Here is a 256,470-nt window from a genome sequence, read left to right as displayed (position 1 = left end):
GTTTAAAAATCAGACGCACCCAGCTATGGTTTACTGCTGGCTTCGCCATTTGCTTTCCTTAATTGGGAAAAAAATACCTGCTCTGCCAGAGTTAATAACTCTGCTACCCTCAAGTTCTGTGCCACATTAGCAGGGCCACAGCACAGTTATTAAACTTCTCATGTTAATTGAATATACGCAGTGCTGCCTTTTGGTGGAAAAAAACTGAAAATAATTCTATTTGTCCTGCCTCTGTCCGTCCTAAGGGCGGTGGACACGTGTCGGCTGCGTGTGCAACGTTTAAAAACCAGACGCACCCAGCTATGGTTTACTGCTGGCTTCGCCATTTGCTTTCCTTAATTGGGAAAAAAAATACCTGCTCTGCCAGAGTTAATAACTCTGCTACCCTCAAGTTCTGTGCCACATTAGCAGGGCCACAGCACAGTTATTAAACTTCTCATGTTCATTGAATAGACGCAGTGCTGCCTTTTGGTGGAAAAAAACTGAAAATAATTCTATTTGTCCTGCCTCTGTCCGTCCTAAGGGCGGTGGACACGTGTCGGCTGCGTGTGCAACGTTTAAAAATCAGACGCACCCAGCTACGGTTTACTGCTGGCTTCGCCATTTGCTTTCCTTAATTGGGAAAAAAAATACCTGCTCTGCCAGAGTTAATAACTCTGCTACTCTCAAGTTCTGTGCCACATTAGCAGGGCCACAGCACAGTTATTAAACTTCTCATGTTCATTGAATATACGCAGTGCTGCCTTTTGGTGGAAAAAAACTGAAAATAATTCTATTTGTCCTGCCTCTGTCCGTCCTAAGGGCGGTGGACACGTGTCGGCTGCGTGTGCAACGTTTAAAAATCAGACGCACCCAGCTACGGTTTACTGCTGGCTTCGCCATTTGCTTTCCTTAATTGGGAAAAAAAATACCTGCTCTGCCAGAGTTAATAACTCTGCTACTCTCAAGTTCTGTGCCACATTAGCAGGGCCACAGCACAGTTATTAAACTTCTCATGTTCATTGAATATACGCAGTGCTGCCTTTTGGTGGAAAAAAACTGAAAATAATTCTATTTGTCCTGCCTCTGTCCGTCCTAAGGGCGGTGGACACGTGTCGGCTGCGTGTGCAACGTTTAAAAATCAGACGCACCCAGCTACGGTTTACTACTGGCTTCGCCATTTGCTTTCCTTAATTGGGAAAAAAAATACCTGCTCTGCCAGAGTTAATAACTCTGCTACCCTCAAGTTCTGTGCCACATTAGCAGGGCCACAGCACAGTTATTAAACTTAGATTATTCATTCACTAGAGGCAGTGGGGCCTTTCGTTTTCAAAAAAGGGAAAAAATTATATTTGGCCTGCAGGCTTGCGCCAATTTATTTCCTGCCTGTGAAATCAAATCACTGGTAATACAGCATGCTGAGGGGTAGGGGTAGGCCTAGAGAACGTGGACGCGGCCGAGAACGCGGAGGGCCAAGTCAGGGTGTGGGCGCAGGCCGAGCTCCTGATCCAGGTGTGTCGCAGCCGACTGCTGCGCGATTAGGAGAGAGGCACGTTTCTGGCATCCCCACATTCATCGCCCAATTAATGGGTCCACGCGGGAGACGGTTATTAGAAAATGAGCAGTGTGAGCAGGTCCTGTCCTGGATGGCAGAAAGTGCTTCGAGCAACCTATCGTCAACACGCAGTTCTGCGCCGTCCACTGCTGCAAATCTGAATCCTCTGTCTGCTGCTCCTCCTTCCTCCCAGCCTCCTCACTCCACTACAATGACACCTGCTCAGGAGCGGGAACACTCCCAGGAACTGTTCTCGGGCCCCTGCTTAGATTGGGCAGCAGCGGTTCCTCTCCCACCAGCGGAGTTTATCGTCACTTATGCCCAACCATTCGAAAGTTCCCGGGGTCCGGGGGAAGAGGCTGGGGACTTCAGCCAACTGTCTCAACAACTTTCTGTGGGTGAGGAGGACGATGACGATCAGACACAGTTGTCTTGCAGTGAGGTAGTAGTAAGGGCAGTAAGTCCGAGGGAGCAGCGCACAGAGGATTCGGAGGAAGAGCAGCAGGACGATGAGGTGACTGACCCCACCTGGTGTGCAACGCTTACTCAGGAGGACAGGTCTTCAGAGGGGGAGTCAAGGGCATCAGCAGGGCAGGTTGCAAGAGGCAGTGCGGTGGCCAGGGGTAGAGGCAGGGCCAGACCGAATAATCCACCAACTGTTTCCCAAAGCGCCCCCTCGCGCCATGCCACCCTGCAGAGGCCGAGGTGCTCTAAGGTCTGGCAGTTTTTCACAGAGACGCCTGACGACCGACGAACAGTGGTGTGCAACCTTTGTCGCGCAAAGCTCAGCCGGGGAGCCAACACCAACAGCCTCACCACCACCACCATGCGCAGACATATGATGGCCAAGCACCCCACAAGGTGGGACGAAGGCCGTTCAGCGCCTCCGGTTTGCACCCCTGCTTCTCCCCCTGTGCCCCAACCTGCCACTGAGATCCAACCCCCCTCTCGGGACACGGGCACTACCGCCTCATGGCCTGCACCCACACCCTCATCTCCGCTGTCCTCGGCCCCATCCAGCAGTGTAGTTCAGCGCACCGTCCAGCCGTCGCTTGCGCAACTGTTGGAGCGCAAGCGCAAGTACGCCGCCACGCACCCGCACGCTCAAACGTTAACCGTCCGCATAGCAAAATTCATCAGCCTTGAGATGCTGCCGTATAGGGTTGTGGAAACTGAGTCCTTCAAAAGTATCATGGAGGCGGCGGCCCCGCGCTACTCAGTTCCCAGTCGCCACTACTTTTCCCGATGTGCCGTCCCAGCCCTGCACGACCACGTCTCCCGCAACATTGTACGCGCCCTCACCAACGCGGTTACTGCCACGGTCCACTTAACAACGGACACGTGGACAAGCAGGCAGGGCCACTACATCTCCCTGACGGCACATTGGGTGAATTTAGTGGAGGCTGGGACAGAGTCAGAGCCTGGGACCGCTCACGTCCTACCCACCCCCAGAATTGCGGGCCCCAGCTCGGTGGTGGTATCTGCGGAGGTGTATGCTTCCTCCACTAAAGCACCCTCCTCCTCCTCCTCCTCCTCTGTCTCGCAATCAAGATGTGTTAGCAGCAGCATGTCGCCAGCAGTCGGTGTCGCGCGGTGTGGCAGCACAGCGGTGGGCAAGCGTCAGCAGGCCGTGCTGAAACTACTCAGCTTAGGCGATAAGAGGCACACGGCCCACGAACTGCTGCAGGGTCTGACACAGCAGACCGACCGCTGGCTTGCGCCGCTGAGCCTCCAACCGGGCATGGTCGTGTGTGACAACGGCCGTAACCTGGTGGCGGCTCTGCAGCTCGGCAGCCTCACGCACGTGCCATGCCTGGCCCATGTCTTTAATTTGGTGGTTCAGCGCTTTCTGAAAAGCTACCCACGCTTGTCAGACCTGCTCGTAAAGGCGCGCCGGCTCTGCGCACATTTCCGCAAGTCCCACACGGACGCTGCCACCCTGCGCACCCTGCAACATCACTTTAAGCTGCCAGTGCACCGACTGCTGTGCGACGTGCCCACACGGTGGAACTCTACGCTCCACATGTTGGCCAGGCTCTATGAACAGCATAGAGCTATAGTCGAATACCAACTCCAACATGGGCGGCGCAGTGTGAGTCAGCCTCCTCAATTCCTTTCAGAAGAGTGGGCCTGGTTGGCAGACATCTGCCATGTCCTTGGTAATTTTGAGGAGTCTACCCAGGTGGTGAGCGGCGATGCTACAATCATTAGCGTCACCATTCCTCTGCTATGCATCTTGAGAAATTCCCTGCAAACCATAAAGGCAGCTGCTTTGCGCTCGGAAACGGGGGCGGGGGAAGACAGTATGCCGCTGGATAGTCAGGGCACCCTCCTGTCTATTTCTCAACGCGTACAGGAGGAGGAGGAGGAGCATGAGGAGGATGAGGAGGAGGGGGAAGAGACAGCTTGGCCCGCTGCTGACGGTACACCGGCTGATTGCCTGTCATCCTTTCAGCGTGTATGGCCTGAGGAGGAGGAGGAGGAGGAGGATCCTGGCAGTGATCTTCGTAGTGAAGACAGCCATGTGTTGCGTACAGGTACCCTGGCACACATGGCTGACTTCATGTTAGGATGCCTTTCTCGTGACCCTCGCGTTGCACGCATTCTGGCCACGACGGATTACTGAGTGTACACACTGCTCGACCCACGCTATAAGGAGAACCTGCCCACTCTCATTCCCGAAGAGGAAAGGGGTTCGAGAGTGTTGCTATACCACAGGACCCTTGCGGACAAGCTGATGGTAAAATTCCCAGCCGACAGCGCTAGTGGCAGAAGGCGCAGTACCGAGGGCAAGGTAGCAGGGGAGGTGCGGAGATCGAGCAGCATGTACATCCCAGGCAGTGCAACAGTCTTTAAGGGCCTGGCCAGCTTTATGGCTCCCCACCAAGACTGTGTCACCGCTCCCCAGTCAAGGCTGAGTCGGCGGGAGCACTGTAAAAGGATGGTGAGGGAGTACGTAGCCGATCGCACGACCATCCTCGGTGACGCCTCTGCCCCCTACAACTACTGGGTGTCGAAGCTGGACACGTGGCCTGAACTAGCGCTGTATGCCCTGGAGGTGCTTGCTTGTCCTGCGGCTAGCGTCTTGTCGGAGAGGGTGTTTAGTGCGGCTGGGGGAATCATCACAGATAAGCGTAGCCGCTTGTCAACCGACAGTGCCGACAGGCTAACACTCATCAAGATGAACAAAGGCTGGATTTCCCCAGACTTCTGTTCTCCACCAGCGGACAGCAGCGATACGTAAGCAATACGTAGGCTGCACCCGCGGATGGAAGCTACGTTCTCTCTCACCATCCAAAACGGGGACATTTCTGCTTCATCAATCCATGTCTAATATTCCTCCTCCTCCTCCTCCTGCTCCTCCTCCTGAAACCTCACGTAATCACGCTGAACGGGCAATTTTTCTTAGGGCCACAAGGCTCACTCAAATAATTTTTCTGAACAATTTTTATAAGTTTCAATGCGCTTAAAAGCATTGGAACTTTAACTTGAACCAATTTTTCGTTACACTGGGCTGCCTCCAGGCCTAGTTACCACTTAAGCCACATTAACCAAAGCGATTCACCTGCCATCTTGGTTGGGCATGGCCAATTTTTACTGAGGTACATTAGTACTGTTGGTACACCAATTTTTTGGGGCCCTCACCTACAGTGTAATCATAGCAATTTGTATGTTCTTCGCCTGCACTCATGGTACAGAAAGGTGTGTGGGGTTGGCCTACACTTTAGCTACATAAATGTAACTTGGGCCTTGGCTATACTAAGGCTACTGAAATGGAACTAAGACTGCGCTCCCACTATACTGCTGCTTCAGAATTGTTACTGGGGCCTGTCTTGAGTGCTACTATTGCTGACATGGAACGAAGACTGCGCTCCCGCTATACTGCTGCTTCGGAATTGGTACTGGGGCCTGTCTTGAGTGCTACTATTGCTGACATGGAACGAAGACTGCGCTCCCGCTATACTGCTGCTTCGGAATTGTTACTGGGGCCTGTCTTGAGTGCTACTATTGCTGACATGGAACGAAGACTGCGCTCCCGCTATACTGCTGCTTCGGAATTGTTACTGGGGCCTGTCTTGAGTGCTACTATTGCTGACATGGAACGAAGACTGCGCTCCTCCTATAATGCTGCTAGTGATATGTTAGTGGGGCCTGTCCTAATGCTACGGCTGAAATGTTACGAATTCTGGGCTCTGCCTATACCGCTGCTAATGGTATGTCTCTGGGGTGTGGAAACAGAGGCTTCCCAAAGACATGATGGCGGCGAGGCCATTTCCCACCAACGCGGTTACTGTTAAGGTGCATATAACCACGGACACGTGGAGAGGACACGTAGTGCCTCAAAAACATCCCCCTCCTCCTCCAACAGGGAAAACATTCTTGGCAAATGCCTTTGCATTGGTTCGTCTGGTGGCAGTCCAAGAATTTCACCTTTACCGACACAACAAGAGAGCCCCCACACCATCCCCCCGCCACGGCCCACTTAATCCTGGCCGCATTCCGAAAACCAACAAAATACAACCGTGCTACTCGGTCCGCAGTCACCACCACATTACCACCAACGCGGTTACTGTTAAGGTGCATATAACCACGGACACGTGGAGAGGACACGTAGTGCCTCAAAAACATCCCCCTCCTCCTCCAACAGGGAAAACATTCTTGGCAAATGCCTTTGCATTGGTTCGTCTGGTGGCAGTCCAAGAATTTCACCTTTACCGACACAACAAGAGAGCCCCCACACCATCCCCCCGCCACGGCCCACTTAATCCTGGCCGCATTCCGAAAACCAACAAAATACAACCGTGCTACTAGGTCCGCAGTCACCACCACATTACCACCAACGCGGTTACTGTTAAGGTACATATTACCAGTCTGACTGGGGCATGCAGACACCTTGACAGAATGAATAGTGTGTGGCACATAGGTTCCCCATTGCTATGCCCACGTGTGCAGCTCCTGATGGCGGTGGCACAGGATTATATTTCTCATTGCTTCTGTACAGCATTGTGGGCTATCGCCCCGCCCCTTTTAAAGAGGGTCGCTGCCTAGCCGTGCCAACCCTCTGCAGTGTGTGCCTGCGGTTCCTCCTCATGGCAGACGCACTTCTAAATAGACATGAGGGTGGTGTGGCATGAGGGCAGCTGAAGGCTGCGCAGGGACACTTTGGTGTGCGCTGTAGGGGGGAGGGGGGGCGGTTGGTCAGCATGTAACCCAGGAGAAGTGGCAGCGGAGTGTCATCCAGGCAGTGATTGTGCTTTGTTGTAGCTAGTGTGGTGCTTAGCAAAGGTATGCCATGCTAATGAGGGCTTTTCAGAAGTAAAAGTTCTTGGGGGGGGGGAGGGCCCACTCTTGCAGGTATTGTGGCTTAATAGTGGGACCTGTGAACTTGAGATGCAGCCCAACATGTAGCCCCTCGCCTGCCCTATCCGTTTCTGTGTCATTCCCATCACTTTCTTGAATTGCCCAGATTTTCACACATGAAAACCTTAGCGAGCATCGGCGAAATACAAAAATGCTCTGGTCGCCCATTGACTTCAATGGGGTTCGTTATTCGAAACGAACCCTCGAACATCGCGGGAAGTTCGTTTCGAATAACGAACACCCTTCTCCTGGGGTACATGCTGACCAACCCCCCCCCCCATGACCCAGTGTCCACAGCGCACACCAAACTGGCCCTGCCCAGCCTTCAGCTGCCCTCATGCCATGCCACACTCATGTCTATTTATAAGTGCGTCTGCCACAGGAAAAGCAGGCACACACTGCAGAGGGTTGGCACGGCTAGGCAGCGACCCTCTTTAAAAGGGGCGGGACGATAGCCCACAATGCTGTACAGAAGCAATGAGAAATATAATCCTGTGCCACCGCCATCAGGAGCTGCACACGTGGGCATAGCAATGGGGAACCTATGTGCCACACACTATTCATTCTGTCAAGGTGTCTGCATGCCCCAGTCAGACCGCGCTTTTTAATTCATAGACACAGGCAGGTACAACTCCCTATTGTGAAGTCCCTGTGGACCGACAGCATGGGTGGCTCCCTGGAACCCACCGGCGGTACATAAAAATATCCCATTGCATTGCCCAACACAGTTGAGGTAGTAATGTTGTGCTTAATGCAGGTGGGTTTCGGCCCACACTGCATGCCCAAGTATGACTGGGGTTCTTTAGAAGTGGAAACAGATGCATTTATAATTCCCTGTGGACCCACAGCATGGGTGGGTGCCAGGAAGCCACCGGCGGTACATAAAAATATCCCATTGCATTGCCCAACACAGCTGAGGTAGTAATGTTGTGCTTAATGCAGGTGGGTTTCGGCCCACACTGCATGCCCCAGTCTGACTGGTAATATATACCTTAACAGTAACCTCGTTGGTGGTAATGTGGTGGTGACTGCGGACCTGGTAGCGCGGTTTTTGTAGTTGGTTTTCAGAATGTGGCCAGGATTAAGTGGGCCGTGGCGGGGGGATGGTGGTGGTGCTCTCTTGTTGTGTCGTTAAAGGTGAAATTCTTGGACTGCCACCAGACGGACCAATGCAAAGGTATTTGCCAAGAATGTTTTTATTGTTGGAGGAGGAGGGGGATGCTTTGGAGGCACTATGTGTCCTCTACACGTGTCCGTGGTTATATGCACCTTAACAGTAACAGCGTTGGTGGGAAATGGCCTCGCCGCCATCATGTCTTTGTGAAGCCTCTGTGTCCACACCCCAGTGACATACCATTAGCAGCGGTATAGGCAGAGCCCAGAATTATTAACATTTCAGCGGTAGCATTAGGGACAGGCCCCACTAACATATCACTAGCAGCAGTATAGGGGGAGCGCAGTCAAAGTTCCATTTCAGTAATAGTAGCACTCAAGACAGGCCCCAGTAACATTCCCATTGCAGCAGTTTAGGGAGATAACAGTCTCTTTCACATTTCAGTAGCTGCAGTATGGACAAGGCCACAGTTACATTTATGTAGCTAAAGTGTAGGCCAACCCCACACACCTTTCTGTACCATGAGTGCAGGCAAAGAACATAGAAATTACTATGATTACACTGTAGGTGAGGGCCCCAAAAAATTGGTGTACCAACAGTACTAATGTACCTCAGAAAAAATTGGCCATGCCCAACCAAGATGGCAGGTGAAACCCATTAATCGCTTTGGTTAATGTGGCTTAAGTGGTAACTAGGCCTGGAGGCAGACCAGTTGAACGAAAAATTGGTTCAAGTTAAAGTTTCAACGCTTTTAAGAGCATTGAAACGTATAAAAATTGTTTAGAAAAATTATATGAGTAAGCCTTGTGGCCCTAAGAAAAATTGCCCGTTCGGCGTGATTACGTGAGGTTTCAGGAGGAGGAGGAGGAATATTATACACAGATTGATGAAGCAGAAATGTCCCCGTTTTGGATGGTGAGAGAGAGCGATGCTTCCATCCGCGGGTGCAGCCTACGTATTGCTTAGGTATCGCTGCTGTCCGCTGGTGGAGAAGAGAAGTCTGGGGAAATCCAGGCTTTGTTCATCTTGATGAGTGTAAGCCTGTCGGCACTGTCGGTTGACAGGTGGGTACGCTTATCCGTGATGATTCCCCCAGCCACACTAAACACACTCTCTGACATGACGCTAGCCGCAGGACAAGCAAGCACCTCCAGGGCATACAGTGCGAGTTCAGGCCACGTGTCCAGCTTCAACACCCAGTAGTTGTAGGGGGCAGAGGCGTCACCGAGGACGGTGCTGCAATCGGCTACGTACTCCCTCACCATCCTTTTACAGTGCTCCCGTCAACTCAGCCTTGACTGGGCACCGGTGACACAGTCTTGCTGGGGAGCCATAAAGCTGGCAAAGGCCTTGGAGAATGTTCCCCTGCCTGCGCTGTACATGCTGCCTGATCTCTGCGCCTCCCCTGCTACCTGGCCCTCGGAACTGCGCCTTCTGCCACTAGCGCTGTCGGATGGGAAGTTTACCATCAGTTTGTCCTCAAGCCCTGTGGTATAGCATCATTCTCGAACCCCTTTCCTCTTCGGGAATGAGAGTGCAAAGGCTCTCCTTATACCGTGGTTCGAGCAGTGTGTACACCCAGTAATCCGTAGTGGCCAGAATGCGTGTAACGCGAGGGTCACGAGAAAGGCATCCTAACATGAAGTCAGCCATGTGTGCCAGGGTACCTGTACGCAACACATGGCTGTCCTCACTCGGAAGATCACTTTCAGGATCCTTCTCCTCCTCCTCCTCCTCCTCTGGCCATACACGCTGAAAGGATGACAGGCAAGCAGCATCTGTCCCCTCAGCAGTGGGCCAAGCTGTCTCTTCCCCCTCCTCCTCATGCTCCTCTCCCTCCTCCTCAACGCGCTGAGATACAGACATGAGGTTGCTCTGACTATCCAGCGACATACTGTCTTCCCCCGCCTCCGTTTCTGATTCCAAAGCGTCTGCCTTTATGCTTCGCAGGGAACTTCTCAAGAGGCATAGCAGAGGAATGGTGACGCTAATGATTGCAGCATCCCCGCTCACCATCTGGGTAGACTCCTCAAATTTTCCAAGGACCTGGCAGATGGCTGCCAACCAGGCCCACTCTTCTGTAAATAATTGAGGAGGCTGACTCCCACTGTGCCGCGCAAGTTGGAGTTGGTATTCCACTATAGCTCTACGCTGCTCATAGAGTCTGGCCAACATGTGGAGCGTAGAGTTCCACTGTGTGGGCACGTCGCACAGCAGTCGGTGCACTGGCAGATTAAACCGATGTTGCAGGGTCCGCAGGGTGGCAGCGTGCGTGTGGGATTTGCGGAAATGTGCGCAGAGCTGGCGCACCTTTCCGAGCAGGTATGAAAAGTGGGGGTAGCTTTTCAGAAAGCGCTGAACCACCAAATTAAACACATGGGCCAGGCATGGCACGTGCATGAGGCTGCCGAGCTGCAGAGCCGCCACCAGGTTACGGCCGTTGTCACACATGACCATGCCCGGTTGGAGGCTCAGCGGCGCAAGCCAGCGGTCGGTCTGCTCTGTCAGACCCTGCAGCAGTTCGTGGGCCGTGTGCCTCTTATCTCCTAAGCTGAGTAGTTTCAGCACGGCCTGCTGACGCTTGCCCACCGCTGTGCTGCCACGCCGCGTGACACCAACTGCTGGCGACGTGCTGCTGCTGCTGACACATCTTGATTGCGAGACAGAGGTTGCGTAGGAGGAGGAGGAGGGTGGTTTAGTGGAGGAAGCATACACCCCCGCAGATACCACCACTGAGCTGGGGCACGCAATTCTGGGGGTGGGTAGGACGTGAGCGGTCCCAGGCTCTGACTCTGTCCCAGCCTCCACTAAATTCACCCAATGTGCCGTTAGGGAGATATAGTGACCCTGCCCACCTGTGCTTGTCCACGTGTCTGTTGTTAAGTGGACCGCGTTGGTGAGGGCGTTGGTGAGGGCGCGTACAATGTTGCGGGAGACGTGGTCGTGCAGGCCTGGGACGGCACATCGGGAAAAGTAGTGGCGACTGGGAACCGAGTAGCGCGGGGCCGCCGCCGCCATCATGCTTTTGAAAGCCTCCGTTTCCACAAGCCTATACGGCAGCATCTCTAGGCTGATCAATTTTGCAATGTGCACGTTTAACGCTTGAGCGTGCGGGTGCGTGGCGTCGTACTTGCGCTTGCGCTCAAACTGTGGCGCTAGCGACGTCTGTACGCTACGCTGAGAGACATTGCTGGATGGGGCCGAGGACAGCGGAGGTGAGGGTGTGGGTGCAGGCCGGGAGACGGTAATGCCTGTGTCCTCAGAGGGGGGTTGGATCTCAGTGGCAGGTTGGGGCACAGGGGGAGAGGCAGTGGTGCAAACCGGAGGCGGTGAACGGGCATCGTCCCACCTTGTGGGGTGCTTGGCCATCATATGCCTGCGCATGCTGTTGGTGGTGCCTCCCCAGCTGATCTTGGCGCGACAAAGGTTGCACACCACTGTTCGTCGGTCGTCAGGCGTCTCTGTGAAAAACTGCCACACCGTAGAGCACCTTGACCTCTGCAGGGTGGCATGGCGCGAGGGGGCGCTTTGGGAACCAGTTGGTGGATTATTCGGTCTGGCCCTGCCTCTACCCCTGGCCACCACACTGGCTCAGCCTGTGCCCACACCCTGACTTGGGCCTCCGCGTCCTCGCCCGCGTCCACGTCCTATAGGCCTACCCCTACCCCTCAGCATGCTGTATTACCAGTGATTTGATTTCCCAGGCAGGAAATAAATTAGCGCAAGCCTGCTGTTAAACGTAGCTGGCTGCGTATGAGTTTTGTTTACGTTCTCCACCCCCCACACACGTACCCAGAACGCTGAGGACTGTCAGAGGCAGGCCAAATAGAATGTTTTCCCTTTTTTTTCAAGGAAAGGCCCACTGCGTATATTCAATCAATAATAAATGTGTTGTGGCCCTGCAAATGTGTCACAGAACTGAAGGGTTGCAGAGTTATTAACTACAGCAGAGCGGTGATTTCCCCGGCAGGAAATAAATTGGCGCAAGCCTGCAGGCCAAATAGAATGTTTTCCCTTTTTTTTCAAGGAAAGGCCCACTGCGTATATTCAATCAATAATAAATATGTCTTCTGGCCCTGCAAATGTGTCACAGAACTGCAGGGTTGCAGAGTTATTAACTACAGCAGAGCGGTGATTTTTCCCAGGCAGGAAATAAATTGGCGCAAGCCTGCTGTTAAACGTAGCTAGCTGCGTATGATTTCTTTACGTTCTCCACCCACCACACACGTACCCAGAACGCTGAGGACTGTCAGAGGCAGGCCAAATAGAATGTTTTCCCTTTTTTTTCAAGGAAAGGCCCACTGCGTATATTCAATCAATAATAAATGTGTTGTGGCCCTGCAAATGTGTCACAGAACTGCAGGGTTGCAGAGTTATTAACTACAGCAGAGCAGTGATTTCCCAGGCAGGAAATAAATTGGCGCAAGCCTGCTGTTAAACGTAGCTGGCTGCGTATGATTTCTTTACGTTCTCCACCCACCGCACACGTACCCAGAACGCTGAGGACTGTCAGAGGCAGGCCAAATAGAATTTTTTCCCTTTTTTTTCAAGGAAAGGCCCACTGTGTATATTCAATCAATAATAAATGTGTTGTGGCCCTGCAAATGTGTCACAGAACTGCAGGGTTGCAGAGTTATTAACTACAGCAGAGCGGTGATTTCCCAGGCAGGAAATAAATTGGCGCAAGCCTGCAGTAAAACGTAGCTGGCTGCGTATGATTTCTTTACGTTCTCCACCCACCACACACGTACCCAGAATGCTGAGGACTGTCAGAAGCAGGCCAAATAGAATGTTTCCCTTTTTTTTTAAAAGAAAAGGCCCACTGACTATATTCAATCAATAATATATGTCTTCTGGCCCTGCCTACACAATTATGTCCCTGTAGTATTACTGCAGGGCGCAATGCTCCGCACAGCCGATTTAAAAAAAAAAAAAATATGCAACACTGCTAACAGCAGCTTGCACAGTACTGCACACGGTTAAATGTGGCCCTAAGAAGGACCGTTGGGGTTCTTGAAGCCTACACTCACTCCTAACACTCTCCCTGCCTAACCACCACTTCTGTCCCTGTAGTATTACTGCAGGGCGCAATGCTCTGCACAGCCGATTTTGAAAAAAAAAAAAAAAAGGGCAACACTGCTAACAGCAGCCTCCACACTACTGCACACGGATAGATGTGGCCCTAAGAAGGACCGTTGGGGTTCTTGAAGCCTACACTCACTCCTAACACTCTCCCTGCCTAACCACCACTTCTGTTCCTGTAGTATTACTGCAGGGCGCAATGCTCTGCACAGCCGATTTTGAAAAAAAAAAAAATGTGCAACACTGCTAACAGCAGCCTCCACACTACTGCACACGGATAGATGTGGCCCTAGAAAGGACCGTTGGGGTTCTTGAAGCCTACACTCACTCCTAACACTCTCCCTACAGCAGCTCCGGCACCAGCAGCACTTTCCCTCAGCTAACTCACAAGGCATCTGAGGCGAGCCGCGGGAGGGACCGACTTTTATACTCGGGTGACATCTGATCTCCCCAGCCACTCACAGCAGGGGGGTGGTATAGGGCTTGAACGTCACAGGGGGAAGTTGTAATGCCTTCCCTGTCTTTCAATTGGCCAGAAAAGCGCGCTAACGTCTCAGAGATGAAAGTGAAAGTAACCCGAACACCGCGTGGTGCTCGTTAAGAGTAACGAGCATCCCGAACACCCTAATATTCGCCCGAGCATCAAGCTCGGACGAGTACGTTCGCTCATCTCTACTTGTGACCAATCCATGGATGTACAAGCTTGTTGAGCAAAAGTGTGCTCTGATGCTTTACCTGTGTGTCTGCAACAAATATAATCTGGGGAGAACCTGGCAGAAAGTGTACAATTACCCTGCAGCACCTCCACAGGGAAATGAAGCAATATACTGTGTCTGCGGGAAAAAAATACCCCCCCCCCCCCCTGCCCCCGTACACTACTGGCCAAATTAATAACAAGAGTGCACTTTCACAACAATTTTCTTAAAATTGAGTCAGAAGTGAATTTAAAAAAAATAATTTAATTAGCAAAATCCTGTATACCTGCAACATTAAACAGCATATTTAATACTTTGTGCACCCCCTATGGTTTTTAATAGCACCCTGTCCAGCATTCCAGGAATGGATTTTATGATCATGTCCTTTATATCAGGATTGTGGGAGCAGACTTTGCATAGTCTCTTAAATAGTTTAACTTTGCTGCTTACAGGTCCTTCTGCATTCATTTTGTTTTTGAGGTTTTGTTTTTGAAACCCCCTATTGATCGGATTACACAGGCTATTCTCAATCACATTCCGATAGTGGAGCTGATCCATCAGTCCTTTTACTGCATGCAGACGACCTGGACCCTTTACAGAGATGACACAGCAGATTAACTTTTTCGACACCACGGTCCTTTAGGAATTCTTCTCCTTATTTCCTCCTTACATACAAGCATTGTTTCAATCGTTGGCTACATCAGAGAAGCTCTCTATATCCCAAACTTTGGAAATCCAATTGTTAAACTGCTTGGCCCAAGTAAGGGGTTTAGTTTTCATTTGTGGAGTCAAAAGCTGCTTCTTCCAGGATCGATAAGTTGGGTAACCTGCATAACCTGCACCGCAGCCTCCAACTCACAGTCCTACAACATAACTTGACACCACTTTGTTCCTTTTGCAGCTTCAAAGATTTGGAGCCTTCCAATTCTACTGCACAGTTATAAACATAATCGGTCATTAAACCCCCTACTGGACTCTTTCTCGGGGAAGTCCCAGATCTCGTAGAATGCACTTAAAAAATTGCCCAGCCTCTTCTAAGAGCTGCATATCGTAGATACATGGAGTCGAGCAGAGATTACTCCTTCTACTCTCCAGTATACAGATCCCACTAGAGACTAGATTACATTCTCCTCTTGTCAAATTTAATCCCACATGTCAAACAGGGAACATAACTGTATCAGACCACGCTCCGGTGACAACCACCCTAGCTCTACCTTCTTCTCTACATAAAAGTTGGTGTTGGAGGCTAAACAAATCACTTTTGGATAATCAGGAGATCTACGATAGCATTTGCACACACTTGGAGCATTTCTTTAAAGATAATTCGCACTCTACCGTCAGTCAACCGGTCTTATGGGAAACAAACAAAGGCTTCAAAGGCATTTTAATAGCACTAGGTTCCAAATTGAAAAGGCAAAAACACAAAGAGGTAGATGATATTTTAACCCAAATCTCTAGTTTTGGTCTCTGCAAGGATGAAGGAAACTCCTGCCACAGTTGTAACAGCTGTGGCAGAAGTCCGCGATATTCTCCCTATGTTTTCCATGGGGCTAGCGCTACTGCTGCCGCTGGCCCCATTGAAAGCACTGGCAATATCACAGCGTTTTTCTTGCGCTGTCAGGCAAGTGTTTTCACTCACGCTCGCAGCGCAAGAGAAAAAAAAACGCCAGTGGGTGTGAGCCCTAAAGAGAAGAAAGATCGTTAACTATGCGGTAGCTATAGGCCCATATCTTTATTAAACCAAGATATTAGGGCTAAGCTCCTCTTTAGAAGAATCTGTAGAGTCATCTCGCAGTTAATTAACCCCTTCCCGCTCCAGGACGTACATTTACGTCCTGGAGCATCGGAGTATGTATGAAGAGAGGTCGCGGGGCGACCTCTCTTCATACAGCGTGGGTGTCAGCTGTTTATTACAGCTGACAACCGCAGGCAATAGCCGCGATCAGCCATTTATCTGATCGCGGCTATTAACCATTTAAATGCCACGGTGAGATTGCGGAGCCATGCAGGTGTCATGGCAGCTGGGGGCCTTCTGAAAGACCCCAGTGTTGCCTTGAGAGACTGCCTTTCAAGCCATCCTCGTGGGGTGGCTTGAAAGGCTGCCTGTCAAATTGGCATTACGTCATACGGCAGGAGCAATCAAAGCATCGCATGTTGAAGTCCCCCGGGGAAACTTGAATGTAAAGTAAAAAAAAAAGATCAATACATTTTTTTTAGTTATGAAAGAAAAAAAGTAATAAAAGTTTAAATCACCCCCCTTTTGCCATATCTATAATTAAAAAATCTAAATAATAAAATAAAAATACATATCTGGTATCGCCGCGTCCGTAAAAGTCCGTTCTATCAAAGTCGCACATTATTGACCCCGCACTGTGAATATCGTCCGAAAAAAAAATAAAGAACGCCAGAAATGCACTTTTTCAGTCACCCTGTCTCCCAGAAAAAACACAATAAAAAGCAATAAAAAAGTTGTATGTATTCTGAATTTGTACTATCGAAAACTACGGGACATCTCACAAAAAATGAGCCCTCGCTCAACTACGTCGACTGGAAAATAAAAAAGTTATTGCGCGCACAAGATGACCGCAAAAAATAATTGAAAAAAGTTGAATGTCTTTGAAAATAAAAAGAGTAGTATTAAAAAAAAACCTATACAAGTTTGCTATCGTAGCAATCACACTGATCCGTAAAATAAAGTTATCATGTCGTTTGTGTTGCAGTTTGTGCGCCTTAGTAACAAGAGGCACTGAAAGATGGTGGAATGTCGGGCTTTTTTAATTTTACTCGACTTAGAATTTTTAAAAAGATTTTCAGTACATTATATGGTACTTTAAATAGCAACATTGAAAACTACAACTCGTCCCGCAAAAAACAAGCCCTCATACAGCGACGTCGATGGATAAATAAAGGAGTTATGATTTTTTTAAAGGGGGGAGGAAAAAACGAAAATGGGAAAAAAAAGGGGCCATGTCATGAAGGGGTTAATGAGGAAAAAGCTGTTTTTGTAGCAGGCAGAGAGGGGAGGGATAATTCTACACACCTTCACTATCCACTATGCTCAGAATAAAAAAATCCCCCCGATTCTTCTGGGAATTGATGCAGAGAAAGCCTTAGATAGGGTAGCCTGGTCCTTTATGTGAGTTCCTCCAAAGCTGATACAGGCAATCTTTTTGTTATACTCTCGCCCCCTATGCCAAAATCAAAATAAATGACACTTTCTCCTTTCCCTTTACTATACCTAGTGGCACACAGGAAGGTTACCCACTCCTCATAACGCTCTTCATTTTTAACCTGGAAATGTTTCTATTCAGATAGTCCACCAAGACAAAGATATACATGGCCTAAAGGTGGGGCATTACACCATACAATCAACTGCATTTTCATTATCACAAATCCAGAGCACAGGCTTCCGAAGTTAAACAATATTCTACAGCAATATGGCACCCTCTCAAACTTTAAAGTGAGTATTACCAAATGCACAATTTTAAGCATAGCATTGCCATGTGCAAGAGCGCATGCTATAAAGGCATCCTCACAATATCAGTGGACTAACTCCCACATTGAATATTTAGGGGCCTTCATTACAAGAAAGCTTCAATAATCTATACAACAAAGGTTTTACCCCCTTGCTTACTGAGGTAGATTCCCTACTTCGTTCCTATGACCTTCCGATCCTCTCTTGGTTCAGACGTAAAAACCTGCTACAAACGTATACAGTTCCAAAAATCCTACGCAAACTACAAATGTTCCCTATTTATCTTCCAATGTCTTTCTTTAAATCCAATGATTAGAATTTCTCCTTTCTGGATTTGTATGGAAATCCAAAAGGCAGCGTATAGTACATCGCTTATTGATACAGATGAAGAAGAATGGAAGAATTGATCTATCTCATATGTATTGCTATTATAAAACAATACAATTTAATAGGTGGCTTGGGCTAGAGAAGCCCTCCAAAAACCATAGCACTAGTGCAGGTCTAATATTGGTCAGTATTACATTTGTGTGGGCAAACAAGCACCGAATGGGGACCAGCAGAAAACTGACCCTATGCTAAAGGGAAGATGGCGAGGCCCTACCTAACAGCGGAGCGATCGCCTCGATAAAGGTGGTCCCACGCTGGAACCTTGGCCCTCGCTCTCCCAGAATAGGTGGTACACGGAACCATGACAAGTATGGACAATCCAAATGCACAAACAGGAAACTGACAGATGACAAACACACTTACCACACAACCTCGCACTTTAAAGCAGATGATAAAGCTGAATATGAAAATGAGGGATTAGTTTGTGCATTGACCAATGAACTTAAGCCGCAAGCCCAACAAACAAGGGTCCTCGTGTCTTGCCTTCAAGACACATAATCAGGCAGCACAGGACACAAAACACACAGCAAGCTGCAAAGCAAGATGTCGAGACGCTATGCAGACAGCAAGCTGCAGGGAGACATGACACATACACAGGCTGACAAGACTGAGGAGATACAGCTTCTTCTTGCAGAGGGGCTGGAGTATATATCTACTCCCAGACTCAGGGGATTAGCTGACCTGAGCAACCACATCCGGCCAGCTCATTTAACCCCTCACCTGTGAATGTGTCAGGACTGACGGCTCGTGGGCTCTCCATGCCCACACCGCCGGTCCTGTCACTCAGGCTGCGGGGGTGAGGCGCAGGGGAGCCCCGGTCCTGGTGATCCCTCCTGGCTTCCATTACCCTTGTTGCCGGCTCCAGGCACATGCTTCCTTGCCCAGGGGACGGTCACCAAGGCAGCCAGGTTGTTGGGGACGCAGCTGGTGCCGTTCCACAGCATGTCACCGTTGCTATGACACCCGGCAACACTCTCCATCCTTACCTGTCTGTAGTAGCACCGGGGGGCTGGTTCTCCAGGTGTCCTCTGATTAGCTCCTGCCGCTGTCAGACTCTCTGCCCCAATAAGCTGCTGGGGCGAGAGTTCTGACAGCATTTAAAGCTGCTCAATTCCTGGGAAGATTGCCAGTGTTTGCCTTGTCCCCAGCTGCACCCGCATACTTCCTTATTGATTACCTACTTTGACCCGCTGCTTGGACTTGACTACAATTTGCCTGGCCCTTCTGTACCGCGTTCCTTCTCTTTGTGGACCCGGATAGCCGGACCTGCCTTTGTGTCAATTGTTTCTGTGTTTGTCTGTAAGTCTGACTCCATCCCCGTGTCCCTAGTCAGGCTAAGGACTGTCGCCCAATTGTCGCCCTAGGGCTTAGCCTGGGGGGGGGGGGGCAATAGGTAGGGACAGTAGTTGCGGGTGGATTTCAGGGACCACATGCCTCACCATTTGGCAAGACTTGAACCGGGAGCTTCTGTTCTCCAGACGACAGCTCTACCTACTGAGCCATCAGCCCTTTAGACAGCTCCACTGCATGACCTTAGCCTTGTTCCCAGCTCCTGTAATCTAGTCTCTGTCTTAGCTCGGCCCTGTTCCTGATTGGACATATTATAAAGGCCTGGCCCTTCCACTTCCTCTTTACGTGATTATTGTGCTTGCTGCCTAGTTTAGTAACAGCTAATTGCTGTTACCTGTTACTGACTGACCCCTGGCTACATCCTGACTACACATCCTGCCTGCTCCCTGGTACTGCAACAGATACTTACCTGTTACCGACCATTGGTTACATCCTGACTATGCTTCCTGTCTACTCCCTGGTACTTCAACAGATACTTCCTGTTACCGACCCTTGGCTACATCCTGACTATGCTTCCTGCCTGCTCCCTAGTACTGCAACAGATACTTACTAGAGATGAGCGAACGTGTTCTTCCGAGCTTGATATTCGTGCGAATATTAGGGTGTTCGGGATGTTCGTTATTCGTAACGAACACCATGCGGTGTTCTGGTTATTTTCACTTCCTTCCCTGAGACGTTAGCGCGCTTTTCTGGCCAATTGAAAGACAGGGAAGGCATTACAACTTCCACCTGTGACGTTCAAGCCCTATACCACCCCCCTGCTGTGAGTGGCTGGGAAGATCAGGTGTCACCCGAACATAAAAGTCGTCCCCTCCGCGGTTCGCCTCAGATGCGGTGTGAGTTAGATGAGGGACAGTGCTGTTTGTACCGGAGCTGCTGTAGGGAAAGAATTGGTAGTTAGTGTAGGCTTCAAGACCCCCCAAAGGTCCTTATTAGGGCCACTGATAGCTGTGTGTTGGCTGCTGTTAGCAGTGGCAAATTTTTTTTTCTCAAAATCGCCTCTGCAGACCGTTGCACCTGGCATTAGGGACAGAAGTGCTGCATAGGCAGGGAGAGTGTTAGGAGTGAGTGTAGCCTTCAAGAACCTCAACGGTCCTTTCTAGGGCCATATTTATCCGTGTGCAGTACTGTCCAGGCTGCTGTTAGCTGTGCTGCATTTTTTTTTGCTTCTCAAAATCGCCTCTGCAGACCATTGCACCCTCCATTGATACTGCAGGGAAAGAATTGTATAGGCAGGGCGACAACACAGTTGGTATTCATTGAATATACGCAGTGCTGCCTTTTGGTGCCAAAAAACTGAAAACAAATCTATTTGTCCAGCCTCTGTCCGTCCTAAGGGCTGTGGACACGTGTGAGCTGCGTGAACAACATTGCTAAATCAGACGCAACCAGCTACGCTTTACTGCTGGCTTCGCCATTTGCTTTCCTTAATTGGGAAAAAAATACCTGCTCTCCAAGAGTTATAATAACTCTGCTACCCTCACGTTCTGTGACACATAAGCAGGGACACAGCACAGTTATTAAACTTCTCATGTTCATTGAATATACGCAGTGCTGCCTTTTGGTGGAAAAAAACTGAAAACAAATCTATTTGTCCAGCCTCTGTCCGTCCTAAGGGCGGTGGACACGTGTGAGCTGCGTGAACAACATTGCTAAATCAGACGCACCCAGCTACGCTTTACTGCTGGCTTCGCCATTTGCTTTCCTTAATTGGGAAAAAAATACCTGCTCTGCCAGAGTTAATAACTCTGCTACCCTCACGTTCTGTGACACATTAGCAGGGACACAGCACAGTTATTAAACTTAGATAATTCATTCACTAGAGGCAGTGGGGCCTTTCGTTTTCCAAAAAGGGCAAAAATTATATTTGGCCTGCAGTCTTGCGCCAATTTATTTCCTGCCTGTGAAATCAAATCACTGGTAATACAGCATGCTGAGGGGTAGGGGTAGGCCTAGAGGACGTGGACGCGGCCGAGGACGCGGAGGGCCAAGTCAGGGTGTGGGCACAGCCCGAGCTCCTGATCCTGGTGTGTCGCAGCCGACTGCTGCGCGATTAGGAGAGAGGCACGTTTCTGGCGTCCCCACATTCATCGCCCAATTAATGGGTCCACGCGGGAGACGGTTATTAGAAAATGAGCAGTGTGAGCAGGTCCTGTCCTGGATGGCAGAAAGTGCTTCGAGCAACCTATCGTCTACCCGCAGTTCTGCGCCGTCCACTGCTGCCAATCCGAATCCTCTGTCTGCTGCTCCTCCTTCCTCCCAGCCTCCTCACTCCACTACAATAACACCTGCTCAGGAGCGGGAACACTCCCAGGAACTGTTCTCGGGCCCCTGCTTAGATTGGGCAGCAGCGGTTCCTCTCCCACCAGAGGAGTTTATCGTCACTGATGCCCAACCATTCGAAAGTTCCCGGGGTCCGGGGGAAGAGGCTGGGGACTTCCGCCAACTGTCTCAACAACTTTCTGTGGGTGAGGAGGACGATGACGATCAGACACAGTTGTCTTGCAGTGAGGTAGTAGTAAGGGCAGTAAGTCCGAGGGAGCAGCGCACAGAGGATTCGGAGGAAGAGCAGCAGGACGATGAGGTGACTGACCCCACCTGGTGTGCAACGCTTACTCAGGAGGACAGGTCTTCAGAGGGGGAGTCAAGGGCATCAGCAGGGCAGGTTGCAAGAGGCAGTGCGGTGGCCAGGGGTAGAGGCAGGGCCAGACCGAATAATCCACCAAGTGTTTCCCAAAGCGCCCCCTCGCGCCATGCCACCCTGCAGAGGCCGAGGTGCTCTAAGGTCTGGCAGTTTTTCACAGAGACGCCTGACGACCGACGAACAGTGGTGTGCAACCTTTGTTGCGCAAAGCTCAGCCGGGGAGCCAACACCAACAGCCTCACCACCACCACCATGCGCAGACATATGATGGCCAAGCACCCCACAAGGTGGGACGAAGGCCGTTCACCGCCTCCGGTTTGCACCCCTGCCTCTCCCCCTGTGCCCCAACCTGCCACTGAGATGCAACCCCCCTCTCAGGACACAGGCACTACCGCCTCATGGCCTGCACCCACACCCTCATCTCCGCTGTCCTCGGCCCCATCCAGCAGTGTAGTTCAGCGCACCGTTCAGCCGTCGCTTGCGCAAGTGTTCGAGCGCAAGCGCAAGTACGCCGCCACGCACCCGCACGCTCAAACGTTAACCGTCCGCATAGCAAAATTCATCAGCCTTGAGATGCTGCCGTATAGGGTTGTGGAAACTGAGTCCTTCAAAAGTATCATGGAGGTGGCGGCCCCGTGCTACTCAGTTCCCAGTCGCCACTACTTTTCCCGATGTGCCGTCCCAGCCCTGCACGACCACATCTCCCGCAACATTGTGCGCGCCCTCACCAACGCGGTTACTGCCACGGTCCACTTAACTACGGACACGTGGACAAGCACAGGCGGGCAGGGCCACTACATCTCCCTGACGGCACATTGGGTGAATTTAGTGGAGGCTGGGACAGAGTGAGAGCCTGGGACCGCTCACGTCCTACCCACCCCCAGAATTGCGGGCCCCAGCTCGGTGCTGGTATCTGCGGAGGTGTATGCTTCCTCCACTAAAGCACCCTCCTCCTCCTCCTCCTCCTCTGTCTCGCAATCAAGATGTGTTAGCAGCAGCATGTCGCCAGCAGTTGGTGTCGCGCGGTGTGGCAGCACAGCGGTGGGCAAGCGTCAGCAGGCCGTGCTGAAACTACTCAGCTTAGGCGATAAGAGGCACACGGCCCACGAACTGCTGCAGGGTCTGACACAGCAGACCGACCGCTGGCTTGCGCCGCTGAGCCTCCAACCGGGCATGGTCGTGTGTGACAACGGCCGTAACCTGGTGGCGGCTCTGCAGCTCGGCAGCCTCACGCACGTGCCATGCCTGGCTCACGTCTTTAATTTGGTGGTTCAGCGGTTTCTGAAAAGCTACCCACGCTTGTCAGACCTGCTCGTAAAGGCGCGCCGGCTCTGCGCACATTTCCGCAAGTCCCACACGGACGCTGCCACCCTGCGCACCCTGCAACATCACTTTAAGCTGCCAGTGCACCGACTGCTGTGCGACGTGCCCACACGGTGGAACTCTACGCTCCACATGTTGGCCAGGCTCTATGAACAACGTAGAGCTATAGTCGAATACCAACTCCAACATGGGCGGCGCAGTGGGAGTCAGCCTCCTCAATTCCTTTCAGAAGAGTGGGCCTGGTTGGCAGACATCTGCCATGTCCTTGGTAATTTTGAGGAGTCTACCCAGGTGGTGAGCGGCGATGCTACAATCATTAGCGTCACCATTCCTCTGCTATGCATCTTGAGAAATTCCCTGCAAACCATAAAGGCAGCTGCTTTGCGCTCGGAAAGGGGGGCGGGGGAAGACAGTATGCCGCTGGATAGTCAGGGCACCCTCCTGTCTATTTCTCAGCGCGTACAGGAGGAGGAGGAGGAGCATGAGGAGGATGAGGAGGAGGGGGAAGAGACAGCTTGGGCCGCTGCTGACGGTACACCGGCTGATTGCCTGTCATCCTTTCAGCGTGTATGGCCTGAGGAGGAGGAGGAGGAGGAGGATCCTGAAAGTGATCTTCCTAGTGAAGACAGCCATGTGTTGCGTACAGGTACCCTGGCACACATGGCTGACTTCATGTTAGGATGCCTTTCTCGTGACCCTCGCGTTGCACGCATTCTGGCCACGACGGATTACTGGGTGTACACACTGCTCGATCCACGGTATAAGGAGAACCTGCCCACTCTGATTCCCGAAGAGGAAAGGGGTTCGAGAGTGTTGCTATACCACAGGACCCTTGCGGACAAGCTGATGGTAAAATTCCCAGCCGACAGCGCTAGTGGCAGAAGGCGCAGTACCGAGGGCAAGGTAGCAGGGGATGTGCGTAGATCGAGCAGCATGTACATCCCAGGCAGTGCAACAGTCTTTAAGGGCCTGGCCAGCTTTATGGCTCCCCACCAAGACTGTGTCACCGCTCCCCAGTCACGGCTGAGTCGGCGGGAGCACTGTAAAAGGATGGTGAGGGAGTACGTAGCGGATCGCACGACCATCCTCGGTGACGCCTCTGCCCCCTACAACTACTGGGTGTCGAAGCTGGACACGTGGCCTGAACTAGCGCTGTATGCCCTGGAGGTGCTTGCTTGTCCTGCGGCTAGCGTCTTGTCGGAGAGGGTGTTTAGTGCGGCTGGGGGAATCATCACAGATAAGCGTAGCCGCTTGTCAACCGACAGTGCCGACAGGCTAACACTCATCAAGATGAACAAAGGCTGGATTTCCCCAGACTTCTGTTCTCCACCAGCGGACAGCAGCGATACGTAAGCAATACGTAGGCTGCACCCGCGGATGGAAGCTACGTTCTCTCTCACCATCCAAAACGGGGACATTTCTGCTTCATCAATCTGTGTCTAATATTCCTCCTCCTCCTCCTCCTGCTCCTCCTCCTGAAACCTCACGTAATCACGCTGAACGGGCAATTTTTCTTAGGGCCACAAGGCTCACTCAAATAATTTTTCAGAACAATTTTTATGTTTCAATGCGCTTAAAAGCGTTGGAACTTTAACTTGAACCAATTTTTCGTTACACTGGGCTGCCTCCAGGCCTAGTTACCACTTAAGCCACATTAACCAAAGCGATTCACCTGCCATCTTGGTTGGGCATGGCCAATTTTTACTGAGGTACATTAGTACTGTTGGTACACCAATTTTTTGGGGCCCTCACCTACAGTGTAATCATAGCAATTTGTATGTTCTTCGCCTGCACTCATGGTACAGAAAGGTGTGTGGGGTTGGCCTACAGTTTAGCTACATAAATGTAACTTGTGCCTTGGCTATACTAAGGCTACTGAAATGGAACGAAGACTGCGCTCCCGCTATACTGCTGCTTCAGAATTGTTAATGGGGCCTGTCCTGAGTGCTACTATTGCTTACATGGAACGAAGACTGCGCTCCCGCTATACTGCTGCTTCAGAATTGTTAATGGGGCCTGTCCTGAGTGCTACTATTGCTTACATGGAACGAAGACTGCGCTCCCGCTATACTGCTGCTTCAGAATTGTTAATGGGGCCTGTCCTGAGTGCTACTATTGCTTACATGGAACGAAGACTGCGCTCCCGCTATACTGCTGCTTCAGAATTGTTAATGGGGCCTGTCCTGAGTGCTACTATTGCTGACATGGAACGGACACGTGGAGAGGACACGTAGTGCCTCAGAAACATCCCCCTCCTCCTCCAACAGGGAAAACATTCTTGGCAAATGCCTTTGCATTGGTTCGTCTGGTGGCAGTCCAAGAATTTCACCTTTACCGACACAACAAGAGAGCCCCCACACCACCCCCCCGCCACGGCCCACTTAATCCTGGCCACATTCCGAAAACCAACAAAATACAACCGTGCTACTAGGTCCGCAGTCACCACCACATTACCACCAACGCGGTTACTGTTAAGGTGCATATAACCACGGACACGTGGAGAGGACACGTAGTGCCTCAAAAACATCCCCCTCCTCCTCCAACAGGGAAAACATTCTTGGCAAATGCCTTTGCATTGGTTCGTCTGGTGGCAGTCCAAGAATTTCACCTTTACCGACACAACAAGAGAGCCCCCACACCATCCCCCCGCCACGGCCCACTTAATCCTGGCCACATTCCGAAAACCAACAAAATACAACCATGCTACTAGGTCCGCAGTCACCACCACATTACCACCAACGCGGTTACTGTTAAGGTGCATATAACCACGGACACGTGGAGAGGACACGTAGTGCCTCAAAAACATCCCCCTCCTCCTCCAACAGGGAAAACATTCTTGGCAAATGCCTTTGCATTGGTTCGTCTGGTGGCAGTCCAAGAATTTCACCTTTACCGACACAACAAGAGAGCCCCCACACCATCCCCCCGCCACGGCCCACTTAATCCTGGCCACATTCCGAAAACCAACAAAATACAACCGTGCTACTAGGTCCGCAGTCACCACCACATTACCGCCAACGCGGTTACTGTTAAGGTGCATATTACCAGTCTGACTGGGGCATGCAGACACCTTGACAGAATGAATAGTGTGTGGCACATAGCTTCCCCATTGCTATGCCCACGTGTGCAGCTCCTGATGGCGGTGGCACAGGATTCTATTTCTCATTGCTTCTGTACAGCATTGTGGGCTATCGCCCCGCCCCTATTAAAGAGGGTCGCTGCCTAGCCGTGCCAACCCTCTGCAGTGTGTGCCTGCGGTTCCTCCTCATGGCAGACGCACTTCTAAATAGACATGAGTGTGGCGTGGCATGAGGGCAGCTGAAGGCTGCGCAGGGACACTTTGGTGTGCGCTGTGGGGGGGAGGGGGGGCGGTTGGGCAGCATGTAACCCAGGAGAAGTGGCAGTGGAGTGTCATGCAGGCAGTGATTGTGCTTTGTTGGAGGTAGTGTGGTGCTTAGCAAAGGTATGCCATGCTAATGAGGGCTTTTCAGAAGTAAAAGTTGTTGGGAGGGGGGGGGGGGCCCACTCTTGCCGGTATTGTGGCTTAATAGTGGGACCTGTGAACTTGAGATGCAGCCCAACATGTAGCCCCTCGCCTGCCCTATCCGTTGCTGTGTCGTTCCCATCACTTTGTTGAATTGCCCAGATTTTCACACATGAAAACCTTAGCGAGCATCGGCGAAATACAAAAATGCTCTGGTCGCCCATTGACTTCAATGGGGTTCGTTGTTCGAAACGAACCCTCGAGCATCGCGGGAAGTTCGTTCCGAATAACGAACACCCGAACATTTTGGTGTTCGCTCATCTCTAATACTTACCCATTGCCAACCCCTGGCCTTTCTTGACCACGCTAACTGTCCACTCAGGTACTAATATGAGGTTCCAAACCTGCTCCAGGTCCTTACACCATTAGTATCAATAAATTTAATCCCTTATATTCTGGCTGTGCCACTCGACACTCATACAAAGCAGCTTTTGGCACCGCTTCAACAAGATAAAAATGTCAGACATTTAGATATACCACTCTTTGCAGGACTCACAATTAGTCTAAATTTTCACCTCTCAGCTATCGCTCCTGCCTCTTCATCCTCTTCAACTCATATATCAGTCCAAAGTATTTGGTATTTTTGTAGATGCATTTCCTTCAACGCACCCTCTGTCTAAATGGAGCTTTAGCAGGAACATTGCACAATGCAAAAGTAAATTTATCAGGCCAGATGATTGCACACACCTGCTTCCATCCAGTCATGGGAGAGGGAACTGAATATCAAACTATCAGCTATTCATAAGAAAATCAAACTATGTAGCTCACGTGGTTTTTCCAGCTGTGTTAGATTACAGGAATATCATTACCAACTACTGACCAGGTGGTTCAAGTCATAGTTATGTGCATACCAGATTTCTGACTCAAACCTGTGTTGGCGTTGTGGGATCCATGGTTCTCTATCTGGTTTTAACTAATACAAAAAAAATGGTGATATATCCCTTTAAGGAAAGAGTAAAAAATAGTTTCTTTTCAACAATCTGCCATGATTTTGCCTTTTTTGAGCACGACAGATGCTGGATCGGGTCTGGATGTTTCCTCTTGGAAATGAACATTCACTGAACATGGAAATAAATGGATCCAAGAGGATTTAAATAACAAACAACTATTTCTCGTCCCTCAGAGAAACGTCACGGATTCCTTTCTGGGGGAAGAGTCACATGACCACAAGTCAGACAGGAATTATCACAGTGAGGTCTGGGCTTCAGAACTCTGGAGGAACTACAAGATCAGGTACCGTGTACAGTGGGCAGACCTACATGTCAGGGAGGTTATGGTAGAGGGGGGAAATGTTAGCACTTTATAGGATGTTTTAACCCTTGGAGTCCTGGGAGGAGAGTTGACTGATTTATGTTATGGAAGTGTAAAAAATTCATCTAAAAGTACAGAGCTGCGTTTATCGGATGCACCAGAATGCAGTCCGTGTTTTGGCAAAGCTGATCATGATGTTATGTGTTGTTACGTATTACACAGGACCGCAAGTAAACCTGCATTCTATAATCTCTTCAAGGGCTACTGCAGATAAACGTAGGCATAGATACGCTCGCAATCGCGTGATGTAATTGCGCAGTAAAGGGAGTGCTGTCACGCAAGTACTAGCGCAATTTACTGTATTTTTTTTGTGCTGCTAGGACCGCTCACATTGGCGCGGGACATACCCGCAACATGATTTATCATTAATTAGTACCTAGTGTTATTGATTTCCCAGTGAAATTGCCCAATTCAGTGCGTGATTTCATGAGGATTGGGGGGTGGACAAAAATAGAGCATGTTGCGCACATTTTCACACATGCAGAATCCGTGTGCAAAAATGCACGGATAGGGAACCCATTGAAATCAGTGGGTTCTCTTCTCTGCATTTTGTGCAAATACGCCTGTCTGCAGAAGCCCTAAGGGCTCATTCCCACGAATGTATTTTCAAGGTTTTTTTAAGGCTAAGGGTGGTCTCATATGGGCGTAAGTGCAAAAATGCTCGCTATCGCGAGGCGTATATGTGCTATGCAGGGTGCACGATCACGGGCTATAGCGCTCGGATTGGCACTTTTTACTGTACTGTATTGTGCTCCCCTCACATCGGCGTGGTCCCAGCAGCACCATTGTTTAGTTTGCAGGTCAGCTGACTCGGTAGGCGAGCTAACTGACCTAGTATGCCCAGGTGGTATTGTTTAGCCCCGCGAAATTATGCAGTTTTGTGCACACGGAGGCCTTTGGTGCACTACTTCACCCGCAAATATGCTCAAAATGCTCAAAATGTACAGGAAAAATGACATGTGAAGAAACTAGAGATGAGCGAGCACCCAAATGCTCGGGCCCGCGTTATTCGAGTCGAGCTTTTCGTAAAATTCGAGAGCTCTACTCGAGTAACAAACCCCAATGACTACAATGGGAGACTCGAGCATTTTTGTATGTGGAACGCAGGGTTCCGAGCTTTTTTTTCTTCTTGGTCTCTCTCTCTTTCTCTTTTGATGAGCATTGCAGGCGCAAATTTTGCGGCTGCAACTGCGCTCGTGTGATGTCGCCCTACAATAGACAAACGTGATTTTGTCATGTCTTGCAGCCATGAAAATCACATCCACAAAACATGATGAAACAAAAACATTGATTTCAATAGTTTCATTTTGACTAGCGGGATTCTCGTGTTAGTTTCTCGTGTTAATACTACGTAGGTGAATGGAGTCAATGAATGTACAATGATTTTGTATGTATGTAAATACGTATTCAACGCTGCTATGAGACAGAGCGGGAAATAAAAAAAAAAAAGAAACTAGTCACACCGCGCATGACAGCGTGCGTGAGATACGTTGTCACACGCAGTGTACAATTACTGCCCTACGCAGTGATAGCTGGCTCACCACCCACTCACACGGCAATACAACGCTGCGTATTACGCTCACAATGTTTGCACAGGGTGAATTAAGTCAATGAAAGTACATTGATTTTCATTGACACCCGTTCGTAGATATGTGCACCCCCCTAGAATCCTAGGCACAAAAATAGAGCATGTCCCATATTTTTCGCGCGATCAAAATGCGCGCGGAAAAAAGAGCTGTGAGAATGAAACCATTCAGATCAATTGGTTCTCTGTACTTGGGTATTGCACATGCAAATACACCCATGTGTGGGAGCCCTAAGAGTGCATATGAAAACACTGTATGTACGCAATTACATTTATTACATTGCGTATGTGTGGGCTTTTAGGGCTTAAACAAATGGGCGCATTTAAGTGATTATCGCAGATGCATAGGGGACAAAACGAAACCATTGATTTCAATTGTTTTGTTTTCACTAGCGGGATTCTCAGGCGTCAGTTGCACAGGCGAGAAAAGATAGGACTTGACCTATCTTCCTACTTTTTTTTTTCAAACTCCTGCGCTGTGACGCGGAGTTTGAAAAGCCCAAGTTGGAAGAAAGAAAAGCCATTCCTCTGGATCCGCCCTTATACGCAGGTTTCTAGGAAGTAAAACAAAAAAGATGTTAGATATGCGTATCTTGCTGCGCATTTTTCTGCATGGCGGAATATTCCGCAGCATCCTTTGAAATATTCCATCCTGTATGAAAGCACCCTTAAGGACCCTTTAACACGGGCTGATATCAGTGTTAAACACATGCCGCTCAACGAGATAGGTGCTTATATAACTGGCCCTTTACTCAGGTCGATATGGGGGATAAACAATTGTGCTTCCCCCATTCCCTGCATTCTGAATTTTTTTTCGGGGGAAGCTTGTATCCACCATTAAGCTATGAGTAGCACTGGGCAGTCACTTTAAAACACAACCCCTTCAATCCCAGCAACCAAACTCTAATTTCACAGCGTCCCCTACTCTGCTCTACTGCCCACCAGATGTCTGCAAAATTGGAGTTCCACAGGTAGGTTCAGAGCAGTTTCGTTAAAGTGAGTGTCCCTCACTATTAATAGTGTAATAGGAGATACAAGCCATCTATTCTAGGGTATCAGTTGTAAGACTGTTTTTTTACATAAAGCAGGTGGACTTTTTGGGCCCCAGGCTCGAAAGTCTTGGTGTGTCTGAAAACGTCTGCACCCTCTATAGATACAGTCATGACTAAAACTAAGAATTCTATGGTTTTACGCATCAGAACATAATAAAAAAAATCACCTGGTCTTTAGAAGGTCTTAAAAATTAGGTAAATACAACCTCAGATGAACAACAGCACATGACAAATTAAACTAGGCCAAAATGCAGAACAGTGTGTGAAAATGAAATATACCCTTACTGCTTACCCTCTTAATAGAAATTAAGAGCGTAAGCAGCAGCCAGGTTCTGTTAATCAATAGACCTTGATTAATTGATCAGCAACTCTGAATACCTCTATAAAAGCAGAAATGTTGGCAGTTTGCTGGTCTGGAGTATTCAGGTGCATATTAACACAATGCCAAGGAGAAAAGACATTAATTTTAGAGAAGCTATTGTTGCCCATCAGTCTGGGGAAGTTATAAGTCCATTTCCATACAATTTGGAGTTGATCAATCTACAGTTAGAAAGATTTTTCACAAGTGGAAAACATTGAGGACAGTTCACAATATTCCCAGGAGTGAACACCCCAGCAAATTCATCCTAAGGTTAGTCCCTGCAATGCTCAGAGAAATTGCAAAAAACTCCAGAATCACAGACTCTAAGGACCTCAGTTAGCATGTTAAAGGTTCAAGTTCAATCAGTATAATCTTGCTGAAACCTCTGCACGAATGTGCATGTATTAGGTGTGCTGCGGGACTACTCTACAATTTCTAGTACAATCAGAAGAAGACTAAACAAGTATGGCTTGTTTGGATGAGTTGCCAGAAGCAAGGCTCTTACTGAAAAAAATATGGGCAGACGAGACCAAACTGGAGATTTTTGGACCACCACCACCACAAATGGTGAAAACAAAACACAATATATCACAATCACGCCATACCTACTTCAAACACAGTGGTGGAAGGGTGATGATTTGGGCCTGATTTGCAGCCATAGGACCAGGGCACCTTGCAGTCATTGAGTCAACTTTGATCTTCTCAGTATCCCAAAGTATACTAACGTCAAATGTGAGACCACCTCTCCAAAATCAAAGGCTTGACTGTAACTGGGTCATGCAATAAGGCAATGAGCCCAAGCGCACCAGCAAATCTACATCATAATGTTTGAACAAGAAAAAAATCAAGGTGTTATAATGGCCCTGTCAAGGTCCAGACCTCAACCCAATTGAAATGATGTGATAGGATGTTACTAGAGCTGTGCAGAAATGAATCCCAACAAATCTCAATGAACTGAAACGAAGTTGTAAAGAAGAGTGGACCAAAATTCCTCCAGAACAATGTGAGAGACTGATAAAACCATACAGAAAATGATTACTTCAAATTATTGCAGCTAAAACCGGTTCTGCAAGCTGTTGATTCACGAATATAGTTAATTTTTCACACACTGCTTCTGCATGTTGGCCTAATTTTGTCAAATATATAATTACATCGTGTAACTCGTCATGTGTTGTTTTTAATCAAAGGTTGTATTTACCTAATTTTAAGACTTTGCAAGGACAAGATGTTTTCTTTATTATGTCCTGATACATAAAACCATAGAACTCAAAGATGCTGTACTTATCTTTTCTCTTAATTGTATGCCAAATATTTAGAAAAGATAGAGATGTATAATAAAGAGATATATTCATACCTGACGCAGATTCCACTGTTAAATATACAGCGCTTGGTCCTAGGCCTTAATTCCCGCTGATAGCAGATGTACGGCTCCGGATTAAAACTTCTGCTCCTGCAATCAAGCAGGAGTAGGTTGGGTCCTCAGCTTTCAGTCACAGCAGAGGACCCAGAAGAGAAGGGAAAAGCGGTTTTTAACAGAAAAACAGGAAAAAATGTCAGTGAAAAAAAGATATAAAAAATAGCTCTGTAGGTCACGGGGGAAAAAACGCAACAAAAATAATTTTGGTAGCTGAAGGAAAAAAATAGGGCAGTGAAACCACCATATGGGTAAAATTCTTAAAAAGTGTTTGGTCCTTCAGGACCAGAACAGCCTGATCTTTAAGGAGTTAAGTATAAAAAAGTTGTAAAAATCTACATGAGACACCCTGAATGAGTTGCTGCATCTGTTGTATTCGCTGAGCATCTAAAGGGGTTGTCCCCTTTGCTTAATCTCTTTTTGTTAGAAGGCCCAATAAACCTTTCATAAGGAGTCCAACTACCAGGACCACCAGCAATCAGATGAAGAACCTGGCAGAAAGTACTTAATCCCCTGCAGTATCACCACAGGAGAAATTATGCATTACATAGTTCCCATTGAAATCAATGGGATGTACATGTAATGTATAGATATGTACGGTATGCTGGGTTCTCTAAAGTGAGAGGTGTTCTTTGTAGCTGCTCACTACTCTAACTAAAGGCCTATTTACACACAAAGACAATCTTTCAAAGGATTGAAAGATTGACAGTTTTAGCGATAGTTTTGCATAAAGTGTTAATGGACACTAATGTCCATTAACACTTTATCAGCTTAATTTGCATGTAAAAGGGCCTCCAGGAGCTGTGTGCAGAGCAAAGCATGTGGTCTGATCTCTGCACACAGCTCCTTTGTTCTCACATGGGCTGTCGGCAGAATACATTGTAATCTCTGACTCCCATGCAGAACACAGCGTGGGGTCTTTGTTATCTCTTTCCGGCTGAACAATGGAGTTTAAGCTTACCTTAAAATCATCCTTCAGCTAGAGAGTGAACAATGGCAGCGTTTACACGCAACTTTATCACTCATATGCCATTGTTTGAACAAATTTTTAGTGAATTGTTGCGTGTAAATGGGCCTTCATAGATAAGGGTCCGGAACTAAAGACCACTCCCAAAATGTATGCATTATATGTTCTGGTGGTTGTTTCCTAATCTGAGACTGACATTGAAATAAAAAGGAGAAGTTTGCCTTCTTAGCTCTACTGAGGAATCTGGATATGGTTACCACTTCCTGTTCCAAATAGTATGCAGAGCAGCACCGCAGAACAAAGTGAACAGGAAAATTTGTGAATACCGGTCAATTTAACACTTAGGTAAATAGAAACTTTCCTGTTTCTGACATTTGTTTACTTTTTGCTGGCAGAATCATGTCCACCAATGCAAGTATACCAAGTGTAGTTATTCTGCAGCATGGCAATCCACAAAATAACCAGCCTATGGAAAATCATGAAGAACAAAAGATAGCTGAATTGCCCAAGCCCCTTGTGAAATTTTTTCAAGGAGAACCTGAAGTCCTTGGGGTAAGTGCTTTTATTTATTACTTGCTGCTCACTTACATTGACTGCTGTACTAGTGGGAGTCTCAACCTAATGCCAAAATTTGAACCTGTGTTTAACAGAACATATAGGAGGTAGATCACACTTGACTAAGCTCCATTGAGAAACACTGGTCTAGAGGAGGGGGTTGTTGGCTTTTCGCACTCCCTTTACAAGACGTCCATAGCAAAAAAAAAAAAACAGACTTAAAAAAGCACCTGCACTACTATGTATTTGATTTGAACATAACATTTTCACTTGTACTTAGCAAGCAATGAAAAGCTATGATTTAAAGTGACCCTCCAGTCTAGGGTTGCCACTTTTGTGACTGGCCGTGATTTGAGCTTTCATTCTGCATGCGTGCAGAAGCCTGTGAAAGCTGGGTACAAATCCACCTGTATTCTAACAGCTCTGCGCTGGCAACCCCGCTAGAGTGATCGATCAAGTTTCTGCCGGGACAATTAGTAGCGGCCAGAACACTCAACTGGTGTATAATGCTGTGTAAGAGTCATAAAAGCTCTATATAACATTTTGAGATCACCTACGAGTGTATCTATGTAGTTTTGAGCTGTTTTTAAGGCAAAGTTAATGTCAAACTTACAGCAACATATATGACTGTGGGTAAACGATGGTACCTGGTGGTAACTAACAGCTTGTTTAAAACACACTGCACTAGTGGATTTTTTAAAATGTTTTTTAAAAATAAAAAACGTCCAAAAAGTAGGCATTTTTGGTGACAGATGCTTGCCGCTGCTCATACATACACTGTGCCAACAGAAAAAGTTACTGATTTTTCCAAGTGGTCAAAACATGTGCCGTTTTTGGAAGTAGCAATAGTTTTGCACTGGAAAAGTGAAGATGGAATGGCTTTTTTACAAATATGAAAAGTTGAAAAAATTATCCCTTTCTTAGGGTCATCTGGTTGATCCGCGCTTGTGTAGGCCTGGAAGTAGCAGCACCAGGGGTGGCGGAGGGTAGAAGTAGCTGCATCAGGAGCAGCACAATATTCAACAATGGACAGGACAGGTGATCGGTGGTTCTGTACGCCTGGTGGTGGTGGACGGCTGGTGGGATGGTGGTAGTAGCGAGTCGACAGCAAGGGTGGTGGTAGTAGCAAGTCCACTACAGCAATGGCAGATCTAATCAATGACATCAGACACATAGGTTTTAAAATCCTCACCAATCCATGCTTGATTCATTTTCACTTTTCCAAGCTTTTGGCAAACAATTTTGCTCGCTTAGGGATGATGATGCCACTTGCCACGATGAATAACTTCTCTGATGCAACACTGGATGGTGGACAAGAAAGTAAATGCATGAAAAACTCGGCCAGTTCTTGTCAATGTTCCAATCTTCTGAACCAGAAGTCCATGGGGTCTGGGCTCAGGGTATCTGCCAGAGAAAGGGCACAGCCCAGGTACAACTGAACCTAGTTGTTCAGGTGGTGGCAGTGAACATCCCCTTGGTGATGATGATGTTTGTCAGGTCAGCATATTGAATTTAAAAACTTTGCCATCATGTTCTGCAAGCTGAATTGGCTGCTGCTACATGCTGGAGCAATAGTTTTCGTAGAGGCACTCGAGTCATGTTTTCAACGTGACTGCATAGATTATCTTATTAATAAGATAATTTTGCCTCTCTCTAGGAAGGCAGAACTAATTCCCCCAGTTTGGTTTTATACTGAGAGTCCTAAAGTTTGGCTATCTAGTAGTCATCTCGTTGCTTCATGCTAATAATATGGCTGTCAGCAATGAAGCATACAGCTTACTATCCTCTGCAGCGTTTCCCGGGGCACGGTTGATTCCAACTCCACCATAAACCTTACCCCTAAAATGCCTCCTGATTGGCTGGGAGAGCAGTTTACAAGGCATGGGCTACCCTGATGTCATATGATCCTTCCTCCTCCTTTTTTGACATGTGGCAGACGTTGTTTTAGAGGAACAGCTGAAACAAAATGCTCGAGGTTCAGGTTTGCGCCAAATCAAATTTTTAGCAAAGTTGGACTTAAGACAGGGTAGAACTGTTTTGGCTCACTCAACACTAATTGCAACACATAACCGTGGGGAAAGTGTCAACACTCAGCCATTCACAGTTCAAGCATACAATGATCGACGGTCAGGCATAGTGACAATTCACATGGGTTTCCTACTCTCTTACCATCTTCATCCACACATGAAACCAAATGATGGAGATCAGAGCAAATAGACACATCACTCAGAACTCAGTGATCAGTGAAAGTCTCAGTGTCCAGATGCCAACCAGTGCAATTTTTTAAGATGTCTATATAACATGTGGGGGCACTTGGGCCCACCAGAGGAAAGAATTCTGATCCACCACCTCCACTTTTAATTGAATCTTAACCTTTGCTCTTCCCATTGTATACATGGAGCATATCATGAATCATTCCAATAAAAAAAAGATCCTAGTGACATGTTTCTTCTTCCAAAGTCACCTCCAAATGGGGTTATCTTTTGTGGGACGTTTTGGGCCATTACTGTCAAAGTTGGACCACTGGAGGATACTGTTTTAGGGTCCTTTTACCCTGGACAATTGTTGGCCACTTAAGCATCTGACGGTCATCCCAATAATTATTGCTTTCACATGGTAATGATAATTGTTCAATGAATGGAGGCAGAGCACATCGGAGAGCACTTCTAGCTGCCCGCCTCCATTCACAGTAAACAGGCAGTAGTTCAAAAATGACATCATTATTCCATGCCTGCTGCGACCACTTCTTTGGGAGCCTATTTTGCCCACTGGAAAATTTGTGATGTAAGAGCAGCACAACTGGAAAACGTGCAACCACAGAGAGGGTCCTAAAAAATAGCATCCCTGTCTCAGCCATTGTGACAATTAACAGAATGAAGTCACATAGGATGCTCTCTGTAGTTGCACGTTTTCCAGTTGTGCTGCTCTTACACCAGCAATTTTTGCAGTGGGCAAAATAGACTCCCAAAGAAGCGCTCTCAGCAGGCATGGAATCATGGTGTCGTCGTGAAAAAAAGGGAGATTGGGTAGAGAATTGACAATACTTTCAGCTTTCTGGGGTACATAGTTTTTTTTTTTTTGTTTTTTTTTAATTAGCAGACCTTAGAACTTAAATACACCTTGTACGCCAGAATATAGTGCCTCTGGTGGCCATTGCTGAGCCAAAGTATTTTTTTTACTAAAAGGGTGACGTGAAATTGAGGAAAATACTAATCTTTGTTCTTACCTGTTACAGGTAACCCAGCTGATTAATGGAATAAATAACATTTTCTTAGGAATCGTCTTAGCTGTTGCATGCGAGCAGTCACATTGCTATCCTGCAGACATTTTGGTTGTTACTGGAGCCCCTTTTTGGTCTGGAATTATGGTAAGATCATGTATGTAAACAGGACAAAATGTTTCTATTATTCCCATTAAAACAACAGACAGCATTTCGGGACCGAACATACCCTATTGTGAGTCAGTGGGGTTAGTTGGGCATTGGTGGTATCCATGGTATGACTGATCCAATATGTCATTGTAGCTTCCATTATTAACAAAAATTAAGAACACGATTGTGAACATAGTAACTGTCACTAACCTGTCAGGGACAGGCGTACAGTCACTAACTTTCATATGGAGAGTGAAGGACAGGCTTACACTCACTGCAAGCGCACACAAATGCAGCAGCGAGAGCCAAAGAAATGGTGTGATGGGTAACATTTAGAGATGAGCGAGCACCAAAATGCTCGGGTGCTCGTTACTCGGGACGAAATTATCGCAATGCTCGAGGGTTCGTTTCGAGTAACGAACCCCATTGAAATCAATGGGCGACCCGAGCATTTTTGTATTTCGCCGATGCTCGCTAAGGTTTTCATGTGTGAAAATCTGGGCAATTCAAGAAAGTGATGGGAACGACAAAGCAACGGATAGGGCAGGCGAGGGGCTACATGTTGGGCTGCATCTCAAGTTCACAGGTCCCACTATTAAGCCACAATAGCAGCAAGAGTGGGCCCCCCCCCTCCCAACAACTTTTACTTCTGAAAAGCCCTCATTAGCAATGCATACCTTAGCTAAGCACCACACTACCTCCAACAAAGCACAATCACTGCCTGCATGACACTCCGCTGCCACTTCTCCTGGGTTACATGCTGCCCACCCCCCCCCCCCCCCCCCGCACGACCCAGTGTCCACAGCGCACACCAAACTGTCCCTGCCCAGCCTTCAGCTGCCCTCATGCCACACCACCCTCATGTCTATGTATAAGTGCGTCTGCCACAGGAAAAGCAGGCACACACTGCAGAGGGTTGGCATGGCTAGGCAGCGACCCCCCCATAAAAGGGGCGGGCTGATAGTCCACAATGCTGTACAGAAGCAATGAAAAATCCAATCCTGTGCCACCTCCATCTGGAGCTGCACACGTGGGCATAGCAATGGGGAACCTATGTGCCACACACTATTCATTCTGTCAAGGTGTCTGCACGCCCCAGTCAGACCGCGGTTTTTTATAAATAGTCACAGGCAGGTACAACTCCGCAATAGGAATTCCGTGTGCACCCAAAGCATGGGTGGCTCCCTGGAACTCACCGGCGGTACATAGAAATATCCCATTGCATTGCCCAACACAGCTGAGGTAGTAATGTCGTGCTTAATGCAGGTGGGCTTCGGCCCACACTGCATGCCCCAGTCAGACTGGGGTTCCTTTCAAGTGTACAGATGTAGTAAAAACTCCGTGTGCACCTACAGCATGGGTGGGTGCCAGGAAGCCACCGGCGGTACATAGAAATATCCCATTGCATTGCCCAACACAGCTGAGGTAGTAATGTCGTGCTTAATGCAGGTGGGCTTCGGCCCACACTGCATGCCCCAGTCAGACTGGGGTTCTTTTCAAGTGTACAGATGTAGTAAAAACTCCGTGTGCACCTACAGCATGGGTGGCTCCCTGGAACCCACCGGCGGTACATAGAAATATCCCATTGCATTGCCCAACACAGCTGAGGTAGTAATGTCGTGCTTAATGCAGGTGGGCTTCGGCCCACACTGCATGCCCCAGTCTGACTGGGGTTCTTTTCAAGTGTACTGATGTAGTAAAAACTCCGTGTGCACCTACAGCATGGGTGGGTGCCAGGAAGCCACCGGCGGTACATAGAAATATCCCATTGCATTGCCCAACACAGCTGAGGAAGTAATGTCGTGCTTAATGCAGGTGGGCTTCGGCCCACACTGCATGCCCCAGTCAGACTGGGGTTCCTTTCAAGTGTACAGATGTAGTAAAAACTCCGTGTGCACCTACAGCATGGGTGGGTGCCAGGAAGCCACCGGCGGTACATAGAAATATCCCATTGCATTGCCCAACACAGCTGAGGTAGTAATGTCGTGCTTAATGCAGGTGGGCTTCGGCCCACACTGCATGCCCCAGTCTGACTGGGGTTCTTTTCAAGTGTACAGATGTAGTAAAAACTCTGTGTGCACCTACAGCATGGGTGGGTGCCAGGAAGCCACCGGCGGTACATAGAAATATCCCATTGCATTGCCCAACACAGCTGAGGTAGTAATGTCGTGCTTAATGCAGGTGGGCTTCGGCCCACAGTGCATGCCCCAGTCAGACTGGGGTTCCTTTCAAGTGTACAGATGTAGTAAAAACTCCGTGTGCACCTACAGCATGGGTGGGTGCCAGGAAGCCACCGGCGGTACATAGAAATATCCCATTGCATTGCCCAACACAGCTGAGGTAGTAATGTCGTGCTTAATGCAGGTGGGCTAAAAATTTATTTGATTACACTGTAGGCGAGGGCCCACAAAAATTGCTGTATCAACAGTACTAATGTACCTGAAAAAAATTGGCCATGGCCAACCAAGAGGGCAGGTGAAACCCATTAATCGCTTTGGTTAATGTGGCTTAAGTGGTAACTAGGCCTGGAGGCAGCCCAGTTTAACGAAAAATTGGTTCAAGTTAAAGTTCCAACGCTTTTCAGAGCATTGAAACATCTAAAAATTGTTTAGAAAAATTATGAGTGAGCCTTGTGGCCCTAAGAAAAATTGCCCGTTCAGCGTGATTACGTGAGGTTTCAGGAGGAGGAGCAGGAGGAGGAGGAGGAATATTAGACACAGATTGATGAAGCAGAAATGTCCCCGTTTTGGATGGTGAGAGAGAACGTAGCTTCCATCCGCGGGTGCAGCCTACGTATTGCTTACGTATCACTGCTGTCCGCTGGTGGAGAAGAGAAGTCTGGGGAAATCCAGGCTTTGTTCATCTTGATGAGTGTTAGCCTCTCGGCACTGTCGGTTGACAGGCGGGTACGCTTATCTGTGATGATTCCCCCAGCCGCACTAAACACCCTCTCCGACAAGACGCTAGCCGCAGGACAAGCAAGCACCTCCAGGGCATACAGCGCTAGTTCAGGCCACGTGTCCAGCTTCGACACCCAGTAGTTGTAGGGGGCAGAGGCGTCACCGAGGATGGTCGTGCGATCGGCTACGTACTCCCTCACCATCCTTTTACAGTGCTCCCGCCGACTCAGCCTTGACTGGGGAGCGGTGACACAGTCTTGCTGGGGAGCCATAAAGCTGGCCAGGCCCTTAAAGACTGTTGCACTGTCTGGGCTGTACATGCTGCTCGATCTACGCACCTCCCCTGCTACCTGGCCCTGGGAACTGCGCCTTCTGCCACTAGCGCTGTCGGATGGGAATTTTACCATCAGCTTGTCCGCCAGGGTCCTGTGGTATAGCAACACTCTCGAACCCCTTTCCTCTTCGGGAATGAGACTGGGAAGGTTCTCCTTATAGCGTGGGTCGAGCAGTGTGTACACCCAGTAATCCGTAGTGGCCAGAATGCGTGTAACGCGAGGGTCTCGAGAAAGGCATCCTAACATGAAGTCAGCCATGTGTGCCAGGGTACCTGTACGCAACACATGGCTGTCCGCACTAGGAAGATCACTTTCAGGATCATCCTCCTCCTCCTCCTCCTCAGGCCATACACGCTGAAATGATGACAGGCAAGCAGCATGGGTACCCTCAGCAGTGGGCCAAGCTGTCTCTTCCCCCTCCTCCTCATCCTCCTCATCCTCCTCCTCCTCCTCCTGAACGCGCTGAGATATAGACAGGAGGGTGCTCTGACTATCCAGCGACATACTGTCTTCCCCCGGCTCTGTTTCCGAGCGCAAAGCGGCTGCCTTTATGGTTTGCAGGGAACTTCTCAAGATGCATAGCAGAGGAATGGTGACGCTAATGATTGCAGCATCGCCGCTCACCACCTGGGTAGACTGATCAAAGTTTCGAAGGACCTGGCAGATGTCTGCCAACCAGGCCCACTCTTCTGAAAAGAATTGAGGAGGCTGACTCCCACTGCGCCGCCCATGTTGGAGTTGGTATTCGACTATAGCTCTACGCTGCTCATAGAGCCTAGCCAACATGTGGAGCGTAGAGTTCCACCGTGTGGGCACGTCGCACAGCAGTCGGTGCACTGGCAGATTAAACCGATGTTGCAGGGTGCGCAGGGTGGCAGCGTCCGTGTGGGACTTGCGGAAATGTGCGCAGAGCCGGCGCACCTTTACGAGCAGGTCTGACAAGCGTGGGTAGCTTTTCAGAAAGCGCTGAACCACCAAATTAAAGACGTGGGCCAGGCATGGCACGTGCGTGAGGCTGCCGAGCTGCAGAGCAGCCACCAGGTTACGGCCGTTGTCACACACGACCATGCCCGGTTGGAGGCTCAGCGGCGCAAGCCAACGGTCCGTCTGCTCTGTCAGACCCTGCAGCAGTTCGTGGGCCGTGTGCCTCCTATCTCCTAAGCTGAGTAGTTTCAGCACGGCCTGCTGACGCTTGCCCACCGCTGTGCTGCCACGCCGCGCGACACCGACTGCTGGCGACGTCCTGCTGCTGCTGACACATCTAGATTGCGAGACAGAGGTTGAGGAGGAGGAGGAGGAGGGTGCTTTAGTGGAAGAAGCATACACCGCCGCAGATACCACCACCGAGCTGGGGCCCGCAATTCTGGGGGTGGGTAGGACGTGAGCGGTCCCAGGCTCTGACTCTGTCCCAGCCTCCACTAAATTCACCCAATGTGCCGTCAGGGAGATGTAGTGGCCCTGCCCGCCTGTGCTTGTGCACGTGTCCGTAGTTAAGTGGACCTTGCCACTAACCGCATTGCTGAGGGCGCGTACAATGTTGCGGGAGACGTGGTCGTGCAGGGCTGGGACGGCACATCGGGAAAAGTAGTGGCGACTGGGAACTGAGTAGCGCGGGGCCGCCGCCGCCATCATAGCTTTGAAGGACTCCGTTTCCACATCCCTATACGGCAGCATCTCAAGGCTGATAAATTTGGCTATGTGGACGGTTAACGATTAAGCGTGCGGGTGCGTGGTGGCGTACTTGCGCTTGCGCTCCAACACTTGCGCTAGTGACGGCTGGACTGTGCGGTGCGAGACATTGGTGGATGGGGCCGAGGACAGCGGAGGTGAGTCTGTGGGTGCAGGCCATGAGACGGTTGTGCCTGTGTCCTGAGAGGGAGGTTGGATCTCAGTGGCAGGTTGGGGCACAGGGGGAGAGGCAGCGGTGCAAACTGGAGGCGGTGAACGGCCTTCGTCCCACCTTGTGGGGTGCTTGGCCATCATATGTCTGCGCATGCTGGTGGTGGTGAGGCTGTTGGTGGTGGCTCCCCGGCTGATCTTGGCGCGACAAAGGTTGCACACCACTGTTCGTCGGTCGTCAGGCGTCTCTGTGAAAAACTGCCAGACCTTAGAGCACCTTGGCCTCTGCAGGGTGGCATGGCGCGAGGGTGTGCTTTGGGAAACACTTGGTGGATTATTCGGTCTGGCCCTGCCTCTACCCCTGGCCACCGCATTGCCTCTTGCAACCTGCCCTGCTGATGCCCTTGCCTCCCCCTCTGAAGACCTGTCCTGAGTAGGCGTTGCACACCAGGTGGGGTCAGTCACCTCATCGTCCTGCTGCTCTTCCTCCGAATCCTCTGTGCGCTGCTCCCTTGGACTTACTGCCCTTACTACTACCTCACTGCAAGACAACTGTGTCTCATCGTCATCGTCCTCCTCACCCACAGAAAGTTCTTGAGACAGTTGGCGGAAGTCCCCAGCCTCTTCCCCCGGACCCCGGGAACTTTCGAATGGTTGGGCATCAGTGACTATAAACTCCTCTGGTGGGAGAGGAACCACTCCTGCCCAATCTAAGCAGGGGCCCGAGAACAGTTCCTGGGAGTGTTCCCGCTCCTGAGCAGGTGTCATTGTAGTGGAGTGAGGAGGCTGGGAGGAAGGAGGAGCAGCAGACAGAGGATTTGGATTTGCAGCAGTGGACGGCGCAGAACTGTGGGTGGATGATAGCTTGCTCGAAGCACTTTCTGCCATCCAGGACAGGACCTGCTCACACTGCTCATTTTCTAATAAAGGTCTCCCGCGTGGACCCATTAATTGGGCGATGAATGTGGGGACGCCAGAAACGTGCCTCTCTCCTAATCGCGCAGCAGTCGGCTGCGACACACCTGGATCAGGAGCTCGGCCTGTGCCCACACCCTGGCTTGGCCCTCCGCGTCCTCGGCCACGTCCACGTCCACGTCCTCTAGGCTTACCCCTACCCCTCAGCATGCTGTATTACCAGTGATTTGATTTCCCAGGCAGGAAATAAATTGGCGCAAGCCTGCAGGCCAAATATAATGTTTTCGCTTTTTTGCAAAGGGAAGACCCCACTGCGTATATTCAATGAAAAACAATATGTTTAATATCTGTGGTGTGGCCCTCAAAAAGTGTCACACAAGTATAGTGTAGCAGAGTTATTAACTCTAGCAGAGCAGGTATTTGCCAGTCAGGAAAGACAATAGCGCTAGGCTGCAGTAAAGCGTAGCTGGTTGCGTCTGATTTTTGTACGTTGTACACGCAGCACACACGTACACGGAGACCTTAGGACTGACACAGGCAGGCCAAATATAATTTTTTTCCTTTTTAGCTTAGGGAAGACCCCACTGCGTGTATTCAATGAAAAACAATACGTTTAATATCTGTGGTGTGGCCCTCAAAAAGTGTCACACAACTTTAGTGTAGCAGAGTTATTAACTCTGGCAGAGCAGGTATTTGCCAGTCAGGAAAGACAATGGCGCAAGCCTGCAGTAAAGCGTAGCTGGTTGCGTCTGATTTTTGTACGTTGTACACGCAGCACACACGTACACGGAGACCTTAGGACTGACACAGGCAGGCCAAATATAATTTTTTTCCTTTTTAGCTTAGGGAAGACCCCACTGCGTGTATTCAATGAAAAACAATACGTTTAATATCTGTGGTGTGGCCCTCAAAAAGTGTCACACAAGTATAGTGTAGCAGAGTTATTAACTCTAGCAGAGCAGGTATTTGCCAGTCAGGAAAGACAATGGCGCTAGGCTGCAGTAAAGCGTAGCTGGTTGCGTCTGATTTTTGTACGTTGTACACGCAGCACACACGTACACGGAGACCTTAGGACTGACACAGGCAGGCCAAATATAATTTTTTTCCTTTTTAGCAAAGGGAAGACCCCACTGCGTGTATTCAATGAATAATGTATGTCTTCTGGCCCTGCCTACACAATTCTATCCCTGTAGTATTAATGCCGGGTGCAATGGTCTGCACAGCCGGTTTTGAGGAAAAAAAAAAATATGCAACACTGCTAACAGCAGCCTGGACAGTACTGCACACGGATAGAAGTGGTCCTAGAAAGGACCGTTGGGGTTCTTGAAGCCTACACTAACTCCTAACACTCTCCCTGCCTAACCCCCACTTCTGTCCCTATTGCAGGGCGCAATGCTCTGCAGATCCAATTTTGGACAAAAAAAAATAAAAATACAGTGCTAACACAGTACTGCACACTAGTAGATGTGGCCCTGAGAAGGGCCGTTGGGGTTCTTGAAGCCTACACTGACTCCTAACGCTCTCCCTACAGCAGCACCAGCAGCAGCACTTTCCCTCAGCTAAGTCACAAGGCATGTGTGGCGAGCCGCGGGAGGGGCCGATTTTTATACTCGGGTGACATCTGATCGCCCCAGCCACTCACAGCAGGGGGGTGGTATAGGGCTTGAACGTCACAGGGGGAAGTTGTAATGCCTTCCCTGTCTTTCAATTGGCCAGAAAAGCGCGCTAACGTCTCAGAGAGGAAAGTGAAAGTAACCAGAACACCGCGTGGTGCTCGTTACGAGTAACGAGCATCCCGAACACCCTAATATTCGCACGAATATCAAGCTCGGACGAGTACGTTCGCTCATCTCTAGTAACATTGAGAATTTTTTTATATATCTCTGCTAGCGCACATAGTACGAGCCCCCAAATACCATCAATCTAATGCGTTTGAATCCCAAGTAGTGCATGACTCCATCACACTCCACAGACCCCAAATATAAACACTGACTCTAAAAATACAGACCCTAAACTACACCCCAAAATAAATACAAACCTAAGAATAAAAAGCAGACCCCCAGACCCTGCAACAGGGGGTGGATAGAGTGCTCACAATCATCTACCTGAAAAGAGAGGCAAAAGGGGAAGCCTCAATGGTAGTGAATCCGGGCTCGCTATAGTCCCAGGCTAATTGAGCACATGTGCTGCCTGCATTCTAGTATGGAAGGGACCAGATCTGCAAAGAGTTGAACACCCGCCTCTGTTCCAGGGAGAGACAAAAGGTTCTGTTGTGGCTGTTCTGGGATCTGTTCCTTTCTAGTAATCTGGTTTAGGTCTCGTATTTGGTTCTCTTCATCTTCTGTTTCTGGTGGGAGTGGTTTTAGGTGAGACTTGCTTGGGAGAACTATTTAACCTGGCCTTGCGCTTGGCTCATTGCTGTTTAATTCAGTCTCCCTCTGACTGTGGTGGAAGTTAGAGGTTAGTGCTGGATCTCCTGTCTTCCCGATTCTTCACTAAGTTAAGTACCGAAGTTACTACTGTAACAAAATATGTATGAGAGCAGCACTCCGGGGTTTAAGTAAAAGATCAAATCTTTATTGTGCCCACACAACGTTTCAACCCTCCATCCGAGGGTCTTTATCAAGTTACTACTGTTGATATCTCATTCTCTGTGAGTTTCCCCTCTCCTCCATGTAGAGTCTGCTAGTGGCCTAGGTACGTGGTCAGGTTCACCCTTGTTAGCGGGGGTTTTCTGCATTTGGCAGGTCCCTTTCCTGGGTAAAGGGTGTATAGGGACAGTGTTTATCTAGTGTCTGTTGTCTTTATTGTTTACTATTGTTTTGTATGCGCTTGCTGTCTGTTTGTTCACAGACCATTAGTATTTAAGGTTTTGGATCCAGTGCGTCCTGATTGGACAGGTAATATTAAAACAGCCATGAGCTAAGCACCAAGTCAGGTTAAATAGTCCTCCAAAATTACCCACAGTTGAAACCAAGCAAGTCTCGCCAAATAGAAGACCTGAACCAGATTACTAGAAAGGAACAGATCTCAAAACTGCCACAACAGGTTCCTTGCAGTAGAAAGGATATTGTCTCTAGCAACAATGCAGTGGAGCTTAAGGACAATGTCTGTGGGGAGATTGTATTGTGCGGTTGAATAAAGACTCAGTGAATGCGATCAATGTGAAAGACTCCCTGGTCAACATGAAGAAGCAAGGCTTGGAATATATTTAGGGCTGCATCTTTGAGTGTAATTAAACATCCAGACAAGCCTTGTATTCGTAAGTTGGCCTGTCTAGAACTGTTTTCCAGATCTTCTAACTTTAACTCAAGTTGCATAATTTTTGTAGTGGACTGGGTGAGGCAGCTGAAGTTGAATCTCCATGTTTGGAAATTGGAGGAGAGGATCTTGGATGTGGGTTCTTCACATTTGGGGAGGATTGTACATGAAATATGATGAACCCATAGGTTCATAGAGATATCATATGTCACTGTTGGGCCAGAGTGTAATGCCTAGACATAATGCCCAAACATAACATTGTCAACAGTCACGCTTAGGAATTAAGCAATTATTTCCTTACATCCACTGCATACTTATCCAGCTGGGACAAGAAATAGATAGCTAATATGGAGGGGGGCACCAAGTGGTAGTAGTAGTTTATGAGGGCTCCGTGCATATTGGATGCAGTTAAGTAAATTGAAGGTGATCACACAATGATGAAGAGGCCTTTTTCTCTGCTTTGCAATAGCCTTGGCAAGCAAAATATATGCCAGTTGCTCCATAAAAGTTGTGCCACGGGTCCCTTAAAATGGCTGGATTTAGACTTGTTTCAGGACTACTCAGATTGTTCCAGGAGGGGACCAGACTGGTCCTCTTTGTAGAAAGATAGTGCAGACCTTCAGAACAAAGGTCCAAAAAATTAGGACTAGGCTTTGGTAACAATTAGTAAAATGAGTTAGTCTCCTATGGTTGTATTCCAGGACAGGTATGGGGCTAAGTAGAAGCTGACTACCAGTGAGGTTTTCCTAATAAATATGGAAACTTAAGTTCGGTATTATTTCCACAACAGAGTCCAGGCCCTGCTGAGGATAGAGCTTGATTAGCTCTAGAGGTGGCCCAAGATTTTATAATGGGAGCTCCAGTAAGATATAGAGATCCACTCCCAGCTCTCTGGATGGCAGGGGGTGGACCTGTAGTGTACTGGATGATGTACTCACCATTGGAGGTAAGGGATTCTTCCCAGGCAAAAAGTCACCCCAGGGTTTCTGAGGATGAAGCTTCCTGTAGTACCAAGTATCTCCTGTGAAGATTGAAGGCGGCACATCTGCAGGACCTAGGTGCCACATCCAGGACAAACTGCAGAATCAGCTGTCTGGAAGGCCTAGCGCATCTCCCTGATGAGGAAACCTTCCGTGTTGGGTGGAGCAGGGGGCTGATGTTGGTGCCTGTACCATAGGGTTTGGAGGCAGCAGAGTCCCAATGTAGCTGAAAACAGAATCCTAGTGTGCTCAGAAGTTGGCCTCTTCCTCCTGTGGTTGCTGGTTCAGCCACCACAAGGTCTCGAGGATGCAGTGCAGGAGTTAGGTGGGTCAAATTCTGCAAGAGGCACCTCAAGGGAGTGTAGAGTGGTGTAAAACAATGTTATTAGGGGGGAAAAGCTAGTTTGGATGGCAGGTGGGAAAGGGATGATTAATGGCATGGAGGAGCTCTATAGTTCAGTATCGTCTCACGTCTGCATCTAGCCACACACCGGACAGACCCCCCCTTAAAGACAATTATCCTAACATTCTACCATATTGTTTTAAAATTGGCTTAAAAACCTACAAAATGTTGACCAAATTTCTTTTAGACGAATACTAAAATTTCATGTTATTTTTTTTCTAGTTTATCATTGCAGGATCTCTATCAATTGCTGCTTCTTGCAAGCCATCTGTGGGCAAGGTGAGAACTCACTAATTAACATTCTAACACAATAACTTCATCCTTTAAAGACCAGCAATTTTTCATATTTTTATTTTTTCATCCCCACTTTTCAAGAGTTATAACTTTTTAATTTTTGTGTCAACATAGCTATATGATGGCTTGTTCTTGCAGGACGTATTTCATGTATTGAAATTTTTTTAAGTGGAATGAAATAGAATAAAAGCCACAATTTAGCCACTATTTTTGGGGCTTTGTTTTTACCATGTTCATAGTATAGCAAAAATGATCTGTTAACCATGTGCAAAAGTGGCCATACCAAATTTATACACTTTTTAAAAATGCTGTATTACTTTTAAAGAATAAAGGAACCCTTTCAAAAAATTGCTTTTGACCACCATATTTTAAGACCCATAACTTTTTATATTTTACTGTCAATAGAGCTCTGTGAAGGCTTATTATTTGTGGCGCAGCTTGTAGTTTTTAATGGTACCATCTTAAGGTACATACGACTTTTTGATTACTTTTTATTCCAATTTTTTTAGGAGACAGGGTGCCCAAAGAAACGCAATTAAGGCATTGTTTATTTTTTTCCTATGATGCCACTATGTAGGATAAAGAATTAGATATTTCAATAGTTCAGACTTTTATGGACACAGCAATATCAGCCATGTTTTTTTTTTAAATCATTCTGAGAAATGGGAAAAAGGGTTTTTTTTTAACTTTTCATTTTTTGATTTTAAATCATTTTATTTAACTAATTTTCAGAGTTTTATTTTTAGACTCTATAGAGGATTTTAACTTGCAATAGTTTGATCGCTTCCACATATACTTCAGTATTGCAGTGTATTGTATTTTTAACAATAGTCTATTAAGCCCTGGCACAGATTGACAGACTGCAATACATGTTTTTTTCTAGCCTACAGGCTTCCATGTGAACCCCTCAGCATCCCATAATTGTGTTGGGGGCTGTTGGGGCGGCGCAAGGCACTTTCCTCTCATGTTAGCTGCTTAGATACGGTGTCTACTTTGACAGCATCTAAACTGTTAACTGCAGCAATTGCAGCGAGCTCTGACTGTAGTTATTGCAGGCTCCATACACAACCCGTGACCCCCTGTCATATATTTACAGCAGGTACTTGTTATGCGGTTAACTTCAATCTGCCATCGTAGCTCCCAAATTTCCCTCTGCCACTTTAAGGTTATGCGCCTCTTCACTACCAAATTGTTTTTATTTGCTCCAATGCTTCAAAAATGAAAAATAAACTTTTTTTTCTTATGGTCTTTATTTAAAATTTCCTACAGCTCCTTTGTAGACCTACACATCTACTTGATAACAGACAAGAAACTAACCCTATGTAGTTTGATCCTATAGCCATACTTGCGTTCATCTGTCCCCTACTTCTTTGCAGGGCTACTGAATGTATATTACCAAAAAGTAGAGAACAGATAGAAAGGAGTATGCCTGCAGGATCAGACATTACTGTTTGTTTGTTGTCTGTTACCATGGCAACACATGGGTCTGCATAGGAGCTGTAAACAGAAATTGGTATGAAACTTTTAATTAAGTCCATTTGCAATGTATATCATTTTTAAATGTTTTTCTATTTTTAAAAGGAAAAAAAATTTTCTTAAACAAAACTTGCTGTCTTTCAGCATATTCTTACTTTTTAAAAAAAAAAATTTTTCATCGATTAGGCTCTGCAATGGCTGGTTTTTTTCAGTGTGAGGTGTTGTTTTTATTAGTACCATTTTGTTAATTTTTTATTTACATCTTTTGGAAAGCCAGGATAAAAAAAAATAATCTGGCAATCCGCATTTTTTTTTTTTTTACGGCCTTCACCATGCAGAATAAATATTGTGATACTTTAATAGTTCAGACTTTTACATATACTAAATCTTTTTTCACATTGCTATTTAGTTCCCATACGGAGACTTGAGCTTGCAGTCATTCGATCTCTTGTACTTCAGTATATAGTGATTTTTGATATTGCCACAGACAGGACTTGATAGGCAGCCATGCATGGCAATGCTGGGAGCCTTCAGTAGGCTCTAAGCTGCCATGAGTACCCATTGACACTTCCCAATCACGTTTCCGGGGATGCCGATTCGGAGTGGGAAGAGGTCCCTCCCGCTGACTGTCCATGTGGCTAAACAGTTAACAGCTGTGGCAGTTACCGGTAACAGTCAGGTATGGAGCACACTCGGCTCCTAAGTTTACTCCATACACCCTTCACGACCGCATGGCATATATTAATGATATGCAGTCAGGAAGGGGTTTAACTTATCTAACTCATTTGATGTGAACATAAAATTACCTGTTGGTGGTCCATGATCCAATATCAGGTCCTGGCAAGCATTTACCATTCTCTGGTAGTCCAGATAATTATATTTTACTAGCACTTTCAATCAATGCCAGAGCTTGCATGGAGATTCAGCATTGTCACCCTCTGACAACTTTCACTATTATCTAGTAAACTTTTTCTATTTGGTAATTTATATTTATTTATAACCTTAGGATTTTTTTTTCATTGCAGGTGACCGCAACCTTGGCTCTAAATATACTCAGCTGTATAGCAGCGGGGATTACAGTGGCAATACTTGTCGTATTTTTTGTCAGCAGCTCATGGTCGTCTTATTACCACATTGCTAGCTACTGTGCATATTACAAGCGAAGCCGAACGTGTGAAGGGGAATTCTTGCCACGGGTAATTTAAAAAAAAATATTTTTTTTTCAGCAAAATAGGTATTTTCACTTTCGTTTATGCACTTTCTTTGTAATTTAAAGGGATTGTCTGGTTTTGAAAACATGTTTTCAAATAACCCATAAGAGAATTCCAAATTCTTCCACCATTCAATGTCCTAATTTATTAGCCAGAATGGAGAGTAACTCCCGCTCTTGAGGGACCAGCTTGTTAGGGCTTCTTGTGCATTAGGGCTTCTTCACATGGGCGTGTGGTAACAGCGTACTACATCCGTGGGTTCTGTATGTGTAATACGCTGTTCCAATCTGCCATAGACTCTCATGTTGTCGCTCACACATATTGTGTGAAATATGTGCGCATATAACAGTTCAGTACTATGCAGTAGAACTCTAGGTAAATTCCTCATACACGTAAATCTAGTATTTGTGCCTTCTTGAGTGCACAGCAGACCTGCCCGTCAGCTAACTCATCCTCACTGGTGTGCACACCAATGCTTAATGAGGTCAACCTCACTTACGAGACAGTGAATTGGAACCCGATGAGTTGTCCTATTATTCCTCTGAAATTGAGGACTCAGTGCTGATGCTTTCCCTCAGGCAGATGGTCACACTTGGGGCAGCAGTATCCCTGTTGACCATTGCTCTGATCCAAGTGGACTTTGGTCTGTGTAAGGTTGAAAAAATGAACACATGCCCATCTCATGCAGCCTATTACCCTCTAATGTTCACCTAGAGGAAGGTAAAAAAAGCATGCAGTAGAAATCAATTTTCCTCATTTTAGGGGAACAAAATTACTTCTTGACTCCAACCTAGCAATCAGAATAACTCATGGGATCACCGTCCATACTGAAATAATCAGTGACTATAACATGTAACAAAGTAATATAGTATATAAGGCCAAAAAAATACATATGGTCATCCAGTTCAGCCTATTACCCCTCCCCAATGTTGATCCAGAGGAAGGCAGAACAAAAACAATGAGGTAGAGGCCAATTTTCCTTCCTGACTCCAATCTGGCAATCAAAATAATCCCTCCTCGATTCTTTTATTGAATTTGCCATCACCATGTCCCCAGGCAGAGAGTTCCACAGTCTCACTGCTCTTACAGTGAAGAACCCCCTTCTATGTCGGTGTAGAAACCTTCTTTTCTCAAGAAGAAAGGGGCACACTCTTGTTACAGTCACAGACCTAGGTATAAATGATGGGAGAGATCTCTGTATTGTCCCCTGATATATTTATATATAGTTTTTAGGTCGCCCCTCAGCCGGCTTTTTTCTAAACTAAATAATCCTAATTATGATAACCTCTCTGGCACTTGTAGTCCGCCCATTCCGTTTATTACTGTAGTTGTTCACCTTTGTACCCCCTCAAGCTCTGATATGTCCTTCTTGAGTACTGGTGCACAAAACTGTACACAATATTCCATGTGTGGTCTGACTAGTGACTTGTAAAGAGGTAGAGCACTGTTCTCGTCATGTGCCCCTAGATCCCTCTTGATGCACCCCATGGTCCTATTTGCCTTGGCAGCAGCTGCCTGACACCGCTTGCTGCAGTTAAGCTTACAGATAACTCAAATCCCCAAGTCCTTTTCCATGTCCATGTTTCCCAGTGGTTTCCCATTTAGTGTGTAATGATGACATGTGTTTCCCTGCACATGTGCAGAAGCTTACATATATCAGTGTTAAACCTCATTTACCACTTTTCTGCCACCAATTTATCCAGATCCTCTTGCAATCTCCTTGAATCCTCTCTTGTGTTCATTTCTTTAAATAGTTTTGTGTCATCTGCAAATATTGATATTTTGTTGCACAATCCTTATAATATTATTACACTCAAGAAAGGCTTTGAGGCCCCTCCTAAATTTTTTTTATCGCGTTTGCCATAACGGCGTCCTCAGAGAGTTCCACAGTCTCACTGCTCTTACAGTAAAGAACCCCCTTCTATGTTGGTGTAAAAACCTTCTTTCCACTAGACGTAGAGGACGCCCCTTTGTTACCGTCAGTCCCGGGTATAAACAGATCACGGGAGAGATCTCTGTATTGACAGCTGATATATTTATACATAGTTATTAGGTCGCGCCTCAGCTGTCGTCTTTCTAAATAACCCAATATTGATAACCTCTCTGGGTATTAACTTTAGTAAATGGGTATACCATTTATTAACTTCAGTTGTTTGCCTTTGTAGCCGCTCAAGCTCTGATATGTCCTTCTTAGGTATCAGAGCACAAAACTGTACACAATATTCCATGTGTGGTCTGATTTGTAAAGAGGAAGAATAATGCCACGACATGGGCCTTTAGATCTCTTTTGATGCACCCCATGATCCTATTTGCCTCGGCTGCAGCTGCCTGACACTGGCTGCTCCAGTTAAGTTTATACTTAGCGAAAATCCCCAAGTCCTTTTCCATGTCAGTATTTCCCAGCAGTTTCCCATTTAGTGTGTAATGATGACATGTATTTCCCTGCCCATGTGCAGAACCTTACATGTATCCTTTTCTGCATGAGCCACCAACTTATCCAGATCCATTTGCAACTGCATTCTGTCCTCTCTTTACATGATTTGGTATCATCTGTGAATATTGCTATTTTACTCTACAATCCTTATACCTAATCATTAATAAATATATTAAAAAGAATAGTGCCCTGTACTGACCCCTACGATACCCCACTAGTAACGGTGACTCAATTAGAGTATGTACCATTTATAACCACCCTCTGCTTTCCATCACTTAGAAGCAGATCAGCTTGGTTTGACAGGAGTGGTCTCTCATAATCCCAGGTTGATATGGAGTTATACAGCTATTTTCCTTGACGTCCTCCAGGATAGTGTCTCTTAGAAACCCTTCAAACATTCTACCCACAATAGAAGTTAGACTTACCGGCCTGTAGTTCCCAGGTTTGCTTTTTAACCCCTTTTTGAATATTGGCACCACATTGGCTATGCGTCAATGCACCACTACCCACAATAGAAGTTAGACGTACCAGCCTGTAGTTTCCACGTTTGCTTTTTGATCCTTTTTTGAATATTGGTACCACATTGGCTAGGAGTCAATGCACCACTTAGAGGGATGGGTTTTACTCCTGGTGCCACCATGCACTTGTTCAACTTAGCACTGTAAGCACTCTGTTCCCTGGTGCGGCTATACGCCTCTCTGAGCGACCGGGCTGATGCACTGTTTAAAGGAAAGCAAGTGTTTCCCTCCTTACAGCCCATTGATTTAAATCAAAACTGTGTGGTGTCTCATGTCCCCCATGGTGAGGATGTGGGGTAATGAACACTTGTTCTTGGGTTTCCCCACATACAACAGTTGATGGCTGGGGGATTGGGGTGACTGCTTTACAAAAAAATTGCCTTATGCGTACAACCCCTTTAAAAAGTATTTTCACTAGGGGACATCAAAATGCGTGCAAAGGAAAACTGGTTTAGTTGCCCATTGCGTCCAATCAGATTCCACCTCTGGAAAATGAAAGCAGAGACCTCACTTAATTTTCGCTCCTTTTCAGGCTTAACCAATTAGAAATAATGGGTGAAGGCAGACTAAGCTTAGAACAAAGGAGATTTATCCTAATGTGCTGCTGAAAGTTTGAAAAGTTGAAGTGCAAAGAAAGTTTCAGAGTTTCAAACAAATCCACCTACATGACTTACTGTCACTTCAATTAGAGATAAGTGTGAAGCAGATGGAACTGTTCAAAATGTCTACAAGAAACGTTCCGGAACACTGCGGACATCGACGAGCCCTACAAAGCAAGAGAGGTAGATAGAAAAGTATCACCAGAGTCCAAGATGATCTGTGCGGCAAGCAGATTGTGGAACAGGAATTCCAATGTCAAGTGTCCATCGCATTTTGAAGCACTGTGAATAGACAAGTTACATTCCAAGAATAGTCCATGCTGTCAATGAAGAAGATCCAGACTGGAGGTCGCGGTTTTACGAATGGTACTTGGCGAGATGTGCAGAGAATGCGCAGTGTCCAGGAAAGATTGGAGCGATGAGGCTACATTTAGATTAAATGGCTCAACTCACCGCCACAATTGCACCTACTGGGGACCTGAGAATCCGCATATTATGGAGGAATATTGTGATAGTTTACCTGGAGTTACAGTGTGGTGCGGCTTATCAATGAAGGCATTCATTGGACCATTCTCTTTTGACACTACTGTGACTAATACCATTTACTTGGACTCGCTGAAGCAATCTGTCACGCCGCACATTCAAAAGGACTTCGAGGATGAGGAGTTCCATTTCCCACAGGATGGAGCACCCTACACTACCATCATAATGTATGGGTCTACTTTAATGACAATCTGCCAAATAGATGGATTACATGAAGAGGTTCAGTAGAATACCCCCACGTTCACCGAACCTCACACTACTAGACTTTGTTTATTATGGAGATATGTAAAATAAAGCTTATGGCAAAAAATCAGCAAGTCAATGAATTGAGGGCGGCCATTGAAGACTACGGCGCACAAATACTGAAAGGAAATGATTCTTGATGTTTGTGTAGACCCTGTTCAATGCCCTAAGCTTGGAATCTGACAACTAATTTTACTTGCAATACACAATGGATCACTATGCGCCATACTTATGATCTGACGATCTGTCTGGGAGGAGGTTCACCTCTATGCAACTCTTGCTATCATTCGAGTTTGTCATCGTTCTCCCAACCCCTGGTAAATGCAACTTTGAACCATGCTGACATCCTGGCCTACATGCGTGGCTATCTGCCAGAGAAATAAACCAAGGTCTCTCAATTCATGGATTCTGTTACTCTCAGTTTGCAAGAAGCGGCAATAACTGGAACATCGACAAACAGAAAGCATCCCTTAATCATACAGCCAGACTTTATCTGATCTTTGAGGTTTTGTGTGGCTACATGCCACACATTGGAGCTAGCTGCTTGAAAATGCGACACCTTTTATTTACTTCCTTGATGTGCATAACCTTACAGCTTGTCCTTCTGGGTGCTGCAATTTAAAAGTTGAGGGGTGTATATTTAAACTTTACAATGGTATGTAAAAATGGATATTCACTTTGACGACATGCTAGCAATGCCAAATGGTCAGGGGTGAACCTGTGATTGGCTAATTCTGAACACGACCAGATCGCTAAATATAAGAAGGTGTTGACACTTATGCAACCACATCATTTTAGTGTTATTTTTATTTTTGCACCCTGAACAATTTTAGTTTTTTTTCAATTGAATTGTACAGATAACGGGTCACATTGAAGACGGACATAAATCTGAAATGATTCATCTTTGTCTGATTTTTTTAACGTGACAAAAACATGGCAGTTCAACAGGGGTGTGGGGACTTTGTATATGTATTGTAGATATGAGATGGATAGATGAGATAGATAGATAGATAGATAGATAGATAGATAGATAGATAGATAGATAGATATAAGATAGGTAGATATGAGATAGAGAGATAGATATGAGATAGATAGATAGATAGATAGATAGATAGATAGATAGATAGATAGATAGATAGATAGATAGATAGATATAAGATAGGTAGATATGAGATTGAGAGATAGAAAGATATAAGATAGAGAGATAGATATGAGATAGATAGATATGAGATAGATAGATATGAGATAGATGTATAGATAGATAGATAGATAGATAGATAGATAGATATGAGATCGATAGATATTTGTCCCATTTTACCCATGATTTTTAATATTACAGGCTGTAGAAATTGGCATTGGATCATCCATTCTACTCTCTACTACTCTGGAGTTTTGCATCGCCTTGTCTACTTCTATCTTTGGATGCAAAACTGTGTGCAGGACATCATATAATGACACGGTGAGATTCATATTGAATGTTTATAATTAGAGATGAGCGAACATACTCGATTCGGGTGTTTTTGCACTTGAGCACCGCTTTTTCCGAGTAACTGACTACTCAGACGAAAAGATTCGGGGGGCACCGGGAGTGAGCGGAGGGTTGCAGAGGGGAGTGGGGGGGGGGGGGAGAGAGAGAGAGAGCTCCCCCCTGTTCCCCACTGCTACCCAGCACCCCCGAATCTTTTCGTCCGAGTAGTCAGTTACTCGCAAAAAGCGGTGCTCGAGTGCAAAAACACCCGAACCGAGTACATTCGCTCATCTCTATTTATAATGTATGATTCACATGCAGTATTCCTTAGGCCACTTTTACATGGGTGAGAAAATCACGCGAGATTTTTGCGTTGTGAAACGCACGAATCTCACACAAATATGAACCCCATTCTTTTGAATGGGGTCATATATGTGAGCGATCTTTTTTCCTTTACTCGCATCACGGTATATCCTATCTTTGGGTGTTGCCTCGGAACGCCTCGCCTATTGTTTTCAATGGAGCCGGAAAACACATTGCTGGGCAATCTCTGGTGCTGTTATTGAAATGACTGGAGCTGCGGTGCGACTGGATGATATCCACTCCGTTCTCTGAGGACTGACCAGATCCTAGTTCTAGGGATCGGTGGGGGTCCCAGTGATTGGACACTCACCAGTCAGATAGTTATATCCTATCCTGTGCATGGGAAATAACTTGTTCCAACCTGAATACCCTTTTCTAGTTATAAATTGGTATTCTGTGAAGGTAAACAATGGGGTCCTCTTCCTCTATCATCCAACTAAAGGGGTTGTACCAAGATTGCGAGGTATCCCCAATCCATAGCATAGGGAATAACTTGCTGATCAATGCTAATTTGTAGAACAGCACTCCCATGTCTCACTCTGCCTATCACTGCAGGCGCTATCTGCCTATCACTGCCCCACTGTGATGTCAGTATGAAGGGACTGATGGTCGAGCATATGCGGCTAGCGCTCCATTCATTTCAATTGTTTTGACTGAAACATCTGAGCCGGTGCCGCTTGGGTATCTCCAGAATCTCATTGAAAGTAAATGGAATACTAGAGCACTTGTATGACGAGCGGTCAAATTCAGTCTCCTCTTCACGCTGGGGGGGTACATTAAGATCACAGTGAGGAGGATGGGGGACATGGGGCCCCCAATCTCGAGATCGGTGGGAGTCTCAGTAGTGAGACCTCCACCAATCAGCAAGTTATCTCCTATTCTATGGATAGGGGATGACTCGCAATCTTGGTACAGCCCTTTAAGTGCTGCAGTTGCTACTGACCCCGGCATTTAAAGGAAACCTGTCATCACCTTTGAGCCCCAAAAACTTTTGTTATGAGACTCAAAAGTGAGGGAATGGAGAGTTGTGTTTCATACTCTTTTCAGATGGCTCTGTACATGCGCTCTCATATTCATCTCTAAGGGAGAGCAAGCACACAAGGCCATGAATGAAGAGTCACAATGTGTGCGTGCGCCACCCCTGCAGGGAAACAGTGCAGGAATGGGGAAGCCAGTGGTTATCAAAAAGCTCCTTGGACTCCCCATTGCCTCACATTTGAGTCAAATAACATAGTTTATGGGGCTGAAAGGTGATGGTAAGTTCCCTTTAAGGGGTACCAGGAATGGAGTTGTTGCCGATCTCAGAAGTTGCAGCTAGAGCATCATTTATGTGATGGATGTAAAGGGGTTGATAGACATTGACACTGAAAGAAATTATATAAAGTAAACTTCAAATACAGTTGCGTGAACTGACCCTTTAGGTTCTCAATTGTACCTAAGAAACATATCTTGTCTTCCAGACGGTGGTCATCTATCACACTACTACTGTGCAGGAATCGAAACCAGCGTTGTCTGCAGATGGAGAAGTCAAAATACACTGATGGGTTTACACCGGCCTCCCATCTATATACCCAGTATACAAAGTGATGACAATATAAGCCATATACAGTACCCTGCTCTAGTATACATGTTGATTCATTAGGTGGGGGTCTACATTTTACAATAATGGATCAGATTTACTAATCCTGTCCAAGAGCAAAAACACACAGACGCATGGGCTAATACTCTCGCTGCTATGGAGCATTTTAGCACATGAACCCTGCAATTTTTACAGCAAGCTAATGCACACTGTGCCCTTCTTTCCGATTGGCCAGTGATGATCAAGTAAGCCACCCAATCAGAGAGCAGGTATAGTACATTGATTGTCTAACAGTACCAATGCCTTCTGGGGATTAGGTAGTCTGAAGATTGCATTGGCCATCTTGGACAGCCAAAAATGAGACCTGAAAGTAGTGGATGGATAATGTTCAAAAAGCTTAAAAGTGTACAGTGGAAAAAGGCAATATATCCTAATTAAAAAGACATCTTCCCCCACTGGATATTAGTTCATGCGATTGCACCTTTCCATCCCTTGTAGAACATAAGAGCATCCTTCCTATTTACTCTTCTTCAGTTTGCTAAGACTGCAGTAATTGTAGATAGTCCTACAAAAGTCTAGTCTGTTAGAGGTTAAGGAGGATGGGAACAGGTAAAATTAGGCTCTTCCCTTCCGCTAACTCCATAGTCACTACAAGACCTGCCTCTGAGATAAATTTGCCATTGACATAAGTTTAGAGTAACTCTTCGGCCTCATGTCCACGGGCAGGTCAGGTTCCGTGGGCGGGAGACCCGCCGCAGGCTCCTGCCCTGCCCACGGCATGAGGACATTACTTACCAGTCCGGATGTGTGCAGGTCATTCGGCATCTCCGTGCATGTGGGCGGGTGTGCCAGCATGTGGGCGGGCCCACCGGCCGGCACATCCCCCGCACATGTGCAGTGGAGTTTTTTTTTTAATCTCCTGAGCTCCCACAGCACACCCAGAGTGACAGTTCCGGGTGCGCCGCAGATCGGATGGCTTCCGTTGACTTTAATGGAAGCTATCCCTGCAGGACCCACAGCGAAATGGAGCATGTCGCGATTTGTTTTCCGGACTGGAAAACAAACCCGCAAGGTTTAATTAAGCTGCAGGTGCCCATAGTTGCCTATGGCTGGCTTGAACTCTGGATCATCCACGTGGGTGCCACCACGTGTATCCTGGAATTCAATCACGCCCGTGGACATGAGCCCTTCCTAACAAATGATTATTCAAACAAACTTGAGCCTTTATGTTCATACAGACTGAGAGACCAACTAATTGGTTACCGTGAACTCTATTCATTTAAGGTTTTCATGATTTATTGTATACTTTATATATTTTTATACTTTTTATAAATGATTAATGTGAATGAGAATTTTATATTTACAAATTCTAATAAAGAAACTTGAAAGCCACAAAAAGTGTTTTCTAGTCTTATAGTTTAGGTGATTAAAGACCATGGGCATTAATGTCTGGTTCGACACTTCACTGATGATGGAATAGTTAGACTATCTGCCATTAGCTATCCACCTTTGTCTTCATACCAAACTGTTATCAGTCCTCCATGTACAATTTTCTAGAAAGTGCTAACATTGACATTCCACCAAAAAAAAGACATCTGATGCCGCAATAACAGAGTCTTTGGACATGGCGAGGCATGGTTTCTGGAGGAAAACAGGCATGATTTTGTAATCACATACAATGCCTCATAATTAGAGATGAGCGAGCATACTCGTCCGAGCTTGATACTCGTTCGAGTATTAGGGTGTTCGAGATGCTCGTTACTCGTAACGAGTACCACGCGGTGTTCGGATTACTTTCATTTTCTTCCCTGAGAAATTTGCGCGCTTTTCTGGCCAATAGAAAGACAGGGAAGGCATTACAACTTCCCCCTGCAACGTTCAAGCCCTATACCACCCCCCTGCAGTGAGTGGCTGGCGAGATCAGGTGTCACCCGAGTATAAAAATCGGCCCCTCCCGCGGCTCGCCACAGATGCATTCTGACATTAGTTCAGGGAAAGTGGTATCTTGGTGGAGCTGCTATAGGGAGAGTGTTAGGAGTGATTTTAGGTTTCAAGAACCCCAACGGTCCTTCTTAAGGCCATAAATCTTCTCTATATGCGCTCAATGGGGCCGGCGGCAGCAGCGCCGACCCCATTGAGAACATATAGAAGACAAATCCTTCTTCTCTGCCACAGCTGTAACAGCTGTGGCAGAGAAGAACGACATTTGCCCATTGAATTCAATGGAACCAGCAATACAGCAGGTTCCACTGAAAGCAATGGGCTGCCGGCGAGCGCGGGGATAAATTGTCGGGAAGGGCTTAAATATATAAGCCCTTCCCTGCAATTCATCCAGAAATGTGTTACACTAAAAATATATACCGGTGTATAAGGCGACGGGGCGTATAAGACGACCCCCCAACTGTCACCTTATACGCCGGCAATACAGTGGAGCAAAGAATAAAAATCATTACTTACTTCTTCTGACGTTCTGCGCCACTCCTGCAGGCTGTCGCTCCCTCCTGGTTCCCGGCAGAGCATTGATTTCTCTACGAAGGGCTTTAAATCCCCGCCTCCAGAAACACACGTGCCTTCAGCCAATCACAGCCAATGACAATGATGTGATGTGATTGGCTGTGTTTCTGGAGGCGGGGATTTCAAGCCCTGCGTCCAGAAAGCAATACTCTGCCGTGGACCAGGAGGGAGCAACAGCCTGCAGGAGCGCCGCAGAACGTCAGAAGAAGTAAGTAATGATTTTTATTCTTTGCTCCACTGTATTGCCGGAGTATGACAGTGACAGTTGGGGGGTCGTCTTATACGCCCCGTCGCCTTATACGCCGGTATATATTTTTATTGTAACACATTTCTGGATGAATTGCAGGGAAGGGCTTATATATTTAACCCCTTCCCGAGAATTCATCCTGCGATCGCCGGCAGCCCATTGCTTTCAGTGGAACCTGCTGTATTGCTGGTTCCATTGAATTCAATGGGCAAACATCGTTCTTCTCTGCCACAGCTGTTACAGCTATGGCAGAGGAGAACGATCTTTACGCTGACAGTGCGGGGGGGCCCACTCTTGCCGCTATTGTGGCTTAATAGTGGGACCTGTGAACTTGAGATGCAGCCCAACATGTAGCCCCACGCCTGCCCTATCCTTTGCTGTGTCGCTCCCATCACTTTCTTGAATTGCCCAGATTTTCACAAATGGAAACCTTAGCGAGCATCGGCGATATACAAAAATGCTCGGGTAGCCCATTGACTTCAATAGGGTTCGTTACTCGAAACGAATCCTCGAGCATTGCGAAAATTTCGGCCCGAGTAACGAGCATCCGAGCATTTTGGTGCTCGCTCATCTCTACTCATAATGCATCGGGGCCACCGTTACTGAATTTCCAAGCCTCCTCCTGCCTATGGCTATGGTCCCCGTCTTTCTGGTTCTGTTATCCAAGGCCGACACCGTGTCCTCCTTCATCCCATTTCAGCTGTTGTTGTCCATAGGTTGCACGTCCTTGACCCGCCTCTTAATAGGTCAGGATGCTCACAGAGGCTCTCCAGTCACCAACCAAACCTGACAGGTTCTAAGCTGTTTAGCGCTACTCTGCCCATCAGCAAGTGTCTGAGTAATCAGTCTCCATACTATGTGAAGGTACAAGTTTGTAACTGGCAGCATATACGGATGTTGAAAAAATGCAAAAACACTTTATTGCCCCATCACAGAAATAGTAGCAACGTTTCGGCTGGGTGGCCTTCCTCAAGCTTATGCATAACAATACAGGTGCACAGTATATAAAGACAAAGTGTAATACACTCGGACCAATAACAACATTCATTATGGGTTTTGGATAGACGTTTTTGTAAACAGCAAACAAAAAATTCTATATAAAATGTGTTTTTGGTAGGCGTAAATATTACACACATATCAGCAGCTGGATACAATATAGACATGACCCGCTTTTGGGTTGTCTTTGCTCCAACTGAATTGCAAAATATGCATTGACATTCTGCTTGAATATATATTCTCGCAGCATAAACATTTAATATTCTCTGTTGTCTGGTGTGTATAATAATATGAGCTTACACTTAATTTATATGTGCTTTATTCAATCAATGTATGTCTATTTTCAAATATGCAATTGCACCTGTATTGTTATGCATTAGCTTGAGGAAGGCCACCCGGCCGAAACGCTGCTACTATTTCTGTGATGGGGCAATAAAGTGTTTTTGCATTTTTTCAACATCCGTATATGCTGCCAGTTACTATCTTTCTTTTCTTGGAGTATATCTTGAGCCTGTCTGCTTTGGGCTCTGTTCTGGCGTGGTGCATCAAGCTGCCTGACCCTAGATGAGGGATTATTGCTGTGCTGCTGGGAATTCATCATATTGCCAAGGTACAAGTTTGTTTCCATCTGATTATCAAGTATTTGATCTGTGCCTAAACCACCCAGCTTTCCTGACCTCTACAGTCCTGACCTCAACTTGTTATTTGGCTACATTTCTTCCTGCCCTAGTTCTTAACCTGATCTATGTTGTGAAATTATTCTGCCTGTCCAGACTCTGGCTCTGATCTACAACTATAGTCCTCTCTACACCCTTTTTTATCACATTACAGAAAACCTGACCAAGTGCATCAGCTGCCTCTCAACTCGACTGTTTCTAGAGTAATGGCCTGGGGATCCTGCAGTGAAGAGCAGATTCTAAATTCATAGGGTGTAAGGATGAAAACTAGGGACGCCCCGGTGCTGTCCTTGGATCTAGCCTAAGTCACATCAGTTCAGAGGTGTAAAGGATCCACATCCAGTGCCATGACACTTCTTTAAGTTCAATTGTTGAGATTTTCAGCTCTCTGTCCAGATCATCAAGGAGTCCAAGTGTTATGACCATAATACAGAGCCTAAAACGCGGCTGCATAAAAAACTAATCAATTATAGAAAGCAAGATATGGAGACAAGTGCATACCCAGTAATTGACCCCCACTAAGCTGCCATTCATGCCATATCCATGCAAATGTATGATAGAAAAACCTGTTTAGTTATTTCAAGACTGGAAATGTAGTGTCTGGTTATCCCAGACCAATGCAGCACATATGGGAGATTGCAGAAGCCAAGAGATGCCGCAAGGGCTCTCATCTGCAGAAGGTGTATTGTATTTGTATCAGCTCATTATTTTCTTGCCTTGCATGACATCTTGTGACCAATCCATAGATGTACAAGCTTGTTGAGCAAAAGAGTGTGCTCTGACACTTAACCTGTGTGTCTGCAACAAATATAATCTGGGGAGAACCTGGCAGAAAGTGTACAATTACCCTGCAGCATCTCCACAGGGAAAGGAAGCAATATACTGTGTCTGCTGTAATAAATAGGCCCCCCATACAGTACTGGCCAAATTAATAGCAAGAGTGCATTTTCGCAACAATTTTCTTAAAATTGAGTCAGAAGTGAATTATTAAAAAAAAACAGTTTAATTAGCAAAATCCTGTATATACCTGCAACATTAAACAGCATATTTTAATACTTTGTGCGCCCCCTATGGTTTTTAATAGCACCCTGTCCAGCATTCCAGGAATGGATTTTATGATCATATCCTTTATATCAGGATTGTGGGAGCAGACTTTGCATAGTCTCTCAAATAGTTTAATTTTGCTGCTTACAGGTCCTTCTGCATTCATTTTGTTTTTGAGGGCTTAGGCCTCAGTCACACGGGCGCATCGGCACCCGTGTTACTGCAGGAAGGAGACGGACGTACCTGAAGACGGCCGTCTCTCTGCAGCGCCGGAGGAAAGAACATGTGACCGGCTTCATTGCCGTTCATGTGTTCTTTAATCAGCGCTGGAGAGAGACGTCCGTCTTCAGGTACGGCCGTCTTCTGTCAGTCACACGGGCGCATCGGTGCCGGTGTGCGGGTGCCAATGCACCCATGTGACTGAGCCCTTAGTCAGACGAGCATGTTTTACATGCTGCTACAGCAGCGTGTAAAGCCATGTTTCTATAACAACCAATAGGTTGTTATGAAAGCGCTCACATGGACCCTTTTTAGAAGCGCAGATTCTGCGCTTTTAAAAAAGAATGGACAGCGAGTGCCGACTCGCCTCTCAGCTCTGTGGTGCGCACTGTCCAGGGTGCTTACGATAGGCTCTGCAGAGCTAGGGAAAGCCCCATTCACATGCAGAATTCCTTGTATGTCAGCAGCGCGGTCTACACGTTGCTTAGCAGCGTGTAAAACACACTCGTCTGACCAAGCTCTAAGGCTGAACAAAATGTTTCCTATTGGGTTTATGTCCTGGCTATTACCTGAAAGGGCCTTGATTCCGGATCTGTTAATCACATCTATCACACTTTTTGCATTCATCAAGGAACTCCATCGTGCATAAATATCTGGAAACCACTGAATGGATCTGATTAAACAGGCAATTCTCAATCACATTCCTATACTGGAGCTGATTCATCAGTCCTTTTACTGCATGCAAACGACCTGGACCCTTTACAGAGATGGCACCCCAGATAAACTTTTTGGACACCACAGTCCTTTAGGGATTCCTCTCCTTATTTCCTCCTTACATACAAGCAATGGTCATCCATTGTTTCAATCGTTGGCTTCATCAGAGAAGCTCTCACTTTGCCTAATTTTGGAAATCCAATTCTTAAACTGCTTGTCCCAAGTAAGGTGTTTAGTCTTCATTTGTGGAGTCAAAAGCTGCTTCTTCCAGGATCGATAAGTTGGGTAACCTGCATAACCTGCACTGCAGCCTCCAACTCACAGTCCTACAACATAACTTGACACCACTTTGTTCCTTTTGCCGCTTCAAAGATTTGGAACCTTCCAATTCTACTGCACAGTTATAAACATAATCGGTCATCCCTGGGACTGTTGATTTGTTTCCTTTCACAGCGCGCCTTTCTGTTCACCTGCGAGTCCTCACCCAAATGCAGTTGCTTGTTTTTATCTAAGACAACTTCAATTAATTTATGAATAATTTCCTACCTATTTCATGCTGGGTCATAGAAGTATTTGAAGAGACATTTCAGTTTTACCCTATTTACGAGGTTGAATATCATACTTTCTGCCCATTTCTCCAAATGCTGGCAGAACTCGCCAACAATGTTGTACAGCAGATTATCAGAGAAGTCACAACAAGAAGAGGCAAATCCTGCACATGCACAGTAGCGTTGTATGAAGCAGATTCCGTGGTCAGACTGTACAGTAAGTACCCCTGCCGCAGCGCGCGTGACATTCCAACCTGTAGCGTGGCCTCCTGCACACTAGTAATAATTCCTAGTAATGCCTCTTGGGACCAGCAACAGATAAGCAGCCACACTTGACATGCAGTTTCCATGCTGCTCCTTCTCTCATGCAGCAGCACTATTTCAGCCGTAACACAGCCTTTCTCAGTACACTGATGGCTCTCTGTGTCATCTAAAGTTTCATCCGCACAGCAATCCACTCCATCGTTTCTCTGATGTGGGGGTCCGGAAAGCTGCTTCCTCTGTGTTGCAGCAATAATTCTCCCTTTCAGTCAGGGGAGTAACTAATCACAGCCAGTCTTTCTGGACATGCTCAATTCCCCTCAATTCTAGAATGTTGCCATGGCAACTCCTTAACTAGTTAATGGAGTTTCTTACATCTGCATCGTCTTTTAGACCTGTTGTGAAAGTCTTTTACTGACTTTCTGCTGAACTGTTACAGAGGGCTGTATGGCAGTAATAGAGGATTGTAGAGGAGATAAGGAGGACAGAGAGTAGTGAAAGCTACTATTACAGAGGGCTGTAATTCATTCTATGTGAATTTTCTGCTTGTATCAGCAGTAAGTGGAAAGGGAACCAGCAGCTACTCATAAAGAGGATGGAAAGAAAGCTGTGTAGTATTGAGTGGGCATGGTTATGCTACACAGCCTTTGACAAAAAAGAGGGGAAAGAAAGCTGAGCTTGTGTGTAATCATGAAAGAGACAAAGTGATCAGTGCTGGGAACACCCCTGAGCAAGAAATTTGAATGTTTGAGAGCTTGTACGCCAAGTATGAAGCTTTTTAAATGCATGAGAATGTAAACTCAATGCAAACAAAAAAAAACCAGATAAGTGCATCCATATTTTCTGCAGTGTGTGTATTGATTTTTCACGCACAAAGGTTTTCATGAGCTTTAATCTCACACAAACCATAAAGCCGTCACACAAAAAAACAAGCGCACATACAGCTCTGTCGGCTCAAAATTAAAAATGCCCTGGTCCTAGATTCTGATCACACATAAAAAGCCTTTTTTGCAAACAGAAGTCTTTATAGTGTGCAACAGTAATAAAGCATAATAAAACCTCTGCCAATTTGGTGTTGTCAGGATCGTAATGATGACCCATAGAATAAAAGTAAAATAATATTTATACCACACTGTGAACACTGGAAAAATAAATCACAAAAAACAATAGTGAAATAGCGCTTTTTTCCATTACCGCACAGTGAAAAATAAAAGGTATTCAATACATTATATGTACCTGAAATTGGTTCCTATAAACACCAGTACTCGTAACGCAAAACACCAAGGTGTCATACAGTTAATTTATTTATTATACTGCCTAAAATGATTGTCAAGAACATTTCTGCCATTTTTTTCCGAGATGTTATAATTTAATGATATTTCAGATCTTTTGTTTTATAGTACGTAATTTCTATCAATTGCTGCTTCCTAAAAACCATCTCTGAGTCAAGTAAAACAACACTCTTTGGTCCCTAATATTTTATGTTTTTAAATTATTGCAAAGTTATTGAAAAGGTAAAAATTTCAAATGTTGGCGGAACGTTTTGTAAAAATATGTTTAAAGACTGAGGGCATGGCCAGCAACCAACATGGGCAGACGCGTTGAGAGGAGCTCCGCTAGGAACTGAAAATCCTGACACTTTCCTTCAAGAGCATTACAGCTCCAGTGGTAGCTGCTCTGTCTACCCTAAGCTCACCCATGATTCTGATGCACAGTTAGGGCTCAGTCACACGGGCGTTTATTGCCGCGATTTGCGCATGCGCATGCGTCCGGTGATTTTTTAAAACCATTGCTTTGCAATGGTATCGGACACATGAGCGCTTTTTATGCGCTCGTCCGATAAATTAGAGAACAGAAATCGCACATTGAATGCAATGCGCTGGACAGCTCTGGCCCGTTTCTAATGAAACGCGGCTAGGAGCAGATTTTTGGGCGATTTTTCGGCCGATTTTTTGGCGCCGGTCACGCGATTTGCGCATGCGCATCCGTCATGCGATGCACAAATCGCGTGAAAAAACGCCCGTGTGACTAAGGCCTTAATCCTTCCAACCACTCAGCCTGTAAAAGGGCACATCCCTGCCTCATATCCCTTTATATCTAAATAGCCAACCTGCCCTCCAATCACAAGTTGCTTTATTACCCCGATCATCCCTGCCCTGGTTCCATACTGTGGTTGGCTGCAGCTCAAAGTAGCCAGATCTACTGTTAGCCAATTGAATACAATTAGATGCATAACTAGAAAAGCCTGGGCTCCATAGAAAATATTTGAGTGTGATTCCACCGCCCTATGTAAATGTTATGTATAAATTTATGCAAGAATAAACTTTTCTGCTCGTTGGCACTTAAAAAAATACCCCAAAACTAGGAAGCTTAGTGTGCCTTTACTCTTACAGGCTTAGAAATAGTGTAGTTAACAGCTAAGCATTGCTAAGTTACTCCAGACCAGATCCTTAAATTAAATTGCATTATGTATATACAAGGTGAAAACAATATCACCATTCATATTACATTATACTGTTGCTGAGCAAACCCCAATATACCAGGACCAACATTGCCAATATTAACACTATATAAGAGTCAAATAATACCACCACACCATGATCACATATTTCCACTACATAGTAACAGGAAAATATTACCATACTTTTACTGAAAAAAACAGTTTTACTTCCATATAGTGACTATATATTGGAAGATACCAGCTGTACACAGGAGCTCTGCAGACCATCTAAGAGTATACAATACTATGAAACTACAGCCTGTGATCACAAGTGATGTCTTCTCTGACTGGAGTTATTCACTTTCCATTTCTACTCCATGTGGCCCAGACCACCATGATGACTTCTCTCAGCTACAACCTGTCACTGCAGAATTTGACATACAGATATGTTTGGCTTCTTGCTTTTCCAGCACCTTCCCTATGTTCCCTGCACATCTACACAATCTCCCAATCCTAGTGCACCAGTGAGTAATTAAAGGGGTATTCCTATCTCGGAAAACCTATTTCAATGAGTTTGAAATCACAAAACAATGCCCTCACCCATAAGATGTTTATTTTCTATATACTCCATTCTCCAGATATTGCAGATATTGATTCCTGTGCCCTCTGGTTGTTTACTGCTCGCCGTCAGGGGAACAGACCACCTCTTCTATGGACAGAAATAGCAGAGCACAACAATAGCTGGTGGCCGGGCCAAAGTTAGTGCGCATGCTCTCCCGAGATCCCGGCCATCAGATTTAGATGAAAAAATAATACTGCCTCTGTTCCTTTTTTTCTGGGCAAGCTGCAGTTTTGATTGCTACCATTTTGTGTTACATATATATTTTGATCACTTTTAATTTAATATTTTGAGGAGTTTATGAAGTGGGTGTCTCTTTCCCCGAGACTGCATGACATAGATTTACGTTATGCGGTTGTGAAGGGAATAAGTTATTTACAAATGTATATTTTTTTATTCAATTATAACTTTTTTTATTGTATTGCAGTTAGACACAAGCTCAGTTCTAAGCAGAATTAGCACTCTGCGAGTACTGCGGTTGCTGGCAGCAGACGTTTACTACTGTGGCCTGACTGTCACCTGGCTCAGCCATGTCCTTCCAGTCTGTGTGTACCCCTTGTTGGCAGTCTGGATCGCTCGGTCTATTCCTCTGTAGCTGACGCTTTGCAATGCAAGCACAGCATTTGCCACGGAATTTCCATGTGGACTCTCTGCATGGAAATTCCACAGCATTTGCAGTAGCAGCAAAGTGGATGAGGTTTTGAAAATCTCATCCACAAGCTGCGAAGACAATCCGCACAAAACCCGTGCGGAAATTGACATGCAGTGCAGAATTTAATTCCACATCATGTCATTTTCTATCGCATTTCCACAGCGGAATCTACCTCTTCCCAATGAGGGGGTAAATCCACGAAGAAATATGCAATGAGACCCGCTTCAAAATCCGAGTTTGAAGGCAGGCTTGTACGAAGCTGATCTGTGGACATTCTGCACCAAATAAGCCCCCCCCCCCCCCCCCGCACCTGTGGACCCAGCCTAAGGGAACTTTCACACATTGCAGAAGTGGTGTGGAATTTCCACAGCAGAAATTGTGCACAAAATTCCGCAACACACACAGCGTCAAAATTGAAATGGTGAAATCTGCTGCGGACCCGCAGCAAAATCCTCATTACGGATTGTGTCACAGAGGTGTATTTGCTCAGCGTTTTACAGTGAATAGACCCTTTGACTTCCCTGATTTCGTTCACATAAGCATATTTTGTGCACGCATTTCAGTCGCGGCAAAAATACTCAGCATTAGAGATGAGCGAACGTACTCGTTTAGGGCAATTTTGCAATCGAGCACCGCTTTTTTCGAGTAACTGACTACTCGGGCGAAAAGATTCGGAGGGCACTGGGGGGCGAGGGCGGCGTGGTGGAGCGGGGGGTAGCAGTGGGGAACAGGGGGGAGCTCTCTCTCTCTCCCCTCCCCCACTCCCCTCTGCAACCCCCGCTCACCCCCGGCGCCCCCCGAATCTTTTCGCCCGAGTAGTCAGTTACTCGAAAAAAGCACTGCTGGATAGCGAAATCTCCATAAATGAGTACGTTCGCTCATTTCTACTCAGCATGCTTTACTTTTAATCGCTTTATTCACAAATGCGTATTTTTAATGCAATTTCCATTTACGTGAAAAAAAAGTGCTAGATGTTCTATTTCGGTGCATATCAAGCATCGAAATAATCCATTGACATCAATGGGATTGCATAAATACGCATGATACATGTATATTGACTGTGTATATACACAGGAAGAAAGGCAAAATCTCCTGCACCTTCTTGGCTTTTTTATTTTTTTTCATGAAAATGCACAGTCGTCACTGTGTATTTACTCGCAAAAAAAAGTAACACGCAGGGAGAATGCACAGTTTGGCGACATGATTACAGTGCGTAACATACGCAACCAGAACACACCTGTCTTCACCTGTGTGATTGAGTCCTTATGGAAGAGCTGCTACTCATTGGTCACTGTTATGTGCTTGCCCCATAGGCTAAAATTTGCCAGCCAGTTCCTGACTGAGGGTCAGAGGCCCCTCTGGCAAAAAGTCATATATACTAGAGATATGTAGTACAATAAGGGGGGTTTCTAGAGATGAGCGAGTATACTCGCTAAGGCACATTACTCGAGCGAGTAGTGCCTTAGCCAAGTATCTGCCCGCTCGTCTCTAAAGATTCGGGGGCCGGCGCGGATGACAGGTGAGTTGCGGCGGGGATCGGGGGGGAGAGAGGGAGAGAGAGATCTCACCTCCGTTCCTCCCCGCTCTCCCCCGCCGCTCCCCGCCCGCGCCTAGTGGTTTCACATCTGCATTGGAGATTCTACTTTCCTGTTTCACTTGGGGAATCCCCGAATCAAAACGGCTCCATCTTGGGACGGAACTGAACAGCGCCAAACACACCTTATTGACTATAATTGGTCCGTTCGCTTTCTGCTCAGCTGCCTGGCTTCTAGCCGGAAGAAAAGGCCCTGCATGCAGCCTTTTTTCTTCCAGTATTTTGTGTCAGATCTGCATCGGAACCTTCAACCAGAGGTTCGAACACAGATGTGAAACCACCCTCAGCTAAATAAAAAAAGTTGAGTCACTTAGTAAATATATTACATTTATTTATTTCGCAATGATATCTAACCGCAGGAAGGGTTAAACCCGAGAGTCGTTTTCACAATTTCACAATATTTTCAGAATAAAGATATTTTCAAGAGCGCCGTAAAAACAACCTTCCCCCCACCCAATGACGTAATTGTATTTATCCCCTTCAACCCAGTAAGAAATGTTTTAAAGTTTTCCAACACATCATATGTATGTTACATGGTACCACTGCGACATACAACTCGTCCTACAAAAAACAAGTCCTCATGTAGATATGTCACCGGAATATTAAAAAAGTTAGAGAAAGTGGGAATACCAGAACTGCAGAATGTCACCTGGACACAGGCGCATCAATGACCCTTGGTCGTGAAAGGGTTAAAGATAGCACTTCACTAAATGGAAATTACCATAACAAAGTCTTTGCAGACCTAAGTAAAAGGAAATGCTGGGAGATTAATACATAATTGAAAATGCAGCCCTGGAGTAAATTACAGGCTGCGACTGAGGATCAGTAAATGCTAAGTAATGTAATGTACTTACAAGTGACCCCATGTGATCTCATGTAGAGTAATTCTATAGCTAAACCATAAAATGGTATCTGAAGGCGGATATTCACTTTAGTTTCAACGGTTTTTATTCAAGTAGCATAATTTGATACATATTACTTTTATGCACTAATTATCGCCACGCAGGGGGGAGTACAGTCATAATCATAAATTCTAACGTTGCTACCTTTTAATTTTCATCCTTAATCTGTAATTTCTTACCAGTTTGTCTAGAATTCTGGCATAAGTATCTTTTGCCCTAAAATGCGAATTTACACTAAAACACAACATAAACCAAACAAAGGTCATCCTGCTTCTAACTAGCTTCACCTTCTCCACCATCTAGTGGATGAGTATTAATGGACATATCTAAATACAACGGGGTATATCGGATTCCTGGAATATCTATCAGATCGCTCCATGGTCCCCACACCACACCTATCCAGTGTATCTGACCGTATAGCATGCATTCTCTCAAAAAAAGCTATTAATGAAATCTTATTTAATACTTCCTAGAAGGATAGATGGGGTTGTTTCCATCTAGCTGCAATGTGAGTTCTAGTTGCCATTAGAGATGAGCGAGCACCAAAATGCTCGGGTGCTCGTTACTCGGGACGAAATTATCGCAATGCTCGAGGGTTCGTTTCGAGTAACGAACCCCATTGAAGTCAATGGGCGACCCGAGCATTTTTGTATTTCGCCGATGCTCGCTAAGGTTTTCATTTGTGAAAATCGGGGCAATTCAAGAAAGTGATGGGAACGACACAGCAACGGATAGGGCAGGCGAGGGGCTACATGTTGGGCTGCATCTCAAGTTCACAGGTCCCACTATTAAGCCACAATAGCGGCAAGAGTGCCCCCCCCCCCGCACTGTCAGCATAAAGATCGTTCTCCTCTGCCACAGCTGTAACAGCTGTGGCAGAGAAGAACGATGTTAGCCCATTGAATTCAATGGAGCCGGCAATACAGCAGGTTCCACTGAAAGCAATGGGCTGCCAGCGTGCGCGGGATGAATTGTCGGGAAGGGCTTAAATATAGAAGCCCTTCCCTGCAATTCATCCAGAAATGTGTAAAAATAAAAACAATATACCGTATATACCGGCGTATAAGACGACCCCCCAACTGTCACCTTATACGCCGGGAATACAGCGGAGCAAAAAATAAAAATCATTACTCACTTCCTCCGGCGTTCTGCGGCGCTGCTGCAGGATGTCGCTCCCTCCTAGTCCCCGGCAGAGCATTGCTTTCTGGACGCAGGGCTTGAAATCCCCGCCTCCAGAAAACACACGTGCCTTCAGCCAATCACAGCCAATGACAATGATGTCATTGAATGGCTGTGATTGGCTGACGGCGTGTGTTAGCTAATCACAGTAGCTGTGGCAGAGAAGAACGATGTTAGCCCATTGAATTCAATGGAGCCGTCAATACAGCCGACTCCACTGAATGCAATGGGCTGCCGGCGATCGCGGGATGAATTGTCGGAAAGGGGTTAAATATATAAGACCAATCAGAGGCCAGCCCTCACTCACAAATATATAAGACCAATCAGAGGCCAGCCCTCACTCACACCCATTCATGAATTCATGAATGGGTGAGTGAGGGCTGCCTCTGATTGGCTCAGGGGCAGCTCTCCTGCCCCTGAGCCAATCAGAGGCAGCCCTCACTCACCCATTCATGAATGGGTGTGAGTGAGGGCTGGCCTCTGATTGGTCAGGCTGTGACCATTCAGAGGCATCTTATTCAGCAGGCGGGGATTTTAAATCCCCGGCTGCTGAATACTACTCACAGCTGTTCAGAGCAGTTCAGGAGAACTGCAGCCTGCCGCGCTGAACTCCGTCTGCCGGCACCAGGTGAGTATATATATATTTTTTATTTTTACACATTTCTGGATGAATTGCAGGGAAGGGCTTATATATTTAACCCCTTTCCGACAATTCATCCCGCGATCGCCGGCAGCCCATTGCATTCAGTGGAGTCGGCTGTATTGCCGGTTCCATTGAATTCAATGGGCAAACATCGTTCTTCTCTGTCACAGCTGTTACAGCTGTGGCAGAGAAGAAGGATTTGTCTTCTATATGTTCTCAATGGGGTTGGCGCTGCTGCCGCCGGCCCCATTGAGCGCATATAGAAAAGATTTCTCAGGGAAGAAAGTTAAAGTAACCCGAACATCCGAACATCGTGTGGTGTTCGTTACGAATAACGAACATCCCGAACACCCTAATATTCGCCCGAGCATCAAGCTCGGACGAGTACGTTCGCTCATCTCTAGTAGGAATGTTAATGGTTGGGACAAAGTGAGGAGTAAATTGTCTGCAAATAAACTCAATTTATAATCAGTTCCTCCTACGCTCAATCCTTTAAGGCCTCGTTCACAAGGGGGAACACGACATAGCTGCGATTTGCAGCAATATTGCATCGGTGGTCTGTGCGATATTGCTGCGTTTTCTCGCAGCGGTACCACAAATTTTGTGGTGCTACAAAGTCGGGCAACTTTGTAACACCACTTGCAAGGATTTTCGGTGGGGCTTGAAATATAAGCCTACCCCGAAAATAAGCCTTAGCTGCAGTAGAAAAAAAAAAGAATACATCACCAAAGAAGTGCTGTCCAGCTACATCTTCTTCCTGGTCCCCAGCACTGTTCTTCATCATCTCTTCTGGCCAGGAGCTGAAAAATCCCCGCCTTCTGGAAACGCTGCCTCTGGTTGGCTCAAGGTTTTTGACTCGCAATGTCGCATGCTACAAAACATCACAAGTGTGAAGGAACCTTTAGGAAAGCCTCACAAATATGCAATTTGTCGCGAGAAAATCATTTAACTTTGCCTAAGGCCTCTTTCACACAGGGTACAAAATCTCGCTACAAAATCATTGGTACAAAACGCATGTATGTGGAGCCCATGGTTTCCAATGGGTTCTTTCACATAAGAGATGTTTTGTAACGGGGAAGAACCCACTGGAAACCATGGGCTTCACATACATGCGTTTTGTAGCAATGATTTTGTGGCGGGATTTTGTAGCCCGTGTGAAACAGGCCTTATGTTGGGGTTTTGTCGAATTGCTATTGCAAAAGGTTCAATTGCTAAATCAAATAATGCTGGAAAAAGAGGACATCCTTGTCGGGTGCCTCGTCTAATTGAGATAGGGGTTTTTTTATTAGTAGGGAGTTTTAGAAGAGTAGGAGGATAAGAGTATAGGGACTTAAGGGCTTGTGCAAAAGCCCCCCAAACTCCATTTGTTGCAAAATATAGAATAGCCCCAGGATAAGGAGTCAAAGGCTTTCTGGATGTCCAAGGACAAACGTGTTAAAGGGGTATTGGTTTTTTTGGAATGGTCAATAATATTTAAAACATTTCTACTATTATCTGGGGCTTGTCTAGACAGGATGGACCCCACATGATCTTTATGAATTAGACCTGGAAGAAGTTGATTCAGGCGACCCACCAAAATAGATGTGGAGATTTTGTAGTCTATATTTAATAATGAGATGAGCCTGTAGTTTTTGGGAGACAGGGGATCTTGGTTTGCTTGGGGAATGACTGTTAAATTGGAATTTAAAACTTCCTGCGGAGGGAAGTGATCCTCCATTAATGTTTGCAGCGTCTTCCGTAGAGGATGAATCACAATGTCTTTATATTTTTTATAACAAATGGCTATAAAGCTGTCGGTGCCCGGGGCCTTACCTAATTTCAGATTATCAATAGCCTCAATTACTTTCTATGGGGTAATATCAGTATCCAGGGACGATTTTTGTGCTTGAGAAATGGTCAGTATTTGAAAGAGGTGCCAGGAAACTATGCCCCAAATTCCCTTGATTACCTTTATGTTCCTTGTATACAGAAGAAAAATATTTAGCGAATGTATTATAAATTATATCTGGGTGGGTTGTGGTGGTGTCATAGGGAGTGTGAAGTTTAAAGACTGAGTTTATCTTTTGCCTTTCTCGGAGGTCATTGCTAATACCCTATCTGCGGATATTCACTTTAACATGCTGGCAATACAACATAGTACCTGCAGAGGTGGATACAACATAGTACCTGCAGAGGTGGATACAACATTGTACCTGCAGAGGTGGATACAACATTGTAGCTGCAGAAGTGGATACAACATTGTACCTGCAGAGGTGGATACAACATTGTAGCTGCAGAGGTGGATACAACATTGTAGCTGCAGAGGTGGATACAACATTGTAGCTGCAGAGGTGGATACAACATTGTAGCTGCAGAGGTGGATACAACATTGTAGCTGCAGAGGTGGATACAACATTGTAGCTGCAGAGGTGGATACAACATTGTAGCTGCAGAGGTGGATACAACATTGTAGCTGCAGAGGTGGATACAACATTGTAGCTGCAGAGGTGGATACAACATTGTAGCTGCAGAGGTGGATACAACATTGTAGCTGCAGAGGTGGATACAACATTGTAGCTGTAGAGGTGGATACAACATTGTAGCTGTAGAGGTGGATACAACATTGTAGCTGTAGAGGTGGATACAACTTTGTACCTGCAGAGGTGGATACAACATTGTACCTGCAGAGGTGGATACAACATTGTAGCTGTAGAGGTGGATACAGCATTGTAGCTGCAGAGGTGGATACAACATTGTAGCTGTAGAGGTGGATACAACATTGTAGCTGTAGAGGTGGATACAACATTGTAGCTGTAGAGGTGGATACAACATTGTAGCTGTAGAGGTGGATACAACATTGTCGCTGTAGAGGTGGATACAACATTGTCGCTGTAGAGGTGGATACAACATTGTCGCTGTAGAGGTGGATACAACATTGTCGCTGTAGAGGTGGATACAGCATTGTCGCTGTAGAGGTGGATACAGCATTGTACCTGCAGAGGTGGATACAGCATTGTACCTGCAGAGGTGGATACAGCATTGTACCTGCAGAGGTGGATACAGCATTGTACCTGCAGAGGTGGATACAGCATTGTACCTGCAGAGGTGGATACAGCATTGTACCTGCAGAGGTGGATACAGCATTGTACCTGCAGAGGTGGATACAGCATTGTACCTGCAGAGGTGGATACAGCATTGTACCTGCAGAGGTGGATACAGCATTGTACCTGCAGAGGTGGATACAGCATAGTACCTGCAGAGGTGGATACAGCATAGTACCTGCAGAGGTGGATACAGCATAGTACCTGCAGAGGTGGATACAGCATAGTACCTGCAGAGGTGGATACAGCATAGTACCTGCAGAGGTGGATACAGCATAGTACCTGCAGAGGTGGATACAGCATAGTGCCTGCAGAGGTGGATACAGCATAGTACCTGCAGAGGTGGATACAGCATAGTACCTGCAGAGGTGGATACAGCATAGTACCTGCAGAGGTGGATACAGCATAGTACCTGCAGAGGTGGATACAGCATAGTACCTGCAGAGGTGGATACAGCATAGTACCTGCAGAGGTGGATACAGCATAGTACCTGCAGAGGTGGATACCTCATAGCACCTGCAGAGTTCAGTCCGTAGGACAGTTGTTCATAGTCTGGTTCAAGGCTAGACAAAGTCCGCAATGAAGTCTCTCAATAGCAATACAGGCAAATCTGCACAAAGTCTGCAATGAAGTCCCTCTATTTCAAAGGAGGAACATAAGGGTAGCCACAAACGTCAGAGGTAGGAATTATGTCTATCCTAATGGTACAGAGATTCTACAAATCTTGAAACCCATCTATTATGACTTCTTGCAGGCCAGAGGCCGGCTAACTTAAGGTCATGGTAGAGGTCCTGGGACGTTCATCAAACTGGCAGCCATAATTTGCTTGCTACTCTTACTAGCATTGACTACCACTAGCATAAAAGCATGCAGACGTTTATAGCATACCACGTCTCCTTGACGTCTGTACAGCAACCAATATAATAACAACTATTCTACATAATGGGAATACAACTGGAATAACATTTACAACATAAGACCACTAGGGGTCACTCTTAACCCCTTAGTGACAGCCAAAATTTGGAAAACTGATGTGTCAATTTAACATAGAATAACTCAGTAAAGGTTTTGCATAGCCAAGTGATTCTGACAATGTTTTTTCACCACATATTGTACTTCATTTAGGTGGTAAAAATAGACCCATAGAATTTGTGTATATTTATTAAAAGCGCCAAAATTGGGAAAATTTTGAGAAAATTATAATTTTTTCACATTTTCAACTGTGATCTCAAATATGTGCAAACATACAGTATAATTTTTGATGAGGTATATATTTCTATTTTTATTTTGGAAGCACATTAGAAAAACTAATTTTTTTTATAACCATTTAGGAGATTTACAAATTTAACATTGAATTATTAACATTTTGAGGAACACTTTGTTTTCCTACGCCAAGCCGACATTGCAAAGGCTCATAGGCGTCAGAATGATAGATACCCCCACAAATGAGGCCATTTTAAAAACTACACCCCTTAATGTATTGAGTATTCAGTGACCCCATAGTTTATTTTCAGGAGTTAATGCAACCTACAGGAGAAAAAAAAAATCATATTTTGCAAATATGTCATTTTAAAGACAGTTTTTTTTTTTCTGTAGTGCACATGAAAATGAGGATTTGCACCCCAAAATGGATACCCTGTTTGTCCCGTATTTAGAAACATACCCTGTGGTCCTAATTAGAGATGAGCGAGCACCAAAATGCTCGGGTGCTCGTTATTCGGGACGAACTTTTCGCGATGCTCGAGGGTTCGTTTCGAGTAACGAACCCCATTGAAGTCAATGGGCGACCAGAGCATTTTTGTATTTCGCCGATGCTCGCTAAGGTTTCCTTGTGTGAAAATCTGGGCAATTCAAGAAAGTGATGGGAACGACACAGCAACGGATAGGGCAGGCGAGGGGCTACATGTTGGGCTGCATCTCAAGTTCACAGGTCCCACTATTAAGCCACAATAGCGGCAAGAGTGGGCCCCCCCCCCCCTCCCAAAAACTTTTACTTCTGAAAAGCCCTCATTAGCATGGCATACCTTAGCTAAGCACCACACTAGCTACAACAAAGCACAATCACTGCCTGCATGACACTCCACTGCCACTTCTCCTGGGTTACATGCTGCCCAACCCCCCCCTCCCCCTCCCCCCCACAGCGCACACCAAAGTGTCCCTGCACAGCCTTCAGCTGCCCTCATGCCACACCACCCTCATGTCTATTTAGAAGTGCGTCTGCCATGACGAGGAACCGCAGGCACACACTGCAGAGGGTTGGCACGGCTAGGCAGCGACCCTCTTTAAAAGGGGCGGAGCGATAGCCCACAATGCTGTACAGAAGCAATGAGAAATAGAATCCTGTGCCACCGCCATCAGGAGCTGCACACGTGGGCATAGCAATGGGGAACCTATGTGCCACACACTATTCATTCTGTCAAAGTGTCTGCATGCCCCAGTCAGACCGCGGTTTTTAATTCATAGACACAGGCAGGTACAACTCCCTATTGTGAAGTCCCTGTGGACCCACAGCATGGGTGGCTCCCTGGAACCCACCGGCGGTACATAAAAATATCCCATTGCATTGCCCAACACAGCTGAGGTAGTAATGTCGTGCTTAATGCAGGTGGGCTTCGGCCCACACTGCATGCCCCAGTCTGACTGGGGTTCTTTACAAGTGGAAACAGATGCATTTATAATTCCCTGTGGACCCACAGCATGGGTGGGTGCCAGGAAGCCACCGGCGGTACATAGAAATATCCCATTGCATTGCCCAACACAGCTGAGGTAGTAATGTCGTGCTTAATGCAGGTGGGCTTCGGCCCACACTGCATGCCCCAGTCTGACTGGGGTTCTTTACAAGTGGACAGATGTAGGTTAAACTCCGTGTGCACCTACAGCATGGGTGGCTCCCTGGAACCCACCGGCGATACACAAAAATATCCCATTGCATTGCCCAACACAGCGGATGTAACGTCAGCTGTAATGCAGGTGGGCTAAAAATTCATTTGATTACACTGTAGGCGAGGGCCCACAAAAATTGGTGTATCAACAGTACTAATGTACATCCAAAAAATTGGCCATGCCCAACCAAGATGGCAGGTGAAACCCATTAATCGCTTTGGTTAATGTGGCTTAAGTGGTAACTAGGCCTGGAGGCAGCCCAGTTTAACGAAAAATTGGTTCAAGTTAAAGTTTCAACGCTTTTAAGAGCATTGAAACATATAAAAATTGTTTAAAAAAATTATGAGTGAGCCTTGTGGCCCTAAGAAAAATTGCCCATTCAGCGTGATTACGTGAGGTTTCAGGAGGAGGAGCAGGAGGAGGAGGAGGAATATTAGACACAGATTGATGAAGCAGAAATGTCCCCGTTTTGGATGGCGAGAGAGAACGTAGCTTCCATCCGCGGGTGCAGCCTACGTATTGCTTAGGTATCGCTGCTGTCCGCTGGTGGAGAAGAGAAGTCTGGGGAAATCCAGGCTTTGTTCATCTTGATGAGTGTAAGCCTGTCGGCACTGTCGTTTGACAGGTGGGTATGCTTATCCGTGATGATTCCCCCAACCACACTAAACACCCTCTCTGACAAGACGCTAGCCGCAGGACAAGCAAGCACCTCCAGGGCATACAGCGCGAGTTCAGGCCACGTGTCCAGCTTCGACACCCAGTAGTTGTAGGGGGCAGAGGCGTCACCAAGGATGGTCGTGCGATCCGCTACGTACTCCCTCACCATCCTTTTACAGTGCTCCCGCCGACTCAGCCGTGACTGGGGAGCGGTGACACAGTCTTGGTGGGGAGCCATAAAGCTGGCCAGGCCCTTAAAGACTGTTGCACTGCCTGGGATGTACATGCTGCTCGATCTACGCACATCCCCTGCTACCTGGCCCTCGGAACTGCGCCTTCTGCCACTAGCGCTGTCGGATGGGAAGTTTACCATCAGTTTGTCCACCAGCGCCCTGTGGTATAGCAACACTCTCGAACCCCTTTCCTCTTCGGGAATGAGAGTGGGAAGGTTCTCCTTATAGCGTGGGTCGAGCAGTGTGTACACCCAGTAATCCGTAGTGGCCAGAATGCGTGTAACGCGAGGGTCACGAGAAAGGCATCCTAACATGAAGTCAGCCATGTGTGCCAGGGTACCTGTACGCAACACATGGCTGTCTTCACTAGGAAGATCACTTTCAGGATCCTCCTCCTCTTCCTCCTCCTCAGGCCATACACGCTGAAAGGATGACAGCCCAGCAGCATGTGTACCCTCACCAGTGGGCCAAGCTGTCTCTTCCCTCTCCTCCTCAACGCGCTGAGATATAGACAGGCGGGTGCTCTGACTATCCAGCGACATACTGTCTTCCCCCGACTCTGTTTCCGAGCGCAAAGCGTCTGCCTTTATGCTTTGCAGGGAACTTCTCAAGCTGCATAGCAGAGGAATGGTGACGCTAATGATTGCAGCATCGCCGCTCACCACCTGGGTAGACTCCTCAAATTTTCCAAGGACCTGGCAGATGGCTGCCAACCAGGGCCACTCTTCTGTAAATAATTGAGGAGGCTGACTCCCACTGCGCCGCGCAAGTTGGAGTTGGTATTCCACTATAGCTCTACGCTGCTCATAGAGTCTGGCCAACATGTGGAGCGTAGAGTTCCACTGTGTGGGCACGTCGCACAGCAGTCGGTGCACTGGCAGATTAAACCTATGTTGCAGTGTCCGCAGGGTGGCAGCGTGCGTGTGGGATTTGCGGAAATGTGCGCAGAGCTGGCGCACCTTTCCGAGCAGGTATGACAAGTGGGGGTAGCTTTTCAGAAAGCGCTGAACCACCAAATTAAACACATGGGCCAGGCATGGCACGTGCGTGAGGCTGCCGAGCTGCAGAGCCGCCACCAGCTTACGGCCGTTGTCACACACGACCATGCCCGGTTGGAGGCTCAGCGGCGCAAGCCAGTGGTCGGTCTGCTCTGTCAGACCCTGCAGCAGTTTGTGGGCCGTGTGCCTCTTCTCTCCTAAGCTGAGTAGTTTCAGCACGGCCTGCTGACGCTTGCCCACCGCTGTGCTGCCACGCCGCGTGACACCGACTGCTGGCGACGTGCTGCTGACACATCTTGATTGCGAGACAGAGGTTGCGTTGGAGGAGGAGGAGGAGGAAGGTGCTTTAGTGGAGGAAGCATACACCGCCGCAGATACCACCACCGAGCTGTGGCCCGCAATTCCCAGCCCTGTGGCCCGCAACTCTGTCCCAGCCTCCTCTAATTTCACCCAATGTGCCGTCAGGGAGATATAGTGGCCCTGCCCGCCTGTGCTTGTCCATGTGTCCGTTGTTAAGTGGACCTTGGCAGTAACCGCGTTGGTGAGGGCGCGTACAATGTTGCGGGAGACGTGGTCGTGCAGGGCTGGGACGGCACATCGGTAAAAGTAGTGGCGACTGGGAACCGAGTAGCGCGGGGCAGCCGCCGCCATCATGCTTTTGAAAGCCTCCGTTTCCACAAGCCTATACGGCAGCATCTCTAGGCTGATCAATTTTGCAATGTGCACGTTTAACGCTTGAGCGTGCGGGTGCGTGGCGTCGTAGTTGCGCTTGCGCTCAAACTGTGGCACTAGCGACGTCTGGACGCTGCGCTGAGAGACATTGCTGGATGGGGCCGAGGACAGCGGAGGTGAGGGTGTGGGTGCAGGCCAGGAGACGGTAGTGCCTGTGTCCTCAGAGGGGGGTTGGATCTCAGTGGCAGGTTGGGGCACAGGGGGAGAGGCAGTGGTGCAAACCGGAGGCGGTGAACGGGCATCGTCCCACCTTGTGGGGTGCTTGGCCATCATATGCCTGCGCATGCTGTTGGTGGTGCCTCCCCAGCTGATCTTGGCGCGACAAAGGTTGCACACCACTGTTCGTCGGTCGTCAGGCGTCTCTGTGAAAAACTGCCACACCGTAGAGCACCTTGACCTCTGCAGGGTGGCATGGCGCGAGGGGGCGCTTTGGGAAACAGTTGGTGGATTATTCGGTCTGGCCCTGCCTCTACCCCTGGCCACCGCACTGGCTCGGCCTGTGCCCACACCCTGACTTGGCCCTCCGCGTCCTCATCCTCTAGGCCTACCCCTACCCCTCAGCATGCTGTATTACCAGTGATTTGATTTCCCAGGCAGGAAAGAAATTGGCGCAAGGCTGCACTCAACCGTAGCTGGTTGCGTCTGATTTTTGTACGTTGTCCACGCAGCACACACGTACACGGAGACCTTAGGACTGACACAGGCAGGCCAAATATAATTTTTTTCCTTTTTAGCTTAGGGAAGACCCCACTGCGTATATTCAATGAACAAGAAGTTTAATATCTGTGGTGTGGCCCTCAAAAAGTGTCACACAACTATAGTGTAGCAGAGTTATTAACTCTAGCAGAGCAGCTATTTGCCAGTCAGGAAAGACAATGGCGCAAGCCTGCAGTAAAGCGTAGCTGGTTGCGTCTGATTTTTGTACGTTGTACACGCAGCACACACGTACACGGAGACCTTAGGACTGACACAGGCAGGCCAAATATAATTTTTTTCCTTTTTAGCTTAGGGAAGACCCCACTGCGTATATTCAATGAACAAGAAGTTTAATATCTGTGGTGTGGCCCTCAAAAAGTGTCACACAACTATAGTGTAGCAGAGTTATTAACTCTAGCAGAGCAGCTATTTGCCAGTCAGGAAAGACAATGGCGCTAGGCTGCAGTAAAGCGTAGCTGGTTGCGTCTGATTTTTGTACGTTGTACACGCAGCACACACGTACACGGAGACCTTAGGACTGACACAGGCAGGCCAAATATAATTTTTTTCCTTTTTAGCAAAGGGAAGACCCCACTGCGTGTATTCAATGAATAATAAATGTCTTCTGGCCCTGCCTACACAATTCTATCCCTGTAGTATTAATGCCGGGTGCAATGGTCTGCACAGCCGGTTTTGAGAAAAAAAAAAAAAAATGCAACACTGCTAACAGCAGCCTGGACAGTACTGCACACGGATAGAAGTGGCCCTAGAAAGGACCGTTGGGGTTCTTGAAGCCTACACTAACTCCTAACACTCTCCCTGCCTAACCCCCACTTCTGTCCCTATTGCAGGGCGCAATGCTCTGCAGATCCAATTTTGGACAAAAAAAAATAAAAAATACTGTGCTAACACAGTACTGCACACTATTAGATGTGGCCCTGAGAAGGACCGTTGGGGTTCTTGAAGCCTACACTGACTCCTAACGCTCTCCCTACAGCAGCACCAGCAGCAGCACTTTCCCTCAGCTAAGTCACAAGGCATCTGTGGCGAGCCGCGGGAGGGGCCGATTTTCATACTCGGGTGACACCTGATCTTCCCAGCCACTCACAGCAGGGGGGTGGTATAGGGCTTGAACGTCACAGGGGGAAGTTGTAATGCCTTCCCTGTCTTTCAATTGGCCAGAAAAGCGCGCTAACGTCTCAGAGAGGAAACTGAAAGTAACCGGAACACCGCGTGGTACTCGTTACGAGTAACGAGCATCCCGAACACCCTAATATTCGCACGAATATCAAGCTCGGACGAGTACGTTCGCTCATCTCTAGTCCTAATCTTATATCTGTATGCACAATGCGGCCCAAAAAGGAGTCGGGTGCTTTAAGAACAGACATTTTGCTTGAAGGTGTTTTAGACCCTATTGCTCACTTGTAGAACCTTTGAGCAGCCAAAACAACAGAGAACCCCTACAAACTAGACCCCTTAACGAATTTATCTAGCGTATTTTGACCCCACAGTTTTTGAATGAAACTAAGCAAAGCAGAAGGAAAAAAAGTATGTTTTTCATTTTTTTGGCAATTTGTGTAATTTTAAAAACTGGGTTTTTTCTACAACACACACATATGAATGGATCAAAATGCATAGCCTTGTTTGTCCTTTGTTTAGAAACATACCCATTGTGGCCCTAATCTTCTATCTGTATGCACAACAGGGCCCAAACCGAAAGAAGCATTAAACTTCAAATGTTTTTTAACTTTTACATGATTGCCATTATCCATAGATAACGGTGATTATGTGACTGGGGACCACAAACTGCAGCCCTTGGTCACTGCTCCAGGCTCTCAGCTACCTTTTAATAGCCAGGAGCAATGAGATTTTAAATTTACCAGGCCCTCCCCAGCTTCTGCGCTTGCGTCCACCATTTTGCTCACGGGCGCATGCGCCAAAACTGTCGAAAGGTCCGCGGATAAAGATCTACTTGGGGGACATCGCCGCAGGCCTCAGGTAAGTTATTTCACCTCCCCTCACATATCAGATCTGTGACTGGAGGTGAAATTTTAACTTTTTTGAAACTTTTACATGATTGCCATTATCCATTGGATAACGGCGATCACACGACCAAGGGCCGTGTACCGTGGTCTCCCGTAACATCTCCAGGCTCTCACCTATGTTTGGTAGCCAGGAGCATGAAGATTTAAGTTTTTTGCTAATGCGTTCGCCATTTTGGCGACAGGCGTGTGCGCATCAGCTGGAGTTAGGTCTGCGGATAAATCTGGGGGCCTGATGGATATGATCTGTGAGGGGAGAAGAAACTTAAACTTTTTTTTTCAGTTTTTACGCTTTGTTTTTAAACTTTATATGATTACCGTTATACATTGGATACAGCGGTTCCTGCTGACATCTCCCTGCTCTTGGCTACTCATGCTAGCCGGGAGCAGAAAGATTTTAAATCTCCCAGGCTGCCCGACCTTCTGCGCATGCGCCTGACATTTTACATCTGACACGCATGTACATAAAACGGCGTCCGGTCCTGGAAGGACCAGAACACCGCGGCACATCGTGTAGGATGGAGGTGAGTAGTTTTAGCTCCCCTCATGGATCCGATTCATGGGGGGGGGGGGGGGGGGGAGCTGAAAATTAAACTTTTTCACTTTTTATTCACATTTATGCAATCACCATTACCCATTGGATAACGGTGATTGTATGAAAGAGGATCCCATTTCGCGCCCCCCCCCCATGACAGCTTCAGGTTGTCACGTCCTCGGCCCCAATGGCTTTAATCTCCAGAATGAACATGTTTTTACAGCCCTGGGGATTAAAACCCACTTAGACAGGATGTTAAAACACCATGAGGCGGTCACTAAGGGGTTAAACAAAGAATAGCAGAAATACCATTGCAAACAGAAATGCTATAAATATATTACGTCACAAACTTATTATTACAACCCCCCTCCCCCCCCCTTACAGAGGCTCCGATGCAGATGTGAACATGGCGTAAGTTACATTTAAGCCAACTGATGACCGCCTCTGTAGGGGCAGTCAGATAGCATCCAATGTCTGTCATCAGCAGACAGAAAGGTCAAGCAGGATCAAGGGTAACTAAAATTTTTTACAACTTCTGATATTTCATAAGTTTTGTTCAGTGGAGATCCAGATGCTGAGACCATCACCAAATGGACAAAGCAGAGCATGGACAGAACTGAAAGTCCTCGAAGTCCATACACTGCTTGCAGTGACAGTCAAATGGGCAGAGCACTTAGCTTAACACTTCTGCTCATTTGTTTTAGTGATCAATAGGGGTCTCAGCAGCCAGAAGTTTACATGGAATATCTCTCAGGTACATTAGCGCCCATCAGCCATCGCACTGACTATCACTCTTGTGCTCCAGCCGCACACCTTCATTGGCTGCAATGGCAGTCACTCAAAATTGAAAGTCACTTTGTTTTTAGTTCTGCCTAAAATCAAGGGACTCTGACAAGAGTGATTTTTTTTGCTCATTGTCCTGACGGCAGCTGCTTGTACATGGGACGACTACTGCTCGGATTCGCTGTTACCACCAATTAATGGGGAGATAATCATCGAATGTATAGATACTTCATCAATCCTTTGTTCAGCCAATAGATAAAGGCAGCAGGTTATTCCCTTTGCACTAAAAAAAAATTCATACTTTTTAAAAAATATTATTCCTGTTCACTAATGTTTAAGGCCTTCTCCCATCCTATAAAATAATCACTTTGTGATTGAAGGAGGTCTGACCTCTGGGTCCTCCTCCAATCTTGAGAATGAAGGGGTCACAGTGGTAGGTTAGCATTATGCCCCCTTCACTGCTTTCCCCTACACAGTAGTGCCCCAGCCACCTGATGTGTAGGGAACTTTAATAATAATAATCTTTATTTGTATATTGCCAACTTATTCTGCAGCGCTTTCCGGCACGGGAGAACTCAGACAATACAACAATAACATGTGGTATACAATAAGTTTGAAGTTAACGAGGTGGGGGTGATACAGGAGGTACAAGGAGGAGGAGATAAGACATAGGGGAACACAGGCAGTACGGGAGTTACATGTGGAAGTCAATTAGGAAGCAAACAGACTGGGGCGGTAAGAATGTGCAGGGGTAGAGGTGATAAGCAGGGTGGAAGGTGTGGGGAGCCATAGGGAGGGGCAGGGGGACTAGATCTGGAGATTTAGTATGTCTCCCTGAAGGGGTGCGTTTTTAAGGTGCGTCAGAAATTTTGCGCATCAGAAATGGTTTGTATGCCTTGGGGGTAGAGCGTTCCAGAGGATAAGTGCTGCTCTGCTGAAGTCCTATAGGCGAGCATGTGGGGTCCGTATTATTAATTACACCAATTTTTTTGTTTTTAACTATACTACCTTTAAAAAAATTCATATAGAAGTGTCCATATATACACACTAGAGATGAGCGAACACCAAAATGTTCGGGTGTTCGTTATTCGGAACGAACTTCCCGCGATGCTCGAGGGTTCGTTTCGAACAACGAACCCCATTGAAGTCAATGGGCGACCAGAGCATTTTTGTATTTCGCCGATGCTCGCTAAGGTTTTCATGTGTGAAAATCTGGGCAATTCAACAAAGTGATGGGAATGACACAGAAACGGATAGGGCAGGCGAGGGGCTACATGTTGGGCTGCATCTCAAGTTCACAGGTCCCACTATTAAGCCACAATACCGGCAAGAGTGGGCCCCCCCCCCCTCCCAACAACTTTTACTTCTGAAAAGCCCTCATTAGCATGGCATACCTTTGCTAAGCACCACACTAGCTACAACAAAGCACAATCACTGCCTGGATGACACTCCGCTGCCACTTCTCCTGGGTTACATGCTGCCCAACCGCCCCCCCCTCCCCCCCACAGCGCACACCAAAGTGTCCCTGCGCAGCCTTCAGCTGCCCTCATGCCACGCCACACTCATGTCTATTTAGAAGTGCGTCTGCCATGAGGAGAAACCGCAGGCACACACTGCAGAGGGTTGGCACGGCTAGGCAGCGACCCTCTTTAATAGGGGCGGGGCGATAGCCCACAATGCTGTACAGAAGCAATGAGAAATAGAATCCTGTGCCACCGCCATCAGGAGCTGCACACGTGGGCATAGCAATGGGGAACCTATGTGCCACACACTATTCATTCTGTAAAGGTGTCTGCATGCCCCAGTCAGACTGGTAATATGCACCTTAACAGTAACCGCGTTGGTGGTAATGTGGTGGTGACTGCGGACCTAGTAGCACGGTTGTATTTTGTTGGTTTTCGGAATGTGGCCTGGATTAAGTGGGCCGTGGCGGGGGGATGGTGTGGGGGCTCTCTTGTTGTGTCGGTAAAGGTGAAATTCTTGGACTGCCACCAGACGAACCAATGCAAAGGCATTTGCCAACAATGTTTTCCCTGTTGGAGGAGGAGGGGGATGTTTTTGAGGCACTACGTGTCCTCTCCACGTGTCCGTTCCATGTCAGCAATAGTAGCACTCAGGACAGGCCCCATTAACAATTCTGAAGCAGCAGTATAGCGGGAGCGCAGTCTTCGTTCCATGTAAGCAATAGTAGCACTCAGGACAGGCCCCATTAACAATTCTGAAGCAGCAGTGTAGCGGGAGCGCAGTCTTCGTTCCATGTAAGCAATAGTAGCACTCAGGACAGGCCCCATTAACAATTCTGAAGCAGCAGTATAGCGGGAGCGCAGTCTTCGTTCCATTTCAGTAGCCTTAGTATAGCCAAGGCACAAGTTACATTTATGTAGCTAAACTGTAGGCCAACCCCACACACCTTTCTGTACCATGAGTGCAGGCGAAGAACATAGAAATTACTATGATTACACTGTAGGTGAGGGCCCCAAAAAATTGGTGTACCAACAGTACTAATGTACCTCAGTAAAAATTGGCCATGCCCAACCAAGATGGCAGGTGAATCGCTTTGGTTAATGTGGCTTAAGTGGTAACTAGGCCTGGAGGCAGCCCAATGTAACGAAAAATTGGTTCAAGTTAAAGTTCCAACGCTTTTAAGCGCATTGAAACTTATAAAAATTGTTCTGAAAAACTATTTGAGTGAGCCTTGTGGCCCTAAGAAAAATTGCCCGTTCAGCGTGATTACGTGAGGTTTCAGGAGGAGGAGCAGGAGGAGGAGGAGGAGGAATATTAGACACAGATTGATGAAACAGAAATGTCCCCGTTTTGGATGGTGAGAGAGAACGTAGCTTCCATCCGCGGGTGCAGCCTACGTATTGCTTACGTATCGCTGCTGTCCGCTGGTGGAGAACAGAAGTCTGGGGAAATCCAGCCTTTGTTCATCTTAATGAGTGTTAGCCTGTCGGCACTGTCGGTTGACAAGCGGCTACGCTTATCTGTGATGATTCCCCCAGCCGCACTAAACACCCTCTCCGACAAGACGCTAGCCGCAGGACAAGCAAGCACCTCCAGGGCATACAGCGCTAGTTCAGGCCACGTGTCCAGCTTCGACACCCAGTAGTTGTAGGGGGCAGAGGCGTCACCAAGGATGGTCGTGCGATCCGCTACGTACTCCCTCACCATCCTTTTACAGTGCTCCCGCCGACTCAGCCGTGACTGGGGAGCGGTGACACAGTCTTGGTGGGGAGCCATAAAGCTGGCCAGGCCCTTAAAGACTGTTGCACTGCCTGGGATGTACATGCTGCTCGATCTACGCACATCCCCTGCTACCTTGCCCTCGGTACTGCGCCTTCTGCCACTAGTGCTGTTGGCTGGGAATTTTACCATCAGCTTGTCCGCAAGGGTCCTGTGGTATAGCAACACTCTCGAACCCCTTTCCTCTTCGGGAATCAGAGTGGGCAGGTTCTCCTTATACCGTGGATCGAGCAGTGTGTACACCCAGTAATCCGTCGTGGCCAGAATGCGTGCAACGCGAGGGTCACGAGAAAGGCATCCTAACATGAAGTCAGCCATGTGTGCCAGGGTACCTGTACGCAACACATGGCTGTCGTCACTAGGAAGATCACTTTCAGGATCCTCCTCCTCCTCCTCCTCCTCAGGCCATACACGCTGAAAGGATGACAGGCAATCAGCCGGTGTACCGTCAGCAGCGGCCCAAGCTGTCTCTTCCCCCTCCTCCTCATCCTCCTCATGCTCCTCCTCCTCCTCCTGTACGCGCTGAGAAATAGACAGGAGGGTGCCCTGACTATCCAGCGGCATACTGTCTTCCCCCGCCCCCGTTTCCGAGCGCAAAGCAGCTGCCTTTATGGTTTGCAGGGAATTTCTCAAGATGCATAGCAGAGGAATGGTGACGCTAATGATTGTAGCATCGCCGCTCACCACCTGGGTAGACTCCTCAAAATTACCAAGGACATGGCAGATGTCTGCCAACCAGGCCCACTCTTCTGAAAGGAATTGAGGAGGCTGACTCCCACTGCGCCGCCCATGTTGGAGTTGGTATTCGACTATAGCTCTACGTTGTTCATAGAGCCTGGCCAACATGTGGAGCGTAGAGTTCCACCGTGTGGGCACGTCGCACAGCAGTCGGTGCACTGGCAGCTTAAAGTGATGTTGCAGGGTGCGCAGGGTGGCAGCGTCCGTGTGGGACTTGCGGAAATGTGCGCAGAGACGGCGCGCCTTTACGAGCAGGTCTGACAAGCGTGGGTAGCTTTTCAGAAACCGCTGAACCACCAAATTAAAGACGTGGGCCAGGCATGGCACGTGCGTGAGGCTGCCGAGCTGCAGAGCCACCACCAGGTTACGCCCGTTGTCACACACGACCATGCCCGGTTGGAGGCTCAGCGGCGCAAGCCAGCGGTCGGTCTGCTGTGTCAGACCCTGCAGCAGTTCGTGGGCCGTGTGCCTCTTATCGCCTAAGCTGAGTAGTTTCAGCACGGCCTGCTGACGCTTGCCCACCGCTGTGCTGCCACACCGCGCGACACCGACTGCTGGCGACATGCTGCTGCTAACACATCTTGATTGCGAGACAGAGGAGGAGGAGGAGGGTGCTTTAGTGGAGGAAGCATACACCTCCGCAGATACCAGCACCGAGCTGGGGCCCGCAATTCTGGGGGTGGGTAGGACGTGAGCGGTCCCAGGCTCTGACTCTGTCCCAGCCTCCACTAAATTCACCCAATGTGCCGTCAGGGAGATGTAGTGGCCCTGCCCGCCTGTGCTTGTCCACGTGTCCGTAGTTAAGTGGACCGTGGCAGTAACCGCGTTGGTGAGGGCGCGCACAATGTTGCGGGAGACGTGGTCGTGCAGGGCTGGGACGGCACATCGGGAAAAGTAGTGGCGACTGGGAACTGAGTAGCGCGGGGCCGCCGCCTCCATGATACTTTTGAAGGACTCCGTTTCCACAACCCTATACGGCAGCATCTCAAGGCTGATGAATTTTGCTATGCGGACGGTTAACGTTTGAGCGTGCGGGTGCGTGGCGGCGTACTTGCGCTCCAACAGTTGCGCAACCGACGGCTGGACGGTGCGCTGAACTACACTGCTGGATGGGGCCGAGGACAGCGGAGGTGAGGGTGTGGGTGCAGGCCAGGAGACGGTAGTGCCTGTGTCCTGAGAGGGGGGTTGCATCTCAGTGGCAGGTTGGGGCACAGGGGGAGAGGCAGGGGTGCAAACCGGAGGCGCTGAACGGCCTTCGTCCCACCTTGCGGGGTGCTTGGCCATCATATGTCTGCGCATGGTGGTGGTGGTGAGGCTGTTGGTGTTGGCTCCCCGGCTGAGCTTTGCACAACAAAGGTTGCACACCACTGTTCGTCGGTCGTCAGGCGTCTCTGTGAAAAACTGCCAGACCTTAGAGCACCTCGGCCTCTGCAGGGTGGCATGGCGCGAGGGGGCGCTTTGGGAAACACTTGGTGGATTATTCGGTCTGGCCCTGCCTCTACCCCTGGCCACCGCACTGCCTCTTGCAACCTGCCCTGCTGATGCCCTTGACTCCCCCTCTGAAGACCTGTCCTCCTGAGTAAGCGTTGCACACCAGGTGGGGTCAGTCACCTCATCGTCCTGCTGCTCTTCCTCCGAATCCTCTGTGCGCTGCTCCCTCAGACTTACTGCCCTTACTACTACCTCACTGCAAGACAACTGTGTCTGATCGTCATCGTCCTCCTCACCCACAGAAAGTTGTTGAGACAGTTGGCGGAAGTCCCCAGCCTCTTCCCCCGGACCCCGGGAACTTTCGAATGGTTGGGCATCAGTGACGATAAACTCCTCTGGTGGGAGAGGAACCGCTGCTGCCCAATCTAAGCAGGGGCCCGAGAACAGTTCCTGGGAGTGTTCCCGCTCCTGAGCAGGTGTTATTGTAGTGGAGTGAGGAGGCTGGGAGGAAGGAGGAGCAGCAGACAGAGGATTCGGATTGGCAGCAGTGGACGGCGCAGAACTGCGGGTAGACGATAGGTTGCTCGAAGCACTTTCTGCCATCCACGACAGGACCTGCTCACACTGCTCATTTTCTAATAACCGTCTCCCGCGTGGACCCATTAATTGGGCGATGAATGTGGGGACGCCAGAAACGTGCCTCTCTCCTAATCGCGCAGCAGTCGGCTGCGACACACCGGGATCAGGAGCTCGGGCTGTGCCCACACCCTGACTTGGCCCTCCGCGTCCTCGGCCGCGTCCACGTCCTCTAGGCCTACCCCTACCCCTCAGCATGCTGTATTACCAGTGATTTGATTTCACAGGCAGGAAATAAATTGGCGCAAGACTGCAGGCCAAATATAATTTTTGCCCTTTTTGGAAAACGAAAGGCCCCACTGCCTCTAGTGAATGAATTATCTAAGTTTAATAACTGTGCTGTGTCCCTGCTAATGTGTCACAGAACGTGAAGGTAGCAGAGTTATTATAACTCTTGGAGAGCAGGTATTTTTTTCCCAATTAAGGAAAGCAAATGGCGAAGCCAGCAGTAAAGCGTAGCTGGGTGCGTCTGATTTAGCAATGTTGTTCACGCAGCTCACACGTGTCCACCGCCCTTAGGACGGACAGAGGCTGGACAAATAGATTTGTTTTCAGTTTTTTTCCACCAAAAGGCAGCACTGCGTATATTCAATGAACATGAGAAGTTTAATAACTGTGCTGTGTCCCTGCTTATGTGTCACAGAACGTGAGGGTAGCAGAGTTATTATAACTCTTGGAGAGCAGGTATTTTTTTCCCAATTAAGGAAAGCAAATGGCGAAGCCAGCAGTAAAGCGTAGCTGGGTGCGTCTGATTTAGCAATGTTGTTCACGCAGCTCACACGTGTCCACCGCCCTTAGGACGGACAGAGGCTGGACAAATAGATTTGTTTTCAGTTTTTTTCCACCAAAAGGCAGCACTGCGTATATTCAATGAACATGAGAAGTTTAATAACTGTGCTGTGTCCCTGCTTATGTGTCACAGAACGTGAGGGTAGCAGAGTTATTATAACTCTTGGAGAGCAGGTATTTTTTTCCCAATTAAGGAAAGCAAATGGCGAAGCCAGCAGTAAAGCGTAGCTGGGTGCGTCTGATTTAGCAATGTTGTTCACGCAGCTCACACGTGTCCACCGCCCTTAGGACGGACAGAGGCTGGACAAATAGATTTGTTTTCAGTTTTTTGGCACCAAAAGGCAGCACTGCGTATATTCAATGAATAACAACTGTGTTGTCGCCCTGCCTATACAATTCTTTCCCTGCAGTATCAATGGAGGGTGCAATGGTCTGCAGAGGCGATTTTGAGAAGCAAAAAAAAATGCAGCACAGCTAACAGCAGCCTGGACAGTACTGCACACGGATAAATATGGCCCTAGAAAGGACCGTTGAGGTTCTTGAAGGCTACACTCACTCCTAACACTCTCCCTGCCTATGCAGCACTTCTGTCCCTAATGCCAGGTGCAACGGTCTGCAGAGGCGATTTTGAGAAAAAAAATTTGCCACTGCTAACAGCAGCCAACACACAGCTATCAGTGGCCCTAATAAGGACCTTTGGGGGGTCTTGAAGCCTACACTAACTACCAATTCTTTCCCTACAGCAGCTCCGGTACAAACAGCACTGTCCCTCATCTAACTCACACCGCATCTGAGGCGAACCGCGGGAGGGGCCGACTTTTATGTTCGGGTGACACCTGATCTTCCCAGCCACTCACAGCAGGGGGGTGGTATAGGGCTTGAACGTCACAGGGGGAAGTTGTAATGCCTTCCCTGTCTTTCAATTGGCCAGAAAAGCGCGCTAACGTCTCAGGGAAGGAAGTGAAAATAACCAGAACACCGCATGGTGTTTGTTACGAATAACGAACATCCCGAACACCCTAATATTCGCACGAATATCAAGCTCGGAAGAACACGTTCGCTCATCTCTAATACACACACATTTTTTTTAATTTTTTTCTGCTGACATCTTCTGACCACTATAACTTTATCTTGCAGTTGATGGGCTTGTGTGGGGGCTCGTTTTTTGCAGCCTGACCTGTGGTTTCCATTGGTACCATTTTGGAGTTTCTATGACTTTTTGATTGCTTTTTATTAGATTTTTACTTGGAGACAGGGTGACCAAAAAAAGGGCAATTTTGGCTTTGTGCATTTTTTTTCAGACAATGTTCACCATGTAGGATAAATAATGTGAGATTTTGATAAATTGAACTTTTATGGATCTTTGAACTTTAGCATTCTTTACAATAAGATACTTTTTTCTCCCACTTATTTCTTCTTTAGTCCCCGGGAGTTGAACTTTTGATTGTTTGAAGGACTACAGTATATGGTATAACCAATCAAATGATAGCTGACACCCACCGTGTATCGAGTAGTATCAGCTTCCAATCCTGCTTTATACAGACCCTGTACCCAGAGGACATGCATATAGGGGGTGAAGGGGATTAAACATGTCAGGAAACATGGCAGATCCTCTTTAAAGGGGTTATTCAATAATGGACAGTTATCACCCATCTATAGGGGAGAGGATAAACTGTCAGGATTGGAGTGGTATGAATCATTGCAGATGCAGTAGAGCAGCTCTGTGTATTACTGCTGCGCTTCCACCTCAGTCATGTGAGTATATTGGGTAGTACCTGTGGCATCACAAGCACAGATATATTAATTGCTGGACATAAAGGGGTCAATAGACATTAATACTAAAAGAAAATCTATAGAAAACTAATCCAGACTTCAAGTACAGTCATGTGAACAAGACATTTAAAGGGCCACTACGGCCATTTTTACATGGCTTCCCCCTCACCTGATTGCTTATCATACTCTGGAAGTCTCCTCTGTGTATTGCAGTCATTTTTATGCAGTGCATCCCCCTGTCTGATGCTTATCAGAAACCATTTTGAGGCTTCTTTCACATGAGTTCATATCGGATGGCCATTTCACGGCCGGCTGATATGCGCTGTAATCTGATGCATTGGGTTCCAATGCATCACATCTCATAGGCGTATTTGCGAGACAGAAAAATGCCTGGCCGGCCAATATAGTGACGAGCGTTTTTACGTCGAGCCCAAAACCTAGTTCTGGAACTATGTTTGGGCCGGAATACGTCGGCTGCTAAACTACCTCCCTCTATTCTCCTCCCCTTCGCCGTGCAGGCTTACCTCTCCTCCCCGCTCGGTCTCTGCAGTGGGAGGGGGCGGGGGCAGAGCTAAGCTCTGATCCATCCCGCCTCCTCCCATTGATGGCTATGGACAAGGGGCAAGACATGAATGGAGTTAAGCGCCCACCATGTCCTGGCCCCTTGTTCACAGCCATCAATCGGAGGAGGCGGGCTGACCGGTGCTTAGCTCTGCCCACGTCCAGCCCCTCCCATTGCACAGAACGAGCTAAGAGCAAGACAGGTAAGCCTGCGATGGGGAGGGAGGGGAAGTGGGAGACGGCCTGGTGAGGTTGGCACATTTGTGCCAGCCTCACCAGGCCATATGATCGGGCGCACAAACATTCAATTTGTGTGCCCGTTCACCAGGTTTTTCGCCCCTAACGTAGCGTACATCGGTATTCGCTCTGTGAAAAAAGCCGTAGGCTGAGATTTTTTTACTTTCACATTCAATTAATTCCATTATGCATGAGCCAGCATTAGTTAAAGCTATACCATTTTTACCTGCACTGTGGTGGTGGAGGGGGGCATTTAATTATTATTACCTTCTATATCATCTAAATAAGCTGCATACCATATAAGTATACCTACAGGAAGATGAGCTGTGATCTCCTCTATTATAACTGTGTCATCCTGCTGGATGCTGGATACTGGAACATTTAGATAGGAAGGTATAACTAACCAAGGTAACACTAGCCCACTTATATACACATTGGGGGGATAGCAATAAAATTAATGAATATAAAAAAAAAACACTTAAGTGGCCCTTTAAGTGGGAATTCTCTTTATTCAAGAGGTATATCTTGACTTCTAGACTGAAGTCATCTATTACGTTACCTGTGAATGACATGAAACAGCATTGCCTTCAGATGGACAAGTCAGAACACATCGATAAATTTACACCCATTTTACACATTGATGGATTAACAGAGTCTTTACATTATTGTAGTATGAATGTTAATGCATGTTATACATGTCGAAGCATTAGGGGTGAGTTATAGAAAAACAGATAACTGTTTTTCTATAACTGTATAAGCAGTCCCATTAACCCCAAATAGCCATAATTGCTGCATGTAAATAATTGGAAGCCTTCATTTCAACTAGTCCTAATCATTTTAAAAAGATGTGTCGTCAAACTAGAATCTTAAGGTCCTTTTACACGGGACGAATATCAGGCAAACAATGCCCGACACTCATCCCTGTGTCTCCGCGTTCCCGTGCTCCTGCGCAGGAGCTAGCAGAGCTGGCTGGTTCATGGTGTTCTGTACTGGGGTCACTGCTCCAATTTGGCCGGACATTCCAGTCAACGGAAGACCAGAGGACTCATTTGGCGGCAATACTGGTGGCCATCCATGGGAAGAAATATTCAGGACTTGGTGTCATCTTGCTCCTCCTGTGCCCCGAATAAGACTGTGAAGTCAAAGCCCACAGGCCTGCTATGTCCGCTGCCCATACCTGAAGCTCCATGCCAACATATTGCCATGGATTTCGTCATGGATCTACCAACATCCAAGGGGTGTAGAGTTATATGGGTAGTTGTGGAGAGATTTTCCAAAAGGGCTCACTTCATACCGCTGCCCAGCCTGCTGACCGCCAGTCAATTGGACGATAAATTTATGGAACATGTGTTTCGTCTAAATGGCTTCCCTTAGCACATTGTATTAGATAAGGGAGTGCAGTTCACTTCAAAATTTTGGAGATCTCTTTGTAAGTTATTGAGCATCTCTGCCTACCATCCACAATCCAATGGACAGGCAAAATGCATAAACCAAATTTTAATTACATACCTTCGTCAGTTTATAAATGCCAATCATGACGATTGGGTCAGTCTTGCTGTTGGCGGAGTTCTCGTACAATCAGCATGTGAGTGACTACATCATAAATTATACTTTTTGTATTGTATATGGTCGACAACCCGGGATTCCCTTGCCGATCTCCACCACTGCAGCGGTACCTGCAGCAGTTATGTCAGCAGAGGGTATCGCCGGGATATGGCAGGAGACCAAGGCTAAGCTTGAAACTTCAATAGCTACTATTAAGAGGTTTGCTGATCGCAAGCACAGGGAACCTTCACGATTTTCACCTGGGAATAAAGTTTGGCTGTCCTCCAAACATATCAGGTTAAGGATACCATTCTTTAAGTTTGCCCCACGGTTTTTAGGACCTTTTGAAGTTTTACAGAGAATTAATTACTTCCTCTTACAAACGTAGACTCCCTCCTTCCCTTTCTATTCCCAACTCTTTTCATGCAACTCTGGTTAAACCTTTGATACTTCCCCAGATCTGCTATTCAGTGCTTCCGGGTTGTTGTTCTATGACGGCTTGTGGCTGCTGCTCCTGCAGTATCTCTGTGATTACTGATCTCAACTCTGCTGTAGCTGTAAGCTACTTGTGTTTTATTCTGATCTTCTATTCCTGCTCACATCCTTGGTTCCTGTTTCTGCTTAGTAAGTCCTGCTCCAGTTAGGGCTTTAACAGGGTTAACCCAGGTTCCAGCTCAGGGCTGTCCTTGTCAGGACAATCACTCTGCTCTGTTAGGCAGGGACTTCATTACCTCTCACCAGCTCAAGGCTAGCTCAGCTCTAGTCTCTGCCTCGTTCTAGGTTTCGTGTCGAGGAGTAAGTATCCAGTCCCTGGGTCAGCTATCAGTCCTGCCAGGTGGTTTGCCTGCTCAGAGGAACGACACAGTGGTTCCACACCCGAATATGTAACACTTACCATCAGTCCTGTGAGTCACACATACAGCCTACAGAGGGAGAAATTGAGAAAATTGCAGGATTCAAGTCATATAATTGCCAGAGATAGTGTTATATCTCATGCATACACATGGTAGCTTATTCTGAAAAATAGCATATACTTTAACCCATTTACGACCAGCCACTGTATATATACGGCGGCTGGTGCTGGGCTTAAAGGACCACCGATCGTAAAAATACGGCGGTGCTCTAAGCCTCCTGTCTCTGCAATCAGTCAGAGGCAGGTACGGGTTATCAGCTGTTAGTGACAGCTGATAACCCAGAGCAGAAGACAGGAGGGGTTTTTAACCCTTCCTGCCTTTTGCTTCCCCGATATACAGTGCTCAATGAACACTGTCGGGACAAAGTGAAAGTAAGAAGTTCTTTCACTACGGGAGCCTCGGGGGGTCATGTGACCTCCCGGGATTCCCTGCTACTGCAGAGCTGGAGGATCAGACTTAGACCCTGGCAGCTCTGCAGGTGACTAATGTCACCACAGGGGTTGCTATCCCCTGCAACTGGGGATCCTATGGACGCCCCAGCTACAGTGGGAAAATGTCAAATAAAGTAAAAAAAAAAAAAAGTGAGTGTCCCCCAGAGGTCTTATATGACGTCATGGGGGACATAGATAGTAAAAAACACAATTACATACATAAGTAAAACAAAACAACAGAATAAAACAACAAAACATACATAAAAAAAGAATAACACAAAGCAGACGCCAACAAAAACCGTCACCGTATGCGCCCTATAAACCAAAACCATACATACTATATATCAAAATGTCCAAAATAAATAGAGGAACCCATTTCCATACTTTATTTTAGTGTAAATATAAAAATAATTTTTTTAAAAACTATAAATGTTAAAAAAATCATTTTTTTTAGCATTTTACCCCAAAAAAACTAAAAAACGGAAAAAAAAAGTCAGTGAAAAAGATATTAAAAAAATAGTCCTATATGTCACGGAAAAAAAAACGCAGCAAAAATAATTTTGGTAGCTAAAGGAAAAAAAATAGAGCAGTAAAACCGCCACATGGGTAAAATCCCTAAAAAGTGTCTGGTCCTTAAGGTACAAAACAACCTGGTCCTTAAGGGGTTAAATTCACTTTTTATATGATTTATATTTTTATACTTTTATAAATAATTAAAGTGAATGAAATTCTTCACATTTACAAATTCTAATAAAAAAAAACCTGGCAGGCATGGAAAGTGAATTTTAGTCTTATCACTAAGGTAAATAAAAAAAGTGCTGCAGTTATGTAACAAAAAGTGGATAGACTGGTGTGGGGAGTCTAAGGAATCCCCTGGTCTTCACTCTTAACTCTTTCCAATCCACTGTCTGACCTGTGAAGACATTCTGATTTAAGGCTGTACAGCTCCAATGTTGGAAGACGTCCGTCGGGGTTCTCTTACTGTATATTGCCAGCCTCTCTGCTGTCGGAGCCTATACAACGTGTCACCTCATGCAGTACTGGCTTTAGCCAGCATATAGCCCCGTTGTATAATGGCAGAAAAAAAGTAAGCCCCCTAGGAAAACCAGGATACAAATTGGATTGGAAAGGGTTAACCCCTAAAAGGACATGTGAACTGTGCTACAAGTAAATTCCCAAGTTACACTTCCTAGTCACAGTTTGACAGTGTTGATGGAGCAGTGGTTTGGTAAGGAACAAAGCAGTCACCAAATCGGTCAGAATGTGACAAGCTAGAGGAGAACTAGTATCAGTCAGGAGTAGCACAAGAGGTACCAGGTAGACAAGGCAGAAGGACAATGTGTGATATTAGTCAGGCACAAGATCAAGGTTAGGATCATTAGTCACATGCAATAGCAACACAATGAAGCAAAGGAAGGATGTACCTCAATCACCAAGCAGTGTGAAAAAGCCAAACTTCTGAAATAGACCACCCAGCCTAACCTCATTTAGATGCGGATATTGCTACGATAGCCCAATGTGTACGGCGAGCTAGTGGGGAATGAAGACCAAGAACCACAGAGCTGCAGTTGCTTAGAATTTTGATGCAATGGAAGCCTGGGGCCACCAATAGAGACCCAGACCTGTAATGGAATGCATTGCAGTCTAGTTGGGTAGCTGACAGCTCATCTATCCCCGACTCCATACCAGACTGTTAAGTGGATTGCAGGTCCAATAAGTATGATGGCCACTCCATACAAGGGTGGACAAAAAAAATATAGCAGCTGTCTTTTCACTCAAAACAAAAATATCTACTGACCCTGCAATATCACACAGAGCCTTTGGACAGAGCAGCACTATTATTGGGGAGCAAAAAAGTAGCCATGTGTTTATAGTTCAATACATAACCTTTAAAGGGAATGTCTTGTATGAGCTCCAATAGTTTGAAGTAATCTGTAGAAGTGAGCATTGCAGGTTTTTTTTAAACTCCCCCAGAGAAGCCATACGTGGGGGGGGGGGGGGGGGCGGCATTTTTTTTCCTGTATTGACTGTATAGATAGAACAGCAGGGTGTGTGCATGCTTTATGGCAGCTGCAATGAATGGGAATTAATAGAAATAGGTCATAGATTATTACAGGCTCCAGGAAGTGATGGAGGACAGTGACCTGGGAGGGACAGAGGAGCTACATACAGGGACTTATTTGTCATCAATCATCCACCCTCTAATGATATTGAGATTGCTCTTCTTACTATCTCAGTCTAAACAGCAAAGCAGACATGCAAATCACAAAACAGTGTGTTATCTTTTTACAATTGCTCTGGTGCCCAGTGTGAAAACTTCAATATCTCAAGATTTATTTTTTAGATATGTGAATATTCATATAACAAAAACAAAAATGTTTAAAATATGTTTTTCTGACGAGTATTTTTGAGGTAACTTGAAAGACGCTTTTTACCTGATACAAATTTCTTACTCATATGTGGTTCATAACCAAAATTCATTCCCAATACATAATCCTGTTGATTAAAGCCAACAGCCATGCACAAAACAAAATTAGGTTATTTGTGCTGATCGGAAAATTTGGGGAAGAACAGAAAAGCATGTCAAATGTTTTCACAAGAGGTTTTGTTTAAATAGAGATTGTTCAATCACAATGATGCTGCTACCCTAGAAAATCAGCTAAATTATCATGAACGACCAAAGATTTACTGTAAGACATTTTGCGGAGAACATGGGCTTGCCTAAAACAATCGTTGATCACATTCTCACAGACACCCTCAGGATGAAGAAGGTTTCAGCGAGTTGGGTTCTGAAACTTTTGACTGTTGAAAGAGGAGATGATGAGGTGCAACATATCAAGGTAGAATCTCAAGCGGTTTATAATAATAATAATAAATCTTTATTTACATAGCGCAAACTTTTTTCCGCAGCGCTTTCAGGCATGGATAAAAGCAAAACAATACAACAATTACAATGTGAGGTACATTGGGTTTCACACAAATGGGTTGGGGGAGATACAGGAGGTGCAAGGGGTGGGGGGAGCAAGGCATGGAGAACACAGGCAATAGGGAATTTCATGTACAGATCAATTATTAGAAGGCGCACGGGGTGGGACACCAGATCAGGAGATTGTGTTTTTAAGGCACGTCTGAAATTTCGTGCATCGGGAATTGTCCGGATGCCTTGGGGTAGAGCGTTCCAGAGGGTGGGTGCTGCTCTGGTGAAGTCCTGTAGGCGAGCATGTGAGGTTCGTATTACAGGGGTGTTTAGTCTGAGTGTGTTAGCCGATCGGAGTGAGCGGGCTGGGTGTTGTACTGACAGGAGGGAGGCGATTTATGCTGGCGCAGCGCCATTCAGAGCTTTGTGAGTGAGGTAGAGGAGTTTAAATTTAGTTCTGCAGTGTATGGGCAGCCAATGCAGCAACTGGAGTGAGTATGATGCGGGGGAGGCTGATGAGTAGCGAGTTGCAGTAGTCAAGCCGGGAGTGGATGAGGGCGACCACGAGTGTCTTTAGCGTGTCCGTGCTTAGGAACGGACGTATTTTAGCAATATTTCTGAGGTGCAGGTGGCACGTTTGGGCCGGAGATTGGATATAGGGGGGTAAAGGAGAGGTCAGAGTCCAGTGTAACCAGAAAGGCATCAGGCATGCCGTCTGGGGCTTATGATGGTGCCAGACACCGGAATGGAGATGTTGAGGGGAGGTCGGTAGGAAAGACAAGGTGGTCAGTTTTAGAGAGGTTTAGTTTGAGAAAAAGGGAGGACATAGTGTTCGAGACAGCAGGCAGTCGGTGATATTTTGGAGGAATGGTGCAGAGATCTCACGAGAGGAGGTGTATAGTTGGGTGTCGTCAGCATAGAGATGGTATTGGAGGCCAAATTTGTGGATGGTTTGTCCAATTGGGGCAGTATAGATAGAGAAGAGAAGGGGACCAAGGACCGAGCCCTAGGGTACCCCAACAGCGAGAGGAAGTGGAGCGGAGATAAAACCAGCAAAGGAAACACTGAAAAAGCGGTCAGAGAGGTAGGAAGAGAACCAGGAGAGAGCAGTGTCCTTTAGACCAATAGAGCGGAGCATAGTGAGAAGGAGGTTATGGTCAACAGTGTCAAATGCAGCAGACAGGTCAAGGAGGATTAGTAGGGAGTAGTCACCTCTGGACTTTGCAGTCATCAGGTCATTTGTTACTTTTGTCAGGGCAGTTTCGGTCGAGTGTAGAGAGCGGATACCAGACTGGAGAGGGTTGAGGAGTGAGTTGTCAGAGAGAAAGCGTGTAAGGCGGGAGTAGACCAGGCATTCTAGTAATTTGGAGATGAAGGGGAGGTTTGAGACGGGTCGGTAGTTGGCAGCATCATTTGGGTCCAGGGTTGGTTTTTTAAGCAGAGGGGATATGATGGAGTGTTTAAATGAGGAGGGAAAAGTGCCAGAAGTTAGGGAGAGGTTGCAGATTGTGGTGAGGTGAGTAATGAGAGCTGGGGAAAGGGAGCGGAGGTGGAGAGAGGGTCGCTAGCGCAGGTGGTGGGGCGGGCAGCGGAAAGGAGCCTGGAGACTTCTTCCTCCGTCGCTCTAACGTAGATAGTGAGTAGGTGCTGGATGCAGTGCTGCTGAAACGGATTGGGGCTAACCATGCAGTTTTCAGAGATTTCTTTTCGAATGTTGTCGATTTTTTCTTTGAAATAGGCAGCTAGTTCTCCAGCAGTCAGGTCTGTCGCAGGGGACTGTTCTTTGGGGCTGATGAGGGGGTGAAAAGTCTCAAAGAGTTGTTTGGGGTTGTGGGATAGTGAGGAGACAAGGGAGGTGAAATAAACCTGTTTAGCATGGTGAAGGGCTAGGTTATAAGTTTTAAGCATGAATTTGAAGATGAGCAAGTCTTCTGGCAGCTTTGACTTTCTCCACAGCCGCTCGGCGCACCTAGAGTACCGCCAGATGAAGTGCGTTTGGGACGTGAGCCAAGGTTGCGTTGTGGTCTGCGTTTGACGGCTCGAGTCACGGGCGGTGCCGCTTCATCCAGGGCGCGACTGAGGGTGGTGTGGTAGTATTCGGCTGCCAAGTTAGGGCAGGGGAGAAGAGATAGGGGATAGGGAGGACTGAATAGTTTCGGCAAACTGTTTAATGCAGACGGACTGGAGGTTCCTAGAGGTGCGATAGATAGGAGGGTCAGGGGAGATGCTAGGGTGCCTGATGGAGAAAGAGAGAAGGTTGTGATCTGAGAGTGGAAGGGGGGAGTTAGTAAAGTGAGAGGCAGAGCAGAGACCTAGGAAAACTAAATAGAGAGTGTTGCCATCTCTGTGAGTGGGGGAGTCAGAGATTAGTGATAAGCCAAGGGAGGAGGTAAGTGTTAAAAGCCGGGAGGCAGATGAGGAGCTGGGGTCATTAGTAGGGATGTTGAAATCGCCAAGGATGAGGGTTGGAATTTCACAGGATAGGAAGTGGGGGAGCCAGGGAGCGAAGTGGTCTAGGAACAGGCGGGTGGGACCTGGGGGGCAGTAAATAACTGCGACACGCAGGGGCAGTGGGCGGAAGAGTCGCAGGGTGTGGACTTCGAAGGAGTGGAAGGTAAGCGAGGGAGCTGAGGGAATGACCTGAAAGGTACAATTTGGTGAGAGGATGATCCCTACTCCTCTGCTGCATCTGTCATCTGATCTGGGGGTGTGGGAGAACTGCAGACCATCATAGGGCAATACAGCGGGGGAGGTAGAATCGGACTGCTGTATTCAGGTTTCAGTGAGGGCAAGCAGGTTCAAGTGTTTACTGGTGAAGAGGTCATGGGTAGTTGGGAGTTTGTTACATGCAGATGGAGAGTTCCATAGGGCGCATTTGAATAGGGCAGGGGGTGGGTGTTTTGGTAGAGAGCAGTACGGGGTGGGCCTGGGTTGGGGGAAATGTCCCCTGCGGCTAGGAGCATCAGAGTAGCAAGGGTGAGCGCATGGTTAGGGGATTTGTGTGGGTGGCTGAGGTGTTGCGGTATGGGGGGGGGGGGGGTTGGAGGCATCTTAGGAAGTTGAAAAGTGCATGGGAGCCATACATGGGTGAGGAGAGGAGGGAGGGGCTGATGTGGATGGCGTGTGTTGTGCCAGGGTGTGGGAAGAAAGTGTTAAGGCTTGAAAAGAGGATAGTGATGGAGATTAGTGCAAAGAGGAGAGTATTTTCCTCCAAGCTTTGGAGAGTTGTGGATTTTACCAGTCTCCTGCACTGTATAACTGCATCATTCGACAGCATAAAACACTTGTTTCTGGACACTTCGTGCTGGACACATCAGGTGAGGCAGCCTCTGGTGAGGCATGGAGGATATAACTGGATTTAAAGTTCTGGCTACAGGACTTCAGCTGGGAGTGGCTTTTTACATTTCACTAGTCAACCAGCTGACCCACCTTTAGATGGCTAATGAACAAGATGGGGGGGGGGGGGGGGGGGAGGTATACTACCCTCTTACATAAACAAACTGTGTCCGGCAACACTAAGATGAGACAGGGAGAAAGCTATTGGGGGAGGTGATGAGGAAAATACATATGGTAACAAATAGAGTCAAATCAGTTTATATAAAGCAATGGGACATACCATTGCACACAGAATATGACATAACAGAGATTTCACAGCAGATTCAGGAGAGGCAAGGCAGAGCAATCAAATTCAGATGGAGTGAAGCAATGGATGAGTGGGACATACCATTGCGCACAGAATATGACATAAATGAGAGATTTCACAGCAGATTCAGGAGATGCAAGGCAGAGCAATCAAATTTAGATGGAGTGAAGCAATGGATGAGTTGTTAGAGCTGAACCAGACGCATTCTTGAGACGGTTTATATCTGTCGATGAGACCTGGCTCTACCACTTTCAGATAGAGTCCAAGCAAAGTTCTATGCAATGGAAACACCCCTCATCCCCTCCACCGAAGAAGGCCAAGTCAGTGCCCTCAGCTGGGAAAGTCATGACAATGGTCAAGGGATTTGGTGTACCTTCTAAAAGGGGCAAAGTGTGATTGGGGTGTACTACACCAACCTGCTGAGGTAACTGCGTAAGATCAAGCAGAAGCAACATGGAAAGTTGACAGGTATCCTCTTCCACCAGAACAATGTGCTCAGGCACAAAACCATCATTGCTGTGGCTGCCATTCATGAGTGAGGCTATGAAATTGTGCCACACCCAACCTACTCTCCTGATTTGGCATCCTTAGACTTTTATCTCTTCCCAAATCCATTTTAGCTCCCCCCCCCCCTCCCCCTTAAACAAAAAAGCTGGAAGGGATGCATTTTAAGAAAGATAATGATATCATTTGAGGTGGAAGAGGTTTTGCAATGCTTAAACAAAAACTTCTAGGTCACCGGTATTTTAGCCTTAGAACAAAGGTGGACCAAATGTGTTGAGATGTCAGGGGACCGTGTTGAAAAACAAAACTGAAAACTTTTTCAGTCATAGTGAGGATAAGGACTTTTAGGACAACCGTCATACATTATAAATCTGCTACAGGCAAACGCAGAACACCATATGTAAATAATAAAGAAAGTGAGAACAAGAGACAAACCAACCAGTGAAAGAGGATAGACATGAAGAATCCCTGCTTGGCAGCAGATTAAACTAAAGTGAATATTTCTGATCATTAGTTGATAAGATCTCTTAACCCTTTCCGATCCAATGTCCCTGCCACCCGCACACTCTCCAGCTCTTATTTATTTTGGATGGGAAAGTGCATTGTGGAATCCTTGGAATTGCTCAACACATAAAAATAACCTGTCATGGTGATTATATAAACAATTTAAAAAAAAATAGAATTTAATAGGACTTTAGTCATTTCTAATTTTTCTAATGATCTCTCTAATACAGTGCCATACAAAGGCATCCTATAACCACATACAATGTGTATAGCACGTTTCTAACATGCAGAATAGAGCTCCAATGCCAGAGTTCTGTTCTGCATATGTATATTACACTATGCAGAAGAGAACTCAGACATCGTATCTCTGTTCTGCATAGTGTAATATACATACGCAGAACATAGCTCCGACATCGGAGCTCTGTTCTGCATGGTGTTAGAAAAAGGTGTCGAACTTCACCCGAATTGGGAGCTATGCAGTAGATTCTCAATGTCGGACGAGGTCAGAAACTGGTTTGGAAATGGTTAAAAGTGCTATTCCTACCTGTCGCGCTGCTCTCCTTCTACTGGTCAGGTATTAAGGCAAAAGCCAAGCACTTGTGCTGATGCGGTTTCCATAGCTTCCAGAGGAGTGAATAAGAGTTACATAAACAGTGTAGTACAGTGAGCTACATATGTAGCAAAGTCTAACCTGACTCTTAAAGCGTTATGATAACTTAGTGTCACATTTTGTTTACCCCTTCAATTACTTTACAAAGGCTTTTGCGGTGTTGAGATAACCAATAGCTTTTTTAATGGCTTATGATGACTTGCCACAAAAAGTTATCACAGTCAACTTAAACATTGGAACAGCTCGCTGTGCTGTGAGGGTTACCCAACTGACATGTTTCTGAGGTTCGACTGTTCATATATGTAAATAACATGCGCATGTTACCTCCACAGCTGCGGTCAGACGAGCAATTTTTTTGCGCATGTATAGGCACTAGAGATGAGCGAACCTACTCGGTCACGCCCCTTTTTCACCCGAGCACAGCGATTTTCGAGTACTTCCGTACTCGGGGCGAAAAGATTCGGGGGGCGCCGTGGGTGAGTGGGGGGTGCAGCGGGGAGTGGGGGGGAGAGGGAGAAAGAGAGGGCTCCCCCCTGTTCCCCGCTACTACCCCCCGCTCCGCCACGCCTCCCCCCGCCCCTCCCCGAATCTTTTCACCTGAGTACGGAAGTACTCGAAAATCGCGGTGCTCGATCGAGTAATCACTCGAAACGAGTAGGTTCGCTCATCTCTAATAGGCACGTTAAAAAGGGACTGTATTAGAACCAATGCTTTACAATGAAAGTGGTCACATGTCTGTTTTTTAGAAGTGCTGGAGAAAGGCAATGGCAAACCACCCTGCAAAAAGTCTGCCAAAGAAAACATCATGATTGGACGTCAATCTTGGAGTCTGTCACGATTCGCTGCTTGTACCAGTGGACTTTACCTTATTTCCACAACAGTAAAAGAAGAAAAATCTGTTGACAAGAAAATTCAGGCACTACAATCATTTGTATATTTCCATAAGACAGTGCTGTGACTGGTACACAATGAAGAGGACACAGCACTCGGAGTGGAGAGGCCTCTTCAACCAGCTGATCAGTGGGAGTGCTGGACCCCCAACTGTCAGGATAGGCCACTAATTAAAGCCTGGTTTAGACAAGGATTATCGATCAAAAAATCTTTTTTTTTGTGTTCTTTACAGCGCAAAGTGATCGATCAAACATTGAGCGATCACCTTGCGCTCCGAGCGGGGGATGCAGAAGACAAGCGGGACCGCTTGCCTTCTGCATCTAGCTGTTCCCCACTCGGAGCACCCGGCTGTTATACAGCCAAGCACTCCAAGCAGAGAATGCAGAAGACAAGCGGGGTGGCATCCAGTTGTTCTCTGCTCGGAGAGCGGGATATGTAGAACACAGCTGGACAGCTGCGTTCTTCATACACTGCCGGTCATCAGGAAGTGGGATACAGCTGAAACAATAGTATCAGCCGTATCCTGCTGTGAATTCCTGATAACTGATTGCTGATCTTTCAGCATGCTGAAAGATCAGCGTTTAGCGACGGCTTAACGAAAACTGCACGATGTCAGTGCAGTTAGAAACAATGATTATCGCTCAAAGGATGGTTTTGAGCAATTTTTGAGCGAAAATCGTTGCGTCTAAAATGGGCCGTAATTGCCAGAAAATGCCTCAAATCAAACATTCCTCATGTCAAAGAAATGACTAAATGTAAAAAGGTAAGATTTCCAAACTTGGCTTAATAAAGTTTTTTTTTTTTATTGATTACAAGTATATAAAAGGTATCACGATAGCCCCATCTATAAGGTTAAGTGCTTGAAACAGCATAAAAGTTTTATTCCATTTTAAAACACATCTGACAATCACAGGATTTCATGCCAGAATAAAAATAGCATAAACCACATCTTATGTTGTGTATACCTCTAAGTAAAATATATCTGTCAATGTCGTAAGGTTTAAAAGCAGTGACAACCTTAACTGTTCTCAATTTTGCAAACAGTAATAATTTCAATAAAATATATTTAAAATCACTTATCAAAGTAAACAAAAAATAATAAATGGAGAAAACAGCAAACTTCAGTACATGAACATTTTAAGATTCACATCCCCAAAAAGAAGCCGAAAAAAAAAAAAAAAAAAAATCACATAATACAACATGACATGTTCAAAACAATTTAAATAATTTTAAATATTTTATTTTTTTTTGCCTTTTTATACTTCAACTTACTACAAATGCTTTATACAATTTCTGAACTTAAAAAGTCCCCGTTATAGAATTGTAACAAGAAAAAAAAAAAAAAAATTGGGAATGATAGTAAAGCGATAAAGTGGCACAAATTCACCAAAACAAGTGTTTGAACTACTGTGTAGGAGGTAGATTACTTTTTTTTTAAACTGATGCCATAGAAGGGTATATAGATGATATTCACCAGGCTGAATAAACTGAAGAAGTACTGCTCTGAATAGTAGCAACAAGAAAAAAAAATACCTGTAGACTACAACTGTGTGTAAATATAAAAAAAAGCGTGAAATTGAAATTTGGTAAAAACAAAAGTAGTAGTAATTGTAATTAAATACTTTTTCAGGTGTCTATTGGCTAATGCTAGGGAATCTTAAAAGATCCAAACTGTAAATTCATTTCATATTGTAGGATTCAATTGCAGGATTTATAGAAAAAGTTTTATATCAGTTTGGTACTTTTCCGTCAAAGTACTTGTGTCAAATGCAGCAATATTTGCAAAACCCTGAATTGCCAACTTTTTTAAAATTTTTAACTTTTTTTTTTTTTGTAATAAAGTTTACAAGGGGAATAGATCCAAGTCTACATTCCCTCTAAAACATCTCCTTTGTTCCAAGTATAATCGCACTGAACTTCTAAAGTACTCCTGGCAACGAGCAGCTCCATGTTGAATGTACAGAGTCCTCCCGGAATGAACAGTATTTCAGCATGCCAGACACACATGGAGAAAATGCAGGAAGTCGCGTGATGACCAAGCTGCAGTGGATTGACCGGTTTGTCGGTGTGCGGCCTGCATTGCATTCTCTTGCTTGAATTCTGTAGTGCTTATTTTATCTTGAACATGCAACAGCTATTCCATGTTTTGATAATTATCGAAAAAAGATGCAATTTAAAATAGATCCCTGCAAAAAAAAAAAAAAAAAGGTTTAATTGAAAGTAATGTCTTATGGTCAACACTGTAAAAGCAAAGGTCTGCCTCGGAACTACAGTAAAATGATATTTCAATGATTTATGAGTAGCATGGGTGTTGGCGTTACTGCTTGCTGTGTGTGTGGGTGGCTGGGTGTGGGGGAGTTATTTTGCCACCTGGAAAAAAATAGGGTTGAGGCGCTGTTGTGCCACGTTGAAAAGTGGGGGCAGTGCTGTTTGGAAAAATGAAGGGGTGCTCTTGTGATACCTGAAAAAATGGGCGGACCCTCTGTCTGACTACAAGAGAATGGAGAACAAAACCCCATTTTTATTACTGAGTGGTGATGGGTACTACTATAGCCACCGATTAAAACTCTACTCTGACTAGTGGGGGGCAAACCTTTACTCTGATATATTTGTGTGTTCCTCTTTACAAGTCACTGACCACATATGGAATATTGTGGATAGTTTTGAGCACTGGTACTCAAGAAGGACGTAAAGCTTAAGTGGGTTCAAAGGCGGGCAACTAAAAGTATTAAATTGAATAGGTGGACCACGATACCCAGAGAGCTTATCAAGATTGGGTTAAGTTTACAAAAAAATAAAAAATAAACGGCTGAAGGGTGACCTAATAACTATGTATAAATATATCGGGGGACAATACAGAGATCTCTACCACGATCCATTTATACTGAGGACTGCGACTCTAACAAGGAGGCGCCCTCTATGTCTGGAGGAAAGAAGTTTTCTACACCAACATAGAAGGGGGTTCTTTACTGTAAGAGCAGTGAGACTGTGGACTCTCTGCCCGAGGATGTGGTGATGGCAAATTCGATAAAAGAGTACGAGAGGGGTCTGGACACCTTTCTTGAGCAGTACAGTATCACATGTTCTAGTTAACGACTACTTCAGAAGGGTTGGTGATCCGGAGATTATTCCGATTGTCAGACTGGAGTTGGGAAGGGGATTTATTTCCCTTAAATGGGGGAAATTGGCTTCTACCTTACTGGAGTTTTTTTTGCCCTCCTCTGGTTCAGCATTGAATGGATAGTAGGCTGAACTGGATGGATGTGTCTTTTTTCGGGTTTACATTCTACGGTACTTTGTGTTTGAAGGGCTTTTCCTACTAATAACATGTATCTTATTTCCACAGGATAAAGAATGAATGTCTGATTGCTGGGGGTCTGGGACCCCCGTGACCCCGCGCTGTGTCCCCGCGAAGTTGGCCCGTGCACACAGCATGACTCTTTGCGGATGGCTCTGTGCTCCCTCATTGATCTCTATGGGAAAGCATGGACAAAGAGCCATCTGAAAAGTGTCACACTGTGTGCACACACACCAACTTCAAGGGGAAACCGCACAGGGGGTATGAAACACAGGTCCCCGATGCTGTGATTGGTTGTTATGGGCAATTAAGACTATTTTTTCTGTTAAACAGTTGTCATAAAGTTACCCCAGTTGTTTTAATGGCCAGTTAATAAAAGGCGGCATTACTAGTGGGACCCTGTGCTCTTTTAGTATGTGCGTGAAGGCAGCCCAAAGCCTTGCAAAAATCGCAAAATCTGCATCAGTAATCCATCCAGTTACAGCGGATCTCGGTTGTAGATTTTCATTTGAAAATGCCACTGATCCGGCCGCACATTAGGCACATTCAATGGGGCTCATCTGCATGCGGATTTCCCATTGCAGAATCTGCATCCGAAATCAACATCTCAATAGTTTTTTTTCCCCTCCTGTTACTTGGTTTTCAGATCCACACTGTATTGAAGCCAATAGGATGTAGAATTGATTCCGATCTGGAATTTTTACCAAAATCTGTGCTAAAAAAACTCAACTTTGAACGTGGCCTTACTAGAGTGCTACAATGTTTTCGGGAAAAATGCCATGACGTTTATGCCACATTCACAAGCATTTTTTGCGTAGGAAAATATAACAGTAAAATATGAAGCAAGATACAAACACTTTTTTCTGCAGCTTTTTCTCTTCTGATGTACTTTTTTTTCCAAATCACAGCAACCTGCAGTTCTTGAGTTTAGTTTTTTTTTTGCTCAGGCGACTAGCTAGGCAAAAATAGCCATATAAAAATGTGAGTTTGAAAAAAACCACTCAAATAACCATGGGCTAGTTTAAAAAAAAAAAAAGCCACAAGGGCAAAAAACGCCACACAACATGTCTGTGTGAAGGGGGCCTAAAGGTAATTTACCTAAAATCAGAAGAATCCTACTGTACTTAGCTGTACAGGAATAGATGGTGATCAATGATGGTGATAGATGGGCACCAGTAGTGAACTCATAATTGGCTGATCGCAGCATTGAACAAGTGCAGTCAGATCAGCGAGTTCAACTGGCCTCTACACGAGCCAATCAGACTCTAAGGGACAAACTATCGTTAATGTAATCATTCAGCCTTCATCAAGAACCACTGCAGTCGGCAGCCACCCCCTTTAAATGGAGAGATGTGCAGCTGACAATTTTCGGTTGCACAGAAGAATAAGATTTGCCAACATGAGCTTCCATTGCTTTTTTGGCTTATCGAGTGCAGCATTACACAGGCCAACAGTCGAACAATCAAGCATTCATAAAAATGGTCAAGCCCAATCATTGGCCGGTGTAAAGAGGCCTTTTAAGCAGCTATGCCATTCAGAATTCCATGACTACCACTAAGAGGTTAGGACAACATAGAACTAGAGATGAGCAAGCATACTCGATAAGGCAAACTACTTGAGCGAGTAGTGCCTTATTCGAGTACCTGCCCGCTCGTCTCTAAAGATTCGGCTGCCGGCGCAGGTGACAGGTGAGTTGCGGCGGTGAGCAGCGGGTAGCGGGGGAAAGAGAGGGAAAGAGAGATCTCCCCCCCCGCTGCTCCCCGCCCCCTGTCGGCACCCGAATCTTTAGAGACGAGCGGGCAGGTACTCAAATAAGGCACTACTCGCTCGAGTAGTTTGCCTTATCGAGTATGCTCGCTCATCTCTACATAGAACCCATTTCATTTGAGAAAGTGATATAATGGATAAAACGTTTTAACAACCATTTACAACTTTTGACAAATTTGTCAAAAGTTAAATAAATTTTAATACATAAATAATAAATGATAAATTAACATTAGAAGACTACTCAAGGACTCACATTTATCTAGATTCTTGCCTTCCATCTTCCCTCTTGTCTGAATAGTCTGCGGAGCTTCTAGTTCGGGGTCCACTAAGCCTCTCTCTGGACTTCGCATTGAACCTGTCCTTTTTCTTCTTGGCTAGATGCTTGTTTGGCAACTTGTTCTTTTGGAGTCGCATGTGAAGTTTCCTCTGCGTTCTTCCAAAAGACGTGTGTAGGGCTTGGAGTGAAGCTTTCTTAGATTTTTTTCCCTCGTGGACTATTTGTCCCTTAGGTAATCTCACAGGGCTTGAGTTCCTTACAACAGGCATAGTCTGCTTTTTGGACTTCATTGGAGGAATAGATTTCACATTCTGCTTAGACTTGATGGGTGGGGTAGGAGGAGGTGGAGGAACAGGAACAGGTGCCAAGCTCCTTGCTCTAGTTTTACCCAAATTTAACTCTGTGTTTTGCATTTGTATCTCAGCATCTGCCGTTCGTCGAACGATGCTGGGTTTTTTCTTCTTCACAGATAATGGCTTCTTCGATGATTTGGGAATTATTTTTTTAGTGGGTGGAGAAGCTGGCTTTTTGGGACAACTAAAAGCAGCATGTTTGTTCAAGCTTTTAATATAGGTAAACTCTCGATTACAATAGGGGCAAAAATGAGGCGCCGAATCAGATCTTCGCCTCGCCTTCTTGCTCTTTTGCAAAATTGCCTTCTGAACTAGCTGGTTTTTCCTTTTTATTGCACTCAGTTTGAGCTTGCCCGAAGACATTTTGCCAATTTCAAGAGTAAAATTAAGTTTTTTAGGTTGACCCATTCGCCTAAATGAATTCTTATCTGCAGCTTCCAAAACTACCACACCTACCCCATTCTTAGGCTGCACAGTCTGTTTCAAGGGTATTGGATTTTTTTTCGGAGTGTATCTCTTTTTGTCACTGGCAGATGCGCATACTAATATATGTTTGTGTAATTCGGGCATATTGTCAACACCCTTTCCACACTTAGTGCAACGTATAGCAGTAGTGAAGGTTTGAGGAATATTATGGGTAGTAAAATTTGTTGCGGTTGCCCCAAGCGCCAAGGGATTTTTGTTGTGATATTGAAAGGGTGGTGGTTTAAAGCTTGGGTAGTGCTGATTAAGTCCCATGCGTACATCTGGATCTTTAGATTGTTCTCCAGCAGCCAGAATTTTAATTGTTGTATACAGTTCTTCAGAAGAATCATTTAAATCTGCATCATCTTCTGGCGATGGCATCATGGGGTCGTCATCCAGTCTTTGATTTTGGATTAAACTTGCTTTATTGGGGTCTGTGAAGTTCTGCGGCCTGAGCGTCCCACTTTCCAATTCCCTGTGACTGAATTCCTTATCTGCATGCAGGTCTTGCTGATGTTGTTGTAAGTTACAAAGAAAAGCAAACTCCTTTTTGCATATTGAGCATACAAAAATTTTCCCCACCCCGTGAAGCATGGAACGATGTTCTGAGAGATGTGATACGTCTTTAAAAAGTTGCACACAGAATTCACATTTGAAAGGCCATTCCTCGGCATGCACAACGAGATGCTTGGCAAGGTCTTTAATAGATATAAAGGGAGAGTCACAAACATTGCACATAAAGGACTTACTAAAACTTTCGCAAATGGAGTCATTTTGACAAATTTGCAAACAGTCTTCAGCTGGTGCATCTTCATCATGCTTCTCTTGCTTAAATATGGGTGCAGAAGAATCTGAATTTAACGATGGAGATACAGCTGAAGAGACAACAGACAAAGGTGGAGGAGATGAGCAAGATGATGAAGATGAAGAACTGGTAGAAGGTGGTGATGAAGAGGAAAGGGTAGGTGGACCAGGAGAAGCACATCCAGAAGGATCATCAGTAGTAAGGGATGGAGATGGAGATGCTGTGCGAGAAAGAACTGGCAGTGGGGATTGTGTGCTAGCAGAAAGGGGTGAAGCACAAGACGGAGTGGGGGGCACACTGCATGAAGAATCCGGGAGTGAAGGAACATTAGTTGTAAGAAGAGGTGGTGGCAATGTAGAGTCTGTCAAAAATGGAGAACATAGGGTTGGTGAAGGAGCTTCCGAAGGTGTTAGTATAGGAGGGGATTGGCATACTGTTGTACATGTGCTCTCAACTAAAGCCAAAGGAACTTCAATTTCAATAGGAACCTCTTCGCTTAAGCCAATACCAAGCTCCTCTATGGGCCTGAGCTCATCTGTTCTGCAGGGAAGCACGGTATCTGTCTGTGAAATACTTTCTTCCGGAACCTCTAACCCATCATATTCATTTAGCAGGACCTTTTTTAACATGCACGTTGTAGGCTTCTTCTTCTTTACACCAATGTTATTCCCTTTATATTCCTTTGTGTCCGTGTCACAGAAGGGTTTCCTACTTATGCTAAGATCAAGTACAGACTCCCAAGGAACCTGCGATCGACTTTTGCTTTCACATTTCTGTTTTACCCCACTGGATAAGTCCAACGGTTGCTGGTTACAAGTACTGCCAAAGGACACATTTGAAGACCAGTCTTTATTGATCTTTAGATCTTCACATGGGCTCAAGTTCTCTCTTTCTTCTCTACCAGATAAACTCCACACAGGTGAGCTGCTTTGACTTTCTAACTTTGGTATTTTTGAGACGGCTCCTTCACTCCAAGTGTTTTTTCCTTCTTGCTTAACATATTCCTTAGGAGCTGGGCTAAGTTGAGGTGAACTGGGAGGAGAACTGGTACGTCTTTTAAATCTGTTCGAATTAGATGTCAAGGAAGCCACAGCCGGGCTCAACTTTGGAATTTCGGAGAGTAATGATGGACTTAGCTGAGACTTATTGCTTTCTTGCATCTGAAGTAGCTGCTTCAATTTAGAAGATAAATAAACACTTTTCTCCTTTGGAAATGGCAAATTATCACCTACAGAAACACTTAAAGGTATTGTGAGGGAGCAAGAAGGTGTAACTGGCTCAAGTTCCACTTCAGTCTTAATTTTTGATAGTAAAGGAGGGCTAATTGTTCGCCTTTTTTTAGGCTCCCCGATTCCACTGCCAGAAGAGTCGCTGAGCGGAGTTGGATTATCGGGAGCAGTTTGAAGGGTTCTTACATTTTGAGAAACTTCAACCTTGATAGGGGTGAGCAGGCAATTAATTCCTAGTACATCAGCAGTGCTGGTCTCTACCTCTATTACATCACATGTGCCACTCGTGCTGCATGTTGGCAATTTACCATCGATAAAGTAGGTTAGATTCTCAGATATATTGTTGGAAATATCCATAATATATACATCATCTGCTTCTCCGTCTTCCTCAAGTTCGGTACTTGCTACATAAATGTTCTCAACTGGTAGAGACTGCTCAGAGTTTGATTGTGGATCTTCAAGCAGGTGCTCTTTTCGTCTTACTCCCTTTGGAATAAGATGACGTTCGTGAACTCTGCGTTGATGCCGGCGCATGTTTGTATGAGTTCCGAAGACTTTCTTACAATACTTGCAGGGGTGCAATTCTCTGCTTGACTCGCTGTTTTCTTCTGAGAGTACAGAATGTGACGTTTCCCTATCAGAATCAGTCATTTTACTTTGTAGTCGAGAAGTGTTGTATTCATCAGTTGCTTTGAGAGAATCTATTATGTGTTTGTGAGCATGACCAAAGTCGCCAGGAGAGGATAACACTAAAGATTTCCTTTTAGGACCCGATTCATGACGTCTCTCATGTCTTCTCCGGTTAATCTGTGTTCCAAATGCTTTCCCACAGTATCGACACTTGAATGCATGATTGACTGTAGAAACATGAATATGCATGTGTCGTTCTAGCCCTTGTTTTGTTGTGAATTTTCTCTCACAATGCTGGCATGGGAACATAAAAGCTTCTGGTAAATCCCCATTAGCATCCCCTCTAGGTTTAGGGATTTTAATAGGTTTCTTTTTGGGTGACCCTTCAGGAGTCTCATCAGATGTACTCCTGAGGTCATCAAGCATTTCTGCACTTTCTTCTTCTTGATTTATAGAGTCTCTCTCTGAACTTTCTTTCTGCGAGTCTTCAAGTGGCTCCTGCTCGATGAGAAGATCTTCCTCCACAATCTGGCTGTCTGGTAATTTAGGTAGATCGGTAGTCGGGATGGGAATTCGATCTGGAAGGACATTGTGATTCACCATTTCTTGGATCACGGCTGTCTGTTCAAGAGACAGGACCGGAGAGCCGAGTGGCTTTGCATCCTCTTCATTTGGAGCTGCAAAGAATAGAGAGATTGTTTGAGACAGTCGCACTCTTACATCCAATAAATGTACTTAAGACTATTAAATAGATTTAGGCCCTCTGAAATAATTATAGTGCATTTTTTCTTAGAACTCTGCAAACTGACTTGTCAGGAGAGTTGGTAGAATGCTACCCTAAAGGGACTATATCACCAAAAACGTTTGCATTTCTATTGCCTATCCATGCCTATGGCGGCAGCCATTTTTCCTGAGCTAGATTTAACACAGTTACACTGAACGAGTATCGTTCACATTGTCACTGGATTGAGGAAATCAGAACTGTAACTGTTTTCCATGTAAAAGCAACTACATGCTTTATGGAACCTCATGGGCCATTTACACAATGAACACGAGGGAACCCATTGATTCGTATGGGAGACTGTTCTAGGTATGCGCCGTGACCTGTACAGAAGTCATTTTGCATTGGGGGGGGTGGAGTAGATGGTCACAGCCTGTACCTCTTGTGAATGGAGGATCCAGTGTTGTGTACATATAGGTGTTACCTCTCAGTGTAATCCTGGCTGTGATGTTAGTGAGATGACTGCTGCAGAACAGGAATAACAGCCTATTATTAGGCTCTGGGGTTAGTGTGAAAAATGCAGGATTTACAAAAAATAAATAAATAGACCAACTGCAAAATACAACATAAAATAAAAAAATTCCTTAAAAATATGTTTAACCCCTTCTTGCCACAGGGTGTAACTGTACGTCCTGGCTCCCTGGTACTTAACTCAACAGGACATACAGTTACGCTCCGTGGATAGCGTGAGATTAGAAGAGCGGGAACCGGCCGTCGTTGATAGCCGGCCTTACCCTGCAACAGTGACGGTGCATCGGGACAGCGACCCCCGTTGTAAACCCCTTCCCTGCCGCAATCTATATAGATCGCAGCATTTAAAGGGTTGACAAAGAAGGACCGCTCTACCTCTGACGTCGTCAGATCCCCGCGTTGTAATCGTGGGTGGGGCGACGGGTTGCCATGGCAACAGGACGCCAACTACAGGCGTCCTGCATTGCCAGTGCCTATGATCGCTAATGCAAGAGATAAGGCGTGGCAGGACAGAAGTCCTGCAATGCATTATCATAGCGATCAAAGCTGCTATTGTACAAGTCCCCTACTGGGACATAAAAAGTGTAAAAAAAGATTTTGTTGATCAGCGCTCATCATCAGGGAAAGATTCAATTGTGAAAAAAAGACCCCAGGTTATCTTTTAAAAACGCAGAAGAGAAAAAAAAAAAAGAGGCAGAGCAAAACCCATATAGTAAGAATGGCCCAAAGAAAAGGCAAGGGTCGTCTAGGTTTGCAGTGTACAAGTTATGGAGGGGCTGTTGACCAGATATTGCTCCACCTAAGTGGGCGTAAATGAGTGGAAGGATGCAACAAAAAAAAACAAAAAAAAACTGTGGTTCGGCGCAGCGCTCTGTGAGCAATCACATTCTTAGAACGATTAGGTTCAACTCCTCAGTTACTAGGTAATATGAGCATTGGAAATAAAGGAAGAGTTGCACCTAACTGTTTTAAGATTGCTCCCGAAGCGCTGCGCCGAACCACCAGTATTTCTTTGTTGCATCCCAAGTTATCTTTTGCCATGTCCCAGGAGCTTGGACCTCACCCACCTATTCTCACATGGATGATCTGCATTGCTCTGTATAAAATGTCCAAAAGCTTTAGGCACTGAACAAAGAATCCGCTAAGAAATTTCAACAAAGTTACATAAAGTAATAACTGGGGAACACATATAGGGAATGCTGAGAGATTTCAGCTCTGAGGGAGACAGTTCTGTGAAAGCAGCTCTGAACTATAACACAGGCTAAAACTAGATAAGTCATACAATGTATTTCTCTTCTTTCGCTTTAGTACAACTCTATATGTAAACTATAAAAAGGCAACTACACACTTTAATTCTATTAGCATTCCCTGAAAGCCAACATATGAAGGGCCTCGGAAGCAGATTATTAAGCATGTCTTACCATCCGGTGAATCTTTCATAGCGGCAAACGCTATATCTGAGCCACTCTTCTTTTCTTGCTTGTTTATGTTGAGCTTCTTTTTAGCATGGAGTAATCTCCTCCTTCCTACAACACAAGAACAACAAGGTGCATGTAATACAATGCGATTCATCCAGTCATATGTAAACTAAAAACCGGAACGGCTGAACAGGGATTGAGTAACATGCACAAAGATTTGGTAATGTTCAACACCACCATAAGGCTGCGGTAACTTTTTACATACACACATAGTACGGTATATAGAGCCCGGTCAAATCGTGATGTTTGAGCCTTAAAAGTGCTCAACATTTTAGGCCAAAGAGTTGGCCATGTATTCGCCATCATCCTTCATAAATAGTCGATACAGTTTTACCTTTGCATTAAAGGGGTTGTCCCGCGCCGAAACGTTTGTTTTTTGCATAGGCCCCCCCGTTCAGCGCAGGACAAACCCAAGGGATGTGTTGAAATTAAAAAAAAAATTTTACTTACCCGAATCCCCTCTCTGCAACTTCTTCCTTCTTTTCCTCCAAGATGGCCACCAGGATCTTCACCCACGATGCACCGCGGGTCTTCTCCCATGGTGCACCGTGGGCTCTGTGCGGTCCATTGCCGATTCCAGCCTCCTGATTGGCTGGAATCGGCACACGTGATGGGGCGGAGCTACGCGATGACGCGTAGAAGGGGGCGGAGCCAGAACGCCGCTCGTGCCCGGACCGACCAGAAGGGAGAAGACCCTTCTGCGCAAGCGCGTCTAATCGGGCGATTAGACGCTGAAATTAGACGGCACCATGGAGACGGGGACGCCAGCGCAGGGAAGGTGAGTATATAACTTCTGTATGGCACATATTTAATGCACGATGTATATTACAAAGTGCATTAATATGGCCATACAAAAGTGTTTAACTTAACTTGTCATCGCGGGACAACCCCTTTAATTTTGATACATCTTCCCAGTTATATAAACTGGCAGTCAGAGAGGAAATAAGAATATATAACCGGCTGTCGTACATCAAGTCCCAAATGTTACTGTTCTCGGTAAGATTACACTCACACGGACATTTTAATAGTTGTGCTCGAGATTCTTGGACGCAGATTTGGATCAGAAAGCACGCAGACTCAAATTATTCATCCAATTAAAAAAAAAAAAAAGTCAATATGAATACATGTACTTAGATGAATGGGTTCTGTTTATATACAATTTTCGGTTCGAAAATTAGAAGATTTTGCTCTATTTCTGTGCATTCCTCATAAGGAAGATGGAACAATACCTCTGCAGCGCCACCTACCTATTGGAAAGCAGCTTTCCTACAAGTCAATGTTAGACTCTTTATACAAGCCTTGTAACTAGAGATAAGCGAGCACCTAAATGCTCCGGTCCTCGTCATTTGAGTCGAGCTTTTCGTAAAATTCAAGAGCTCTACTCGAGTAACGAACCCCATTGACTACAATGGAAGACTCGAGCATTTTTGTATGTGGGCCGCAGGGTCCCGAGCTTGTCTCTCTCTCGGCGGGAAGGGGCCAAAACAGACATGTCACAGGGGGGAGGAGCCAAAAACTGGGCCGGGGTCGAACACGGCGTAATGCTCGTTCGAGTAACGAGCACCATCGAGTATGCTAATACTCGAACGAGCATCAAGCTCGGCAGAGTACGTTCGCTCAACTCTACTTGTAACAATGCCTGGGGATTGAAAACCAAGCGAACGCATCAGTCATTGTTTTCAATGGGAAATGAGAACATATCAGACGGCGTGTGATGCGAGGTGTCCCATTCAAAACAATGGGAAACCGTTACCGATCTTCTGACGCGGCTGAAAGCCGTGCGGGGGAATCGCAACCCCACAGAAGTGATGGAAGGACAGGGCCATCACACGTTCACGATATCGGGCCGAGCTTCAGGCATGGCCGTGTGCAAGTAGCCCAAGAGAAACAAAATCTTGTAGACACGATACCTTTCAATGGCAAACAAAAAGGGATGAAAATACACCAAGCTTTCTAGGCTCCTAGGCCTCTTCGTCAGTCTTCCAATGGAATATATCCTTTTTGAAGCCTGACGAAGAGGCCAAGCAGCCTTGAAAACTGGCTGTAACATCACAACATTTGGTTTTGCTGGCCAATATGGTACCAAACTTTTTTTCCCCACCAAGTCCACTGATGTCCAATTGTCTAATGGCACGTATACAGGGCTAATAATCGTTACAGATCCATGACAGCAGCTTTCCAAGGTCCAAACACGAGGCAATACTGATGGCAATAATTGCATACTTCTCCAGAAAATACAAAAAAATTACCTAAAAATAAGGTCTAATTAAAGTCTTGTAGCAACCAATTACACTAAATTACAAAAGAAAAAAATTAAAGAAATGGATATTCCCACCCTTGCTGCATAAAAAGTACAAAAACATATTTATTGATATAATATTAAACTCGTGTATTTTCCAAAAAGAGTAAAAGGTAAAAGTTAGGGTGCTTTCAGATACGTTCTTCGCTTACAATACATTGGAATTGCAGAATTATGTAAACGCACCGATGTATACCATAGCTTTCCATGAACAAGGAATGTGGCGGGCATTATAAAAGGTGTCGCGCTGCTTGACTAGCTTGGCATCTAAACACAGTTAACCTTGATTGCTCTCTTTGTACCCTTCAAGTACGTCTCAGGAAGCCGGCAAGCGCATTATCTAGCACCTGTGTGGAATTGATCTCCACATAAAGAACATTTCAGAACATGGATAATTATACAAGCCGCACTCAATCAGCACTATTTAATTGCTATGCATAACGGCAGGAAATAATCTAAAGTTACCGCGTGGTTGGTATAAGACGTCTTTTCATATGTCTGTAAGCTGATGCACCTATTAAGTAACTGGTAGGGAGGGCTCTCACTAATGTATAATGTAGCCATAGGGGAATAATGGAACAGATGCACCAAAAATCATATCGAGATCGTAACATGTGCCAAAATTTGATGCAGTGGTACTGAGCATTTTCACCGGACATCTGCTGACTGGTTGATGCTCCGCTATTAAAAAAAAAAAAAGGACAATTTTTGCAGTGTAGTGAGCTGAGCTGATGCAGGACCAAGGACTCTGGAAGCTTCAGCCTGGGCTGACCAAAATCATGGAGGGGCAATATGACTACGACCCTGTGCAGGTTGAGCCCAGCGTCAGAGACTGGAGAAGCTTGGAAAAGTGTTCCTGAAGCCGGATAAAGCATAGACTAACTCTGAAAAGCACAAACTGGGATGTCCTGTGCATCGAAACGTAAGTGAGGCCGGCCTTTGACAAAGACGATTCATGTGCACATAGAAAGAGAGCAATAACAAATAGTCAGCAGGCTGGATTCTCACGCGTGATTTTCACGTGCGAACACTCGCACATGAAAAGAAGCCATTTATATTGGGAAGAAATGGGTTAAGCAGCACATGTGAAAAAGACTTGGGTATACTAATAAATCACAGACTGAACATGAGTCAACAATGAGATGCAGCAGCAGAAAAGGCAAACAAACTATCCTGGGATGTATTAAGAGAAGCATAGAGTCTAGATCACGTGAAATAATTATTCTCCTTTACCTTTCCTTAGTCAGACCTCATCTGGAATATTGTGTCCGGTTCTGGGCAGCCCAATTTAAAAAAAAGACAAACTGGAATAATTTGAGAAAAGAGTTACCTGGATGGTGAGCGATCTGAAAACAATGTCCTGTGGGGAATGGTTAAAGGATCTGGGAATGTTTAGCTTGCAAAAAATAAGGCTGAGAGGAAACTTAATAGCCGTCTACAAATATCTGAAGGGCTGTCACAGTGCAGAGGGATCAGCCTTATTCTTTTTTGCACAAGGAAATACTGGAAGCAATGGGATGAAACTGAAAGGGAGGAGACACAGATTAGATATTAGAAAAAAACCTTCTGCCAGTGAGGGTGATCAATGAGTGGAACAGGTTGCCACAGAAGGGGGCGAGTTCCCCTTCAATGGGAGTCTTCAAAACAGAGGTTGGATAGACATCTGTTAAATGCAGGATCACTAAATTATCCTAGACAGCCTCTGAAAACTTCTATTGAAGGAGAACTCACTGCCTCCCGTGGTAACCTGTTCCACTCATTGATCGCCCTCACTGTCAGAAAGTCTTTTCTAATATCTAATCTGTGTCTCCTCCCTTTCAGTTTCATCCCATTGCTTCAATGTATTTCCTTGTGCAAATGAGATAAAATGTAATTGTTTATTACTATGCAAGTGTTGAGTTTTACTTTTGTGTTCTCAAAAAAATACTTTACGCTTTGTTTATCTGCTGCATCATACCCTGAGCCGCCACAACTCAGCCTTTGACAAGGCAATATATTTTTATTTACTACCTGATCCAATTCACTCAGAATTGATATCTTTCATACGTTGGGCATGTTTCTTGTGCCCAAGCATGATAAAGAGTATATAGAGCCATCTACGGTATGTAGGGGTGCTTAGATAATGTTAACTCATGTGCGAAGGATGAAAAGGGATAACGCTTTGAAAAATTGGAAAAAAATAAATAAAAGCCCTTGCCTTCTTTTTTTTTGACAGAAATTCATTTTGAATCCATAAATAAAATATTCTGCCTGGTTTATTTCTGAAAGTACAGAAATCAAATCTACTTGAGCATGAAAGCTGTGCAGGTCTTTTGATCCAAGCTGAATGAAATGCAGAATTTTCCGCCACTGGTGTCTTGACTGGTTTGATGTGAAAATGAATGCAAAAACCAGCATAATGCATCGCCAGCGTGTAGAGAGGCAGCCGCTGAATATTCATCCCAGAGGTCCTTACTAAAATGATGGCTTCAAGTGTGCAAAAGATACAATTCAGAGGTCAGTCAGTGACTTCTAGGGGAAGTCGGGAAAACCAGCCGGTCCATTGGTATAGCTTTTGTAGAACGCGCATGATCATGCACTAATAAATAGGTATGGGGGAAACAACTGCAATACCAGGCAGATTACCCCTTCAGAAATCTCGGACGCTGGAATGCAGCCATATTGGATAGCACGCATCCGGTAAGAAAAAAAAAACAAGTCAGTCAATATTGCCCTTATGTTGGGGGTTCAGTTGAGATTTTTGACTGCAAGAATAAAAGTAGCACCGGTCTTGATATCAAAATGAAGAAAAACGTTGATGGGAGCCCGACCAGGCCATATGATAAATGGGGTTCATCAGGCACTATTTGGATTAACCAAAAGCATCATGGCTTCCACTATAAAAATGAAAGGGTGAAAAAAAAAGCCTTGAAGGGGTTGTCCAGGACTTTACTACTGTTGACTTATACATCAATAGTTGATCAGAGGTTGCCGCTCGGGATTCTTGCCAGCTGTCATTGAGGACAGAGCTGCCAGCAGACAGCTCTGTCCGTACTGCCAATCTGGAGCTAGACCGCAGAACCAACCTGGGCCGCTGCACTACAGACACAGCTGCCTGCTTTCGGCCCAATCCGTGATGACAGCTGATCAGCGGGAAAACCGAGAGGCAGACTCTTGCCTATCAACTACTGATGATCCATCTTGAGGATGCTCTTGTTATGCTTTCTATAAGAGCGATCCAATAAGAGGACAGTGATATGAGGAATAAAAATTCCATGCCATATAAAGAATTTATATTACAAAAAATTCCATGCCAATGCTTTAAGAATCTGTCAACAGAAAACAAGATCCCAACGATGACTGTCTAACACTGTACTGACTCCACAATACAACAGTACGTAAGGCCAAAAAAAAAGACATCTGGCCATCCAGTTCAGCCAATTATTCCCCAATGTTGATCCAGAGGAATGCAAGAAAAAAACTCAACGAGGTCAAGTCAATTTTCCCCATTTAAGGGAAAAAATTCCTTCCCGACTCCATGTCTAGTCTACGGCGAATGATGGGCTGGCAGAGGCGCCACACGGAATTTGACTTCCATGTAAATCTACTATCCAGACAGTCATGTCAAAACAAGTAGCAGCCATATTGGTTGTCATCTAACGTTCCCAAATACTGTTTTAGGCAATTCTTCGGCGATAATCACCCCTTAAATAGGGCCTTTTATATGGCCAAGAACTGGGCAAGAATATTCGTAGGAGCATTAGGTCGCTCAATCATTGGGTGGAGTGAAAAAGTGAGAGGGCAAATGCTTAACGTCAAGTGATCATAACTTCCTTGCAGCATCAAAAATCAACTTTGTTAGTAGCACACCGTCCCAAGTAAATGCTGCCGACAGCGATGAACCTCTATGGGAGGCAAACCATTGCATTAATTAATAATCATTCGTCCCTAGGGCCGGTCTCACACAAATCTTGCATGAATACGAATCCCATTCTTTTGTCCTATAAATGATACATTTTTTCTCACATCGCACCACGGCATCATGGCATGCCCTATCATTGGGCGTGCCCTCGCATCGCAACACCCATGGCTTTCAATGGGCCCAGCAAAGCATACTAGCTGCACGCGAGTGCGATGCAAGGTTAATCCATTGAAAACAATTGGCACTCGCCCATGTGAAATTAGCCTTATACAGTCCGAATCAGTGAAAGCCAGACAACGGACGCCGATCCAGTTTATTGTTACCGGCTCACATCCAGTTGGAAGATTTCATGGGCAATTTCTTTCTCTACTATTTTATAACAATTTTCTATAGGCAAACCAAATCTGAAAATAAACCATACGCAGAAGTCAGCGAGGCGATGAGCAGACTAACTAAATTAGCATGACAAACCGAGGTCTGTATTGTTCTGCTCCCATGTGAGAGCCTTGGAACAAAAGCATCCTTCAGATCCTGAACAATGCTCGGGGTAATTAGCACAAGGAGCCGTGAAGAATGTGCATTGTGTTTACGGCATTGTCCTATTATACACTCTATGATCGTTATAGATCTGCATACAATGCGTCATTTTAAACAATTTCAAGAGTCCTTGGGCCAGATCCTTCAAATTGTTTAAAAAGTTCTTTGCAAGCAGATGGCTCGTCGCAGGAGCAGATATAGCAATTACAGCACCCGAGGGGACCCTGAAGGGCGGATTTGTTGTCGACTTGTCACAGAAAAAAAAACTGGCAACGAATATGAAGAAAATTCATAGGGGCCAAAACTGCACCAAACAGTGCGGCTTTTGGCGCAGGGTTGACCTTTGCATTTCAAAGCCGCAGCATGAATTGACGTTCTGTGGGTTTAGGATTCTTAGCGTAGATTAGAGATGAGCGAGTATACTCGCTAAGGCACAATACTCGAGCGAGTAGTGCCTTAGCCGAGTATCTCCCCGCTCGTCTCTAAAGATTCGGGGGCCAGCGCGGGTGACAGGTGAGAGGTGAGTTGCAGCGGGGGGGGGGGGGGGGAGGAGCAGGGGGGAGAGAGGGAAAGAGATCTCCCCTCCATTCCTCCCCGCTCTCCCCCACCGCTCCCCGCCCACGCACCTCATTCACGGGGCAAACGCGTTGGACTGGGGCCCGTGCAAAAAATGCACACACCCGTGTGAAGTTTAGGGTGGCTTCACATATGAAATTTTGCATTAAGACTTTTCTACTGGATTTTTATACATCTCGAAATCAAAAAGCAAAAAAAAAAAAAAAAAAATGCGAAGGAAGCCTTATTCAGCTTCCCCGGACTGTAAGATGGCGGAATAAAGCAAATGCCATTTAGACATCTAGGAAAGCTGGATGACAACCGGGGGTGTAGTGCGCCTTTCTGCAGCCTGAGGCAAAAAATTAAATCCACCCCAATGACATATTGCAGATTCCCATAAAGGATAACTTTCTGTGGATAGGGTTTACATACGTCAGGTGGCTACAGTGCAGTACATGCCTATAGATTGTGGAATTTAGATCTTACTCATTGTAATGCGAAGGGTATAAAATTTGGTCCAAGTAGGGTAACAATTAGAGATGAGCGAACGTACTCGTTACGAGTACTTACGCACCCGAGCACCGCCATTTTCGAGTACAGCAGTACTCGCGCGTAAAGATTCGGGGGGCGCCGTGGCGGCACGGGGGGTAGCAGTGGGGAGTGGGGGGGAGAGAGAGAGAGAGAGGGCTCCCCCCTGTTCCCCGCTGCTCCCCCCCGCACCGCCGCGCCGCTCCCCGGCGCCCCCCTGAATCTTTACGCCCGAGTACTGAAGTACTCGAAAATGGCTGTACTCGGGTGCGTAAGTACTCATTACGAGTACGTTCGCTCATCTCTAGTAACAATCCAAAAACAGCAAAGGTAGCATATATATGGATTTTGCTGCCAATTTTTGTGGCTTGTACTAACCAGAAAAGCTGCACCATACGTGATACCGATGGCTAGTTATAGCGAAGGACTGTGGAAACGAATGGGTACACTCACAGTACCTGGTGTCTGGTGGTTTAGAGTGCCTTTACACGGGGTGACCTGTTGGGAGCAGCTACCCGATGGGTTGTCCCAGCGATGAGCGTTCCTGTGCTTTTACATAGGAACAATCATCACTAGTGAGTGGAAGTGGAGCGGCCCGGGAGCCAATCCATCGTTCAGTTTCTATGCATGCATTTAGACTGAACCATATTATTCAGATTCTCGTTGATCGCAGGAATCTAAACGACTTCTCGGCCCATGTAAAAGGGTCCTTACTTACCTCCGTAGGTTCCTGTGCTGTCTGGTGCCCAATCACTGGTCGCCAACTAGGCTGGCAGGACCTAGGTAGAGAAATACTGCCAAATAGACCATCAAGGACAGGCATGTGGTCAACAAAAGTGGCCATAGACAAACAAGTAGGATGATGGTTGAACAACCACTGAACACACAGTCGTCTGTTGGAGGATCATGTCACAGATGCAGTCATACACATTTCAGTCTACATTGGCTGATACGGTCATTTAAACGTTTAAAGGACACCGGACGAAGAATGACCCAACATTCTGGAAAGCTTCTTTCTTCAGTAGTGTGTATGTGTGCGGACGTGCCGGCCGTCGTACATATGCGTACAGATTTTTTTTTAAATCCTGCTTTTCCCGCGGAATCTGCGGCCAGTCCACAATGTTAATTGTGGACGGGCTGCGGGTCGGATGGCTTCCATTCACTTTACTGGAAGCCGTTTGTGCGGAAAACGGAATAAAATGAAGCATGCTGCGATTTTTCATCCGCGAGCGGAATCCGCGATTGGTTTCCACTCGTGTGCATGAAGAATCGTTTTTCCATAACAGGATAGGGAGGGTTATTGCTGCGGAATCCTGGGGTGGACGGCCGCTCTGAATTCCACAGGAAAAAGTCCACCCGTGGACTCCATATGGGTTAATATAGTATAAAAAAAAAAAATGGTTTGTGCCGAACGGACCCCATTATAATCAATGAGGTCTGGTCAGCGCCATCCGGGTTAGGCATGCGTTGGACCCAACACTTTATGCTGTTCAGCTCAAAGGATGGAGGTCCACAATGGAAACCAGTGACGACAATGTGAACCTAGCAACAACACTTTGGGGACCAACTCTCATAAGGACAGGCTTAGATTTGTGACACGCACCCATTGCACTCGCCTACTTTATTGCATCTATATCAGTGAAATACAGAATTTACCTAAAATTTTGTCGTTCACATCGTTGCTTTTGGGTTCCATCTTCTTGCTCAGTTATAAGCAGGAAAAGCGCACCCAGTGACCGAACAGTAGTGCCATAGGATGGCGTTGAACCGGACCCATTGACTTCAATGGAGTCCGTTTGGTTACCGGTTGGGTTTCCGGTATTTTACAGGGATAAATAGCGCTTAACCCTTTCCAATCCAATTTGTATCCTGGTTTTCCTAGGGGGCTTACTCTTTTTCTGCTGTTATACAACGGCGCTATCTGCTGGCTAACACCAGTATATGAGGTGACACGTTAGATAGGCTCCGACAGCAGAGAGGCTGGCAATATACAGTAAGAGAACCCCGACGGGCGTCTTCCAACATCGGAGCTGTACAGCCTTAAATCATAATGTCTTCAGAGGTCAGACAGTGGATTGGAAAGGGTTAATGGAATTAAGCAATAGTGATTCTGAAGAGAAACTCCAACACCGATGTGAACGAGCCCTTACACAGGCTGTATTCCAAGAAGCCGCAAACCTGAGGTATTCACAAGTAGTGCATATGACTGATTACAGATCTCAGACTCCAAATTGTAGATTTAGCTTTAAACTCCAGATTACTGACCCCAGAAGATATGCAATGTATGTATGATACAAATACCGGTATATACAGTATGGCAGGGGGATAGAAATACCTTGCAGCCCTGCACTCCCGAGAGAGATTTTTTCTTGAGGCAAGACGCTTGCCTCATGAACAGTGCAGCTTTGTTAGCGGGACTGTATTATTTTAGGGGCAGTGGCATAGCTATAGGGCTCCCAATTGTGACCCAGCCCCTAAGCTAGGGGGGCCTAGAGGCCCCCCTTACCACTAACATCTCCTGTCAGCCCGCAATCTCTGCCAGACAGAACAGTAAAACTAGAAGAAAGAGAGCTTCCTGCTTCTACTATATAGTGCTCTGTCGTTGAGCTAGGAAGTCCGAGCGTGGACCGACTCCCTCTCCTTTTGAAGTCTGGTGCTTTGTGCATAGTCGACAGGGGGTTGTTGCAAAATGAAGGGGGGTGCAAACTTTGCACCCAGGCCCATGAACCTCTAGCTACGCCCCCCATTTAGGCTACTCTGGTCTTTGGTCTACATTACTCTAGGATTGCATAAGTATGCCACATTACAGAATTACTGTGATGTCCCTTTTCAAAAGTTGAAAAGTAGATCTACTTAATGGTACGGAGTTTTCAAACTAGAAAATATAGCTAAGAAAGGACTAACCAGACTTATATATGCAGGTAGGTTTTTAGAGAAAATGCCCTTTCTTAAAGGGGTTGCCCAGTTGTAAAATATTGATGGCCTTTTTTTTGAAGAGGTCATCGACAGAAGATCAGTGGGGGTCTAGCACCTGGGACCCTCACTGATCAGCTGTTTTCTGAGCCAATTTCTGCAGGAAGAAGACAGCTCTGTTCTGACCGCAGTGGCCAGGCTTGGTATTGCAGGCCAAGTCCCAACAGAAGTAAATAGGAACTTTTCCTGTAATACCAAGCTTGGCCACTGCAGTGATAACAGAGCTGTCTGCTTCCTGCGGAAATCAGCTCGGAGCATGAGCACACCAACAGAGTGATCAGCTAATCAGCAGAGATTACGGGCGGCAGACCCCTGCTGATCTACTACAGTTAGCCTATCCTGAGTATATGCCATCGAATAATTTTAACAACCCCCTGAACAGGAATTCCAAATTCTGCCTGCCGGAAAATAGGCCACTGAATACTTCACGGACACACTTGAGGCATTACTTAGTCATCCTATACTGCATTGCAGATTCCTTATTTAAGACAACTAAAAGTACATGCAAAAGAGCTGACATAACCTTAAAGGGGTATTCTGGAGAGGGGTCTTTTTTTCAGCTTTTGTCAATCCGCTGGATAGGTGAAAACTGATAGATCAGTGGGAGTCCCGAGAATGAGGAGAGTCCTATTTGGTCCATTCAAATGAATGGAGTGGCATTGTGTATACGCAACCAACGCTCAATTTACACCGGTTTGTTCAGTGATTCAGCAGTGGCAAAAAGTGGGGCAAACAGAACCCTGTTCTCAGGATACATGGGTGTCCCACTGGTTAGACCCCCATAATTTATACATTTTCACCTATGCAATGGATGGGTGAAAACTTAAAAAAAAGACCCCTCTCCAAATTACCTCTTTAAAAGCATACCTATCTTTTCAGAAAAAGCTGACTTGTGTGTACACAAAGAATACCATTATTTATGGCCATTATATGATTTATAATCTGCATTTGTCCCATTTCCCCCCATTCAGGGTGTATATCTGATTTTCAATCCTCTCAAGAATGGTAAGAGGTGCCTGGCTACTGTGCTCTATACACTGTACAGAGAACTGCAGAGTCTGTTGTATGTAACACGCAGAAAGAAACATCATCATGTGGGAGTGTACAGCATTACTGAGCAGTGTATATGTGAAAAAACAGCAGCAGATAACTCACCATTAGCTGCTTCAAGTGTGTGTGTGTGTCTCTATCTCCCCTTCTCCATATATCAAAATGAACACATTTCAATACGCAGTTTTGACTGACCACTAAGCCTCATAAAAGGCAGACACTCACTATTCTATAGAGATCAATTATTTTTGTAATCTCATTATCACAGGAATAAGGAAAATTGGCTTCTACCTCATTGGGGTTTTTTTTTGCCTTCATCAGGATCAATATTGGGGGAGTAATAGGCTGAACTGGATGGACATATGTCTTTTTTCAGCCTTACTTACTATGTTACAGGCAGGATTACAATGAAAGGCAACACTTAGATATAGATAACATTCACAATAGGCGATGGTCACAGCTCATCTACTACTCCACCCTGTTCTCCAGAGCAGCACCAGTCCTCTGGAACGCACTACCAAAGGCTACTCGGGCAATCCAGGACTCTAAAAACTTTAGGCGTGCTCTAAAAACGCACCTCTTCAGGGAGGTATACCGCATTCCCTAAGAAAAAAAACTCTCTGTACTCCTCCTGATAACATGCTCCCTGACCTACTGACTGCAATCTCTGCTAGCCATCATAAACCGCTCCTGTAGTCATACCGATTCTGCCGTCACACGGCTAAATGTCTGACCATTGTCTGTGTATAGCATCCCACACTCTCCACCTCACCATACTGTGCACATCTCCAGCCCCTTTACCTTCTGTATCACCCCATTACTTGTAGTATGTAAGCTCATTGGAGCAGGACCCTCACCCCTATTGTTTCCATCAGCTGATTACTATGTAACCGTGGTTCTGTAATGTTTGTATTTTTTGTCTTTCTGTATTCCGCCTGTCTATGTAAGCGCTGTGCAATATGTTGGCGCTATACAAATAGATTATTATTATTACAATGTCTTCTGTACGGGATACAGAGCATGACCACAACATTTCCCATAAAAGTCAATGGGTCAGCTCCAGCTCATTGTATCTATGGCTCATGTGACTCTCTAAATCATGGACAATAGAATTAAAAAAAAACATCAACAATCAGACAATAAAAACAAAAAAAAAAAAAAATCAGAAATAAATATTAGGTTCTATTCACATCAGTTTTCAGGACCTCCGTAGCTGAATTCTCAAAGGAAAGGGCACAACACACTAAGCAATGGAGTCAGTTTGGTTTCATCATAAGCAGCAGCACATGTGAAAAAGACTTGGGTATACTAATAGATCATAGATTGAACATGAGTCAACAATGTGATGCAGCAGCCAAAAAGGCAAACACAATTCTGGGATGTATTAAGTGTTCAGTTCTGGGCACCCCACTTTAAAAAAAAAAGACATCGGCAAACTGGAGCAAGTTTGCAAAAGAGTTACCAAGATGGATCTAGGAATATTTAGCTTGCAAAAAAGAAGGCTGAGAGGAGACTTAATAACGGTCTACAAATATCTGAAGGGCTGTCACAGTGCAGAGGGATCAGCCTTATTCTCATTTGCACAAGGAAAGACTAGAAGCAATGGAATGAAACGGATAGGGAGGAGACACAAATTAGATATTAGAAAACACTTTCTGACAGTGAGGGTGATCAATGAGTGGAACAGGTGGACACGGGAGGTGGTGAGTTCTCCTTCAATGGAAGTGTTCAAACAAAGGCTGGACAAATATCTGTCTGGGATGATTTAGTGAATCCTGCACTAAGCAGCGGGTTGGAGGATGACCCCGGATGATAAAACAGATCCATTAATTCAGGGGATTCCGTTTTCATGCTTCCATAATGCGGATGTGAATTTAGCCCTAATTAGTATCCCTTCTGAAAATCTCAACCCCATAGAACATCTTTGAAATGATATGGATCAACATGTGCACAATAGGGCGGTATAAAACCCTTTCGTTTGCAGCAGCTGTATGGTGCCATTGTTTCGGCACAGCAACTTGGCAGACGAACGTCAACAATTCTGAGTTAAGTTTTAAAAGGAAAAAACAACCCAGACACTCATTACCATGAGCAGAAACACAATCTGCTAAAACAACTCGTTCAGGTCGGCACACAAAGTACTGACACATTACACATTCACGTAACGGAACTCAGAAAACATGACACAGGCTGAAGAAAGTTTAACCCCCATCTTCAAAGTATGAATCGACCCAGTTACCGAAAAGAGCTCAACGCGTGTGACGTCGAGGAAAAGACTTGCATAAAAGAGAAGGCACATTGGATCACATACGATGATCCATGTAACGGTGCACTATCCACTGCAGGGAAGATACAGCTGCTTTTGTGATTGAGGCTGCCCCATACCTATATATAGTTCGTTAAATACCACTTGCTGTTTCCTACAGCTGGTGCTACGGAAAATAAGTAGAGAAGTCAAAAAACTAATTAAGACTCAAGCAATAGCCAAGTATGCCAAGTATCTCCCTTACAGAGGCAAGTAAACTTTTTTTTGTGACCCCCCCGCCCCTCGCGCACGCGCGCACACACACGCACACACACACACACACACACACGCACGCACACACGCACGCACACACGCACGCACACACGCACGCACACACGCACGCACACACACACGCACACACACACGCACACACACACGCACACGCACACACACACGGTAGCTACGCTATAAAGGCATTTTCAGGGGCAAAAACTAATTGATGACCTATCCTTAAGATAGGTCATCAATGGTAAATTGTAGGGAACCCACCAAGGGGTGATGAGCTTATCACCCGGCCGGCTGTCAGTGTAGCAGGGCTGGACGTCGCTGTAGGGGAAGGCAGTGGAAGGGTCCTAACTGGCTTCACTCCCATTGAAATTAATGGCATCTGAAGCGGCTATTGACCAGCACTGGGGGCAGAGGCAGAAGTGCAATAGCAGGCTTCAGCTTCCATTATTTTCAATGGGAATAAACCAGCTATGGCATTTCCGCTACAGTCCCCTACAACAACACCTGGCGCCACTGCACTGACCGCGGGTCCGGCAATGAGCTCCTCACCTGGGATTCTGAGCGATAGGTCCCCTGTAATGAACTAGTGATGACCTATTCGGAGGATAGGTCATCAATAGTTTTTGCCCAGAAAACCCCTTTAAGTCAATATTCAACCCATTGAAGAGCCTTGAAACATTACTAGGTATTCAGGTCAAACCAAAGACACCCATCTGTAGACACAGCCATTTCAGTGTTCTTCCCCCTCACCAGTAATAATAGTAGTTCTATTCTTCTACATAGGAGATATTATAGTTATATTCTTGTACATAGAGAACAGTATTAAAATAGTTACTAGTAATGATTAGGAAATTACAGTACCAGTGTTTCTGGTGGCGTAATGCGCCACACAGCTGTGCTACATCCATCCTGATCCCCAGACATCACACACACAGCTCTGCTCCATCCATCTATCCTGACCCCCACAAATCACACACACAGCTCTGCTCCATCTATCCATCCATCCTGACCCCCACACATCACACACACAGCTCTGCTCCATCTATCCTGACCCCCACACATCACACACACAGCTCTGCTCCATCCATCCTGACCCCACACATCACACACACAGCTCTGCTCCATCCATCCTGACCCCACACATCACACACACAGCTCTGCTCCATCCATCTATCCTGACCCCCACACATCACACACACAGCTCTGCTCCATCCATCCATCCATCCTGACCCCCACACATCACACACACAGCTCTGCTCCATCCATCCATCCATCCTGACCCCCACACATCACACACACAGCTCTGCTCCATCCATCTATCCTGACCCCCACAAATCACACACACAGCTCTGCTCCATCCATCCATCCATCCATCCATCCATCCTGACCCCACACATCACACACACAGCTCTGCTCCATCCATCCTGACCCCACCCATCACACACACAGCTCTGCTCCATCCATCTATCCTGACCCCCACACATCACACACACAGCTCTGCTCCATCTATGCATCCATCCTGACCCCCACACATCACACACACAGCTCTGCTCCATCCATCCATCCTGACCCCCACACATCACACACACATCTCTGCTCCATCCATCTATCCTGACCCCCACAAATCACACACACAGCTCTGCTCCATCTATCCATCCATCCAGACCCCCACACATCACACACACAGCTCTGCTCCATCCATCTATCCATTCTGACCCCCACACATCACACACAGCTCTGCTCCATCCATCCATCCTGACCCCGACACATCACAAACACAGCTCTGCTCCATCCATCCATCCTGACCCCCACACATCACACACACAGCTCTACTCCATCCATCCACCCTGATCCCCACACATCACACACACAGCTCTGCTCCATCTATCCATCCATCCTGACCCCCACACATCACACACAGCTCTGCTCCATCTATCCATCCATCCTGACCCCCACACATCACACACACATCTCTGCTCCATCTATCCATCCATCCTGACCCCCACACATCACACACACATCTCTGCTCCATCCATCTATCCTGACCCCCACACATCACACACAGCTCTGCTCCATCCATCCATCCATCCTGACCCCCACACATCACACACACAGCTCTGCTCCATCCATCCATCCATCCTGACCCCCACACATCACACACACAGCTCTGCTCCATCCATCCATCCATCCATCCATCCTGACCCCACACATCACACACACAGCTCTGCTCCATCCATCCTGACCCCACACATCACACACACATCTCTGCTCCATCTATCCATCCATCCTGACCCCCACACATCACACACACAGCTCTGCTCCATCCATCTATCCTGACCCCCACACATCACACACACAGCTCTGCTCCATCCATCCATCCATCCATCCTGACCCCCACACATCACACACACAGCTCTGCTCCATCCATCCATCCATCCTGACCCCCACACATCACACACACAGCTCTGCTCCATCCATCTATCCTGACCCCCACAAATCACACACACAGCTCTGCTCCATCCATCCATCCATCCATCCTGACCCCACACATCACACACACAGCTCTGCTCCATCCATCCTGACCCCACCCATCACACACACAGCTCTGCTCCATCCATCTATCCTGACCCCCACACATCACACACAGCTCTGCTCCATCTATGCATCCATCCTGACCCCCACACATCACACACACAGCTCTGCTCCATCCATCCATCCTGACCCCCACACATCACACACACAGCTCTACTCCATCCATCCACCCTGATCCCCACACATCACACACACAGCTCTGCTCCATCTATCCATCCATCCTGACCCCCACACATCACACACAGCTCTGCTCCATCTATCCATCCATCCTGACCCCCACACATCACACACACATCTCTGCTCCATCCATCTATCCTGACCCCCACACATCACACACAGCTCTGCTCCATCCATCCATCCTGACCCCGACACATCACAAACACAGCTCTGCTCCATCCATCCATCCATCCATCCTGACCCCCACACATCACACACACAGCTCTACTCCATCCATCCACCCTGATCCCCACACATCACACACACAGCTCTACTCGATCCACCCTGACCCCCACACATCACACACACAGCTCTGCTCCATCCACCCTGACTCCACACATCACACACACAGCTCTGCTCCATCCACCCTGACTCCACACATCACACACACAGCTCTGCTCCATCCACCCTGACTCCACACATCACACACACAGCTCTGCTCCATCCATCCTGACCCCACACATCACACACACAGCTCTGCTCCATCCATCCATCCAGACCCCCATACATCTCACACACACACACACACACACACACACAGCTCTGCTCCATCCACCCTGACCCCCACACATCACACACACAGCTCTGCTCCATCCATCCTGACCCCACACACACACACACACAGCTCTGCTCCATCCATCCATCCTGACCCCACACATCACACAGCTCTGCTCCATCCATCCACCCTGACCCCCACACATCACACACACACAGCTCTGCTCCATCCATCCATCCATCCTGACCCCCACACATCACACACAGCTCTGCTCCATCCATCCATCCTGACCCCGACACATCACAAACACAGCTCTACTCCATCCATCCTGACCCCCACACATCACACACACAGCTCTACTCCATCCATCCACCCTGATCCCCACACATCACACACACAGCTCTGCTCCATCTATCCATCCATTCTGACCCCCACACATCACACACAGCTCTGCTCCATCTATCCATCCATCCATCCTGACCCCCACACATCACACACACAGCTCTGCTCCATCCATCCATCCATCCTGACCCCCACACATCACACACACAGCTCTACTCGATCCACCCTGACCCCCACACATCACACACACAGCTCTGCTCCATCCACCCTGACTCCACACATCACACACACAGCTCTGCTCCATCCATCCTGACCCCACACATCACACACACAGCTCTGCTCCATCCATCCTGACCCCACACATCACACACACACACACACACACACACACACACAGCTCTGCTCCATCCATCCTGACCCCCCCCCCCCCCCCCCACACACACACACACACACACACACACACACACACACACACACACACACACACCTCTGCTCCATCCACCCTGACCCCCACACATCACACACACAGCTCTGCTCCATCTATCCTGACCCCACACATCACACAGCTCTGCTCCATCCATCCTGACCCCACACATCACACAGCTCTGCTCCATCCATCCTGACCCCACACATCACACAGCTCTGCTCCATCCATCCTGACCCCACACATCACACAGCTCTGCTCCATCCATCCTGACCCCACACATCACACAGCTCTGCTCCATCCATCCTGACCCCACACATCACACAGCTCTGCTCCATCCATCCTGACCCCACACATCACACAGCTCTGCTCCATCCATCCTGACCCCACACATCACACAGCTCTGCTCCATCCATCCTGACCCCACACATCACACAGCTCTGCTCCATCCATCCTGACCCCACACATCACACAGCTCTGCTCCATCCATCCATCCTGACCCCACACATCACACAGCTCTGCTCCATCCATCCATCCTGACCCCACACATCACACACACACACACACACACACAGCTCTGCTCCATCCACCCTGACCCCCACACATCACACACACAGCTCTGCTCCATCTATCCTGACCCCACACATCACACAGCTCTGCTCCATCCATCCTGACCCCACACATCACACAGCTCTGCTCCATCCATCCTGACCCCACACATCACACAGCTCTGCTCCATCCATCCTGACCCCACACATCACACAGCTCTGCTCCATCCATCCTGACCCCACACATCACACAGCTCTGCTCCATCCATCCTGACCCCACACATCACACAGCTCTGCTCCATCCATCCTGACCCCACACATCACACAGCTCTGCTCCATCCATCCTGACCCCACACATCACACAGCTCTGCTCCATCCATCCTGACCCCACACATCACACAGCTCTGCTCCATCCATCCATCCTGACCCCACACATCACACACACAGCTGTAGTAATCCACATCCATTCTGATTTCCAGACAGCACCAGCACAGCAGACTCCTAGATACAGTGATCAGCCCCTGGTCATGTGATTCCTGACACCACCCACACAGGTGATCACATGACTGACATCACAGGTCCTGGTGGCTGCTGTCGGCTTATCTAGTATACAGTACTTTCTACTAAATTGCAGAATGGCTCCTCCCACAGCAGCACAGGCACGTGGAAGTGACGTCACTGCAGGTCCTTCAGCCTGCCGGATCTCTGCGGTGGCGGTAGGTTGGTGTCTCCTCTCAGGACTGCTAATTTTTGTCCTCCCCTTCCAAGAGCCCCAACTGTGTTGCTCAACTTCTGTTGATCAGGTTCTGTGTTTTATATATGCTGTAGGACCTGCGATGACGTCACCAGGGGTGGAGCACGAGAAGCACCCAAACACATACATACTAATGGACAAGTGGTCGTTGTTAGTATAATATTCCTGTACATGGGAGGTGTATTATAGTAGTTATATTCTTGTACATAGGGAACAGTATGATAGTAGTTATATTCTTGTACCTAGAGTGGCAGTATTATAGTAGTTATATTCTTGTACCTAGAGTGGCAGTATTATAGTAGTTATATTCTTGTACCTAGAGTGGCAGTATTATAGTAGTTATATTCTTGTACATAGGAGGGCAGTATTATAGTAGTTATATTCTTGTACATAGGGGACAGTATTATAGTAGTTATATTCTTGTACATAGGGGACAGTATTATAGTAATTATATTCTTGTACATAGGGGGCAGTATTATAGTAGTTATACTCTTGTACATCGGGGGCAGTATTATAGTAGTTATATTCTTGTACGTAGGAGGCAGTATTATAGTAGTTATATTCTTGTACATAGGAGGCAGTATTATAGTAGTTATATTCTTGTACATAGGGGGCAGTATTATAGTAGTTATATTCTTGTACATAGGGGGGCAGTATTATAGTAGTTATATTCTTGTACATAGGGGGGCAGTATTATAGTAGTTATATTCTTGTACATAGGGGGCAGTATTATAGTAGTTATATTCTTGTACGTAGGGGGCAGTATTATAGTAGTTATATTCTTGTATGTAGGGGGCAGTATTATAGTAGTTATATTCTTGTACGTAGGAGGCAGTATTATAGTAGTTATATTCTTGTACATAGGGGGCAGTATTATAGTAGTTATATTCTTGTATGTAGGGGCAGTATTATAGTAGTTATATTCTTGTACGTAGGAGGCAGTATTATAGTAGTTATATTCTTGTACGTAGGAGGCAGTATTATAGTAGTTATATTCTTGTACGTAGGAGGCAGTATTATAGTAGTTATATTCTTGTACATAGGGGGCAGTATTATAGTAGTTATATTCTCGTACATAGGGACAGTATTATAATAGTTATATTCTTGTACATAGGAGCAGTATTATAGTAGTTATATTCTTGTACATAAGGTGTAGTATTATAAGAGTTATATTCTTATAGACAGGGGGCAGTTATAGTAGTTGTATTCTTGTACACAGTGGGCAGTATTACTGTAATTCTACTAGTCCATTGGGGGCAGTATGCTGTGTAGTATTATATTACCATATTCATGCACTTCTCCATAGTACAGATAAAATTTATAAGAAAAAAAATGTTCTAAGCCTATTACTTGTATGAAAACCTTCAGTACTCCGATACATAAATAAAAATGTCCGAATTCGAACAAAAAGAAAAAGAAATCAAATATCCTTAATATAGTCTCACTTTCATTTTCTTTCTGACCACATCCTAGCCTATCACCCACCAACTGTCTACCAGTAGAGTGTCAAGAGATATCTTGTACGTACCAAAAGGACACCGGTGAAATGTGTAAGTAGTAAAGTAGTGGCTGGTAAATGTCTGTCAAGTGTCATCGTGAATATTTAGGTGGCATCGTCGAGAGGTTGGACGTCTTACAAGAAAGTTTCTGGGCAGTGATTAAGAGAAACACGTTACAAGCCGTGAGTTACATTTGCAAGGACATTTTTTTAAACAAATGGTTCTTCTACTACACTGTTCGTTCAGAAGTAAAAATGCGAATTTAAAAAAAAAAAAAAAAAAAAAAAAAAAGACATTGGATCAAAAAGAATCCCGTTGATTCAAATGCTGCCGTACTAAACACGCCCCATTCTCATGATAGAAAGCTCATTGCAACCTCTATTGAACTGGAAATCCTGTCTATCGGAAGAAAGTGTGTGGTTAGCTTGACAGCACTGGAACAATCCTCTTCTCGGACAAATGGGGCAGAGGGAGACCTACACAGGGCCCAGGCAGAGCGTGACCTGCACAAGACCCAGGGGGAATGGGGGCAGAGCGAGACCTGCACAAGATCCGGGGGGAATGGGGGCAGAGCGAGACCTACACAAGACCCGGGGGGAATGGGGGCAGAGCGAGACCTGCACAAGACCCAGGGGGAATGGGGGCAGAGCGAGACCTGCACAAGACCCAGGGGGAAAGGGGGCAGAGCGAGACCTGCACAAGACCCAGGGGGAATGGGGGCAGAGCGAGACCTGCACAAGACCCAGGGGGAATGGGGGCAGAGCGAGACCTGCACAAGACCCAGGGGGAATGGGGGCAGAGCGAGACCTGCACAAGACCCAGTGGGAATGGGGGCAGAGCGAGACCTGCACAAGACCCAGTGGGAATGGGGGCAGAGCGAGACCTGCACAAGACCCGGGGGGAAAGGGGGCAGAGCGAGACCTGCACAAGACCCGGGGGGAAAGGGGGCAGAGCGAGACCTGCACAAGACCCGGGGGGAAAGGGGGCAGAGCGAGACCTACACAAGACCCGGGGGGAAAGGGGGCAGAGCGAGACCTACACAAGACCCGGGGGGAAAGGGGGCAGAGCGAGACCTACACAAGACCCGGGGGGAAAGGGGGCAGAGCGAGACCTACACAAGACCCGGGGGGAAAGGGGGCAGAGCGAGACCTACACAAGACCCGGGGGGAAAGGGGGCAGAGCGAGACCTACACAAGACCCGGGGGGAAAGGGGGCAGAGCGAGACCTACACAAGACCCGGGGGGAAAGGGGGCAGAGCGAGACCTGCACAAGACCCGGGGGGAAAGGGGGCAGAGCGAGACCTGCACAAGACCCGGGGGGAAAGGGGGCAGAGCGAGACCTGCACAAGACCCGGGGGGAAAGGGGGCAGAGCGAGACCTGCACAAGACCCGGGGGGAAAGGGGGCAGAGCGAGACCTGCACAAGACCCGGGGGGAAAGGGGGCAGAGCGAGACCTGCACAAGACCCGGGGGGAAAGGGGGCAGAGCGAGACCTGCACAAGACCCGGGGGGAAAGGGGGCAGAGCGAGACCTGCACAAGACCCGGGGGGAAAGGGGGCAGAGCGAGACCTGCACAAGACCCGGGGGGAAAGGGGGCAGAGCGAGACCTGCACAAGACCCGGGGGGAAAGGGGGCAGAGCGAGACCTGCACAAGACCCGGGGGGAAAGGGGGCAGAGCGAGACCTGCACAAGACCCGGGGGGAAAGGGGGCAGAGCGAGACCTGCACAAGACCCGGGGGGAAAGGGGGCAGAGCGAGACCTGCACAAGACCCGGGGGGAAAGGGGGCAGAGCGAGACCTGCACAAGACCCGGGGGGAAAGGGGGCAGAGCGAGACCTGCACAAGACCCGGGGGGAAAGGGGGCAGAGCGAGACCTGCACAAGACCCGGGGGGAAAGGGGGCAGAGCGAGACCTGCACAAGACCCGGGGGGAAAGGGGGCAGAGCGAGACCTGCACAAGACCCGGGGGGAAAGGGGGCAGAGCGAGACCTGCACAAGACCCGGGGGGAAAGGGGGCAGAGCGAGACCTGCACAAGACCCGGGGGGAAAGGGGGCAGAGCGAGACCTGCACAAGACCCGGGGGGAAAGGGGGCAGAGCGAGACCTGCACAAGACCCGGGGGGAAAGGGGGCAGAGCGAGACCTGCACAAGACCCGGGGGGAAAGGGGGCAGAGCGAGACCTGCACAAGACCCGGGGGGAAAGGGGGCAGAGCGAGACCTGCACAAGACCCGGGGGGAAAGAGGGCAGAGCGAGACCTGCACAAGACCCGGGGGGAAAGGGGGCAGAGCGAGACCTGCCTATACAGCAGGGTTCCCCAATTCCAGTCCTCAGGGACCGCCAACAGGTCACGTTTTCAGGATTTCCTCAGTGTTGCACAGGTGATGTAATTATTGTCAAAGCCTCACACATTGCCACAGGTGTTCTTACCATAGGAGATCCTGAAAACATGACCTGTTGGTGGTCCTTGAGGCCTGAAGTTGGGGAACCCTGCTATACAGGACCCAGGGGAATGTGAGGGCAGAGCGATACCTCTACAGTACCAGGGTGGAATGGGGGCAGACCCGGGGGGAAAGGGGGCAGAGCGAGACCTGCACAAGACCCGGGGGGAAAGGGGGCAGAGCGAGACCTGCACAAGACCCGGGGGGAAAGGGGGCAGAGCGAGACCTGCACAAGACCCGGGGGGAAAGGGGGCAGAGCGAGACCTGCACAAGACCCGGGGGGAAAGGGGGCAGAGCGAGACCTGCACAAGACCCGGGGGGAAAGGGGGCAGAGCGAGACCTGCACAAGACCCGGGGGGAAAGGGGGCAGAGCGAGACCGACACAAGACCCGGGGGGAATGGGGGCAGAGCGAGACCGACACAAGACCCGGGGGGAATGGGGGCAGAGCGAGACCGACACAAGACCCGGGGGGAATGGGGGCAGAGCGAGACCGACACAAGACCCGGGGGGAATGGGGGCAGAGCGAGACCGACACAAGACCCGGGGGGAATGGGGGCAGAGCGAGACCGACACAAGACCCGGGGGGAATGGGGGCAGAGCGAGACCGACACAAGACCCGGGGGGAATGGGGGCAGAGCGAGACCGACACAAGACCCGGGGGGAATGGGGGCAGAGCGAGACCGACACAAGACCCGGGGGGAATGGGGGCAGAGCGAGACCGACACAAGACCCGGGGGGAATGGGGGCAGAGCGAGACCGACACAAGACCCGGGGGGAATGGGGGCAGAGCGAGACCGACACAAGACCCGGGGGGAATGGGGGCAGAGCGAGACCGACACAAGACCCGGGGGGAATGGCGGCAGAGCGAGACCGACACAAGACCCGGGGGGAATGGGGGCAGAGCGAGAACTACACAGGACCCGGGGGGAATGGGGGCAGAGCGAGAACTACACAGGACCCGGGGGGAATGGGGGCAGAGCGAGAACTACACAGGACCCGGGGGGAATGGGGGCAGAGCGAGAACTACACAGGACCCGGGGGGAATGGGGGCAGAGCGAGAACTACACAGGACCCGGGGAGAATGGGGGCAGAGCGAGAACTACACAGGACCCGGGGAGAATGGGGGCAGAGCGAGACCTGCACAAGACCCGGGGGGAAAGGGGGCAGAGCGAGACCTGCACAAGACCCGGGGGGAAAGGGGGCAGAGCGAGACCGACACAAGACCCGGGGGGAATGGGGGCAGAGCGAGACCGACACAAGACCCGGGGGGAATGGGGGCAGAGCGAGACCGACACAAGACCCGGGGGGAATGGGGGCAGAGCGAGACCGACACAAGACCCGGGGGGAATGGGGGCAGAGCGAGACCGACACAAGACCCGGGGGGAATGGGGGCAGAGCGAGACCGACACAAGACCCGGGGGGAATGGGGGCAGAGCGAGACCGACACAAGACCCGGGGGGAATGGGGGCAGAGCGAGACCGACACAAGACCCGGGGGGAATGGGGGCAGAGCGAGACCGACACAAGACCCGGGGGGAATGGGGGCAGAGCGAGACCGACACAAGACCCGGGGGGAATGGGGGCAGAGCGAGACCGACACAAGACCCGGGGGGAATGGGGGCAGAGCGAGACCGACACAAGACCCGGGGGGAATGGGGGCAGAGCGAGACCGACACAAGACCCGGGGGGAATGGCGGCAGAGCGAGACCGACACAAGACCCGGGGGGAATGGGGGCAGAGCGAGAACTACACAGGACCCGGGGGGAATGGGGGCAGAGCGAGAACTACACAGGACCCGGGGGGAATGGGGGCAGAGCGAGAACTACACAGGACCCGGGGGGAATGGGGGCAGAGCGAGAACTACACAGGACCCGGGGGGAATGGGGGCAGAGCGAGAACTACACAGGACCCGGGGAGAATGGGGGCAGAGCGAGAACTACACAGGACCCGGGGAGAATGGGGGCAGAGCGAGAACTACACAGGACCCGGGGAGAATGGGGGCAGAGCGAGAACTACACAGGATCCGGGGAGAATGGGGGCAGAGCGACACCTAAACAGGACCCGGGGAGAACTGGGACAGAGCGATACCTATACAGGTCCCGTGGGAATGTGAGGGCAGAGCGATACCTATACAGGACCAGGGTGGAATGAGGGCAGAGCGAGGCCTATACAGAACCCAAGGGAAATGGGACCAGAGCAAGACTTATACAGGACGCGGGGGGGGGAATGGAGTCAGTGCAAAACCTATACAGGACCTGGTGATGTGGGATTGGGTCAGAGCGAGACCTATACAGGACCCAGGGGGAATGGGAGCAGGGCGAGACCTATACAGGATCCGGAGAGAATGGGGGCAGGGCACAACCTATATAGAACTTGGAGGGAATGGGGGGCAGGGCGATACCTAAACAGGACCTAGGTGGAATGAGGCAGAGCTTATCCTATACAGGATCGGGGCGAATGGGGGAAAGTGAGACCTATAGAAGCCCCAGGGGAAATGGGAGCAGAGTGAAGCCTATACAGCAGGGTTCCCCAATTCCAGTCCTCAGGGACCGCCAACAGGTCACGTTTTCAGGATTTCCTCAGTGTTGCACAGGTGATGTAATTATTGTCAAAGCCTCACACATTGCCACAGGTGTTCCATAGGTGTACCATAGGATATCCTGAAAACATGACCTCTTGGTGGTCCTTGAGGACTGAAGTTGGGGACCCCTGCTATACAGGACCCAGGGGAATGTGAGGGCAGAGCGATACCTCTACAGTACCAGGGTGGAATGGGGGCAGAGCGAAGCCTATACTGGGCCCAGGGGGACAGAGCAACACCCATCAGGACTCAGGGTACAGAGCGGGGTCTAAAAATGATTCAGTGGTTAAAAATGGGCCTATTAAATGACTAAGTGGGCCCACATTTTGTCAAAAAAAAAAAATCAGAGAGAAATAGCACACATTCCTTTGAATGGATGTATGCACATTGACGGCTTTTTTTTTTTTTTTAAACTTAGACAAATAGTCCAAGTAAAAAAAAAAAATTGCAGAATGTCCTTTTTTTCCCGATTCATGGCCAAATAAAGTTCAACGTCTAGTGTTTAGTACATCGGACAGGATTTCCGCGTGCTGCAGGAAGAATACAAAAAGCAGCAGTGCCATCACCTGTATAGCGCCAGTCTAAACATGCTAGTCGGAGTCCCCTGGCATGTCAAAGCATCAGGTTCTTAGTAAACTCCAACCCAGCTCTTACAGAGGAAAGGTCTCCTAGTGTGACATTAGTCACTCTAACTGGAGTTCCCATGGATGCCCCAGGTACAATGGGAACTGTGAAATTAAAAAACATAAATGATACTGTAAATATCCGTCAGAGGTCTTTTATAACTTCATGGGGGGACAGAGAGGTTAAAAAAGTTATAAAATAGAAGAAAAAAAAATAGAATATATATGCGTGTGTGTGCACCCACGCCAACCTAAACCGTCACCGACCTGTAATTCAAGATTATAATTATGTCACCATGAACTAAAACTCAACTTTTATTAATATTTTTACTACCAACATATATGCTTAACTAGACGGACAAATACTAAACATCAAGAACAAGACCATGCGATTATTTGGGTTGAGCTTATGGATATTCACCCAAGTTCCAAATACCTGGTCTGATACGGGGGAGGGGAATTTTTTTTCGTGTTTGTAGAGATTAGCATTAACTTTCTTAATAAGATTATAATTATATATCGAAATGTCTGAAACAAAATGGCGAACCAATTCCTGTACTTTATTTTAACGTAAATGTAAGGAAAAAAAAAAAAGCTATAAATTTTTTTTTAAAAAATCTTATTTTTTGTACACATTGCCCCCAAAAAATGAAAAAAAAATTCAGTGAAGAAAAGTAGTAAAAATATCCTTGTGTTGACAAGGCCATGAAAAAAAAGAAAATCGGGCCATAAAACCACCATATGTATAAAATAAATAAAGTCTAGTCCTTTAGGTCCTAGGGTCAACATAAGGTATAACTGTCAAGTTAAACTTTGCTACATCTGTAGTAGGCCAAGTGAAGAAACGTTCCACCATGTGTTCCTCCTTATGAAATCAGAGAGACCTGAAGAGTCTGGGCACCTATTGCATCGTATTACAGACCCATGGAACACACGTGTAATATGGACACATGCGTGAGGCCCAAGGACTCTTCTAGTCGGCACTCTCAGCTTCTTAAATCAAGGTCAAAAATACACTAGCTTGTAACAGGTAAGTAAAAAATAAAATGACCTAGCACTTGCAAATCCTGAAGTCCTTATAGGTCAAAGGACTAGCATGCGGGAATACCAACACATCTCAGAGTAGTGCAGCAGTGTCCTCATAACCTGAAGGAGATGTGAGAGGAGCCAACAGGGAGGCCTCCTTCCCCGAGCTCTCACTTCCAGTAAGGAGGACGTAGGCCGCATGTATATGATTTACAAGAAGTAAGCATTACTTATGCATACAAGTTCCCACTTTGTATAAACACCATGACCTAGATACAGTGGATGCCGTACATGACTAATTCCTTAGTCAGAAGCGAGACCAAGATGTTAGGACTGCTCGTAAGGTCACTAGTTCCAAATCCAATGGTGGGGGTTCTTAATTGTACTGTAGAATATTTGCCCTTAAGATATATGGCTTATATTTCTGACCCTACGATTCTTTCGTGCTCAGTCCTAGGTCTGACTTGGGGTCAATTCAGACAGCCATATAATCAGGTCACTCGCTGCTTGTGTACTCCATGGACAGCACACGACCCCATAATAGTCTATAAGGGTATTCAGACGGCCGAATTGTTGCACAGACCGATGTTCCGTATGTAAAAACCGCAAAAACAAAGCAAAACACTGTACGACCTTTTCTCATATGTTTTCACACAAGTGAATAGCGCATCCAACATGCAGCGTCCATCTATATTGGACAGCACATGGACAGATGCCCACATACTGTGTGATGCCAACTAAGGCACAACCCGCATACGGCCGAAGGCTATATTCGAATGGGCGACTTTTCCATGCGCCTACTGTCCGACTGCGAGATGGACAGAACTCACATGGGAAAATAACTTATTCATTTGAATGGGTTAATTAACTCAAGCGATTTGTCTTTCAGACTGATAGTCCGTGTTTGAGTCATTCCTATTTTTGTGTGATTCTTGGTCAAGAATCATCCATTATTTTCTACTACCACGTTCCCCCGAAAATAAGACCCGTCTTATATTAAATTTTGCCCAAAAGAGGCATGGGGTCTTATTTTCAAGTGATGTCTTATTCTAGTTACCTAGCAGGCGCCGTCCTGGTCCCTCCTGCTGGTCTCCACAGTTAGGACAGGCTTCCTTGCAGTTCTCAGCGCCGACAGAAGATCGCTGGCTGGTAACAGGGTTTGTAATCCCCGCCTCTAGCAAGCAATTGCTCGGATTGGTTCCTTGAGCACCAAAGTGATTGGCTGAGCCACAGCGCTCGAAAACCAATCACAGCCATCACATTGAATGGCTGTGATTGGTTCATCGAGCGCCACAGTGATTGGCTGAGCCGCAGTGCTCGAAAAACAAATCACAGCCATTCAATGCGATGGCTGTGATTGGTTCATCGAGCGCCGCAGTGATTGGCTGAGCTGCAGCGCTCTAGTACCGATTGGAGCAATCGCTTGCTGGAGGTGGCTGAGAACTGCAAGGAAGACTGCCAGAACTGCGGACGGCACCTGCTAGGTCAGTATTGCTCGTAGTGGAGCTAGGGCTTATATTTGAAGCTTTTGGATTGACCTGCCCAATAGATGATCCGTTTTTTGGACGGCATTGTATCAAACAAAGTAAAATATTAAAAAATAAAACAAATCCTATTGTTAAAACGCAATTGTTCAGACCAAACGGTAAAATCCGTACCTCAGCAGTATAAGAAATACCAACCAATCACAGCACAGCTTTCATTTTACCTCAGCAGTATAAGAAAAAAAAAAAGAAGCAGAGCCGCGATTTTGTTTTTTAGTTACGCCAGTATTGATCGCCTGGTGCTGATGCAAAATTTCACTCCAATCGGACCAGTACTGTGGATTTTTATACAACGCAATCGCATGCCACGTGAATTGTCACGGAGGACCACATGAAAAAAACCCAACTACAAAACAGAAGAGCAGTGAAAAAAGCGTGCGAATAACGGATGTAAAAGGAATGCAAAGCATATCAAAATATCCGTACTAATATTATAAATGTGAGCGTAACGGTCTGTTACCGGTTCACGGTTGAGAGATAACTTATATCTAGAGGAAGGACATCGGCGACGTCTTATCCTAGGGAGCGCGACAAGACCGATTTATTTGGTGATGTGCAGGCGCACCTCCGCCGTGGCAGAGGCGATGCACATCATAAGCTGTGCCTCCCCAAACAGGCAGACATGTGAGGGCAGACGTTGTTGCCGCACGTATGTGATTATTAAGCTGGCATGGATACCCACGTTGCCCGGGATTAAAACTTGAACGAAATTGGATTGAAATTTTAAAGAAAATCTGTGTTGCCCCTAGCAACCCATCACAGCGCAGCTTTCATATTACCTCAGCAGTATAAACAAATGAAAGCTGGGCTATACGACACAGGCAGATTTTGCCTAAGGCCCAATGGACATGGAAATCCCACTGTGGAATTTCTGTCCGCCATGGCACGGGGTCATTGGATTGCAATAGTTTATGCAATCCTATGCAGACAGCCGTGATTTAACCGCGTAAAAACTCGTGCGGTATTTAAAACGCGGCATGTCCTATTTCTGTGACGCTCCGCTCGGCACATACGCGGCTGTGCGCCAGCCAGCACGTCGCAGAGCGGAGGGAGAAGACATTGCACAGGTGAGTAGAAGGTCAATGCCGAGGGACAGGTCGCATTCCACTGCAGTGAGATTCTGACCAGGCCATGGGCATGAGGCCTTAAAACTTGAATGAAAGACACATATATGGCAAAACACAGATTAGGTTAAAAAAAAAAATACAGACTCCACGCGGACGAAGTCGCGGGTAACAAGCTAGTATATATATTAGATCGCAAAATTGTATCGCAAAGGGGTGAAAATCACAAGGGTCAAAATTGTGCCCTCGTGAATCCAGCTTTTGGCCGGCGTCACACGGGCGTATGCATATGTGTGCGTGCATTGGTGCAGAGTAGAGACGAGCGAGTATATTCGCTAAGCCACATTACTCGAGTGAGTAGTGCCTTAGCCGAGTATCTCCCTGCTCGTCTCTAAAGATTCGGGGGCTCCTGGGAATCATTTCCCAGGAGCCCCAGAATAATTTTCAGGACCCCTAATTATCTTGTGACAACTACTACTGGCAACCACTGGGCCATAAGGTTGATCACTCGACTTTCCACAGAGCAAGAATGGCATATTAGAAAAAGCGTATGACCGCGTAACTGCGGGATTTTTATCGCTCAGCCTTAGAAAGCGAATGTGATCATTTTGTGGTCCTGTTGATCCGAGCCGCATTGAATTAAATAGAGAATAATGAAAAACCGCTTTTCATCAATGTGAGAATAGAAAAGGGGAATTTCGCAATGACTCATATCGGTTCTCTAAATTTTGCTCATCATGACACAGGGCTGTACCGTATTACACAGAATAGGCTCCTTAAAAGGGGGTTTCCAGTAGGTAAATATTTTTTAGAACTGCATTATTGGATCACTTTGTTGCAAAACTAGAAAAAAGCCTTTATTCTCCCATGACGGACACAAGACCGCGACGTTTCGACTTATTGGTCTTTATCAAGCGGTCGAAACGTCGCCGTCTTGTGTCTGTCATGGGAGAAGAAAGGCTTTTTCTAATTTTGCAACCCAGATGCTTCCACGGTTTTCATATCTTGGCCTATATCTGGGAACCACTGTGACTATTCCATCTTGATGGTTCTGCCAGTTACCTGGTACTGAGGTTTTCATACTCCTGCCTCTCCAACGAGTGCATCACCGCTGTTCAGGCGATGCCACCTCCTGCGTAAGCTAAGTCGGCCAATAATCGGGGTATGTAATACTCAACGACCAAAGAACGAGCGCTGGTTGAGCGCTTTGGTATGCAAGCCTAAAATTGCTTGCCGATTGGAGGTGCACCGATCTATGGGGATGAACGATCAGATTAGCAATAGTGCGGTCCACATAAACCGATTCTCAGCAGGAACTCAAACAAGTGCCGATCAATGTGCGTTAATTGGCGCTCATTACATTGGACTAAGAATTTGGCTGGTGCAAAAGGAGCATTACTCATTAATCCAAGAGGGAGGGCAGCTGCCAAATCAGTAGAACAGATCAGGAAATTCTTCCTCTAACAGCAGATTTTGTGCTTTGCCCCTCTGTCTGTGGATATGCATGGGCGTTGCGACTGGACACCAAATAAGGAGATCACTACCATCATTGGCACCGCAGCGCCCAATGAGTGGAGTCTGTACGGCCGTGCTGCGCTGCTCCATGCCTTAGAACTGAACAGACTCGGCCAGGTGCTTCATGTAAGAAGGTATTCGGCCCTAGAAGCGACGCTTTAAAAGGCAGTGAAAATTAGGTGAAATGTAAAATTCCAAGTATGTCATAAAACGCCTGCCGGATAGAAGAGCTGAGATGAGCATGAGGAGTCCTGCACGTAAAGCTGTCACAGCCATCTCTCCACGTGGCAGGAAGTGAATACCGGTCAGCCAGTGAAGCTGAAAACCATCAAAGATGCTAAAATTACAAAAAGAAATATATTGTCTTGTGGATTCACTGAGCAAGAAAAATAAAAAAACTGACGTTTTAAAAACTGCATTTTTTTATTTCCTTAAGAAAAAAACAAAATTGAAATCAGACAAAATATTGCATGAACAGAGTCTGATGGAATCAGCGACAACTGGATATTGTTCATATCTGTTTCATGGCTCTCATTTAACACCACAAACCACAATTGTGATACTACCTGCACCTGACTAACCCCACTGATCTTTAAAAGGGATAAGTCAACAGTACTTGATAGGTAGACGTCTGCAGCTATCAGTGTGGACAGCACTGTCAACATTGCAGTGGCCCGCTTTGGTACTACAGACACAATTCCCATGGGAGCTGTGACTGCAGTACCAACACAGCAGCCACAAATACAGACAACACTATAGCTTCCAACGCAGTCCGAACTGACAGTGGATTAAGCTGTCAGATGATCAGTGGGGATACCAAGTGGTATTCCCACCAATCAACTACCATGTTTCCCTAAAATAAGACTGTGCTTATATTATTTTTTGCTTCAAAAGAGACATCAGGTCTTATTTTCCTTACCTAGCAGACTCTGTCTATGTCCATCACTCGTCTCTACAGAGGTCTGCCCTGTTCTTCAATCCTAGCCACTTGTTCATCATCACTTCCTGGTGACGGAATTCATAAATCCCGCCTCCATGGAGTGATGGATGTGATTGGATTTCAAAAGCGCAAAGCTCAGCAATCAATGCAGCGCTCGATGAACCAATCACAGCCATCACATTGGTTCATCCAATGAATTGGCTGAGCTGGTCGGAGAGCGGCGTGAGGGACCTGGACCGTGCCTGCTAGATAATGTTCCTCTCGCTTTATTTTTGGGGTAGGGCTTACACCCCCCCCCCTACCCCACCCCTCTGAAATATCAGGGTAGGGCTTATTTTGGGGAAAACACTTTATTAATTACTTTCTTCAAGGCCACACATTCACCCACAGCAGACAAATTCTGTAGTTCATCTCGAAGCAAAGCAGCTACGATTCTGCAAGCAAAATCCGAAAGTCCTCCGCCACTTCATATCTATATTCGATTCTCAGAAAGCTGCGTTACAACCTGTGTAGCTAAAATTACAAGTTACTGAAGGGCTTTTTCCCCGACTTTCCCATCGCAAGTGACAAATGTTAAGATAAGGTCTATAACTAGGCAGATTTCAATGCAGGAGTCTAGGGAAACTCCGCGACCACAGCCATATTGGTTGTCGCCCCACTTTTCCAAAACAGATAACTAAAAGGTGCTTTTGGACAGAACGATTGTTGTTTAAAAACTTGTTCAAACAAATGAAAGTGAACGAGTCGTTCAGTCTAAATGCGAGCCAATGACTGGATGATGAACAAGAACTAAGGAACAGCTGGATATCATTTTTAACAGCTTAAGGAATACTTAAGAACTTCTCTTTATGCTTCATGCACGTGGCAAACATACTGTATGTGCGTAGAGTCGGCACAGCAGCATACGGAGTCCATACATTAAGCCAGTGTTTCCCAACTTCAGTCCTCATGACTCCCCCAGCAGGTCATGTTTGCTGGATTTCCTCAGTATTACACGGGTGACGTAATTATTGTCAGTGCGTTAGAAATTGCCACGGGTGTTCTTACTAGAGGATATCCTGAAAACATGACCCGCTGAGGTGCCTGGTTGTGAAACACTGCATTACGCACTGTGTAAGGGATTATTGTGCCCTTATGCGGTATATAGACTCCCCTAGAAACAACACTTCTGGAGGAGAATACCACCCACAATATAGTACACCATGCGACACTACAATTTTTTCGCCCAAGGATACTGTACGAAACCTCGAGAAAACAAACAAAAAAAAAAAAGAAGAAAACTTTGTTTCAAGTCAGCCCAATTGTCAAGTGTCAAGTGTGAACAAGTGTCCGTAGGAACATTTAAGCCCAATTATCGGCATGTGTAATAAAGACACAGAAGAGCTGAAGGGAGGCACACTGCAGTTGTGGGCACAGACTGCCCAACAATGTGATACAGGGAAACGTTTCGAGGCTGAACCAGCCTCTTAAATCAGGGTAAAAAAACCATTATGGTACGGAGATGCAATTGCATTTCCAAACCCACTTACCCCTGAGCAAAAGCCCATCCCAAAATGTCTAACTTTTTTTTATTTATTTTTTTTTTTTTTATTAGTTCCCCTTCATCAGAAAATATTGCATCTAAGGACGGCTTCACACGGCCGTGAAGGGCTCCGCAGCGGAATTCCCCGGCGAGCCCGTCATGGCGCCCCCCCAGAGACCCCAATACTTACCTGCGGATCCGGCGTCCTACGTCCCACGACATGCGTGACGCGCCGCAGCGTCATGTGACACGCCGGCCACGTCATATGACACGCCCACAGCGTCATATCACGCGCCGCCGCCGGCGGGGAAGCCTTTTTACGCTATCTTCCACTGTGCTACAGCGGAAGATAGCGTGACGGACGGCTCCCATTGACTGCAATGGAAGCCGTACGCGCGTACACCCGCGGCAAATAGAACATGCCGCGGGTGAGGCCGGGTGATTTCATGGTGCGGAATTCCGCACCGTGAGCATTGAGCTATTAGGTTCAATAGATCCGTCCGTGGGAAGGAGCCCTAAATGGCCCAAAACGTATGATAAAACATCCCAACTAGAGATGAGCGAACGGACTCGTTTAGGGCGATTTTGCAATCGAGCATCACTTTCTTCAAGTAACAGACTACTCAAGCTAAAAGATTCGGGGGGCGGCGTAGTGGAGAGGGGGGTAGCAGTGGGGAAGAGGGTGGAGCCCTCTCTCTCCCCCCCACTCCCCTCTGCAACCCCCCGCTCACCCCCAGCGCCCCCCCGAATCTTTTCGCTCGAGTAGTCAGTTACTCGAAAAAAGCGATGCTCGATTGCGAAATCGCCCTAAACGAGTACGCTCGCTCATCTCTAATCCCAACCCATTGCTTGTAATGAAGAAATCCCCCTGGTAGCACTCTATCCAGCCGGTTAGATCTGCTTCTCTCCACGAAGGAGAGCTTCCAACAAAGGCCATTGTATCTGCTGCAGAGATCATAACTCAACTTTCTGGAAAGCCTGAATGGCAATATGGACACATGACTAGGTAGACTTGTTAGGGTGCATTCACACTGGTGAGCACAATATCCGACCAAGAAACACGGACGGATATTGCGATGTGCATTGCGATTTGTGAGAAATTACGTACAGGCTAGTGCGACTGAAATTTTTTTTTCACCCATTGAGCGAGAGAGAGAGAGAAAGATGGCGTGTAAATAGACCGACTGAAAACAATAGAGTATATTTCAGTGCGAATTTTGTGTGTCTTGCAACCCACAAAACTTACGCAAGTAACTCGCTCGTGTGAACGCACCCTTAGGCCACTCATACGCTGGCATTTGTAAAAACGCTGCGTTTTAAATGCGGCGGTTTATAGCATTTTCAAACGCATGCAATAACGCTTGCCAGCGTTTTTTAACGCACCCCATCATTGCTATGGGTGATTAGGTGCGTTATAAATTGCTGAAGCGCACTAAGAGTAGACAGCATTCGAAAATTGTGGCGTTAGAAATACTGCGTTCACGCTCATCTGCGAAGCCCCAATGGTGGCGTGTTTCTGCGCACTAAACGCTGTAAAACAACACCCAACGTGCAAATATGCAGTGCAAATGCGCACGTAAATACACCTATGCCCATGTGAAGTCAGCTTTAGGGTGCATTCACATGTGGGTGGCAGCGAGTCGCACCTGACATTCTCGAGGGCGACTCGCATCGCATAGCACACGGATACCCCCTCCACACTTCACACTTGCCTGTGTGAATGCACCCTTAGGGCTCATTCGCACAAGGGTATTTGAGTTGTGTATTACGCTTGCGATATACGCGCGCACAGCATGTGGTACAACACAGTAATTCAAATACATTGAGTTTAGCATGTCCCACTGGCACTTGAGTTTTCACATTGCGTATAATACACGCGTGTAAAAAAAGCACGTTCTATTTCACTGCGTATTGGTCTCTATGGGCGTGTAACAATTACATTGCGTATGTGCTGCATTTATTACGCAGCGCTGCTAGGAGACAGAGCGAGGAATTAAAAGAAGAAAAAAAATCTAGTCACACTGCGCATGATCGCATGCGTGAAAAGTGCTGTCATTCGCAGTGCACAATCGCTGACCTACGCAGCGGTAAAACGGTGCGTAATACAGGCAGCGCTTTGCACATACGGCGGTGTGAATGAGGCCTTAGTCAGGAGTTTGGGGGAGCCGGCTGATAACAGAGCAGTGCTAGCTGCATACACGGATACGGCCGTGAGGTAATATTTATAAGGAACAGTTAGCTGGGAGATCATTTCCTCCACTCCCAGTCAGGGACGGCCTGCAGGCCGCGCACATTACAGGGCGACTAGTCATGGCTGGAGCATCCGGCCTCATCAGCTTATAACGCTGCGGCGTCGCCTTACGTCTGACTTGTTTCATTGGAATTTCACATTTCTGCTGAGGAGGTTGAGCAACAGATCACTTGATAAACTCCATTAATACACGTCAGAGATCCCCATCTGCTTGTTCCCCGCTAGGTCAGTCGGCGGCCAAGCAGGGGCTCTACACACTGTATACAGCAGGGTGTATACTACATGAGGCAGATCCCCATCAGCTAGTTCCCGGTCTGCGGCCATGCAGGTGGCTCTACACACTGTATACAGCAGTGTATATACTCCACTGGGAGAATCCCCATCTGCTTGTTCCCCGCTAGGCCGGTCGGCAGCCACGCAGGGGCTCTACACACAGTATACAGCAGGGTATATACTACATGGGGCAGATCCCCATCAGCTAGTTCCCGGTCTGCGGCCATGCAAGTGGCTCTACACACTGTGTACAGCAGCGTATATACTACACTGGGCAGATCCTCATCTCCTTGTTCCCCGCTAGCCCGGACGGCGGCCATACAGGTGGCTCTACACACTGTATACAACAGCATATATACTACACGGGGTGGATCCCCATCTCCTTGTTCCCCACTAGGCTGGACGGCAGCCATGCAGGTGGCTATACACACTGTAGACAGAAGCGTATATACACTACACTGGGCGGATTCTCATCTCCTTGTTCCCCGCTAGGCCGGACAGCGGCCATGCTGGTGGCTATACACACTGTATATACTACACTGGGCGGATTCTCATCTCCTTGTTCCCCGCTAGGCCGGACGGCGGCCATGCTGGTGGCTATACACACTGTATATACTACACTGGGCGGATCCTCATCTCCTTGTTCCCCACTAGGCCGGACGGCGGCCATGCTGGTGGCTCTACACACTGTATATACTACATGGGGCGGATTTACCATCCAACATACAAGTTTTCTGGCGCTTTGTGCTGCCTTTTACTACATCTTCTCTCACATTAAGGCCTCCCTCACACAGATTGTTCGTGGATTCTGCGGGAAAAGGAGGAGTTTAAGGGAAAAAAAAGTATGTACTGCGCATGTTCGACGGCAAGCCGTGCGTACCATCTGCGGTACAGAAACGAAGAAGAAAATACAGGTATGCGCAGATGTCAGCCATATGCACACTGGCAGGTCAGATTCCACTGCGGGCCCCCACATGTGGAATCCGACCCACCCGTGTGCCTGCGGCCTAAAATGCTGCGTACTACGTCACCGGGAGGGGAAAAAAACGACACGCGCACAATTTCAAAGCGCTTTATGTGCGCATAATACGGGGTGAATGGAGGCGATTCATTAACACTTGGCTATATTTCTTGCATAACTAACGCACGTAAGAACGCAGCATATTCTATTTTACCGCGTTTTACACATGTACAACCTTATTGTTCTCTATTGGTGTGTTAGGAACACAGTGCATACGCAATTATATTGCGTATATACGGCATTTATTTTTTACGCATGTTGCTAGGAAAAATCTGAAGAAACCAGGATGCCAGTGCAGGATAGCGTGCGTAAAATACGCTGTTCATGCACAGGAAAAAACGCGACAATTACGCAATTCAGTGCACTGGTTAAATGCTGCGATTTTTACGCAATTTTACGTATGGTCGAGTGAGCCTAGCCTGATGACAGTTTTTCCAACCAGTCCGAAAAAAGGGCGTGACCTAAATTGCAGCAAAATTTGGGTGCAATTTTTGGTCTATACCAAGCCAAAATGTAGTCTTAACATTTGACAGATTTCCCATCAAGCATGATGAATCTGGCGCTTTTTAAGACCGTATGCTCATTGTGTATTACGCACAGTTTTTGCGTGTATAATACGCAGTAGAAATCTTTCTTACACCTTCATTATGCCACTGATGCGCAACATGAAAACAAAAAGGACAGCATGTTCCATCCTGGCGAGTACAACGCGCACATAGACGCCAAGATAGTGTTTGAGCATTGATGGCACGCAGCAAGTACACATTGCAATTGCGTACATTCTGTGTGCTCATGCGGTCTGTTTTATTTTTGTGTGTTTTCACGGGTTTTTTGAACGCACCTCATCACCCATCACAATGATGGGGTGAATTAAAAAGCGCCATCAAATGGATTCAAATACGCCGCTCGAAATTGCGAGCGATTTCAAGCAGCGTTTACTGAACGCATTTGTGAATGCAGCCTAAGGGCTCCTGCCCACGGGCGAATTTTTACTGCGTTCCCCATGGCGATAATCCGGCCGCGGGGAACGCAGTGAATGCTTTCCAGAGCGTTGCTATGGAAAGCGCAGCCTCATGTCCACGAGCGGAAAATCATAGCGATTCTCCGCTCGTGGCTGTAAAATCGCAGCATGCTGTAAATTGCCATGATTCTCCGCGGTGAGCCTACGGCTCCTGCTCCCTGGTGGCGGCTCCCGCGGCGGAATATCGTAGCGCCCGTGTACAGACAGCCTAAAGTGCTCTTACAAAAGTTATTTATCGTTGAACTCTGTCATCATTCCTTCGTGCAGCTCGTTTATGCAGGCAGATAAATCATTCATTCTACCAGTGAATGAGAGCGACTCAATGATCGACATTTAAACCGAACTATTAGCCAATGATTTTCAAGCTTGCATGAAATGAATGATGAGCGAAGGAATTATTTTACATCATTCCATCGTTGGCTGCGTTTACATTTGAGCGATTTGCCAATTTTTTGAACAATGTTGTTTACACCAAAAATGGTGCCGAAATTTGGAATACTCTTTGGGGCAATTTAGGCCACACCCCTTTTCCGGACAATTTGGGATAACTGTCTGAAAAGGGTCTAAAAACGCGATAAATGTGGCGCAAACATGTAAGACCGTTTTTTGGCGTAATTTGCAACTGAAAACTGCTGTATTTTGAATAGCAAAAAAGCCCACGTCTTGGCTGGGTTCAGACGGGGCGGAATTACCGCGGACTTTCTGCACAGAAATTCCGCCTGCAATCTTAAGCCTGAGCCCACACGCTGCGGACCATCCGCTGTGGCCAATTCAAAGTCGCGGCATGTCAATTGTATCGCTGTTTCTGCTGTGGGCTCCCTTCTGTCTATGGAGAGAGAAGGCTGCGGCGGAATAAGTTGCTTTCAAAACCCGCGCCAAATGTCTCAGGACTTCAGCTGCGGAAATCTCATGGAATTTTCGTGTGGTCTCGCTGGGGACATTTATAAGATTTCCACCCCGTTTGAACCCAGCCTTATTGTGTAACTATCGAAGGCTCATGTAATTTCTTTCACGTGCATGATAAACGCATAGACCGCGTCGCGTATCGTGTGTTAATAAAGCGGAATCACATCGCAGAAGCCTGAAAGTAGCAGGCGCTAAGGCTAGCTGCAGAGGAACGGATGTTTGCTGCGGAATCCGCGGTCGGCGTCCGCACAGAGAAGCCGCTGCAAATAACGTTTAAAGCTTGCTATGGAAAATCACTTTTTCCTTCACACTTGCGCACGGGAAATACAATTTTTCTTTAAATCTCTCTTGCGCCTGTCCGACAGCGAGCATCGACGGTCATCCACAGTAAAGAAATGACAGGTATGCGAGGTCGCTGGCAGAGACGGATTCCGCTGCGGGCTCCCACATGCGTATTTCAATGGGGGCCTCTCACACTGGCATTTCTTGTGCGCAAAAGCGTAGGACAGGCATACATTCTGCGTTTCAGCGCATTAAATCACCCATTGAAATTAATCCGCTGCGTGAAAAACACAGTAAATACGCAATTTTTGTGTTTTACTGCCTTTTTTTAAAACACAGGTTATTATGTTCCTGGGAGGTAACAAAAAAAAAAAAATCAAAAACTAACATCCTCAGCTCACTTACCTGCGCTGTTACTCCGCAAAAAACACCTATCGACGGACTCAAAAACGCTCAGCACGCTGTAAAACGCATTGTTTTCACATACACCGATGTGAGGTTGGCCTTATTACGACATGCAAGTGCTGTGTGTCATACCACGCCACAGAACTCGTTATTCCCGTGTAAATACAGCCCAAATTTGACGCGCTGCAGATCTAAATTCCGTAACCGCAGCTGAATTTCTATGTAGTGCGGATTTTTTATGTGTGCGAGGATGAGATTTGAAAATCTCATGGATATTGCTGCTTCCGTAAACGCTGCGGATCTTCTTTGCGGAATATTTGTTACAAATCTACACTCACACACATATACAGCCATTAGATATATATCCACTTATAGCTGCCAACATATATATCCACACACACATATATATATATATATATATACACACACACACACACATACATATATATATATCGTATACAGGCGATATATTGCGTGTGGATATATATGTAGTGTGCATGTATACGCACATACATACATACATACACATATATATATATTTATATATTAATATTATATATATTTATTATGTGCGTATACATGCACACTACATATATATCCACACACGCAATATATCGCCTGTATACGATATACACACTACGGCATATATCGCTCTATAAGATACGTATGCCGAGTGCAATCAGATGTCACAACAGCTGACGAAAGGAGGAAATACAGAAAAACAGAAGTGTCTGGTCTCCGCAGCGAAGGCCTTGAGAATATCGCAGGAGACAGATGCAGCCTGCGGTAATCCCAACGTGTGACACCTCTCTGCTATCCTGGGCTGTCTGATCTGCAGTTTAACCTCAATAGCCGGCGGCTGCCGCCCCCCCCTACATCTCCAGCCTGGCAATGACGCCACCGCCTGAAGTTCACTTGCCATCCTAACTCCTGTGCCAGTATTACACACAGACCGGCGGCTGCCACGCAGCGGAGTTGGAGGAAAACGAGAAAAAAAAAGCAAAACGAATCACAAAAAGACAAAAAAGACCCAACGATTCGCCCCCTTTACTGAAGGGCGGGAGGGAGTCTATGCAGAGACATCATATGATCCCGCTGTATGTTGGAAGCTATAAGGGATCATGCAGACAGTGCAGTCTGGGAAAGGTCACAGCGACATCCACACGGCATGGAGACATCTCACCCCCCCTGCCCCCGCCTCCCCCCAGGACTCAGCGAGCCCAGTGTTGCTTACCCCTCCTGGATTTGGGCGAGCTCTTCTTGCTCCTGTGGCTGGCAGCTCTCTCTTCCTCTATGGCAGCTGCTATCTCGGGGTTGTCTACTCCATTGTACCAGACTAAGAGCTCCTCTCCTGGCTCAATTGGCTGCAAGAATTACAGAGACAAATATAACACCAATCAGAGGGGAGGTTGTTAGTACATTGCAAAAAAAAGGGAGAGGGAGAGAGAAGCAGGCTCAGGGCCAGAGGGCGTGGAAGCAGCTATGGGGATTATAAACAGCTGTACTCTGCACAGGCCACATACTAACCAAACAGGAAGAGCAGACCGGAGGAGGGGAGGACAGGAGGGCCACCAGGGCTTCCCAACCATCCCCTCTGCTGGAAGGAGGACTGCATGATCACTGACACACGCTGCTGGCCCTTTAACCCCTTCTTGGGTTTCACTCCTAAAGGACCAAATACTTTTCGGCGTACGTGTGAAGGTTTCATGGTCCTATTTTTTTATTTTTTTTTCTTGGGCTGACGAAATTATTTTGGCTACGTTTTTAATTCTCTTTTGTTAGTTCGGTTTTTTTTCACGTGAAATCTAGGGCTGTTTGTGTACGAAAAGTAAAAAAAGTTTGGGGATTAATTTTTTTATTTAAAAAAAAAAATAGTACATTAATCCTAAAATAAAATACAATTGCCATTTTATTTTGGACGTTTTGCTATATAACTTGTATAGTATAATCTCGGATTACAAAGCAGATACGGGTTAGGTTGGTGTGGATGCCCCTCCCCCCCCCTCCATCTTTAATATATTAGCATTTTGTCTATTAATAGATCTCTCTATACATACAATAAAATAATTATATACAAGACTATGTATAAAAAGATATCTATCTTTCTATTTATCTCTCTATATCTGTCTATCTTGTATCTTCCATCTTTCTTTCTACCTACTTCCATCTTTCTTACAGTATACCTACCTTCCATTTTTATGTCTACCTTCCATTCTTTTTACTATCTACCTACCTCCCACCTTTCTTTCTACCTACCTCCCAGCTTTCTTTCTATCCATCTTTCTGCCTTCCAGCTCTTTCTTTCCATCTACCTTACAGCTTTTTCTTTCTTTCTTTCTTTCTTTCTTTCTTTCTATCCAGCTTTTTCCCCATCTACCTCCCCCACCTTTCTTTCTACCTACCTCCCAGCTTTCTTTCTATCCATCTTTCTGCCTTCCAGCTCTCTTTCTTTCCATCTACCTTACAGCTTTTTCTTTCTTTCTTTCTTTCTTTCTTTCTTTCTTTCTTTCTTTCTTTCTATCCAGCTTTCTTTCTATCCAGCTTTTTTCCCCATCTACCTCCCACCTTTCTTTCTACCTACGTCCCAGCTTTCTTTCTATCCATCTTTCTGCCTTCCAGCTCTTTCTTTCCATCTACCTTACAGCTTTTTCTTTCTTTCTTTCTTTCTTTCTATCCAGCTTTCTTTCTTTCTATCCAGCTTTTTTCCCCCATCTACCTCCCACCTTTCTTTCTACCTACCTCCCAGCTTTCTTTCTATCAATCGTTCTGCCTTCCAGCTCTCTTTCTTTCCATCTACCTTACAGCTTTCTCTTTCTTTCTTGCTTTCTTTCTATCCAGCTTTCTTTCTTTCTATCCAGCTTTTTTCCCCCAACTACCTCCCACCTTTCTTTCTACCTACCTTCCATCTTTCTTTCTATGATCTTTTTTCTATCTATTTTCCAGCTTTCTTTCCATCTACCTCCCACCTTTCTTTCTACCTACCTCCCAGCTTTCTTTCTATCCATCTTTCTGCCTTCCAGCTCTCTTTCTTTCCATCTACCTTACAGCTTTCTTTCTTTCTTTCTATCCAGCTTTCTTTCTTTCTATCCAGCTTTTTTTCCCCAGCTACCTCCCACCTTTCTTTCCACCTACCTCCCAGCTTTCTTTCTATCCATCTTCCATCCCTTCTTTCTTTCCATCTATCTTACAGCTTTCTTTCTATCCAGCTTTCTTTCTTTCCATCTACCTCCCACCTTTCTTTCTACCTACCTTCCATCTTTCTTTCTATTATCTTTTTTCTATCCATCTACCTCCCACCTTTTTTTCTACCTACCTCCCAGCTTTCTTTCTATCCATCTTTCTGCCTTCCAGCTCTCTCTTTTTCCATCTACCTTACAGCTTTCTTTCTTTCTTTCTATCCAGCTTTTTTTCCCAGCTACCTGCAACCTTTATTTCTACCTACCTCCCAGCTTTCTTTCTATCCATCTTTCTGCCTTCCAGCTCTCTCTTTCCATCTACCTTACAGCTTTCTTTCTTTCTATCCAGCTTTTTTTCCCATCTACCTCCCACCTTTCTTTCTACCTACTTCCCAGCTTTCTTTCTATCCATCTTCCATCCCTTCTTTCTTTCCATCTATCTTACAGCTTTCTTTCTATCCAGCTTTCTTTCTTTCCATCTACCTCCCACCTTTCTTTCTACCTACCTTCCATCTTTCTTTCTATTATCTTTTTTCTATCCATTTTCCAGCTTTCTTTCCATCTACCTCCCACCTTTCTACCTACCTCCCAGCTTTCTTTCTATCCATCTTTCTGCCTTCCAGCTCTTTTTCTTTCCATCTACCTTACAGCTTTCTTTCTTTCTTTCTATCCAGCTTTTTTTCCCATCTACCTCCCACCTTTCTTTCCACCTACCTCCCAGCTTTCTTTCTATCCATCTTCCATCCCTTCTTTCTTTCCATCTATCTTACAGCTTTCTTTCTATCCAGCTTTCTTTCTTTCCATCTACCTCCCACCTTTCTTTCTACCTACCTTCCATCTTTCTTTCTATTATCTTTTTTCTATCCATCTACCTCCCACCTTTTTTTCTACCTACCTCCCAGCTTTCTTTCTATCCATCTTTCTGCCTTCCAGCTCTCTCTTTTTCCAATCTACCTTACAGCTTTCTTTCTTTCTTTCTATCCAGCTTTTTTTCCCCAGCTACCTGCAACCTTTATTTCTACCTACCTCCCAGCTTTCTTTCTATCCATCTTTCTGCCTTCCAGCTCTTTCCATCTACCTTACAGCTTTCTTTCTTTCTATCCAGCTTTTTTCCCCATCTACCTCCCACCTTTCTTTCTACCTACCTCCCAGCTTTCTTTCTATCCATCTTCCATCCCTTCTTTCAGCTTTCTTTCTATCCAGCTTTCTTTCTTTCCATCTACCTCCCACCTTTCTTTCTACCTACCTTCCATCTTTCTTTCTATTATCTTTTTTCTATCCATTTTCCAGCTTTCTTTCCATCTACCTCCCACCTTTCTTTCTACCTACCTCCCAGCTTTCTTTCTATCCATCTTTCTTTCCATCTACCTTACAGCTTTCTTTCTATCCAGCTTTTTTCCCAGCTACCTCCCACCTTTCTACCTACCTCCCAGCTTTCTTTCTATCCATATTTCTGCCTTCCAGCTCTCTTTTCATCTACCTTACAGCTTTCTTTCTATTATCTTTTTTCTATCCATTTTCCAGCTTTCTTTCCACCTACCTCCCACCTTTCTTTCTACCTACCTTCCATCTTTCTTTCTATTATCTTTTTTCTATCCATTTTCCAGCTTTCTTTCCATCTACCTCCCACCTTTCTTTCTACCTACCTCCCAGCTTTCTTTCTATCCATATTTCTGCCTTCCAGCTCTCTTTCTTTCCATCTACCTTACAGCTTTCTTTCTATCCAGCTTTTTTCCCAGCTACCTCCCACCTTTCTACCTACCTCCCAGCTTTCTTTCTATCCATATTTCTGCCTTCCAGCTCTCTTTTCATCTACCTTACAGCTTTCTTTCTTTCTTTCTATCCAGCTTTCTTTCTTTCTATCCAGCTTTCTTTCCCAGCTACCTCCCACCTTTCTTTCTACCTACCTCCCAGCTTTCTTTCTATCCATCTTTCTGCCTTCCAGCTCTCTTTCCATCTACCGTACAGCTTTCTTTCTTTCTATCCAGCTTTTTTCCCCATCTACCTCCCACCTTTCTTTCTACCTACCTCCCAGCTTTCTTTCTATCCATCTTCCAGCTTTCTGCCTTCCAGCTCTTTCTTTCCATCTACCTTACAGCTTTCTTTCTATCCAGCTTTCTTTCTTTCCATCTACCTCCCACCTTTCTTTCTACCTACCTTCCATCTTTCTTTCTATTATCTTTTTTCTATCCATTTTCCAGCTTTCTTTCCATCTACCTCCCACCTGTCTTTCTACCTACCTCCCAGCTTTCTTTCTATCCATCTTTCTGCCTTCCAGCTCTCTTTCTTTCCATCTACCTTACAGCTTTCTTTCTATCCAGCTTTTTTCCCAGCTACCTCCCACCTTTCTACCTACCTCCCAGCTTTCTTTCTATCCATCTTTCTGCCTTCCAGCTCGCTTTCCATCTACCTTACAGCTTTCTTTCTTTCTTTCTTTCTATCCAGCTTTTTTCCCCATCTACCTCCCACCTTTCTTTCTACCTACCTCCCAGCTTTCTTTCTATCCATCTTCCAGCTTTCTGCCTTCCAGCTCTCTTTCTTTCCATCTACCTTACAGCTTTCTTTCTATCCAGCTTTCTTTCTTTCCATCTACCTCCCACCTTTCTTTCTACCTACCTTCCATCTTTCTTTCTATTATCTTTTTTCTATCCATTTTCCAGCTTTCTTTCTATCTACCTTCCAGCTTTCTTTCTACCTTCCAGCTTTCTTTCTATTTTTCTTAGGGCTCACACCCACTTGCGGTTTTTTAACGCGATTGTCAATTGGACTTTCTAATGTTAAAAACGCATCGCAAGTTTGTGCTTTGCAATTTTTGTGCGATTGCGCTTCTAACATTAGAAAGTCCTATTGACAATCGCGTGAAAAAAACGTGCAAGAAAAACACAAGTGTGCAGGAGCTCTTACAGTCTATCTTCTTTCCATTTTTATGTCCACCTTCCATCATTTTTACTGTCTACATACCTTCCATCTTTCTATCATATTTCTTTCTATCCATCTTCCATTTTTCTTTCCATCTACCTTTCAGCTTCCTTTTTTTCTTTTTTTATCTACCTTCCATCTACCTTCCGTCTTTCAGTCTACCCACCTTCAGTCTTTCTTTCTCCCCTTCCGATTAACTATCCATCTTTTCTACTTATCCATCTATCTTTCTTTTCACTTATCCATCTATCTTTCTTTTCACTTATCCATCTCTCTTTCTTTTCACTTATCCATCTATCTATTTATCCATCCATCTTCCTATTTATCTTTTTTTAATTCTCCAATTTTTGCATATAAATATTTTCACATCAATGACCTCCTATAAGAACTCTGGGGGACATTAACAAATTCAAGAGCACCCCATTTGCAGAGGAAAACTTTCCCCAATGGGGACATTAGTCACTGGTAGAGCTGATTTGGGTCTGCTAAATGCCCATTTACACGTAATAGCCGCTCAAAATTTGCTCAAATGTACAAAACTGTGCAATAAACATCTAAACACGAGCCATCGTGCGCTTTTCTTTTGCCACTCAGTTTCAGCCCACATAAAAATCATCTGCGGCTCACTCACTTATTACATTTAAATACTTCCGGCTCAGTGTTTCACATAGGAATGCGGGTCATTCTTTTCTCTTTAGGGAGACCATCTAGAAGCTGAGTGAGGAGACTTCTAAGGCCATTCATGCTCCTCTGGGTAATATGCAAATAAGGGCGATGGAACAATACCTCTGCAGTGCCACCTACTGAAAGGCAGCATTCCTGCATGTCAGTGTTAGACTCTTTATACAAGCCATGTAACAATGACTTGGAATTGAAAGCCAAGCTAGAATCCATACACAGACAGCTGTTTCAGGTTGCCCCTCAGTTCGCAGTAGGTTTCTAGCTTGGCTAGTAAAAGGCCTGTGATGTGAGTCAGGAACGCTATCTTTACTCCTTAGGGAGAGCACCTAGAGGATGAGTAAGTGAGGAGACTTCTAAGGCCATTCATGCTCCTCTGGGTAATATGCAAATAAGGGAGATTGAATAATACCTCAGGAATGCTGCCCTCCAATAGGTGGCGCTGCAAGGGTATTGTTCCATCAATTTGCATATTACCCAGCTTCCGCTCTGACCTCTGTTATTGTGGGGCTGACAGCATGCGCCCGCACAGCTGATCAGTCGGAGTCCCGAGCGGTGCACCCCGGCCGATCAACTATTAATGACCTATCCTGAGTATAGGTCATCAATAGCATTTCCACGGAAAACCCCTTTAACCCTGTGCCATACAATTACAACGGCACAAGTTTAAATCCCAAGCACTATGCATACGGTGCTTGGTCTTTGGGTGCATGCACACAGCCGTATGCGTATTTCAGCCCATGAATACGCAGCATATTCACCGGCCGAAATACGCCGATTACTTGCACGTTTTTTTATCAACAATTTTTTTTACCCATTGATTTGTGCATAAATATGCCTCGAGTACGCAGGTTTCCTGCGTATTTACGCACGCCCATTGTTTTCAATCATCTATTACAGAGCATCATACGCACCAAGATAGAACGTGACGAGTACTTGAAGCACGTATTATACGCAAAGTCTGAACTCAAATGTAAATAGATCATTATAAGAGAATCAATGACTTCATTCAGTGTATTACGCGCATGTAATGCACAATTAAATTAAGCTCACGTGAGCCCAGTCTTACTCACGATGAACCTAAATAATGTAATGGGGATGGGGCTAAATTTTCCACTCAAAATAAAATATTACTAATTATTACATTCTGTGCATATGTTTACATGAGAGATATGGTGTAGATTTCAATGGAAGACTATGGCGGACATAAGGCGGATTTCTGCTGCCGCTGCTCTACTAGCAGGTTTCCGGTTCATGCAATGGGTCTAATCCACATGCAGCAGATGCAAAGTAGATACAGAAATGTCACTCCCCGGCTCCGCTCTGCGCATGCGCCGGCCGCTGGCTCCACTCGGCGCATGCGCCGGCTGGCCAGCCGCCAGCACATCAAAGAGCCGGAGCTGCGGGTGAGACGAGTGCCGCGATGGTCCCTGCAGGGGCTCGGGTCTAGTCCCGCTGCGGCCGAAACTTCTGTTCCTGTTTGTTTCAGTTTAGTATCAATTTTTTAAATCCATGTATGGCATTGAAGACGGATCCAAGAAAGGCAAAATCCAAATGCAGAAGTGATTGCAGTTGCTAATTGCCCCTATAGCTCCAGCCGCGTTAAAATATGAAAAAAAAAAAAGAAAAAAAAAAAAAGGGCAGTACTTACCCCTCCTCCATAGTGGGAATTTACTGTAGTCACTGGAAATCGCCTGATCGCTGCAGCGTCATATTCTGATCTACTGGCATCCAGGATATGAGCACTGATGCCAATAGTTCAGGATGGTAACGCTGCAGCCTCTGATTGCCTGCAGTAGTCAGATGACTTCCATTGACATAGTCTTCCCCAACAAATACCGGGAGGGCAGTGGGATTACAGTGATGGATTCGGATTCCCACTATAGTGAAGGCGTAATTACTGTTTTGTTTTTTTTTGTTTTTTTTTAAATTTTAACATAGTTGGAACTACGATTGGAATGTTGTCTGGTTGCCAGACAACCCTTTAATGACCATTTAGAATAGGTTATCAATAGTTGATTGGCGGGGGTCTGCCACTCAGGATCCCTGGTGATCAGCTATTCCCCCATGCCTATGTCATAGTCTACAGAGGTAGAAGCAGACAGCTCCGTACACTTTGCAGTGGCTTAGGCTGGTACTGCAGGCACAGCTCCAAGAATTCAGTGGAGGTCTGATTTTCTCAAAGACCACTTGTATATGCATAACATAGCGGAAATCAAAATCTGCCAGGGAAAATCTGGTCTGCATGAGGCCGCCTGCAGACGGCCAGGTCAGATCCTCGCAGAATTCTCGCAGCGGGATCCAACCCATGCCCCTGCAGTGACCACTGCGGCTCTCCTGCTCCGGCGTCTCCCAGCTCTTCTACGTGCCGGCTGTCGCCCAGCCAGTGCATGCGCAGAGCGGAGCCGGCGCATCACTAGTGACGTTTCTGTGCGGGCTTCGCAGATAGAACAGCCCGCAATTTGTTTTCCGTGGGTGTTTGCACGTGGACAAATTATTATCTAATGCAATCCTATGGCAGCAAGCACGGGCGGAGATTCTGCAGGAAAAATCCCGCCGTGGAATTTCTGCCCATCTGCAGGAGGCCTAAGGGGGCGATAGTCTCAAAGCGATGGTCTTTCGGAGAGGTTTCATTGTACAGTAAAACCTCTAATAGCATTGACATCTACTAAGGCTGATTTCGAGTAAGGCCATTTTTTTTTTTTGCTAAAATTTTGTCTCTAGTAACATTGGTTGCCTCTAACAACACTGGTGTGTGCCGGCCCATGCGACCTTGCTGCTGAACCCACGTGACCTCCTGCTCGGCGTCTCCTCCTCCTCTTGCTGTTAATTCAACCCACCCTTCTCTATCATCGGCGGCAGGTAATACACTAGTACAGTACAATATTGTACAATTGCACTCCAATGTAACAGCACAGAGAACACAGTGATAACCCTGAGGACAGATAATGATGTCACCTGCAGTCCTATGCAACACTACAGAGAACACAGTGATAATGCTGAGGAGAGATGATGGACTGTAGTACAGCAGATGTCATCTGCTGTCCTATGTAACAGCACAGAGAACACAGTGATAACACTGCGGACAGATGATGAAGTAGATGTGACCTACAGTCCTATGCAACACCGCAGATAACACACAGTAACATGTTCAATAACATGTTAAATGTTCATTTATTCTTTACAGTAGTACTTTATATTTATTATTTTTATTATTGTTTTTGGTATTAAATACCACATTTATTCTCCATTAACCCCTTGATTGGCAGGTTTATTACTACCATGTCATGCCTCACAGGGCAGGTTCTTTAAATGAGTCAACAATGTAATTAAAACCCAGGAAGATTTGCACATTTCAGCATTAGAGCTGTCCACGGAAATCTTCCAGGGTCTAACTGCATGGTCAGTGCAGCAAGGCCCGGAGATTTTCCGGGCGTGCCACTAAAAGGGTTAAATGTGGTTTGGTGTGTGTTTTGGAATGTCTGAAACAAATTAACTGGATTTACATTGATTCCTATGGAAATAATTACCTCCAGTAGCAACTGTTTCAGGTAAAGCAGATCGCTTTCGGACGGATTACCAACGTTAGTAGAGGTTTTACTGAACATGGTAGGGAACATGGGCCGTATAAGTGGCAAGCTTTAAGCCCTCTAGAGGCTGTAATAGCAGATCTTGTCACCCAGATTTTCCATAAATGGATAAAACATTTGAGTTTAAAATCTGACACGCCAAATCCGACAAATGGCTGACCACCGGCGCCTGATAGAACAGAATGATTATAATGGTTTCCATACTCTATCACAATTTCCATCTTTTTACCAGAAAGAAAACTATTCAACATTCTGGATAATTTTTTTCCAGCATTTATGACAGAAACCACAATGGAAAGACCTAAATGTAGAGACGACCAGAGCCTAATAAATAACCAAACAATATTTTTCACAACTTGAAGACTGAAGATTTGTGTCAGAATGTTAGTGTGACTTCTTTTCAGCGCTGCAGATTGGGAGGTTTCCAGCACCGATCATTCTGGGTCATTACCGTAGTCCATGGATTCTAATGGACACGTATGGTTTGTGGGCTGTCGGAAGCATCTGCGTGCCCCAACAAGGCAAAAAGAAAATGCTTCTGTTAATGTGGTCGGCACTCACAATATTGTAGCAGCCCGACTTTGTACAGTAGGAAGAGATACCACTGAATTCAATGGAAGTTGCGCCTGTAATACCAGCTTGGGCTGCTGCACTACAGACAGTGCAATCTGCTTCCAACGGCACCAGGAATCGGCTAATTGGCTGGGATCACAAACGGCTGTCCCTAGCTGCTCATCTTTAGATGACCTACCTGACTAAAAAAATGGCCAACGTTCTGGACAACCCCTTTTAACTAGAGGCGTTTAGAGGTCTCCAATTCAAAAAATTATGGGCCGGAATTTAATAACAGATGGTGTATGCTCACTGGGGGATGGGGTTAGATTTCAGAAGAAAAAAAAAAATTCATTTTGTCACCAGGGGGATATTTGGCATTGTTGAAGTGCAAGATATCGGAGCACATCACAATTAATGTGTGATGGCTTAATAATTTGTCATGTTGAAAAAACCTATAGACATGGCACGCTTCTACAGGTATGGCACACTGCACATGCTCCTATAAACAGTGCACATGCTCCTATAAACATGGCACCATGCATGCGCTACTCACATGTGTTCCTATAGATATGGCACAGTATGCGCGCTCCTATAGACATGGTACAGTGCATGCACTCCTCACACGTTCCTATAGACATAGCACAGTGCGCGCACTACAACAATCTTGGCACAGTGCATGTGCTCCTTTATATATGGCACAGTGCACATATTCCTCACGTGTTCCTTCAGATATGGTACAGTGCACACTCATCGTGCATGCTCCTATAGACAAGGCGCAGTGTGAGCTCCTATAGATACGGTACAGTGGGCACGCTGCTCACACGTAGTCCTCTGGATACGATACAGTGCAAGCTCCTCGTATCTCATCCTACAGATACAGTACCGTGTACACACTTTTCGCGTGCTCCTATATATATGGCACAGTGCGCGGACTCCTCGCACGAGCTCCTGTAGGTGCCACACAGTGCGCGCGCTCCACGCACGAGCTCCTGTAGAAATGGCACAGTGCGCGTGTTCTCCTTGTACGCGTTCCCCTGTAGAAATGGCACAGTGCGCGTGTTCTCCTTGTACGCGTTCCCCTGTAGAAATGGCACAGTGCGCGTGTTCTCCTTGTACGCGTTCCCGTAGCTGCGGTGCAACGCGTTCCCGTAGCTGCGGTGCAACGCGTTCTCCTTGTACGCGTTCCCGTAGCTGCGGTGCAACGTGTTCTCCTTGGACGCGTTCCCGTAGCTGCGGTGCAACGCGTTCTCCTTGTTCGCGTAGCTGGGGTGCAACGCGTTCTCCTTGTTCGCGTTCCCGTAGCTGGGGTGCAACGCGTTCTCCTTGGACGCGTTCCCGTAGCTGCGGTGCAACGCGTTCTCCTTGTTCGCGTTCCCGTAGCTGCGGTGCAACGCGTTCTCCTTGTTCGCGTTCCCGTAGCTGCGGTGCAACGCGTTCTCCTTGTTCGCGTTCCCGTAGCTGCGGTGCAACGCGTTCTCCTTGTTCGCGTTCCCGTAGCTGCGGTGCAACGCGTTCTTCTTGTTTGCGTAGCTGCGGTGCAACGCGTTCTCCTTGTTTGCGTAGCTGCGGTGCAACGCGTTCTCCTTGTTCGCGTTCCCGTAGCTGCGGTGCAACGCGTTCTCCTTGTTTGCGTAGCTGCGGTGCAACGCGTTCTCCTTGTTTGCGTAGCTGCGGTGCAACGCGTTCTCCTTGTTCGCGTAGCTGCGGTGCAACGCGTTCTCCTTGTTCCCGTAGCTGCGGTGCAACGCGTTCTCCTTGTTCCCGTAGCTGCGGTGCAACGCGTTCTCCTTGTTTGCGTTCCCGTAGCTGCGGTGCAACGCGTTCTCCTTGGACGCGTTCCTGTAGATGCGGTGCAACGCGTGCTCCCTGGACGCGTTCCCGTAGCTGCGGTGCAACGCGTTCTCCTTGTTCGCGTTCCCGTAGCTGCGGTGCAACGCGTGCTCCTTGTTCGCGTTCCCGTAGCTGCGGTGCAACGCGTTCTCCTTGGACGCGTTCCCGTAGATGCGGTGCAACGCGTGCTCCTTGGACGCGTTCCCGTAGATGCGGTGCAACGCGTGCTCCTTGGACGCGTTCCCGTAGATGCGGTGCAACGCGTGCTCCTTGGACATGTCCCCGTAGATGCGGTACAACGCGTGCTCCTTGGACCTGCCCCCCGTAGATGCGGTACAACGCGTGCTCCTTGGACATGCCCCCGTAGATGCGGTACAACGCGTGCTCCTTGGACATGTCCCCGTAGATGCGGTACAACGCGTGCTCCTTGGACATGTCCCCGTAGATGCGGTACAACGCGTGCTCCTTGGACATGTCCCCGTAGATGCGGTACAACGCGTGCTCCTTGGACATGTCCCCGTAGATGCGGTACAACGCGTGCTCCTTGGACATGTCCCCGTAGATGCGGTACAACGCGTGCTCCTTGGACATGTCCCCGTAGATGCGGTACAACGCGTTCTCCTTGGACATGTCCCCATAGAGGCGGTACAACGCGTTCTCCTTGGACATGTTCCTATAGATGCGGTACAACGCGTTCTCCTTGGACATGTTCCTATAGATGCGGTACAACGTGTTCTCCTTGGACATGTTCCTATAGATGCGGTACAAGGTGCCCTCCTTGGACATGTTCCTATAGATGTGGTACAATGTGTTCTCCTTGGACATGTTCCTATAGATGCGGTACAACGTGTTCTCCTTGGACATGTTCCTATAGATATGGTACAATGTGCTCTCCTTGTACATGTCCAAGGAGAACGCGTTGTACCGCATCTATAGGAACATGTACAAGGAGAGCACATTGTACCACATCTATAGGAACATGTCCAAGGAGAACGCGTTGTACCGCATCTATAGGAACATGTTCCTATAGATGTGGTACAATGTGTTCTCCTTGGACATGTTCCTATAGATGCGGTGCAACGTGTTCTCCTTGGACATGTTCCTATAGATGCGGTACAACGTGTTCTCCTTGGACATGTTCCTATAGATGTGGTACAACGTGTTCTCCTTGGACATGTTCCTATAGATGCGGTACAACGTGTTCTCCTTGGACATGTTCCTATAGATATGGTACAAGGTGCCCTCCTTGGACATGTTCCTATAGATGTGGTACAATCTGTACTCCTTGTACATGTTCCTATAGATATGGTACAATGTACTCCTTGTACATGTTTGATGAATGTGTTACCACCTCTCTGATAATGCAGTGTAACCAGTAAGACCATTCAGGTAAATGTAAAGCGTCATAGGGCTGCAGTCGTACTGTACCAGTCTAAATAATGGATGGACAGAATCTTTTCGCCATGTGCATTTGTGTACAGCGCCACACTCTCTGCTAGCCATTTCTTCAAGAAATCTAAACACCGGCTCCTTATACACACCAACTCTTACTGGATTTTGCCCCACAGTTTTGCAGTAAAGTCCTCTTAACGTCTCTAGTTTAATTAATATATTTTTTTAAATGATACGTTTAATGTTTTATTAGGGGTAATGGGGTACAAAAAGTACAAACACAGTTCTTTACTTTTAAGATTAGTACACTAATGCTAAAATAACGTACAGGAATGGGTTCCCTACTTTGTTTTAGACGTCTTGATACACTAAATTTGTATAGTCCTGAATTACAGTGGTAGTTTACTGTAGGGTGCCGAGGGTCTTTTTTTTAAAGGTTTGTGTTACATTCAAATTTTTTTTTACAGATTTTTGGATACAATTTTTTAATATAGATGTACCCCATATCAGACTTTTGAGAAGTCATTCGCAATGTCATTTTTTTGCTCCTTATTTCAAAGCTTTCCACAGTAACTGAGGCATCCAGGGGCGTAACTATAGAGGGTGCAGGGGATGCGGTTGCACCCGGGCCCAGGAGCCTTGGGGGGCCCATAAGGCCTCTCATCTCCATATAGGAAGCCCAGTACTATGAATAAAGCATTATAGTTGGGGGCCCCATTCCAGGTTTTGCATTGGGGCCCAGGAGCTTCAAGTTACGCCTCTGGAGGCATCCATAGGGGCAGCATGCAAAGGAGCCCCAGTTACAGAAGAAAACATGCCCTAGTGTGACAATAGTCACTAACAGAGCTGGACTGGAGTCTGCCAAAACCTTACAGCTCTGCCCAGCCCGGGGCATGACATGATCGCAGAGTCCAATAGCGAAAATGGCACTGCCGCCTCCTTGATCCACTGCGTAGAGTTTAGGTTAGGCTGGAAAAGGGAAGGCAGAAGGGGGTTACAAACATTTTCCTTTTTCATATTGAGGTCCTCAACTGTCTCTGACAGCCGGGCACCTGAACGGCTTTGGCTCGATTGCAGGAGCTTTGAATCTGTACTGTATATTTACAATGACGCAGGTTTAAAGCCAAGGACTAAGTGTCATATGTTTACAACACTTGATCCAAAGCGGGTTAAATCAACGGTTTATGGACGATAAAAAGACACTTTCATTGTCTTACAATGCCACAGGCTCATCCGTTAACCTGCGGCTCACTGGCACAAAGACACCAAAATAATACCAGGTTGTATCTCAAGGACAAGTACAATCATCTACTCTCATCTAGTCTTGAAATTACTGCCTTAAAACGACTTAGGATGCTTTCTACAAAAAGGTAGAAGAAATGAAATGACCTTGCAGAACGACCGCTCTCATACAGCAGCCGTGAACTGCCAGTCTGTGATTGGCATCCTAAGTGCAGAGACTGCAGCGGAGCTGGCAGACAGATCACAGCCAGCTCAGGTGTTGGGGAACCCATCAAAAGATATGCAATTCAGATATTCTCTTTGGTCGGACACGGCCTCTGCTACAAATGTTTTACTACGAGGAAGTTAAAATATAGTATTTTAATTAGTGAGCGTAGACTTTCACCCTAGAAGAGGATACTTGGTGTAAAATATTAACTGGACTTCTCCAGCTTTAAAATGTAGGCCGAAAGGACGGGAACACAGAAAAGGGTTGTTACAGGTAAATATTCAGCATATATCTGCCCCCGTCACATTTATTATCACGATTATTAAGCCCCTATTACAAATAAACCTAATTTGGAATGAAATCAAACTTTGTGTGATTGGAACATTGATATAAGTGATTACAATATCAGAGGAAAAGGAGAATTTATTGTGGAAAACTGACCCCTTAAAGGGAGTCTCTAGTACCCTGTTGTACCGCCTCTAGCTTGGATACAAGATGTGATACGGGCAGGCATGGAAGCTCTAGTACCCTGTTGTACAGCCTCTAGCTTTGATACAAGATGTGATACTGGCAGGCATGGAGGCTCTAGTTCCCTGTTGTACCGCCTCTAGCTTGGATACAATATGTGATACAGGTGGGCATGGAGGCTCTAGTACCCTGTTGTACCGCCTCTAGCTTAGATACAAGATGTGATACGGGGGGGGGGGCACGAAGGCTCTAGTACTCTGTTGTACCGCCTCTAGCTTGGATACAAGATGTGATACGGGCGAGCATGGAGGCATACAGGTTTGATATGGTATCCTGCAGCATATCGGTCTTGATTTGCTGTGACAGAGCCTCCAGATCACGCAAACTCAGACTGTCGAAGTTGACGTCCCAGTTGGTCCCATACATGTTCTATTGGCGGAAAATTTGGCATCCACAGAAGTAGGACAATGTTGGGGAGGCATTTCTGTGACCCCCTTGTGTGTGCGGCCGAGCATTATCCTGCTGGAAAATGCCTCTTGGAAGGCCTACCATGAGAGGAACACATGTGGCTGCAGGATGTCCTGAACATATCGCTGAGCTGTCATTGTCCCTCGTACCACTGTTACAGGTGACCGACTGTTGAATGCCATGGCCCCCCATACCATCACACCAGCAGTGGAGACAGCGTGCCAATCCACAGCAAAGACAGGATTGAGGCGCTCACCCCTAGGACTCCAGACACAAACACAGCTGTCGTCGGTGCCCAAACTAAACCTGGATTAGTTGCTGTAGAGAACCTGGCTCCAGTTTTGTTGTTCATGACACCACTGCAAACGGAGGCCATGGTGGGTATCAAAGGCAATATACATAATAGGGGCTGTGAGACCAAATGTCCTTTAGTCAAGGGTCTGGAAATGGTTCCAAAAGACAAAGGGGCCTGTAATAATGGTGCCACCTGTCTGGTGGACAATCAACAGTTGGAGCTGCTCGTGCTTGTTGAATGATCAGACAATCCTCTCTACTGGTGGTCTGTTGAGGGAGTCCTGAGCCCGGTCGCCTTGTGTGCCCTCACGTATCCACTGGTCCCAACACCCTCTAACAGTCTGGTCAGCACGCCCCAGGTAGCAGACAGACAATTTGTTGATACGACCATCCAGTTTCTAGCATTTCATAAATGCCCCCCTCTCAGACTCTGGTAACAGAGTGAAATCACTTTTCTGTGTCGTAGAGGCGTCCAGTGGTCAACAAGCTCTACACAAGCGGAAGAAGAGGTTACTACACACAAGGCGCCTCCGAGAGCCTTTTGTAGGACAAGGGGGAACCACTTTTAGGGCCTCAGGTGACAAGACCGTTTATCTAATCACACCACAACTCTAAATTATTTGTATAGCTGCCTGAGATGTAACTGCATGCAGAGTTTTGCAGGAAAAGGACAACTTGAGTGGGTAAGTAACAGGCTCAGTGCTAGAAAGCAGAGGGGGGTTATAAATGGTACATACTCAGATTGGGTCAATGTTACTAGTGGGCTACCATAGGGGGCGGTTTTGAACCCTATTCTTTTAACTAGATTCTAATGACCTGGTAGAAGGAATGTGTAGTAAAATATCAGTATTTGCAGACGACACAAAACTATGTAAAGATATTAACACAAGAGGACTAATTCTCAGTCTTCCCTGAGCTGTTGGGTAGAAGCTGCTGTGAGGTCTCCCATACACTGTGCACATAGGCAATCAGGAGAACTTCTATATTTCTCTGTAACACACCCTCATAAGTAAAAGCATTATGAAGGACATAACACAGCAGTCCTGAGAAGTGTAAATGTGATTTCAGTAGCTGTCAGGTACTAAATCACTATTAGATCGCTTTCAGATGAGCGTATCCAGTCCATGTTTCATGGATTGTAATGTAGTGCTAATGTCAATCTATGAATCTACTCATATGGCCGTATTTTTCACCGTCCTCTTCTAAAAAGCATGACCACATTTTTGTCCTTTTTTGCCACCATGTTGGTATTATTTTCTGTTGGACAAATAAGGATCAGTATTTGCCCAGTAGAAAATAAAAGCAATGACCGTTAATACGAAGGCAAATACTCATAAAAAACTGATGACGCAAACGGTTGTAATGGCACTTGGAACGAGTCTGCATTATGGATCCATATTACAGATATTCTACAATACGCTGGTCTGAAAGCTGCCTCAGCTGCAGCAACATCTGTTCAATTCTTTCCACCTCTGTCGCAGTCTTTCAGCGATTTCCTACCTTCCTTTCTCCACAGACTTCTATCAGCAGCATGAGAGAGCAGCAAGCCAAGTCGCCCACCACCGCCACACACACACTTCCTGCACTCCCGCTTAGCGTGTCCGTTACTGTTGAGATGGACTTTACATGCCAATAGGCAATGGGCGGCAAGTTAGAAAGAAGTGAGACCCTCAAAGGCCACGAAGTTACAGTGATGTTTAAGCACAAAAAGATTTCAGATAAAGTGGTTTGCACTTTTACTAGTTATCATGTTGGCCATCATATAAACACAAGTTTGTTGAAAAGTTAGTGACCATTCACATTAACACAGAACACAATGGTAGCTTTTGGGGGGGGGGGGGGGGGGTATCAGCAGAAAAAGAGTAAGCCCCCTAGGAAAAATCTGGATACAAATTGGATTGGAAAGGGTTAAAAGCCTTTTTTTGCATAAAATGTGGCAAGGATCCAGCTTTTGGTCCCAATCCTGGATAGGTGCTACGTTTTATGCAAAAATAAGCGTCTAAATTCAGCCATTCATAGTTGCATGAAAACCCATCCATGGCCAATATCAATGATCTTGTACAAAATTCTATGAAAGCATCATCATATAATATTTGTTGGTTAGATACCTTCCCAAAAAAGAAACCAGAAGCAATTTTTTTGAAAAATCATTTTAAACCCTGGAAATAATTGCATGGTTATTGGACTTTCTAGATTATTGGAAACCAGATAAAAGAATCTTCACTATGGAAGCCGACCACGTAGGGAAAAGAGGGGTGTTTCACTATTCAAAGCTATTTGTATAGGAAGATCTTGCAGCACTGCAACACCGAACTGCGCTCAAAAGTTACAGACTGTATTCCACTTTATTACTTCATTTTCTATCTATGTTTCATTAGCCTACATCTGAAAAATATCTTCACTTCATCTGACATCTTGTCTGCGTTTGCCACTTCCTCCCCTGTCCATTGCCTCCAACATCCTGTGAGCAGTGCATTATGGGATGACAGGTGAGGAAGCACTATGCCGTATTGCTCATGTGCAATTCAGAGTGTTGGAGGATCCTGTCTGTCTGACTCAGCAGGCTCTCTATGGCTCGGAGTTAGAGGGAGGTTGGTGCCAGTATGTTGTAGGACCTGTAAGCTGTGTGCGGAGCTACAGCGCTGGCCGGTAAGCAAGCTCTATGCCGGGAGTTGTAGGTAACAGTCTGTTGCTGTGTTTATGGCAGAAGTGATGCATGTAAACACAACGACAAGCCATCAGCTGTACGTAATGAAGAAGAGGGTCCAGAGCAGCAGATCAAAGGTTGCTGCTACTTAGCTGTACCTCCTAGATTTCAGCCTTTCCAGAATCTCCATTGTGTGCCTGGCAACCCCTTTAAACCCATGTGGTACATTTACAATGTTGCAGGTTTAAAGCCCAGGACCAAGTGCCATAAATATACAGTGCTTGGACTGAATCGGGTTAAAGACGACATGATAGCGCTGCTCACCTTTTCGTTTTAGTGCCTTTTTTGCAATAAACGATATCCAGGTTATCGTGGGATACTAAACGTTAATTGTTCAGGGTAAACGTTAATTTGTTCGTCATTCAGATCATGCAGGCATAAAAAAAAAAAAAATCAAACGATTGGCCTGCAATAGGGAGTCATTCATCTATGACAGTCGTCCCGTGAAAAAGTGTCCTTAGAAATATTTGTATTCAACATATAACAATTCTAGAGCATCTTTTATCTTAGGACTCTGCCCTGCACCTTTCCTCTGTTATTCCTCCTGGAAGAGTTTAATGAAACACCTGGATGTTACCATTTCCTTTGCCCAAGAGACGTGTTCCCAGGGGCGTAACTAAAGGCTCAGGGGCCCTGATGCAAAACGGGAGCTGCCCCCCCTCCCTCTATCTGTATCTGTACCTGTACCCATACCTAAACCATGCTGCACAGAGACATAACTTAAAGAGGTTGTCTCGCGGCAGCAAGTGGGGTTATACACTTCTGTATGGCCATATTAATGCACTTTGTAATGTACATCGTGCATTAAATATGAGCCATACAGAAGTTATTCACTTACCTGCTCCGTTGCTAGCGTCCCTGTCGCCATGGTGCCGTCTAATTCTGATGTCTTCTTGCTTTTTTAGACGCGCTTGCGCTGTGCGGTCTTCTTCCTGGTGAATGGGGCCGCTCGTGCCGGAGAGCTGGTCCTCGTAGCTCCGCCCCGTCACGTGTGCCGATTCCAGCCAATCAGGAGGCTGGAATCGGCAATAGACCGCACAGAGCCAACGGTGCACCATGGGAGAAGACCCGCGGTGCATCGTGGGTGATGATCCCGACGGTCATCTTGGTGAAGGAAGAAGAAGGAAGAAGGAAGACGTCGCAGAGCGGGGATTCGGGTAAGAAAAAAATTTTTTTTTTATTATAACACATCCTTTGGGGTTGTCCTGCGCCGAACGGGGGGCCTATGGAAGAAAAAAAAACCCCGCTTCGGCGCGAGACAACCCCTTTAAAGCTTCTAGGCCCCAATGCAAAACCTGTAACAGGGCCCCTAACTATAATGCTTTATTCATAGTACTGGGCTCCCTATATGGAGAAGAGAGGCCTTATGGGCCCCCTAAGGCTTCTGGGCCCGGGTGCAACCGCATCCCCTGCACCCTCTATAGTTACACCCCTGCATGTTCCTAAACACTGTCGGCAATGATCCTATTGACAAAAGGAATGGTAATGTCCAGTTGTCAATTTTGTCATACGTTTCTAAGAATTAAGGTTTTTCAAGAGAAACCGCTCATTTGTCGGAATGGTTTGGCTTTCAGTAGAACTAAAAACCAAGAGATTGTTGGGCTGTGTAAACAGGAGCTGCTCAAGGTTTGAACAACTCCTGTTTACTGTGAATGGACGCGGTCGTCCGGAACGATCTTCAGCCTGCTCCATCTCCATTCACTAGAATGGCTATCGTACTGTGTAAAGCACAGCAGCAATAGTCTGCGGGATGGCTGTCCGATGCTTATGCGCCCAACAGTCATCCATAAGAAGAATGGCACAAGACGGAGCTCTAAGATGCTCCAATGTTTATTTCTTGGTGAAGACAAATAAGTATTAGTAACATAGTAACATAGCTCGTAAGGCCGAATGAAGACAATGTCCATCTAGTCCAGCCTGTCTATCCTGTGTTGTTGATCCAGAGGAAGGCAAAAAACCCCAAGAGCAGAAGCCAATTAGCCCTTTTGGGGAAAAAAATTCCTTCCCGACTCCCTAATGCCAATCAGACTGTTCCCTGGATCAACCCCTAATAGTTCCTACCTGCCTGTATACCCGGATTACCAAATAACCTTAGATTCATAGCCTATAATATCCTTCCTCTCCAGAAAGACATCAAGTCCCCTTTTAAACTCTTCTATGGATTTTGCCATCACCACTTCCTCAGGCAGAGAGTTCCACAGTCTAACTGCTCTTACAGTAAAGAACCCTTTTCTATGTTGGTGATGAAACCTGCTTTCCTCTAAACGTAGCGGATGTCCTCTTGTTACCGTCGTAGTCCTGGGTATAAACAGATCCTGGGAGAGATCCTTGTATTGTCCCCTCATGTATTTATACATAGTTATTTGGTCGCCCCTTAGCCTTCTTTTTTCTAGAGTAAATGGTCCCAATTTTGATAGCCTCTCTGGGTATTCCAGTCCCGTCATACCATGTATTAGTTTAGTTGCTCTTCTTTGAACCCTCTCCAGTACTGTAACATCTTTCCTGAACACCGGCGACCAGAACTGCGCGCAGTATTCCATGTGGGGCCTGACAAGTGCCTTATATAATGGAAGGATAATGTTCTCGTCCTTCACCCCTATACCACTTTTAATGCACCCCAAGACTTTATCTGCCTTTGCAGCAGCTGACTGGCATTGGTTACTCCAGTTTAGTCTACAATCCACTAGTACCCCCAGGTCTTTTTCCATATTGTTCTGTAATAAATGAGAAACTTTTTATAGTTATTCAGAGCTCGGCATATCCTTGTTTGCCAGGGTAATTAACCACTCTGTCGTATTTACCCAGTAGAAACAATTACTGAAAATGGAGTACGCTAGGAAGGTAATAAATGACTTGGTGTCAGATTAGGACGGCTTCGGTTGTAATCATTCATTTCTGTTAAATTATTCAATGATTTCCTTGCCACCCAGCTTTTCCAGAAAGAGATCTAAAAATCTGTATGACCAAACATTACAACTCCCATGGGAATAGTCACCCACCTTGCAAGAGTCCTAAAGGGGAAATCAACCCAGTTAAGCAGTAATGTATGCTCATACATACAAGTTGTATTTTACTTGGTGCCATTTTTGGGTCTCTATCTCTAGGTTAGTGATTAACATCTAGATTTTTACTACGGTATGAAGGAAATGCTGAATTTTCCATAAACGATAGAGATCCCTATGGCTGTCCTTAGCTATGTACAACTTGTGTAATCACCCAGGGTGCTAGCCACCAGCTTATGGAGGGGGCACCAGGTATATGTAGGCTGGTAGCCATCGCCCTCATAGATCTGCCCAGTCAGGTAATCTTCCTCCACGTGTCTGGTGGAGCTACATGAGTCACGTAATATATGTGTTACGAGCTTGGTTCTGGTACAGCACTTGCCCTAGGCAATAGCAGCAGATTGCTGATGATCTCAGCAGGTGAACCAATGATATGTTAGAAGTTTGCAATGGTGGGGTCAAAGTGCTGTCACCTCACTGATCTCTAGAATGAAAGGACTACTATTCATAGTCCTCACTGAGCCCCACGCTGGAAAGGAGGAAGATAAGCCATAGACTATAATGAATTCTCCATAAATAAGGCCAACCAGGTAGACAAAGTGTAATTTGAGGGGATATTCTGGGCATTTAACTTTTGGTACAGATGACTTATCTCAGAATAGGTCATCGGTAGAGGTCTGCTGCTTGGGACCCCCGGCGATCATCTGATCTTACCCCCTGCACTCCCTGCAATTGGCTAGATGTTGACGGCTCGTTCAACATTGGAATTGGAACCAGAAGTGCTACAGAAGGTATCTCTCCCATTGTTTTCAATGGAAATGAAGCTTTCTATTACACTTCCAGCTCCGACCCCAAGGCTAGAGCCGGTAGTATAAGAACAGGCTTTGCTCCAATTAGAAGCGATGGTATTCTGTCTTTGACCCCAATATGGATGTCCCATCCAAGGCAGCAAGGGCAGGGGCTGAGATCAGGTGGTCCTTGGGGGTCCTGAGTGGCAGACCCTAGCCAATCAACTATCGATGACCTATTTTGAGAATAGGTCATATATACACTACTAAAAGGGGTTAAATACCAGGAATACCTCTTTAAAACCAAACCCTGCTAAAACAGCAACAGTACAATGCAAAACTGACCACATACCCTCAGGGTTTTATAGTATATAGCTCTGTTGATCTCCAGAGGGCAGAGGTTTTGCTCCTTTGCTGAGCGAGCCCAGTTCACGTACCGCAACCAGTTGCCTTTTTGTGGCTCTGTGGCATCAACGCACATCCAACCCAGGTTTGGGTAATACACCTAAAACACAAGAGAACAAATTAAACTTTGATGCAACAGATCCTAAAAACAAAAAGCAGAGTTGAAAGTCACAAAAAAATAAAAAATCAGCAGCTGGTGGTAACACTTAGCATGGGTTTTATAACAGTGCAGATGGGAGCTTCAATAGTGGCGCAAGCAAACATAATATCAAAAACAGCAGTCCAGAACAATGCAGGAAAATTACAAGCAAGTGCGTATTCTATCCAACAGGATTAGAGGGCCATTTATACTTCTGTCCAGTTAAAGGGGTTGTTTGAGATTAGCAAAAAAAAACCTTTTCTTTTTAGAGAAATAGCGCCCCTCTTGTTCATGATGGGCTGCGTATGGTATTGCAGCTCAATCATGCCTTTTTATAATCTCATACAACCCTTTAAGCCATTTTCAATTGGAGGTGCATTAACAGTAATTTTTACTAAAATAAAAGAAATAAAAAAAATAACCAGCAAATATATCAAGTCCCGAGTCGTCAACTTTTGTCAAGCAGCCATTTAGAAGTTGTATCCGTTTCAGGTGAAGCTGGGCTGTACTAAGAACAACCATTACGAGGTTGTCAACCAACTGTTTCATATTCATGAAAATATCTAATTCATGGTGGGTAGGATGTCAAAGCAGGCGGCTACTAATCAAGTCATTTGCAAACCGTACCGACTTGGGACTGCTACGCCAGAACATACCCAAATACATCCCCGCCTACAGTTGCAAATTAGGGTACTTTTACACAGGACAATAGTTGCCTGAGTAAATCACTCAAGCGAGTGATTACAGGTGACTGTATACCCATTCGAACACGGGACGCGATAGGGCAAGGGAGCAACAACTCCTCACTTGTCGCTTGGGTTTTACCTCACCTAAAAAGCAAGCAATTATGGGCCTAGGTAAACAGGCAGTCATTCATCTATGGACGACTGCCTGCTTACTCTGAATGGAAGCGGATGGCCAGAAAGGATTACCATTGCGCTCCTCATCTTCATTTAGTGAGTGATTATTTATCCTATGTGAAAGCATAGCAGAAATAATCCTTGGGATGAAATCTGGGCGATTAAGTGTATTCTAATTAGACAGATTTCCTGCTGCAGGCTCCAGAAAAACTAAGTGTTGTAAAAGGCCCATTTAGACAACAATTATTGCTCAAAATCTGCTCAAAAGATGGCTTTTGAGCGATAATCGTTCCGTGGAAATGTGACCATCTTTCACTTTTCTGACGAACGATGAACTCCATTGCTCGGCAGAACAGCTGATGAGGACCGCATGCTGTGTTCTTCCCGGGGATCGCTGATTACATTGTCTCAGCAGTCAGCCCCATGGCAGAACAAAGGGAATTTATTCAGAGAATAGAGGATGGTCTGGTCCCTGAATACAGCTCTCGGCGGCTCACACACTACTAATTGGTGCCAAGTAGTAGTTTATGCAAAAATGATCGCTCAAAAGCCATCTTTTGAGCGATCATTGTTTGTGTAAAGGCACCTTATGTCACAAGGCCACCATGAAAGACTGATCGATATTTGACAGTTTTGTTACTTGTCCTGGTGATCATTTGTTAGTAAAAGGATTATTCAGGGTGAATTATTTTGTTCGTTAGTGGTAGGTGTATGGGGGTTTCAGGCAAAAAAGTCCCTTTGGCATGCAGGGGATTTTCAACAATCTTCACATCCAGCCTCTTAATCCGCCCATACACAAACATATTCATCAACTAATTGCCAATATAACTCATCATCTGGTTAATGTTTGGATGAAAGACTTCCAGTGTATGGAGTGGCCATTAGGCCGCTAGCAGAAGACCATACATTTAACTCCGTGTTTTGCAGACTAACATGGAGCTAATGTAAGTCTATGTATCCATGGGCATTACCGTATATTTTTCACAGCCACGTTTTAAAGACCCAACATGCGCTACTTCTGTCCGTTTTTGCCTCTATATTTACATTCATTGGCATCTTCTATTGGGCAAAAATGAATCAGTATTCACCCAGTAAAAAAATAAAACCAACGGCCCCAAATACAGATACAGCAATGAAATAGTGATGACATACAGTTGTAAGGTCATCCATGACAGGTCCGTATTTTGGAGGGGTTAGAATATGCTTGTGAGAAATTGGCCTAAAAGGTGGTTTTTATGCGATTATCAGTCAAACGAGAGAAAGTGAACAATAACACTTACCAATGACTGATCAACGAACGGGTATTGCTCACTTTTTGTTTGTCGATCATTTTATGCAAGCATGAAAACAATTGTTGACTTGTTCGCTTATCATTCAGTTTACGCCACGCTCGTTCAGTCCGATTCTCATTTGAACGAGCCAAAGATGCATTTGTCTTTCTAAAAAGGCTGCACGATCTAGTTAGCACTGACGCCACTCGCATAAAGCAGACAGCTCTGTAGTGGCCAGGCTTGGTATTACAGGCAAAGTTCCTATTCATTGCAGCAGGAACTTTGCTTGTAATTCCAAGCCTAGCCACTGCAGTGAGAACAGAGCTGTCCACTTCCTGCAGAAATCAGCTCTGTGTACAAGCATATTGACCCAGTGAACAGAAGATCGATGGGGAGCCCAAGTCGCAGACCCCCATGAATCTTCCATTAACGGCCTATTCTATGGAGAGACAATCCACTTACAACTGGACAACCATTTAATGCCTTGAAAACAGGCATTCAGGATGGAGCTACATTCTCTGATAAATATTTGACTGGACAGCGTTAGTCAACTGTCTGGCGGTGTTATTTGGGTGCTGTATGGTGCTATTAAGTGGCAGCCTCAATAGATGTCCTGTAGAGGACACCAACCAGCTTAATATACACAAAAGTGCATCCAATTAAAAAGGAGCTATCTCAAGAAGACAACCCTTTTATATACATTCTATTGGGGCATATGAATATTATAAAGGTGGGCCCGCATCTATTAGCAAGTGTGGAGAAACTCTAGCAAAGTGTAGCTCTCTGTCTGGTGGATCGGGCTCATCAATGTATTACATGGTCAGCCACTTATTTGAAGGTCATCCTTTTTTTCTCTTGCAGCCGATCAGTAATTCAGCTTTAAAAAGGGACTCTCACCCCAATTGTTTGTTTTATTGATAAAAACCAGATATAGAGAAATCACCAAAAACTCTTTAAAAACAATGTTTAAAGACAAAAATGTGATTCATATAATAGGTCATTTTTTGATGACACATTTCCTTAAGTCTAAAAAGGGAGCTTTGTGATCAAATATTAATGGCAAAGAAATGCCAATCAGGAAACCAGAAACCCCACCTCCCAGACTCTTAAGGGGATGTCCACAGTGTCAATTTTCGGCAACAGCAATATCAGCAATGAATCTGCATATATTTATATTGGTTTGCTGCTAATTTCACCCTGCTCATTTGAAAGGCTAAAATCTGAGGTGAAAATCCTCAGCATAAAAGTAACATATTGCTGGTTTAAATTTCCATTTCCACTGCCGATTTTTCTGCAGCATGTAGTTAAGATTTATTTAAGGCCCATTTACACCAGCCGATGATCGCTTTAAAAAAAAAAAAAAAAAAACACGTGCGTGTAAATGTGCGCCCATGGAGCACTTTTCTGGCACTGTTAGCTGATCATTAAATTCAAGCCAACCTAAAAATCATCCTTCAGCCTTATCAGTATTTCTCCAAGGGTAGTGCTGATAGCATTGTTTTCCCCTGGAGAACAAAGGATCTGAGCGCAGATAAGAGCCCTCGGGCTATTAACTGCCTTCAGGGAAGGCTTCATTTGCACATCTAATTGGTACTTACTTAGCTGAGTAGCTACTTAATAGTTTATGCAAAATGATCGATCAAAGCTGTCACTCAAACTGTCGTTTGATCATTGCTCTGTGTAAATAGGCCTTTACATATCAGTCACTTTTCTGGTGCTGATACTTGATTTTTCACATGCAAATCCACAGTGCACATGTAACATGTTACATACCCCGAGAACGCCATTGACTAACAAAGCTGAGCTACAAGGCCATGACTCCTTAAAAACGAAACGTCTCCTTTGAATCTTTGTACATGATCAAAAGACATCATTAGGTCTTGACTAGCTGAAGTTTTAAGAGATAAATGACCCAAAGAATAAATCACTTTTGGGACCTCACATACGCAGGTTAAAGAGGTTTTCCTACGATTTCTTGAAATGTGTCAAAATAGCAGATCAACCACCAGGACCATCACCAATCCCAAGAAATGGGCATTTTTTCCTAACCACTGGTGAAAAACAGACCACACAAGGTCACTCACCAGAAAAATCATTAAGAGTCATGGAAACTGTTAAGCACTCTTACTAAACAATTTCCATAACCCCCATTCATTACAGCGTGTAGTACTGTGCCGAGTTACCGTCCCAGCCTGTGCTATGGATCAAATTTCTCAAAATTTAGTCAGAGAACCTCTTTAAGCCCAAGTGTTCAGGTCGACCAACAATATACTTTACACTTAGCTATAGACCTACTACCGTAGCTCCAACAAGGTGATCCCTCCAGTCTTATTCTAAAACCAAGTTGGAGTTCTGTTTTTAGGAATATTTATTAAGTCACAACCATAAAAGTGTATTTTAAAACACTTGAACAGAAGCAAGCAATGCAGCCAGGCAATGAGTGAAGGCAGCGGTACTGGGTTGTACAGGAAGGGATATTACCAGTGGGTAGCGAAAGGTAAAGAATCCACCTTAAGAGCTTTAGTTAGGCCACATCTGGAGTAGTGCATTCATTTCTGTAGACCACATCTCCAGAGTGGGATTAACAAACTAGAAAAAGAAAGAAGAGCAACTAGATGGTACATGGTCTTCAACAAAAACGCATGAAACTTAATTCAAAGATCTCAAATGAAACCTTTTTAACAACCACCGAGATGACGATCAACTTTTGGCTACACCCAACTGAGAACTGGAGCGTGAAGTGGGAAAGTAATCTTGGATACTCTCAAAACGGTTGGTCAAAGTTAGAAAATATGGTCCGCTTTCATCCCTTCCCTCCCTAAACAGCACTATGCTTGTCCACTGGCTGGAATTGCAGGTCATTCCCATTCACTTGCAGAGCTGCAATACTAACTACAACCCACGGACTGACATGGTGCAGTTTCTGAAAAAAAAAAAAATAAAACCCTTTTGTCAAATCCTTATCTGCAGTAGTGTTTAAAAAATAGCTGTGAGTTTGGAATAGCAAATAAAGCATAAAATAATTATAATAAGTCTGGATTCAGACGACCGTATATTGGCTCGGTTTTCACACCGAGCCGATATACGGTGTCCTCATCTGCAGGAGGGGTGGGTGGGATAGATGGAAAAGCCAGGAGCAGGAACTGAGCTCCCTCACCCTCTCTGCCTCCTCTCCACCCCCTCTCCTCCCCTCTGCACTATTTGCAATGAAAGGAGGCGGGATGGGGCGGGGCTAAGTGGGGGGAGAATTAGCCCCGCCCCTGTCCCGCCTCTCCCCATTACAAATAGTGCAGAGGGGCAGAGAGGAGGCAGAGAGGGGGCGAGAGCTCAGTTCCTGCTCCTGGCTCTTCCATCTACCCCCCCCCCCTGCAGATGAGGACGACGTATATTGGCTCGGCGTGAAAACCGAGCCGATATACGGTCTGAATCCACCTTAAACTTAATTTCCATAAATACAAATGCTCCGGAAGTACTATCCTTTCAATTCCAACTCAAAAGAAGAAAAAGTAATCCAGTTCATTTTAATACTTTACATTAAAGTAAAGAAGGAAAATTAATTTGTTCAAAAAAATTCCAGTGTCAGCATTTATGAAAAATCCAAAAACGTATAAACTGTAAAAAAAGGTTTTAAAATTTCACTTTGAATTACTGAATATTCAGTGGCATAACCGTTGTTTCTGAGATTTGCTTGACATCTGTGTTGCAGAGTCTACCAACTTCTGAACAGGTATTTCGGTCCGGGAATATTGGACTACATTTCACATTCCTGCATTTTTTGGTTTAACCTCAAACCACATTTTTTATGTCACCCCACAAGTTCTCTATGGAAGTGGACTGGCCACTCGATGCCCTCAATCCTGTTGGTCTGTAACCAAGATGTTGTTCACTTACTGGTGTGCCTTGGGTAATTGTCGTGTTCAACCACCCAATTCAAGGACATTTATTCTTCAGCTTAGGGCAACATGATCTCCTTAAATATTTTAATATATTAAAACTGATCCATGATCCCTCGTATGCAATAAATGGGCCCAACACTGAGATATGAGAAGCATCCCCATATCATGACAACCATGTCCTCACAGCTTACTGTGGTTTCAATTCAGTGCCCGAGGGTCATCGGACACAGCATGTGTGGCCACTAGACACAAAAAGAATAGTTTTGCTTTCATTAGTACACAAAATGTTGCACGAGCTCTCTTTTGGGCCAGTCAATGTTTTCCTTTACAAATTTTAACCTATTCGGGACGGCTTTTTTTTTTTTTCTCAACAAAAGGACCTTGTGGGAGCTCTTGATGGCTATTCTTCAATCCATTTGAAAAGTAGTTTCCAGCTTTGTTCCATTTCCTTCAGGCTTGGGTTGCCATTTCAGGGTTTTTGAGATCTTTTTAGCTGAGCAGCCTATAGGGTTTTTTTCCTTCTCCGATCAACTTTTTAATCAAAGTACGTCCTTTTTTTTTTTAGAACATGTCTGGAATGACCCATTTTCACCAGTACTTTAGAAGGAAATGCACTATTACCCATTTTTGGAACATTTGTCTCCCTCCGACCTTCAAAAAGGGTCAAAATTAGAGATGAGCGAGCGTACTCGCTAAGGCAAACTACTCGAGCGAGTAGTGCCTTATGCGAGTGCCTGCCCGATAGTCTCTAAAGATTCGGGTGCCGGTGGGGGAGAGCGGTGAGTTGCAGGAGTGAGCAGGGGGGAGCGGGAAGGGGGAGGGGGGGGAGGAGAGTGAGAGAGATCTCTCCCCTCCGTTTCTCCAGGCTTTCCCCCGCCGCTCCCTGCCCCCCGCCGGCACCCGAATCTTTAGAGACGAGCGGGCAGGTACTCGCATAAGGCACTACTCGCACGAGTAGTTTGCCTTAGCGAGTATGCTCGCTCATCTCGTCAAAATTCATATTTGTTTTTCCACAGAATTAATGGACTTCCCCAATTTAACTCCTCACTGCTATTATTTTGAAAATGGACCTTAGAATTAATGATTTAATTACCCAGAATAAGGGCATAGATGTTCCTAATTGTTGGGTCTGTTTTTTTGCTCTTACTCTTCTACACTTTCAAGTAAATTACTCGCCATGTTGAAATATCACTTTTACCAAAAACATTGTTCTAGCAGGTGAATGATATTGGACTGCTATTTTTTGAACACTATTGAGTTCCCTAGTAGGAGGTTTGAAAATGGGTTTAGGGCCCTCTGTTCTACAGCCAATCCCAATACAGCATATAGTATCTAATTGAAAATGTATTGTACAAGTATACTGGATGTTATAGGGTCACTTTTTTACGGTTTGATGTTGACAATAACCGCAGAACAAGGATAGTTTCCAATTAATGACCCGACACCGTGAGAACTTTATGTCTGCGGGAGACTATTTGAAGGCTTTCTGTTTCTCATCAGCTTTGTGTTATATCAAACGTTCCTCTGCACGCAGCTCTGTTTGTGATGTGAAGGGAAGAAATCGCCTGTGAGACATTAATATGACCTTGTCTCATGAATATGAATTCCCGCTGTGAAATCCTGCGGAGATCCAAGCATCAAATGCTCTTACCTGTTGAAATTTGGTTTAAGAAATAAATTCATTTATACTAGATTTTTCTTTGTCCTTTGTTCTATACATACTGAGAACACCAAACCTTGCAGCAGTTCCCAATAAGAACAAAAATGTATTTTTACATAGTCAGATGATGGGACTCCAAAGAACAGAAGGTTCAATCAATTTGATCAGAACAAGCTGGATGTAAGGTCAGGAGAAGGAGAGCCAATAGCACAAGGCCCGGGGTCCGGAGTCACAGCATACGTGAGTAATTATACAGTCAGGCAACGGCACGCATGCTTCATGGAAAAGATTACCCCCCAGTTTACTCACTCCATGTGAATACGTACATTGTTTTGGTATGTAGATAAAGGCTCATTAGACTCCAACATGTTGTACAACATTCTACCAAAAGTAATTAGATACCTGAGCAAGAATCAGAAGTAGTATTCACTTACATATGTTAATACTTAGTGGGGCTCCTTTGACGCCAATGACATCGAATACGCTCCATAACATACTTTCTACTAACATCCGATACACTTCAGCTGGTACTTCCCTCGATTCATCCTGTAAATGTCTGGGGAGCCCTCTTAAAGAAAAAGCATTGGCCCATCTAGAGTGGTACAAGGACCGTCATCATTGGACAGTTGAGCAATGTTAGAACGTTGTATGGAGTGATAAATCACACCACTCCATCTTCACATCAGATGGACATGCCTGGGTGTGGAGGATGCTAGGGAACGCCCTTTGACTGAGTGTGTTGTACCAACAGTTATGTACAGCAGAGGTTCCATTATAGTCTGGGGATGCGTTACGTGGCATGGTCTTGGTCGGTTAGTTGTAGTGGCAAGAACAATGAACACAGAGGTGTACCTTGACATTTTAGACAAGGTGTTGACGGCAATGTTACAATACTCTAGGAATGATCAGCAATGCGTCCAACAAGACAACGCTCCTTGTCACAAATCCATCACCGTTCAAGGATATGGATGTTCCACGACTGGACCAGCTGCACAAAGTCCCAATGTGAACTCTACTGAACATCTTTAGGACAAACTAGAACAGCAGGTCATGAAATATGAACAGCGTCCATCTTCTTTGAGAGAACTCACCCAACATTTGCAGGATGAATGGAGGGAAATATCAGCTGAAGTGTATCAGATATTAGTAGAAAATATGCTATGCATGGAGAGTATCTGATGACATTAAGGTCAAAGGAGCATGCGTGCGCACATGTGGTGAATAATCCAGAGGGTTCCACTTTTTCCATGAAGTCTTTGTGTCGTTGTCTGACTACATACTTATTTTATTTAAAGCTGGGGGCTTGATCCCCCTTAGGGTAACGTGCATGTCAGGCCATGAACGGTGAGCGTGCTGCATCCAGGATTAAGTTACAATACATCAGTGGTATACCCACCAAAGCAGCAAACTAAGACTGCTGAGGGGCCAATGGAGGGGATCTGGTACTTAATAGCTTCCAGTTGCCACTAAGGGGTCTTATTGCATGCAGATATGTATGGTTCCTATTGAGTTCAAAGCTAAATAAATTCATATCCAGTGAGCTCCCCCTAGTGGTGTCTGCATTTAGGGAGAACTTTATTATGTAAATTTGTGAACGTGTGAAAGGAAGCAGAGTATTAGTTCTATGTATTGAAAACACTTCTCTATTGTGTTCTGAAAGTACGGTAGAAATTACCTTCCAAGTTTTGCTATGGGCCCCCTATGATTTCTCTTTTTGCCTCTGAGATCTATTTAATTGGTATTGTACCTTTTAAAACGTTTACATATTACTTATAGGTATCAATCTGACCCAAAAGTCACCCCAACAGGGCAATAAAACATAACTTTGGAAAATTAAATGAAAGTTAAGTTAAGTCTTTTTAAATGGTTTGAGAAAAGACAACCCCCCCCCCCCCCCCCAAAAAAAAACAACAAAAACTAACACTGTATTCACCTTCATCTTTATGTTTGTTTTTTTCTTTATTTCTCCTAATCTCCTGAAAGCTGCAGTAAAAATTTAGTTGTGCTCCTTCTGGGGTTCCCATGATGCCAACAACAGACTATGCATGGATATCCTGTCATGTAACCATCACTTATAAATGGAGCTCACATGACACAGTATTCATGCACAGAAGAGTTAATTTCAGCATAATCACCCCGAGTCAATCAGTTATGTAAACCACATTTACATTAAATACAGTAGAAAGATGACCAGGACTTATGCAGTGGCCTCCAGACACTTTGGATTGTACCCTGTTTCCCTGAAAATAAGACATACCCTGAAAATAAGACATAGCATAATTTTCCAGAATTTTTGAGGATGCAAAATGTTTTTTCAGGCTTTTTGAGGATGCTTGAAATATAAGCCCTACTCCAAAATTAAGCCCTGCTAACAGTTAATTTAAAAAGTCAATTTAAATAGTGTCCAGGCAGCTATACGTATAAAAAAGTTAAACCTTTTGAACATAAATTAATATAAGACACTGTCTTATTTTCGGGGAAACACGGTAGTAGTCTGCAGAGCTTTGCTCTCTTGATACGTGGGAATCCCAAAAGAGAGACACCACCTATCAAACATTTTATGCTATATGGGATAGGATATATGGTATTATTCATTTAAAGAGGCTGTCCAATGTTTTTTCATGAATTAGTGTCCCTCATGCTAAAATATAATATAATAGCCTATTACTCCCCTCTTCTGCCTCCCTGCATGTCCCGCGCCAACAACTCCGATTCTCAGCTTTGGCATTGTTTACATGCTACAGCGACTTATATACAGGACATCACAGGCTGCTTCAGCCAATCACAGACCTCAGTACTGGGGTCTATGACTGGCTGCAGCAGCCTGTGACATCTTATGCACAGGTTGACTGCAACCTGTCAAAATAAACCTGGCGTGGAGAACGAAGAGGCAGCACAAGACATCCAGGAAGCCAGGAAAGGCGAGTTTAGGCCAATTTATTAGGTTTTGAGATGGGGACCACCATATTAAAGAATTTAACTGACAACCTCTAACATGATGAGGCCAGTGGACAGGTCACTGCTTCCCACAAGGACAACACACTTCTCTTCTGCTGTAAAAGTTAAAATTATTCAAAGGCAAAATGCACACAATTAAACGGAGCACTGAAAAGTGTATTTGTTAGGCTCCATTCACATCTGCATTGGAGGTTCCATTGAGAGCCTTCGGTACACATCCGGCATAAAATGCCAGCCGAAAAAGTTGTGCATGTGGGACTTTTTTGACCGGTAAAAATGCCAGCAGGTGCAGAAACTGAACAAACCCCATTATAGTCAATGTGGTCCAATTGACAGCATTTGGTTCCGTTATCCAGGGGATTCCATTTTCCTGCTCCCATAGCGCAGATGTGAATTTAGCCTTACTACAGTGCTTCATTTAGGATGGCCAATTAGGATATCCTTCCAGAGAGATAGTGGTTTACTAATGTTTTTGAATAGCCTAAAATCACCCAAAACAAACTGTTGAAAGACTGCTGAGGAATAGCAAAATTATTGTATGTGCTTCACCCCCTTCATATGCATGGAAACACCAATGTTTAGGCGCCAAATGATCGAATATTCTGGATTATTGGAAAAGTTCATAAAATGCACTTAAAGGGGAACCATCAGGAAGGCAAGTCACGATGGGATATTAACAAAATATGCTGATTTAGTAACATTGTAAGCTAGGCTGAAAAAAGGCAAGATTTAACGTCTTGCAAAATCTTATTAGTTATACATTACAACTAGAGATAAGAAAGATGGTGATAATTGTTTGCCTCTGGGTATAGTGGACCATTGTAAGAAAATGGAGACCAAATCTGGATACATATTCCACCATCTCAGCCCTTATTAAATAGCCATTTCAAGCATATGAAGTTTTAAGAACTGCTTCCATAAGAGGAAGATTTCTTAATCTCTAATTCGGACCCGTAAGAAGAGGTTAACTCTCGCCCTACCTCCCACATGTAGACATTGTTCCTCACTTGAGAACGTTTCTTCTTCTCTCCAACAAAAGGTCCAAATTTTTTTCCTCTTGGAAGTGGCTTTCTGGCCCAGATACCTAAAAAATAATAAATAAATGGTTTTTGTACTTAGAATTTGATATTCATGTCCTGATATCTCCAGCTAATCAACATCCACAATTTTCTAATATGCAGGGTGTTCCGTTCAAACCTTGCACACAATTTTTAGAAGTCCGAAGAACAGAAAGTATGACTAGAGAGAAAATGCAACTACAGGAAATGTAACGCCAACTCCAAATTTTTTGGCATACACTCATAAAACTCTCCATGTGCCCCATTGGTAGTACGAACAATATACGATCTATACTCCATTTCTTGCCACATTCGCTCCAACATCCACTGTTGGCGCAAATACACAGTCCTTCATATAACCCTAGAGAAAGAAATCCAGCAGAGTAAGATCTGGGGAACAGAGCGGCCACCAACTCAGTTTGCCACCTCCAATCCAGCAGTCTGGAAAGGTATTACGGAGGGTACTCCGATCATCCATACTGCAATGTGGGGAGCTCCATCCTATTGGGAGATAATGTAAAGTTACTACGTGGGGACACGGGAATGGTTCTAAAATGGCAGGGTATACAGGGCCAGTTACTGTTTGTTCACTGGAAAAAAAAAATGCACTGATAATCCTATCCTTCATTACATCACACCAGACATTTTGGAAGGCAGCACTGGTCCAGGGGAGATCAGCCAAGAAACAGAAGGTATTGCTGATATATCATCCTTTATTGGTGAATACAGATCCAGAAGTAAAACAGCATGGCTACGTTTCGACGGCTGCGGCCGTCTTTGTCAAGCTACTTTGGCTCCTCAGTGTCCGGGACCTGGCAGGCGTGCACGGCGAGTATCTATTATCTTCCTCCACACCTATTATATGGTGCATATTGGCTTGGTGCTGCTGTTTGGTTACTATTCATATCACACCAGACATTAACCCTTTCCAATCCACTGTCTGACGTCTAAAGACATTATGATTTAACCCTTTGCAATCCAATTTTGGATTCAGGGTTTCCTAGGGGGTTTTCTCTTTCTGCCATTATACAATGGTGCCTACTGCTGGCTAGAGCAAGTACTGCGTATTGGACATGCTGGAGAGGCCCCCGACAACAGAGTGGCCTGTAATATACAGTAAGAATACCCTGCCGGACGTCTTCCGACATCGGAAACTGTACAGCCTTCAATCAGAATGTCTTTAGACATCAGACAGTGGATTGAAAAGGGTTAAGGCTGTACAACTCTGATTTTGGAAGATGTCCGTCGGGGTTCTCTTACTATATATTGCCAGCCTCTCTGCTGTCAGAGCCTAGCCAATGAGTCACCTCATGCAGTACTGGCTTTAGCCAGAAGATGGTGTCGTTGTAGAATGGCAGAAAGAGTAAGCACCCTAGGAAAACCAGGATACAAATTGGATTGGAAAGTGTTAAATGTTGGTTATCACAGACATTTTCTCTGTAGACATGAGGATTTTTAGTTCCCCATATCCGCACATTATGCAGATCAACACAGCCTGACAGATAAAACGTGGTCTCGTCTGAGAAAAGAAGGTTTCCAAGAAAGTGGCTATCAGTGTTGATACTACCGAAAATTTTGGTAGCAAACTCCTGTCTATGCAGTTCGTTGTCTGGCTTCAATTGCTGGACAATTTACTCTTTACAAGGGTACATTGGAAGCCACTTATGCAGAAGTCGATACACTGTTGTTGGCGATACATTGAATTATCTTGATGTTTGGCGAGTTGTTTTTCCCAGACTTCTTGGAAACCCCACTCAAATTTCATCCACTTTCTCACCCAGACCGTTTCGGAATATCTGCAGTCACAAGAAACTTCTGGAACCACAGCTTCACAATTTTTCCCCTTTGTACACTCGGTGGCAATTTCTTTGGACCAAAATGGATTTTGTCTGCATATCACACTACTGCGTTTTAGGCTGTTGAGAAGTTGCCATTTTGCCTTGTTCAACTGTGATATTGTGCAGTGTGCGAGAACTTCAAAAGGTCTCATTTATTAAAACTATCTAGTGATAAAACGGTCTTTGTTGCCCATAGCAACCAATCACAGGACAGCTTTTTATTTTATTTTTTATACAGGTAAGTTAAAACTGCACTGCGGTTGGTTGTTACGGGCAACAAAAATAGTTTTACTATTAAGTTAAGAGAGACCAAAAATTCTTTCAGTTTCTCTCATAGTGCTCATTACAATCCATCATTCCCCATAGGTTTATCATAATGATTGATTGAAATGTGGCAGATTTGAATGAAACACCCCATTCTTTGCAATACAATTCCTACCATTATCAAGATTTCAGATTGCTGTCAGTGAATGGGCACAGTCTTGTCTACAACCAAAAGCTGAAAATCTACAGAAACCTAATACACAACTGAGAGATTTTTACAATCCTAACTAGACAATCCTCTGAACTAAACAGCTTGGGCTCAGGGCTAAACAACACTTACAAAGAGCTTTAAATTAGTCAGTTTTTCATTTTAGGTGTAATTTTACATTATTTTGCTTTCTTTATGTTTACCCATGGCCAAGTGTAAGGGGCTCAGATGAGGTCTCCCTTGGATGGTATAAGGGAGACCTCTACTGGCCATCATAGAAAAACTACATTTTGTGCATTTCTCTATTGAGTGTTATTCTCAATTGGCTGCAGAGATCAGGTGGGATGTCTAGTGGACTGGGGATAATAGAGAGGTGCCCAGGCTCAGTGTGTTCAGGAGGGAACTGTAGGAGCCGGTGACTGGGTGAGAGTGCAGTAAACTGGAGAGTTATCTGGGTGGTGCTTAGCCTTGAGAGACCAGAGGAGCGAGGACGTTGGGCAAGACATGTCCTGGAGATTCTATGCTTTCCATAGAGGGACAGTGACACGATGAGAGGCAGCCAATAATGGAAAAGTGCGGCCTTATAATGCGTCAGAACAGACATTGCTGAGACAATTATTGAGCCCACATCGTCCTGCAGCTCTGTGCATCCAGGCACCCCCAACAGTCAACCAAAGACATGTCGCCTATGCTATGGTACTAAACACACTGAAGATACACAAGTGGGAAGGTCCTCAAAGAAAACCCAACATGTATACACGGACAATGACTAAAGTGCAGACCTGCCAGTTAAAATATGTGAGCTCAAGATAACGCTAGAGAAATACATATTCATCCAACAAGTGGGGGCAAGAGTTTGGACAACATTTGCGTTACCTTTCGGCAACCACCACTGCTGGGTTGAAGCATTCGGTGGTATTACCACGTTTTATAACTGAGGTGTATTGCTAAACTAGGAGATTTGTTAAAGATTGTTGTAGTTTTAATGTTACCTTTAAGTGTAAGAAGTGAGGAGAATGGGAGTGGTGGCACATTCTGCAGAGGGACATCGGTACATGCAGCCTGAGGAGAATCTAACGTTCCTCTATGTGCATACATATTTTATTCCTCTGAAGTAACCACCACTTCATAAAATTTTCTGTGCGAACAACAGGTAAACTAAACACCTGTACCAAATTAACTTTGGCGAAGCCGGGTATATCAGCTAGTATGTAAATTAATTTCCATTGTCTGACTCCATCCTAGGAACCGAACAAAGATGATATTGGAACCGCTGAATCCAGCACATGCAGGCCCCGTAGATTGCCTACCATATCCCATTGACTATAAGGGATTACATCCAGCATGATAGATGACATTTTCCCAGATAAAATAGCGCAGCATTCTGTGTCATTTTGTGCCAAATCAACATCAAAAGGATCTGAACAAAGCCTCCAGCAAAAATGCAAATGAAGCCTTATCCCTTGATTGCATCACAACAGTTACAAAATCCCACCACTAGATGTCCCCAGTGATTGCAAGACCAATCATGTACTAAGGAATTTCTCACTGAAGCATCCATTACAAGTGTACACAGTAGGCGCTAAAAGTAGATACTAAGGGCATTATGGGTAAATGCATAAGGGAGTCCTGAAACACCAATGATATGTGGGGCTCCCTGTTCCCCAGCAGTTGTGTATACAGCTGGAAGCCTTTCACATACTATCACTAATGACAGGCAATAGTCAGATTTTCAGCGACTATGTGACAAGTACACAGATTTAAAGAGACTCACAATATTTTGCAGCCCTCAATAAGAGCATAGAGTAGTGCCTGCCACACTGATTGCAGTGAAATATTTATATATATATATATATATATATATATATATATATATATATATATATATATGTGTGTGTGTGTGTGTGGGGGGGGGGGATCTGTGCAGTAGTTTTGGAGAAACTTGCAGTTTATTAGTAGTACCCAAACACAGAAATAGTCCTTCACATTCAGGAGCCACAATGATTGGCAGCTCTCTCTGTATGCTCAGTAATAGGCAGACAGCAGTCAATCATTGGCTGGAGGGCGGGGTGGGTGTAACTAGCCTGCAGCTCATTATCCAGGACTACTTTAAGGCCTCATTTCCAGGGGGAAATTATATTTAGCAAATCCGCATCCCATAGGAATGCATTGAACATTCGCGGTTAATTAAGTAGCATGTTCCACTTCTGAATAAAGGTAAGTTTCTCCCAAACTACTGCACTGATTCATACAGCAGACATATCCCTGTAATCCGTGTGACTGTCACTACCTTGTGCTGCTCTCACAGAGGGGAGCAAAAAGATGGTGACAGAGTCTCTTTAAATCACCTAATAGCGTTTCAGTGAGCATATAGATGGCAGTGGCCCTCTTGCACTTAGGACCCCTGTGCTGCTGCTGCACTGTCCCTATGTCTTCTCTACGTATTGTGCATTACGTCATTGATGCAAAGACAAAGTCTGATAAAGCAGATTGTGATATTCAGGTAATAATTAATAATGGGCCATTTAAAAGCATAATGGAGAATATAAAATTATAATATATAATTCTTTAGGAGTATAATAATATTAAGGGGTTGTCTGGGTAAAGCCTGGTCACGTGTATATATGAACCTCCAGTCAGAGGTTACGTCTCTGATCCAGCTCAAAATACCGGAAGAAAAAAAGCGTAGCATGCGCACTTTTTCTTCTGTCACAAAACCAGGCAACTGAGCGGAAACCGAACAGACGTCATTACAGCCAATGGAGTTCGTTCTGCGCTGTTCGTTTCAGTACAGAGACGGAGCCGTTCGGCTACAGGGATTCCCCTTTCCTACTCCCCGAAAAGGGGGAAAAAAAAAAGCAGAACCCTAGGTGCAGATGTGAAACCATCCCTAGGGTAGTTTCACACGGACTGTCGTGATATCACTGCGAGAAAATCGCGGCATAATCCTGTCTTTGTTCCCGCGATTTTTGAGCTTCGCTTATGCTTTTTCCTGAGAATAATCTTGCATCGCATCGCTGCCGCCTGCGTTTTTCTTGTGCGATAAAAATCGCGCTCCTTTTTAGTGTGAAAGTCAATAGGACTTTCCAATGTTAAAATCACGTTGCACAAAAAAAAATGCAAGTTCGTGCAATGCGATAAAAAGGAGGCTTCAAAGGGAGACATGGGCGATTAAAAAAAAAAAAAAACCCCCCACAAAAAAAAAAAAAAAAAAAGATACAGCATGCCGTGATTTTTCTTTCTCGCAACATCGCATAAGTGAAAACATCGTTAATGGGAAGGAAACAATTGTAAATCATTGCTGAGGAAAATGGAGAAAGTCCAGCGTTAGGTTAAAAGCTTTCAGTCTTTACTAGAGGATCCAGACAGACAGACAGACAGACATGGAGGAACGAAGGACATGTGCCATCTTACATGTTTCAGGCAAATTCTGCGCTTTTACTCCCTCTTGCATCACGTGACTTTATCGCCCATGTGAAACTACCCTTATAAAACAACCCAATGAGGTAGAAGCCAATTTTCCCCATTTCAGGGGGAAAAAAAAAAAATTGGTTCCTGACTCCAATCTGGCAATCGGAATAATCCCCAGATCACCGACCCTTCTGAAGTAGTCAGTGATCTAAGAAGTAATATTGTATCGCTCAAGAAAGGCATCCAGGCCCCTCTTGTACTCTTTTAGTGAGTTCACCATCACCACGTCCTCAGGCAGAGAGTTCCATAGTCTCACTGCTTTTACAGTAAAGAACCCCCTTCTATGTCAGTGTAGAAACCTTCTTTCCTCTAGATGTAGAGGGCCCCTCCTTGTTACACATAAGCTCATGTGCCATTAGCCCAAGGAAATTCATTATTCAAAAAAACTCTGAGGAGTCACATTTGGTAGAAGCGGCATTCACCCCCATCACTATGGTATCACGGAGTGGCCACGGCAAAGTAGGCCGGCATCACACACTTTTGAAATCTATCTAAAAGAGAATCTGTCTTTGTTGCTCATAGCAGCCAATCACAGCACAGCTTTCATTTTACCTCAGCAGATTGGTAGTTCTTGTACTGCTGAAATAAAGTGAAAACTGCACTGTGATTGGTTGCTATGGGCAACAAACACAGATTCTCTTTTAGACAGCTTACATAAGAGCGTGGTGCCGGCCTACTTTTCCATGGTACATCCACAAGCACCTACAAGGCACAGGTACCTCAACCGTGCGGTCCTATTAGTCAATAGAAAAAAAATGATAGTACTCAAAAATAGGAAAAAAAAAAGTTTTTCCTTTTACTCACCCAAGTTGGGTAGTTTCAGCTCTAACCAGCCTCTCTGTTGTGATGTGTGGCTTTTTTTTTTTGCGTACGATGAAGCTTGAATGTCCAGATGTGGTCATCCATGGATCAGTCGAGGTGGCACAATGTCCATCCCGCATTATACACTATAGTAAGCCACAGTAATGGCAGCGTAATCGCTCCACGCAGTCCGGCTCAGATGTTCTGAGGATTACCACGTGCTTCAGCGACCGGTAACACAAGCAGGCCTGTCCGCTGATGGGATTATCTGACTTTTCTTTCCATCCTAGTAGGATTGAAGTAATCTTTCTGTTATTTAGTGAGATGGAAGCATCAGTCGCGGGCGTACATGCGGGGCGGCTCCACGCTCGCTTGGGCATTTTAGAAATTCAGAGAGCAAATACTGTTAGTCCGGGCTGTCTCTGAAAGCTCTGGGTCGGGGGGAGAGTTCCGCATTCTACTCGCAAGGTTCCAGGATGGCTGCACAATGTGCTAGCGCCGAAATCATGAAGGATTTTCTCTGGCAGGGCAGCCACATCGGGGTCCGTCCTGAAGTAGCCTAATTAATATGATCCTTTAAGACGTATCGGATGATGGCCATGTTCACATTTGCATTGGGAAGCTCCATTCAGAGTGGCCGTCTACAGTTTTGTCAGATTTAACTCCTTAAGGACCAAGCATTGTAAATTTACAGTGCTTGGTCCTGGGCTTTAATCCCACCTTATAGTAAAAATACGGCACGGGGTTAAAGCTCCACCAATGTAGTTTTCAACCGCTTCTGCCTTCTCCTTTACAGGCTACATAGCACTCAATGAGCGCCAAGAACGGAAGAGAGAAAGCAGACGTTTAACTTCTGCTATTCGACCAGGCGATCACGTGATCGCTGGGTGCTGCCTGCCACAGCAGAGCTGCAAGGTCCTTGCAGAACCCGACCACTATTGTCACTACAGGGGGATGTTTTTCCGTGCAACTGTCTACAAGTAAGATGGTTGTTATTGCCCAGAGAAACCAATCACACAGCAGCTCTCATTTCTTAAGCTACTGAGGTAAAATGAAAGCTGCGCTGTGATTGGTTGCTATGGGCAACAATGAACGTCTTACTGGTAAACAGTTTTGCTGAATAGGCCCAAAAATTTTATTCTGTTGTAGAGTTTTGTGGCTTTGATATTCATGGCTGCTGGTCTGTCATTAGAGTGCAGTGTCATTTTTGAACAAACTTTGGTGAAGATCCGCCCAGCGGGCGCACAATTTGTAAGCGGAACTCTGATTTTAAAGAAAATAATAAAAATAAAAAAATTATTTATGTATGTATGTATGTATACACATACATACATACATACATACATACATATACACACACACACTATTGGTATGCGAAAAGCATTCTGGCCACCAGTAAGCGTGGAAGCAGCAGAGCGCAAGTTTCACATGAAGTCCTCAGAAATCCACCATCCGAGTGAGCAGAGAATTGAACATCCTATCGCCGGCTGTGTGGCAGATTCTGTGCAAATGTTTGCGATGTTATCCCTACCGACTGCAGTTGTTACAGACCCCGACGACAAAGCGAGGAGACGTTCTTTCTGTGACAATATGCAAACTCTAATGGAAAGTGATGGTTTCATGGAGTCTTTAGTGTTTAGTGATAAAGTCGCCTTCCATCTTTCGGGCATTTATCAAACGTCATGTCAGAATCTGGGGGAGGGAAAACCCACCTGTTACATGGAGCGTATGTGGGACTCCCACAAGGTGAATGTATTTGGCGCGATAACCTGTAGAAAAGTGTATAACCCCTTCTTAATCCATGAGGAAACAGTCACAGGGACGTTGCATGTGGACGCTACAGATATGGATTCTACCGCAGCCAGAACAGGAAATCCCAGGTTCCATCTTCCAACAGGACAGAGCACCAATCCCCCATTTTCACAATATAGTCAAATTTGAACGTTGACTACCAAACAGATGGATTGGCTGTGCAGATGGTGACGATAGTGGACTTCTTCCTTGGCCTCCACGTTTCCTGGAACTTACACATTGTGATTTCTCTCTGGGAGGGGGGAGGGGGGGTGTTAGAGACTACATGTCCGCCTTACCACCCGGAATGTAGGATCTGTGGCATCCCAGAAGTCATTGCATCCATTAGTCATAATCCACTACAAAGTGTATGGCAGGAACTTGACTACAGGCTCGGCGTGTATCCAGTGACAAAGGGGCCACATTGATCACCTCTGATGTGGAGAACATTTTGGATATTGTGCAACAAAAATGTTTTGACTTTCTGTTTCCATTAATATTAAATCTAATGTATCTGAGTTATTAAATGTGAGTTCAAACCAGGAAAATCATTCGAAGTAACCCGGTGTGCGTGTGTGTATGTATGTGTCTTATCCTGATGTGGTGCTGTTTGTTGTAGATGTATGAAGCAACTACACGCTATGCCTCACCCTCACTCATGATCACCATAGCATCTACAGGGTGGCCGACAGAAAAGTGGCTTGGTACTGCACTATTAGGAAAAATGTCTAAAAGAAAATCTTTGCTGCCCATAGCAACCAATTACTGCAAGCTTTCATTTAACCCCCGCATGTCAGAGCATGCCGCTCATTATTTTTACATTATATATTGCCATCCTAGGGTGGGCTTTCTACTAGTAATGCATATTTGAGCAGAATCTCAAGTGTTAATCATTTAGGCTTTGTTTCAAATGGTGTTCATTTTTGTCATAATACATCCGAAATATCAATCACCCATTCTTTTTGAGGCGCTCGCTTTCTTTAGTCTCGCCTTTTAACAGTTATAACTTTATTGCTCCGTAAACGTGAGCGTGTAAGGACTAGATTTTTGTGGTGCAAGTTGTATGGTACCATGTAGTGCAACATATAATGTATTGGAAAGCTTCAAACATTTGTTTTTTTTCTTAAGTGGGGTAAAATGGGGGAAAAAAACTGCAACTGCGCCATTTTTCGCGTGCGTGTGTGCTTGTCATGTTCAGAACTCCATAACTTTTTTGCGGGGTGTGTTGTAGCTTTAATTGCTGCCATTTGTTTAAACCAATGACTTTTTGATCACCTTCTAGTTTTTATTGGGAGACAAGATGACCTAAAAAATGAAATTTTATGACGTATGAGATAAATTATGCGATGCTTAAATAGTTTGAGCTTTTTTGTATGCTGCAATATCAATTATGTCGATTTTTTTGTTTCGTGGGGGAAAAAAAAAAAAAAAAACGGGAAGAGGCACGGTTTATTAATTTAAAAAATTTATTTTCTAACCCCTTAAGGAACCTGAATTTGTAATCATCTGATTGATTCTACCATATACTTCAATAATTAAATATTGCAGCAAATTGTATTTTTAACGTTTACATAATAAAAGTGTTTTTCTGCCCTTTTTTCAACTGATGACCTCTCCTATGGACAGGTCATCAGAAATCGTTGGACAGGGGTCCACCGATCAGGACCCAACATCCATCAGCTAATCATCCAGCACGCTGTCCAGTACACCAGTCCAAACTTCATTATCAACTAGACAGAGGAGGAAGTGGGGGCACTGGCTTCATTCCCGTTTAAATCAATTGGACATCCACCCTGCTATTTTAATCTACTTCCTGCCCAGGACAGGGTGTCAGGAACAGGAAGTAGAAGTGCAGCGCTGCCATTGATATCAATGGGAGTGCAGCGGATGCCCCCAATTCCTCCCCTGTTGACTAATGACAATGTCAAGCCTGCTGTACTGACATCTGGTCGGACGATAAACTGATAGATGGGGGACCTGAGTAGCCCAACTGACCCCCATCCAGTTGAAAAAAAGGGGCAGAAAACCCCTTTAAGCCCTGCCAGCCAAGAGCAGAGTTTAATATGGTTAAATACATGGCAGCCTTATTTATAGTGGAAGCCACAATGCTCTGCCATGTGTGCCGTATGATGATACCACTAGCGCCCAGTAATCCCATCGACTTATAATGGGATTAGTCAGGGTCGGTTGTGGTGTCCATCATCTTGACAGTCAAAGTCAACGTGATCCTTCAAGATTCCTTCGGATACGTGTCATATTGTCACATAAAGCTGTGGATTGCAATCATCGATAAGCCGCTTTTTTGCAAATATGACAGCAGTGTTTATTGACTTACCCAGCCGTAAGTTATTAACAGCAGAGGGGGCGAGCACTACTTCCTCGGGAAGCCCTCTATATACATGCTCAGGCACATCAGCCAACGTCTCGGCTACCTCTGGAGGTTTCACTGCATCCTACAAGTCAAAGCATGAAAACACAAGTAAATTACCACTTCTAAAACTAAAAACATTTCATTACAAGCCCCCGAGCAAAATGTATCCTATCTGAGATATTCCCAGCAGCAAAGATCACACAAACCGCACAGTAACCCCCATCCGGTGTCCATCCTTCAGATATGCTTTTCATCGAGTTAAAGACAACTTTGCAGCTCTCTGACAGGTCTAAGTAAACATTCGCATTCCAAAATGAAATTATGGATCAGATTTTCTTAGAACTCTGCATTGCTCTGTTACTCCTCCTGGAAATGTATACATAAGTTGACAGCTGGGTGCTACCATTCCCCTTAGCAATGCCACATGGACACTGCCCAATCAGCATCAAAAACTGTAGGAGCATAATCCGTTGACAAGAAAAATGGTAACACCCAATTGTCAATTTACTCAAACATTTCCAGGAGGAATAAGCAGAGGAAGGAGTATGAAAAGTTTGGAGAAAAAAAACCACCCCAGAACTATTTTTTCATGGAAAAAGTATTTACTAAGTCAGACATGTCAGATAGAGCCGACACATCTTTTAAAGGGTTTTCAGGGACTTAATTTTTTTTTTTTTAAAGGGCAGTGAATGGAATAAAATCTTACACTATATTTCTTACCCGTTAAGGTCTCATGTCCACGGGGGAAAAAAAAATAAAAAATCAGGCCTGCTGCGGATTCTCCTTGCAGAATCTGCAGCGGGTCCCTCCTGCCCCGCGGACATAAGGCCAAAAAATAAGAACAAACTCACCTCTCCGGACGCTGCGGATCTTCCTTCCTTCCCGGACGGATCTTCTTTCTTCGGCCCGGCAGATGTGTTCGACACGCCAGTGGCGTGCCGCGCGCATGCGCCGAGCACATCCGCCGGGCCGAAGAAAGAAGATCCGGCCGCGACAGAAGGGAGACCTGCAGCGTCCAGGACAGGTGAGTTTTAGTTATGGTACGGGTGTTCCGCGGATCCGGACGGCTTCCATACGCTTCAATAGAAGCCTGCGGGAGCCGTCCCCGCGGGAGACCCGCACTAAAATGGAGCATGCCCGGATTTTTTCCCGCACGCGGATCCGCGCCTGAAGGGAATAATGACATCCCCAGGTATTTAACTACCTGCGGGTGTCCAATGCATCCCTATGGGGCGCGGAGCTGCGTGCAGGAAAAACGCAGCGGATTTTAAATGTTAATTGTACCGTGGACATGAGGCCTAAATGTCCCACTGCTCCGGTCCTGGAAGCTCCTACAGTGGTCATATAGTCTTCCTCATTCACAAGGCAGCTGCAGCCAAAACCACTAGCTTCAGGGGCGAGATCGCCTTGTACATCATGTAACCCGAGGCCAGTGATCGGCTGTAACAATCAAGGTGAATGACGATGGGTACGCGGGCGTTGCAGGAGTGGAACAATATTTAATGGGCAAGTAGTGGATATTTTATTCCATTCTCTGCTCTTAGCCATTTCTTTAAGTCCTAAAAAACACCTTTAATTACAGTTAAAGGGAAACTCCACTATTGTGCCACATTTTACAATACCGAGCCGTTCAAATCTACATTAAGTCTCTGTAAATTCTGCATTTGAGGCTCTGTACACATTTCCGATAAAATTGTAGTATTTCTGTTCCTTCATAAGAACAGAAAAACAAAGATGGCATGTTGGATCTGCCGTATGATAGAGGCCAATCGCGCCAAACAGAACATACTGGGGAAAATTTAATAAAGGGGGTATTCCCATCTCGGCTTTGCATAACTGAAATGGGGAAACGCTGCAATGGCTAACGGCCATCTGATCGGAGCCTTTGGAAAGGGAGCATTTAGTGCAACAGTGTTTCTGTAGTGCTCAGTGAGGTTATGGAGAGAGTCGGAAACAATGTTGTGCGCTGTTCTACGCCATTTTCGTAGCTCCTGTTCACTTTAAATATGTGCTCTGCCACGCGCTCGGTGGGTCTTCCCTACGGATGGTCGGAACAAAACTCCAAGAATTTTCTCATCTCAGCCATGAAAAGCCAAGATGGGGATGTATCTTTAAGACCACGATTTCAAACACTGGTCTTAATATTTTGCCGGGGCGCATGTTTTTTTTTTTCTTTTTAAAGTATTAGGCCACGGTGAATCCACCCCGCCACCCCGTGAGGTCTGCTGCACGTAAAATCCTGCATGACTTCTAAAGTTTGACGGAAGTTCCTGCGTGCCGCTGCAGAGTCTACCCCCATCAACTCATACACTCTGGCGCAGCATGTCCCACCTACACGACATAGCGTGAAAGTGGAGCCACAAGGCACTGCTGTCATCAACGCGCCGGGTGCCATTATTCTTCCGCCTCCAGTTACGGGATTAAGCGGAAACCTTCATGGAACCAGATAACGGAGATGAGAACATCCCTTTACGTCTCCTCTACGGTTTATTCTACATGGAGGCAGAGCACAAGAGAACAGTGTATTGTGGGAGATTTAAACCTAATCTAGTCACGTGACTGCACAGTGCCGATAACACACATGTACAAACAGAACTTCTACTTTCACTTGGTCATCACCATGAAAGGAAACCCCGTAGCTCAGAATCAGAACAAGATCAGTGAAAACTAGTATTTACCAAGTTGCTCAACTTTTCATGCAGATTTCAACTGTGCAATGTTGTTCGAAAGTGGAGTTGCCTTTTAAATCTCGCTTTTTCAAAAGACTTCATTGCCGACTACAAAGAGGGATGCAACTAAACCATCACATTTCTGTCCTCCGTTCAGGAAATGCAATCTAGTATTTCTAAGCACCATCTGTTTGAGTAGTAACTCCCATCACTGTGTAGAACACTGCATACATGGAGGACACTAGAAAAGGTGGTTAGCAAGCAGCAGGAGCTAAACATTTGGTCGGGGGCTTACAGGAAGCGCAAACCTTTGTCAGTCATTTAGTAACACATGCTACAAATGTAAAGTTTAGGTTTTTGTTGTCCAAGTTCAAAAACAAAAAATTAAGAGCAGCCACAGATCTAAAATGTTAGTGACCAGCATTATTAAATGAGACATCTGCCCCCCCTTGGATCATATAGAAGAGAAAAGCTTAGACCGCATCCTTCCACTGTTTATTCAAAGGAAGAACTTCAGTTTCCTATAATAGAAATCCAGAAAATAACACCTGCTGAGAATTATGGGATACATTGTTCCTTAACCCCATTGCACTTCATTGAGATAGGAGTAGGGGTTCCCCCAAATGAGAAAGCATTCAGGTAGTCCCCATGGTCAATCATTGCAGGGGAAATTTAATATCACACTGTGCTCATATGAATGAATGGTAGTACATGGCGGTGTCAAATCCACATCCTTGTATAAGGGCGCTCTCACACGAACGTGTTATCACCAACGTATCACCCGCGCAGGGAGAAAGCAACATGTAGCCAATACATTGCAAATTGCTGCATGCCGACAAATCCCCAACACCATCTTGGCATGCAAGCGCACGTAATATGCGCAAAGATTGGCATGTCCATGTGCTCATTTTGCTCGCTGTGTGTATGAGGCACTGTTGCAAGTTACGTAAAGTTAGTTGCTGTGAATTACGCGTGGAAAACCCGTGCATTTAGTATGTGTGAGAGAGCCCCAAGGGTTGGCGGCATCCAGCTGGGCTAGCTATTTGGTACTGTTTATTACTCTTTCTGGCGGAGGTTCTAATATAGGGTTTCTTTTCACATTGTTGAGGTGCAACTAGTGGAGGGGAAAGGGCTCACCCAAATCTCTAAGTAATCCCCACTCTCAGCTGTATCAGCACAGTTGAACACTACATTAGAGCAAGAAACTGCCCTATCATTATCAGTCTTGTAAGCATCTTGTATGTCTCAAGCCGCAAGCTCCAGGCCAAAAGCAGATGCTGTGCTCATTGTGGTTAGGCCAGTAGAAGCTTTCTTGTGCACAAGTTTGTGTGTGGGTACAGTCAGGCACATTATTACCATCAAAAGTCAGTAAGTAAGGGCAAAAAGTAAGCACTATCACTTTTGAAGCAGCACTATTGGCGCGTAGGGCACCAGGAGGAGCACTATTGGAGCATAGGGCACTGACAAAATCACTTCTGTGGGGAACAGAAGATTGGTACCATTACCTTTTGGGATAAAAAAAAAAAAAAAAAGATGTTTGCACCTTCTGTGAGATGCACCCTTACCACCTGGAGCACAATTGGGCACTATTGTTTTTAGTGACACTATCATTTTCAGGGGTGCTGTCTGCATGGCACTATTTTTTGTGACCAATTATAATTATGGCAGCATTATTTGCCTACCCCACTTGGTTGTTCCTCGGTAGGGGCATAAAAGGTTCTGCAATTTGGCATACGAAGGCTTGGTTTATACATGCTTCGTCAGGAAAAACATTTTTTTTTTAAAAAAACCAAACACCTAGAAAGTTGTTGGAATTGAATGAAACCTTCGCTGTGTGATCGAAATGTTGATATCAGAGCACAGTGAGAATTAATTGTGGAAAACTGACCACTTGAAGGCAGGATCTAGTACCCTGTTGTACCGCCTCCAGCTTGGATAGAAGAGGGGATATGGGCGGCCATGGAGGCTCTAGTACCCTGTTGTACCGCCTCCAGCTTGGATAGAAGAGGTGATATGGGCGGCCATGGAGGCTCTAGTACCCTGTTGTACCGTCTCTAGCTTGGATACAAGATATGATATAGGAGGGCATGGAGGCTCTAGTACACTGTTGTAACGCCTCCAGTTTGGATATAAGAGGTGATACGGGTGGGCATGGAGGCTCTAGTACCCTGTTGTACCGCCTCTAGCTTGGATACAAGATATGATATGGGGGGGGGGGGGCATGGGGGCTCTAGTATCCTGTTGTATCACCTCTAGCTTTGATATAAGAGGTGATACGGGCGGGCATGGAGGATCTAGTACCCTGTTGTACCACCGGCAATAAATCTGGTGACCGGGCACCCACAGAAGTGTGACAATGTTGTGGGGCTTCCTGTGACACCCTTGTGTGTGCAGCCGAGCATCATCTTATTTACCATGAGGCGCAACACATGTGGGTTCATTGCATCTTGAACATATCTCTGAGTGGTCATTATCCCTAGTACCCCTACTAGGTTTGACCGACTGTCGTACACTATGGCCACCAGCCCATCACACCAGGAGGGGACAGTGTGCACTCCACAGCAAAGGCAGGATGGAGGCACTCAGCCTGAGGTCTCCAAACACGAACACTGCCATCATTCTTGCCAAAATGACACCTGGATTCATTGCCGAAGACAACCCGGTTTCACTCTGCAGCAGTCCAGTCGTCGTTTATGACACCATAGCATAGCAAACAGACAACAATGTGTGGGTGTCAAATGCAGTATATGTAATGGGTGTGATGAAACCAAATGTCCTTCAGCCAAGTGCTTGGAAATAGTCCTGACAGACACAGGTAACAATGATGCCACCTGTCTCTGGATAGCAGTCAACAAAACAATTGGAACTACAACGATGGTTTGTCAAGGGAATCCTGAGATCAGTCACCTTGTGTTCGCTGTAACTAGTTCTAACACCTCATAACAGTCTGCTTAAAACAGCCTAGGTGGCAGGCAATTCATCGACTTGACCATCCAGCTTAACTGGGCGAAATCTATTCAATTGCATCGCACTGGCGTCTAGTAGTCAACCAGCTCTAAATAAGTGTAAAAAGAGGTCCACTACACCTCTGAGAGCCTCTTTATAGGCCAAGGGTGGAACCACTTTTAGGGCCTCTGGTGGCAAGAACATTCATCTAATCTCGCCACGACTCTAATCATTTGTATATCTGCCTGAGATGTAACTGCATGCCGAGTTTTGCAGCAGAGACAACTTCTTCTAGGGGCGGGATTTTTTGTAAAGAGTGGTGCTCCCAACATCGGACTTGGCTGCAGAAGAGATTGGGTTGGTAGAAGCTGTGACTCCAGCACAGCAAAATGTAAGTCAGTCCAGCCTCTAAAAGGACTCTAGGTGTGCACACCTACAGGAACAGGTAATAGTTAGCCAGCAGGCCTGTTGTACCAGCAACTAGTTGCAACGTGAGACAGACTGAACTGTGAAAAACATTTGGTATTGCTCAAGGGCTTGCGAGTTGTTCGCACTTTTCAGGGGGAAAGTAGAACATTCCTTATTTTGGGATTCAGACATTTTGTAAGTGGGAAAATATAAAACGAGTTGATAGGCGGAGGCTTGTTAACCCCAAAAAGAAACTGTATATTATGTTCTATAATATGTATTTTTGCTAGATTGTATTGTTTGTAACCACATACTATTGTTCCAACGGTATCGCTGTGGGGTAGTTGATGGCATATAGGAGTCAAGATAACTGAAAAAAATCCAACTGTTGGCACTTATTTTGCGGTTTCAAATATTTAACATTTTGGTTACTCCATCTGCTGTATCGTATCCTGAGTCTTATTCCGCCATATCCCAACCCGTGACCATTGTGCCTTCTAGTTCAGACCAATCAGAACATCTGCAAGATGTTCCACTTAGGTCCGTCTTCTGGTCTGAGGCAGCACAACGATGCAGTAGAAAAGTTAGAAAAAAAAAACAACTTTTATTCCTCCATTTCAAAGCATGGCTGCCAAGCTTTAAAATGGAGGAATAAAAGTTTTTTACTTTTCTACTGCATCGTTGTGCTGCCACAGACCATGTGTCTCTTATGGATTATCTTGGAACTATAGTCCAGGTTCCCTTTTTGTGGCTTTGCTCTGCTGGATCTTGCCCTGTGAGCAATAAGTGAGTGCTGCTTGTGCAACTCTTTTTCTATGTCCGTCTTCTGAATGCACATGTGGCGTAAGTATATAGAGCTTTACCTGCAGGCAATAAAAACTTAAAAGCAAAAACAGACACCATTTTGCCTTTAAGATGAAAATGTGATTGTTCCCAGCAAGAGAAACCAAGTCATCTTGTAGATATGATAACTTTTAATGGCTAACAAAAATACATGATGTTCTAGCGAGCTTGCGAACCTCTCAGGGTTCTTCCTCAAGCGAGAACCCATCCTCAGGCAATGAGGAAGAACCCTGAGAGGTTTGAAAGCTCGCTTTAACATCATGTATTTTTGTTAGCCATTAAAAGGTATCATATCTACAAGATGACTTGGTTTCTCTTGCTGGGAACAATCACATTTTGCTCTACTGGCTAACACCGTACCAAACCTTTTTCATTATGCTTTGAAGATAAAAATTTCTATTCATCAAGTCGTAAAACCTGTATGTGGCAGGAAAGCGATGTACATTCATTTTGCTCTCATTGCAACACATCATCCATAGTTTAATCAGAGTCAATGTAACCTTTCATTAAACTTTCCTTATATCAAAGTGGCTATACTAAGTGGCTATAGTGAATACATACAGCAGGGCACATCTGAGAACACATTTCCCAGCATTCATGTCATTTACTGTCAAAGATGTTTTTGTACCAAGACACATCTGAACCAAGTGTAAAATCACCGCTTACGGTAGTAGCATCTCATGAATGAGAAATGAAACATATGGTTGGGGCGTTGCAGGAAAAAATTGCTCATCAGCATAATCGAATAATAAAGCAAGTTCAGAGAAAGAAAAGACAGAGGAGGTGGAAATGTAGGTAGAATCGGCCACTCAGTGATAGAATAATGTCAATGACTAATAATACACACAGTGATGTCATAGCACAGGAATAATGCTGCATATGCTTCAGGGATAACACACAATGACATCAAAGGACAAAAAGAGCACACAAACAAATCATGCACACAGTGACATCACAGCACCATAAAACAAATAATGACATCAGCAAGCAGGTAAAATGCCCGTAATGATGTCACTCATAAGGCAGTACTGTCATGGGACAGGAATAATGCAGTACTGTATAGCAAAACCTAAATCATAACCCTTTCATCATCCACAGTCATCACTAACTTGATATTACCTTGTTGTGGGAATGCCTTCCATTAGTTATGGGCAAAACAGCAACTTTCATGTAAGTCAATGCTGGCTATCTTATAGGTGTTGTCAGATCGGACCATTTCTGTATCACTGTATAAGCAAGCAGATTTGCCATTCCGGACTGTAGGAAAGCTGGGTGACAAGCCCTATGGGTTTTTTTTTTTAAACAGTGACTGTACTGATCAGCATTTGCCAGGGTTCTAGATGTCTATATAAAGTAGACCACAACAGGCAGACACACATGGTCTCCACTGCAATGCGGTTGTGACAGGGGACTATGCCATGTCTGGTCTTGGTTATATGTGACCCGTGCAGTGCATCATCCACTAGCTTGTATGAGGAAGAGGGAGGGGAGGAGGTGGTGTGAAGACCAGGACGATGTAGGCTGGGGGCAATCACCACCTAGGTCCACCCAACCTTATAAAGCAACATGAATCCTCCTCCTCTGAGGTCTGTCCCCTCCCCTCTGGTGTGCCAAGGCACTCCTTATAGTACACTCACTTTGTTCTGCTTCTGTATTTACATTATGAGCTTAGTTCTGGTATTGTATCTATGTATGTAGGTTGGTTTGTGCTGCATTTACGCTATCAGTTTGATTATGGTACTAGGTTTATGTATGAGCTTGGTTCCGGTGCTGTATTTATGTTATAAGCCTGGTTCTGGTACAGTATTTATTTACTGAGCTGTCCTGGTGTAGGAACACTGCCATCTTGCTACTTTCTTCACAAGCGGAATGCCTATCAGTGCAATATATGTAATTGTTTTGCTATATCAGGGGCACAGGGCACCCTGGAAAAACTGACAGTGCCATCTAATCTAAGGAAGGCGCTGCACAGGCGCATTACAGGACTGCATGGCAGCGTTATAGGGGTTAGACCCCACTACTCTCCTTGAAGGCGACATTCATTTTATGTCACCAACCTCTCCTTCGCCTGCGCAATTTTTTGTTCAGTCGTCCATTTTTGGCAGCACTTGGTCTATCCCACAGTGTAAAAAGTTAAGTTGGTGGATAATTACAGATGGGTTAATGCTGATAATTGCTGATTGGGATAATAGGATAGTCTGTAACACACAGCGCACCACTGCGTCAATGGGAATTTGTGTTAACCCTTTATTCTACATCTAGTAGTTGTATTTTGCCAGTAAAATACATCATAATAACACGCTGTAAAGCGATTTACGTGAATGACTACATGACGCAGGACAGATCTCCGCTTTTCACTTACCTGATTCATTGTGAATTGCTGGTAGGTTCTAGAAAGCTGCGCATCACAAAGTCGTCACGTCTCCGATCACATGTGCACTAAGGGATAAGAGATAGAATGTAAATTGGACACAGTTTGTAAGAATGTAACTAAACTCATATCATGTGACATCACTGGAGTGCTGGGAGAGGAGGTGGGAGATGCTGTTTGGTGGGATCCTAAGGCCGCTCTCACACGGGCGTAGTGTCATTGTCCGTTGAGTGCAGAATTTCCCCGCACACACTCAATGCCAATAGCCCATTGATTTGTCACTCAACCACACGCATATTACTCGCACAAAAAAAATAAAAAATCAGCCTGCTCTATCTTGGTGTGTATTAGGTGTGCATTCACGCCAAGATAGTGCATCAGGATTGGCGGCATGCAGAAAGTATGCATGTCATTGCGTACTTGCAACCTCTTGGGCACCATGATGGTGCTCACGGTTGTGTGAACCTAGCCTAAGGCCATGTACACATGGGGTAGATTTGCTGTTGATTTTTCCCAGTGGAACACAGAAAATCCTCAGCGTGGAAGTCTGAATCATTTGGTGCGAAATTCACTAAATTAATAAACGGAATGAGAGGACTGGAATACCCAGAGAGGCTATCAAAATTGGGATTAATCACCCAGGAAAAAAACGGGTAAGGGGCGATCAAATAACTATGTATAAATACATTAGGGGACAATACAAGGATCTCTCCCAGGATCTGTATATACCCAGGACTGCGAAGGTAACAAGAGGACATCCGCTACGTCTAGAGAAAACAGGTTTCATCAAGGACATAGAAGGGAGTTCTTTACTGTAAGAGCAGTGAGACTGTGGAACTCTCTGCCTGAGGAAGTGGTGATGGCAAAATCCATAGAGGAGTTTAAGAGGGGCCTAGACGTCCTTCTAGAGTGCTATGATATTACAGGATATAGACGTTAGGTGACCAGCAGGGTTGTTGTTCCAGGTCTTACAATCAGGTAGGAACTCAAACGTTGATCCAGGGATTATTCTGACTGCTATTATGGAGTCGGGAAGGAATTTCTCCCCCCAAAATGGGGTAAATTGACTTCTACATCATTGTTTGTTTTTTTTTTGCCTTCCTCTGGATCAACAAGGGTGGGTGGAAATGGGCTGAACTAGATGGACACTTGTCTTTTTTCAGCCTAATGGCTCCTGTACACAGGTGGCAGGGCATTGTATTACTTGCAGCGATAATCTGTCTGCGGGTAACGCAGTGCACGCTTTCCATTGCGTTGCTATGGAAAGCGCAGCGCAGGCGTCCATGAGCAGAGAATCATAGCGATTCTCCGTTCGTAGGACTCAAATCGCGGCATGCTGCAATTTGCCGCGTTTCTCCGCGGTGAGGCTATCTGTCAGATAGGCTCACCGCAAAGAACTGACAGTTCTCCCCCCTGCTCCCCGGTAGCGTAATATCTCTAGCGATATTCCGCCTTGCCCGTGGACAGGGGGCCTTACATACTATGAGTCCGCACTGCAAAGTCGCTCCTAAATTGGACATGCTGTGGAATTCCGCACTGCGTTTTAATTTCCGTATTGATTTAGTGCAGAATTTTCCGCAGCGTGGACAAGATTTTGAAAAAACTTGTCCACATTGCTGCTACTGTAAACGGCCTTGATTTTCCATGTGGCAACTCTACCCAGTTAGGACATAGCCATAGGCCGGGTTCATATCTGCGCTGGAACCGCTAATCAGAGGTTCCATGACAAATCCAACACAAAATAGCCCAGCATGCAGTGCCTTTAACGATAAAATTCAGGCAGCTGGGCAGAAACCAAATGGACGCATTATAGTCAATGGGGTCCATTAGGCGCTGTTCTGTTCCGTCAAAAGACGGATCCGTTCAGCCAGTAGATCCCTTTTCTTGCTCCCTGGAGCAGGAAGCTGAACCCCCAACACAGATGTGGAAGCAGCCTTACTGTGTTCCCTGTGATCTGAAAGGAACATGGTAGCCACTCAGTAACAGAAAAACAGCAACACTGCAGGATACGCAGCTCTACAGCGGGGATCCAGACAAACAGCGCCTCCTATCTCTGCTCCTGACTCCTGTTGATATGAACTGTAATCAGTTCGGTAAAGCAACAGTCTAGTTCCATACACTGCCGAAGCCCAATCCATCCATGGTGGCCAACGGACACACAATTTTGCAGCAAAATCGCGGGTGGACTCGGCTGCAGGGGGCTCCTCGCATTGTCTCGCTTCACTCTCAGGCTTTTAGGTTTGCTGAAAACCATTTTCTCCCCATTATGCTACTCTTGAGCCCATTTAAGGGCCCTTCCATACGGTCATATGATCATACATGACACAGACATGTTTTTATTCCAAAAGATGGATCAAACATAGCGTTTAACAGACCCACAAGCTATAGTGGGTTAAACGTAATCAAACAATCCAATTGCTTGCACGTATTTTGCGGTTTCAAGTATTTTACATTTTTGGTTACTTCATCTGCTGTATCGTATCCTGAGTCTTATTCCGCCATATCCCAACCCGATATGGGATTGAGCATATGGAGAAAATACTCATGTACATACGTATTTGTCATGTAGTATGTATTTTATGCAAAAAATACGTGCGTAATGCGTGGGACGCAAACCCATATGTGAGTGAGCCATTACAGCAACGTTTACCATTTCATTTATTTTTTACATTACAGTCAATGAAAAAACTTATAGCTGTTCATTTCCATACGCTCAACTTATGTTTTTTTTCTGATCAAATGCCTTAGAGGGGTACTCCGGAGACTTAAATTTGCTTTACCACCATTCAGTTCTTACTGATTGCTGCTAGCCAGGACATGTGACTGCTGCAGCCAATCATGGACCACAGCAATGACCTTCTATGGCCAGTGATTGGCTGCAGCGGTCACAGGTTCTGGTCAGCAGCAAGCAGGAAGAACCAAATGGTGGTGAAGCGATTTGAAGTCTCCGGAGTAGCCCTTTAAAAGAAGGGGGAAAAAAAAAAAAAAAAGTATTGAACCTTTTTAAGAAAAGAGGGTTAACAGTAAAAAAACATACATTTTTATATTGAAAATGGATCTAAATCTATACCATGCATACGGTTAAAAAAAAAAAAAAGAAACAATTCTGGACAGCTGTGATGTCCACCCCAGTTCAACCTGATAATGCCTCAAAACTGAAAAAAATGCCAGAACTTTTGTGACAAACAATGGGGGACATTTACTAAACCCGGCATTTCTGACGGGCATTAATAAAATAAATCTTGTTATTTGTATAGCACCAACTTATTCTGCAGCGCTTTTAAGGATGGAAGGCAGAGTTCACTACCTGAACCAAGCGGGGATTGAACCCACAACCTTCAGGTTGTGAGCAAGAGCTTAGGACTGCATATCTGCTGCCTTAGCATTCTGCGCCACACGAGGCTCATTTCTAAGATAATTATATATAATGAACGTCAGTTTCTGGATAAATTATACATAAATCTGTCTGGGTAGCCACGACCCTCCCAACAAACCCCACCCATTTCCCCCAAAAGTAGTGAGGCCAGCACAGAAGAGCCGCAACATTTTTATGCAGGTTAAATTTAGCAACTTTTTTAAACTAGCTTTTTGGCGCAAAGCCTTCTAAAATTCCCCCTAATATGAGTTTTAAACTGTAGGCATAAAGATGTGCAGCAGACCCCTCATGATCCTCTATGGCAGATCAAAGCTACACTAGGGTCGAGAGGACGACACCCAACAGCCTAAAACATGTGGACCCCAACTTTAATTCAGCTACAACCTGCAGACCAATGTCCAATAGAAATACTGATGGAACATACAAAATGGCTGCCAACCATCTCATTCGCACAAACCAATAGGAAGTCACCATCTAGGGTGGGTTCGCATTGCGTTTTGAACACAGTCTATGATTTCTTGCCCAGGTTCCATCAGTAATGGCGAATAAGGCAGCACGACAGAATCACAGGCTTATAGTAGTCAAACGAAAACCAAAAAGGTACAATCTCCGGTCTCCCGTTTCAACAAGTTTCCTCTTGTTTCAGACATTGTAGTCGGACAGAACGGCACAGCGGATTACACAGTCCAGACGAGTCTATCAAGTCCTACGCTGGAGGATAATGGCGCGATTCTCCTTAGCACGAGCGAATGAGACGGTGACGTCATCACCAGCGCGCTCACGTGGCCCGTTTGGATCGGCAAATCATCGTTGAGGATCATTCAGCGTTACACATTCCTACCTGAGCGCTATCTAGACGATTCAACAAGCGAACAAGCCAACAATGACTTGGTCCTGCAGAAACTGACCGTCGTACGAGAAGTGCGCTATTCTCGTTAGTCGCTTAGGTTTTCTGCGTACGTTGTGCGTATTTATGCAAGTCCATTGATTTTAGGAAAGAACGCTTTTTTTTCCATGCGATCGCACATCACGTGAAAACATGGGTTCTATTCACGGCGTAATGCGCTGCGCAAATACACTTGCGTGAACGAGCCCTCAAAATGGACGGCGAACAAACACGAATGAGAACATAAAAACCATAAATTAATGACCCGTTTTCTGTGATTTGATCTCCACACACAAACCACACTGTATAGTGAGACCAATAATTATGTTTCCCAACATTGTCATGTCTGCCACGGCTCTGATACCTTTACGTGACGCCAAGCCACCTTCATGGAAACCAGATGGACCGGGGCGTTGTCCATAGCAACCAATCAGCTGCCATAAAATGCAATAATCTGGTTGGTTGCTAAGGGCAACTGCTCCTGTTTTTTTCCCCCCTGCACTACGCTTTTATATGTGGAGCCCATGCGAAAGCATTGTAAAGCGGGCCAGTTATTAGATAACGGTCTCTAGATCTGACCGTAGTCCGCCATCAATGTGAGGTCTACAAACTCAGATTTAGGATCCTCATAACCTCTAAATGTGGGAGGAAAAAAGGGTCAAACCTCCGAATCCTCTGGTGCTGCCTATCCAAGGCGGAAAAAGAAAAATCAGTCAGCCACGTTCCTTCTCCTGTTGGAGGCTCCCGCGGCGATCGGGGTGGGGATGTAGAAGGGGCCCTCCAGGATGCCCCATGGAGCAGGACAGGTGGCCCGCCGGGGTATACTGCCTATTAGAGAACATCCCCTCTTCGCTGAAAGAGGACTGCTCATCCCAAGCAACTAGAACAGATTACCTACAGCCAGAACCAGGTTTCGGTCACTCACATGGCAGTGGCTGGCCTGGTCCCAGTAGGCCGCAGCATAGTAGTAGTGCTGTGCATGTAGATAGTCCCTTGGGGTCGCCTTCCGACTAATTTTAGTCCCTTCAATCATTCATTCGAACAATTATCCAAACGAATGACAGTGAACGATAATCGTTCAGTCTAAAGGCGAGCCAACGACGTATCTGCCTGCAACGGCAGGCGGCACGAGAGCGAACAAGCCGACGATAACGTCACTCGCTCAAACGAGAATCAGCTTATCTAAAAGGACGCTTAGTGCAACCATCATAAACGAGTTACTCATAAGCAAGTTAAAATGGCCAACTCCAACCCTAGAAATAACCTCAATAGCGGAGGTCTAATTAGTGGGGTCGCACCAACCATGTTGCGAATTAGTTCTTATTCCCGGTGTGCAAATCACTCTCCATTAAAGCTTATGAACCGTGAAAATGGTCAAATGCCCCAGACTGGCTCCACCAGCAAGGAAATGAAAGCGACAAAAAACACGTCCCCACAATACAGCGTCAACGGAACTTGGTTGACAATATACTAAATTCTCTGCAATGAAAATGGCTGCTTGAGCTTTTCTTGAAGACCCCAGTTTTGTTTTACTTAGTACAGAGGACACTAACTCCTTAACGATAAAGGGCATGCATGTATGCCCTCCGCCGGTGGGGTTTGTATGGAATGGGCCCAGTAGCCAAGGCTGATTCATACATGGTGGGTGCCAGCTGTTCTTGCCCATTACAGCCACAATCAATGATCACACAGATCATAGCTGTTAATCCTTTAAATTCTGACAGAGGCATTCAAAATACTTCAAGGGTCCCAAACAGCTGACCCCTTCCAAAAAGAAATCGTGAGGAGCTGTTCAATTGTCATGAAAGCCAGGGACCTTCTGAGGGCCACCCAGGGCTGCCATGTATTTCTGCCTATTAAGCTGGATCAGCAAAAATACAATATACTGCAATACTGAAGTATTGCAGTATATGGTATAAGCAATCAACTAACCACAAGTTCAAATCCCATATGGGGACCAAAAAAAGAACCCCCAAAAAGTTAATATTTGGTACCACCACGTCTATAAGAGTCTGATATATCACAATAATTCTTGATTTATCCCGCATGGTAAATGTCATCAGAAAAAAAAAAAAAACACACCAGAACTGTGCATCTTGGACATTCTGTCTCTAAGAAAAGTCTTAATAAAAAGATGGTAACAGAAAACAACAACTATATTGTCGGTGTGATTACGACAATACCACAATTATATTGTCATTTTTGCGAGCATAATTGGTGGGCTGGGGGGTCCACTTCACTTAGAAATTGTTTTTTTTTTCAGTACATAATAAGGTACATTTAAGAGTACCACTGAAAAATACAAGTCGGCCCACAGAAAACAAGCCCTCAGACAGCTATGTTGCCGAAAAAAAAATTTGAGTCATGATCTTTTTGAAAGTGAGGAAGAGAAACCAAACATAGGGGGTAAAAAAAAAAAAAAAAGAAAAAAAAAAAAAAAAAAGACTGCGCCCAAAAGGGGCTGATGTCCACAGCAGTGTATTACGTGTGCGTTGAATGTCTGCGTAATACACGGTGAATAGTCAATTAAAGCCAATGGACTTTCACTGATCCATGCACATGTGCGTGAAGACACTGCATGTACATACGCACGAGAAATAGATTGCAGCGATTTCTCTGCTTACCACGCAGCTTGAGCCCTCTACATCTGTATAGGCAGCGCATGCAAACGCTGTCCACACGTAATACATTGCGTATGAGCGTCGTTTTGTTATGCAACCCCGCTCTGAATCAGAGCTCGGAAGTGGGCATGCGCAGCCATCTCTGCAGAGAGCCAGAAGAGCGAATGGCTGCTGCGTTTTACGCACATGGCGGTGGGCATGAGGCCTTTTAGAGCGGGAATACGTATGCTGCCCATACGTAGCGTCCACACACCAGTGTGCATGGATCAATAAAAGTTTATTGACTTTTATTAATACCATTCACTGCATATCACATGTCCGTGCAACGCGGTGATAACATGAGTCCTTCGAGAGTGTTATACACCAGTGTTTAGGACTAGAGTACAGTGAACACAACCAGTAGAATGCTGCTTCGGGTTGAACTTTACTTGTTCGAGTTTTAGCAAAGTTCGATGCAAAACATGGTTCAACTGCTTCGGTTCACTCTACACTTGAGTGGAGATCAAGGAATAGTCCAACCCACCCCTTTAGCAGATATGGGAGGCACACCTCAACATTTAGATCCCAAATCAAGGGGCATTTATATTCCCACCTGTTCTACCTGGCATACACCATAACAAGTAGACAAATCTCTATGAAGATCTGTGTAAGCCCCAGCTCTTTGGGGTCCCATTTATGGGTCAGACACACTGAAAAGGGAAAAAAAAGCAAGGGGGTGTGGGGGTCAAGGTATGGTGGCAGATCCTCCAAAAATCTATTGTACACACACACACACACACACGTCCCCGTGCTAACTTGGTTTATAGTGTGGGCCCTATGAAATGGGAAAGACGTTTTATTGCAGGAGGAGCTCTGGGGAGGAAAAGCTACGGTATCATCCTTGGAGAGGAGTTTGGATTTGACACCTAAGTTCTGCAAGCTTCAAAGAAAAAGGACAGGCAGATGCATCTCCGTTTGTCCAAGGTGACCATCTCCCATTCTCGTGAGGGGTTTACAGGACAAGGGGCTGTTGAATACATATGGATTTGACTTCTTTTTTCTTAAATGGGGAAAACTGGCTTCTACCTCATTTGGTTTTTTTTGCCTTCCTCTGGATCAACATTGGGGGGTAAATAGGTTGAACTGGATGGACATGTGTCTTTGTTCAACCTTAAAAGGGGTTTTCGAGGGAAATACTATTGATGACCTATCATCAAGATCGGTCATCAATAGTTAATTGCCCGGGGTCCATTGCTCAGGAATCCAACCTATCAGCTGAGCAGGCACGAGCGTCAGCCACTATAAGGAGGCCGGCGCGGAGGCTTCCGCTCAGACCTCTGTGTATTTGGAACAAAAGTCTCTGTGCTGACCTCCCATGTAGTGGCTGGCGCTTGTAACTGCAGGCATAGCTCCCATTGATTTCAATAAGAGTTGTGCTTATAGTTTCAAGCGCCAGCCACTGCACAGAGGCTTCCGCTCCAACCTCTGTGTTAGTGCAGCGCTGACAGCATGCACCCGCTCAGCTGATCGGTCGGGGTCCCAAGCGACGGACCCTGGCCGATCAACTATTGATGACCTATGTTGACGATTAATAATATTTCCCTGGAAAACCCCTTTAAAGTTGTACAAAGACACATGTTCATCCAGTTCAGCCCATTTACCCCCCAATGTTGATCCAGAGGAAGGCAATAAATCCCAATGAGGTAGAAGCCAATTTTCCCGATTTAGGCTGCCTGCAGATGGCCGGGTCAGATCTCGCTGCGGGAATTCTTGCAGCGGGATGCGGCCCCGTGCCCCTGCAGAGGCCTGCGGCTTACCCACTCCCGGCGTCTTCTTCTCTGCGCTCTGCACCGGCTGCCAGCCAGCTGGCGCATGCGCAGAGTGGCACCGGCAGCTCTTCACTGACATTTCTGTGTGGGCCTCTGCGAGACCCGCACAAAAATAGAACATGCCGCGATTTGTTTTCTGCATCTAATTACACGCGGACCAATCACATCAGTCTGCCTAGGATTGCGTTTAGTAATGCAATCCTATGGCAGCGGCCACGGGCGGAAATTCTGCGGGAAATCCCGCCGCGGAATTTTCGCCTGTGTGCAGGGGGCCTTAAGGGGACAAAAAAAAAAAAAAATTCCTTCCCAACTCCAATCTGGCAATCGGAATAATCCCCGAATCACCGACCCTTCTGAGTAATCAGTGATATACCAAGTAATATTACATCGCTCAAGAGAGGCGTCCAGGCTTCTAAATGACCCTACAAAAGGCTCCTATGAAAGACCCCGGATTTCGGGTTTTGGAAGCACAATATATTGGGAGGGGACACACAACATAAACTCCACAAAACAATTACCAGCATTAGGCTTGTGTATACTGGATTTTCTAATACTTCATTCACTGACAGGTAACATCTGCAAATCGATTACTTTCCAAATTAAAAAAAAAAAAAAAATCCCCCAAAATGCCCGAGTTGACAATTTTTTTCTTATCTACCGGACTGCAATGCTATTATGGGATTAATGATCCTCATACACAATGCCGGTATTTTTATTTCATTTTTCACTATAGTGTCGCTTTAAGAGTTCTATCCAGTAGAGATGACTAGAATCTGGAGAAGTACCAAGGATCACACCTTGCTCAGTACTATGTTTACCCATTGAGAGGCAGCTCCCTGAAGCAGATGTCAAGTAGCACCAGAGAGAGCGTCTGCTCCATCACACTCTCCCTCCCACAAGTCACAGGAGGATATCAGCCGCTACAGAGACCTCGCAGAACGCCAACGGGAGCTGCAAGGAAAAATCAAAGCAAAATCTTCACAACTCCTGGAAAACCGCTGCCAGCAGCCAGGATGGGGTTAAATATCACATTTGCCATTACAATGACTAAAAAAAGTCATAAAAAGTATAATAAATATTTAAGCTTGATGTTTTTAGAAATTACATTTTTAAAAACAAGATTTCCAAAAAAAATGAAATAAAATTTTGACATTTTCATCGATAATCACAAACTGTTCAAATTACTAGAGGATTTCAATGGGTTCGTTCACGAACACGAATTTTGTGTGCGCAATTCACGAATCATGTTCTAATTTTCTGCACATTTGCACAGGGAAATAGAATACATGAAACTAATTAGGCTAATTAGCCATTCCAATATATGGGACCATCTCTGCAGGATTTTTTGCGCATGCATGGATGAAAAGTACAGTAAAAAAGTACAACAGAATACAAAGATGTAATGCTGAAAAACGGGGTGCAAATGCGCATATGATCATGTGACTCCGGCATTAGGCCAGAGTCCCACAGGCATGGGTGTATTTGCCTTCACTTCAGCGCAACTCTTTTGCGCACCGAATAAGCCTTTTTTTTCGTGTGTGCTGCACCACACTATTTTCACCTGCAGGGCACGTTTATTTGTGAGTAGCAAACAAAGACGCATCAATTAAGATGGCCAACCCGTCTAATTAGTTCCAGATGTATTTTTCCCAGTGGAATTACGCATTGTTTCACGCATCTCTTTGCGTATTGCGCGCCCTCATTTGAGTTCTATGGGAACCTTGAGTGCACAAATGCGCAAAAAAGTAGAGCATACTGCATTGATTTTTTCGCGATCGAAATATGCTGGATAAAATATGGAAATGGATTATATATTCTGGGCGCATAAATTTGAACTTGGACCAACATAGAGCTTGCACACATGCAATTTTTCAGTAATGCATCGCATTACTGTACATGCGAGTGTCACGTATGTTTTTCATGCACATAAAAGAAAAAAAAAAACTGCATGTTGTCCCAGTACCTATAATGGCGTAAATCGCATCACATCACTCTGCACTTGTAAGCGCAACATGATTTTTTCCATGGGAAATAATGGGCGATATCGTCCAATAATGGGAGACGCTCCAAATTGTCTATCTGCAGCGTCGCCGAGAAAGGAGAAAAAAAAAAAAAAAAAAGAAAACGTGTAAAGAAAACTCATTGTAAGGGCTAATGCCCACGGATGGATTATCGCTGCGGAATTCACGGCCAGACGCCCGCTGCGAATTCCGCAGCAATAACTATCCATAGACATGCTGTGGTAATTGATTCTCTATTGCCCACGAACGGAAATTAGCTGCGATTTTCCGCTTGCGTCGAGAATCGCAACGGGTTCTAGTTTGTGCCGAAAAACGCACGGACAACTTCCATTGCAGTCAATGGAAGCTGTGCGTCCAGCGATACTTCGGCTGTGGGCACAGCATAAGTATCATGGGAAGTCGCGTCACCACCCAGCTCCGGCGCGTTATGCATGATGGCAGAGACCTTGACGCAGATCCGGACAAGCGAGTATAGGGTCTCTGGGGGGCGCTGGGTCCGATTCCGCTGCACTGTTCCGCAGTCGGAATCTGACCCAGCCGTGACCATGAGGCCTTAGCAATAGGTACCATTTCCGTCTTGCAACACACAAGATAAAATTGCCGGTGTCAGACACAGCACATACGTGTATTTGTGTGCCAGACCGCTGCGTTTTTACGGAATGAACAATGCTTTTTTGTGTGCGCATTGGCGGATTTTACTGTATTTTTTGTGCCCGCAAGGCATGTTCATTTGAGCGTGACAAACAAAGACGCACCTACTGAAACGGCTAATTAGTCTTAATGATTCCAGATGCGTTTTTTCCCCCAGAGGAATTACGCAGCACATCTAATTGCGTGTTTTGCGCACATTTGTGCATCGCCATTTACTTCTATGGGAACCTTTGGTGTGCAAATACACAAAAAAAACACGGGTTCACACCAATGGGTCGTATTCCGCTGCGGTAGATCTGTGATCCTCTGCGGAAAGTAATTGTGAATGATCGCGGCTGCGATTGCCTTTCCGTGCGGATGTACGTGTAACCATAGCATATTGCCCGAAGGAAAGAAAGATCCCTCTGTACCCCCTCCAGACAGGATTCTGGCTTTTCTATCTATATTCCTACCAAGTTGTGAGTGTATGGGCTTGCGAATCGCTCACATTCATATACATCTATTAAGGCCGTCCCCCCCCCCCCAAAAAAAAGACAGAGCATGATCTATTTTTTTGAATGCCTGAAATGCGCACGCAAAATACGGAAGTGCGAACAAAGCCATTGAAATCAATAGGATCTACTTTCAGCGTGCAAATATGCCCATGTGAGGCTGAAGTAACGCACCGACTCATCCAGTCACGGACATGAAGATTCCAGCCCTCCCAATCTAAGAAGCCCTCATCAGGACGGAGCATATACGCAAAAATAATCGGATACGATTCAAGTAATCGCGTTGTGAAAAATTTGCAGCGAGGTGGGGGGGGGGGGTGACTTTTTAAAAAAAATTTGCATTTGCCTAAAAATTTCATCCCATAGTGAAGCAAATGGCTGAAATGACATTTTCCAAGCAGGTCTGCCAGGCGTCCCGACAGACAGACTGTGACCAATCTTCTTAGTACCGTACATACAGCCATTGCCTATAATTACCATCCAGGTATGCGGCGGCCCCTGACAGACGGCGCGTCCGGCCCATCCCAGATTTCTTTTTTTTTTTTAAGTAGGTAAATGGAGAATAGTTCACAGACTGCAGGTAAAAGTCCAGATACGAAGATTACAGCCCTCAGTGACAAGAGTGCTTGGGAAACTAGCAGACGAAGCAGAGATCAGCGGCTAAATAATGCGACTAGTGCCTAAAAATACAGGGGGGGGGGGGAAATCATAAATGCATGGGACTTTGCGCTGACAATTGGCGCAGATATGACTCTCCGATGCACAAGCGGCCAGAAACAACAAATTTTGGGAGGCATGTGCCTCTTAATAAGTTTGTCGCCTCTTGCTCCGGAGGGTCTGCACTAAGCCAGACTATGAAGTGACGGTCTTAGGGCTCATTCACTCGGAGAGGCGCCATACAGTTCTCAGGATCATACCGCCATGCATAGCATAACTAACAGCCGTATATCCACATGTACCCGAAAATAAAGAATCTGTTGTGGATTCCATCACGGCCTTTACTGCAGATTTTACCCCAAGCGTCGTACATTTCACTATATGCACTGCAAAGGGTGAATATCTGTAGAGAGAATTAACATGCTACGGTTTTAAATTCCGCACCGCAGGTCAAAAATGTAGCAATCCGTGTTCAGATCTCATCCACTATGCTGCGGATTTTCACTACATAGCAACATACCCAAGTAATATCACTATATAGCGCCAAGATAATGGTGACCGTGCCCCATATGGAATACAGTAGATCCCTGCGAGTAGTCCTGAGATCACATTCGATCCTCGTATAACTGACCCCGGATACATTCATGGCCACCTACAGTTTGTAAGTAAGTCACGCTATAATTGTTAGCAGTACAAACATGAAAGCATATGATCAGCTTTCACATTAAAGGGTTGTCCAGCTATAAACTACTGATAGCCCATCAATAATATAGCTCTGCCACTCGGGACGCCTGCCAATCAGCCGTTTGCTGGGTCGATGTGTTCATACAATGAGATGATGAAGATTGGCTTCTACCGCATTGGCATTTTTTTTGCCTTCCTCTGGATCAATATTGGGAGGAAACAGGCTGAACTGGATGGACATTTCTTTTTTTGGCCATACATACTATGAATTCTGCAGGAAGCAGACAGCTCCGCTCCCACTGCAGTGGCCAGGCTTGGTATTGCAGGCCAAGTTGCATTCACTTCAATGCAAGCTGGGGCTGTAATACCAAACCCAGCCACTGCAGTGGTACTGGAGCTGTCCGCTTCCTGCAAAAATGTGTTCAGTGCACAAGCATACAGGCCCAGCAACAGCTGATTGTCAAAGCATAGCGCTGTACATTTCATTGTGGCTGTGCCTGGTATTGCAGTTCTGTACTCTTCATTTGAAGGAGAGTCAGCTTCACTCAGGACATGTGACCCAAGAACTTAATGTCATAGGTCTGAGTAGAGGCAGCGGAGGCCTCACCAAGTGCTGCAACTCCTTCAGTCAGATGATTGGCAAGGCTCCTGAGCAGTGGACCCCACTGATCCGATATTAATGACCTATCCTGAGACCCTCATAGTAGGAGGAGATTAAAGAGTAACGGTCACACAAGCGCTACCACTCCACTAAGTTTCAACGGGACTGCGGAGATAGAGTGACAAGCATTCAGGTATTCATCAGATCCATTGAAATGAATGGAACGTCGACTGCACATGTTGAGCCAGCTCTCCATTCAATACGACGTCACTGCGGGTGGTAGAAGCATCCCTGCAGTGACGATAAAGGGGGGACATAGGACCCCCGTACTCAGGATTGGTGGGGGTTGTAGTGGTGGGATTCCCACCAATCAGCACGTTATCCCCTATCTTTTGGATGGAGGATAACTTGTAATTTTGGTACAACCCCTTGAAGCATTATACAATACTCATTCATATCAATGGGTTATCTGTGTAATACAAGGACGGACAGGTCCTCTAGAATGAACAGCTGACCCTCTTCCCCCTGTCCAGGGTTAGAAAAACATGCCTGCTTTCTTCCAAACACAGCACCACCCCTGTCCATTGGTTGTGTCTGGTATTGCAGCTCACTTCCCTTTCACTTCAATGGACCTGAGCAGCAGTACCACACATAACCCTGTGGGCAAGGATGGCGCCGTATATGGAAGAAAGCAGCCATGTTTTTCTAACCCTGGACAACCCCTTTAACTAGAATTACATGAGAAGTGTGTCTCATCAAGCCGGTCCTGTGTCTAGATACTAAAGACTCGTTCCCATGAGTGTTAATTGCGCTGCGTATTATGCATGCAATTTTGGCTTGCATGATACACAGTGAATGGAACTCATTGATTTCAATCAGTTCGTTCACATAAGCGTATTTTTTCACGCGATCCAATCGCAATACGCCATTGAAGAGAATAAAGTGGTGCAAATACGTATTCACTGGGTATCTACACAGCAATTACATGGGCCCTTTTGCGTACTTTTTTGCGTGTGGAAATACGCACTGTTTTTACGTACACAAAAACCCACAGGCATAAGTGCCCATGTGAATGAGCCCTAAAGGTTACAGAATTTTTTTTTTCTACTTAAAAGGGGTAGACAAGACTAACTAGTGATGACCTATTTTCAGGATAGTTCATCAATGGGGGCCTGTTGCTCGGGATCCCCGCCGATCAGCTGATCGTTTGGCCCTCTGTCAGAGCAGCAGGCCGGATGTTATCATAAGTGATCAACGCCGGAAATGTAATACCCGGCTTCACTGCCATTTAAATCAATGGGAATGCTGCCCCCTATTACACTTCCAGCTCCTCACTGCAATCAGGACCAAATGTCTGAACCTGACCAGACTGGGGAGCTGGAAGTGTAAAAGGAGGCAGCGCTCCCATTGATTTAAATGGCAGTGAAGCTAGGTATTACACTTCCAGCTTTGACATCTGGCAGCGATCTGAACGATCAGCAGGAATCTCAAGCAGTGGACCCCCTGATGACCTACCCTGATCATAGGCCAGCAGTAGTTAAATGCCTCTTTAAGGTCCCTTTATTGTTGGGGGTAATATGCTCTGTCGCTCAGTCCCAGGATCGGAATCCTCTTGTACATGGGTAGAGCGATTATTGCAGTTGTGTTGACCAGTTAATAAGAATTAGTGCACTAGAAGCGCTTCTTCTCACCAGTACTGAGATGTTCTGAGGGGGAAATCAAAAGAACTTCAGGGGGAACCATACATAACATGTGTGCAGCAGCAATATCTGGACAAAGGGGCATTTACTAAAATTATTTCAATTGAAATCTTATGTTTTGCCTGATCTAATAATGTAATAAAATCAAAAAGACTATTTTGGAAGATACAAATAAAAGTCATAAGGTATCCCTAAAACATATACACAGTAAACCATCACAGGATGGGGACGCGGCTGCGGCAATCACCGCATTGAAATGTGCACAGCCACTCTGCATGGAATCTGACATAATACAGGTCGGATCGGCGATGCACTGCAGGTCAGAGGGCAAGGGGTACAAATAAGACTCCCCCTCCCCTCCCTGTTCTCAGGATTGGTGGAGGTCCTAGCAGTCAGATCCCCACCAATCCATCAATTTTAATCATCTATCCCAATGGACGGGTGGAAACTGGAAAAATGTCCCTTTAAATAGGTTGTCCAATTGTAAACTACTGACAGCCAATCCCTCAGGATAAGTTGTCAGCAATAGGGTACGTTGCCAGAGACCTCTTTGATCATCTGTTCTGTGGGCTGCTGAGCTTGTGCACTGAACTGTTTTCTGCAGGAAGCAGACAGTGCCATTCCCACTGCAGTGGTCAAGCTTGGTATTGCAGTTAAATTTCCCATTCATTTCAATGCACAAGCATACCAGTCCAGAGAGCAGCTAATTAGCAGAGGTCCCTGGTGACGTTCCCCCGCCAATCTACTATTGGTGACATAACCTGAGGATTGGCCATCAGTATTTTAGATCTGAACAACCCTTTTAACTAAGGGCCTATTCACATGCATATTTTCTCATGGATATAATACAGAAAGCACACAACACCACTTATTGGTGTATTCAGAAGTGTGTTTTTATTTTTGCACACTAATCGTTCACGTAAAAAAAAAAAAAAAAAAAAAAAGGATGTCGTATAGTCAGCTGTATTTACAGACTGAAATTTCCCATTAAAGTCTATGGGATCGCACAACAGTGTTCACGGTTTTTTCTTTTCCTTTTGTACACAACTTGCCAGGAGACTTTGGAAAAAAGTGACACCAATGGGCCCTTTTTACATTTTTTTTTTATGACTACGGATACATTTCAGGCATTAAAAACATACACAATGAAAATGCTGCAAATCAAACTCTCTGATTAAGCCCTAAATGTCTTCAACTAAATCAAGTAGCTGGCAAGGATAACGTTAACCCTTTCTTTGCATGTTACAACCCGTAATATTAACTATTGGCCTGGTAGCGACCTGGTTAAAAACCGACTTTGGTATAACCGTCTATACAGTTCACCACATCTCTTCCTTCCTGTAAGATACCTGCTGCATCTGCTGTAACCAAACAATCTAAAAGGCGAATAATATGACTTGGGCTATAAATTCAGCGAGGGGATTGGCAGCAGCAAAATTATTTTTTTTTCCTATTTTTAAAATTTTTTTTTTTACATATACTTGTACTGTCAATATTTATAAAATGTAACCATTTGTATCAAAAAGCCTGTAGATTCTAACAGGGATACAAATTTGGCAGGACTGGCACAAGCCGGTCACAACACCCTACTGCAATATGTATCTGTGAATTGGTATTCTGAGGCAGAATCCAGGAATATGACATGGGGCCTTTGTCAAGTAGAATTATTAAAATTCTGCTGTGCCACATTGTCTAGTGCAGACACTCAAGGACCTCCTGCCGCTGGAAAGCTTCAGGACCAGAAAAGTACTTAAAGATGTATTCACAATTTACACCCACACTACATTCAAAATTACTCATTTCACACATTTTTTTCCATGGAGCAGAGATACCTGGAACAAACACTGCAAATCCCATAATTACAGTTTATGCCTATATAATATCAGGGTTGACACAATCTTCTCTGTGCGACAGAAAAATTGCATCCAGTCACACAAATTGAAATTTCACTTACATATAGGGTGTAATAAGCGATTCATTTGTTTTCCACATCCTGTGACGTCTAACACGAAGTAAATTAGATGCTACAATCTATATTTCCTGAGGCTAGGTGTACACTAGTGTTAAAAAAAACATCCATGCATCATACGCAAAGATTGGACCTGTGTGTTTTTCATGGCCGCAAAAAGAAAAAAAACTAAAAAAACTGAAATAAACCCAATTCTTTTTTTCTGTATTTGGTTTTTTTTTCTTGTTTTATTTCAGACAAGACACGGATGGCATCCATGTGCGGTCCGTTCTTTTTCCACTCCCCAATGACTTAATGAGTGCATCTAGTCCAGTAGGATGCATTCACACGGGAAATTGCGATATCAATCCGCGTTGATATGGCGCTTTTCTGCGGTGAGAGAAATGCATTTTGTAGGAAAAGCGCATTGCATCTCTGCAAGATGTGATTTTCACGCATATGGGGGGGGGGGGGGGGAAATCACGTTGTTTTAATATAAAAATTGCATCTACTTCCGAGGGAGATGCAATTTTTTTTTTTTTCGCTGCCATAGGAAATAATGGTTAATTCTCTAAACAGAATCGCCCAATAGGACATGCAGCGTTCTTTCAATCTCGGACCATTAATACGGGAGTCAAAAAGCTCACGTGAATAAACATATTGTAAGTAAGGTGTTCTCTTCACGCACAATATCTGACCGTATTACAATCACGCTATATTCACATAGGCCAGCGTGATATCGGGCAAAGAAACTCGTCCCAATATCGCGCTTGACAATGTGATTTTCACAGCAATGCAAAGGGTTTTTGATTGTAGAAATTACATGGTTTTTGTGAAATTGCTATCCGCACGCCCGTGATAGGATCACAAGTGTTATTCATTGACTTTAATGGGAAACATCGCATTACACTGACATACGAGCGCCATGCGATGTCAATTAAGGTCCAATGCATAACATTGGGCGAAATGTTCCAAGAGAACGCCCAAAGATACAACGTGCTGCCATGTGAATGAATGCATTCAAAAGAATAGATTGCATATTTGTGCGAGTTTTGTGCGCATTACACAAAACTCGCATAAGAATATTGCTCGTGTGAATAAGCCCTCAGTCAGATATCAGGTGTGAAAAATCACCAAGCGCCCTAAAATTCATCAGAATAGTCCGTTCAATTCGGGTTTTTTTCACCAAATCAGTGAAAAATCTTAGTTGTGTGTGTTGCACCACAGAATAATAATGTGTGTCCATATAGTCTGTTTAACAGAATACCAACAGACGATTAAAAACAAAAAAATGCTAGTGTCCAAGAGTCCTTAAAAAGATCTAGTACCAGGATTCCTTTTTTTTAAATATCTTTTCTCTTCATTAAATGTAACAAACTCAAACAAAAGGACAATGCACAAATTTCCTTCAGCTGAATTTTTTAAAAATCCGACATCCAAAAATAGAATATTTTTTTTTTCCCCATTCACATAGCACAAAAAAAGAATCCAGTTTGCTGAAGCGTTAAAACATGATCCAAAGCAAGGGATGCCTTAAAAAAAAAAAAGGTGTGTCTTTCTCAGAGCTGCCAGGGAAAATGCCCATCAATAATGTCAAGTATTTCTCTAAAAGGATACAATAAAAGGCCCCCCAACAGCATAAACCTACTGAAATGCAAAAGAAACAAAATAGGAAAAGCAAAAACATGTTTATTTTGAGTCTCCTCCACAAATCAAAGCATGTATCCATAAACAATACAGTGTAAATAATATTGTTTGCTGCCCGGGTCCTGCCTACAAGATTAGTTACTATGTTTCATTTTGCAACAACTCAAAGGAAATCACATTCTAGTAAGACCTGCTTGTAAAGTGTGGAAGAGAAGAAAAAAAAAAGCCTTAAGCCTGAACAAATGAACAAAGCCACAGCTCACACACACTATCAACTATAGTGGAGGCTTCCTGCACAAACCCTGCTGCAGTCCACACAATGTTGCAACTACAATAAAAGTCATGTATACAGCATCTGGGGAGTGAACTCCATGTGCATGAATATTAATTGCACAGCCCATAATCCTTGCATTCTGCTGATGATCATGAGGATTGTTTGACAACTTCCTGGGGTTCCTATGCCCCTGTGTTGTGCCCAGCAACCCCCTTCCCCTCCCCCTTCCTGTGCATAGAGTCCCATTACCTGGGAGGGACTGCAGCATGGAGCAGAGAACCTACCTGTCCTGGGTTCGGTCCCCAGCAGCTTGCAAGAGTCTTCCATTGACAGCAGCAACCCGATGAGTGCTGATTCTATTCTCCTCAGCACACACAGGCCTGCAGACTGAATAGTACTCCCAGCATGCTCAGCTTCAGCACCAGCTGGGGCTCATCTTAAAGGGGCTATGTCTATTTACTGTGTTAAAAGGGAAACCAAGATTGTGTTTAGAAAAATGGACAGGATTTGCAGATTTTCCAACATGAGAAGCAAGTTTGCATGGGAAGTGGGTTATTAGGGCACATCTGCTGCAGGAGGCATGCCAGCAGATGTGCATTATGTAAGTAGATGGTGCTGGCACTGAGCATTGGGTATGGGCACTGATACATGCTAGTTCTCTCAGTGGATTGAATGTTGTTGCTACCATTAATATTATTTATTGTTAGATCCTTTATTACTTTTTCAAGCCTCCACCCAGCTTTCCCAGGCTCCAGAATGGCATAATGTCTAGTTGTGCACAGTATTATTCTAGGTATGCATTAGGGTGCATTCAAATGGGCGGGTTCCTTGCAAGGTACACAAAACTCACAGTGAAACAGATCTCAATGGGTCTATTTATATGTGCGTTCTTTTTTCTCGCGAAAGATTGAAAAGTCGCAGCATGTTCTATTTCTCTGCAAGTCCGCAGAAATCTGTTTCCAATGGGTGTGATAAAGATCGCATTGCACAATAGTTATACAAAGTATCAGAAAAAATTCCTCAGCGCTCCGTTAGAAATAATAGTTCCCAGGTAAATTGGAACTTACTTGTTTGGGGTGCCCGATCCTATGGCACCCCTAAATCCTGAAATGCGTGTAATGTAGGCTGAAAAGACGATCCAATTTCCAAATTTCTTTAACATAGCGACGCGTTTCGACTTGATACCCAAGACTTTTTATCACAATAGTGTGATACGATTTTTAACTTTTACTATTGAAAATACGATTTTCACACGTGTGAAAAACCTGCATGAAAATCGCAGGTTCATCAATGCGATTTTTCTCGCAAACCGCTGTGCACTTGCAGTGAACATCACAACAAGTTTACGAACGCAAGAGTTTCTTGGTCCGAATGCACCCTAAGGGCTTAGTCACACGCGCCCGTGTTACTGCACGAAATAGACGGCCGCACTTCAGGACGGACATCTCTCTGCAGCGCTGGAAGAAAGAACATGTGACCGGCTTCATTGCCGGTCATGTTTTCTTTCTTCGTCGCTGCGAGGAGTCGTCCGTCCTGAAGTGCGCCATCTTCTTCCTGCAGTATAGCCTCAGTCATGCCGATGTGCCCGTGTGACCAAGCCCTAAGGTCATATGCACATGAGCGTATGCATACGGATGAGGGCAGCATTTTTGTGGAACGAACAGTTCTTTTTTGAGCACGCATTTCCGCATTTTGCTGTAGTCTTTCCATGCGTATAATAGCACAATTTAAATGGCTAATGAGTCTAATGAGTTCCAGATGTTTTTTTTCCCCTGCACAACTGTGCAGTGTTTCACGCATCTCCTAGGGTATTGTGCACGTAATCCCCATTGACTTCTATGTGGACTTTGATGCGCAAATGCACAGGAAAATAGAGCTGGTTTTTTTTTTGTGTGACTGAAATGCATGCGCAAAATATAAAAATGTCAATGAAGCCATTGAAATCCATTAGTTCTTTTCTCTGCATGTCTGCATAAATACACCTGAGTAAAGCCAGCCTTAGGGTGCATTTACACAGGCGATTTCCTTGCGGAATTTCTGTTCATTGTGAGATGCACAGAAATTGCATAGGAAAAGAACCTGTTGTTGTTAATGTTTGCATGTGTGATTTTTCTTTCACATTGCTTCTTCATGCAGCGCTTTGAGAGAAGAATTGCAGCATGACCTATTTTGGGGTGATTCTCTTGAAGAATTGCCCATTTTCTCCCATAGGAGCAGAAACAAAATCGCATAGCAGCAATGCATGTGCAATGTGATTTTTCACGCAAAATGCATCGCACTTGCAAAAAATTGCAGGTTTCCAATTGTAATATTGGTCCGAGTTTCTTGGACCGACATTGCCCTTGCCTTTGTAAATGCACCATCAGGCTGGATTCACACGGACAATACTCTCCTTCGAAAAAAAACTGGAGCAAAACTGTGCATATTCTCTGCTCAATGTGCTTTTTTGCGTGCGTAGCCATTAACTTTTTCACATGTGGAAAAAAAAAAGCAAGAAAGCTTCATTGATTTCATGATTAAATACTCTGTGAATACATATGTATCATGATCCCATTAATGGGATATTTCGGTCTGTAATACTGACCAAAATAGAACATTCTGTGTTTTTTTTTTCACACACGGGAAAAACGTATGTCTGAATACCCCAATGCAAATCAATGGAGTTTCAGCTCTCCGTATTATTTGCCTATAACTATACACATAATACAGAGCGCAAATCCACCCGCATGAATGAAGCCGGATGAGATGCTAGAAATTACTCATGAAATGAACCCTTTATTTTAAATAGGTCCTTTTATATTTGCATGTAGAATGGTAAGTCTGTTCAGGAATCGTTTGTTATTCCCTATGGCAGCAAAAAAAAAAAAAATCGCACTCTAATGTAAATGCGCATTTCATGCAAGTTCAATGTGATTTCCTTAGGGTTGTTCCACATCTGCGCAGGGATTCTGCTTTCCTGCTCCGTTCAAATCTCTGCGCACTAATGGTTCTGTCTCTGGACTGAACCGAACAGCACCGGCCCGACCTCAGTGACTATAATGAGGTCCGCCTACTTTCCACCTAGCTACTCAACTTTTGTGGCATACAGTGTGAATCCACCCTTATTTTACTATTGAAACAACATACAATTTTCATGATAGTTTTGCATGCAAGAGCAGAGATATGATGCGTTTTTCTCACAAAACTCATTGCACTCTCATAAAACATTGTGATATTGATCTAATTTCCTTGCCTTTGTAAATGCAACCTAACTAGGCCTTTTTGTCGTCACCCAACTTTGCTAAGAGCAGATACCGGAATAACTAATGGGCCATTTACATGGGTCGATTTACGTTCAAAATGTTAGCGATAATCGTTTTGTGTAAATACTAGAGATGAGTGAGCATACTCGCTGAGGCTGGATTCAGACGAACGTATATTGGCTGGGTTTTCACGCCCAGCCGATATACGGTGTCTCTCTCTGTAGGGGGGGAAGACTGGCAGTGCTCCGAGCTCCTGCCCCCTCTGCCTCCTCTCTGCCCCTCTGCACTATTTGCAATGAGGAGAGGCGGGACAGGGCGGGGCTAATTCACAGAACTTAGCCCGCCCCATCCCGCCTCCTTTCATTGCAAATAGTGCAGAGGGGTGGAGAGGGGGTGGGGAGGAGGCGGAGAGGGGGTGGGGAGGAGGCAGAGAGGGGGCGGGAGCTCAGTTCCTGCTCCTGGATCTTCCATCCCCCTCCGCCCCCCTGCAGATGAGGACACCGTATATCAGCTCGGCATGAAAACCGAGCCGATATACGGTCATCTGATTCTAGCCTAAGGGCAATTGCTCGATCGAGCATTGCCCTTAATGAGTACCTGCCCGCTCGAGAGCAAAGATTCAGCTGCCAGCGGCGGGCGGGGAGCAGCGGGGGAGAGCAGGGAGGAACGAAGGGGAGATCTTTCTCTACCTCTCCCTCCCCCGGTCACCCCTGCTCACTGCCGCAACTCACCTGTCACCCGCGCCGGCACCTGAATCTTTGCTCCAGAGTGGAGAGATACTCGCTAAGGACAATGCTCGCTCATCTCTAGTAAATACCAAAAAAAATTGCATTGTAAATGCTCTGCAAGAGTGCTAACAACCCCAACGGTGACAGCCGCACTCATGTAGTCGTTTACCCAACTGTCGTCCAGTGACATGACTGAAAAGGGAAAACCCAGCCCTCCATTTCTGACTACCTGTTGGAACAGCTGAGTGCTTCAACATAATGCTACATGGTAACAGTGTAGCTCTAGGGACAAATGCAAAAAGTGCATTTTTTGTGGTGTTTTTCCCCACTTTTGGGGCATGTTTTTGAGTCTTTGGAGTCTCATGTTTTCCAGGTTGCTGCATGCTCTAGGTGTTTTCAGGCATTTTTCCACAAACTTCTGTTTAGGAAAGAATAACGTCACCAAAAAAATACACATGAAAATAAAGAAAACAGAAAGCGCTTGTAAAAAAAATATATGACATTCATGGCATTTTTACAAGCTAGATAAAACTATGCATGAAGGAATCATAATCCATATAAAAAAGTTACATTCCTTGCCTCCTAATGATTTGGTTATTTACGATGTATTGTAGCCCGGAGCTGTATTTACAATTCTGACTGTTATGTTTCTATATTCTATCACTCTACAGCGCTTGTAAGACTGCAGAATACAAAGGAAAGGTATTGCAGCACATTCAGGAGCAGACGTATCAACTTTGCAGACTCTGAGGCCATCTGTGATTGGCTGCAGCCTTAGCTACATGTGACAGGATGCTGGCCACCAGTTTATGCAGAGGGCACCAGACTGATGTAGGCCGGGAGTGACAACCCCCCCTTAGGTTTGCCAGCCAGATGATCTTCTTCCTCCATGTATCTTGAGAAGCTACATGAATCCTCCTCCTCCTGGCTCTGTCTTCTCCTCTTAAATATTATTAGTAGAGATGAGCGAACGTGCTCGGTTCGGGTGTTTTTGCACTCGAGCATCGCTTTTTCTGAGTAACAGGCTACTCGGACGAAAAGATTCGGGGGGCAGCGTGGTGGAGCGGGGGGTAGCAGTGAGGAACAGGGGTGCAGAAAACTGGCAGAAGGCGCTCTGGACTGATGAGTCAATTTTAAAAATATTTAGCTTCATCAGAAGGCAGTTTGTTTGCTGAACGGCTGGAGAGCGGTACAATGAGTGTCTGCAGGCAGCAGTGAAGCATGGTGGAGAGCGGTACAATAATGAGTATCTGCAAGCAACAGTGAAGCATGGTGGAGAGCGGTACAATAATGAGTATCTGCAAGCAACAGTGAAGCATGGTGGAGAGCGGTACAATAATGAGTGTCTGCAAGTAACAGTGAAGCATGGTGGAGAGCAGTTCAATAAGGAGTGTCTGCAAGCAACAGTGAAGCATGGTGGAGAGCAGTTCAATAAGGAGTGTCTGCAAGCAACAGTGAAGCATGGTGGAGAGCGGTACAATAATGAGTGTCAGCAAGCAACAGTGAAGCATGGCGGAGAGCGGTACAATAATGAGTGTCTGCAAGCAAAGGTGAAGCATGGTGGAGAGCGGTACAATAATGAGTGTCTGCAAGCAACAGTGAAGCATGGTGGAGAGTAGAGATGAGCGAGCACCAAAATGCTCGGGTGCTCGTTGCTCGAGTCGAGCTTTCCGCGATGCTCGAGTGTTCATTTCGAATAAGAAACACCATTGAAGTCAATGGGCGACTCGAGCATTTTTGTATATCGCTGATGCTCGCTAAGGTTTTCATTTGTGCAAATCTTCAAAACCTACGAAAGTGATGGAAACGACACAGATACGGATAGGGCAGGTGAGGAGCAACATGCAGGGCTGCATCTCAGGTTCCCAGGTCTCACTATTAAGCTACAATAGCGGCAAGAGTGGTGTCCCCCCCCCCCCCCCCAACAATTTTTACTTCGGACAAACCCTCATTAGCAAGGCACACCTTAGCTAAGCACCACACTACCTCTAACCAAGCACAATCACAGCCTGCGGGACACACCCCTGCCTCTTCTCCTGGGATACATGCTTACCAAACCCCCTGCACGACCCTGCGTCCGTAGCGCACACAAAAATTTCCCTGCGCAGCCTTTAGCTGCCCTCATGCCACACGCTTGCTTCATAGCCACACCACCCTCAGGTCTATTTATAAGTGCGTCTGCCATGAGGAGGAACCGGAGGCACACACTGCAGAGGGTTGGCAGGGCCAGGTAGCGACCCTCTTTAAAAGGGGGGGGGCGATAGCCCACAATGCAGTTGAGAATCAATGAGAAATTGACGTTCGATCTTCACTCCAATAAAGTGCCAACCTCCGTCAGGAGCTGCAAACGTGGGCATGAGTTACATAGCTATGGGGAATCCATGTGCCCACACCGTATTCATTCTGTCTAGGTGTCAGATAGCTCAATCGACACCGCAAGGGGAAAGCCATCTGCAGTCTGCCCCCTACCCAAGTCAGTCAGTGTCTTTGTCCCAGACAGGTCAAACACCGCGATGGGAAGTCTGTGTGCACCAATAGCATAGGCGAGCAGAAGGAACCAAAAGAAAGTTATAAACATGAAGAAATTACAGTACCCAAACATGGCAGACTTACACTGTGCCGAGGACATAGGCCTCGGCCAACAGCTTCAGCAATCGTAGGCATGAAGCGGACTTCGATGCTAGTACACCTTTGAATTAAATCACTTACGTTTTCTTTCCACGCTCCAATGACTGGATTAGCCAGGAAAAAGTTCCACAGGCCCAACCTGGCGTAGTTGCAGTTACCCCGGGACATAGGCCTCGGCCAACAGCTTCAGCAATCGTAGGCAGGAAGCGGACTTCGATGCTAGTTCATCTGCGACGGGCTCATTAAATCAGTTACGTTTTCTTTCACCGCTCCAATGACTGGATTAGCAGGAAAAAGTTCCACAGGCCCAACCTGGCGCAGTTGCAGTTCCCCTGGGACACAGGCCTCGGCCAACAGCTTCAGCAATCGCAGGCATGAAGCGGACTTCGATGCTAGCAAAGCATTGAACGTCTCATTAATGGAGTAACGCTCCTCTTCTTTGGCCCAAACCAGTGTATCAGATAACTGTGGTAACACGAGAGCAAATACATGATGCCCATTGCTGATCCCCTGACCCCAAGCAGGAGGAGGAGGTGGCCTTACAAGGCCAAGAAACCATGACCAGGACCCACTGTAGCCTGTGGGGGAAGTATGTGAGCTGGCCCTTGGTATGGCTTGGTTCCAGAAAACACTGTAGTACCCAAGGTGCCGCGAGTTACATAGCAATGGGCAATCCGGGTCCCCTCACACTATTCATTCTACATTGGTGTCGGATAGCTTAATCGACACCGCAAGGGGAAAGCCATCTGCACTCTGCACCCTACCCAAGTCAGTCAGTGACTTTGTGCCCAACAGGTAAAACACCGCAATGGTAAGTCTTTGTGCACCCACAGCATAGGCGAGCAGAAGGAACCAAAAGAAAGTAATAAACATGAAGAAATTGCAGTGCCCAAACATGGCAGACGTTCACTCCGCCGAGGACATAGGCCACTGCACACACCCTCAGCAAAGAGCGGACCCCAATGCTAGTACAGCTGTGAACGTCTCATTAAGGCAGTAACGCTCCTCTTCAGTGGCCCAAACGAGTTTCCCAGATAACTGTGGTAACACGAGAGAAAATACATATTGGCCTCGGCCCACAATTCATGCCGTAGTCAGTGAGTGTTTTTGGGCCTGATAGGTAAAACACCGCGATGGGAAGTCTCTGTGCACCCATAGTATAAACATACCCCTGTAACATTCCAGTAGAAAAGGTGTAAGCAGACCCCAGTAACATTTCGGTTGCAGTAGTATAGGCAGACCCCAGTACCATTTCTTTAGTAGAAGTATAGGCAGTCCCCTGTAACATTTTGGTAGCAGGGGTAAAGGCAGACCCCAGTAGTACCATTTCTGTACAAGTATAGGCAGACCCCAGTAACATTTATGTAGCAGCAGTATAGGCAGACCCCAGTATCAGTTCTGTAGCAGCAGTATGGGCAGACCCCAGCACCATTTCTGTAGTAGAAGTATAGGCAGACCCCTGTAACATTTACGTGGCAGCAGTATAGGCAGACCCCAGTAATATTCTTGTAGCAGCAGTATAGGCAGACCCCTGTAACATTTACGTGGCAGAAGTATAGGCAGACCCCAGTAACATTCTTGTAGCAGCAGTATAGGCAGACCCCTGTAACATTTATGGAGCAGCAGTATAGGCAGACCCCTGTAACATGTACGTGGCAGCAGTATAGGCAGACCCCAGTAAAATGTCTGTAGTAATAGTATAGGCCAACCTCTGAAACATTGGGGTACCATGAGCGTAGGCAAAGGCCGGAAAAATTAGTTGGATAAGAGTGTAGGCCTGGGCCCAAAAAATAAGTGTACCAAGAGTACAAGTGTACCTCTGAAAAATGTATCAACCGAGAGGGCAGGTGAATTCCATAAATATTTTTTGAAAGATACAGCTCGCTGGTGCTTAATTTGTAACAGAGCCTGGAGGCAGCCCTGTTGAAAAAATTGGTTCATGTTATAAAGTATAAATACTTTTGAAACTTTGAAAAATTGTAAAAACATTGCTAGATGAGCCTTTTGGGCTGCAGAACAAATTGGCAGTTCAGCGCGATGACATGTTGTTTCTGGAGAAGGAGGAATAGCAGGAGGAGGTCTAATGTCAGAGACAGGTTGACAAAGCTAAATGCCCCGTTTTTCCCGTGATAGAGAAGAATTCTTTTATCTGCGGTTGCAGCGAAAAGAATCTTTAGGTTCCGCTGTTCTCCGCCAGTGGAGAATAGAAGTCTGGGTAAATCCAGGCTTTGTTCATCTTTATGAGTGTAAGCATGTCAGAACTGGCAGTTGACAGGCAGGTACGCTTGTCCGTGATGATTCCCCCAGCTGCACTAAACACCCTCTCTGACAAGACGCTAGTGGCAGGGCAAGCCAGCATCTCCAGGGCATACAGCGCAAGTTCGTGCCACGTGTCCAGCTTTGACACCCAATAGTTGTATGGAGCAGAGGCATCACGGAGGACGGTGGTACGATCGGCTACGATTTCCCTCACCATCTTTTTACAGTGCTCCCTCCGACTCAGCCTTGACTGGGGAGTGGTGACGCAGTCTTGCTGGGAGCCATAAAGCTGGCAAAGGCCTTGGAGAGTGTTCCCCTGCCTGGGCTGAACATGCTGCCTGATCTCCGCACCTCCCCTGCTACTTGGCCCTCGGAACTGCGCCTTCTGCCGCTAGCGCTGTCAGATGGGAAGTTTACCATCAGTTTGTCCACCAGGGCCTGTGGTATTGCATCACTCTCGAACCCCTTTCCTCTTCGGGAATGAGAAAGGAAAGGTTCTCCTTATACCGGGGGTTGAGAAGGGTGTACACGCAGTAATCCGTGTTGGCCAGAATGCGTCTAATGCGTGGGTCACGAGAAAGGCAGCCTAACATGAAGTCAGCCATGTGTGCCAGGGTACCAGTATGCAACACATCACTGTCCTCACTAGGAAGATCACTTTCCGGATCCTCCTCCTCGCCCACAGGCCATACATGCTGAACAGATGGGAGGCAAGCAGCATGGGTACCCTTTGCAGTGGGCCCATCTGTCTCTTCCCCCTCCTCCTGCTTCTTCCCCTCCTCCTCCTCCTCCAAAACGCGCTGAGATATAGACATGAGGGTGGTCTGACTATCAAGAGACATACTTTCTTCCCCCATCTCCTGTTCTGACCGCAAAGCGTCAGCCTTTATGCTTTGCAGCGAACTTCTCAGCAGGCATAGCAGAGGAATGGTGACGCTAATGATTGCAGCATCGCCGCTCACCATCTGGGTAGACTCCTCAAAGTTTCCAAGGACCTGGCAGATGTCTGCCATCCAGGCCCGCTCTTCGGTAAAGAATTTGGGAGGTTGACTCCCACTACGCCGCCCATGTTGGAGTTGGTATTCCACTATTGCTCTACCGGTCGGCTGAATGCTTCAGCTAGGAATAATGAAATAGGACCCCGGATGTATTTTGTTGGTTTTCGGAACTGTGGCCATGATTAAGAGGGACGGCCATGGGCATTCGTATTGTGCCAGTAGAGGTGAAATTCTTGGATCGGCGCATGACGGACCAAAGCGAAAGCATTTTCCAAGAATGTTTTGATTGTTGGAGAAGGAGGAGGAGGGGGAGGATTTAGAGGAGGTGGCATAGACCGCCACAGATACCAGAACCGAGGAAGGACCCGCAATTCTGGGTGTGGGTAGGACATGTGCGGTCCCAGGCTCTGACTCGGTCCCAGCCTCCACCAAATTCACCCAATGTGCCGTCAGGGAGATATAGTGGCCCTGCCCGCCAGTACTTGTCCATGTGTCCGTGGTTAAGTGGACCTTCCCAGTAACCGCAATGGTGAGGGTACGATTGATGTTGCGGGAGACGTGCTGGTGTAGGGGTGGGATGGCACACTGGGAAAGATAGTGGCGACTGGGGACCGAGTAGCGTGGGACCGCCGCCGCCATCATGTTTTTGAAAGCCTCCGTTTCCACAAGCCTGTACGGCAGCATCTCCAGGCTGATCAATTTGGCAATGTGCACGTTTAATGCTTGAGAGTGCGGGTGCGTGGCGGGGTATTTGCGCTAGCGACAGCTGGACGCTGCGCTGAGAGACATTGCTGGATGGGGCCAAGGACAGCGGAGTCTGTCTGCTCATCAGAATGTGTTATTTTTATGGAGTGAGGAGGCTGGGAGGAAGGAGGAGCAGCAGCCAGACGATTCAGATTTGCAGCAGTGGACGGCGTAGAAGACTGGGTGGTCGATACATCGCTGGATGCATTTTCTGCCATCCACGACAGGACCTGCTCACACTGCTCATTTTGAGGTAAAGGTCTACCTTGTGGACCCCCAAAATTGTGATATGAAGCTGGGGACCCCAGAAACTTGCCTCTCTCCTAATCCCGCAGCAGCCGGCTGCGATTCACCAGGACCAGGAACTCGGCCTGTGCCCACACCCTCACTTGGACCTCTGCGTCCTCGCCTGCGTCCATGGCCACGTCCTCTAGGCCTACCCCCTACCCCTCAGCATGGTGTATTTCGAATACAGCAGACACAGAGCGGTGTAAAAACTTAGGCAATTATTGGCCTGCACTTGGAGGCTGACAGCGATTTTTGTTACGCACACTGTAGGCCCAAAAAATTATATGCTGGCCTGCAGCAAGGCCTAGTTGGCTAATAGTGAGCCACTGGAACTCCCAGCTGCCACGCAGAAAACTGCACACGGTCACAGGTAGCCCTAAGGAGGATTTTTTTTCAGCTTTTGCTTTTGAAAAAGCCAACAGCCTAGATAGCGTGTATATGTCTTTCCCTCTATCAGCGGCTGTGGGCGTACGCTGTGCGTGAAGTTGACGGGATGCACAGAGCGGTGTAAAAAATTAGGCAATTATTGGCCTGCACTTGGAGGGTCACAGCGGTTATGTAACGCACACTGTAGGCCCAAAAAATTATACGTTGGCCTGCAGAAAGGCCAGGCAGGCTAATAGTGAGCCACTACAACTCCCAGCAGCCACAACAGTAATGCACACGGTCACAGGTAGCCCTAAGCAGGAGCTTTTTTGGGGTACTTGTTGACGGGATTCTACACTAGCACTGTCCCTGCCTCACCAGTACTGCCCCTATACTCTGTATAATTGGCTGCAGACTGAGAACGCAATAGTCTGCAGAGCCCAAGATGAAAAAAAACATTGTGCAAAACTGCTCCCAGCAGCCACAACAGTAATGCACACGGTAAGATGTGGCCCTAAGAAGGACCGTTGGGGTTCTTGAAGACGCAAACAGTAGCCTAACACTCTCCCTATAGCAGCAGCAGCACTCTCCCTAATCTCTGCCAGCGTGTGTCTGAGGCGAGCAGCGGGCGGGACTGCCTTATATACTCGGCGGTCACTTGATCTTGCCAGCCACTCACTGCAGGGGGGTGGGATAGGGCTGGCACGTCACAGGAGGAAGTTGTAATGCCTTCCCTGCATGTCTATTGGCCAGAAAATGGCGCAAAACATGCAGGGAAGGAAATGGAATTGACTCGAGTACCGCGTGGTGCTCGTCTCGAGTACCCTAATGAGCGAGCATCAAGTTCGGATGAGTACGTTCGCTCATCTCTAGTGGAGAGCGGTACAATAATGAGTGTCTGCAAGCAACAGTGAAGCATGGTGGAGAGCGGTACAATAAGGAGTGTCTGCAAGCAACAGTGAAGCATGGTGGAGCGCGGTACAATAAGGAGTGTCTGCAAGCAACAGTGAAGCATGGTGGAGCGCGGTACAATAAGGAGTGTCTGCAAGCAACAGTGAAGCATGGTGGAGCGCGGTACAATAAGGAGTGTCTGCAAGCAACAGTGAAGCATGGTGGAGCGCGGTACAATAAGGAGTGTCTGCAAGCAACAGTGAAGCATGGTGGAGCGCGGTACAATAAGGAGTGTCTGCAAGCAACAGTGAAGCATGGTGGAGAGCGGTACAATAAGGAGTGTCTGCAAGCAACAGTGAAGCATGGTGGAGAGCGGTACAATAATGAGTGTCTGCAAGCAACAGTGAAGCATAGTGGAGAGCGGTACAATAAGGAGTGTCTGCAAACAACAGTGAAGCATGGTGGAGAGCGGTACAATAATGAGTGTCTGCAAGCAACAGTGAAGCATGGTGGAGAGCGGTGCAATAAGGAGTGTCTGTAAGCAACAGTGAAGCATGGTGGAGAGCGGTACAATAAGGAGTGTCTGCAAGCAACAGTGAAGCATGGTGGAGAGCGGTACAATAATGAGTGTCTGCAAGCAACAGTGAAGCATAGTGGAGAGCGGTACAATAAGGAGTGTCTGCAAACAACAGTGAAGCATGGTGGAGAGCGGTACAATAATGAGTGTCTGCAAGCAACAGTGAAGCATGGTGGAGAGCGGTGCAATAAGGAGTGTCTGTAAGCAACAGTGAAGCATGGTGGAGAGCGGTACAATAAGGAGTGTCTGCAAGCAACAGTGAAGCATGGTGGAGAGCGGTGCAATAAGGAGTGTCTGCAAGCAACAGTGAAGCATGGTGGAGAGCGGTACAATAAGGAGTGTCTGCAAGCAACAGTGAAGCATGGTGGAGAGCGGTACAATAAGGAGTGTCTGCAAACAACAGTGAAGCATGGTGGAGAGCGGTACAATAATGAGTGTCTGCAAGCAACAGTGAAGCATGGTGGAGAGCGGTACAATAAGGAGTGTCTGCAAGCAACAGTGAAGCATGGTGGAGAGCGGTACAATAAGGAGTGTCTGCAAGCAACAGTGAAGCATGGTGGAGAGCGGTGCAATAAGGAGTGTCTGCAAGCAACAGTGAAGCATGGTGGAGAGCGGTACAATGAGTGTCTGCAAGCAACAGTGAAGCATGGTGGAGAGCGGTACAATAAGGAGTGTCTGCAAACAACAGTGAAGCATGGTGGAGAGCGGTACAATAATGAGTGTCTGCAAGCAACAGTGAAGCATGGTGGAGAGCGGTACAATAATGAGTGTCTGCAAGCAACAGAGAAGCATGGTGCAGGGTCCTTGCAAGTTTGAGGCTGCATTTCAGCAAATGGAGTTAGGGATTTGGCCAGCATTAATGGTGTCCTCAAGGCTGAGAAATACAGACAGATACTTATCCATCTTCAGTGTAAAGAACAAGGAGTCCTGGAAGTGATGCTATGGCCACCACAGAGTCCTGATCTAATCATTGAGTCTGTCTGGGATTACATAAAGAGACAGAAAGATTTGAGTATGCCTATGTCCACAGAATAGGTTTGCAACAACCTTCCTGCTGAGTTTCTTCAAAAATGGTGTGCAAGTGTACCTAGAACAACCGATGCTGTTGTGAAGGTAAAGGGTGATGTGATAAGATAGTGATGTGATTTTTTTTTGTTTGTTCGTTTACTTTAGTTCATTTTGGTCAATTAACAAAATCTATTGTTATACTTCTATTTTTTGGAAACATTCTTGCTGTGTAACATTTTTTCCATAGCTGCCTAATACCTTTGCACCTTTTCAATATATATCATTCTCATTCTGATATTTTTTGCCTTATACGCGTATATTGTTCTTTTTTTCCTATGATGGGGATGGGAGGCAGGCACAAAAAAATCCTGCACATGGTGCCATCTACCATAAGGTTTGCACTGAATGGCTCATTGCTGATTGTGCATTCTCTGTGTCGCAGGGAGACTCCATCCAGGTGTTGCTGAAAGTTAACCTCTCCACTACCGTAGACCACCTTTATTTCCTTAGATCACCTTTATTAGTTTAAATGCAAGCGAAGTTAGCACTAAGGCCACTCTCACACATGTGCTCGACAAAACGCTGCGCTTTTACTTTAGTTTTCAGACGCAGGTCTGTGTGTCTGACAGCGAGTCTTAGCGCAGCACATCATCATTCTGATGGGTTATAAGGTGCATTAAATGCAGCAAAATAGAGCCGACAGCGCTCAAAAATTGAGCATGTCTGCAAGGTCCCATCGAGATCAATCATGGTAAAAAGTGCATGTGTGAAAGAGCCCTAATGCCTTTTCTGCCTTAAAGGGGTTGTCCCGCGCCGAAACGGGTTTTTTTTTTTTTTAACCCCCCCCCCCCCCCGTTCGGCGCGAGACAACCCCGATGCAGGGGTTAAAAAAACCACCCGCACAGCGCTTACCTGAATCCCGGCGGTCCGGCGTCTTCATACTCACCTGCTGAAGATGGCCGCCGGGATCCTCTGTCTTCATGGACCGCAGGGCTTCTGTGCGGTCCATTGCCGATTCCAGCCTCCTGATTGGCTGGAATCGGCACGTGACGGGGCGGAGCTACACGAAGCCCCATTCAGAAAAGAAGAAGACCCGGACTGCGCAAGCGCGGCTAATTTGGCCATCGGAGGGCGAAAATTAGTCGGCACCATGGAGACGAGGACGCCAGCAACGGAGCAGGTAGGTATAAAACTTTTTATAACTTCTGTATGGCTCATAATTAATGCACAATGTACATTACAAAGTGCATTATTATGGCCATGCAGAAGTGTATAGACCCACTTGCTGCCTCGGGACAACCCCTTTAAATTACCAAGAATGTTAGCATCCACATTCTTGATTTCCTGCAGAAGTTGAGAGTTTGCTACAACTGTGTCCAGTCTAAGCAGTCGTGTGTGTGTGAGCTAAACAGCCTGGACTACAGATTGATACATTGTATTTACACAGTAGATCTAAAAATAGCTGCACCAAAGTATCAGGACAGAGGAGAGATTTGTATGGCTCCCATTCACTGACTGCAAGCAGAGATCTTAATAATGGTGAAGAATTGAAGCACAATTACACTAAACAAGGTAAAAAGCCACCAGTCCACTTGGTCAGATGATCTTCTTCCTCCATGCTCCAGTGTCTTGTGGAGCTAGATGAATCCTTTTCCTCCTTGCTCTGTCTCCTCCCCTCTGATGTTCTGAGGTGCCACTGTCACCTCCTAACTACTGAACTTATGTTATGAGCTTGGTTCTGATATTGTATGTATGTACTGAGGATGGTTCATGCTGTACTTACATTATGAGCTTCGTTCTGGTGCAATATTTAGTTATGAGTTTCATCTTGGGGCTGCATTTATGTTATGAGCTTGGCTCTGTTCCTGTATTTATCTGCTGAGCATGTTTCTGGTGCTGCATTTATATTATGAGCTTGGTTCTGGTGCTGTATTTATTCACTGAGCCGTTCTGGTGTGGGTATGCTGCTGTCTTGCTGTTTTCTAGAGAAGCAGAATATAGGTAAACTGCTAATCAGTGCAATATATATCTTTTCTTTTTTTTCTTTTTTTGTGGGGAGGAACCACTAAAATTCAACATAGGATGTCATCTAACGTAAGGCTGGAACTGCCCCAACAATCTAATATCTGTTGAGCCTTAAGGCACCTATACACTGTATTCAATGTAACTGTTGGTTGACAACTATTTGCCCTGACTTCCCCTACATGTCCTTTCAATTTGGAATGCAGAAAATGCTCCAGCATTAATCCTCCAGCAGCGACTTATCTCCAGTGGGAAGCTAGGAGCGGGCATGTTGGAATCCAGTATGCTCAATCTTTTTTTTTTCCTCCGACATTTGACATTAGGGCACACCTGGGTGGCCCACACAACACATTATTCATTAATCTCACTGAATTTTGGTGACTTTCATCGTACCTGTATGGGAATTTTTACAGATCTCTACTATCCTAAGAAAGAACGTTCTAAAAAGCTTGGATTTTAATCTGATCCATTTCTTCTGGAGATCCGGCAGTCGATTATCTCCACAAATATGGGAAAAACTTCTTCCTACCAGCCAGATGTTCATGTTAATAAGGGAACTGAAGAACAATTCTGTCCACTATTGTTATTTCTCTTGTGCTCATTGTTATGTCTTAGTGGGTGTTGTATCAGCTGCCAATGAGATCGGGGGAAGGGAAGTCAAAATAGCCCTTAGCATATTTTTGTCACTTATCCAACCCTTACCAAGCTATATGGAATATTGCACCAGGAATATCTACTTTATCACTGCCCTACAGAGTGTAAATCTGATTAGTTGTGGTCTGCTAGCTTTTTTTTTTTTATGTCAGCAGGACTACTATTTGTGGTAACTTGCACAAAAACCGGGAATGGAAGTACATTGTTAGCAGTATTAAAAAAAATATTGAATTATGGTTTATAGACTTAGCCAACCGTTCCCTCAGGGGGTTTCTGTTTGAGCTTGTTTTCATTATAGGCGGTAGACCAGGCATTGTTCTATACTGGGGGCTTTTGATCCTGTTTAATGCATTTACTACATAGTCATTAGTGATTAAGGACTCATTAGACTAAAGTTTTAATCTAACATTAACAAGAGTTGATCTAAGTTCAAGTAGAAAAGTGTTACACTAACTTGGCTTAACCCATGATCTTGGTTCAAAACTCAGTTCAATTTGAGGCCCTAAATTTGGTGGATCAAACTAGTTGAACTTCGTTTAGCAGCAGAAATCCAAGATGGTAGACTAGGCTAATACCACGGTAGGCTTTTCCTGGCCGGTGAGATATCCATGATTGCTGCTGTAGTAGCCATGTTCTTACTATTGCTATGAATGCTGGGAAGATCACCTAATTATAGTCACTAATCACCGTGCGTGATACATTTCTTCTGGATTCAAACTTTGATTGCAGATCAAGTGAAATAGATTTTTTAAATCTTAGATCAAATGGTGGTGCAACACTTTTTCCTTAACCTTTTAAGGACCAAGCATTGTAAATTTACGACACTTGGTCCTGAGTTTTAATCCTGTCCGATCATAGAAATATGGCACAGGATTAAAGCCTCTGCTCCTGCAATCAAGCAAGAGCAGGTCGGGTTGTCAGCTATTAGTAACAGCTGAGAACCCTGAGGAGAAGAGAGAAGCAGTTTTTAATCACTTCTGCCTCCTTCTTTCTCGGGTATATAGCGCTCAATGAGTGCTATGTACTAAGAAGTGAAAGTATAACTTCCAGTATGTGAGCCAGCAGTCACATGCCCCCTCTGCTCCAGCAGACCCTGATCAGCTCTGCCAGTCACTATTGTATCTCCCCACTCGTCCCGAAAGATTTGGGTGCCGCTGCGGGGAGGAACAGAGGGGAGATCCCGCTCTGCCCCGCTCCCCGCCGCAACTCACCTGTCAGCTGCGGCGGTCCCCGAATCTTTAGGGACGAGCAGGGAGATACTCGGCTAAGGCACATTACTCGAGCGAGTAGTGCCTTAGCGAGTATACTCGCTCATCCCTAACTGTGATGGATGCAGCGATACCAATTTTTACATTTTATTATTTTTAACTGTATTTTTTTTATGCCACAATTGGGAAAAGGTTTTTTTTTAATGTTTTTAATTATTGCAAAAAAAAATAATAATTTTACTTATTTTTACTTAGGAGACCTGATCTTGTGAACATTTGATCGCTTATACAGCATAATGCAATACCATAGTATTGCATTGTACTATATTTCTACTGGCATTCTGTTAAGACATTCCAGAGACACGTCTTAATAGGAAAACAATCATGACCGCTCTGGGGGCCTTCAGAAGGCCTTAGCCTGCCATGACAACCAGTGAAGCGGTTTAAGGCATGAGTCTGGAGCCTCAAGTGTAATTGCTGCTGGTCCAGAGAGTAGTCAAGAAAAAGCCAGAAGTCAGCAATGGGGAATCTTTGTTTGCAGCACAAATAGATGAGGCGGGTAGTGTGGTCAGAGTGGAAGCTAGAAATCAGTATCAGGAGGTCTTGCAGAAAAAGTGGAGGAGCAGGCAACAGTGCTGTGAAGCAGATTAATCATGTGCCTATGCAGTGGCAGGGTCAGGCTTTTATAGTGAGCCCAATCAGGGACAGAAGAAGGGTCAGGACCAGGAGGCAGGAACTAAACAACCAGGATCATGGAACAAGGCTGATAGTAATGCAAGGGTACTATCCACAGACCAGATAAGTAGTGAGAGCAACGGACTGGAGCACAGGTGGTCCCCGGTTTGATTCCTGACCATCAGATGGCAACTAGAGATGAGCGAACGTGTCCGTAACGGACACATCCGCACCCGGACACCGGCTTTAGCGAACACTGGAGTGTTCGCGCGTAAGTGTCCGGGTGCCGCCGGGGGGCGGGGAGATGCGCGGCGGCGCGGGCGGCAGTAGCGGGGAACAGGGGGGAGCCCTCTCTCTCTCCCTCTCCCCCCCGCTCCCCGCCGCACCCCCCCGCGCTGCCACGGCGGCCCCCGAACTTTTTCGCCCGAACACCGAGGTGTTCGCAAAGTTCGGTGTTCGGGCGAAAAAGGGGCGGGGCCGAACGTGTTCGCTCATCTCTAATGGCAACCCATTGTGGGGGTGGCCATTCGTGACATTGCAGTCCTGATCGGGACATTTAAAAGCCATGTCAGAATTGACAGCAGCAATTAAAAGGTTAACAGTCACAATCAAAGTTATCTCCAATCACAGCTCTTGCAGATGAGTGTCAACCGTCAAAGACAACCCACACAAGCTGTGTATAGGGTGGGCTCCATTCAGCAGCATACACAGTATGTGTTGAGCAGTGCCAATAAACAAAAGGGGCCCATAACCCCTCAGTCAAGTGCAGCACTCACAAGTCTAAGTGCAGGAGCTGTAAAAATGTAGCATGATTATGATAGATTGGAAATGGTCCTGGACCCTTATTTCCTAGGGGTCCAGATAGCTCTTAATCCACCTATGTCCGTCATTACCTCTTCCGCATTTACCAAGATGCCATATAGCTATGTTCACATAGTGTTCATTTACATTTGGCATGTGCTACTCAGTATACATTTCTTTGACATGAGAGCCTATGGGCAAGATATGCAACTACTGTATATGGCATACAGTTGCAGACATCAGGGGTTAATGTTCAGTGCACACTTCCAATGTACTGTTTGTGGGCACGGCTGCCGCCTCGCCCATTCTGGTGTGGTAACTGCTGCTCACATTCAGCTTCCCTCTACTGCAGATGTCCCGTTCCAGCATCTGCTTGTTCCCTAAAGGTGGCCAAGAGGTTGCAGGCACACCCAGCCATGCATTGCTATCCCTAGCTATATCAAGGGTCAAAAGGGGTGCCATCTCTCCTTAAGGGGAGCACCCAAAAAGTGTGTGGAGACACCTAGGGGGTGAGTAGGTTGGGGGATGGCTTCATCTCTCTCCAAGGAAAACACCCAGAAGGGGGGTGTGAGAAGACACCTGAGAGGTGAGTGAAGAGACTTATAAGGCCATGCACGCTCCTCTGGGTAATTTATTCAAATAAGGAAGATAGAATAATACCTCTGCAGCGCCACCTATTGGACAGCAGCATTCCTTCAAATCACTGTACGACTTTTTAACAAGTCTGTAAAACAATGATTGGGAATTTATTGGCGCCGCAAAGGTACTTTCCCATCTTCCTTATTTGCATAGCGATATCAGGCAATCAGCATTTATGAAGAGTGCTTGAGTTTGTGATTTTTCTGGTCCAGTTTAACCCCTTAGTGACGGCGCTATCGTAAAACTACGTCCTGCAGTTGCAGGACGTGTATGGTGGGAGGTAGCGCCGCTATCTCCCTCCATACAGCGTGGGCGTCAGCTGTTTATTACAGCTGACACCCGCGGGCAATAGCCGCACTCGGCCGTTCGGCTGATCGCGGCTATTAACCCTTTAAATGCCGCTGTCAATTCTGACAGCGACATTTAAATCCCCCGACCGCTGTTTGGGGGTCCCGTACAGCCCCCCCGCGCGGTGAGATCGGGGGAGCCGTGCAGGTGTCATGGCAGCCGGGGGCTTAATGAATGGCCCCAGGGCTGCCTTAGCAGACTGCCTATCAAGCCATCCACAAAGGGTAGCTTGATAGACTGCCTGTAAAAAAAAGCAATATGACATAATTCTATAGCATTACGTCATACTGCAGGAGCGATCAAAGCATCACATGTTAAAGTCCACCAGGGGGACTTCAAAGTAAAGTAAGAAAAGAGCTCAATAAAGTTTTTTCAATTGTAAAAAAAAAAAAGTTATAAAAGTTTAAATCACCCCCCTTTTGCCATATCAATTACTAAAAAATCTAAATCATAAAATAAAAATATGTATTTGGTATCGCTACGTCCGTAAAAGTCCGATCTATCAAAGTAGTGCATTATTTTTCCTGCACGGTGAACGTCGTCCGAAAAAAAAAAAATAAAGAATGCCAGAAATACACTTTTTTAGTTACCCTGTCTTCCAGAAAAAATGCAATAAAAAGCAATCAAAATGTTGTATGTATTCCAAATTGATACTATCGGAAACTACAGGACATCTCGCAAAAATTGAGCCCTCGCACAACTACATCGACAGAAAAATAAAAAAGTTATTGCGCGCACAAAATGACCGCAGAAAATAATTGAAAAAAATTAAATATCTTAAAAAAATACAAGTACTACAGCAAAAAAAAAATGATATAAGTTTGGTATCGTAGTAATCATACTGACCCGTAGAATAAAAATATCAGGTCGTTTTTGTTGCAGTTTGTGCGCTGTAGAAACAGGACGCACCGAAAGATGGTGGAATGTCTTTTTTTTCCCCATTTCTCTCCGCTAGGAATTTTTAAAAAGTTTTTCAGTACATTATATGGTACAATAAATAGTGCCATTGAAAAATACAACTCGTCCCGCAAAAAACAAGCCCTCATACAGCGACGTCGATGGATAAATAAAGGAGCTACGATTTTTTAAAAGGGAGTAGGAAAAAACAAAAATGGAAAAAAGCAAAAAAGCTCCGTCACTAAGGGGTTAAGGTGCTTACCCACGTATATCCTGATTCTCTAGTTCCTGACATTGGCAATTCCTGACTACATTCCCGTCTCCACTCCTGATCCTAGGTTGTTATACTGGCTATGCTTCTGTCTGCTACCTGCCTGGGCCTCTGGCCTACTGTACCCATCTTGGTCTGGTACCACGTCTTGGCCTGTAGTAGCATACGCTGCCACATTACTCAGACTACTTTCAGCTTAACAGTGTGGACCCCACAGCAAATGCTCGTTGGGTTAAAGGGCAAAGACCAGGTTCCTCAAATGTTGTCTCTGAATTTAGTCCTAAGCTAAATCCATCTATGGCACAGTTGATCCACGTCCGCTGATCTTGACCAGTACAAAGAGATGTGAACACAGCCTATTAGTTTA

The 256,470-nt window shown here is 45.9% G+C and overlaps 2 protein-coding genes across 2 annotated transcripts; one reads left to right on the top strand and one right to left on the bottom strand.

Annotated features, from left to right (window-relative positions):
- The first annotated feature begins 27,614 nt into the window (after positions 1–27,614).
- LOC136632099 (membrane-spanning 4-domains subfamily A member 4A-like) lies at positions 27,615–59,872 on the top strand. The gene is made up of 7 exons (XM_066606721.1): positions 27,615–27,742; positions 33,595–33,751; positions 36,990–37,121; positions 47,980–48,036; positions 50,553–50,723; positions 56,415–56,534; positions 58,367–59,872. Exons 2-7 carry the CDS (start codon positions 33,599–33,601, stop codon positions 58,445–58,447), a joined length of 714 nt encoding a protein of 237 aa, XP_066462818.1. The 5' UTR covers positions 27,615–27,742; positions 33,595–33,598; the 3' UTR covers positions 58,448–59,872.
- A 48,651-nt stretch (positions 59,873–108,523) lies between these two features.
- PRDM2 (PR/SET domain 2) lies at positions 108,524–235,231 on the bottom strand. Its single transcript, XM_066606720.1, has 9 exons — positions 235,144–235,231; positions 215,486–215,562; positions 206,222–206,339; positions 195,436–195,539; positions 183,619–183,771; positions 161,184–161,313; positions 119,238–119,342; positions 113,059–117,241; positions 108,524–109,926 (listed from the first exon to the last, which is right to left on the bottom strand). The coding sequence occupies exons 2-8, from the start codon at positions 215,492–215,494 to the stop codon at positions 113,061–113,063; spliced, it is 4,800 nt and encodes a 1,599-aa protein (XP_066462817.1). The 5' UTR covers positions 215,495–215,562; positions 235,144–235,231; the 3' UTR covers positions 108,524–109,926; positions 113,059–113,060.
- Between the last annotated feature and the right edge of the window lie 21,239 nt (positions 235,232–256,470).

Source organism: Eleutherodactylus coqui, chromosome 6 (assembly GCF_035609145.1).
Source record: "Eleutherodactylus coqui strain aEleCoq1 chromosome 6, aEleCoq1.hap1, whole genome shotgun sequence".
NCBI classification, from domain to species: domain Eukaryota; kingdom Metazoa; phylum Chordata; class Amphibia; order Anura; family Eleutherodactylidae; genus Eleutherodactylus; species Eleutherodactylus coqui.
Note: the sequence above shows the minus strand (reverse complement) of the source record. Positions and strands in the feature narration are given on the sequence as shown.

What these genes read in the sequence shown, in the direction of transcription:
- LOC136632099 (XM_066606721.1), top strand. Translation starts at nt 33,599, where the DNA reads ATGTCCACCAATGCAAGTATACCAAGTGTAGTTATTCTGCAGCATGGC. An exon ending in GAGAACCTGAAGTCCTTGGG is followed by an intron (nt 33,752 to 36,989) that starts GTAAGTGCTTTT and finishes TACCTGTTACAG; the next exon opens with GTAACCCAGCTGATTAATGG. An exon ending in GCAAGCCATCTGTGGGCAAG is followed by an intron (nt 48,037 to 50,552) that starts GTGAGAACTCAC and finishes TTTTCATTGCAG; the next exon opens with GTGACCGCAACCTTGGCTCT.
- PRDM2 (XM_066606720.1), bottom strand. An exon ending in TGTTAATAACTTACGGCTGG is followed by an intron (nt 195,540 to 206,221) that starts GTAAGTCAATAA and finishes ATTATTTTTTAG; the next exon opens with GTATCTGGGCCAGAAAGCCA. An exon ending in CTCGCCCAAATCCAGGAGGG is followed by an intron (nt 119,343 to 161,183) that starts GTAAGCAACACT and finishes CTTGTGTTGTAG; the next exon opens with GAAGGAGGAGATTACTCCAT.